This window comes from Octopus sinensis, linkage group LG3 (genome assembly GCF_006345805.1).
Source record: "Octopus sinensis linkage group LG3, ASM634580v1, whole genome shotgun sequence".
In the NCBI taxonomy this organism is placed as follows: domain Eukaryota; kingdom Metazoa; phylum Mollusca; class Cephalopoda; order Octopoda; family Octopodidae; genus Octopus; species Octopus sinensis.
In genome coordinates this window covers 77,180,322-77,468,679 of record NC_042999.1, presented here as the reverse complement: position 1 = coordinate 77,468,679, position 288,358 = coordinate 77,180,322, and the positions used below count along the sequence as shown (strand labels likewise).

The following is a 288,358-nucleotide window of genomic DNA, read 5'->3' as shown; positions in this document are numbered from 1 at the left end:
CTTTGATGCTGACAGTTTAAAGCAAATGATTAGTCCTTCACAGAAAACCCAGCTGTGTCAAAATGTGAAACAAACTTCTGAACTGCTTGATAAAAATGTCATCTCGTTGACAGATGATAATGTTAATTCTGGGCACAACAACCCTGGTCATCTTGATGTAGCTTTGAACCAACAGGTGAGTGACACCAACACTGATGGTGAAAACAATATTAGTATAGCAACCAGTAGCCCTGTGCTGGAGAAGGTTGCTTACTATAATAAACGACTACATTCAGAGTCACATAATGTGTCTCTGTGGTTGGAGTTTGTGTCATTCCAAGAAACTTTTCTAGAGAAGCACGGCAAAATGATGTTTGATGATAATGTCCAGCTTCTTTCATTTCGTGGTGTCCTTGAAAAGAAAGTGGCTATTCTAGATAAAGCTATTGAATTTAACCCTCATTCAATTGATCTAAAAGTTGCTCGTTTAAAACTGTGCCACGATCTATGGGAACCAAACAAAGTTCAGGAGAGTTGGGAAAAACTACTCTCTAAACACAGCACTGATTCCACTCTGTGGAAGAATTATCTGCTTCAGCGTCAGTGCAACTTAACTACATTCAGTGTGCTCAAAGTTACCAAACTCTACCATAAGTGTTTCAAATGTTTACTAGAAGCCCAAAATTCTGAAAGCTGTTCACAAATATTAAAAAACACTCTGAACAAAAATTTATTGGGTAAGTATATTTGAACTTTAGGATTATTGTTTATATGTTTATATCAGTTTTTACTTTCATTTTTCTGCATCTTAATCAAATATAATTGAACTGAGCAATGTTACTTCATGTTTTTTGTTCTCCAGCCAAGTAATTTTTTCCTTTACATTTGATTTTATTACTAACTGAAAATAAATGTCTTTCTCTATTTTCTAGCTCATTAGTTAGTTATAAGAAAGGGCATCAGGTTATGAAAGTATCTACTCTGACAATTCATATGCAAATATTGAATTAATTTAGAGCCAGAAAATATTTCAGTTCCCACTCCCCAACAACTGCAGACACCTTACATGGTTCAAGTAAGGCCCACAATGGTGCACTGCTCCCATGTCTGGGATGGTACTGCTGCTACATACATAAACCTCCAGAGAAATGACCACTCATCAAAATGGAATTTAATCACTAATGGACATGCCTCTACTTCTGTCCCATAGGCATACTGTAACCACTCTCTGTCTTTTCTGTCACTACAATAATGGTCACTGTTCTTTGAGTTGGCTGGTTTTGTACCTCCACCATTCATGCACCTTCAACCCACTTACCTCCCCCCCCGTCACTTTTGATGTATCCAACCACCTCAGCCTTACATAGTCCTTTCTCCCCAGAATATCTTCTTTCTGCTTATGTCTTTCTTGCAGGTGTTGCTCTGTAACAGTTTAAGTGAAACATTAATATTAAGCTTACCAGTCTCAGAAAGACTGAAAAAGTATGGGCAATGCCCATTCCTCCAAACTTAACAAGCAAGGAAAAAGTTTAAATATTTTAGATTGTATGTATTCTGCATTGTAATTTTCTGCTAGTTGAGTTAACAGGAATAGTAACCTAATGGCTAAAGGTTGGTTTTTCCTATCCATTTAGTTGTAAGTAAATGCAATGTAAAAATACAAACTGCCAAGCAAGAAAGACCTATATTTAATTGAAATATGTTTCTTTAGCTTGCAGAGCTCAAAAGTCATAGTATTTATTTACTATCCCTCTCTCTCACTTTTGGCAAATCATTAATCCTCTACAACCCTTTTTTAATGAGTAGATGGATGAAAGAAAAATGCAATGGTATACAAATTAACACCTGATACTTGGGGTGCGGGGGGGGGGGTTACAATAAATATTATATTGTAGCATTTATATCTGTAGTTTATTGTAGTATATATTCATAAACATTTTATATTTTATCAAATATAAAAAAAGTAAAAGATTTTGTCTTCATGACTCTTTCAGAATTATACTTTGACCCTTAGGCTGAGAACTACTATTAGTTTTGTGTACTGTTTCCTTCTGTACTATGAGTGGGGTGGGTGAAATCTCAAGTCAGAAGGGATTTTTTTTCAAGGTCCTTAACAGCACAAGTTAGAAAGAAAACCAAGTCATGTTATTTGGTTTGCTAATATCCTATCTTTATTGTGCTCATTCAAAATATCATTTGGTAACATACGACTACTCTTTACTTGACTAGATTAATGAGGGAGTTGTTGGTTACAATGTACCTCTGTTGTGTATACCCATTAATTCTATTTTCAATGACACCTATTTACAGCTTGCATGTTTTATGTTGACATTGCTTATACAGTACAAAGTATTAAAATTAAATTTTTACCCACTCCTTTCTTTTTCTTATATATTGAATATGATCAGTTCCCAAACCTATTGACACATTGTACTCTCATCAACTATCAGTTTGATTTTTTAAGCGGTTGGACTCTGGACCATTGTTTCAGGTTTAGAACATCTCTGCAGGTCCCTTGCAAGCTATTCTAAATGTTTCAGATTGTTAGTTCATAAAAATTTCACAAAGACATCTTAACCTGAACTCCTACATTAATGACCTAAGAGCTGTAATGAATATTATAGGCTGAAGACATCTGTGTAATTCCTAACTGTAATCACTGTCAGTCTTAAATTTGCATACTGTACCCTTTTACATGGCTTCTACTGGTCTTTTTATTGTCTACTAGACAACAGAGTGTGGAACCTTATCAAGGGCCTTTTTGGGATTGATGAATGCAAAATAGAATGGCTTGGTTTTTGCCCTTAGCAAATTAAAATTACCTTGGATAAGACTACTTTCAAAACTTGATCCAGTAATAGATGTTCTTCATTGCATAATTTTTGGCTCTGTAGCAATTTATGTTAATAACATCTTGTACTACCAGGCAAGTAATGGACTAAAGAGGGAACCCTTGCATGCTTGCTTAATCTGCTAGAAATACCAGTGAAATTTCTTTCAACTTACACCCTACTCAGAAGAGGGGACATGTTATATCCAGCATGATATAGTCTTGAATACACTATGCCATAAACAAAGACAGCATGCTCTGGGCTAGAATAGTTTTCTTCATAGGTTTGCTCATTTACGGTTAACCTGGGGGTTAGAGTTACAATAACAACAACCAGGCAAGTAACAAGCATTATTCTACCTATATAACCTGATGCTTTCAACATCCCAGTAACTGTCTGATTAACTTACCATTTTTCTTACCTTCATAATCTTGATGGTTTAGTAAATATAACCTAAAGAAATACAATTGTTCAAAACATAGGCTAGGCTTATAAGATTTTTGCTTCTTTAAAACAAAAAAGTTAATTCAGGAAATGCAATCAATTCAATTTTCTTTCTGAAAATGCCTATTTGTAGCTGTAAGATAGATTACAAATTTATCTAAATATTTTTAGGTCTCCATTCACCTGAGAACCCTAAGCCTTTTCATCTTTCTTTTTTTGTCTGTCATCACTGAGGTAAATTGGGACAGATATAATTTTATATAAGATTAAATGATTAAGTCTCATTAATTATCTAAATTAGGCAATGAATTGGCACAGTTACACCATTCATTCTAGTTCTCTGCACTCTAAGTTCAAATCCTGACATAGTCACTTTTGTTTTTTATTCTTTCATGGTTGATGAAATAAAGTAGCAATCCAAGACAGTAAGTTAGAGGAATTATTAAAATATTAGTTGAGAGGTGTTGCAGTTATTTGTTCCAGATCTTCGCATCTGAGTTCTTGGGTGGTAGACAATTTTTTGCCTGGTTTAACACCACCCTGTAATCCTTGGGTGTCTTTAGTAGAGTTTACTTCATCACAAGTGTTTAGGTCAACTTTACAATTTGAAGATAACTTCCTCCTCCCTCCCACCAGCCTCAGAGGTCCCAAGGAATTAAAGAATCAGGGATGCAGCCCTTCCTTTCTTGACTAAGCAGTAAAAAAAAAATACTTTATGATGGCCCTTTTTAATCTTGCCAATTTAATGTTTTTCTTATCTTGTATTTTCAGACATATTTGTCCAGTATTGCTGTTTCTTGCTGCAGACTGGTTTTACTGAAAAGATGGTTGCATCATTACAGGCTGTGCTTGAATTTAACCTATTTTGTCCAACTTCACTAGAAAAGAGCAGTACTGAAGATCGTATTGCTGTTTATGAGAGCTTCTGGGACAGTGGTGTTGCTCGTTTTGGTGAACCAGGTGCTGAAGGCTGGAAGTCATGGGTTGAAACAAAATCTTGTACAAAGGATACTTCTTATCGCTCAGGTTGTTATATATATTTTAGTTTATCCTTTATGTATGCTACTTGAACATTTATGTGTGTGTTTGTACACACACACACACACACACAGATAATCTGGTTTTTGAATTGATATTGTGAGAAGTTTAATGGATGTAAAATAGATATAAAACTGGTAAATTGGAAAATAATTAAATTACTTGATAATAAAGAACCAAAGAAAAAGTATCTTTTAAGAAGTCATAACATTGTATCAGGTTATAAACATGACATGAAATGCTTTACTAATCAGTGGATTTTATACAAACAATCAAGAACTTAACTATATACATTTAAAGCATTGGTTAGTTCAGTACTCCACCACAAACACCATTCTCTGTCAGCACTCTTATCTGCTCTTTTGTCAGGTTAATAGAAGAAGCTATCATTATAGCAATTGTAAGCCTTAGCAATTGTAAGCCTTCCTGTTTATTGATCATGTGTGTTTTTTTTTCTAAAATATTCAGTTTTTGTATGTTGTTGCTGTCTACTATTTATTGTTGATTTCTTTTGTGTATTTTTTATTAAAGTGTCAATTGATGATATTGAAGAGGACATAATTTCACAAAACAAACCCCAATGGCAGACGTGGCTGAATATTGAACAACTTAGAGAATCTGTACACTGGCTGCCATGGCGACCTGACACCAGTGCTGATGAGACACTAGAAGACTGTGAGGACCTTGATCGCTTGGTGCTGTTTGATGATATAGCTCCAGTGTTGATTCAATTTGATGATGACAGATTAAAACTGATGCTACTAATTCATTCCCTCTATCTACTTGGGGTCTACAGAAATGAACAGCATTTTCTGCTCCTCACATTCCTTCAAAAGTGGTTTATCTCCCCATTCACACTCATTGACGTTCCACAAGCTGCTGTTCTAGAGATTGGTTTAACATTTGAACTTTTAAGTGGGAATAAAGCTAGGCATGAACTTTTCCAAAAATTCGTTGATAATATTTTCCAGCAAGCTGTTAAGGTAGGTTTGATTTTTAAATTATCATTTATCATAATATTAATTAATCTGTTTCTAAACCACAGCAGAGTAAAAGGCCAGTGTTTAATTCTGATTTAGTAACTTCATTTGTTTTCTTCTCCTTTTGCATAATGTTACAGTTGACTTAATATTTAAATGCTGTGATAAACCAAATAGATGGAGCAATGTTGTGAGGCATTTGAGTAGCTAATTGAACACTATATTCAGTATTGAAGATATGGTTTAGTTTTTATCCACATAATTGCATTATCTTTTCTATGTGACCGAGTGTTCCTACTGTGATGTAACAATTCCAACTCAAGTTTTCTTATAACACGTATGATAATCTCACATATATAATCCTACAATCAGACCTGGACACAATGCAACAATGGATTACAGACTGGCAACACAAGCTGGCTGCAGACAAGTCTACCACCATGCATTTTGGGAGGTAAAATCCAGCAACACATACTCTCTCCACAACACTAATATCAAGAAGTCTTCTTGAGGACATGACCTGGGCATTACTGTCAGCAGCAATTTGCACTGGACAAAGCACATCTCTAAAATTGTCAAGAAGGCTGAGGGTGTCTTGGCATCACTCAGCAAGACTTTTATCAGCCGATCCCCAGCTACCTATTTAAGGCTGTATATGGCTACGGTGTAGCCACACTTGGAATTTGCATCACTGGAACCCCTATCTTTCTCAGGACATTGACCTCCTGGAAACTGTTCAGAGACATGCAACTAAGTGAATACCCTCCGTCAGATATCTACCATAATCTGAATGCCTTGTTTCCCTGGGCATATATACATTGAAGTTCCAACGTCTAGCAACTAACTTGGTAAACACACAAAATTAACCACCGTGCCAACAACCACCTTAAGCACCTTTTTGAGCTCTTGTGTCTAACACATGGGCATGCCTACAAAGACTGAAAACAGCACAACTCCCATGACTTTTGGAAACATTTTTCACACACAGTTATAAAGCATGGAACAAACTACCTGCCTCAGTTGTTAGCTGCTGAGTCATTGCATCTTTTAAAACCTTCATGCTTTGTGAAATTCGCCAACATTACACCTGATACCCCTCCACTCCATATGCATGCACACATGTATATCATGACTCATACACTGTTCACTTTCCTGGCATTTGAACATAATTCTATGTAATGTACATGCACCTTTAAGGAGTTGTAGTGCACCTGAGCACTATACACAATAATTTCATTATTATTATTATTATTATTATTATTATTATTATAGCATAGTGAGATGAAAAACTTCAGTTAACTGAGATTATCCTTGCAGTAGAAGACAAAAACTCATTCTAGGAGTGCTTAAAATCTAAAACTGAGATGCAAGGAAGATAACTGTAATATCAGCTATTATTAATGTCAAACTTTAGAAACACTTTGAGGGAGGTCTTTGTTTTCTAATTGCAAGGATAATCTCAGATATTCAAAGTTTTTACAAGTCATTATATTACATATGTGAGGCTGTACTCACCATGCAGAATGTTCCCCTAAGAAAATATTCTTAAGTCCTATTGTTGATATTCATAATCAGCATTACTACTTATTTTTTTCTCTTATATATGCTTATTACTTCTGGTTATGTTTTGCCAGCTGCTCTGGATATTTTTTACTGATGAAATTTAAGATTGAAATATATCCATTGCTTTCAATTGCATTGTCTTTAATTCTCAAAAATTTAGATTAGCTGATATTATTGGAGATACCTCGCTTGATTTTAAACAGTCCTAAAGCAAGTTTTTTCCACTTTAAATTACCATTGACATTTTTCAACTCACTATATTATATATGTCAGGCTCTGACTTATTTATCTTCAGTATGATGGACACTCACCTGAGGTGTTTTCCCTCATCCATATTGTTGATTTTCTTAAAGCATCATCTTCATTTAGCATCTGCTTTCCATGCTTGCATCAACCAGACACACTTCTCTGAAGCAAATGCTTTTCCTGTTACCAATCCTCACCCATTTCCAAATAAGGTAATATTTTCACATTGTGGACATGTTTTCACAGGAGGTTTGAAGCTAAGGGCACTACCTGTCTGACAGTGATGATCATTTGCAACTATTGCTCTATGCCAAGATAAGGTAAGGCAGGCAGAGAAAGATAGAGAGAGAGGCACACATCTGTGATGAGATTCTTCTTAACTACACAGTGTTACCTGTGCCTAATTATAAAACGTTACCTCCTATTTACTTCATGTTGAAATTATCATCAGGACAGTCATTTTTTTTATAATTGCATAGTTGGATGGATTTGTAAATACTACAGCTTTCCAAACATTTATGTCTTGCATTGTATCTTCTTATGAAGTCTGATAATTTCTCTTCTATTTTTAATAGGTATTTTCAGGTGAGAACCAAACTGCTATCACTTTGTTATGGTTAGAACACCATTTGTCTTTATTACGAAAATCACCATCTGGTGCTGATAAAACATCTTCAAAAGACATTCACAAGTTTGCCAAATCTTTATTAAAAGAGAATCATAACAGGAATAATTTAATTCTTTGGAATGCATTTGCCCGGCTTGAATGGGAATTGGGCCGGAAAGAAGAAGCATTTAATGTTATAGAGACAGTTTTGGTTATGCAAGGAACTGATCTGCTTCAGATCAAAGATCCTTGGGAAGGAGCTGGCATCTGTGCCTTATACCATACATACATAGATATTCTTCTTGATCTGAAAACTGATTCACTGCCACCATGTTCCAGCAAAGAGTGTTCTTCTCAAGATTTAGACAAATCTCGATGGGCCCTCATTCATTTAGCAGAAGGTACCAAGCTAAATGTAAAAAACTATATTTTAAATACAATTTCACCAACTATGGTTCTGAAAACCCGGAAGAAATTTGATGAGATCTCTGAACGACTTTGGGGTCAATTCCAGCAATCCACCCACGACAAATTAACCAGCATCTGTTACTTTCATACAGAGTTTCTGGAGTGTTTTGCCCTGTTTGAATATTGTTTCAATCGCCTCAGTGCTGTTGTGTCTTTATTGGATTCTGTGCAAAATCAGTTTGAACATTACTTGAAGAAGAGTGAAAGAGGTATTCATACACAAGAACTACCCTTTCTTGAAAGTCCAGCAGGTATATAAATATTTCTCTCTTTTTATCATTTCTTTTTTTTTTGTATCATTCAATGAAATTCATTCCTAAACTAAGTACACAAGTGGGTTTTAATTTTTTGGAACATTAATGTTACAAGCAGACCCGACAGTTTTATTAATGATAGAAAATGGCATATCAAAACAATGAGGGAGACCATCATCATCATCATCATCATCATTTAATGTCCGTTGTTCATGCTGCCATGGGTTGGACACTTTGACTGGGCTGGCACGCTGGAAGGCTGCACCCTGCAATAAAGTAAATATGAGTATATACACACACAATTGAAGCACTTGAAGTATCAGATATAGTTGTAATGTCTCAGTTGAAAATATTGTCCACATAATGTATCATCATAATGTCTGTGTATTTATATATATATATATCATCATCATTTAATGTCCATCTTCCATGCATGCATGGGTAGTGCAGTTCACAGGAGCTGGCCAGGTAGAAAAACTACCCTATGCTACTGCGTCTGTTTTAGCAGGGCTTTTGCAGCTGGATGCTCTCCCTAGGCACTAAACACTCAGCAGTGTGGACTGACTGCTTTTTACATGGCACTAGCACAGGTGAAGTTAGTTTTAGCATGATTTTTATAGCTGGATGCCCTTCCAAATGCTAAACATTTTACAGGGTGGACTGGATGCTTTTTACATCACACTAGCACTTGCACACTGGCACAGTCGCCAAGTAACTTGCAAGACAAGGAATTACATATCAAGCTGTTGGATCAGGTGATGAAGGTTACGGAGAGGGTCTTAGCCCAACTAATTAGAGAGAGAGTTAGTTTAGATGAGATGCAGTTTGGGTTTGTGCCAGGGAAAAGTACTACTGATGCTATATTCCTGGTAAGGCAGCTGCAGGAGAAATACCTAGCCAAAGATAAGCCCCTGTACCTGGCTTTTGTTGACATGGAGAAAGCCTTCGACAGGGTCCCCTGATCCCTTATCTGGTGGGCAATGAGGAAACTAGGGATAGATGAATGGTTAGTGAGAGCTGTGCGGGCCATGTATAGGGACGCTGCTAGTAGGGTGAGGGTTGGAAACGAGTACAGTGAAGAATTCCGGGTAGAGATAGGGGTCCACCAAGGCTCAGTACTCAGGCCCCTCCTATTTATCATAGTCCTCCAGGCAATAACAGAGGAATTCAAGACAGGATGCCCTTGGGAGCTCCTCTATGCTGATGACCTTGCTCTAATTGCTGAGTCGCTATCAGAACTGGAGGAGAAGTTTCAGGTGTGGAAACAAGGATTAGAATCGAAGGGCCTCAGAGTCAATCTAGCTAAAACCAAGGTCGTAATCAGTAGGAAGGTAGACAAATCACAAACGCCTTCAGGTAGATGGCCCTGCTCGATCTGTAGAAAAGGTGTAGGTAGAAACTCTATAAGATGCACCAAGTGTAAGCTATGGACACATAAAAGGTGCAGCAATGTCAAAGGAAGGCTAACTAGGAAGATGGTTTTTGTATGTGGCAGATGCTCAGGAACAATAAACACTGAAAATGCTCTGAGACCAACTTCCGTCACTTTCCAGGGAGAAAAACTAGAAATAGTTGATAGTTTCCGTTACCTAGGTGACCAAGTCAGCAGCGGGGGCGGGTGTGCTGAAAGTGTAACTGCTAGAGTAAGAATAGCTTGGGCAAAATTCAGAGAGCTCTTACCTCTGCTGGTGACAAAAGGCCTCTTGCACAGAGTGAAAGGCAGACTGTATGATGCGTGTGTATGAACAGCCATGCTACATGGCAGTGAAACATGGGCCGTGACTGCTGAGGATATGCGTAAGCTCGCAAGAAATGAAGCCAGTATGCTCCGATGGATGTGTAATGTCAGTACTCATACTCGGCAGAGTGTAAGTACCTTGAGAGAAAAGCTGGACCTAAGAAGCATCAGTTGTGGTGTGCAAGAGAGACGTTTGCGCTGGCATGGTCATGTGGCGAGAATGGATGTAGATAGTTGTGTGAAAAAGTGCCACACCCTAGCGGTTGAGGGAACCTGTGGAAGAGGCAGACCCAGGAAAACCTGGGACGAGGTGGTGAAGCATGACCTTCGAACTTTAGGTCTCACTGAGGAAATGACTAGAGACTGAGACCTCTGGAAGTGTGCTGTGTGCGAGAAGACCCGGCTGGACAAGTCTTCTACATGGGATGGAGCCAGCCTACGTATGCATACCTTCCCTTCTTGGGACACAAAACTCTACTTGTGAAGACCTGTTGAGGCAAGTGAGGATCAGAATCGAAATCGATCAATGGAAATTGCAGATGTGTTACCAGTGCCGGTGGCATGTCGAAACTCTACTTGTGAAGACCCATTGAGGTAAGTGAGGATCAGAATCGAAATCGATCAATGGAAATTGCAGATGTGTTACCAGTGCCGGTGGCATGTAAGAGAACCTTCCGTTTCGCGACCGTTGCCAGCACCGCCCCGTTTCGTGTCCGTTGCCAGCCTCGCCTGGCCCTCGTGCCGGTGGCACATAAAAAGCACCATCCGTTCGTGGCCGTTTGCCAGCTCTGTCTGGCACCTGTGCGGGTGGCACGTAAAAAGCACCCACTACACTCATGGAGTGGTTGGCGTTAGGAAGGGCATCCAGCCGTAGAAACACTGCCAGATTTGACTGGGCCTAATGAAGCCTTCTGGCTTCACAGACCCCAGTAGAACCGTCCAACCCATGCTAGCATGGAAAGCGGACGCTAAACGATGATGATGATGATGATACATACATATATACATATACATTATTTGGATGATATATACATACATATATATATATATATATATATATATATATAGGGAAGCTTTATGAAAATAGACAAAAGACGAAGGCAGGTGGAAAACAAACAAACAATTGTATTAGTACATACACATACATATATACTAGCTGGTGTACCCGGTAATTCCTGGAGGTAAATATGTTCTATTGAAATGCCTTATTACTCTGTTATAAGAAAGTAATTAGGTAATTTCGTTATAACTGCCACAAAAGTTGTATTTTCTGTCATGGAAAAGTACAAAAATCTGTTAGCTGGAAGAGGGAGAGATTGTTGGAGGTTAGCGAGAGAGGTTTTCGGAGGTTGGTGAGAAAGATTGTCGGAGGTTGGCGAGAGAGGTTGTTGGAGATTGGCGAGAGGCAAAGACATTTGGGAAATGTATAAATACTGTCATTCACAGAAAATCTATTGTTTTACTGTGAGAAAAGCTCTGTTCAAGTGTTAAGTGAAATTTGGCAATTGAGGATTGAATCCATGCTATGCTCGCATGAAGCCACTACAAATACATTGTGGAATAAAAAATTTATTTACTATCGTAGAAAAAGTGTAATCATAAAATTGCAGAATTATCGGAGTAATGGGCATTCAAAAAACTATGTATGTATAGAAATATTTGAATGAATTCTTAAATGTTTAAGATTCAAATTAAGGAAGTGCAATAATAATTATGCCTATGGGCATATGGTGTAGTGGTTAATAGTGCAGGCTACTAACCCCAAGATTCCAAGTTCGATTCCAGGCAGTGACCTGAATATTAATAATAATAACAACAACATCGAAAAATACCTTAGGAATGAGAACCCAGGTTCGAAATTTCCCCAAGACACCTGATGAAGGCTGGAGGGTTTATCAGCTGAAACGTGTTAACAAACAAAATGAGGACAAATATCTGTCAAATATAAATAATATACATAATTCCTCATCTCTTAAATAGAAAACTGTATACAATAATAATGTTTAGCAGTTCAAAACTGCGAGTAGTGAAATGCAGAATTAGGCTGGCTGATTGTGAGAATCTAATATTGATCGCTTTGCTAAAATCTGCAGGTGGTATGGGTTATTTCCTTTGGATTGTTGAAATAAAATATTAGTAATATGCAGTAGATAGAAGGATCCATTGGAAGGGCCCTATTATCGATTTTTCTTTCAACAATCTAAGTATGTCATGAGGTTTCCGGACATGACTACTACTCGTGTGTCAAATAAAGTATAAGAGGGATATTGTCTGCAAAAATTATAAAAAGGTCACACAAAAAATCAGTATTCAAAGTAATCAAACATAAACAATGAAATGGGTTATTTCCCTTGAGCGTTTAAAAAAATATTGTACAGGTGCTATGGGTTTTTTCCCTTGGGTGTTTTAAAAAAAATCAGGTACATGAGGTAGATATAATGGTCCCTTCCAGGGGCCGTATTATCAATTTTTTTCAACAATCTACATATATCTTGAGGTTTCCAGACATGAGTTCTACTCATGTGTCAAGTTTTATCAAAATCAATAAAACAGTATAGTAGCAGTTAGCTAACAATGCTACAAACACAACTGATTTTCCACATATGTAGTGTGTATATATTTATATATATATATATATGGCGCAGGAGTGGCTGTGTGGTAAGTAGCTTGCTAACCAACCACATGGTTCTGGGTTCAGTCCCACTGCGTGGCATCTTGGCAAGTGTCTTCTGCTATAGCCCCGGGCCGACCAATGCCTTGTGAGTGGATTTGGTAGACGGAAACTGAAAGAAGCCTGCCGTATATATGTGTATATATATATATATATATATATATGTGTGTGTGTGTTTGTGTGTCTGTGTTTGTCCCCCTAGCATTGCTTGACAACTGATGCTGGTGCGTTTACGTCCCCGTCACTGAGCGGTTTGGCAAAAGAGATCGATAGAATAAGTACTGGGCTTACAAAGAATAAGTCCCGGGGTCGATTTGCTCGACTAAAGGCGGTGCTCCAGCATGGCCGCAGTCAAATGACTGAAACAAGCAAAAGAGCAAAAAGAGCATATATATACATACACACACACATATATATACTTACATACATATATATACATATATAATAATATAAATAATGTATATATATATGCATATGTGAGCACAGGACATCACAAAATGTCTACAACAAAAAATACGAAGTACAGGTACATGGAATATGAACTATTTTTTCGAACAATGAAAAACACAAATGGAAAACAAGAGAAACAACATAAAGAACACCCTTCATTAGTTGTTGGCTGTTTTTCTACTTTCGTATTTCAAGCATTTAACAATAATATATGCTTTCAATAAAACAGTTGCTCCCACAAAGCAAATGAAGTAAAATTTGGGATTTTGTGGAGGGTCAAAATTGGTAACAGAAACAGGACAGTGAAGACAAACAGGAAGGGCTCTTAAGCCTAAATGAGTTTGTGGTGGCGAATGCGACTGCGTGTGTACCGTTGGCGATTTTTTTCCTCCGTCTTCTCTTCTCTGGATCTTTCCTTTTCCTATGTTTCTGATGAAGAGCTCCGCTCGAAACGTTAGACCCTCCTTCTTTCCTTCCTTCCTGAGCGTCCAATAATACTATATTTGTTCCACATCCTTGCGTTGTTGTGTTTTCTCTTTGTGTTTTCATGTTTGGATTAACTTTATATATATATCATCATCATCATCATTGTTTAACGTCCGTTCTCCATGCTAGCATGGGTTGGACGGTTCGACCGGGGATCTGGGAAGCCAGAAGGCTGCACCAGGCTCCGGTCTTATCTGGCAATGTTTCTACAGCTGGATGCCCTTCCTAACGCCAACCACTCCGTGAGTGTAGTATATATATATATATATATATATATATATATATATATATACACACACACACACACACACTCACATGTATATACATATACATTATGTTGATATCTTTCTTCTTTCTTTTATCTTTTATTTGTTTCAGTCATTAGACTGTGACCATGCTGGGGCATTGCCTGGAAGAATTTTTTGTTAAATGTATCAACCCCAGTACTTGTATTTTTTATAAGCCTGATACTTATTCTATCTCTCTTTTGCCAAACTGCTAAGTAAACACTCCAACACTGCTTGTCAAGCGGTGGTGGAGGAACAAACACACACACACATACAATGGACTTCTTTCAGTTTCTATCTACCAAATCCACTCACAAGGCTTTGGTCAGCTCAAGGCTATAATAGAAGACACTTGCCCATGAAACACCTACTTTATCATGCTTATTTACTTTTACACTGTTTTGACAAGGATGTACATTTGTCTGATGTTATTGATAAGAGCGTTAATACCCTTTGTTTAGAGTAAAGGCTCTTAGTTTCATACAAAATATAGTCTAGATAAAAAAATCATTTCATTTCATTTTTATTTCCATTTTTTCCATGCTGACTTATCAGGGCAGCTTGTCTATAATGAGATGTCCTTTCAATTGCCAATCCTTGTTTTGAAATGTAGTATTTATTCCCTTGGTCTTTGAATGATGAACCATTTGACTACTGTACATGTTTTATATGATGTGTGTGTGTGTATGTACGTACGTACACGTACACACACGACCTGTTCATATATTAAAATGAGTGTTTACTGTTTCAGAGAAACAAATCATTCTTCATTGTGATAGAATTGCTGTGAAATTATCATTGTATCACATGAGTCATCATCATCTGGCCCTGGGATCCTTGAAGCAACTGATCAAGAAAGCTACTGAAAGGCACCCTTCACATCCATATTTCCTTAAGATTTTAGTTCACATTGAACAAAGTTCCTGGCTAATGGGAAACCTTCGAAGATATTTTGATCGCTGTCTTCTCAGCTCAACTTTGGCTTCACCTGTTCTGCTACTATTTGCTTTAAGCTATGAATTAGAACATCAAAACAAACTGGAAAAGCAAGCCTCAGTTGGTAAGGCAGGCCATTTCATTCTCTTCAATTTTCTTATCGTGATTTAACAATATATTCAAATGAATTTTGATTATTCTAATTTTTAAAAAAAATTAATTTTAAATCAAGTTACATGCTGGATTTTCGTTTAGTGTTTTTTTTCTTTCTTTCAACTATATTACTAAGTATAACATTGTTATTATTGATTAGCATCTTTATATGCATGCAGTTGTGAACCCTGATATTGTTAAATCAAATCTGCTTCTTCCTAATTGTTCTTAGATACATCTTGCTGCTAATTCATAACACTTTCTTTCACATAATGTTCTTTATTATCTGTTGGATAATGCATTATCCAACAGAGTTGTCTCATCTGTATATCAGCCAGTGTCTTCCAATTCTTAAGCACTTAATGGTTATTAAATATTTTGTTATGCAGTCGATCTCTTGGAATCAGTCTATACATATATATATATATATATATATATATATATATATATACCACTTGTATAAGCAGCAGTGTTGTTTACTTGGCAGGGCATTTATTATAAAGCAGAACAACCAGAGAGTTTCTATAAATAATTTAGGCATTTCATTATACACTTGCTCTTTTTTGGTTTTTTCATTTATTCTCAACATTTGCTTTTAGTTGCAAATCAGAGCAACGCATATTACATTTAAATAGGATATTAAAAGATTAACAATATTAATGAATGTTTGACAGCTGTTTATTGTATTGTGTGTTGTCTACTCTCTCTAGATGGAGTGGTATGTGCAACCTCTGGAACATTGCATCGTTTACGTTCACTATTTGAAAGAGGCTTAAATCAGCCACAAATTTGCAATTGTCCTCTGATATGGAGACTTTATTTATATATTGAGGTAAGTATCATCATTGGTTTGCCATAAATTTATTTTGATGTTGACTTAATGTTAAAAAAATATGAATGTAAATCTGATCCTTCTGTGTCATTTCATTGTATTATATTCATTATGAAGCGTAACTTTCTAAAGTCCCTAATCTTCCTACATCACCTTCATGCTTTAATCAATGGAAGATACTCAGTTGTTTTTTCACTTACATTTTCTTTTATAAGTCTACTTAGAATCCTCTTCTCTCTTAGTTGTAGCTGGTTTTCTGGTTAACTTGTCATTCAGCACCTCATATGATTGACTATACAAAAAGATAGATAGGACTAAGTTTACCCATGTTGCCAAAAGCAACTTGCTTCCTGAATGTTGTTCTTCTGCCCACTTTATCTTCTTTATCAATTTTTTAAGCTTTCCCCTTTCATGATACCTGCACTGGTAGCTGTCATTCTCTTTCTTCCTGCTCACTCTTTATTGACATTCATCACTTCCACTCTATTTTACCTAACTACCACTCTCTCTCTCTCTCTCCTAAGTCACTTAATATTGACAGCCACTATTCACTCTTACCATTTAATCATTCCCTTGTTCACTCTCTTCCAAGTAAACATGTAACTGTTATTACTTTCTGTTGTAACAGTCTCTCTCTTTTTTCTTCTAACACTCTTATTTTTCCTTTCTCTGTCATCCTGCCATCCCAATTACTCTGCTTCCCCACCCATTATACTCTCACTTCTTTTTCTCTCTCCCCTGAACCCATCTTCCAGTTTTACCCTCTTAGTCACATTACCCTAAACAAATGTGAACAACATAGAATAGTGAGAACTTCTTAGTCATCTTTGGGGTACAAGACACCCTCACACAATTGCTAGTGCCATGATAAAATGCACTATAGTATTCTCTTTAAAGTGGTTGGTATTAAAAACAGGATCCAGTCACAGAAAGAAGACTAAGGCCAAAAATAGAATGTGTAAAATGAGTTGTGGTTCTAGGAGGGTAGTAACATGGGAATATGTCAAGTTGCTATGATAGAAAATGAGTATTGATGTAATTAATGAAATTCATTATTTGTTTCAGCATAAATATGGTGAAGCTGAGAGAGCTACAGGACTTTATTACCGAGCCTTACAACACTGCCCCTGGGCCAAGGTAACTTTGTGTCCACTTACTTACACTAAATGCATTCAGTATTGATTTCCAACATAAGTACAAGTCCACATTTTGGGTGGGGATATAGTCCCTTAGATTTACTGCTAGAACTTCATTGGTATTGATTACATTTGAAGTCAGGACATAAGTAAAAACCACAAAGCCCTCAAACACATTCAATATTAATTATTAGTCTGTTGGAATTAACTTTATTTTTCATTATTTCATTAATTATACTGATCTTTTACCAAGTGACCTGTTATCTAAATAAAATGGAGAAAATACCCTCAAAATTTATTAGCGTTGGGAGATGGCATAAAATAACAGACTACCATACCAAATATTTTACATTAGTCTTTTATGCTTCTATTCAAACTTTTCTTTTTTAAATTCCCATTCTTCATAAAATAAGTGTCAATGACAAACTGAAGTTGAGCACCCACTACACTCACAGAGTAGTTGGCGTTAAGAAGGGCATCCAGCTGTAGAAACACAGCTGTAGAAACACTGCCCGGTTGAACCGTCCAACCTGTGCTAGCACGGAAAACGAATGTTAAATGATGATGTGCTGGTGGCATGTACAAAACACCCAACATACTCTATAAAGTGATTGGTATTCGGAATGGTGCCTAGCCCTAGAAACTATGCCAAAGCAGAGACAGTGGTGTTTGATACAGTCCTCTGGTTTACCAGTTCCTCTCTAATGTTCCAACTCATGGCAACATGGTAAAAAATTACGTCCTTATGCTTAAACAAAAGAAATTAAATTTTGCTGTGGTTAGTACCATAGAAGAAGTAAATACTTGAACTTCATACAAGTTTTACTGCATGTTTGAAAAGGATATAAATGATATGAAAACTCCTTATTTTACCTATCAAATTGAAGAAAGAGTTATCTTTTATTTTTTATAAGTTAAAATATTTAATAGACTTTAGTATTTTAGTGGTTGTCTATGAACATGAATTAGATTATGAAGTATATATTTGTCGACTTCATTTTATAGCACACTAACATACACATCTTTTTTCATTGGAGAATATAAAAGTTTTTAATTTTACCTAATATTTTTGTTGCAGGCCCTTTACAAAGATGCCATTGCTATGCTTGGAGATAGTAAACTGCAGGATATTGTAGACCTAATGCTGGAGAAAGAGATGCGAATTCAAATTCCTATTGAAGAAATTGCCATTCTCAGAGGAGATGAAAACATTATCCCAGATATTACTATTTCAGAGGAAAACCCATCAGATCCTCCTAAAGAATGACATATATTGAAGTAGATATTTTAAAATGCTGTGAGTCGTCAATGGGGCATATCTTATAATCTATGAACATGTTGCTGTGGCAGGTGATATCAGTATTTTCAATTTTCTTACTATTCCAAGGTCTTTCTTTAAAGTCATCTCTTACTGCCATGAATCAATAAACATAATGTTTATCACTGTAAAACACATCCTTCCATTCGAAATTTCCTAATATTTTTCCAAAAGATTAATTTTGAAATATTTAAAAGTCACTGATGAATTAATAACTCCATATCATAAACTATTAAATATGTAAATGCTTATATTTAAGAAATCTGGATTGGATATGGCTTTAAAAAAAAAATGGAGCTGTATGTAATTATACAATGAAAAGTGAGATAAAATGTTAACTGGAAGATTTTCTGAATTATAATTGTAGTGAGAAAGAGATCTGGATGAGTTTACATTGGGCTATGGTATGTGATTTTATTATATAAGGATTATAATCCACCTTTTAGCATTTTTTAAAAGTTAAGCACTGAACAGAAATAAACTCTTATTATACACTAATACATTTAGACTGGTGTCCTCATCCTGATTGTTGTAAGTCACTTTGTTTTGATTTTTTTTTCCCATCCAATCTTCATGTACCATAATATTTAGTATTCATATTCCATGTCAGTATGGGTTGAACAGTTTGACAGAATCCAATGAGTCAGAGAAATGTATCAAGCTCCAATGCCTGTTTAAGCATGGTTTCTACTGTGGGATGCCCTTCCTAATGCCAACCACTTTACAGAGTGTATTGGGTGCTCTTTTATGTCACCAAGTAGCTCGCAAGACCCCCTTCGTTGAGATGTGTATAATTGAGGGAGGTGGTTTTACAAGAGGAGAAAATGGTGGTGATGAGCTGTCAGGCTATACCCAGAAGATACAAGAGGGTGAATACCTACGGGATGGGGGCAGAGAACCAGGTAAGTTTGCAAGGGTGTGAGGTAAGTGACAGATGGTTAGTGGTGGGGAATATAAGGATTTAGGAAACATGGAGGTGTGTGGTCAGTATTGAATATCAGTTTGAAGGAGGGTGAAAGAAATAGGAGTGGGCCAAAAAGGAGGAAGTGATAAGTGACAGTACAAAAAGTAGGGTGGGCGATGCTCAATGACAAGGACTGAGATTCCGGGTATATAGGAGTGGAATTTCAAACTGATCCCTTTATTAAATCTACAAGGATGGATTATTCTTATTTAGTTGTCCATATCAAAATAATGAAAACTAAATGGAATGACATGGTCTCTGTTTTATGGACTGAAGGCTGGAGGGCAGAACAGTCAAAATGTTATGACTAACAACTAACATTATTATACTTGTCTAAATATATCATTGTATAATAATGAATTATTCCTCTCAGTAATTAAAGCAAGAAATAGATTTTAAGATTGGTATGTTGGAAATTTTGGCATTTCAGTGTAGATAATGTGGTTAGATTAAGAAGCAACACTTAGAGCAAAGACTTGTCCTTAACACAGTAAACTGACAAAAGATTTAATTTAGTGCTGCTGTTGCTTATGACTATGTGGCTGTGCCACTGAGAATCTTGGCCATGAACATAATGCAGTACATGTAATAGCAGGAGTGGCTGTGTGGTAAGTAGCTTGCTAACCAACCACACGGTTGCGAGTTCAGTCCCACTGCGTGGCATCTTGGGCAAGTGTCTTCTGCTATAGCCCCGGGCCGACCAATGCCTTGTGAGTGGATTTGGTAGACGGAAACTGAAAGAAGCCTGTCGTATATATATGTATATGTGTGTGTGTTTGTGTGTCTGTGTTTGTCCCCCTAGCATTGCTTGACAACCGATGCTGGTGTGTTTAGGTCCCCGTCACTTAGCGGTTCGGCAAAAAGAGACCGATAGAATAAGTACTAAAAGGTGGTGCTCCAGCATGGCCGCAGTCAAATGACTGAAACAAGTAAAAGAGTAAAAGAGTAAAAGAGAATTTACTAATCTTTCACCACTTTATTGCCTGAATTATCTGCATCACTAATGTAATACAAGCTATCTATTATATATACACTCACACAAACACACCATCTTCATGTTGATAGAATATACAAAAACACTATAACAAGGACTACACAATGGTTGACACCTCATATGCATTTTTTTTTTTTTTTTACATATTCTAGTAGTAAAAACAGTTTTAGTCAAAGTTGCTAGGTTATTTTAATGCAAAAAGAAAAACCAAAGGAATTAGATGTTACTGTTAGAAATATGGTGTAAGTGAATCCAGAAATTTGTGAATGTTAATAAAAATATGGTATTTATTAAGTTAGTAATTAAGGATTTTTATTATTGATTAATAAAGTTTATTTGTAAGTAGGTTTCTATGTATAAAATGGTGCAGATTTGATTATTGTATTAAACAGTTATCTTAATAAAGCACAAGGTAGGCATATGTCTACACTGTAGGTGTAGCAAGCATATCAGTATTTGCTGTCATTAAAAAAAAAGGTCTTTTGATTTAACCTGCTGGTAGGTTATAGTTTGTTTGCAATATTAGTTGTATATTAACTGCTGAAATGACCTTAAAGCACAAATGAACTGTGATGTACAGTCTAGAATTTGTTATGGAACTTTGTATAATTAATTTACAAAGCATTAGAGGAAGGCTTGTCAGTATATTCTAAAAAAATTAGTTATTAATCACTGAATGTAAAACATAAGCATAAAACCAATTGTTTTTAGGTGAGGTGTGTAGCTGTTGGAATGGAATCTTAGCACGTCACTGGTACTTAGTTTATACACTCGAGATCAGCAAAGTTGATCCTTGCAGGATCTAAATTTGGAACTGAAAAGGATGAAACTTAATACTGTAAAATTTTTAGTTGGATGCAGTTATCTCAGCCACTTTAAACACTATAACAAAAATAACTGAATTAAAATTTTTTTAATCATTTATTTTTCTGAAGAAAGAAAAACAATTAGCAATTTTTAGTCACCACTACTGATCTGAAAAAATTTCCAATAATAGCAAATATATCTCAGATACAATTCACTCTAAATATGTGTGGTTTAAATTCTTACCAAAAGTTTCATATTGCTACAAATTGATGAGAGTAACCTTTAGATTCTAAACATTTCTGCCACATGTATTGCGCACTGTATGAAAAATTGTTTATTTTTAATGAAAACTCTGGGACTGGTCGAGATAACTTGGTTTATACCTGATTATTACATCCAGCGAATGTATGCTGCCTTCTGTCCTAAATTTGAAGTCCATTTATCTCTATAATTACTGTATTATACTTTATAAATTAAAGAAAATATACATCATTTTGTAAATTTGTTTTGATTTCTTCAATATTTTCTTGTATAATTAATTTACATTTGCTCATTCTTTGGGAATTAGTTTTCCAATGGCGTGTGAAGGAAACTACGATATTGCTCTGGTACAGCTTCATACAACCCTAAAATGATAATGAAATAAACATGTCAAATATAGAGATGTTGTCAGAACAGCATATTTAATAATGAAACCAATTAAGTTAACACCTTTCTATCCACAGTACAAGTTTACTTCTTGGCAAAAGTCTTGACCTCTTTCTGTAGATGAAAGCTCATTAAATTAGCACACGGTAAATTACAAGACACAACTAGGTAAAGAAGAATATTTCAGACAAACCAAAATCCAGAGAATCTCTCTGAAGTACTATTTTCAAATAAACCAAAATTACTATAGCTATAGCTCTGTTTGTTTTCACAATGGATAGAAATCTTAAAGAGTAAAAATGACAATCCAGAAAGAATGTCAAGAAACAAACTAGTCCAACTTGATCTGTAGTCAGAAGCTTGTTAAGCTAATTCAAATTTTATTCTAAAAAGTGAAAGACAGTGTATATGAGACAGAAAGTTGAGTAAAAGATGAGATTCAACCAATTGTCATCATATCAACATCCATATCACAATTTACATGGAATTTACACACAAATTTGCCAGGGGAAGATTATAATCAAGTGAACTGATCACAACACAGTACCAGTACTTATTTTAATGAAACCTAGAAAGGCACAGTCAATTTTAGTGGAATTTGAAATCTGAATGTAAAGAGTTGTAATTAAATGCTGCATTGATAGATTATCTGTATGTTTTGATGATGAGCTTTCAGTTGTTTGATCAACTAGACCATTCATTAAATTTGCATAGAAGACCAAGTATTCCTCAGACACATGCACTCCTAACGTAATTCTTATGCCAAATAAGCATGATATAATCTATCCAATAGACTTCCTCTCAGCTTCCATTAATTCATTTTCTTTCATAAGACTTAGGTCAACCAAAGGTTATAAAAGAAATTTGCTGAAGACACCATGTAGAGTGTCATACCTAAAAGATATGATTGTAAAGCAAACTTATTAAATACTTGACCATGTTTTCGTGCATGATACAAATATTAACTAAACATCTTATATATTATCATCATTTAGCATGTGCTAGCATGGTTGGATGGTTTGACAGGAGCTGGCAAAGCAGAAGACTGCACCAGACATCTGTGTCTGTTTTGGCATGATTTTTACGCCTGGATGCCCTTCCTAACACCAACCACCCTGCAGAATAGACTAAGTGTTTTTTACATGGCACCAGCACATGTGAGGTCAGTTTCAGCATGGTTTTTACAGCTGGATGCCCTTCCAAATGCCAACCACTTTACAATGTGGACTGGATGCCTTTTACATGGCACAACCACTGGCAGGGTCACCAAGTAACTTGCAAGATAAAGATCTTTTGAGAGGGGAGGGGGCATTGGAGGAGGTGATCTTGTGCCAGATAATAAGAAGTTAAAGTATGACAGAGAGATAAACAGGTGTCTTACTGTAGAAGAGGTACATGGATACCCAGCCAGAAAGAGAGAGATATCAATAATGAAGACAGAAACAGCTGCTTTAGAGGAGATATATTGTTTATATATATATATATATATTATATATATATATATATATATATATATATGAGAGAGAGTAGATAAGATCTGGGCTATGTATGTTTCATAGCAAGTGGAACCTCAAAAGTGGTAAATATCCAAGAAAGGTGTTTATACCAAGAAGCAGACCAATCCAGGAAAGAAGGATTTGGAAGCTTAAGAATCCTTCACATGATCAGAGAATTAGGGAAATCCTCATTGAGAAATTTGATGAGAGGGAGGAGGAGCTACAGACTTGTGACATAGAAGGTAACCGGAAATTCCTGCATGACAGCTTACTGAGCACCATGGACCAAATCTGCGGCTGGTGCAAAGTTCCTTCCAGACCTAGAGTAACATGGTGGGGGAATAATACTGTAGACAGAGCCATTAGAGCAAAGAAACGGACCTGGAAAACCTGGAAGAGTGGGGGTAGCAGGGAACTGTACCAGATAACCAGAAGGGAGGCTAGGAGATGGGTATATATAGCCAAGGGAGAAGCAGAAAAGAAGAAGTTTGTCAATGTTCAGCAACATGAGGACAAAAGAACTGGAGTATTTCGAATTGAAAGACAGTGTGTGAGAGAAAATTGTGATGTCACAGGAGAGAAATGTGTCCGCATGGATGATGGTGCAGTTGCTTTTAATGTAGGTAAAACTCCATAAGATGTACCCAGTGTAAGCTATGGACACATAAGAGGCACAGCAATATCAAAGGAAGGTTAACCAGGATGATAGCTTTTGTGTGCAGCAGATGCACAAGGACAATAAACACTGAAGATGTTCGGAAAACAGATTCCATCACATACCAGGAGAAAAAACTAGAAATAGTTGATAGCTTCTGCTACCTAGGTGACCAAGACTGTAGTGAGGCTGGATGCTCTGATAGCATTGCCACTAGAATAAGAATAACCTGGGCAAAGTTCAGAAAGCTCCTAACTCTGCTGGTAACAAAGGGCTTCTCGCTCAGAGTAAAAGGTCTACTGTATGATGCATGTGTGTAAACAGTCATGCTACACAGCAGTGAAACATGAGCCATGACTGCTGAGGACATACGTAGACTTGAAAGAAATGAAGCTAGTATGATCCGTTGGATGTGTAATGTTAGTATGCACACATGACAGAGTGTAAGCATCCTGAGAGAAATGTTGAACATAAGAAGCATCAGATATTGTGTACAAGAGAGACAACTGCATTGGTATGGTCATATGCTGCGTATGGATGAGGAGAGCTGTGTGAAGAAGTGTCACATCCTAACAGTGGATGGAACCCGTGGAAGAGAGAGACCCAGGAAGACATGGGATGAGGTGGTGAAGCACAAACTTTGAACATTGGGCCTCACAGATGCAATGACAAGAGACTGAGACCTTTGGAGATATGCTGTGATTGAGAAGACCCATCAAGTAAAGTGAGATCACAGCCGTAACCTTTACCAATGTTGCATAACCAGCCCATTTAAAAGTACCCTTGAATCATAAGGTGACACACTGCACTTGAGAAGACCTATTGAGTCAAGTAAAATCAACATAGAAATTGTAGTTGTGCTGCTCGACTGGCACCCCTGCTGGTAGCACATAATAAGCACCATTCAGGTGTGGGTCGTTGCCATTGCCACCTGACTGCCTCCCTGTGCCAGTGGCATGTAAAAAACACTATCCAAACGAAGTCGATGCTAGCCCCCCACCAACTGGCTCCTGTGCCGTGCATGTAAAAAGCACCAGCTGAACGTGGTCGATGCCAGCGTCACTTGACTGGCTCTCGTGCCGGTGGTACTTAAAAAGCACCTTCTACACTCTTGGAGTTGTTGGCATTAGGAAGGACATCTAGTTGTAGAAACCTTGCCAGATCAGATTGCAACCTACTGGCTTGCCAGTCCCCAGTCAAACCATCCAACCTATGCCAGCATGGAAAATGGAAGTTAAACAATGATGATGATGATGATATATATATATATATATATATATATGTAATGTCTATGTAAATACATTGTTGTGAAGTTTGTTTCAGGTTAACATTTAAACCAACCACATGCGACCCAAATATTCTGCCTGTTCTATATTTGAACAAGCCAGATTTGGCCTATCACACCTCCCTTACAATGCCTTTCTAAAAATAAACAATCATATGATTGAAATCTAGAAAGTACGAGATAATTAATTAAAAACAATGTGAATAAATAAGCATTTATTTGAGAGAATAATCTGAATACTAAAGGGTTAAAGAAATTCCAAAGCAGATTAAGGGCCATTATAATCTCAAAGTGCCTGAAGAGAAACTAAGAGAACTTAAAATACTTGTAATCTGTTTCCTGTTTTCACACAAACTTCAATTTCAAACTCAAATAAGCTTCACCGCCAGACTATGTTTATACACAGATAAAACAATATATCATGCTAAGAGATGAAAGTCATAATCTTAGAAATTTGATCAGTTTAATTAACTTTAACATATTTGTCAAATACTACTTATACTACTTATATTATCTGTCTACTACTTATGGGTAGATTGATAACTAAAAACAACTTCACAGAGAGAAAGAGTAAATAAAATAACACACTAAGCAAATAGAAATCCTTTACCTCTCTTTTTCAATTCTGTTTCACTGAACAATTTGTTGTAATACCTCTGAAACACGAAACAAAGCAATATAAAAGTCATGGAACATAGCAAGACATGATCCTCCAACCATCTAAGAGAGAAATATTTCTGAATAAGAACCATCTCAGACTGTGATGATCTGCCCTACCCATAAAAGCATGGAAAGCAAACATAAAAATGATGAAGTGGACTTATATCCATATCTGTTAAATTTTCTGTGAAATTTAGGTTTTTCTACTTTACTATTACTGAGAGTAACTAAAGGTTATTTATTAACATATAAATGAGTATATTATTTAGCAAAAGTTAATTTGCAGATTGGTGCAAGATTGATGCTTTCATATATGTGCTTGAGTATTATGTTTTCAAAAATAACATGGTAAAATTACATCATGACAGATGTGATATAAGCATGCTAGATAAGACTAAAGTTTTTTTGTTTTTCATACTTCAAGGTTTATTCTCATTTATGAATAAACTATGTCCCTCTAGATATCGCAAGGATATGGTTATCTTTCTATTACTAGTGCCACAAAAAATATTCTGTTGCTAATTCTTCTGAAAGTATTAAAACATTTAAGTTATTGTTAATATGTTTATCATTTTTAGATTTCAAGAAAAATGTTCCATCTTTAAAGATGAAACATTTAATATTTACATCTATACAACATTTTGTTCAGTTTGACCTCCAGTCATCATCAAGTGTCTTATCTCTGGATACATAATATTTCACTGGATTCTAACTAGGAGCTTTTATTTCTAAAATAACAATGGTCTTATCACTATCCCACTGATGCTTGTAAATTAATGTATTTTTTCTGGTATTTAAATTCATTTTATATTAAAAGCACGCATATTAAGCTAATGTTATATATACTTTTCTTTGAATTTTCCAAGTTTACATCATGCTCTTCTATTAGCTATACAAATTCCATTCCATAGTGATATGCAATTTCTCTCTTCACATCATATATTTTCAGCCATTCCCAATTTAGATGTTTCTCTTCTCATTAAGGCTTTCTGATGTTCCTCTATTCTGACCTTTAGAGCCCCACCCAGCTGCTTTTTTTATAAGATCTACAAATGCAATTCTTATGTTGAAGCCATTCTTTGGTGATGAATTTGCAAAATATGGTGTTACTTTAGGACATAATTCTGACATTATTTGTTATAAATTCTCTGAATATTTTCAGATAATCTTTTGCAGTAAGAGAGATAGACAGTACAGTTGGGTTCTGCACAAAAGATGAGGTTAAACTAAATTCCACTGTGTCTCTATTTTACTGCAAGGGAATATGTAAGAAAATTCAGAGACTCTAAAACAACAACATCAAAATCAAGTTCAAAAATAATACCACACTCTGTAGATTCCTCATCAAAGTTAAATCTACAAATTTACATAGAAATGGCTAGAGCGTAGGAACTGCATTGATATCTCATACTTCTGTCCTGGGGCTAAATAACATCAATTATGATGTATCAAGTTTGAGCATGTAGAAATTCCTCAAGTTCAGCAGATCCTTAAAATAAAATTCACACTAATAAATTTTTAAGTGAAATGAAAACTCTGTGTGTGTGTGTGTGCATGCCTGAGTGAGTGAGTTATTAACATACCTGGCCAGTATCACAAAGACAAGTTACCACTGTATGTCCTGGTCCTAGAGATTTTGCCACACGAACAGCTGCAGCGACATTGAGCCCTGAAGATGCACCCACAAAGAAACCTTCCTCTCCTAAGAGTCGAAAGACCTTTAATGGAGAAATAAATAACAGTGACAAAGAGATCAGAGATAAAATGGTATATCAAAAATAAAATTCTACCTGTTGAGTTTCCCATTAATCTTTCCTCAAGTTTTCCAGCTATATTGCAGATGTTTCCCTGTTTTTCTGCACATGTCAATATGGAATAATGACCATAAAATGGTAATGAGATTTCATGCTTTTTCTATAATCAGTGTCACTTAATGGGACTGAGCCTGAAACCAAAAGGCTGGAAAGCAAATTTCTCAACCAGACAGCCATGCCTGCACTGCGCATCTTAAAAGAAAGAAAGAGCACATTAGGTAATATGTTCTTAGACTACGTCTGAATAAAATATGTGATGGCCATGACTGGAATAATTACCATTTGAGTGGGAGAATTGACTAAAGGTGGGAAATTGACAGAACTCTTATGGTGTCAGGATACCTCACAGTATTTATTCTGATTCTCTATGCTCTGAGTTCAAGTCCTGCTGAGGTCAACTTCACTTTTCATCCTTTTAAGAGTCAATAAAAATGTCCCCATGCAGGGTGATAAGATTGTTGGAAGTGGTAAGGCATTAGACAACACATCTTGCAGCATTTTATTGTTCTTTGTGCTCTGATAGGTACATTTGCAATGGCAGTGGTACCAAGCAAGCCTTGCCTTTCCCTGAGACATTATCAGTAGCATTAGAGACTTGCATGCATGGGCAACTGATAGAAAAAAACCCAATTTGTTCTTACCTACACCATGGAGAAGACCTTACCAGGTGTGCAGAAATCCATGGTAGTTATGACTAAAGGAAGTTCTGCAAAGTTTATTAGTTACAAAATCTTACCATTTCCACAGATTCTGTATCTGAAACTAACAAAGCATCATCAACTAAAGCTCCTTGCATGTTACCAGTTATTCTTCCTTGGCCAATACCTTCTGTGATGGATACATCACCTGCTCTCTCAAGCTTGCCATGTTTAAACCAGTTGTAGACAACACTGCCCTAGCAAAAAACAATTTTAATAGCACTTCAATTAAAAAGAAAATTAAATAAGAGCATTTCCAAATAAATTTTCCATTCAAAAAGTTATATGAAAGTTGTCTTATTAATTCCATAAAAAATGAAAATATAATTTTGTTTCTAAAAAGCATTATCTACATCATTCAAAACTGCCATGCTTCCCGAAGTTTGCCAGTACACCTAATGTCTCACACCCAACTTTTATTCTTTTTAAAACAACTCATTAACAGTTCACTTTCTGTGAATTAATTGTATGTAGTGTACATGCATTTTTAGCTATTTTTTTCTAATGAGTGATAATGCTCCTGAGCACTATATACAATAAGTTCATTATTATTACTTCTACTCTCATCATCTAACTTACCTATAAAAACATAGAACCATTATATTTAATTTATAATCTCAAGATCATATGAGGCATTTAGTAACAGACCGTCATAAGCACCACAACTTAAAAGCTGAGAAAGATGCAGTCAAAGTTTTGCAACTTTCAGAATGTGATATCTCAGCGAGGAATGAAGTTAGGAAGCTGGTTTTGGTCTTAAAATGACCATGAAGACCTCCTCTAATCATTTCACCTATGTAAAATTATATATTTATGTATACATCTGGAAGATGAAACAACAACTGCGTCTTTATCATTTTGTAGAATATACTGGTACTATGAAACAGTGCATTGCACATTTTAGCCATAGTACCTTGGAAAAACATACAGAGACCCCACCCCAAGGTATTCATCATCGTTTAACGTCCGTTTTCCATGCTAGCATGGGTTGGACGGTTCAACTGGGGTCTGAGGAGCCAGTAGGCTGTGCCAGGCCCAGTCTGATCTGGCAGTGTTTCTACAGCTGGATGCCCTTCCTAACGCCAACCACTCTGTGAGTGTAGTGGGTGCTTAAGTATCTTTAAGAGGTAAGTAAGATAAGATAGTAAGATAATAGCCCATTATCATTACGATGGTAACAAGGAATATTAGAAAATGATACAGAGACCACACCAAAGTTATTGATTGAGTGTGTGCTTACAATGGTGTGTTACTAAACTCTCTGGTACAAGTTTAAGTGAGCGAGAGTTGTGTCAATAGCATTGAGGTACAATTTTTTGCAGCTGGATTTTCAACCTTATTGCAAGCCTCACTGGTTCTTCCTCTCAACTTTTTCAGATTCTAGACATCGAGACAAAGAAAATGATATACTAACCTCGAAAATGGCTGGGGTGGCACTTATGACACTCTGTTACTAAACACCTCATATGATAGCTGCCAACATTATTACATATTTGAAAATTTAGACAAATACATTACTATTTGACTAAGAGAAAATATATAAATAAATTACACACAAACACACATGTATATCATCATTTAACATCCATTTTCCAAGTTGGCATAGATTGGATAATTTGAAAAGAACTGGTAAGGCCAGCCACACCAGGCTCCATTGTTTGTTCTGGGATGGTTTCCACAGCTGGATGCCCTTCCTAATACATATAAATGATCTTATGATCTATAATACTAACTTCAGGAAACCTGCTAGTCACCTGTTCACTTACCAGTCTGGTGGGCACACTAGTGAGACTACATTCGAAAGGGCCTTAAAGTCAACCTAGCAAAAACCAAAGTCTTAGTAAGTAGGAAGGCAGACAAATCACAAATCCCTTCAGGTAGATGGCTCTGCTCAATCTGTAGAAAAGGTATAAGTAGAAACTCCATAAGATGTACCCAGTGTAAGCTATGGACACATAAGAGGTGCAGCAATATCAAAGGAAGGTTAACTGGGAAGATAGTTTTTGTGTGTGGCAGATGCACAGGGGCAATAAACACTGAAGATGCACAGAAAACAGATTCCATTACATGCCAGGGGTAAAAACTAGAAGTAGTTGATAGTTTCCATTACATAAGTGACCAAGTCAGTAGCAGGGGTGGATGTTCTGAGAGCATAGCTGCTAGAATTAAAATAGCCTGGGCAAATTTCAGAGAGCTCTTACCTCTTCTGGTAATAAAGGGCCTCTTGCTCAGAGTGAAAGGTATACTGTATGATGCATGTCTGTTATCAGCCATGCTACATGGCAGTGAAACATGGGCTGTGACTGCTGAGGGCATGCATAGGCTAGAAAGGAATGAAGCTGTATGCTCCAATGGATGTGTAATGTCAGTGTGCATACGTGACTGAGTGTATGCACTAAAAGAAAAGTTGGACATAAGCAGCAGCAGATGTGGTGTGCAAAAGAGATGACTGTGTTTGTATGGTCATGGGTTGCATATGGATGAATACCGCTGTGTGAAGAAGTCTCACACCCTAACAGTGGAGGGAACCTGTGGAAGAGGTAGACTCAGGAAGACATGGGATGAAATGGTGAAGTCCAACCTTTTGAGATATGCTGTGCTTGAGAAGACCCCACAAGCCAAGTGAGATCATAGCCATAGCTGATGCCAGTGTTGCTTAACCGGTCTGTTTAAAAGTACCCATTAATCGTCAGGCAATATGCAGTGCTTGAGAAGACCTGTTGAGTCAAGTGAAAGTGTAGTTGTGGCCATTGCCAGTGCCACCTGACTGGCACCCATGCCTGTGGCACATAAAAAGTACCATTTGAGCATGGTTGACGCCAGTGCCACCTGATTGGCTCCTGTTCTGGTGGCACATAAAGAGCATCATTTGAGCCTGGTTGATGCCAGTGCTGCCTGACCGGTCCCAGTGCTGGTGGCACATAAAAAGTATCCACTACACTCTCAGAGTGGTTGGCATTAGGAAGGGCCTCCAGCTGTAGAAACCTAGCCAGATCAGATTGGAGCCTGGTGCAGCCTCCTGGCTTGCCAGCCCTCAATCAAACCATCCGACCCATGCCAGCATGGAAAACAGATGTTAAAGATGATGATGATGATGATGATGATGATGATATATATATATATATATATAAAATAAAGCATTATTTCCAAACACTCCTAATACACATACTAATGTGGTTTCTGAATTTCTTTCAATATATTATTTTCAATTTTTTTTAAATGGACTATATGATTTGAATTCTAAATCCTATAGTGATATGCTCCACAACTAGAATGCATCTATTCTACCAATTACATCTATACAGAGAAAGAGAGAGAGAAAAATCACATTATTGCAAAATGGAATATGAAGGAAAAAAATCTTACAATCACATTTTTAAGGAAAAATCTTATAAGTTTTAGCAAACTTAATTAACTTACAGGTGGGTCAGCAAGCACAGCCTGTATATTAGGATTTTTTTCTTTCAGGTACATACCCACACCTATAGGAAGAGTTGGGAACAAGGGAATAAATTATCAAAATATTCGATTATTTACATAGGCACAATTTCTCAGATTTGTAAGAGAAGGAAAATAAGATTGTATGATGTTCATATATTTAACTAATATAATAATGTTCTTTCACAAGCACAAAACCTTACTGTTAGAGAACAATGGGGGTATGATTATGTGGTAGTGATGGTCCCTCTGAAGAGAGAGATAATGTGGTAGAAATAAGATTTGTGTAATTATGCATGTCTTTTATATAAACACTAGCACTATGACCCGGCGTTGCCGGGTCATAGTGCTAGTGCATGCATATACAGCTGCGTGCGTGCACACATACACGCAAGTACTGTCCAAATCTTTGACCAATCACATACAGCTAGCTGGCATTCAATTAACGTATCAAGTTTCGGGCATTTTGATTGGGTTTTGGATAGAAAATTCACAAAAAAGTCACTTCTATTGATTTTTTAATGGCTTTACGGGGAAATGTAAAGATGTGCACGACCACCCTTGGACAGATTTGAATGACGATAGAAAGTGTGAGCCCTCTAACTGAAAAATTGTGGATTTGTATAAAGGACACGCACGCAGACATTTTGCCGTTTATATATATAGAGATGATTATGACTTACATAGATTGAAGGGGCTCAGATTAAGAGAAGAAAAAGTGTGTGTGTGTGTGCACGCACGCACACATTTATGCAAGGCATGTGATTTAGTGATTAGGATGTTAGCTTTATTGTTTTAAGATCACAAGTTCAATTCCTGGACTGAGTGGCATGTTGTGTTCTTGAGCAATGCATTTCATGTCATGTTGCTCCAGTCTACTCAGCTGAAACTGAGTATCAGATGAGTACTGGTGCAGCCCTCACTCCCTCTCACTGTCTTATCCTCAATGTTCCTTTGGGCCAAGGGCAGAAGAGCTAAGAAAGTATTTGTATCTGCTCATAACTAAATAGACATTTAGCGAAAGCATGCTGCTTGCTACACTGTCATACTTGCTTGCAAATGACCATTGTGCTTTGTTTCACATGAATGAATGTGTGTATGTGTGTGTGTGTATCTATATTTAAATGTGTGTATGTATGTATATATATATATATATTATATATATATATATATATATATATATATCTCCCTGTTGTTTAATGTTAACTATCAGAAAAAAGGTTAAAAAAATACTCAATACAATAGTAGAGATTAGAAATAGATGTATTTTGGTTGAGTCAATCTCTTGCTATTCTGAGTTACGTCAGTGGATGCACAGGGTCTTCAAGCAAGTTACCACACATATACATACACACACACATGTGGTGGGGTAATGTATTTATGAATACTGGCACACATTGTGAAATGAAATAGAAGAGTCATCAGGCAATTATGTCACACACACATATATGGGGTGGGGAGGGATTTATGCATACGGGCACACATTGTGGAATGAAACAGAAGTGTGTTTCTTGTTGAGGTGTCTTTTATGCATTGTCAAAGCCTCACAATTATAAGTTGTTAAAAAACAAAACCACTGCAATTGAAATATTTTTAGCAAGATATTACCTGAAAATGTCCCACCAGTTCCAGATGCAAATGTGACAGCATCAACTCTACCCTCTAGAAAATAATGGAAAAAATTTTAATACAACAGTAACAAGGTCGATGTGTAATTAAAGACTTATTTTTTGTAAAAATGAAGAAGTTTACTCAGAGCAGGATAACAACTAAATACCAACTTCAAAAGTTTTGAGCACTTTTCCATGCTTGCACAGATCAGACGGAATTTTATTGAGGCAAATTTTCTATGACTGGATGCTCTTCCTGTCATCAACCCTCACCTGTTTCCAAGCAAGGTTTTATTTTCTCATGGCCAGACATGCTTTAGGAGGATAATGGAAATGAATGACACTGCTTGTAGGACAGTGACTATCTTTTTACAACTATCATGTGATGCCAAGACAAGGAGTCACACACACACACACATCATCATCACCATTTAACATCTGGCATGGGTTGGATGGTTTGACAGGGAACCAGTGAGCTGCAGAGCTGTGTTAGCTCCAATGCCATCTTTGGCATGATTTCTGCAGCTGGATGCCTTTTCTAATGCCAACCATTTTACAGAATGTACTAGATATTTTTTCATACACACACACACATGCACACAATGGTTCCCATCAACCAAAATTACCAAACCCACTTACAAGACTTTGGTCAACCTGGAACCATGTGGCAGTGAAGCAAACTTCTTAAATATACAACCACACTTGCACCTATACAATGTTTAACTTCTAATATTAATTAAGAAATAATATTCCATTATCTAGATCAGACCTTCACTTCTCTTCTTTTTTTTTCTTTTTTTTTTACACAAGGTTTGACTGTTTTCAAACCCCTATTGTAGTGTCCCCATCCTGGCATCTGGGAACCATATGGGTCCCACAAAGATAGTACTAGAGTTCCTTAAGCTGTATTAAAAATCTTAAAAAGCAGCAGCATAAAATGTATTATTACACAGTTACAAATATTTAGCTATATATATTTTTCCATTGTGAGTTGAAATGGAAAAAGAGTTTGTTGTTAGTTAATGAAATTGGTTTATTGCGTAGGCAGACCTTTCAAAGGCCTAAGTGATTTCGTAAGAAATATTAGAACACAGCTATCCAGTATCTCACCTGACAGATAAATCTTCCTTCAACAAAGCATTTCCTTATTACAATGAAGCTTTTTTTTTACGTGCACGTAAAAAGCACCATCCGATCGTGGCCATTTGCCAGCCTCGCCTGGCCTCCGTGCCGGTGGCACGTAAAAAGCACCATCCGACCGTGGCCGTTTGCCAGACTTGTCTGGCACCTGTGCAGGTGGCACGTAAAAAGCACCCACTACACTCATGGAATGGTTGGCGTTAGGAAGGGCATCCAGCCGTAGAAACATTGCCAGATCAGACTGGGCCTGGTGCAGCCTTCTGGCTTCCCAGACCCCAGTTGCACCGTCCAACCCATGCCAGCATGGAAAGCGGACGCTAAACGATGATGATGATGATGAATGAAGCATTAAAATGAAGCAGGTTTACAGATAAATTAGTTAAACATAATAATAATTTTCAGACACTTAAAAAATATAAAACACAAAATCATTTGGTTTAAAAGTCAATACTAGTATATGTGTTGTTAATCACTTTTTTTTTTATCTACAATTGAATAATATAAATATGATTAAAAAATATAGATATTCTATAATTTTTAATAGAATTAATGTTAATTTTAGCTTAAGCTGTACACAATTTTATCACAGAAACAGCAAGCATCAATAGTAAAATTCTTAAACAACAGTCTTCATTTATTATTTACCATTCAGTTGTTAGTTAACCAATTCAAATCTTTCAAAACCTATAGTTTATTATGCCACAGTACTTACAACAAATAATTCACTTTAGTTGGGTTAAGCTGAAATAAAATTTAAAGGACAATTTAATCAGCTTCAGTATTCTTTTAGAAATCCAGGAAAATCTTTAAACATATGTTCATCAAAATACCTTGGACTACATTACAATAACGTAACAAAGGCTGTGACTTTCACTTGTTTCTCAGAGAAAATGAATATATCGTTTCACAAAGGCTTTATCTTGAATACATTTCGGAGTCAATATCTTTTTGTCAGCCCAAAATCAAAATATTTTTTTTTAATATTTTAACTCACTAAATGGCTGAAAACTGAATAGTTGGAAAATACATTAATCCACACTCTATTTAAGTTAATATAAAATGTTCTTGTCGTATATCAAAAAGATTATCGTACAAATGACTGATGTTAACCTTGTACACCAGCATTTAATAACTAAAAGTTTTAAATTGTCAAGTTTCATAATTCAATAAGTTCATAATTTATCATCATTCTATGTAGCAATCTGAAATAGTTTCATTTATTTCATTGATTGCTTAGCCTTTCCATTATATTATTTTTTTTTTTAATAAACTGCCTTTGTTTCAATTAATATTGAAAATAACAAAGAACTTAGTAAAATAACTTACTTATTGCTGGGGTTATACTCGTAACACAATTCAGTACAAAATTATAACATAAAACTAAGGACTGTCTCCAGAGCTTTGGTATCAGGATTCAATAAAAACCAGTAAAACATGAAAATTATATTCAATATCTAGATAATTTCATCATCATCATCATCATCGTTTAACATCTGTTTTCTATACTGGCATGGGTTGGACAGTTCAACTGAGATCTGGGAAGCCAGGAGGCTACACTGGCTCCAATATGATCTGGCAGTGTTTCTACAGCTGGATGCCCTTCCTAATGCCACCCACTCCAAGAATGTAGTGGGTGCTTTTTACGTGCGACCAGCACAGGGGCCAGAGGAGCTGGCATTGGCCACAATCAGATGGTGCTTTTTACATGCCACCGGCACAGAAGCCAGTGAAAGCGGCACTGGCATTAGTCACATTTTGATGGTGCTTTTTACGTGCCACCTGCACGGGCTCACAACTATAATTTCCATTTGATTTGATTTTGATATTGCTGTTGATGTACTTGACTCAATAGGTCTCAGATAAATCTGTAAACTACACTATATCAATGTCGTGAGTTCTTTGCATTTCTAGAATGTTTATACTGTTGTGCGTTTCCTTTATATATGCTTATTTATTTGTTTAATGTCCTTTTTTCTATGCTATCATGGGTTTGGTGAGGGAGTTATTTAAGGCAGGATTATGCCTTCCTGTCACCCTTACTTGTTTTCAGAAAAGAAGAGTGGGGTTATTCCAGAGGTCTTCAAAAGCTTGGAGTCAATGGTTAAGGACAGAGAGGGCAGTTTGAGTGAAGGTATTAAGGAGACAGAGAAGTTGTAAGAAGGCAGTGATAGAAAATGAGGCAGAGGGTAAATGCAATGTGAGCAATAAGGAAAAAGTGGCTGGAGGGTACAATAAAGATTGCAGGTAAGAGTAGAGTTTGAATGCAGGAGAGTAGTAGGAGGAAGAATGGCTAGAGGGTACTCTAGTGGTATAAAGGTGGGTAGTGAGATAAAGGCAAGAGTAGTTAGCATATATATATGTGTGTTTGTGTGTGTATTATCATCACCACCACGTATTGCATGTAAATATATATAAAGCACTTAGCAGCATAAGCAAATTGTCAGACTCAAATGGCTGAAAGTGCATTGCTAACAACACCAATGATGACAACGACAGCAGCAACAGTGGTGGCCAGAGTAACAGCATATGCAGCAATGATGCAACCACTGACAACAATGGTAACGGTAACAGTGGTGGCAACAACAGTGTTTCAAGCAGCAGAGACAACAATACCAACAGTTACAAAGAAGCAGCAGCACTAACTTTGTGGCTGGAAATGAGCTGCTAAATCAGCAACAGCAGAACCACCAGAATCATGTTGAGGAATATCAGCATTGGCAAAACTCCAGCTACAACAATTGCATTAGACCTAGAGTTAATGAAATAGCCATTGGCAGTGGTAACACATTCAATGCACAGACACAAAAATGTGTCAGTTCAACCGTGTCCCCATTTAAGCAACTTTTGAATGGCCATAGGTCCTCTTTTAGGATACCAGAAAGGCACAACATCATGTCCCTGGCCAGCCTTGTATGGCGCTTAAAAGAGAAAGGAACCCTATACATAATTAAATGGAAGTTCCTTAAACAACTAGGGGCTTATATAAATGGGAACAAACAATGTAAGCTTTGCTTGGCTGAGAGGGCAAAAAACCTAATAAACTTGTTTAATCTGAGGAACATTTTAAACTCCAGGAATGAATTATTCAGCCAATGCCCACACCTAAAACATTTCCTGCTTCAGACTTGGAATTCTCCATTTGTTGAATATTCCCTCCACAGCTCCTTTAAATATCACCATGGCCGGAGCTGATGTAAAGGGGGATAACCCTGTCCCGCTAAGCCAGGGCAATTATTTTTTATTTACAAAACCAACTGACTGTTATGTATTTCTTCCTCCAGTTTCTGGAGATAGGTTATGTGCCTTCAGCCGTTTGAGTCTGATGAGTTGTCTATACTGCTCGTTGCTTTATAGGTGTGAAACTGACCATAACTTTTAACTTCCTAAAAAATACCTTACTGTTCTAATGCTTTAGAGTGTGCTCCTTCTTCAGATATATATATATATATATATATATATATATAGAGAGAGAGAGAGAGAGAGAGAGAGAGAGACACACACACACAAATCATTTCCCTCTGGTAAGAGTAGTGAGCATGACAACCTCTCTAGTATTGGAGCCATGAAAAATGCACCCTGTACACTCTGAAAAGTGGTTAGCAGATGAGTAAAGAGTGTATGGAGCTGTGAGGTCCCTATGGTTCTGTCTCTCAAACTGCCAGGTATTGGTGTCATGAGAAAATGCACTCAGAACACTGTGTAAAGTGATTGGCAATAGGAACAACAACCAGCCATAGAAACCAAATAAAATGACACATACAAGCACTAGGCTATAGGAGTAGTGGCTTCCAATAAATGACTCAAACAGTGATGACCTATGCCAGCATAGAAAGCAGATATGATGATGATGCTACATACATATATATTCAAGCATAATGTGACCTCTGAGTGCAATAAAATTAACTAAAATTCTTAAAATCTGAAGTAAGCAAGCATGCATGCCTGAAGGCAACATGTTTGTGAATAATTCCACTGTAGCATACACTCACTAGTTTCTCGCCATATCTCAGGTCCAGTTGTTTCCATATGAGCAAGTCGGTTTGCTAGATTATCAAACTGGTCTGTCCACACAGCATTCTCTATACTTTCAGCATACCTTCGTGCCTGCAGCAGGAAACAATATGGAATTCATTAAAAATTTTAAGAAAAAATATGACAGAAGACAACATTGTATGATTTTTCTCATTTTTACTGGTTGAGTTTTTCACAGGTCACTAATATGGTGCAAGTCTATCCCTTTGAAGTATTCTTGCAGTTTGTTCTGGTGCTAGACTATGTGATGCACAAGACCTTAGAAGGAAAAGAGGAAGAACTGGGATTTAAACTGGAAAGATGAAGTAGATGAGTTACACCAAAGATACTTACAGATCTTGACTTTGCAGATGATATTGCTTTTATCTCTGAAGAGATACATTAGTTACAAAAAATGCTCAACAGACTAGAACTTGAAGCTGCAAAGGTTGACCTGTACCATAATTCAGATAAGACTGAATACCAGACATTCAATCAAAATCATAAGCAACCAAATCACCTCTTTGCAAAAAACAGAAAGGATTTTGCTGTACAGAAGGCACTTACTCGGAGTGTGTGTTACAAACTGCATAAAATCTGGAGTTCTAAGATGGCATGTAAATTGAAAATAGGTTGTTTGTCTCCACAATAGAGTCAGTTTTGTAATATGGTGCTGAAACTTGGACCCTTACCAAAAAGCTTGAAAAACAAATAAATGGCTGTTACAAAAGAATGTTAAAAATGGTTCTGAATGTTACATGGTGAGCTCATTTAAATAACAAGCAGCTTTATCAAGATCTACCCAGAGTGACTGAGAAGATTCAGCAGAGAAAAATGAGAGCTGCTAGTCATTGCATCAGGCATCCAGAAGAACCTATGTGTCAACTGGTTTTATGGAAGTCAGTTGAAGGAAGAATCAACAGAGGAAGAAAATGTCTAGTCTATGTGGACAACTTGCTTCAGAACAGTGGAATGACAAATGTTGATAAATTAAGAACATGCATGGAGGACAGTGAGGGATGGCATGCTTGTGTGAAATCACTGAAGTGTCTGTGAAGACAGCCAAACTAAACTAATGGGTCATTGACACAGCTCTTTTCACCATACAAGAAGAAAGAAGCAGGAAGAAAGAGAGATATGTCTTCATCTCACCTGTTGGTTATAGTGATTTGGGTCAGTAAGTGGTACAGCAGGAACAGGGAATAACTGCACACCAAGAAGTTTAAGCATGTCAAGCTTTTCCTAGAAAAAGTAGACAAGAGCCTTACAGTAAAATTCTGTGAATTTCATATAATTGAAGCAAAACTAAAATTATATCATTCTACAGAAGAATTACCTGATTTATCCAGTGTGTCTGGTATTAGTAAGCATGAAATCTTGAAAATAACATAAATGCAACAAATCATATCTATCAAACATAAATAATTTTCATTATTTACCTTTTGATGGATATTTGTCCTCATCTTGTTTGTTAACACAACATTTCGACTGATATACCCTCCAGCCTTCATCAGGTGTCTTGGGAAAATTTGTACCTGGGTTCTCATTCCTAAGGTATTTTTTGATGTTATTATTATTATTCAGGTCACTGCCTGGAATCGAACTCAAAATCTTGGAGTTAGTAGCCTGTGCTCTTAACCCCAAGATTCCAAGTTCAATTCCAGGCAGTGACCTGAATAATAATAATAATAATAATAATAACATCGAATAATACCTTAGGAATGAGAACCCAGGTTTGAAATTTTCCCAAGACCCCTGATGAAGGCTGGAGGGTATATCAGCCGAAATGTTGTATTAACAACAAACAAGATGAGGACTAATATCTGTTAAATGTAAATAATGTACATAATTCCTCATCTCTTAAATATAGAACTGTATAAATAATTTTGTAAAATATTTTTAGAACAAATTGTTTTTCATATTATTCATCTTTAGATGCTATGTACTTTCTATTGGTGAAAAATGTTACATTTGTGTTTTGGATAATTAAAGCTTAATGCTTTAATACTAATTAAAAAAAATATTGAACCATGTGGGCAAAGAAATACATACTTTGAATATTCTTTTATTTTTTTTATTTATTTCAGTCATTTGACTGCGACCATGCTGGAGTACCGCCTTTAGTCGAACAAATCAACCCCAGGACTTAATCTTTGTACACCTGGTACTTATTCTGTCAGTCTCTATTTCCTAACCACTAAGTTATGGAGACATAAACACACCAACATCAGTTGTCAAGCGATGGCAGGGGAACAAACACAGACACACAAATATATACATATATATATGACGGCCTTCTTTTCAGTTTCTGTCTACCAAATCCACTCACAAGGCTCTGGTTGGCCCAAGGCTATAGTAGAAGACACTTGCCCGAGGTGCCACACAGTGGGACTGAACCCAGAACCATGTGGTTGGGAAGCAAGCTTCTTACCACACAGCCACTCAAATTTAGAAAATAAATTCACCAGGAATTAATTGAACTGGGATTACCAATGTTGTGAAGAAAAACGAATAAGGAACAAAATTGTTACCAAAAATGTTTCCTTTTCCTCTTCAGAAGATTCACTCTAAATTCATATGTACAGGTTTGGGCATAGCTGTATGATTAACAAGTTTGTTCTCCCACCTTGTGGTTTCAGTAATACTGTGTATAAATATCTTCTTTAGGTAACTATCTTCTGCTATAACTCAGGGACAATCCAACCAAAGCCTTGTAAGCAAATTTCATAGTTGGAAACTAACTGTATGAGTGTGTTTTGTCTTCTTGTCATAGCATTGCATAATAGTTGCCAACAAACATCACCATCATACAAGCTGTATCGTTAATTTGCAATCATTCATGAAAACGTGTCTGACAATAGTGCTGTTCATATCTGAAGGATATAAAGGAATATATCACCTTACTTGAAATCATATGAAGTTTTGCAACAAGAGGGACAGCCAGCTGTAGAATATCTCTCAAGAAATTTCCTCTGACTCATACAAGCATAAGAAATTGGGTGTTAAAATGATGATGAAGATGCATGTACACTGTAATAACCTCAAGTTTAAATATAATCCTTCAGTTATCAGACCGATGAATTTTTTCAGCTCAAAATTATTTTAGAGCATTGATCAAATAGATATCCTTATATTATTTAACCCATTACATGTGTGGTACATCGTGTAAAATTTGTATATAATGCAACTTACTTGATATTTGCTTGTATATAATAGTAGTTATTATTGCTTGAATAGAATCTGGGCTGATGTTAGGTGGTAGAGATGACTTCCCACATCTAGGACACTGCTCTTACTACACAGACATTCTAGACTGTATTAAAAATGGCCACTCAACTGTTAGATCTAATATCATTTGCCAATACACTCCAAACTCTGACCCACAAACATGCTGTCTTCTCTCTCAACTACATAAGTGGTCTTCGCTCTTTAGAGTTGGCTGATGTCATGTCACCGGAACTCAGGTGCTCTTAACTCAATTGTCAGTCCATCTCTCATCATTTACATTATATTTACACTCCACCCAAGCCAGTCCTTCTTATCCAAAACCACTGTTCTCAATCCTTCTTCAGAATGTTAGTCCTTTAGAATTCCCCCTCTGTCAATGCTTTTTATGCAGTCAACTATTCAAGAATAACATTAGCCTCACCATTCTCACAGGTCTAGTTGAACCTGCAAAGGCCTTGAGTTTAGCACCTTCTTCCAGACTAGACAAAACAAAGCAAAAATGTAACACACATTTTTGCCAGGTAGTATCAATTTGTAGCATCTGTAATGCACAGTTCTGTTAATAGCATGAAGGACATCCAACATTATTTAACTGACCATGTTTTCAAAAAGTTTTATGAACCAGATTTTAAATGTATACAACTAAAAACAAAATCTGCAATCTAGAGCTATTTCCCCCCATATTTGCAACACCTACACAATGTGCACATATACAAGCGCATCTGATGTTTAAGATTTTTAGAGGGACTAATAAATGGGAATTCTTATGTTCAAGTTCTCTGTGAAAGTTTTTAAAAATCTACATGAAGGGAAAAGAACCTCAATTAGGAAGTAGAACCAAGTCAGACTACTGTTAAAAACTTACCTCCTATTTTATGGTGTTCATGAACTTAAACTTAACACTTCATGTACCTCTATAAATGAGAAGTTTCATACTTGTAGAAGACTAAGTTAACCTCATACATACACAGATTGAAGAATTAGAAGTTATACTAACCTTGGACTGAGTATCAGGAATGAAAATTGCACATTTATAACCAAGAGAAAGACACATGTGTGCAAGGCCAATTCCAGTATTTCCAGCAGTGCCTTCCACAATTGTACCTCCAGGCTTAAGTTGTCCTTTATTAATGAAAATATATATTATTTAATCAAGGTACAGTTATACACATGCTCATCTATTATTATTATATTATTAAGGTGGTGAGCTAGCAGAATCATTAGCATCTTTTTGGGTTGATAAAATAAATATCAGTTGAGCACTGGTGTCAATGTAATCAACTGGTCCCTTCTCCCCCAAATTTCAGCCCTTGTGCCTATAGTAAAAAGAATTATTATAAGCATTAATGAACCTCATTGGAAACTTGAACACAAAGAAGAGTCCAATGGGTTAGTCACTGATTCACTGCACTTTTTAATGAAAAACTGAGAAGTGGTATTTGTACATTCAACTTCTTAAAGTTTGTATGCTGTTGGCTGAGATATTTCTGGTGAGAAATAAGTTCCACATAGCTGCATGCAGGAAGCTCTGTTCATCAAGAACTAAAGTTGATGTGCAGCTGTGAAAGTGTTGGAACTTATATATCTTCCATATAGTAGTATTGGCATAACTTTGGTACACAATATACCATAGCCTTTGTGCATAACTTTGATACACAATGTACCACAGCCTGAGCCTTTTGTGCAATGTTGTTGCAGCAACTTGTTTATGTTTGTATAAACTATTGATAGCAAGATATTTGGTCTCAATTGAGGTGTGTTATCCTCTGAAATGAGTTGAATTCGATGAGTATGCTATGTAAAGCATTCATAGACAGATGTATTCCATGATGCTTCAGATATACATTTTAGATGGTGTATTCTGTATTCAACTAGTTTGGAAATCTGCATACTGTTATAAAACACTGCGCAACTGTTACTTTTGGAAGAAATACATTCTGCCCATAAAAGCTTAAAGCAGAACACATCACCCAAAATTTCAAGAGACTTTTTAATGGAGCCAATTTAAGATTCTCAAAACATGACAAGGTTTGATGTAGCTGCTTCCTTCTATAGACATCACATATCAGCATCTGTATTAACTTCTCTCTTGCATGTTAGCTTTATACATACGTACGTACATACACATATACACACACACACAAACATACACACATACAACAAAAGATGGCACTAGATCTAGCTATATTCAATCTCCCTCTATCACCACCTTTATCAGTCTGTCTCTCTCCTGTCATAATGCCAGCTAAATAAGAGACTGTGTCAGATGTAAATATTTAAAAGTATTTCAACTTTGAAGATAAGGGTAATAGTCTGAAGGAAGATTACAATCTAATCCACTTTCAATCTCATATTCAAATCCTACTCAGATCATCTTCCATCTCTCTCTGAAGAATTGGAGAAAGGTCAGTAAAGTAAGAACCATAAAATTCTCTTGACCAACTCTTAAAATTCCTTTCTCTAAAACTTTAATTTGGATCTTGTGCTTCTGAAATAAATCAATATACATACCTTTTTTTTCAGCATCTTTTATTAGGTAATAAGCTGCTCTGTCTTTAACAGAACCACCTCCATTGCAAAATTCTGCCTTAGCAAGGATCTCACAACCTGGAATGCAATCAAGAAGCAGTGAGTGAGTATTTATAGATCAACAATATTAGAGATTCAGTAAACATTACAAATACCAATAATATTGAATAATAATAGAAGATTCAATAACTTACCTGTTTCTTTACTCACTTGTTTTAACTTAATCAAAGGGGTACTGGGAACAGAAAGAAAAATTGTTTTGAATCAATACACAGTGATTACATAATAAATACCCTAAATATTTCCCACTAAGGAGTTTTTCTCCTATATTTGTAACATGCCCCTCTTTTGATCACTAGCATCAGAGATAAGCAAATAAGGAAGCTTCTCAACCAGCTAGAAATAGCAGCCAAGTTTTTTTTCAAATCATACCCCACTATATTAAAATAAAGCAAGGACAGTGAATAATGTAGGCCTAGATGCAGTGTACTTGAATAAAAGTTAAGATGGCCATAGGTGGAGAACTTTTAGTAACAGATCTGCTTGACCAGAGATAATCAAGGACTCCACAATAACAAGTATCAAAAACATCACTCAAGAGGAAAAAAAGAATTCCGCTAATTGACAAACAACACTTTTTACTGAGAACTTTCACTCTTGGCCTTTCACCATACTGAGTTGTGAATATTTTATTGCCTCTGTATTTCACCCAACCCAGACCTCCATACTAAACAAATCCTTTTCTATTCTAGGCACAAGGCCCGAAATTTTGGGGGAGACAGCCAGTTGATCAGATCGACCTCAGTATGCAACTGGTACTTATTTTATCAACCCTGAAAGGATGAAAGGTTAAGTCGACCTTGGCAGAATTTGAACTTAAAATGTAAAGATAGACAAAATACTGCTAAGCATTTCGCCTGGCATGCTAATGTTTCTACCAGCTCACTGCCTTTCCATACTAAATATATCCTACAAGATAAATCTTGTAGCTGCTTTACAGCTATCTATTTAAGACTATATATGGCTATGGTGCAGCCACATTTGGAATTTGCATCACCAGTCTGGAACCCCTATCTTGCTATTTCCCATCTAGAAACTGTTCAGATACATGCAACCAAGTAAATACCCTCCATCAGGCATCTACCATACTCTGAATGCCTTGCTTCCCTGGGCATAAATATATTGAAGCTCTGATGTATGGCAACTGACTTGGTAAACATCCACAACGTTATTAACCATTGTACCAACAACCACCTTGAGCACCTTTTTGAGCTCTTGTGTCTAACACACATGGGCATGCCTACTAAATCAGAAAAGAGCACAGCTCCCATGACTTTCAGAAACATTTTTTTCACACTCAGAGTTGCTGAAGCATAGAACAAACTACCTGCATCTGTTGTTAGTTGCAGAGATATTGCATCCTTTAAAGCCTCCATGCTACCTGAAATTTGCCAACACTATACCTGATATCCCCACCTTCATATGCATGCATAAATGTATATCATGACCCATACACTGTTCACTTTCCTGACACTTGTACATAATTCTATGTACTATACATGCACCTTTGATAAGTTGTAGTGCACCTGAGCATTATACACAATAATTTCAGTATTACTATTATTATTATCATTTTTTAATTCATGAATATGATATATATAATATTTTCAGAATCATCATCATTATTGTCATTGGTTGCACAGTTTGAGTTTTTGCCAACTCCTTTTCTGCCTATTGAGCAAGGCCATTTCTCTGAAAATACTACAGTTCTGTCTTCTTTCCTACGCACTAAAACCTTTATCTTAACTAAGTGTATCTTGGACCTCTCTATTCTAGGTTTAGCTTCCATGCCTGGAATTTTCACTGATAAATTCAGTTATCAAAACTCGATGATCAAAAATAGGAGTTTACATGGACGGCCAGTCTTAAACTCATCCATGATGGCCTGTAAGACAATGATGAATGGGAGGTGTGTGTGTGTGTGTGTTTGTTAAAGTAGTAAAATATTGTTGTACTTACTTTCCAACCATTCCAACAATGCCATCTCGAATTATGTTCTGGAAATAAATAGGCACCGCATAACAGTTAGTTCCAGTTAGAAAAGATTTAGATTACATCATCATCGTTTAACGTCCGCTTTCCATGCTAGCATGGGTTGGACGGTTCAACTGGGGTCTGGGAAGCAGTGTTTCTACAGCTGGATGCTCTTCCTAACGCCAACCATTCTGTGAGTGTAGTGGGTGCTTTTTACGTGCCACCGGCATGGTGCCTGGCGAGACTGGCAACGGCCACAATCAGTTGGTGCTTTTTACGTGCCACCAGCATGGAGGCCAGTCGGGGCGGCACTGGCAACGGCCACGTTTGGACTGGTATCACAACTACAATTTCCATTGATTTTTGAGCGATTTCGATTCCGATTTCACTTGCCTCAACAGGTCTTCGCAAGCAGAGTTTTGTGTCCCAAGGAGGAAAGGTATAGCTTCAGATGTTGTTTCTGTTTTTTCTACAGCTACTATAAAGGTATCTGCTCTTCAGAACTGGGTGGTCTCATGCTACCATTAGACAAGCTCCCTTCAATTTACTCATATTTCTTCCTTTCATCACATACATTATGTCTATCAGCCCTATGTCCTGTATTAATCTTCATACCCAGTCCTTTCTTAGAACATAGGCCCTCTGGAATTCTCTGTCCCTACAACATGGACTTAAATTACCATATACACTTGTGTATAAGTCATACATTTTTACTATGAAACTATACTGTAAAATCTAGCATGTGACTTATCTACTGAGGATACAAAACCTCAATGTATAATATATAGCACATAGTAAATGCCAAAAGCAACCTTTCAACAGTGAAATCACACTGCCTCAAATTTTTATGGAAGGATATTAGTCAATTCCATTGACTTGTACTTTATCTTATCAACCCTGAAAAGATGAAAGGTAAAGTTAACCTCTGCAGGTTTTGTACTCAGAATAATTACCACAAAGCAATTTTTATTATCTTCTGACTCTGATGCTCAAAAGTAACCAAAGAACATGGATAATAAAGCTGAAAATTAATTTATCTTTAAAATTTGAGTTTAAAATACAAACAGTCAGAATATTTTTTCTTAGATCCCAACAATATACCACCCCTGTATGTATCATCATGCCATCAGATGTATTTATGGGGAGAAGAATATTGAAAAACATCAATACATGTCAGAGTGACAAAGAAATGAGGAAGGTATCAGGTGGCTGTGAGATGTGCTAAAAAATAACAGCTAAGTAGCCCTTACATAATACAATTTTTTTTTGCCTAATCGAATGAATATCTATATGTTGAACACAGATTCGCAAAAATCCTGAAAATTCTAAAAACTAAAAGAGTTGAGGTGTTATATGTGGTGCTTAAACTAGAATTCTGCCTTAAAAAGATCTCTACTTGAACCAACATGCTTAGGCATAAATGCTGAGAGTTTGGTGGTTTATATTGTTATCAGCTGCAAACCTAGTTGTAAGTAACTAATACATACTGATGATAATTATTACACTAGTGCTAAGATAAACTTTCAGAACTCTGTGGTAACAAGGTCGGGAAAACGATATAGCTTATAAACGCTTTGTGATAAAAATTAGGAATAGCAGAACAAATAAGCTGATAATCATTTATAAAAGAAACCAGTCTAAATACTTTCTTTACTTAGTTAAGTCTCTTTAAGTCTTAAAATATCTCTAGAATCGCTAAAATAAGATAGTGGTTTCCAAACATTTTTGTCCCCTCCGTAGCATTTTAAGTAAATAAAAGTTAGGCTCACTTTGCGTATAGTTTTTTAAAATATGTATCTAACAAAGTAAATTTTAGCATATAAATATAATTTAAACTATAGCAAATTATTAGATATTGAGATCTTTACTCAATAAATGAAGCATAGTAATAAAGATTGTATATTTAGAATTTCAGTTTGTAATTTTCATTTACAAACTAAAATTTTTATATTTTCGCCACACCTCTATATCTTACGAAACTTCAGTATGTGGTAACGCACCGTTTGGGAACCCACGTTCAATTTTCAGCTGCAATCCTAAAATCATAATAACAATTCGAGTAATAACAGAAATCCTTTGATATTTGTATACGATATCATTCACCCACACAACCCTCCTTCATGACATAGACAAAAAAAGCCAGGCTGAAACAAGCGGGTGAATGACACCGTCCCCTCATAACTGACACTGTATATCAAAGTTTTTATTTTGTTCTTAAGAATTGTCTGAAGACATGACAGTATATGCAACACAAAATAACTAAACTGATATGAATATTGTTTTATTTTCTTCGCATGTATCCACATGTTCTTAATATTTTATACACGTGGACTCGTATCATTTACTTTGATGAAATTTTACTCGTGCACATCCGAATCATTTGCTTTGTAAACAAACAGGATAATTGAGTACACTGCTCTAGCACCGTAATTATATTAACATTGATTCATTATTCTTCTGGCATAGGCCAATGCCTGTTGCTGTAGATTTCCAGCTCATAACTTGTACTCGTTTTATCGACCCACCTGTAACTGGCATATTTTGAACTTGATAAAAATATATATGTAAACCCGAAAACATCTCGAGTATGTTATATTTATAGGGAACGGACGTGAAACCTCAGGCAATCCCATAAATCGGCCTTATATAACTTTAATATATACTGCTCTATAACTTAGTGCTTCCTTTTTGGGATTTATGTTTACGGACAATATATAATATATATATATATATTATATATATATATATATATATTAAGTATAGGAAAGAATGGAGCTGAACGAAGATTTAACAAAATTCCTTTATTAAAATAAAGGAATTTTGTTAAATCTTCGTTCAGCTCCATTCTTTCCTATACTTAATATATTAAACTTCAAATTTCCGCACTAAGGCACGGAGTTTATGCTCTATGGTCGTAACTTCAACCGTGCTTTTTCTGTTGTGAGTTTGCTACCCAGGTATCGGTTATCTTTTGAATTATCCGTAATAAGATAATTCATTTGACTACTTAAATAATATATATATAAAGGTGAAAGTAAAGAATACGTACACCCGGTGTTTGGAGTTAGGGTTTAGGATTAGGGTTTTTGATACGTTGAAAACGGGTGGTTTACGTATTCTTTACCAGAGAGAGAGCAAACAAGTATTTTAGTTTTTAAACTTTTTTTTTCACATATGTTGGTAAAGAATTAGAAAAACGAATGCAAAAAAAATAATAACCTGTGAAGATGATTTCCTATGCTGAATGTATGGGGTAATGAAAGTTTGTCTCAATAAACGAGTAATATGTGACTGGTTCATCTCTTTGTAGTTAATATAGTTAAACAAAAGTTACCCGTAAACAATTCCTCCTCGGGTTAAGTAAAATTACAATTTGACAAAACTTTGTAATATATTCCAAAGTGTGTCTGCTTTCTTGAGCAACTATTTAAAATGCTGTTAGTGTGAAACTTTCTTGAAAATTTGTCGAGAATACGGACGAGAAACATTAAGTGACATCCTGCTACAATAATAGGCACGTTTTTGTTAGAAATAAAAAGGCGTGAAGTTCTCTTGTTGTGAACGTAACTTGATATTGCTCTGGACTCGGCTTTTTTAATCATACAGTGATAGCGAAGTTATTTTCGAAGAAAAAGATAAGGCGAACCACCTAGTATACACAGTAGTTAATAAACAAACACAATTACTCGAAATGGATGAGGTGTCGAAGGTTATCAGTACACGAAGGTTACCAATTACCGAAGGGAAAGTTTTGTGAGTTAATAGGTTACAAAGAAAAGATAATTCCAGAAAGATTTATGGAATAAAAAATAACGAACAGCAGATTTGTTTTACCGACGATCGCCGTTTATAGTTTTTATTCACATTTCTTCAAAATTCAATCATCATCGTCGTTTAACGTCCGCCTTCCATGCTGGCATGGGTTGGACGGTTTGACAGGAGCTGGTCAAGCAGAAGACTGCACCAGACGTTTGTGTCTGTTTTGGCACGGTTTTTACAACTGGATGCCCTTCCTAACACCAACCACCTTGCAGAGAGAACTGAATGCTTTTTACGTGGCACCAGCACAGGCGAGGTCAGTTTTAGCATGATTTTTACAGCTGGATGCCCTTCCAAATGCCAACCACTTTACAGTGTGGCCTGAATGATCTTCAACAGCAATGTTTTTCCTATCCCCACAAACCTTTTCATTTATTATTACCTTGAATGTTTCTACATTTACTTGTATCAATCATTTTAAGGAGCCAAACCAAATGTGTGGTGAGAGGTTTTTAGATTTTTTTTTAATTAAACCTGCAGTATTCACTATTTCATATTGAGACAAGTATACCCAGATGCAGGATGTTAACTCAAGGATAATGAGCCACTTGCTTGGTAGTATATTTCTTCAGCTGCCAAAACAGACATGGATCCCTGGCTAGCTCATGTCAAACCGTCCAAAAGATGCCAGCATGGAAAATGGACATTAAATGATGATGATGATAATGAATAATGATCTTATTGTATATAGTGCTCAGGTGCACTACAACTCGTCAGAAAAAATAGCCAAAAGTGCATGAACAGTTTATAGAATATGCACAGGAAGTGAACAGTGAATGAGTTGTTTAAAAAAAAAAAAAAGAAGTTGGGGTGGCTTCAGGTGTACTGTTGGCAGATTTCAAGGAGCATGGAAGTTTTGAAGGATGTAGTATCCTGACAGCTAACAACTGATGTGGGTATTTTATTCCATACTTCAGCAATTCTGAGCATGTGAAAATGTTTTTGAAAATCATGGGTGCAGTGCTGTTTTTTTTTATTTTGTAAGCATGTCCATGAATGTTAGACATATAAAATTCAAAACGGTGCTCAAGATTGTTGTTGAATAATCTTGTGGATGCCTACTAAATCAATTGCCAGATGCCAGAGTTTTACTGTGTCCATGCCAAAGAAGGAAGTTGTTCAGAGTGTGGCAAATGTCTGATGGCAGGTACTTATCTGGGTGCATGTTACTGAAAAGTTTCCAGTTAAAGTTAATTAATCCATAAATTTTACTTCACAAATTTTCTTGGTAAGTACAAAAATTAGATAATTTGGTTAGTAGTTAACATTTTGGAATTAAGCTTGTATTGAAACAGTCTACCAATACATATCTACCATTATTCTATTTCACATTTTCTGCAGTTTTTGTAATCATTTGGTTATCTTTTACTTGTTTCAGTCATTAGACTGTGGCCATACTGGGGCACCACCTTGAAGTTGAGCAAATCAACCCCAGTACTAGAATAAGCCTGATACTTATTCTAACTTTCTATTGCCAAAAAAACTCAGAAAGTAGATTTAAGTAGCCATGTATCTCCTCAACAGCAAGAAACCTGTTCTGTTTCCCTGTATATTCACTGATTTCTAGCATAATGTTGCCTCTATCTCTACTGTAGCTCCACTCAGTCAAAAAGTATCCTAGTCTTGCAAGCTACGTGGTGACCTCACTAGTGCTGGTACCTTAAAAAAAAGTACATTCGATAAAGAGAGCAGCCATAAGCCACACTCTGTAAAGATGATATGAAGAATATCTAGCCAAAGAAAACATTTGAGCCTAATACAGTTCTGTAGCCTGTCGGACCATCCAGCTCATACCAAATTAGAAAACCTTCACTTTACTGGCAGCATCCCTGCACATGGCTTGTACAGTTCTCACTAACCACTCATCAATCCCTTGCTTCCGCACTGACCACCATATAAGGGAGAGGTGGTCCCTGTCAAAGCTTTCTCCATGTCAACAAAAGCCAAGTACAGAGGTTTAGTTTTGGCTAGATATTTCTCCTGAAATAGGAATATAGCATCAGCTGTGTGTCTACCTGGCACAAATCCAAACTGCATATCATCTACGCTATCTTCCTAATAAATTGAGCTATGACCCTTTCTGTGACTTTCATCAAATGGTCCAGCAATTTGATACCTCTGTAATTACTTCTATCCAAGGCATCATCTTTGCCTTTGTAGCAGTTGACTATAATGCTGCTGCACCAATTGTTGGGTATGACTCCCTCATGGACAACCAGATTAACTATATAGGTGCCCAGGCCATATCCCACTCTGCCAGATTGTTTATTTCATGTAATTCTGTTTAATTCTGCCTAAAGTCTGTATCACTAGCTTACCACCGTTCTCCATCCCAGTCACTGAAGATCCAACTCATAGCTGCCAAGAAGAATCTCGATGAGGCTTACTTGAACGCCGAGGTCGACTTTATCAATGGCAAAATTAGTAAACTATCCAAGGATCACATTAGTAAAAAACACCATCTCGCCTGGAAATCCATCAAAGACCTATCAGGCAAAAACTCTGGGTCATCAATTAGAATTAAAGGGAGATCAGCTAAGAAGCGTTTAGAAAATTGGTCAACCCATTTTAAAAACCTTCTTGGGAAGAATGCCAAAATCCCTGATAACCCCACTCTTCCAAGTGTGCCTATATCAGACACGCTGGACATCAACACCTCCCCTTTTACCATATTTGAATTAACAGCAGCCACCAAGCAACTAAAAGCCTCAAAAGCATTTGGTTCCGACAACATCCCAGCTATGATTTGGAAGGATGATAGATTTCACACACTTTTGCTCAACCTTTGCAACCACACACTTTCCACCTTTGTTGCTCCAAAGATTTGGCACCAATCTCAAATCATCCCAATACCCAAAAAAGGCGATTTATCCCTCATCACCAACTACAGGGGTATATCTCTAATGTTGATTGCTGCAAAACTGTACAACAAACTTATACTAAATCGTCTTGTCCCTTTTGTTGAACCTTTGCTCCGAAAGAACCAAAATGGATTCAGACATGGGCGCTCAACGCTGAGCCAGATACTATGCCTACATAGACTTATTGAAGAATCAAAAGCATTTAATCGCGATCTTGCAATGGTATTTGTAGACTTTTCTAAAGCGTTTGATTCTGTAGATAGGTACAAGATGTTTGAAATCCTTAAGCTCTATGGGATACCAGACAAAATCATCTCTGCCATCAAGGTCCTCTACACAGATACATCTTCAACCATCTTAACCCCTGACGGAGAAACATCATCCTTCTCAATCAGAGCCGGAATACTACAGGGAGACACACTCACCCCATTTCTTTTCATCATTGTTGTTATGTGCTACATATGTCAGTTGATACCATCTCTGGCAAGGGCTTTGAAATAAAACCAAGAAGAAGTTCCAGACACCCAGCTGAATACTTGACAGACACTGACTTTGCTGACGACATCGCTCTTATCAGTGATTCTCTCTCCAATGCCCAGTCACTTTTACAATCTCTTGAACAGGCCTCAAATTGTGTAGGTCTTTACCTCAATGAGGCCAAGACTGAATACATAAACAAGTGCCTGTCCAACAGTGATTGCATCATCCATACTCTCAACAATGCGCCCTTAAATATGGTTTCTGATTACAAATATCTTGGATCATACATATCATCATCTGAAAAAGACTTTCTAACTAGAAAGGGTATGGCCTGGTCAGCCTGTAATGACATGCATAAGATCTGGTCATCAAATCTAAGTAGAGACTTCAAACTTGAAATCTTCAAAGCCACAGTCGAACCAATTCTACTATATGGTTCAGAAACCTGGACGTTATCAAAGAAGCTTGAGAGGCGATTGGATGGAACCTACACTCACCTCCTTATGAGAGCTCAAAATCTCTTGTGGAAGTGCCATCCAACCAAAATGCAAATATATGGGAAACTACCACCTGTGTCATCTCTTGTGAAAGGTAGGAGAGTCCAGTTTGCTGGACATTGTTGTAGAGCTGAAAAAGAGATAATTTCTACTCTTATCCTCTGGAAGCCATCTACTCGCAGTACCAGAGGGCGCACACTCTCCTACTCTGATGTAATCTCCAGGGATACAGGCATCCAGCAACAGGACCTCCGTAATGCCATGATGGACCGTGAAGTCTGGCGTAGCATAGTAAATTCCATTGTCTCGACCACAGTCGAACAATGATGATGATGATGATGTTGTTAACTTGAAATTCTCTAATATTTTCTTGTTATCTATGACCAAATGTTAGATCACACTCATAGTTTAAAACATGCTCTTTAAGATAGGCATGATTGCAAATGTGAAAATCGAAAACGGCAGCTAAAATCCAAGACGGTGTCCAAAATTAAAAATTGATATTTGCGATGAACAGGAAGCAAGTTTTATTATAATAAACGTTACTTATGCAATATTTTACATAAATCGCCCTATATTTACCTTTTGAAGGATTTTTCTACTATCTTCTTCACTAATTCAGGTTCCATCATCAATCAAATGCATGAACAGGCACAAAGGGAAGTACAAGGAAGGGCTGATTTATTGCATGTGCAACGTCCTGCACACTCAGTTTTGCATTGGCACCTTTTAAGTGCTTGGCATTGTTCTGCTATAGCTCTTAGTTCAGTCCAACGAATAGTGAATGTGCCATTGTCATTATTTTTCTACCCCCAGGTAATAGGTGATGGCAGTGCTGGCTTCATCTGGCCCCATAAGTGTCCCACCTGACATGTATAATCTGAATTCATGAACAAGATAGTAGAAAAATCCTTCAAAAAGTAAATATAGGGCTCTTTGTGTAAAGTATTGCATAATAAATAATGTTTATTATAATAAAACTTATTTCCTGTTCCTTGCAATTATTAATTTTTAATGTTGGATTTTGGCTGCCATTTTCGATTTTCACTTTGGCAATCATGCCTATCTTAAAGAGTAAGTTTTAAATTAGAAGTGTGCCAAATTGCATGTTTGTATCACCCTTTGAAGGATTCTTACAATATTTGATGTTTATCCTATTCACTATTCTCTCACAGACTTAACTTCACTAACATCAGATAACACAAATACCTCCCAAGAATACGAATTCAACATTGGGTAATAATAAATAATGGGAGGAAATCTAATATGTCTACTATCAGCTTCTCACTTCCACTAATTCTCTGAGTGTTTGTCTTCCAAAAATTTCAAAAATACTTGAAAGCTCTGGTGAAAACAGTTTACGAGATGACTGTTCTATAAATTGATTGATTAAGCATGCAAACCATGGTATATGGATACAGCTCATTGAATCATATGAAACATATGTAAGTAAATAAAATATCATATAAATATAATTCTTCATTATTTTTTTTGATTACTGCTTTAATTCAGTGATTAATATACCAAACTATTAGTTAGTAAGGAACTTTAGACTTACAATATGCACCTGTCACATGATATAAACAACCTATACAGATTGTTATACATTTTATTGAACATTCAGTTAGCCAGATTTATGACATGGAATGCTTACCAAGGATTCGCCTGGATGTATTTAAATCCTTATTTCTTTCAATATATATATATATTTCTGCAAGGTTGACTTTACCTTTCAACCTTTTGGGGTCGACGAATTAAGTACCAGTTGCATACTGTGGTTGATCTAATCGACTGGTCCCCTCCCCCAAAATTTTGGACTCCGATTGTCTGTTGTGGCATGGTTTCTATGGCTGGGTGCCCTTTCTAATGCCAACCACTTAACAGAGTGTGCTGGGTGCTATTTTACACAGCACCAGCACAGGTGCTTTTTATGTGGCACCAGCATCTGAAAGGACAAGCCTGAAAAATAAGAAACCATATAATGTGTGGAAGACAGTGAATATATTTTCAAAAAGCAAATTTCCACACTAGACACCGGAAAAAAAAAAGATAGAAGAAAAATGTTGATATAAATGTATGTTTATTGAATTTCTGGTAAAATAATTAAAATAGAAAAACTGACAATTTACAAAGATTTCGTATCTGCTCAGCAAACCACTAAATAAAATCCCTGAAGTTTGGCTGTCGCAGATGATCAGAATCAGGTCTGGAATAGAGAAAAAAATATTAAATTGAAAGATAACTGTCATTGCAAAGGAAATAACAGTCTCAGCGAATCAATTGTTGCATGAGAATCATTATAATTCTGCATATATATTTTATTTCAAACACATTGTTTATATAATAATAGCATCAGAGATAGTTTCTTTTTTATTGTACTACTTTAAATTTTACATGAATTTCAATACATACAGTACAAAAAGAAATAACACATAGACACACACACATACACCAGGGGATGCTGAAAAGTTCCTGGCTTTGAGGGTATCACGAAAGGCCTGGTTGGAGTTCTTTTACAAGGCTTAGAAAAACCAAAGGACTGCTGCAATAAGTTTGAATCTGAGAGGGAAATATGTTGAATAAGACCAAAATTAACTGATCCTCCTGTATTTTCTTTTACCCAAAGCTAGCAACTTTCAGCACCCCCACCACTACACATTTGTCACTCCTTTATCTTTTATCACCCCCAACCCCACCATTCCTTCTGTCTTTTTACACTAATACCTTTCTCTCTCTATCACCCTTTATCTCTCCACCCCTACTTTCAAATTATCTCCACTGACCACTAACTGGTACACCCCCCCTCCGTATCTATATCTTTGTTTTTCTTTTTTCTTTCTTTCCTTCATTCCTCTCGTTTTTTTTTTAATTTTTATTTTATTATTTTTCTTCTTACTTTCTTCTCCTCTCTTTTTTCTCTTTCTTTATTCCCCTCTTCCTGTTTTTGATTTGACTCTACTAATGCACTCCCTATTTTAGGTCACTTTAAATAAAACCCTTGATTCAATAATACTGTGTATAAACTCTATACTTGGAATGACCAATTTTAAACACTATTGGATTTTACTCATAAGGTATTGTTATCTTATATGTATACCATTCTGCCTAAAAATAGATCTACAAATACAATATCCCTACACATCTCACATCTACTTTCTTTCCTCCGCCTCACTCTCTATTTTGTATCTTATCTAAATTAACTATTACTTAACCATCTTCTCACACCGTCTCTGATGGAGGGATATAATAAATATCCTGGAAACAGCTGTAAGACCTATCTATAAATGTTTTAAAATCTACACAGCCTTGGTTTTTTATCTCCTTACGAAAAAAGACATACAAACAAACAATAGATAACCTACTTGTGAAATTGATATGCAAGTGGCTGAGCCCTCCACAGACACATGTACTCTTAATGCATTTCAGGGAGATTCAGCATGACACAGAATGTGACAAGACTGACTTTTTGAAATACAGGTGCTACTAAATTTTGCCAGCTGTGGATGGGAGCAATATGAAATAACGTGTCTTGCTCAAGGACACAATACAAAACCAAGAATCAAATTCACAACCTTACAATTGTGAACCAAGTACCCTAATCACTAATACTACTGAGAATGCTATATTGTTATGTGCTTGATATATCGTTTTTGATTCTCTGTGTGTGCATACATGCCCATGTGTTATTTCCTATTGTCAGTTGTCCATCAATGGAGAGTACTTTCTTTTCTGTGTTGATATAATAAAAAGAAAAAAAAATTGTCCTGTTTTCAATGTTTCAGAAATGTGCAGGAACTTATTTTAAGCAAAAGAGCTTATGCATAAGGGTACACTTACTGAAACATTTTATCACCACAATATACTATTTCCTTAAAATTTCACAACACACAAACAAATAGATTTTGAATCATAGTATTATAAATATGATTATTAAGAGACAAAAATATCAAGATTTAAAGAAAATGATTTTCTGCTGCCATGGGAAATTATTGCAGTGTTTAATCACCAGTGAGGCAAGAGAGAAACTTGTATGAAGCTATAACTAAACAACGAACTATTTGTCTACAATTCAAATACTGTACCCACCCCCCTGTATATTTGAGAATTTATTCAATGGCTCAGTTCAGAAAGAAGCTCTGCTAGGCTGACTTGACTAAAATACATAAAATTAAATTAAGCTTTCAATGATTGTTTCAAAAGACTAATTTTTCTTTTTGGCCGTATCATTTATTTAATTACAGTCAGTGAAGAGTCTTTCGTATTTATTGGAGAGTCATTGATTCAAGCTCTACCACCAGCACTGCAATGTCTTTCTAGGAGAAAGTACTTAACATTTTATTGATCAAATTTTTGCAAATGTAAATAATGTTAGGTAAAGTGGGAGTACAGATCATTGCTGTAAAGAAGTACTATATGACTGACAAGTGCTTTGTAGTTTAGCTAAGGTGAAACCTGACTGAGCAGATCTGTGATCAAATGCATGTCAGCCATGATCATCTCATCTTATCAAAAGACACAGAACAACCAAAACTACATTCATCAATGTATTCTTCTTTTGTAAGACAATAGGGTATGAGTTGAAGGAGATTCTAGAACACTTCATTACTGGTTCATCCACAAGTGATGTGATAGTTTGGAATGATGTATTTGAATTTCCAAATTATAATAAACTAATGAGGAACAATTTTGTCAAGTTACTTTCTGTTACACTACATGAAGACTAATTCTTCAGAAAGGCCTCAATCACACATTTATACATGAACCCCTAAAATCATAATCAGTGTGTAACTTACAAAACTCCTGGAGGTCCAATTAAATCAAATCTGAAAAATAAAAAAATGAAAGAATAGACCAGTAAAATACTTATTTCAATGTAAAATGAAGTATACAAAAAAAAACAAAAAAGACATGGAATGAAAGAGTAAGACCATATCTTAGAACATCATACTTTATGGTTGATAAAACACAAGGCTGAGACAAATGAAAGTATTCTATATTTAACCAATGCAAGCATGAAAATTAAACAAAAGAAAATATAAAAAGCTTTTACTGTTTCAGCCAAATTGAAATAGTATTTAATTATGCAGCCAGAACATTTTCATTGACTTGGACTCTAGAAAGGTGAAAGGCATAAATCAATCTAGACAGACATAAAATTAATAATGCTGCTTGTCACCATCTCCTTCTGGAGCCAGTTCTATCTCTCTCACTTTCCCCGCTCCACACTGATATTTACCATCAACCACACTTCCCTCCACCTTTAACCCAATCTCTAACCATCTGTCACTCATCTCCCACACTCTTATGAAATTACCACTCTTTCTTTCCCCCACTGATTCACTGTCTATGTTCTCCCTTATACTCACTTCTTGTACCTTGAGAGTACACTCTGGCATCCTATCACTGCTATCTTTACCTCCCTTCCAGTTACCCTTATCCACCTACACATATAATGCAAGGTAGCCATGTATCTCTCCCATAGCAAGATACCTGTGCTTGTCCCCCTAACATGCACCCAGTACACACTATAAAGTGGCTGCTGTTAGAAAGGGCGTCCAACCACAGAAACTATGCCGAAGCTGTCATTGGCACCCAACACAGCTCTATGGCTTGCAGATCCTGTCAAACTATCTAACCCATGCCACCATGGGAATTGGAAATTAAATGATGATACTGAGTGGGTCACTAAATCCTAAAAAGAATTTACTCTGACTTTCAACTTTCTTCACTATTTCACACTTGTCTAGGAAAAATAAGAAATCATTATCATTGACACAGTACTGCAAATATATAGGAAAAAGGTATAACTCATTGACATGACTCCAGTACATGATTGGTACTTATATTACTAACCCTAGAAGAAGTGAAAGATCAAGGCAACAAATAGGGTTGATGGACAAAATTAGATAAGGTATATAGCCTAATGTATAACCATTTCTATTTCCACACCTATTAGAAGTTAAATGATATGGTGGCGGGAAGCTTCTTGTAAGCCAAGTTTGTTACCCAGGTATTGTATTTTGTTGGAGTTATTGCAAGTCTCTTACACAACTAATGCTTTGAAGAAGTCATGAACATAACATAATTAATTTCCCTTTGATAGTAAACACTGAACATAGCTACATGAAGAAAAAAATTATTTGGATTCTGTATATTTGATGTTTATAAAACAAAATCATTGAAATTAAAAGGTAATCTGTTAAACTCACAATCTTAAAACTAAAAGTTTTATCTTCCTATAAGAAAACAAATCTAAATGATAAAGAAATGTTACAAACTGACTAGGCAAAAAGATAAAAGTGATATCATGGGAAATAACAAGAATGGTGGCAGCTGTTATGTCCTCTAGGACTTTAAGCTTACAACATAATGAAAACAAAAATAACTCAAAATATATTTTTCAATTTTATTTTTATATGTATCAAATAAATAAAATTCATACATAATTTAATAAGAAAAGATAAAAAAAGTTCTGGAATTAAATTAAGAGAGAAGTTAACAAACCTTGGTCTGGGAAGCTGTCCAAAACCCCTTTCACCGAACCTTGGATCAAATGACATTCCACCACCAGGTGCTAGTGGATCAAGATCCCCAGTACCATAGTTAAATGGATCAACTGGATTCCTAGCAGCAAAAGAAAAGCAAGATGAAACAAATAAGTCATGATAGTATTAATGAGAAGCAATTATGCACATGATCATCTTCATTATTGTATATGTTTTCCCATGCTTACATGGGATGGACAGGTTTTAAGCACAGAATTTATCACTTGTCTTTTGTCATCTAATACATGTAACTTTCTGAGATCAGCTTTCACTATTTATTCCTCAGTCTTCCTTTTCTGCAAGCACTTTCTACATAGATTGCTCAACACTTCTTTGCCTATCATCCTGCATATGCAACACATGTCCTTACCAGTTCAGTCTTCCTTTTGCTCTCTACATTTGATTCCTCTCATACCTAATTTTACTTTGCAACTCATGTGTCCTATTGTTTATGAACACTAACATTACATGTTGAGCTGAGTATCTCTGCCTCACTTATTTCCAGCTTTCACATCTTATCTTCACTCAATGTTCACATTCACTACCAAGCAACACTGTACTTCATACAAAAACATCAGACAGTCTCCCATTCAATTGGAGAAAGAATCTTTTTGCTGCCAGCAGAAGTGATAACTTACTCAACATTTTTTACCCTGTTCTTACTCTGGTAATTATAATTTTAGGACACTCTCCTCCATTGCTAATTAAACCACCTAGGTAATGAAGATATTAAGGCTTTTGAAAGACTTTACTTCATGGATCATCTTGAAGCTTACTATTGTAGGATGTCTTCTCTATCAACCTGCCTTATGATCTCACTGCACCTCATGGGCACCACAGTTAACATTGAGTATGTCATATGGAATTTATTACCTATTATTTCTTCATATTAAACATGGTCATTTGCCTAATGGCAAATTATTAACCATCTTACAAACAATAACTCTGAGCATCCTTTCAAACTCCATCTGTCTAACACCTATGGACATGTTTACAATGTCAGAAAACAGCACAGCTCCCTTGACTTTCAGAAACATTTTTTCACGCTAAGAGTTGCTGAAGCATGGAACAAACTGCCGGCATCATTTGTTAATTGTCGGAGCACTGCATCCTTCAAAACTTCCATGCTTCCTGAGATTCACCAACACTACACCTGATTTTCTCCCCTCCATACACACGCAAGCATGTATCTGACTTATACACTGTTCACTTTCCAGACATTTGTACATTACTGCATATGCTTTATACGCACTTTTGACAAGTTGTGGTGCACCTGAGCACTGTATACAATAATTTCATTATTATTTCTTTTTAAACTACTAATTAGAACTTTAGTCTTTGCTAGGTTTAATGGGGCCTCTCACTTCTAAGTTTTGAATTTCTTAAGTCTTCAGCCATGAAAATTAGGTCATAATCATACAGGGTTTCCTATCAGCAACCAATCTTAAATACCTCTGTTATAATTAAAAAAAGAAAAACTGTAATAAACAGGGGGTGGATGAGAACTGAGCATAGCTGAAGTTGTTATATAGTAGGATCAAACCTAATTCACATTGCTGTGAAGTGAACTTCTTAACCATGCAGCTTGACTGTATCTACTAATAATAAATTATTAGTATAGTTTTAAAACAATTTTTTAAAAAGTTGTTCAATGCTTTTCTTTGTTTTGAAGATTGTAAATGTTTTTTATTCCATTTTTCCATTTAGCAAGAGCAAAACATTTTCTTGAGCAACTACATTCATAGCTGGTTGTTCTTCCTACCTGAACGACTTAGTCATGAAGAGTAGCAGAACATGCCATCAGTTGAGTACACTGAAGCAAGTAGTGACATGTGCTTCATACAAAAATTCTAAGTGTAGCAGAAAACTTTGAACTCATGACCAAATATGTGGTCAGCAGTTACAGTCATTGTACCTAAAATTTCCAGGAATTATTAGATATTAAAGTTTTAAGATGTGAAATTTAATTAACTATTCAAAATCCTAACTACTCTAAGTCACTTGAGACTAAGTGACTTACAATCCATCCATCCATTTCTGCCCACTATTCTAGGAAGTGTCATGGGTGTAGTCAGCTTTTCCATAGGGTCCTATCAGAAGCAACCAGTGTGACAATGGCTATTATCCAACCATCTCATTCTTGGTCTACTCCAAGACAGATATAATGGTCTATATTATACATCACAATGCTTAGAAAGGAAGTGTTACTGTGCCAAAATAGTATTTGTTAGCATTAAAAAAGAAAAGTGACAAGTACCATAGAGTAAGATGTGATATGAGTCTGTGAATATGTCAATTCTATATAAACTTCACCTGCACCACTAAGGAAAGCATGGATATTACAATTTCTTGTTTCTGTCTTGCCTGTATTATGACATTTTTTTTTATTAGACAAAAGAAACCAATACTTGCAAAGAAAAAGAAAAAAGAAAAAAAAGCACACATATACCCCCCCCCCACCAAAAAAACCCATTATTTTAAAGATAAATTACAGGTAAATATAAACAACTTTGTAAAAGTTTTAAGTATGACAAACCTGAAATGGAAATGTTGGTCTGAACGAGATGGATTATATGATGATGAAGGCTGATGAAAGGAATCTGAAGAAGTTCTTCTGGCATTCTGAGGTAATGCTTTTGGTTGAGTATTTTTTTGGAGGTCTGGGCATGTTACAGCAAGAAGTTCATCATCAATCAATGTTTTGAATTCTTTGATATTCTTGTAAGCACTGGAAACATAAGAACACATTGAATTTCATGATTCTCAATCAGTAAGACCATTGCAGCTTTATTCATTCGTTCATTAAAAAAATATTATGATTCAATCAATATGATTAGTTGAAACAATTAAAATTTCTCATTTGTCATGTCACTTACATTTTGGCATATCTCCCCCATCCCCATTTTTATTCTATGTGGTTTAACTGCCGTTAAGTGAAGGCTTTGCAAGGAATTGATAGAGTTTTTGACCAGGAGTGTGATGCTGTTCACTCTAATAGTCCATTCCTCACAGACACATTAATTAAAATAATTAATAATGATCTCTTTTGGCCATAAATTCCAGGATAATAATTTGGGTATAATCATTTGAATCAACCCCAGTGCATGATTGATGACTGTAAAATATCAGGTTGAGTAAAAAGTAAGAAGTGTTTTGAACCATGAAGAATTTGTATCGGATTTTGCAAAGTTTAAAATTTTTTTAAACATTTTTTTACAATTGTTTGATAATATATACACACACTTGTCCAAATGCATCAACAAATAAACATTGATATTTTTTACAATCATCTCAAATAGAACTGTCAAAATGCAATATTCGAGCAATTTTGCTGTTCAGCTTCAAAAAAGGATGTAAATAGAGGAAACTACTTGCGATATCAACAAAACGTTTGGTGAGGAAATGACTAGTGAGTAGTCAGCTTGAAAATGGTTTAAACGATTTCACAGTGGAGACCTGAGCCTTGAAGATCATGAGCGTAGTGGAGGTCCATCTGTCATTGATGATGGTCAATTAAAGACCGTCATTGAGAAAAATCCACTCAAGAACTAGCAAAAGAATTTCAAGTTAGCTAGAAAACTGCCAGAAACCATTTGCATGCGATTAGAAAATCAAAAAAAGCTCAACAAATGGGTACCACATGATTTAAATAAAAATCAGAAGATGCGCAGATATGAAATTTGCTTGTCGCTTTTTCTCCATAACTAGACTAATCAATTTCTCAACCGTATTGTAACTTGTGATAAAAAGTAGATTCTGTACAATAACAAAAAAATGTTCTTCGCAGTGGTTGGACCAAAGTGAAGCAACAAAAACCTTCCCTAAATCCGAGCTCTTCAAAAAGAAGGTTATGGTGACTGTTTGGTGGTGTACTGCTGGACTCATCTACTATAACTTCTTAAAACACAGAAAAACCATTACTGCAGAATCATATTGCCATGAAATTGCCATATTTTCATATTAGCTGGACTGATGTCCTCATCTTGATTGTTCATTTCACTATGTTTTGGTTGTTGTATGTTCTAGCCTTCTTCAAGTGTCTTTTGTTGAACTCGGTTGTTGTATTGGAATTTCAACCCTAACCCTAACCCTTCATTTGATCCATGGGGTTACACTGTTCTCACTCTGCTCTCTGTATTTCGTGACATTTTTTGCATCAGTTGATTTTTTTTTTTTTTGTTAATTACCTTAGTGCCTTGCCTGGGATTGAACTGAGAACCTCTAGATGACTGTATTGTATTTGAATAGTATATCCCTGTGGATCAAATAAAGTGTTAGGTTCGAAATTCCAATACTGGAGCATACAACAGCTGATTGATTGAATTTACTACAAAACATGACTGATAATTACTTATCATGACCCTTGAGAAATGGAAGGGCAAAATCAATCTTGTTGAGATTTGAATATGAAATCTAACAAGAAAATAATAATGGTAACAAATGAAAAATACTTACTTAGGGAAGAATTTGTAATCAGGATTGACATAGTCTTCAATTTCTAATGAAACAGCTGAAAGTGCTTCATTATCAAGATTCTAGACAAATTGAAATAGAGAGAAAAAAGGAATTTAATGCATAAAGACTTTATTTTAAGATTAATTATATTTACTTATTGAAAACAATAACTAAAAATGTAAATATATTCCAATATTTTAACTTAATAGATATCTTTCAAATATATATATTCTTTCACTGGTTTCAGCCACTGAATTGCGACCATGGGACACATTTCAAAGATTGTCAGTCAAGTATATCAATCCTATTATTTTGACTGTATTTGAGGCTGGCATAAACATTAGCACAAGGGGAGATAACTCGGCTGGCCATAAATATAAGATTACCTGGATGTACTAGTTTCCATTCAAGCCAATCGTTTTCCACTTACTTTCTGTATACCAAATTTCATCCACAAAGTAGTGGTCAGCCTGAATCTATGAAAGTAAACCTACTCAACATAATGAACTGTAGGACTATTTTATCTTGGGAATGCTGGGTGACCATATTACAATTTTATGACTCTTCGACTTTCATTTTGGTAACCCAAGGAAATAAGTAATTCACCTACCAATGTATTATGCTTCACACATACATATGCAAGCATATAAACACACACACAAAACAAATGTATGTATAATACACCAATATATATTTATTAAGCCATAGGTCTATAATCTTGATTTACATCATGTTTAACAACCAATTTAGTGTCAAGATACATATGCAATACACAGCAGGGTGGAGTGAAAAGTGCAACTTCCGAAATAGGTAACCAAGAATCGATATTTTGTTGCGAATTAGGGTTAAAAGAAAGGTGTATAAAGAACTTCATGGTTAAATATTTTTTCAAGCTCCGCAATGCAAATGAAAATTTTTTTAAATTGTTATTTTTGGTTGCATTTTGGACTTCATGGATTATAAGTTGTAACAAACACATATTTCCACATAGTAGAATGCAAAACAGTAAATATAGTATCCTTAAGAGGTTGCATACCCAGTTTCAACAACATCAAAATAAAAATTGAAATGGAAATTGTAGTTAAGACACCTGTGCCGGTGACATGTAAAAAGCACCGTCCGAACGTGGCAGATACTAGCGTTGCCTGACTGGCGTCCGTGTCGGTGACACGTAAAAGCACCAACCGATTGTGGCCGTTTGCCAGCCTGCTCTGGCTCCTGTGCCAGTGGCACGTAAAAAACACCCACTACACTCATGGAGTGGTTGGCGTTAGGAAAGGCATCCAACTGTAGATACACTGCCAAATCAGACTAGAGCCTGGTGCAGCCTCCATGAACCGTCCAACCCATGCTATCATGCTACTGCAACGGATGTTGTAAGTGGACATGTTGTACATGTGTGAAGTTTTCCACTTGTACTTTGACTTTAGGCCACTGTATTAACATTAAAGATCGTGTTAAATTTACTGTTATTTACCAAATTTGTAATAAACATATTTATCTTAACATTATGAGATGGCAGAATTCCTATGGACTAAATACTTAGAGGCCAGGGTTTTACATAATATGAATGGAAGAGCTGTACCTTGTAATCTCATTTCTGGCTAGAGTTCAATATCAATGGTATAGAATCTATTATTTGGGTAGTCTTATCATCACATTGATACTTTGTGGGGTATTGTTAGCTATGAAATGGATGCTTTCATGTTTGTTAGCATAACTTTATGGGGTTACCTTAACTATAAATTTTATGTCATCTACATAGACCTTTATGAATTTTTATTCTCAAGTTTTCTGTCCTGCCAGCTCATGAAGCAGCTAGCCACATCTCCAGTGATACTAACATGGTTAACTGCCCCTTTTTCTTGCATATACAGTTTGAACACATGGCCTTTTAATGCAGTTTTTCCTTGTGTACACAATTTGAACACGTGGCCTTTCAATGCAGTTTTAATGCTGGCATCAATGGCATGTGTGATCATCTTTCGTAACTGAGTGCTTTTCTCAAACTTTAGACGAGTCTAGTCTATCCACTGTAATGTTTCCTGTTTCTACCTCATTCAGATCCGGTGGGGCAGAATCTCCTTGTCATATTGGTTAAGGTAGTTGTTGTTATACACTAGTCTGAAGAGAAGACCTAGTTCACTCATACTTACATTGCATGACTCTACTTCATTCTTGTAGACAATCTCCAAGCAGTTCTCTGCAGCAAAATCAATGTTGATAGATAGATATAAGGATATTATATCCTTGCTGTTCATTATACAACCTGTAAGGTTGCTGGAGTGGTTACAGTCATTGATTCTTTTGTGCTCTCACAGACATCTCATTTTAATGAACGTCCTCATTACTATTAAGAGGAAGTAGGATAGCTTATAATTACTGAAGATATTAGCCACACAAACTGGCCAGGTTAGGGTCCAGCAACTGGATATGGGATTGCCTTAAAGTTAGAATATCATTATGGTGACTTGGAAATTATATGTAGTCCACTTTCTTGGTTGGAGTACATTAAAGCACATTTCCATGTGTGCATTAAGAAGTTTTTTTTCTAGTTTGTCAGGTTCCAATGGTGTAACTTCTCTTATGGCATTCATGTTTAGTAGCACCATTTGGACATATTCTGGCATGCAGTTTTCTGACATTCTGCTGGACTTTTCTGTAGGAAGGCATACTATTTCCCTATTCATAGCACATTGTTTTAATTTTCATAGTCTATTCACAATCTCTGTCTCAAATTGTTGGACTCCTACCTCACTATTTCCTAGTAGTCTGATCTAGAATATGTCTAAGCTTCAATCTAAGTAGTGAAAATTTGCCTCCGTTTCATCGTCCTGGTGCAGATTCTTTTATTGAACGGTAGGATTGTTAGTTAAATACATTCCATAAGATTTGTCATAGAGGTTAAAGAAAGGGAGTCAAAAGTGTCGACAGAGTTGTTTCTTTATAGTTAATATAATTTTCAATTAACTTAGCATTCAAGGGAAACAACTTATATTTGTATTTCGCTTTTGGATTTGGTTTGCAAGATTCATGTGAGTTCGTGTGTTAAAGCATATTCTGTTGTGTCTGGGGAGAGTCATTTTCTTTTTGTGCCTTATAATTTAACACACTCACCGGTAAAATTTCTACTTATTTTTATATTCCTAGAATTTTCGTTGCGTCAATAGTCTTGATGCAACGAAAATTTTAGGAAAATAAAAATAAGAAATAAGTGGAAATTTTACCGGTGAGTGTGCTAAATTATAAGGCACAAAAAGAAAATGACTCTCCCCAGACACAACTTATATTTGAATATCCTGAGTTGTGTCTCATCTATTTCACTCCTAACATGTACAAACTGAAAGCCATACTTTAACATAGTCAGCCAACCTAAATTGTTGGAGATTGTGTAATTAACCGAGCATGAAACCAGAGTTACAAGTAGTTTCTACAAAAGATTGTACCACTCCTATTTGATGGTTAATTGCCAGCAAGTATGCCTTGGCATAAGACGTTATTAAATAGTTTGAGGTATTATTTTTTAAAACTTTAACCTATAAGCTGTAGGTAAAAAGATAAAAACAAGCAAAAATACATATTAACTTATCATAAGTATAAGTTACCGTGTAAATAAATCATACCCACTTAATGTTATAATATATTTTGGTTTCAGCCTTTCACCTAAATATAAATTGTAGTTAAGATACCCGTGCCAGTGACACATAAAAAGCACTATCTGAACGTGGCAGATGCCAGTGCTGCCTGACTTGCATCCATGTCAGCAACATGTAAAAGCACCAACCGATCGTAGCTGTTTGCCAGCTTCTTCTGGCCCCTGTGCCGGTGGCACGTAAAAAACACCCACTACATTCACAGAGTGGTTGGTGTTAGGAAGGGCATCCAGCTGTAGAAACACTGCTAAATCAGACTGGAGCCTGGTACAGCCTCCTAGCTTCCCAGACCCCAGTCGAACCGTCCAACCCATGCTAGCATGGAAAACGGGCGTTAAACGATGATGATGATGAAATTGTGTTTAAATAAAATGTCAAATACCTGAAATAATCTCAATCATTGCCAATAAAGCAGCTAAGTTTCAGAACCATATATATAGAGCAATAGGTTTCTATAATCTTTGTCTGGAACAACCAAATTATCAATTAACTTGTGCTTTTAAATCAGCCACTCCTGATCCACTGACAATACTTGCAATATCTAATGGGTATTAGGATTATAATCAGCCAGTAGAGAACTGCACATATATATTCACACACATGGAAGGTGTTGTATATTGTTACAGGTGCATGATGTCATATTGTAATTTACATATAATATTGAGAGTCATAGAGACAGAAGAGTGCCATGACCATTCAGCCCTACAAATTCATCCATATGCACACACACATACACACACACGCGCTTGTGTGTGTATGAGAGAGAGAGTGAGGGGGTTGTGAATTTCAAGCTCAGAACATGGTTTGGTGTTTCAGAGATGCATGTCAAATAAATTTTTTAAATGGTGACTTATCAATAAAATATACACTGCAGTGATCAATTCATTGGAGCTTTTCTTTCAAGAACAAGCAAACAAGCACTGGATCATCTGAGAATGTTAATATTTAGGGGGAACATTTTCTTTTACTTGTTTCAGTCATTTGACTGTGGCCATGCTGGAGCACTGCCTTTAGTTGAGCAAATCGACCCCAGGACTTATTCTTTGTAAGCCTAGCACTTATTCTATCGGTCTCTTTTGCCGAACCGCCAAGTTACAAGGACGTAGACACACCAGCATCAGTTGTCAAGCAATGTTGGGGGGACAAACACAGAAACATACACACACACACACACATACATACATACATATAAATATATATATATATATACACACACACGACGCGCTTCGCTTCTTTCAGTTTTTGTCTACTAAATCCACTCACAAGGCTTTGGTTGGCCCGAGGCTATAGTAGGAGACACTTGCCCAAAGTGCCACACAGTTGGACTGAACCCGGAACCATGTGCTGGTAAGCAAGCTACTTACCACACAGCCACTGCTATGCCTATAATTTATCTATAATTTGCTTGATGCTTGTAAACTTCTTAGAAAATGGAGGCATCTATATACATTACAATAAATGTATAAAAAGAAAGTAGATAGAACATGTGACCTTTACCATTAGATTTAGTGACAAACAATTTTCAATTAGAATAGCTTTCATCAAAAAACGTTCTGCTTTTCTATCTTCTGAATATCTGCTGTAATTAAGAACATATACATCTTGTGAATTATTCCAGTCTGGAGGCAAAAGTTCAGAACCAATTTTCTGAAATAAAAAATAAATTCTGCTATAGTTAACTATTACTGATGTGGGGAGGAGGATATCTGTAGAAATTCATTTAAGATATAAAACAATGAGAAATAGCAAATAAAAAGATATGACTATATTAAGTAATAGATTTTTCATACACCTATGCTTGTATGAAAAATATTTAGTAAAACAGCAAAAAATAATACCTTCCGTGTAATGTCCCATTACACGGAATAGAACTGAAAACAGTAAATCTTCCTGGGTGTTATTTATAATCAAACATTACTTCCTCGACCATACATAAATATACTATATACACACACACTCACACACAGACATATGATAATTAATTCATAAATGGGACCATATCAAATACTATTATGGATCAGAGTAGACCTGAGAACAATAATAGCTAAGGGGTGGTTCCACACTCCTCGAAACGGGGGAGCACACAACTAGGACCCCATTACTGGATGTAATTTTAAAGTTATCACCAGCCCAACCACCCCAGTTCTTATTAGGATTTCCTTCTTTATACTCTTATAAGAAAGACCCTGGGGTGCAGTTGGTTATTGGTCGTCTCAGCATCTGTTGTGGTACTAGTATAATAGCTGATTGCGCTGAAAAGTGGTTTCAGTACTGTGCAACACTGTATCCACTCAGAACAAGTTCACGTACAGGAACTTCTGGGGCCGACTTATCGAATTAATATTTATATTACCGGTGCGTTAACAGCGTTTTGTTTCAATGCTATACTGAACTAAATAACATTTCTATAGAATTTTTTTTAGTCAACACTGTCTACACATAAAATCTCTCTCTCTCTCTCTTCATGGATAGAAAAAGGAAGTAGCAGCTGGTCAAGTTTCGGTCTTGTATTGGGATTCATCACCGACTGTCTAGTCGCATTGCTCGAATAGTTTAGTAAGATATTTGTTGTTGTTTTTCCTTCAATTTCTGCAATTTCAACCAATCAATGACGTCTATTGAGGTGAAAAACATTCTGTGCCGTATGAATATGTCCCTCGTTTAAGAAACAGATTGGGTTTATTTACATTTCTGAAGAAAAAAAGATACCCTTCCCCCACCCCTAACCCAGATTGAAATACAATAGATCGATACTAGGGTCTTAATCATGGGTGACAATTTCATATGACACCGCTAGAAAAACTGCCGTTCAAACCGAAAAGATCCCATACCTTTACAATGCAGTGTATATGAATATGCGTCGTACTGTATTAGTGTGTGTGTTTGTTTTTCTAAACATCATATTTTGATGCACCTGGGCACTTTATTAGTGACGTTTCAGGAAACAAATAGGTGTTTCAGGTATTTCAACAAATATCTTCATCCAAGATTGATCAAGCCCCAGGTTGTGTTTAGTTAGCGCTACTCCTTACAGGTCTCACACCTCCCTGATCCATGGTTACCTTGGAGTAACCCACCAGTCAGTTATATAGTTTATTTAACATATTCCTTGGAGCAACCCACCAGTCAGTTATATAGTTTATTTAACATATTCCTGAAAGGGATTGTGTGACGTTCATGCATTTCTCTAAAGCATTAGCAACATTCTGTATGAACGACATATCAACACTATAAATGTAAACAAAAACAAACCTCGTCACTATCATTAGTACATTTAAACCCATTTCTGATGAATTCCCAGTGTAACAAGCAAATGGCTGCATCTTGAACCGAAGTGATCTCAACGCTACGAAATAGCAACTCCAAACCTGGATGGTCTGCCATTTTATTAGAGACCAACCGACGACGAAATAGAAAATACTAGTGACGTTTTCATTTCTGTTCCGTAAACATAAACAGATGACGTCATCACCAATGTCGTAAAGAAACTTAATTTTGTTCATAAAAGCAACAAATGAAATTAATATATTAAATTTAAATACTAGTAAATCAAAAGTTTTATGAACATTTTATTTAGCTTTATTATTTGTTTCTTTCTTTCTCGTAGAAACTGGTGACATTTCGCTGATTATTAATCACGTAGAAGTATCTTCATTAGATTTCTTACAGAATTGGAAGTACATTGTATTTATATATTTAGGCGGTTGAAGGAGATTAAAGAATGATCCATTTCTATAAGTGCAGTTAATTTAATAAGAAATATTTACGATTTGCAAGAATCGTGAATAATGCCGTTAAAGCGGAGATTTGAAATATCCATACCTAGAAGAATCAAACACAAGGGAAAGAAAAAGTGAATGCCAAATGGAAGGGAAAAAAGTGTCAACGACTGAATTTTTTTTTTTTTTTTTTTTTTTTTTTTCAGAATCAGTTTCCGTAAAAAAAATTACGGAACGTAACGAACAACTCGTTGACCCAACCAACTGATCTAAATAACAGTTTTGCAAGTCATAGCGAAAGATCGCAAAAAAAAAAAAAAAAAGATGTGATACTTCTTAGTACAACTACTCCAAAACTCTGTTGCAATCTGTGTTTTAATATGCGTTAATAATTAGATTAATGATCAGAAAGACAGAAGAGGTATCCCGCTCGAAAAGAATGTAAAGATGTAGTGAGTAATTAGGAGAGGGAGTGGGCTGTGCTTTGCTGTACGGGAACAACGCTGGACATGTTTCTATCTTATTCAACCTTCTCATCTATGCATAATCGCTATCTTTAATGCAGCAAAACAAAATGATTTGAACAGTATATATATTTGTGTGTGTATGTGTGTGTGAATAACTTAAAAGACTAGAAAAATATCCAGAAATTCATTCTGGGCGAAAACCAAATGGAAAAGTTGGTGCTAAGTTACTAATGTAGGGGAACCAAAAAGTGGTAATGAATATTTACTTTGTCTCTCTCTCTCTTTTACTCTTTTACTTGTTTCAGCCATCCGGCTGAGGCCATGCTGGGGCACCTTGAAGTTATCACATCATTCACTGTTTAAATTACACCCATGCCAAATAAATAAATGAATTTAATCTGGTATTGTTATAGTTTATGTTTGTAAAATAAATTCACAATGCGAAGTTTTGCTTAATTAAGAAAAGTTATAACCATAATATCGATTTTCTGCAGAAACACATTAATGGTCGGATCACTGAAAATTTTAATTTGTTTTCTCATGTGACTTTTCTTTTTATTAATTATTCATTTTGAATGAAATATAATTATTTGGTGTCAAAATTTTCACCACACCAACTGGAACCTGGTCACTGACAAGGTTCCAGAGGGATTCAGTGGAACCTTGTCAGTGACCAGGTTGCAATTGGTATGGTGAAAAGTGCTTAATCCTTTAGCATTTAAACCAGCCATGAATGAAATATAAGACAAGAAAGGGCTGTTGATTAATGCCAGATAAATTTACAGAATCAACCTCTGATCAAAACCATTATGCCTACGACCATTATTACTATTGTGTGTGTGTGTGTGTATAATCAACCTTTTAATGTCTACTTTTCTATGGATGGAATTTGTTGAGATTGATATTTTTTGTTGCCAACCCTCAGCTATTTCCAAGTAAGGTAATATTTCCTCATGACGAGATGTGTTTCCACGGAAGATTGAAAACAAAGGAGACCATTTGCATGATGTTTACAACCATCATGCAAGGTGACAGAAACATGCCCCCACCCCCTGCCATACATATACATTCACATATTTACATCTGTATATATGTAGTGAGCTTCTTTCTGTTTCAGTCTATCAAATTCATTCACAAGGCATTGGTTGGCCTGGCGCTATGGTAGAAGACACTTGCCCATGCTGTAAGGTAAGAAGTTTGCTTCCCAACCACATGATTCCAGGTTCAGTCCCATTGCATGGTACATAGGGCAAGTTTCTTCTACTATAACCATGTGGTTGGGAAATGTCTTCTACTATAACCGTCTGGTTGGAAGTATCAGGACCTGTCAGTGGACTCTCTACCAGCCTGTGGTGTTTGAGACATTTGGAGGAGCTGGGCCGCTAACAGTGAAGTTCTCATCACTATTGGCAGCTCTCCTTACCAGGGTGTCAGGTGATGCCCATGAGGTTGCTTGGCTGTTCCAATGTCTTACTGAGGTGTCAGGTGATGCCTGTGTGGGTACTTGGCTGTTCCAATGCCTTAGCCTTGCCACTGCTCATAATGCTGCAAGTGTGTTGGCTAGCTTCAGTAGGTTCTGTTGAATCTTGTTGCATGTGACCAATAGAGACACTTGGTGTTGCATTGATGTTTTTCCTGTTTTTCTTTTGTAAAAATATATCCCTTTTCACTGAATTATTGCAAATTGTAACAAACAGAATTTATTTTGATAAAAAGAAAAAAAACCTATTTTGTGCATGCATTTTATGAGAGGAATTATTTTATAAACACAAGCTACATACAACTTTACAAAAAAATTATATATCTTTCTGAGCATCTTTGTCTGGAAGTACTGTTAAAGACTATGTTTTGTTGAAAAAGGTTAATAAGATTAAAATATATCAAGAACTGTCCCTGTACTGTTACAATCAGACTTTTAGTGGTGCCGGTCAGTAACTTAGTGTGAGTGTTCTGTGATTTTATGTAAGAAGAGTGTTCATGAGAGAGTCTGTTCCAGTGTACTTTTAATAAGCGTATATAAGGAATGTAAGAAGGTAGTTCATTTACAACGAAACATTGCCAACTTTATCTAAATAAAACAAATGCTGGCTAGTTGTAGCACTGATTAATCTGCATGTATATGCGAATCATCTACATGTGCATGCGAGACGGGAAAAATCTCACAACTTACTTTTAGCATAGGAGGGTTATGTGGAAGCCATTGTATGCTAATGGGAACAAGAAGGTACCACTCATTTTGAGGCAGAGTTGTAGCTAATATCATTCACATGAGTTGCATGAAGTTGGTGGTGAACACAAAAATTGTTGCATGTCAAAGAAAGAGATGTTACTTCTAGGCTGTCTATTCACCAACTAGTTTGAAACTTCTCCTTCATTGCTAAAGCAGATCACTGCTGTTTGTATTCCTATGCATCCTGCCTTGATTGGCTGGAATCTGCCACAGCACAACTGAACTATGCAATAATGACAAATAGATCTTTCTTGACTCATTCCCCATTGTATTATTTACTTTCTGTCTTAATGAAGGCTTGTGGGTTGTCTCCTTTACTCGACATTACCTTAAGTCAATAATTTTTTTTTTTCCTGAGGTTGCCAGATGATAGAATTGTTAACATGCTGGGCAAAATGCTTTGCAGCATTTTGTCCATCTTCACGTTCTGAGTTCAAATTTGACTGAAGTCAACTAAGTACCAGTTCAGCACTATGGGTGATGTAATTGACTTACCCACCACCCAACCTCAAGAAATTGCTGACCTTGGGTCAAAATTTGAAGCCAATAATTTTGTTCCTTAGAATGAGGATAATCTTAACTATAATAAAAATTTCTGCCTTCACAACATTAAGCATTCTTGCACTGATCTCACCATTTGTTCTTTCACTGGAAGGATGGTATGGTGAGTTGGGAGAGATAAACTGCCATCCTCGTCACACTAGCAGTGTAACATAGAGAGAGAGAAAGCTGAGTGATATGTGTATCACATCTCATCTTCCTAACACCCATCTTATCATCACTTCTCTAACAAGGGCATAATTTAGCTGCTGTAATCATATGACAGCAGAATCTACTCATACTTCTTCTTGGTGCTATTAGTTACCTCTCCCTGTAACCACTTTCTTTAACATCTGTCCCACATTCAGTTTTCCACTACAAATCCCTTTCTATACTTTCAGGTATCTCTCCCTCTCCTCTGAACTACTTCTTACCCACCCTCATATCTGTTGTCAGTGCTCCTACCTTTATTCCTTACTCACTCCAGTCACCACTATGTATCTCTGATCTCCATTGCTGTCCCTGTACATTTCTCTCTCACTCTCCCTTCCTATTTTCTGGTCTATCTACAGGATTATTATACAGCTGCCCTCCACCCTTCCTGTATTGCCACTTATCTCTTTCCTGAGTTTTTTGTTTTTACTTTATTCTACACACTGATATTTATCATCAGCCACACTTCCACCCTTATACATCATTCATTATATTAAACTCTACCCCAATCCTTACCCATCTGTCATTCACCCTCAACTTTCCATCCTCAGTCTGTATTCTGTCTTATACTTACCTTCTTGTACCTTGACAGTATGCTCCAAAATCTCATCACCAACTTCTGTAACTTCTTTCAGTTACTCCCACCAACTCCTATATAATGTGAAGTAACCATATATCTCCTTTATGGCAAGGCATCTCTTCCTTTACCATACTTTAGCTTCTCAATGCCACATCCTCTCAAGGTTTCTTCTTTTACTTGTAAGTTACTTCATAACTTTCACTTATGCTGGTGTCATAAAAAAAAAAGCACTGAAGACACTGTAAAGTGGTTGGCATTAAGAAGAGATTCCAACCAAAGAAATCATACCAAGCAGACACTGGAGCTCAGTGCAGTCCTCTGGTTTGTTGGATTCTATCAAATCATCCAACATATGCTGGTATGAAGGATAGATATTGAAAGATGATGATGATGACATACATATCTGTTTAGTGTTAATTATTGGAAAATAAAGTACTCAATGCCATAGTAGAGATTAATAATATCCTTTATTTTGGTTGAGTCAGTCTCTTGCTACTCCGAGTTTCACAAGATCTTTGACAAGACTACTGTAGATTTTACTTGTGGAATGATTTCAACTAAATTCTACAAATATAAACAAACACAACATAGAAGGCAACGCGTCAACCTTTCAAAACACACAAAAATTGTTAACTTCACTTAAACACTTATTATTTGCTGTCAAGATTTTCATCACACCAACTGCAACCTGGTCACTGACAAGATTCCACAGGGATTCAGTGAAACCTTATCAGTGACCAAGTTGCAATTGGTATGGTGAAAATTAACACTAAATAAGTGCTTAACCCTTCAGCATTTAAACCAGCCATATCTGGCCGAAATATTCAACCTGTATTACAAGATGCGCCATAAATAATTCTCAATTATTTAAATAAGACTATTTTATTAAATTTAGTTGAAATTGCACAAAAATAATTAAAATATGCTCCTTGACATTCAGTTGTTCATGTACATTCAGTGAGTAAAACATTTCAACATGGCAGCTAATGAGTGAAGTGAGATTGTAGCTCTGAAAAAAGTAGGACATAGCACCAAAGACGTGGCTTCAAAGGTTGTTATTGATCCCAAAATAAGTCTATAATGTCATGAAATGCTCAGTAAGACAGGTTCAATGAACAGCAAGACCATTCCTGGCTGAAAATGATCCGTAAGGATAAAACAATTTGTGAATGTCAACTGAAAGAGGGTGTCATGAATTCCACAGCAGAGTATGATGCAAATGGCTAAAAGTCTCAATATCTCCCAGACGGTTTATGCATGAAGACTTAAATTGTAAGTCATTAAAATTGCATAAATTTCAATCCACTAGATATTAAAGACTTTTAGTTCTTTAACACGCTATTAATAATTTTCAGTTAAATTTTTATTAAATAATCTTCTAAGTGTGTGCATTGTCTTCCACTTTTTTACTACCCCCACCATGTTCAATACTATTTTGTCTTTCTATTTTCCATCTCTAGTTCTGACTTCTGTTTTTCCACCTTGTACTTTATTTTTTTCATTGTCCTCCTTTCCTGATATCATTCTTTCATTTCCATTCCTGCCTCATTAGCCTTGCAGCAAAAAAGACGATACCACTAATTCTCAGACAAAGAGCCTGGAATGATACATTCTTCATACCTCATAACTACTGAATTTAATAGACTCTCCCGTGAACTTCAATGTTTTTAAATGAAACACACAATGCTTCAAAGTGAGCATATTTCAGTTGAAGAAAATTGAAAGTACTTATTTTCTAAAATGTTTTTGTAATGGCTTGAGACTGAAGTTTTCATTCAAAATATGTCCATAATCATTCTTTGAAACATCTGCCTGTGTATTCTTCTATTCTTTATCCTATAAAATGCACATTAAAAATGGAACTTCCTCAACCAAACATTTGTGCACAAGTATTAAAACCATATTAACTTTTTGCCTCATGGCTTGATCGATAAAAAAGTTAATCATTTGTCCTAAATTCTGATTTTTTTCATGTTTTAAGAAACAATAAATTGTTCTATAAACATGATTTTTCATTTTATTAAAACATCAATGTTTAATATACTTTTTTTTGTATGTGTGTTAGTGCATGCCATTTATATCTAGGTTTAAAATATCAGATTTGTGCACCTTTATTTATTTTAATGAAATTTTGCAGACTGTTAATCTCACCTTTAGAGTATGTTCATTTTATCAATCTGGCATGGATCAGATGAGACTTATTGAGAATAGATTTTCTGTAACCAGATGCTTTTTCTGTTACAAATATTCATCTTTTTCAAGGCGTTCTTCATTCTATGAGCCCAAACAAATCAAAACTGACAGAACTGTAAGACTTTTATTAACAGAACATAAACAATGTCACACTGTTATGCTTAGATGATGTTAATGAAGACGTGCTAACAGCATCCACACACACACAGTGTAGATGAATGAGTTAATTGAGTAATAGACAATCAGTTCAGAGGTCTATATAGTTTGTTGTCCTTCAACTGATATTACAATTTGTCCAGAGCTGAGATGCTTAAATCTTTGGTATCATGTAGTAGTGAAAGACATTGTTGTAATTAGTGATTGTACTGTGAAATTGATAAATAACTCGTTTAGCAGCATCAAGTTTAACTTCACAATAGGAAAAGTAGTTTGTGTCAGACCATCATTTTATCTGAGGTGAGATTTACATTTTACTTGTTGAATACTTTTAAAGGCAGGGATACATGCTGGTTTACCTTGTGATTCAGAAAAGTGCAATATACATACATATGTGTGATGTGTGTAAGTAAATGAGTATGTTTTTGTTCTTTTGTTGGCAAGCAATTTTAAAGAAACTGTATTGGTTTTAAATGTCATCACTTGTTGGATACAAAGAATGTTGTTTAATTATTGATTCTAATAATTCCTGGGATTGGTTGAATTTTGCTAAGTTTTAGATAATAGTAACAATTCTTTCCATGCATGCAATTTTGGGAGAAGCTAAGTTAATCATACTGAACCTAGTATTTAACTGGAATTTTATCAACACCAAAAGAATGAAATGCAAAGTTGATCTCAGCAGAATTTGAACTCAAAATGTAAAGAACCAGAAGAAATACCACAATTTTTTCCAATGCTCTAATAATTCTGCCAGCTTGTTACCTTAATAGAAAAAAAAAAAATTTTGGTGCCATCAGCCATCTCTCCAGTAATAATAATAATAATAATTGTGTACAGTGCTCAGGTGCACTACAACTCATCTAAAGTGTATATATAATCAGGTGTAGTTTCGGTGGATTTCGGAAAGCATGAGGGCCTTAAAAGATGCAGTGTCATGGCAGTCAACAACTGACGCAGGCAGTTTATTCCATGCTTCAGCAACTCTGAGCGTGAAAAAATGTTTCCGAAAGTCATGGGAGCTGTATTGTTTTCTGACTTTGTAGGCATGTCCACGTGTGTTAGACACATGGAGATCAAAAAGGTGTTCAGTGTTGTTGTTGGTGAGGTGGTTGATAACTTTGTGGGTGTTTACCAAGTCCGTCGCCAAACGCCGGAGCTTCAGTGAATCCATGCCCAGGGAAACAAGGCGCTCAGAATATGGTAGGTGTCTGATGGAGGGTATGCGTTTGGTTGCACGTCTCTGGACAGATTCCAGGAGGTCAATGTTCTGTGCAAGATAGGGGTTCCAAACTGATGATGCGAATTCCAAGTGTGGTCGTACCATAGCTGTATACATTTTAAATAGATGGCTGGAGAGCGGCTAACAAAAAACCTGCTGAGTGATGCCAAGACACCCTCGGCCTTCCTGACAATCTTAGAGATATGCTTTGACCAACGCAAATCACTGCTGACAGTGATGCCTAGGTCACGCTCGCAAGAGGATTTCTTGATATCAGTGTTGTGGAGGGAGTATGTGAACGCAGGGTTTTTTCTCCCAAAATGCATGGTGGTACACTTGTCCACAGCCAGTTTCAGTTGCCAGTCTTGATCCATTGCTGCATTGTGTCTAGGTCTGATTGCAGGAAAGATTGTGAGACATCAGGATCTGTCCTCTTGATTTCAAGGTACAGCTTGATGTCGTCTGCATATTTCAATACTGTGGCATTCTTTAAATTGGCATCTATGTCGTTAATGTATGCCACAAACAAGAGGGGACCAAGGACAGATCCCTGTGGTACACCCGATGACATCTCATATGGTGTAGAGTGCTGTCCTAAACTGTGACTACCTCCTTTCGGCTGAGGATGAAGGATTTCAACCAGTTAAAAAGGTCATCCCCCACACCCATTGCAGAGAGTTTCACCATAAGCCTTTTGTGTGGCACAGAGTTGAAAGCCTTAGCAAAGTCAAGGTAGACAACATCCCCCCATGAGCCACTGTCAGTAATCTGAGTAATGTCCTCAAGGAACTCGACAAGCTGGTCACTGCAGCTGGAGTTAGGGACAAATCCATATTGTGAGGGTCGGATGAGACTGTGAGAGCTCCAGAAGTTCCAGAGTGTTTCTCTGACACACGATTCCATCAGTTTTGCAATACAGCTAGTGAGACTGACTGGGCGATAGTTGACAGGTGATGTGCGGTCGCCCTTTTTGAAGGTGATGTGCGGTCGCCCTCTATGAATGGATCTGAACCTGAGGAAACCAATTATTAATTGCAAAGGACCACCCTTCGCTAAGAGTAATGAGCTGTATGGTTTATATTTTATGACCACCAGACTAATGAGAGATGAAGTTTTTTTTCCAAAACATTGAACTAAGACAAATGAGTTCCTCATTCCACAAAATGGTTGTGTGTTAGAAATGGCTAAGTTGTTAAGTTGTAGCCTGAAATATACATAAAACTACCACTGGCATTGCTTTATGTCTTTTATTGAATAAGATACCAGTCTGATGCATGCTTTTGTCATGGAAGTAACTGAATTCAATCAATACTTGTTAATTTCTCAATGTTCCCATTACTTGCAGCAGTGAACTACTGTACTTCATCCCATTGAATCAATTTACAACTAAATATATAATGGATCCTTGAGACTTAAAAGTCAATCTTAAGTGATATAAAATGCAATGTTGCAAACTGGTTATTATATACGTTATTGTTTAACCCCACGTCAGTCACCATGCTGTCACTCACAGAAAAACTTATCTACTCTCAATAGTTTAGTCCATCTAGTTATAGAATAGTTTTCAGAGGAAGTGAACTGTTGTGTGAGAGTACGATGCCCCCTGGCGAGAACAGATTGGACCACTACATATAAATAGAAGCATTCTGAGTAAGTGATACCATTGTCAGCTACAGTGATCACAACTGGTGACCTGTAGTATGACTAGACAGGGATCTCAGCTTCCAGAGGTCCCTGGCTTGACTGTGCTTCTGGAATGTCTTGCCAATTCGGGATAAATTTGCAAGGCACGGAGTAATGGTTTCGCCTATGTGCCCACGTTGCAGGCAGAATAACGAAACTGTTCTGTATGCAATTGTACAGTGTCTGAGTCTCTCAGACCTGTGGGTTTCTACCAAATGGGTAGAGTACAGTTGTCAGCTGAATCAATTAAGATCGTTCTGCCATCTCCTCTAAAAGGAGAAGAGAAATTCTGTTTTTTAGCCATAATAGCTATAGTGAAAGAGGTGATATGGAAGATGCGTGGAAGAGGTATCGCATCAGGTACCTTCACCTCCATATATGCTTTAGTTAACCTCTTTTTATGTCGTCTAAGAGGGAAAGTATGTCTGGAAAAGAAATGCCTGACATCAAAAAAGTACAAAAGAAGATGGAAGAAAGTAACCTGAGTGTTGGGTATGTAAGTGACTAATTAAGAGGAGTAAAAAAAAAAAATGACGAAGTAAATGGTTCAATGCAGGAATGTGGTTGGTGGGGGTCAAACCCATTCTGCGTCCATTCATTTTTGTTCCATTTTCATCCAAAATTATAATGCATTTATTCATATATGTAATATCATTTGATAAGTCCCTGACCCCATTTGTCCTGTGTATAGTGTGGGATGACGTCAGCAGTGGGGTGCGTTGACCGGAAGCTGGGGCAAGTGGAAGGGGTCAGCTGTCAAGCGTGCGCAGGGGGCGAAAATTGACCTTTCCAACGTGGGTCGTGCTGGCGACAAGACGTGCGTGGACGACGCTAAGGGTTTGGGGCTAGCAGCTGCTATAGTTAGTATTCGGGTAGGGTGAGGAAGGACCAGCCATCTCTGGAGGTTCTCCGTCACCACGAAGAGAAGGTAGGTGCCTCTATATTCAAATCGCACACTCTCTACAAGCTATTTCGGCAGTTTGTAAACATTCTCATTTTTTTTCAACACGATGTCTGCAAAAATTAGGATCGCCAGTGACGTCGTCAGACCTTTTAACGGCGAAGGCGATGTAGTGGCCTGGATTCGGAAAATCAGGCTGGTGGCGAGACTGCAGGGCATAAGCGACGTGGCGAGTCTTATGGCGCTGTATTTGGAAGGGAGTGCGTTGTCGCTTTACCTAGAGATGGATGAAGAGGAACGGCTCTGCGATGAGAATATAGAGCGGCGCTTGTGTGACGCATACACGGAATGCGAGTACACAGCTTTCGCTAAGCTAGGTGCAATCAGGTGGACGGGAGGCCAGGTGGATGATTTTGCATCGGAAGCTAGAAGGCTAGCGACTCTGGCCGGGTTTGCCGGAGAAGGACTGGAGAGAGCAGCCCGACTGGCGTTCGTGAATGGGTTCCCCGACGATGTAGGGATTCACCTACAACGACTGCCCGGGGTCAAAAAATGCCATTGAGCGAACTTGTAACTCATGCTCGCGCGTTGACGAGACACTCTGGGCGGAAGGCTATAGCGATGGCGGTGACGGAGGCGCGTAAAGACGGACGACGTCCCGAGAAAGAGGTACAGAAGCTCACCGTGCAACGAGAGCGGCCGTTCTCAGGACGGTGTTTTAGATGCCAGGGACCGCACATGGCGCGGGACTGTACGCAGCCGGGGCCCGTTTGGTATCGATGCAGGCAGACAGGGCACATTGCCCGTGATTGCGGCCAGGGAAACGACCGCGGGGAAGTTGCTGCCTCTCGAACTTTCCCCTTAAACGAGTAGAGGCGCTATTGGAGACGCTGCCATTGATTGACGTGGAGGCCGAGGGGGAGACGTTCAAGGCCCTTGTGGATATGGGCTGTACGACCACCCTGGTGACTTTGAGGGTGACGAAGGAATGGAATGGGGTGTGTAGTGTCCGGGCGGTCGACAGCAGCGAAATCCGTTGCAGAGGCAGCAGCAAGGTAGAGATAGTGGTGCGCGGCGCGACGCTAAGGCTACAGGCAATTGTGGCCGAACGCGTGATAAATGGAGTTGATGTGGTGATGGACGCCATCAACTGCCTTGGTGGCGTCAGTGTTGTGGGAAATGAGGTCACGTTCAGAAGCGTGGGGGCGTTGTGCACTGCGAGTCAGGATCGACAGAGGGAGCAGAGCCCTGCGAGGGACTGCGCCGCTTACACCATTGAGGACAAAGATTTTCAGGCGGCGTTCGATGGTCAGCGGTGGACGATAGAGTGGAAATGGAAGGACGAGCTCCCGACACTGGAGAACAGGGTGAGCTGTTACCAGCATACCCTGAAAGGCCACGCCAGGGTTGAGTTTGAAGACGAGGTGGAGAGGTGGATCGTGGAAGGGGTCCTTGTCCCTTGGAAGGAGGAGGTAGCGGGCGGAGTGCTACCCCTGATGGCGGTGGTGCAGCCTACGAAGGGAAAAGTCAGACCGGTGCTGGACTTCAGGGAGCTAAACCAGCACATATCGTGTCACACGGGAGGTGAGGCGACAGACGTTTGTGGTGAGGCATTACGTAAGTGGAGACAGTCAACTGAGGCAGCGACGATTGTCGACTTGAGATCGGCATACTTGCAGCTCCATGTGAGCGACAAACTATGGTGATATCAGCTGGTGCGGTACAAGGGCTGGACGTACTGTCTAACCAGGCTGGGTTTCAGGCAGAATTCCGCTCTGAAGATCATGGCGGCAGTGCTTAGGTCCGTCCTAGGGAAAGACGGCAAGATTAGAAAGGCCACCAGCTCCTACATTGACGACATTTTGGTGGACGAAACTGTAGTGCCAGCCGACGAGGTAGTTAGACATCTGGAGAAGTTCGGACTGATTGCTAAGCCACCGGAGTCGATTGAAGGGGGAGCCGCGCTGGGGCTGAAGCTGCGAAGAGATAGATCAGGTGAATTGGTGTTCCGGAGAGGAAATGAAATCCCAGAGCTGAGTTCCAGCATCAGCAGGAGAGAGCTGTTCTCGGTGTGTGGGAAGTTGGTCGGTCACTACCCGATCGCTGGATGGCTGCGCACGGCCTGTAGCTACACCAAGAGACGAGCAGAAGGAGAGAGGTGGGGCGACAAGGTGGGAGAAGGGATGGTGGCGATGATGTAGGAGATCCTAGAGAGGACAAGAGCGGAAGACCCGGTCAGGGGGAACTGGTACGTGCCCAAGACGAAATGCGGGACCATCTGGTGTGATGCTAGCAGTATAGCGATAGGGGTGGTGTTGGCAATTGAAGGCACTGCGGTGGAGGACGCGGCCTGGCTTCGGAAAGCAGATGATTTCAACCACATCAATGTCGCCGAATTAGACGCGCTGCTGAAAGGGGTGAACTTGGCCTTGAAATGGGGGCTGCGCACGATTGAAATGCGGACGAATTCGGCCACTGTGCTTGGCTGGGTAGGATCGGTGATCACTGGTGACAGGAGAGTGCGGACGAAAGGTGCTGCGGAGATGTTAGTGAAGCGCCGTCTAGGAGTTCTAGGTGAATTGATCGCCGAATTCGGACTGAAGCTGAACGTGGTTTTCGTGCCTTCGGAGAAAAACAAGGCGGACGTACTGACTAGGGTGAAAAGGGCGTGGTTGGAAGAACCGGAGGAGGCCCGGAAAGGGATAGCTGCGGCGTGTCGGTTGGATGACTCTGAACTGAAGAAACTGCACGCTATGCATCACCTGGGTGTGGACAGGACCCTGTATCTGGCAAAAAAAATTGATGCTGACGTCACCAGGAGAAGCGTCCGGAAGGTGGTCGGGAGCTGCGACAGGTGTCAGTCCATCGACCCTGCTCCGTGTGGGCATGAACAGGGAAGCCTTTCCGTGGAGCAGAACTGGAAAAGGCTGGCTGTGGATGTGACACACTACCGCCAGCGAATGTACCTCTCCATGGTCGACTGTGGGCCGGGCCGGCTGGCCATTTGGAGGGAGTTGAGATCGGGCATTGCTGACGAGATCGTGCAGATCCTGAACGGGATATTTTTAGAGAGAGGTCCCGTGGAAGAACTAGTGATGGACGACGGGGCGGCGTTTCGTTCGGAAGCATTGAGGGTTATGCTTGATCGGTGGAACGTGCGACGCTTGTTCAGAGCAGCGTATAGGCCGGGCGGTAACGGGATCGTGGAGAGACACCATCGGACAGTCAAGGCCATAGCGGAAAGAGGGCACATTTCGCCGCTTCAAGCAGTTTTTTGGTACAACTTGTCTCCCCGATCCGGCCAAGCTGAGGAATCTGTGCCGCAGAGAGCTGTGTTCAAATATGAATGGAGGCACCCGAGCAAAGCGCCGGAGGGTCACGAGGAAGAGAAGGGACCCGTTCGCGTGAAAATAGGGGAGGAAGTCTGGGTCAAGCCACCAAAGGCGCGCTGTACGTCTCAATGGAGCAGTGGAACGGTGACGGCGATCAATTCCAGAAGCAACGTATCCGTAGATGGCACACCACGACATGTCTTGGACCTTCGCAGGATTGTTGCTTCGATGGACGATGATTCGGGAGAGGGGGAGAATGAGGAGCCTAGCTTGAGAAGATCTCGACGAGTAAGGCGCTCTCCCGGTTGGATGGTAGACTACAACATGGAGCGGAGAGATTGTGATCTTTAAGATCAGGGTGGCGTGTGGGATGACGTCAGCAGCGGGGTGCGTTGACCGGAAGCTGGGGCAAGTGGAAGGGGTCAGCTGTCAGGGGGCGAAAATTGACCTTTCCAACGTGGGTCGTGCTGGCGACAAGACGTGCGTGGACGACGCTAAGGGTTTGGGGCTAGCAGCTGCTATCGTTAGTGTTCGGGTAGGGTGAGGAAGGACCAGTCATCTCTGGAGGATCTCCGTCACCACGAAGAGAAGGTAGGTGCCTCTATATTCAAATCGCACACTCTCTACATATAGTCCTCACTTTGTTTAACTCTTGTGGTTTGAATAAATTCATTGTGTTAGCTTCACAGTTCGTGTGTTGATAGTTCAAAGCACACAGTTCGAGTTAGCCTGTTGGATTGTTGGTTCTTAAAAGAGTTTTGTTACATTCCGTGCGGTTACTGTTGTTTGCTTTGATTATATTGTTATCACACTGTTGCAGTGTATTCGTTTATCCATAAGGATATAACATCTGGTAACAAGGATTGTTTGAAACTCATATTGGGTATTTGACAATTTCTGCATCATAGAAAACCTATTAGTTGCAGTAGTATAGCTTCAAGAGAAGCAACAGGAAAAACTACAGGAGTTGCAAAAACAAATACAACAACAACAATTAATTGAGTTACAGTTGGCAAAGTCTGAAAATCCAATAAGCTCGTTTACACCAGATGGTGTGGGTAATGCAATTTCTGAATTTACATATAATCCAGGGGAGGGTATTATGTTTCCTGCATATTATAGACAATACAAGGAAATTTTTAACAAATGCAAGTCATGGTTGGAGGAGAAGAAAGTAAGGCTTTTACTACCCAAGGTAGCTCCTGCCGAACAAGAGCATTACTGTAACTTTATTCTGCCCAAAATGTTGGGAGAGATTGGTTTCCAAGAAACTATGGAACTACTTTCAAAAATTTTTTGTGATAGAAGTTCATTGCAAAAATTCAAATGTGCCATTCTGGGAAGCACAATCAAAAAAGTGTTAGGCCCCAATCTGTGTTATGGTTGTGGAGGCCTACATTACAAAAAGGATTGTCCATTTAAACAAAAAGTGCTATAGTTGTCAGAAGCTTGGATACAGGAGTTCTCATTGTAGAACAAGACTACAAGGCTCAAACACAAAACGTTCTAAGGTGTTTTCAGTGGAGAGTAACTGTGGTGGAAAAACAAGAAAATTTGTGCACATAAAAGTAAATGATGTGAATACCAAATTGCAGTTTGACACAAGTAGTGACATCTCAATTATAAATCCAGATACTTAAAAAAAATTGGTAAACTGAAATTATGTAAAATAGTGATAATAGCACATGGCGTAATGGGTGACAAACTACATTTCATGAACAAAACATGTATCAACATCACATTTTGAGGAGAGACACACGAAGCAAAATTATTCATTGTAAATAATACGATCAATCTGTTTGGCACAGATTGGTTAGAACTATTCAATTTATGTCATCTCCCCATAAATCTTTATTGCAATAACATAAATGGTTGTCCTGTTAAAAACAAGTCTTTGGAAGAACTGAAGAAAAAATTGAAAAAAAATGTTCCTGCAAGTGTTATCAGAGGATTTAGATCTATGAAGAAAGACAGAAGCCTATTTCCAAGTAAGTGAAAAGCTGTACATGTATTTCACTTTGAGCAAAGGAAAATGTGAATTCTTTCTATCCTGACTTGTTGAGGGTAGACGCAAATAGGAATATGCCTGCGCTGGCAAATATTCCAACTTTACAAGCATTTCTTGGGTTGGCAAATTATTATCAAAACTACATTCCTAATATGCACAATTTAAGCTTCATTGAACAACTTATTAAAAAAAGGAGTAAAGTGGAATTCATCTACTAAATGCCAGAACACCTTGAAGAAATAAAAAATTATAATCTCAGACCTGTTGTTAGCACATTGCGATCCCGAAATGTGTAGTGTAGTGTCTAATGCTTCCGAGCACAGATTAGGTGCAGTTCTACTTCATAAATACAAAAATGGAAGTACAAACCCAGTGGTTCATGTTTAAATGTTGGATTGTTGGTTCTTAAAAGATTGTTACATTCCGTGTGGTTACTGCTGTTTGTTTTGATTATATTGTTATTACACTGTTGCAGTGCTTTCATTTATCCATAAGGATATAACACAAACAGAGCATGTTCCATTAAAAAATGTTGAACTTAGTAATTGATGAATGCTTTTTTTTTAAATGATAGCTCTATTCATTTATAAAACATTCAGTACCTTTTTCTATTAAATCTTTGACTAATATTAACTGCACACAATCTATAAATGCTGTCATTATGTCAGAAACATTAAATATATGTGTACAAATACACATACGCACATAAAATTGTTTGAAGATATTCAAGACAGTAAATAAAAAGGAACATATTAAACAAACAAGTGAAATCATTTTCTACCATTTATTATCATCACCTTCATCATTTTCATCAACACCCATCATTATCATAATACTCATTACCATTGTCATGAAAATTATCACCATCATCAACAGTATCTAAATTGAAGTTTCATCCTTCATCCTTCATCAATAAGCTGACTTAATGTGTTAGCACAGAGCAATGGTTAGTAAAGTGTTTTGGAGCCAGAGGTAAACTCCAGTGGCAACTATTTATGCCTTTTGCTATACACAGCCCTACATAAACAGACAATTTACAATCATACCAAGACATTAAGTCTAGGAAAAGAGGGTCAGTGTTGCAAAACTGCCAAGAAAGATATGTTCATCAGCATAAATATGCTAAAAAGTTAATCCGTCACAAGAAAAGGCTAAAGAGATTATATGGGAGAATGATAAAAAAAAAATTATAATTATTATTATTAGTAGTAGTATTATTATATGTATCTATATGTTTTTTTTTTAATGATCACTAAAACTAGCTAAATGAAATATTGGGAAATATGTCATGTTCTTTTTTAAATTTGATTTTCTTTAGGGATGGAGTTAAAACTATTTAAAATATTTTTTTGTTAAACATATCTTCAGTCATATTGCATGATACAACCAAAGCTTTCATCTTGGTTAGTGAACTGGAAGCAATTGTCCCACCAAAAAGAAAAAGAAAAGTTTTGAGAAATAGACTGGAATAAAACCAGCTGTAATAGGAATACAGAGGAGGAAGAAAAAGTAAAATGTTCATGGAAATAAAAAGCTCTGCTATTGAAGTTCAATGTCTACAGGGGCACCTTTTCTTCGGGCAGAGGAGGATTGTCCTCTGATCGTGGAGTACTTGGTTCACTGGATGCTTGGAAACTTTCATTGAGGCTCTGGTTGGATTTGCTACCTTTCACTCGAGACTGAAAGTGAAAAATGGAAAATGAAAGATTGTATTATATACATATATCATCCTCATCAACATTTCAACATGTGGTTGGGAAGTAAGCTTCTTACCACAGACCTGTACCTGCACCTATTATGAATGAAATAACGTCATTAAATCTTAAAGCTAAGTTACAATTAATTTTAATACCAAACTGTAGTCCAACAACAATTCTTTTTATTGTTCACAAGAGTCCAAGATAGGGATAATATAAAGGTAAAATACAAAGTAACATAACAGAAAAGAAGCAGTAGAATATTTACTTCATTTAAAAAAAATTAATTAATAATCAAATAATAAGGAATAGTAATAACAGTACAGATTAACATAATAGGAACAAGAAAGATTCTCAAAATATGAGTGGGCAGAGAACCATAATCATCATCATCATCATCATTTAACATCCGTTGTCCATGCTGGCATGTTGGAAGGTTGCACCAGACTCCAGTCTAATTCGGCATGGTTTTCTATGGCTGGATGCCCTTCCTAATGCCAACCACTCCAAGAGTGTAATGGGTGCTTTTACACTCTCAGGGTAATTTAAGGCACCTCACATGCAACTTGGGATTACCTTGACAGATTAAAACAAGTGCTTTCTTTCAGTTCTTATGAAACTACATACAAGGTGGAAGAGTTAGTGTGGGTCCATTTGGTTATAGTAATTTTGTCACTCTCATGGACCTTTCATACAACCTCCCTTTCTGCTCTTACCTTTCCCTTCATGTGCTACTTGAAGTTGATTAGGGTTTCGTCTGAGAAGAAAAGCTCTTCCAACCATATCCCATCACACAACTCCCTTTGCCATAGAAATGCGGCCAAGGAACACGACCCCTCCTGCCAAAGGAAGATGAGGGGTTGATTTTCATGGTAGACTCAGTTGATAGATGAGTCCTACAGGTGATAACAGCTGTTCAACATAACCCACAAATCAGCAATGCATAAACACCGAGTGAATGTGTGCCAGATAGTCTTTCCACTCTATATGTATCTCAGACAAGCACAGTTGCTGGTGGTTTTAAGATGGCTATGCTTGTAGAATTTATGTTCAACAAGTAAAGCACTGCCATTTTAAGGTCTTCAACCAGACTTTTGGTCCAGTAACAGAAGTTTTTTCCTTTCTTCATATACCAGATTGCAAACCCATCAACTTGCCCTGGGTAATGCATGTTCCCAATGCCTCATACTGCTCCTCCACAATGGTACTGACCACGGCGATACCCAGTGTCAGCACCATGATGTCTAAAGGTACTGACCATCTCAATTCCCATCTATCCAAAAATGGGTCTTTCATATCCCAGTTCAAGCAGGTTGCCCTCAATATCTTTAACATACTTTGGCACTGGACGTAAAATATACTGAAGGGATGAGAGAAGGCAGCCTTGGCAAAATGCGCATGTGATATGAAACACTTCTGGTAGGTGACTACTTAAATTTGACAACAGAACAGATGACACTGCACATTGTAGATTCAGCCTCTGTAGATGAGATCCAAACCATCTATGCTTAGGAAAACTGCCAGGTAGGAAGGTTGATCCTATCATCTGCTTCACACTAATCTAAATTGATTAGAAACTTACCAAAGTCAGATCTGCTGCTGACTAACATTATATTCTATTTCATGAAGTACAAATTATTGTAGTTTGATCTACTGGGGGTCACACAAGTCTGCATCTCTGACTGAAACTGTTATTGACAAACATCTTAAACTAAAATCTTTTACTTTATGATGAGCAGAGTTATGGGTTTAAAGTTATCAACTATTCTCTCTTGTTCAGATTCTTCTTCAGCAGCATCACCAGTTCACAAAATTTGGAATGCTTCCAATCTACTACCAATTGCAATAGACAGCTGCCAAGACAACAAAGAAGTCAGACATGTAATAATAAAGTGCATACAACAGACTGTCCAGTTTGGCAATTTATCCATCATACAGTTGTTCAACATGTCTGTTACTTCAACAGCTGAATTTTTCTTTTTTACAGACTAATCTGCATGTTTAACCAATAGCAACAGCAGGTCACCGAGATAAGATTGAAGTCCATCATTTCCATTTTATCACTTCTTGTGAACAATCTGGCAAAGTGCCGTTGAAAAACTGCACACATCTGCTTGGAATCAGAGACTATACACTCATAGTGGTCTGCCAAAGACTGAAGTGTGGCCTTGTTGCCATGCTGTGCTCCACAACCCATGCTCATTGAATGGAAGTGGATAGAAGAGAGATAAATCTGTTTTGGTGACAATGTTGGTTTGTCACAGTTAACATATCCAGCGAATTGGCACTTATTTCTTCTGGTTATGTGAACTGAGTTCTGTAGAATTAACTATGCTGTCCTAACACATAACAAAACACTTATAATAAATCTGAACTTGAGTCTCATTAACTAGTAATCTAACAATATATCAACACAACCTATTGCTTTTATATAAACTATAATGCAGAGGCATAGCTATGTGGTGAGAAGTTTACTTCCCAACCACATGGTCTCAAGTTCAGTCCCATTGTGTGGCACCTTGGGCAAGTGTCTTCTACTATAGTTTGAGGTTGGCAAAGCCTTGTGAGTGGATTTGGTAGAGAGAAAATGAAAAACAAAAACCATAGTATATGTGTGTGCGTGCACACGTGCATGCATATTATTGTCTCCTTGTCTTGACTTTACATGATAGTTGTAAATGAAAGTCATGCAATCAGTGTCTTTGTTTCCAATCTTCTGTGAAAACATGTCTGGTCTGGGGGAATATTACCTTACTTGCAAACAGGTGAAGGTTGGTGATAGGGGCATCTGGTTGTAGAAAATCTGCCTAAAAATTCCATCCAACATACACAAGCATGGAACAGTGGACATTAAATGATGATAATGATGATGATGATAAGTATGTAAGTACTAATGAAAGAAATGTATAGAGTATTACTGTACATGTTGTGATTGCAAATATGTGTGTATTTGTGTATTGCTTAGCTCTAGTTCAGTCCTGATTGGGGTGACAGATCTTCAAGAATGTTCCAGCCAATATAAACCTTTTTTTTTCTCTCAGGCATAGTGTATATATGCCTACATTATCCAATGTGTCCTTTTTTTTTTTTACATTGATAAAGTTAACTTGAGGGAAATTTGGCTGTTAATTTTACCAAGCCAAGCAACCACATGTTGCTTGGAGCTTTTTTGGAGTACAAATAATGTTGTTATTTATCAGAGATTAGATGGTCATTGTAATGACAAGAAATTCATGCCATGCAGACAATTCCATTATCACCAAGCCATTGACTCCGTTAGAAAACATATAATTCTGTTAGAAAACAGAACAATAGAATGTGAGTAATAATTAAATCACACAATAAGTTTGTTTATTTTCATCATAATCATGAGGTATTTCTCATGATATCTGCTGATTAAATATTAAAAAAGAAAGAAGCTATTTCAGTTTTCAATATTTCCAAACACATTTACACAATGAATATAAGCACAATCACCTTCATGAATATGAACATAAACACACACTTCCGAGGAGGACAAAAAAATACTGTTTAATTAACAAATGTAAAGAGATATATAAAAAGACTAGCACAAAGTGAATGCCAATATGACAACTGTAATAATTTTCTGACATCTGGAATAGAAAAAGCAACATATAAAAATAGCACTGTTTAAACTTTCTTGTACATAAGCAATGTAAGCATTTTTTTTTATTTAATGAAAAATATTACATGAGGTATTCTATAAAGAAATTATATGTGGATTAAAAAGGATAGTAGCAGTGAGGTTAAGGTTGTAGACTATGTCATTTGAAGTTTGATTCTTCCTACTACTATAATAATTATATAGTATCCCTTGGCAATGGCTCAAACCTCTGTTTGTATCAGTCTGGTTGGCTGATAAACTGGCTTTATTTCTATTTTAATGTCAAAGGGAGAGAGATAGGAAGACTAAAAAAAAAAAAACCCTAATAGTAAGCAAGATTACAAAAGGTATTTTAGTCATGCTAACTTGGAAATATGGATGTAAAATAGTATAAGAAGACAGAATTGACAGATTAAAGTTTCTGTCTACATATTAAATAGAAAGGTAAGTTGTACTAAAATCTCATTATCAAACATATTGATTAATATATAAAATGAGGATGTGTGAGTATGTAGGCACAAGGCTAGGAACTCGTGCAGGAGGAAACTGTCAATTATATTGACTTAATATACTGACTGGTTCTTATTTTATTGAACAGAACCAGCTGAGAAAGGAGAAGCAGAAAAAGGTGTAGTAACACATCTAATAGAAAACAAGTGTGGTATAAAGCTATTTTAAAAAGGTTTCATTTTTTAAAAAAATATTTCACTCACACTTGCTGAAATCTCTTCTGATGACTTCACCTCAGTGGCACCCTGAAGATGGAATCACATAATTTAAAACAATTCTATATGAGATTTTAAAAGTTTCCTGTTTCCATGTTTCACAATGAAATTGGAAAATTAAGAGTAGCTAAGGCTGGATGCCACAGCTTTGATGAAGCTTGTGGAAGAGAGAGGTCCATGAAGACATAAGATAAAGTAGTGAAGGCTGATCTCAGGACCTTGAACCTCATAGAAAAGATAACTAAGGACCAGGATGTCTGGTGATATGCAATACTTAAGATATGTACATTTCAGCGAAACTGAAGCCTTCACACAATTTCCTCCTCAAGTCTTTTCCATCACCCATCAGCTCTCTAGCACTGCCCCTCCATCATCTATGCAGCTGCAGTAATTAAATGAGTGCAGAAATGCATATTTTATCAGTGTAAAACGTTTAGAAACATAAGAGTGTGTGTATGTGAGTATTATAAGTCTTTAAACAAGGAAAAGGGTAGGAAACACCTGTTGCAAAGCATATAATAATTAAAATTTCAATTTAATATGTAGAGGTAGATATAGAAAAGCAAACAGGCATGTACACCGATATTGAAGTGGTGACTGCTGGAAATAAGAAGGGCCATGGAGTAAAACTGTTTAATTTTCTTCTGCAACATCAAAATTCATTGAAATACAAACAAGGTGGGGAATGAACTTCAGAGAGACTACAGATAAGTATGGACCAATAACGAATTACAGTGTTGCAAGAGGATCCTGTTGCTTGAACTCAGTTTATACAAGATCTTTTACACAGACATTTGTGTATGATGAGGGTCTCTGCATGGCAGATAAAATATGCTGGATTTATTTCAGCTTTCACAACACAAGGCAGCTGTGTGTTAACACTAGCTTTTTACAAGGTTCTAGCAAAGGGAACAAAGATCCGAGTCCAACATTCAAGCTAATATAATAGTCATTGTAGCTATTAACAGGTTGAGCATTGCCATAGTCATATGCATTGTTCCTCTACTCAAATTGATTAATTAAATAAAGAAACTGACTTTGGACTGGGCTACAAAAAGTTAAATGTTTTTGATATTGGCGCAGCATGATGGATGTAAACTGCTGACCCTTTTGCTAGCAAGGCATCGTAAATCAAAAGAGTAGAGATGACAGTATTGTAGAACAAGAACAGAGATGGCAGTATCGTAGAAAAGAATTATATAAAACAACATAATTTCATGCATTAATATGTAAGCAAACAAACACAGAACACACACACACACACAAAAATGATACAACATAAAAGCATTTTAATAGTGAATTTTGTGTCTTGTTATTAGAAATAACAGGCAAAAGATTAGTTACAACAATCTTGCAGAATGAACAGATAGATTGAGTAAATAAGGACAAAATAACAAAAAAAAAACCCATTTATCTTAGTAATTGCTTCTATAAATTCCTTATGAAACCTTTTTTTTTTTCTTGATTTGTATTAAAAGATGGTACATTAGAAAGATTGTTTAAAGTATCTCGCTATATGCAATTTTGGCCTTCTTACTGATTGACCATGGCTACAAAAAAAAAGCTTTAGATTTTACATTTTGTGACAGTAGGGAGTGGCTTGTTTAGACAAATTAAGCTTCAAATTTTTGTGGGGCAAGCAATCTAGTAATATGTAAAATACTAACACCCCCTTAAAGAATAACACAAACACTGATTGTTGAAGTATTTCTCAGGTTGACAAGCCTACGTAAATTACAACACATGTACAATCAGTAATAAATGGAATACAAATATCTATTCTCACTTCCACTTTTTAACTCATACCTACACAACCTTCTTACATGCCCCTCCCCATCCCACATAACCTTTCATATACAGATGACATCAGAGTTAACACCATCTCCATTCACATACACAACTAAAAGTCTTTTATTAACCACTTACATAACTTAAATGTAATATCTGTCAAATACACTATTCCTTCTCTTAGTAACACCAATGTTAGACATACTCAATAACATAAATGCACAACTCATAAAAGACAAAATTGCTAAGCATCACCTTCAACACCTCTATCTGAGGTATATTGATTAACTAGAGCAGGGCTGCAATAAGCTTTGTGTAACTCATATGTTCTGGTATGTAGTTGTTGAACTGCTCTAAAAATGTTACTATTGATTCTTCCCTAACTTCTTGATTTCTTTATATTAAATTTATTTTTATCCCAATCCTCCAGCTCATAAACCTAGAATTACATTAAAAAAATAAGACAGCAGAACTCATAAAACTGAAAGTATCTCAAGCTGCCAATAAGATTTTTGCCTACACCTCACAGGTATAAAATTCATGATTGACAAAAGATATTCAATTAAAATTAACACTATCTAAGTTATAATGGTTATGGTTAGTCCATATTACGCTGTAAGGAGCACAAGGCCAGTTTCCTGAGGGACACCAGTCCATTGCAGGATTACTCATTTTCATCAGCTTAGAGGACTGGAGCAATGTGAAATAAAAGGTTTTGTACAAGAACATAATGCATTGTTCATTCTAGGAATTGAAACCACAGTCTTACAATCAGGAGTCCAACACCCTAATCACTAAGCTATGCACCTCCTTTAAGTTATAATACTTTAGGTTTTTCTGGTCTGTTATTTTTTAGTACTACTCTTTATTTATACTACTTTTGTTTTATATATTCTTTGCTCAGTCTATGCATTATATTTCAGTATCATAACTCTTTACATTAAACAATTTAACTTTGTTTCAACCAAATATTTATCAACACAAAGGACCATATAAGTTAAAAAAAGTATCACCAAGTAAATTTTTCAAATGTCTCGCCACAAAATAAACTTTTAAATCTAAGGCTGATATTTTTTCATTCCCAGTTAAGAGAAGACTAATACCTGTTAATAAATAGCTCTGATTATGAAAGGTCAAGCAACTTGTGATAAATAATATAATTTTATTTCAAGAGCAAAGGACCATTATAAATTTTTTGAACTACAAAAAAAGAAATTGTAAAATTTCACTTATTACTCAAGTAATTGCAAAATTCTAATTTGTAAAATTTACAAATTGGCTTAAAACTAACTTGTATCTGGTATTCAACAATATATTTAACATGTAATGCCAAGTTTTCTTTTTCTCAAAATCAAAAATATTTTTTGTGACAGTATGGATAATAAAAATTAATAGGAATATAATTATTCTAACCATATGTGGCTGAGTCATGTGATGTGGCATGTATCACAGAAGGAAGATTCTAAGGATTTGAGTAAATGGCACAGAGGTAATAAGCAAAGCTCCTTAACTGATTGCTTGTTTATATATTTTTAATTGAGATAATATGGCAAACGCTATTTTATTTAGCACTCTACAATAGCAGAATATGCTATTAGCTTATATATTTACTTACTGAGGTAAAAACAAATAAGTGAATAGATATTGAAGTAAAGGAGGTGAGTAGTATTATGTAACCAAGTAATGAATAATATATTGTTATCATCTACAGTTATTTTTTTGTGTTAGCAAGTAGGATACAAAGTTGTATGTCTCAGTTCAACCTGGACAAATTACACATCATGCTGACTTCACAAATCACAATTTATGACTGTTTGACAAAACTCTTTAAACACCATGCATACACTATCAAAATAAAATGCAATAAATGGTTCTCTGTAGAAATTATACTGTTTGGCAGTGTTCTTATATTTAGCACCTAGAACCAGTATTTGTGATGGAACAGGATAAATATTTCTATGTTGCATCAGATAGATTATCTTCCAGACTTCTTTGCACACTGCACTGTACTGATTATAGTTTGGATAACCTGCTTTACTTGAGAGGTTGCCTTTAGCAAAGTTTAAGAGGTTATTTCTTTCATCTTTTTTTTTTTTTACTTGGTTTAGTCATAAGACTGTAGCCATGCTGGGGCACTGCCTTGAATAATATTTAGCGGAATGAATTGACCCTAGTACTTATTTTCATCTTTTTAATCCTGGTACTTATTCTATTAACTTCCTTTGCCAAAGTTATGGGGCCACAAACACCCCAGCACTGGTTGTCGAGCAGTGGTAAAGAACAAACACAGGCATAAAACACACCCAATGGGCTTCTCTCAGTTTCCATCTACCAAATCCACTCACAAGGCTTCGGTAGGCCCAAGGCTATAGAAGACTCTTGCCAAAGGTGCCACACAGTGGGACTGAACCTGGAACTATGTGGTTAGGAAGAAAACTTCACACTATACAGCCACGAAAAGAAGAAAATAAGTGTAACTAAGAGTGAAGAAAGTAGGGCACTGAAACTGAGAACGCAATAAAACACAAAAGTGTAGATATTACAGGGAGAAGTAAAGAATATGTAAAGAAACAAGAGAAATAACTAGAATGAACATGAGAAGTAAGTGCAAGATACTGCACTGGATGAGAAGAAAAGTTAAACATAGTATAGGCAAGAGTAAAGAATAGATGAAAATGTGTTTAAGACAGTTCAGTAGTTAGGTGACTGTGCAGAAACAATTATTTGTACCATGATTAAAACTATTTTTCAGTAGGAAAAGATCATGTTGGCTTTTATTTTAATATTCCTTCATAAGGAAGTCAATGTTGATTATTTTGTTAATGTGTGAAAGAGTTTGATTATAGGAGTATCAGCAAACATCTAGTCACTTTTTGTTTAGTTTAGCACTCTAATACCAACCAAGTTATTATTACCCTGTTTTTTTAACTTTTCAACTACTGAACAGGCACAGCACAATACAATTGAAAAGGAGATAGACTCATAAGTTTACAGTGAAGAAACCAACAGATTGTCCAGTCAGTAATTTAAACTCCTTATTGACAAGTCTGAACACTTTATTTACAGATCATTGAATTACATTGAATGAATGCTGTTTTAACAACTAAATTTGTTAAATCTTATTACAATATCACTATCTTTTTAGTTTTTTTAACCCCAAGAAATGTATATCTCAAAACCTAGTAAAAGCCAAGTCTACTCAGTTTTAATTGGTTTTCACTTCACATACATTCTTAATGAAGGACATCAACAGCACAAAACTCCACCCTTTTTGCTTAATAACCTGAAGCCTTATATTTACATAAGAAATCACAAAGCATGATCAAATCATTACGCATTCAGATGATATATCTCATTAGTGACTCACAAATCACCTCATTATCAGAATCAGAAAAGTGGAATTGATATTTGTAAGTTAAAAAAATCTAATCTTGAGCTCATTAATCTACATTTCAACTTCTGTATATGTCTACTTAACCTTTTATCTCTCCAACACTGATGAAATAATATAGAATTCATAGAATTCAAATTTACAACAATCAAAGCAAAGTAACATGCATTATATAATAACTAAAACAGTATGAAGTGACAAAATACTGTTTGGTGACATCTAAACAGTTACTACTACAGCACAACAACAACAGCAACTTTACAAACAGCTGGAACTCACCAATTTATCTTTTAAATTCTCAATTGACTTTGAAGTCTAAACAGAATATGCATGGTTAGTAAAATTTCAGGACAGAGTAAACAAACTTACAAATACACTAATAATAGGCTTAATTCTAATTTTGATAAGCAATTTCATTGAACAAATAAAAGCAGCTCAAGCAAGGAAAATAGAAATAGAAAAAAAAACAACAAAAAACAAAAAAAAATTTTTAACCCTTTAGCATTTAAACTGGTCGCATCAGGCCCAAATATTTTACCTGTTTTATGTACAAACTGGCCAGATCAAGCCTCTCACACCTATCCTACAATGTCATTTCAAAAATAAACAGTCACATCATCGAAGTCTCAAAGTCATGAGATAATTCTCAAGACTTTGAGACTTCGATGATGTGACTGTTTATATCAAAATAAAGTGAAATAAGTATTACATTTGAAAGAGTAATCATCATCATCATCATCATCATCGTTTAACGTCCGCTTTCCATGCTAGCATGGGTTGGACGGTTCAACTGGGGTCTGGGAAGCCCGAAGGCTGCACCAGGCCAGTCAGATGTGGCAGTGTTTCTACAGCTGGATGCCCTTCCTAACGCCAACCACTCCGAGAGTGTAGTGGGTGATTTTATGTGCCACCGACACAGGTGCCAGACGAGGCTGGCAGACGGCCACGCTCGGATGGTGTTTTTTTTTATGTGCCACCGACACAGGTGCCAGACGAGGCTGGCAGACGGCCACGCTCGGATGGTGTTTTTTATGTGCCACCGACACAGGTGCCAGACAAGGCTGGCAGACGGCCACGCTCGGATGGTGTTTTCTTATGTGTCACCGACACAGGTGCTAGACGAGGCTGGCGGACGGCCACGCTCGGATGGTGTTTGTTACGTGCCCTCAGCACGGAGGCCAGTCATTGCGGTACTGGCTACGGTCACGTTCGGATGGTTTTCTTATGTGCCACAAGGATACAAATTCCATTGATGTTCATCTATTTTGATTTGGTTCGATTTGATTTGATACGATTCGATTCGATTCTCACTTGCCTCAACAGGTCTTCACAAGTGTCACAAGAAGGAAGGTATGCACAGGTGGACTGACTACGTCCCAGGTAGGGGCCACGGATTATGGCTTCACTAGTCTTGCCGGGTCTTCTCACGCACAGCATACTTCCATAGGTCTCGGTCTCTAGTCATTTCCATGGTGAGACCTAACGTCCGAAGGTCGTGCTTCACCACCTCGTCCCAGGTTTTCCTGGGTCTACCTCTTCCACGGGTTCCCTCAACTGCTAGGGATTGGCACTTTCTCACACACCTCTCTTCATCCATTCTCGCCACATGACCATACCAGCGCAATCGTCTCTCTTGCACACAACAACTGATGCTTCTTAGGTACAACATTTCTCTCAAGGTACTAACGCTCTGTCGAGTAAGTACACTGACATTACACATCCATCGGAGCATACTGGCATCGTTCCTCACGAGCTTACGCATGTCCTCAGCAGTCACGGCCCATGTTTCACTGCCATGTAGCATAGCTGTTCGTACACATGCATCATACAGTCTGCCTTTTACTCTGAGCGAGAGGCCTTTTGTCACCAGCAGAGGTAAGAGCTCCCTAAACTTTGCCCAGGCTATTCTTATTCTAGCAGTTACACTTTCAGCGCACCCACCCCCACTACTGACTTGGTCACCTAGATAGCGGAAACTATCAACTACTTCTAGTTTTTCCCCCCGAAAGTGACAGAAGTTGTTTTCTGCAGATTTTCGGAGGTCAGTGCTCCAGAGCCCTGCCACATACAAAAACTATCTTCCCAGTTAGCCTACCTTTGACATTGCTGCACCTCTTATGTGTCCATAGCTTACACTGGGTACATCTTATAGAGTTTCTACCTACACCTTTTCTACAGATCGAACAGGGCCATCTTCCTGATGATATTTGTGGGTTTTCTACCTTTCTACTTATTAGTACTTTGGTTTTAGCTAGGTTGACTCTAAGGCCCCTCGATTCTAAACCCTCCTTCCACACCTGGAACTTCTCCTCCAGTTCTGATAGTGACTCAGCGATTAGAGCGAGGTCGTCAGCATAGAGGAGCTCCCAGGGGCAACCGGTCTTGAATTCCTCCGTTATTGCCTGGAGGACTATGATAAATAGGAGGGGGCTGAGTACTGAACCCTGGTGGACCCCAACCTCTACTTTGAATTCTTCTGTGTACATGTTGCCAACTCTAACCTTACTTACGGCATCTCTGTACATGGCTTGCACAGCCCTCACCAGCCATTCATCTATCCCTAGTTTCCTCATTGACCACCAGATGAGGGATCGGGGGACCCTATCAAAGGCTTTCTCCATGTCAACAAAAGCCAGGTACAGGGGCTTATCCTTGGCTAGGTATTTCTCCTGCAGCTGCCTTACCAGGAATATAGCATCAGTGGTGCTTTTCCCTGGGACAAACCCAAACTGCATCTCATCTAAACTAACTCTCTCTCTAATTAGTTGGGCTAAGACCCTCTCCGTAACCTTCATTACCTGATCCAACAGCTTGATACCTCTGTAATTATTTGTATCCAGGGCATCACCTTTACCTTTGTAGCAGTTGACTAGTATGCTGCTACACCAGTCATTGGGTATGACTCCTTCGTGTATCACCTGGTTGACTATACGGGTGACTAGGTTATAGCCGACACTGCCAGATATTTTGAGCATCTCTGCAGTAATTCCTGATGGGCCTGGGGCTTTCCCTGTCTTCATGCTCCTAACTGCCTTAGCTACTACGGAACTATCAACTCGGATAGCTGGTCCCTCTGTTGGGTCAACATTTGGCAGACTCTCTTTATCCCATTCATTTTCTTTATTCAGCAAACTTTCATAGTGGCATCTCCAAACCTCTCTCTTTGCATCCTCATTTAGCGCAAGTGAACCATCATCCATGCGAACACACTTCTCTCCTACCACATCACGATTCTCTCTCACACACTGTCTTGCAACACGAAATACCTCAAGTCTTTCATCCTCACGGCTCAGAACATTGGCAAATTTTTTCTTATCCGCTTCCCCTCTGGCTATATAAACCTGTCTCCTAGCTTCCCTTTTGGCTGTCTGATACAATTCCCTGCTACCACCGTTCTTCCAGTCCTTCCAAGCCTGTCTCTTTTGTCTAATAGCCCCGTCAACCACCGTGTTCCACCACCATGTTACTCTGGGTCGAGATGGTACTTTGCTCCATCCACAGATCTGGTCAGTGGCTGTCAGCAGATTGTCCCGTAGGAATCTCCAGTTGTCTTCCACATTAAGTGAAGCTATATCCCCTTCTATTTCGTCAGAGGCTTCGAGTAGTATGTCTCTAAATCTCTGTGCATTTGCAGGATCTTTAAGCTTCCAGACCCTTCTCCTCCAAGCTGGTCTTCTTCTGGGCGACCATTTAGCTCTGATCCTGAAGTCGCTAACTACTAATCTATGTTGGGGAGTACATTCTTCGCCTGGGAAGGTTTTGGCATTTATAATCAGCCCTCTTTCCCTTTTTCTGGCAAGGATGTAGTCAATCTGGCTGGTGTGTCTGCCAGAACGGTAGGTGACTAGGTGAGAGGTGGGTTTCCTGAAGTGGGTATTGCAGACCATAAGGTCATTTGCATCGCAGAACTCCAGCAGCCTGGTTCCCTCCTCATTTCGAGAGCCAAAACCGTGGCCTCCATGGATGCCATGGAAGCCCCTGACATGTCGTCCAACATGTCCATTGAAATCACCTGCCACGAAGAGAAGGTCACTGTCATTTGTCAATGAGGTAGTCCGCAATAGGGTGTCATAGAATTGGTCTTTTTGTCCTTCCGGTAGCCCTGGTTGAGGGGCATATGCCGAGATGATGGTAGCTGTCCTATGGTGAAGAACTAATCTAATTTTAATTACTCTGTCACTTATTCTGACTACCTCGATTACCTTACCTAATCTGAATGCTAAAGGGTTAAAGTTGACCAAGTCAAGAATAGCAGGCAGCACCCAAATGTCCATAAACAACCAAATCACTTCAGTCTAATTATGTCCTCTGTTTGAATGTTGAAAAAGATGTGAGGTTAAACCAAACTGAAAAAGGATGAGTTCTAATCTTTCTTTCTTAAATAAAATTCTTTAACCTTATGTATATAAACCACATGAAAAGGAGTGTGAGATTAGAAAAAAGAGAAAGAGTTATCATGAAAAGAGTTATCATTTATATGTATGTAATCACCATTACAGATGAAACAGTAATATGTAGAAAATGTAGGTGCTGCCTCTAGCTGTAGATTTGTGAAAGTTTTAATGTAAATAATAAAAATTCATCTGTATATTTTTGGTATTTTTGTTTAATATATTTTCTTTATTTCCTTTGTTTTAAATAAAGTTTAACCTAATTCAGACTAAAAAGAAAAAAAAATCAGAAAGTGCTAACTAGCAAGTAGGACTCACCTTTACATTAGTGTAAGCATTCTCCACTCGTTCTTCCACTGTCTTGAATGTCTGAGAATTTCTGAAATAAGAAAATTCAACAGGAAATACAGCAGTTCAAACAGACAAAAACAACAACTGATCATTATTATTTAACGACTATTGTCCATGCTGGCATGGGGTGGATGATTTGACCAGAGCTGGCAAGCCAGGGTGCTGCACTAAACTCCAATCTGATTTAGCATGGTTTCTTTGGCTGGATGCCCTTCCTAATGCCAACCACTTTACAGAGTGTGCAATGGTGCTCAACCAGTTTTTACAAGATAACAATTTTTTTTATTTTCGGTTATATAAGATGGTGTTTGTAGTCATATAGTGTGTCAAACAACATGATGGAACTTATGGGATGGGGCTAGATTTGAATAAGCACTACAACACAAGGAAACAAGTCCTTTCAGTAGCAAGCTATACTTACTTACAGCAAGTTCATTAAAGAGTAACACTGATGACAAGATTCAAATTGATTCTTTAGCTGGTAAGTTAATAAACATTAATCCAAGTTACTAGCTTAGAGTGATAAAACAATAAGCTGAAATACTATTAACAAATGCTATCAATGTTTGGTGTTATTAAGGTTCATATATTTTAGTAGAGGTAAAATTTCAAATCCATTGCAGATATTTTCAATGACTCACAACAGGATATTTTGAGTATGAGCTTCAATTTGCCTACCTTTTTTGAAAAATGGACCAGCATTTGCGAGAAATTTATTTAATATGAATTGGTGTCCTTTCTTGGAGTAGGTTTGGCTCTTATTATTTAGTAGTACAGAAACCAGAGTTAAGGACTAGTCCTTAGATATGTGAAAGGACTTAATATCTCATTAAATATTAGTACAAAAGATTAAACTATCTGCCCTTGTCATAATGAAATTTAAAACATTATAATCTGAAGAAAGTGATACATATTTTTCTCTTTCAGTTTCTTCACACACAAGCATAAATCTGAAAAAAACATGAAATGTGCATCGTATGCAAACATCATACACAAACAATATTTTTTATAATCTTCTATTACACATTGTGTATATATAACATATCCAACATCATCATCATTTAATGTCTGTCTGTTAAACATTTATTCTATTATATTATCCAGCATAGACAACAGAACATTTAATTCTTGTTTCTATTCTTAGCAAAACAATTTAGAAACTGGTGTACGATACAATTCATTGTATATGTGGATACTTTTTAATAATTGTTATGTATTGTAGAAACAAATGTTACCTCATTTCATCAAATTTTTTGCTTACTGAAGCACCAAGGACTGAAATGGCAGATGTAGTTTTCTCAGAAGCAGTCTTCATAGCAGCAGATGTCTTCTGGTATCTATAGAAAAAAACCCCAACATATTTATATATACCAAAATGAAGAAAATAATTCATAAAATGACTTGATGCAACAAACTAGCAGACATGAAAACATGCTTTAAAGAAATGAAAAAAAAAAATAATAATAATTATTTCAGGAGAAATCATTATGTATATTGTGATTAAGTAGTTACTGAAATTGGATGTATTATTTAGAAGAAAATTAAAGTGACACAAGCACAAAATAAATTCCTTTGCTTTCTGAGAATACAAACCTGAATGCCAAAGATGCATTAAGAAAATATACATTGTTGAAGTTGTCAGAGTAACAAAAGTAGTTCAGTTATTGTAGGATTTCTGCAAAAACCTAGCATATTCATTATTGTCACTCTCAGAACAAGTAAAATACCATAAATGTGCATGCAAACTCAATAAGCAGCAACAGCTGAAACTGGGAGGAAATTATCATGCAAAACAAAAATGTTAAAGAAAAAAATTTCATGCAGAGCCATAAATCTGCAAAGAAATGTAGAAGTGAACATTATGGGATTGACGGTAAGGATATTAGAGTTACACCAGACTAAGTGGCTATTTTAAGTAAAGCCCTATAGTCATGCAGAGCAGTGTTGGAATCTGGAACTAATAAAAGTTAATAAAAAGCAACACTTATTGATTAAAAGAGAAATGAATCAAATGAGAGACTGAAATTCTGTAGATTCTGTTTGTAGAATGAAGCAAATTATGGTCAACATTAAGAACAGTGAAAGATTGCCTCTAACAGAAAAGATAGCTGAAGATCTATTAAGCTGAAACATTTACTAATGAAAATAAAGACAAAAACTACAGCCACAATAAATGAAACCTAACATATAATATTTTGAAACATGCAAAATATTTCCTTTGATTGAAATCTCTAAAAATCTATATCATTGACAGTCAGAATTAACTAACCCTTAGGGTGAAAAAAAATGGACCTACAATACTTTTGATCACCTCTGAACCCGAGTTGGGTTTTTTTTTTACCAATTAAGTAAAACAGCTCTACCAAATGGTGACGAACAAAGCCCTCAACATAAAACATATGTGTAGTATAAGTTTTGGCCACTTTCTTATATTTATCATAACATCAACTTCCAAAAAGCTTAAGTATTCCTACTTTGATATTTCTCAATCCACTGTCAACTATATCAATCACATTTTGGTATTTTTGTTTAATATGATATTTTCTTTATTTCCTTTGTTTTAAATAAAGTTTAACCTAATTTATTTCATTACATATCACAGTGCATATCTTTCATGACACAAGGATAATGTTTCAGGAGAGAGATTAACCCAGGACATTTCTTCTTGAAGAATGGAGTAGTCATGAAGGTGTTATAGTAGACAAGTAATGTGTTGGTGTCTGAAAGCTTTTCCTTGCATATTAATGGCCAATAGTCTGATCTGTCTAAGAGAGGAGGGCAGTAATTCTAAATACGAACTGACTTGGGCTGTGATGACACACTCCATACCAGCATGGTAAGTGGACATAAAATGTTCACGAATCATTATATATATAGTCAATATTTGTACATCAGCTTTTACCACACTGGCATGGGTTGGATAAGATTCTTGTAACAGTTTTCTACAGCTGGATGCCCTTCTTGATGCCATTTTGTAACTCATTCAACCCCAAAGTTCCACACTGTGGGATCAAAACAAAAATCATGTGGTTGTAAAGCAAAATTCTTAACTACAAACCTTCTCCTATATATATATATATATGTGTGTGTGTGTGTAAACATGCATGCACATACACCACAAACAATAATTTGCATTGAGGTGTGTGTGTGTGTGGTTGTGGTTGTATGAGTTTATGATGTGAAAGATGAGTTTATGATGACACACAAACAGAGAGAATAGTGAATGGGAGCATATTGTAGTGGCTTAATTATTGTGACCAACATATCAAAGGTAATCTAATTGATCAGTAAACACCATGATAGTGATAACGATACCATTGAAGGGTTACATGATAAGGAGCTCAATGTCAGGTGATCTAGTCTCCCTAAATGAACTGTGTTATTAGATAGGTACATAGAAACATTGATCATCAGAGCACTGCAATAATTTAAGCAGACAGTTGTTTATAGGTTTTCTGATATCTACAATATAGTCACAAGAATAACAGAAACATTTCCACAGGTCACAGACGGTGTGCTAGGAAAGGCGATGACAATAATAATAAAATAATTATTTTTAACAAAAGTGCAACACCCCATATTTATGGGAAAGGGGACATGGGAAATAATGTTTGCATTTTTCAGAGACATATAAAGGGAAATGCTGTTTTATTATAAGGGCATGAAGCAACAAATTTATAGGAGCAATTTACAGCTGATTGGATTTATCCTAGTTTATATATATATGGATGGCATTGTATCATATTTGAAAGCATGACCTAGATAGTTGAACCAGATTGGAGGTTGACTAATTATAATTTCTAACATAAGACACAAATTTTGGGAGAGGAATATAATGAAGTATACTGATCCTGCCAGCACTTGGGTTGTATTCATTTTAACAATCTTAGAAAGATGAAAGACAAAGGTGATACGGGCAGGATTTAACCTTTAGCATTTAGATTACTCTGTCAATTATAATGTTTATTTTTTCACATTGTTTTGATTTAATCATGTATTATCTTGTAGCTTTGAGATTTTGATGATGTGACATTATAGGGAAGGTGTGAGAGGCCAGATCTGGTTGGTTTGAACATAGGAAAAATATATGGACTGGATATGGCTAGTCTAAATGCTAATGGATTGAACTCAGAATGTAAAGAGATATAACTAAATACTGTAAGACATTTTGTTTGCTGCTAGTTCTGCCAATTGACTGACCTTTTATCATTAGCATAAGGTCACAAATTTGGAAGGTGTGAAGCTAATTTAATTGACCTCAATACGTAATTGAGATTATTTTATTGAGCTTTTGTTCACTTATCTATCTCTAAATGCTGCCAATCCAATATTGGTGATTTCTAACATTGCAAGCAAACCATAAAATTTGGAGAGTAGTAAAGTTAATTGTACCCAGTATTTTTAGTACTATTTTATCAATTGGAAGGATGAGAGGCAAAGTCTACCTTAGCAGGCTTTATATCAATAAATATATGTAAGGCCTGCTGATAACAATACATTTCCCTGAATTCATTATTTTCTTCTATTTGAAAAGGAGAATTTTCACCCAGAATATTACTGCTAGTCAACAAAAATTTACAATAAAATATATATAATGTACATGTAAGTACTAGAATTGTCTTTTCTTATGATTCTGTGTAACATTTTGAACACAAGCTCCAGAAGCTAGACTTAACCTGTTGCCCAATTTAATGATGAGCTGGTCCTTGAGTACCTTTAGTAGGGACATTTTTGTGGACATTTGGATCAGATGTTTAGGCAGAATGTAACGAAAAAACTTGGTGTTACTTCCTATTGCTGCAAACTATGACCTCACTACTAATCTTGGCATTCCTGTGAAAAATTCATGGATGCTGTTATTCTTCCTCTTACCATGCCATGAAAAACAAGGAGTTTTATTATTAGGTATGTAAGAAAAATAAAATTTTAATCAATTTCTTAACAAGCAAATTGTTTTTCAATGAATTTAAGTCAAATAATTGATAATTTAAATAAATAAATAATGCACGTGTTTTTTTTTTAATAATTTCAAATTTTCCCCCATGTTGCAAATGGTTTAAACCTAAAGAATAACAAGAAAATATCAGGAAAATAAAAAAAATAAAAAATTTCTTTTTCAGATCAAAATTTTTTACAGCCATAGAAAAAGTTATCTAAAAAAGGTAATTGTAAATTGGCACAATTTTATGTGGCATGAATACACTCTTCATCATCAAGTAATAAAGTAACAAATGAGTAACAAAAATGTTTCCCATTGGCACAAAGCTATGTGTTGAAGAGTAGAGTCAAGATTGATTGAATGCCTCACTTGGTACTTATTTTATTGACCTTGAAGAGACAGAAGACAAGGTAAGCACTGAATGTAGTTCATTAGAGAATGTGAAGGAATAAGTCATAAAATTCTAATATATTTAGTCTGGTATGCTACCACTTCTGTGAACTCCTATTCTTCCAATAAAAACTATAGAACAAGGAAGAAAGAAAACAAACAAAACAACAAAATATAAGTTTATTTGCATAATTAAATTTGCTATGTTTTACTTTAATTTCTCCTTGAACTGAAGATAAGAATAAAATTCTCATTAATATATAGAAACATCATCACATATTTTATTTTTTTGAGAAGGAGAGTAATATATGCAAGCTGTAGAACAAAAGTAATTTTCAATTATAAACAAATTTTTTAAATAAATTAAAAAAGAAAATACAAGTATTAAGATCAACAAAATTAACATTTTCAAATAATAATTTGCATTTAAAAAAGTAAGAGAAACCACTCAAACATCAGAAGAGGAGCTTGAATTAGTAGTTTCGTATTTAAATTGTTATTGGTCCATGTTACTGCTATGAAATTTCAGCCTTTTCATAAATAGTATACTTTAAAAAATATAAGATTTCTATCTGCAAACAGTTATATGTAAGAGAGGGAGGGAGGAAGGGGAAAGGTATAAGATGCATTAAGTTCATATCAGCTGAAGCATCATAAAGAGATAGTCTCTCATTGACCCAGCCTGATAATGATGTCTTACATGAGCACAAGGTCAATTTTTGTAGGAAACAAGCATAGATGGTTGAACTAATCTCAGTTAGCAACTGGTACTCATTTTCTCGTTCCAAGAGAAAGAAAAGTGACTTGATTGAAAGTGAGCTCAGAATGAAGAACCATAAAATTAATGCAAATCACAGTTTAATGCTCTAGTTAGCCCGACACTCATCTTAACAACAATAATATCAGAATTTTAATTTGGGTTACATATAAAATATTCAATTATAGTAATTAATAATAATAATTATTATCATTTGAATGTTGGCATATGGTCACTCATTTTTTGAAGAGAGGGACTAAGTCAGTTACATCAACGTTAGTGCTCAACTGGTACTTTATTTTATTGACCTCAAAAGGATGAAAAACAAATTTGACCGTGACAAGATTTGAATTTAGGAATATGAAGAGCTAGAATAAACATTGCAAAGAAATTTTACTGATACTCTAACAATTCTGCCAACTCACTAATAAATAATAATAGCTGTAGAAACACCGCCAGATATGACTGGCCTGGTGCAGCCTTCGGGCTTCCCAGACCCCATTTGAACCGTCCAACCCATGCTAGCATGGAAAGCGGACGTTAAACGATGATGATGATGTATATGATATATAATTCAATACATAGAAAAAAAATATGGGGCTTTATAAATGTAAAAGTGTTCAAAGTGTTATTTGTTTTTAATTGCAAAACATTGAAAGCACATTTGTGTAATGTTATTAACTGGGATGTTTCAGTGTTTTAGTGACATTATAAAATAAAGGAAAGCAATAACAATAATGATAATTTCTAACATTAGCATAAGACCACAGATTTTGCAGGAAGAGTTGAGTTGATGCGATCAGCTTTACAACATGACTAGTATTTATTTTATCAACGCAAGAAGAATGAAAAGGAAGTTGAACTCAAGAATCTCAAAATATTGGAGAATAACTTTTCTAGTTCTCTACCAGTCTATCACTCAACTGTTCTAATCATTATAATGATGAATTTGTTATATGCTTTATTTTCATTTTGTCTCTTTGACAACCTTGTCTAGTTTTGCTTCACTATATCTCCATTTGAGGATATGGCAAGTGCCAAATGTGAATAATATATTGAAATGAATATAATAATATTTGGTAAGATTAAATAAATGGCTGATTTTTGTAAAGAGGCACAATCAAGTGAAATAACTCTAGTACATTACTAATATTTTAGTGGATTTTAGAGAGATGAAAGGCCAAGTAGATCAGAATTTAAACTCCAAACAGTATAATAATATATATATTGTCAGCTTCCTATTTCTGCTATCTCAAACAACAAGAATGTTAAATGACAATGGAGTAATTCTCACCATGGATCTTTCTGTCAGTCTGACCACTCTCACAAGTAATAACTGCTCAACATAATCCTTCGATCATATTAAACTGAAAACATAAAGCTGTTCACTATGATAATCAGATAAATACTGCTATACAAAGTTGCAGTCTAGTCTGCAGATCTAAACTGATCTCAGTAAGAATTGACCAAACACTCATTCCCATTTTGACCATATGAGGTGGAGGCTGAGCTGGATAGTCATAATCACAATGAATTCCTTGACATTTCATAAGTTAATGCAATTCAGAACAAGCAGCAAATTCTACACTAGAAAAATGATCAAAATTTTCAACTCTGTCCAGTCACAGACCTGAAGTAAGTGTCTTTCAAGTCAATAATAATGTTAAAATAGGGTTGCAAGATATAGATCAATCAAATCGACCCTAAAATATTAGTAGTTCTTGATGACCCTCCACCACACAACACAGAAGGATAAAAGGAAAGGACAAGACCAGAGGGATTTGAAATTTGGGATTGAGGAGAATGGAACTAAATACTACATTGCATTTAATTTGGTGCACTAGTGTCTCAGCAATCTCCACTGCATATCAAATAATAATAATAATAATAATAATAATGATAATAATGATGGTTTCAAATTTTGGCACAGGGCCAGCAGTTTTTGAAAGGAAGGGGAAGTCGATTACATCGATCCCAGTACTTGACTGATATTTATATCTGACTCCAAAAGGATGAAAAGCAATAATAATTTGAGAAGGCTCAAAGCCTATTTTTGAGTGAGAGAGATACAGTTAACTGAATTAATCTGCCATATTACTGATTAATAATATTTTTTATAATTACAATCATAATGTTTTCATATTAATAATAATAATATTAATAATAATAATAATACTCTTATAATAATAGCAATACAAAATCCACAAATTTTACCAAATCTATAGACAATTCAGTAAACACAAATTCATATGTAACTAGAAAGCTATTTATTAAGCTAGCAGAAATAGCTGCTTTGTAGACATTTTTTTTAAGGAAATATTTTATGTGCACTGAATGTATTTTAAAAAATTGTTTATACTGACTAGCTGATGAGTTATAAAATAAATGCACTACAGAGCATAACATGCAAGATCAACACTGTTCCATAGTACTCACAAATCACTTGAAGAAGCACCCGCCCTGAATTAAAATGGATTAGGATAGCAAATATAACAAACCATAAGAGTAAAGTCAGACAAAACATAAACACATCATTATGTGAAATAACTTGAACATACTACCAAAAATTGTACTTTTATTATGTGTGTGTATATATATATATATATTATATATATATATATATATATATATAAACACTACTGAAAACAAATGTATCTCTGGATTTAATAGTAATGATTGAGATATAATTAGTGTGATAGTATTGCAATAGCAATTAGTGAAATACACAAAGGAAACCTGACAAACCAGTAACCATTTGAAAGGTACATGGAGAACTTTATGAAAGGATATTAAGAAAAGCCCTGAAGGACAAGGAGAGAAATCCTGTCTTAATAAGAAAGTACTATCTGAAAAGAATTAGCAGTAATTGAATATGACATTGGTAAATTTAACTCATCAAATGCTTAGTAATTTTTTTTATGTCATTAATACAAGGAAAATAAGTCATAAAATTCTGTAAATTTTAATAAGCCTGAGTCTGTTAGTGAATAAACATTTTTTTTTTCTGAGGTGGAAGAGAAGGAGCACTACTTGTAACCATTTTATGTCCTCTTATACAGGAGAATACAAATGCTCTTCTTGAGATTCATATCACATTACTCTTAGCACTAACTGCTTTATGTCAGGTAATCACAAGGTGAAGCAGTATCAGGTATTTGGATAAAACACCAGGCTTTCAATAATAGGGTACAGTAAGAAGTGTAGGTTTTATATCTTTACACAGATAAAATTGTCATGAGGAGTAAACATGAGAAGATATTTCTTAATACATTAAGTATCAGGAAGAATACCTGACAAAAACATGTTCTTAAAAAAATGTTTTTTGATGAACATAGCAGAAGAAACCTTTTTATTAAGCATTACAAAACCTGATTTTTAAGGGTTCTATTCAGTAAAACAAGACTGAAGTTTCTAAAGTTATTCTGAATTATTACATCCATAGCTACTTCAGCATATGTTTAACAATGAAAATTATTGAGAATAATAATTTTTTCAAATATATTATTCATTGAATATAAGTTCATATATTTCTGGATATGAGTTGAGCATTACAAATAAATAGTGGTGAGTAGTAGTTAGTCATACACACCATAGCTATGTAGTCTAGGCCATCTGAGAGTGAAGTGCTTCTAATAATGAAACAAAATAGCAGTAGGGGTTGAGGTAAGAATCCAGATCTTTGGCCATAAATCATCACCAGAAAAATTACAACTTGATGAAACATTTTCTTTTGATATTTTTGGAAAAGATAAACATCTAAAATTTATAATCCAACTTATAGGACACATTTTCTAAATTAAGATAAATTGAACAGGAAAAATATAACTGCTACATAAAGATTTTTACTGTCACTGAATGGAGCAATATTGATTTCTTACATGGACAATTAGCTTCAGGTTGGTGTGTGCACATGTGTGTGGTAAAGTTGGAATAAATTGTTGCTAATATCTTTACAAAAACTAACTGAAGCGAAACAGATACAGCTGGAATATGAAGCTGGGTCAGTTTGCTAGGTATGTAGCTTGACTTTATGGTACTAGTAATAATATTCATTTACAGACTGAATGGGATGTATCAGCATCAACAAATCAAAGTTAATTACTGTAAATTGATGCAAAGGATTTTGAGTATTGTTTTAACTGATTGTAAGTACATCAATATACCTTTAGAGGAAGGAAGTTTTGTAGTAGATATAATAATTGATTCACTATATTCTATAACAAAGTCAACAGATGTAAATGAAAACTACTGACATATGATGGAATAAGAAATGTGGAAAAAACAAAAGTTGAATTAGGCAGCCTTTTGTAAATGCAGAATTAAATGGAAGTTTCAGATATGAATATAATATATCAATGCAAAGAAATATGCAATAAGCATTTATTTAAAAAAGTTGACCAACAGTGTTGGTAATGACAGAAAACAAAGACTATAACTACATTAAGTAATGCAAGTGAATTTGTGTTAAATGGTACAAGCAAGTGATTCACATAGGAAATCAAAGACAACAATAACAAAAAAAGTTATATAGTATTATTAAATTATCACAAATATACAATAAATATCAAATGTAATAAGACACAGACTATAAAAAAACAACAACACAAATTGCGAGTGCATATGTATAAAGACACACACAGTCAAACATGAGAGGTGGTGGTGTCGTCAGCTTCTGCTGTCAACAAAATGTCCAATCACTTTGTGCATTTGAAGCTGTGTGGAATAAGAGACTCTTTACTTGAAAAACAAGTCAGATCAAGAACATCTGCTTGCAAGAACAATGCCTCAAATAGACATAATTTAATGATATGTGACTTTTACTATATTAATATCGTTACATTACTGGAGAATTCATCAAGGAAGGCATAGATATGGCTGTGTTTTTAAGAAGTTCAATTCCCAACCATGTCACTTCAGGTTCAGTTTCATAGTAATACTTTGGGCAAGTGCCTTCTACCATAGCCTTGTCTGACCAGAGCCTGTGAGTGGATTTGGTAGACAGAGACTGAAGAAGCCAGTTGTGTGTGTGTGTGTGGATGCGCACACGCATGCATGTGTGTTTTTGACTTGACATCACATGATAGTTGTAAACAAATGTCACTGTCATACAAGTGGTATCATTTGTTTCCATTCTTCTGAAAATATGTCAGGCCATGGGGAACTATTCATGTGTTATTGAGTATAGACACAGTTTAACAGATGAAAGCCCTTCCTGTTGCTAAATATTAACTGTTTTACAAATAAAAATCTTTTATTCCACGTGTCATTGAAAGCACAAACCAGCAGATGACTTGTTGACAAGGGAAATGACAACATTGTCACTGGTCAGTAATTCTTGGAGAAGTGCAAATGTAAACAAGTACAAAGACACATATACAAAACATACATCTTCCTCCACTTTATCATAATTGTTTTACATCTACTTTTTATGCTGGCATGGGTTAGATGGATAATCATGATTAGTTGTATGAGTGTTCTTTTATTTTTTAACTTGTTTCAGTCATTGGACTATGGTCATGCTAGGGCACAGCCTCGAAAGGTTTTAGTTGTACAGACTGACCCCAGTATTTATTAAATTTGGCACTTATGCTAACCATCACTTTTCGATAAAGTACAAAGGTATGCAGAATGTAAACAACCTAGCGACAGTTGTTCCCTCTATCTCTCTCTTTGACTCACATACATGAATATGACAGGCTTCCACACAGTTTCTTCCATCTACCATGCTTTCACAAAAGACTGCAAATAAACGACGCTGTTAATATGACTGGTGATTTTCTTTGCAAGTCAAGACTCACACACACTCACACATTGTAGGGCTTGACAAGGTAGAAAGCCAGTGTATTGTAAATGCAGTATTCTACATGAACTCCTGGCTATTTACACTCATACTGGAACTTTGAAAACCACCACTAATACTGAAACCTTTCACTACAAAGGGGCCACATTGTCTCAATTTACACAAGGATCTTATAATCATATCCACTCATTCAAGAACCCAGGCAAGAGCAAATCTACATCCATGGCTAAACTGATATGGGACATAAAAATGAGAGAAATCCTGTATGAAATATCTTGGTCTGACATTAGAATTGTTTCTCTCTACGTGGATGGCAGGAGTGAGAGCCACCTATGCTCATTCAAGGCACTTGAAATTATAAGCAATAGGGATAATCTAGCAAACAAACATACCAAAAGTTCTATTGTATTTATGAGAGCATCTAATGAAAATCTTAATATCTTAAAATTTGATATCAGTCCTTGACATTAAGGGTGCTTCACAACAACTTACTATTTAGTTAAATTAGTTAAATTAAATTAGTATGTGTAATTATCTAAGATTTCAAACTCACTCTAACACAATAATAATTAACTCAAATGCTTTGGTTCAATCTGCTATCTCCTAGTGATCACTTGATCATTTATATGTTATATGCTCCATCATTATTCCCCATATACAATTTCAATTACACACATAACTGCTGCTCCTATCTTACTCCAGCATGGTATTTTTTCAATATTTTCCAAGAGAGTTAATATTTTCACACACACTCACACACAAAAAAAAAAACGTAAAAAGTTAATAAGTGTGTGCATTACATGATATTTTCAGGATTAAATAAAGCAACAAACTGAAAATATGACATACCAATATATATGATTGAAAAAAAACGCGTAATAAGTAAACAAACATATACTAAATACACAGGAGAACAGAAGACACAGAAGGTCACCATTTCTTCAACAGTTATCAGCCAGAGGGAAAAACACAAGTCAGTAGTGGGGGTGGGTGCTCTGAAAGTGTAGCTACTAGAATAAGAATAGCCTGGGCAAAGATCAGAGAGCGCCTTCCTCTGCTGGTGACAAAGGGTCTCTCCCTCAGAGTAAATGGTAGACTGTATGACGCATGTGTACGAACAGCCATGCTACATGGTAGTGAAACATGGGCCGTGACTGCTCGCAAGGAATGAAGCCAGTATGCTCTGCTGGATGTGTGATGTCAGTGTGCATACTCGACAGAGTGTAAGTGCCGTGAGAGAAAAGTTGGACCTAAGAAGCATGAGATGTGGTGTGCAAGAGAGATGACTGCACTGGTATGGTCATGTGGTGAAAATGGATGAGGATAGCTGTGTGAAGAAGTGTCACAACCTAGCAGTTGAGGGAACCTGTGAAAGAGGTAGACACAGGAAGACCTGAGATGAGGTGGTGAAGCATGACCTTCGAACATTGGGCCTTACCGAGGCAATGACTAATGACCAAGACTTTTGGAAATATGCTGTGCTTGAGGAGACCTGGCAAGCCAAGTGAGACCATAACCAGTTGTGTAACCAGCCCACTTATGCATACCTTTCCTTCATTGGACACTAAACTCTGCTTGAGAAGAACTGTAGAGGCAAGTGAAATCAAAATCAAATTCGATGACAGCACACCGCATGAATGGCATCCGTTAGTTATATTGCCCCGGTTCTTTGTCTAATCCTTATTTTATCTCTTTATAGAGGAAAACAAGGCCCAATCAACTGATCTTAATGGATGTATGTAGGATCAATCCTACAAAGTCAGTTTATACACTAATTCTGGCATCGGATGCCAATATACATACATGCATATATACGTACATACATAAATACACACACCCCACACAGTTTCTATCTACCAAATTTTGCTTGTGAGGCTTTGTTTGATCCAAGGATATGAGAGAAGACATTTGTCTAGTGTCCTATGTAGTGTAAGTGAAATCAGAAACACAGGATTGCTAAGTGAATATCTTGATCACATGGTCCTGACTGCATCCATACACCACACGTGCATGTGCACACATGTGAATGCACAGAAAGACACATACACAAATGTAGGAATGGAAATGCTTTTTGACTGAAATTTGAAGTCATCAAATAAGAAGTGACTTTTTTCTAGTAATGGACAATAATTTGAAACAAGGTCACAAGGTCACTAATTATCTTTGCAAAGAAAGCTGAAACCAGCATGGTTCAAACCAACTAAAGAACATAAGAAGTGAAGGCAAACTAATATAATTGAAATAATTTATATAACAGACAATATTTACTGGCAAGTGCGAGAGATACTTACAAGATTGAAGAAGCACCACCTCCCCTGTTTGAGATCGAGAAAGTAAGAAATGAGATAATGAATGAATATAAAGAAGGGATCTATTTACACTGAGATTGTACATGTAAGAGGCAGGAGAGATTATATTTTACATAAATATATATAATACTTCAGGAATAACAATTTCAACTGGCAGTAATGAATAGCAAAGTTTGTATATCTGTTAACAATGAATAAGATTGTTATATTAGATGATCTCTTGAAGAAAAGAATTCTTTCTTAAAAATCAAATAAAAATTAGAATGGAGTTGGAGCAATACATGCAGTGTTAAAAACCTTGAGTTTACATGGATTAAAATAAAAAATTTTTTTTTAACAAATCTCAATTTAGAGTCTCATGAAATTAAATAGAAAAAGCATAAAAATGCCCCTTTATACCAATATTACAAAGTGTCTAATTTGTAAATGTATTTAGATAAAAAAACTAAGGTAAAGTCACAACCAACAAACTATACTGTGAAGAAGTTTTTCTTACAGTTATTACCTAAATTGATGACAAATATTGAATGTAAAATTTCTTGACAAACTAATACTTAAATAATAAAAAAAAACAAACGGAAACTGTTTTGACAAAACAAAAATGTTGCAAAGAATGAAAGAATACCAAGAAATTGATTTGCAAATGCTTGCACTTACGTTCCACTGTCACGGAGTTGTTGAAATCCACTCTGAATATCTTGTTTGAATTCCTGCAATGGTGTAATGCCCAATTTTCGTTTTAATTCTGTTGCTCGGCGTACTTTTGCAGTCAGTACTTGTCGCAAAGTGAGGATCTCTCCATCTATCTAAAAGTTCGAAACAAAACAATTCATATTTAATCAACAACTAGCAATTCATAATTAATAGCGCCAAACTTTCAATGATCTTAAGCATAAGAAATTATATAATATAACCACTTAGAACATCTATTAAAAATCTTTCAGCTGACCTCTATGGTTAACTATTATTACTTCAGCTATGTAATATATATTTTAGGTAAGATAAATTAATCTATATATTTTCATACTTGAATTAAATATTTGGAATTAGAATATCCTATTTTTAAAGCAGTTACTCTATAAATTCATGCAAATATCTCAATTTGCAGAACATTATAACTCATTTCAACACAGACAAAAGCTTTTCTCCCACTACACCAACAGGTAAATAATTTTGATTAATGTTTTCCCCTTTTAAATATACATATACTTCAAAGGTCTATGAATTACAATCTAATTGCAGGCAGGTTACAATGTGTTGTTGGTTATAACCAAAGTATGAGTTATCAGAGTTATTGAAACTGAGTTTATTTCATGAATATAGAACTGTTATTAGAAACTATGAGTATACTTTAAGAAACTACTTCAGTTTTTCATATGAATGACATTTATGAACTCTACCTTGCTTAGTTCTTCCTGCCATTCCTTTTCTTGGCGTTCTTTATCAACTGGATCTTGGTAGACTGGAGTTTCAGGGTCCCTTGAAGTGACAGTATCATAAGCAGGAGGGCTCAAAGGATCATAGTAATTGTCTCCTGTACAAGGAGGAAAAAAGAAAGGATATTAAAAACCTTGGAAACTATATAAGAAAAATAATTAAAGATTACAAAGACAATGAAATAAAAATAAGTTTGTTTTTAAAATATTTCTCTGATATGTGATATGTTCCACTGTTATATTATTTTGAAGAAGTTGGATTACATTACTGAAGACAAAGCAATATTAAATTAAGAAACAGAAATGAAAATTCAAATAATATTTAGACATTGAAACATTTGTAGTAGACAAATGCAGTGTTTATCATCTTTTACTTCAGATGATTCTGAGAGCGACTCCTATCTTGTGAATTCTCAAATGTCTTTAAAGAAAAACATAATTTGACCATCTTCTCAAAGATGTAGTGGGGCTATGTGTGTGTACACACATGGGTTTTATGAAACAGAACCAGTATTAGATTAAAATAGCCAGCTAACTTCCATACTTAATGTATATACATCAAGAAAGGCAAATTTACTGTGATATTTGTCCTGAGATAACACTCACATGAACAAGCTGTGTTTAAAAACACAACATGTATAAGAGGTGGATGAAAATTGTCCAGCAGCAACTGGTGAGAATGCTAGAATTTCTGAATTTCTGATGAATTTCTGCCTCATTGGACATTGTCGACGATGTGCACTTACAGCCAATTGCATGCTTAAGCAAAATTTGTCGGCACTGATATGGGAAAACAGTGAATAAACAATCACTGGAGGTGCAAATGGCAGCCTGACTGAACAAAAAATCATTACATGCAACAGAAGCAGTATTAGATTTAAACTATCCATCTGTGTATCATACTTAATGCAAATACATACTGTTACCTTTATGACCTGGTCTTGCAATTTAAAAACTGTAACTACTTCTAAGACATCTTCTTTACTACTGTAACAGTTGACTATCACCCTGATACACCAGACAGAGTGTGTGTATAGCTCACATCTCTTGTCATACCTCTCAACCATTCACCAACATGAAAGTTTCATGTCAGAAGACACGCTGTAGTTGTTTTCTTCTTATCTACTAAACAATAATGTAACTCTGAGCTGTTTTAAAAACCCGAACATATCTGACCAATAAAAATTAGTTATTAAACTTTATTACAAACAGCATATTTACTAAGAATTGTACTTTGTTTGCTAAAATTGCTCTTTGTTAGAATTGTTAATTGCAATAAAAAAATAAAAATGAGTTGAAAGCTCCAATTTCAGAGTTGTAATTGTCTGACAAGTGATTTGATCTGAGACACTGTATTGAAACTAAAGCAATTACATCATGAAAGACTCATTTTAGCTGTTCAAAAACACAGGAACAGTTAATTTCACTTTACCATTTATTACTTGGTGTCAACATTTTTGCTGCAGTCTGTTACCTGGTCACTCAGTCAGTGACCAGGCTGTAGACAGTGTGATGAAAATTTTAACACCATGTAATAAATGATTAAAAGAAGTTAACAGTTTCTGTGTGTTTTTGAATGACTAAAATGAGTCATTCATGGTATAATGGTTTAAATATTCTCCACAAAAAAAAAAAGAAAAAAGAAGATAATATAAAAAATGGAAAATGATGATGACAATTTCTAATGCTACTGATATCTATTCAACTTTTCATTAAATGTATAAGTGATGGAAACTTCTTAATAATTGCTGAGCATTAAGTCATTTAAATTAATAGAAACATCAAACACTAGTTTCTCTGGCTTAGACAAAATAAATAATTTTGCTCAATCAGAGCATTTTACCAGCATAAGATGCTTTACAAGATGTTAAGCTAGACAGTCTGGGACATTTGCAAATATAAAACCCTTTCAATATATCCACTAGCAACTATTAAAAACTTTTATTAAAAAGAAGAAAAAAAAATTATAAAATAATCTTATATTAAACACTTCAAATGTAAAATTTTTGCCTTGATGGTGACATTTTCCAAAATAACATTAACTTGTTTTCACAAAGGCCGAAGAAAATAAATCATGGTAGTAACAAAAGTATTAACACACTGCACATGAAATGTTTGGCATGATGCCAAAAATAAATAAATAAATAAAAAATGAAGCACATTAAATTTAGAAATGAATGATGAAGGTCTATTTTAATTAATATTGCTTGGAAGGAATCCATGAAGGAATGAAGGTATAAATACCTAGAGTGATGACAAATTAATCATGCTTGATGTAGTGTGTACCAATTTAAACTATATTTATAGCCAGTATAGCTTTCCAAATAAAAATAATTTAGAGTCATTGAGAATATTATACATTGTAAATTTTCTCAACAATACTTGACGGCCATTGGAGGAAATCCAAATATTAGAGTAAATGCTACTCCTATTCCTAGTCTGCCTCCACCTCATTACAGCAGAATTATTAGTTGTTATGATAGTGATTCTAAAGAGATAAAGGGAGTAAGAAATGATAGAGGCTGGGTGTTGGACTATTCACTGAAGTGTGACCAGTTGGTATTCCATCAGTGGCACTGCTGTATTCATGGCCAAGATACACAACTTTTGCTAGATTAGTTATCTAACTAGAACAATTTATTAATAACTCATTACCTTACAGAAATGAATTCAGGTACTCCTGTAGGCAACAAGAAAATAAGGGAAAAATCATTCCAGTATATTCGTTTCCAGATTTTCTTTATTGACGTGAAAATCAGAAACTATATTTGATTTGATGGTTTATTTAAAGAGGCAGATGATTCATTAACCTTTGTGAGATTTGAACTTAAAGAGACATGAAACATCTAAGAAATATACTTTATATTTAGCCTGGTCCTCTGAACCCTTACCTAAATGTTTCTACTATTTGACCATTATAGCTAAATTAAAAAAAGTTCATAATATTTCAAATAAAGGAAAAGAAGCTAAGAATATTTTATGGATACAATTTTTAGCTCATAACTTGAACCTGCATTATTAAAAAATGGCATATTTTATTTCTCATAATCTTTACATTTTTTTGTTCCCCACATTACTAACTGGTTTCACAACCCAGTCATTAGCATTAAGAAATTTAAGCTGTTACTATAGTTCTTTCAATTGCAGAAAGATTATCATAATGGTGGTACCTATAAAAGTAGAAATAGATGACAGCAATAGCAACAGTAGCAAAGCAATAACAGATAAACAGTATAACAAAAACATAGAGAAATAGATATTGGACAACCTGGAGATTTCTGTAAGCTATTTAGTTATGTATGAATTAGAACCATAAGACATTGAAGCAAATCTTAATAATAATGTGCATATGATTTCATTCCATAAATTTTGAGCATAATAAATAGAAACAGAAATGTATTTTCAGTAAATAATTACTTTATTATACAATGTAAAAAATTTATTAAAAATATTTTACAAATTCAAAAATATTTTCATTTTGTCAAAAAAGGTTCATACATATATTATGTTAACAGCAGAGTGAGTATAACAAAAAATGTGACAAATTTTGTTAATTTATCATCATATTACATTTTTTTGATAAATAAATTTTAGTTATTTTCTTTAATAAATATTTTTGATTATGTTCTTTATTTTTATTGAAATTTATTTTATGAAAACTTTAAGAATAAAGTTGTTCCATCTTTTACCTACATCTCTATGTTGGCTCTACATTTTTTTCTGTTTTTTTTTGCATTAAAATAAAGGGATAAATGGGGGAGAAATATCAAACCAAGGGGGTAAATAACAGAGGAAGAACTGAGAATTACTGCTTTAGAGACTGATGCAAGCAGGAAAAATACTGATAGATGGGTGCTAGAGAAAGGCAAAAGAGACTGGTGGTGCAGGTCAGAAAACCCTGTAGTTAAAGTGCTACTTGAAGCTCAGAGGAGCTGGATTAGCAGAGGAAGACAGAAAGTAAACAGCAGCAGGTCTCAGAAGCTACTTTTTCTAGAGCACCACTGGTTATAGCAAAAGAAACTGCTTTGTTCTCAGTACCAGGTTCCTACAACAAAACAACATTCTATTTTGTTATCTCTGTTTACAATTAGAGGGACCTCATTATTTAAACGTAAATGTTTTGATTATGGACAGTACAGTGTCAGAATCAATGCAAAAACCAAAAAAAGCTGTGATGAAGTAAGCATTGAAATATAAACTACTATATAAACAGAAATAATAATTGTTTAATAATAACTTATACAGACAAAAGTCCATAAATTCTGAGAGACAGTTTAGTTGATTAAATTGACTCCAGTACTTGATGGTATTTTATCAGTCCTGGAAAGTTGATATTAACAGGATTGAAACTCAGAATATAAAGAACAGAAACAAATATTGATTGCAAGACATTTTTCCCAACACTCTAATGATGTTGTCAGTGCATCAATAATAGTCCTTTCTTCAGGCCTCCACCAGAGTCCATTTATAAACATGTCTTATAAAGTTGTTACAAAATTACAAAGATAAATAAGGATATACATACATAATTATACAAAAATGAGGTATGGGACAAGAATATTATACAATATATTGGGACATAATAAAATTTCTTTTTATTTACAGAAATGAATGTATAAATGACTAGATATAAAGAAAACAAACAAATAAGGGCCACTTCCTCTGCTCATTGGTGAAAAGCCACCACTTGGTTTGATCAAGGCATCCTACAACATGAACCAGTTCTGCATGTATGTACTCTGCATACATGCAGTCAAAATGTTCAGTACTGAAGGTACCCATAAGTAATTCATGTGCCAAGGTGAATGATAAAGTGATAGAGCACAGTTGACCAGATATTATAGTATAAAAGTGTTACATTATAGATGTAGCTATTCCAGGTGACCACAATATAGCTAGCAAAGATTATGAGAAAAATTGATAATTATTTGCAGCTTTGCTTGGAAATTTCAAGAATGTGGAACATACAAACAAAAGTGTTGCCAATAGTAATTGGTGCCCTTGGTTCCATTTCTAACAAATTAACAACATACATCAACAAGCTAATTATAACACTTTGTATCTCTACAGATATCAGCACTTCTTGGAAGTGCCAATATCCTTTATAAAGAACTATCTAGAGTTATATGTACTCTGTTAATATCTTAAGCTGTGTTACAAGAGGTAAGAACAAGAACAATAATAATAATAATAATAAAGAGAAAATATTAACTGTATTAGAAATTGTAATGACTGAGACAGAGATTGAAATAGATAAAGCATATTATGCAAGTTCTTGATGTACAATAAATGATACAGTTTAATGGGCTGTAAATCAGATTTCAAAATGAAATACATGGAAAAAAAATTCTTATGGCCATAAATAAAAAGTCCTGCTATGGTCAACTTTGCCTTTCACCTCTTTCTGGGTTGATGATATATACAAGTAAAGGCCTTGTGCTTAAAACAGAAATCATTATGTGTCATAAGGTACCTGGCTACCAGTTAGGTAAGCAGTTTGAATCTCACCATCAATGCTTATGTCAATAGTAAAAGAAACTTAACTGTTGACAGCCCAGTTCACCTATTAAGTAGGTGTAATGGTAGAGATATTAACAAATGGTAACCTCAAATCCTACCATGAGTATTGCTTAAAAAAAAAGAGAGAGAGATGATTTCCTCTACACAGACAAAATCTCCATGATATAGGACCTCCACATAAATTCTGATATTATTGAGAAACAAGAATACAAACAGATCTGCAAGAAGAGAACATAAATGAACTATGTTTAAGTTATTAATAAAAATATATTCATCAATTAACTTGTGCTAAAACAAGATTTTTCACAATAAAAATTTTTTACTTTTCCTTTGTTACAAGTTTTAAGTTGTTTGTGACTTCAGTAGGATTTGAACTCAGAAAACATGGATATATTATGACATCAAGTATGAGACATAATAACTGAAAGATATATAAAATACAGAATTACTGGATACATAATTATGAGTTTAGTCCTCACAACAATTTACTTTGTTTGTAGCTATATTATTTTGTTCATAAAAGTAATGTCTTTAAGGGAATGTAAGAATGTCAAGACTTCTTATTCTTCCTCCCAAGTAGACTGGAATATTTGTACTGCATTATTTTAGGTTAAGAATGAATTGCCAAGTAGAAATATATTGGACTGTTTAGCTCATGCATTTTGATTTCAAATCTGTAGCAGGCAAAACAATTTCATTTTAAGTCTCAGTTTAGGTAGCTGAGGGGAAAATGGACATGAAATTGTTACGCAGGAGAATATCATGTTGCATCTGCTTAAAAAACCAGAGTCAGATGCTTATAGTTAGTTATTAAGGTATGTATCATTAATTTTTATAGCCTTATAGGGATGAAACAAACTTATTCAATTGATAGTGTGAACATTTTCTGCTTTATGAGTATATTTTATCAAGGATGAAATTAAAGATACTAAAAATTGGTGTCTTATATATCTGTTGTTCAGCAATAAAAAACAAAAAAACCCAAAAGACATATATCTTTAAGTGTGTATGGCACATGTGGTAGAGCAGGAGACTCACACAGTTTTGATTAACACTGCTGATCTTCTAGGGAAATGCATGAACTTAATAGTTATCTCTCTCTACTCTCATATTAATAGAACTGATTATAACTATTCCCTGCTTCCATCATAAAAGGTCATATCCATTTATTCCATTAATGCATGGGATAAACATATAAAACAAAATAAAACATTATTCATATAATCAACAAACAGAATGAAAGGATAATTTATGAATCTAAATGGAGAATCTCTATAGTCTTTACAGTGATTCATATGAAAAGAAATAAAATAAAATACGGATTCATATGAAAAGAAATAAAATAAAATACAACTCTTTGCAGCTAGTACTCTCTGTATTAGACAGCAATCCAGATCAATGATAGTCTGAAGTATTTTTTTTTCAACAATGCTGTAGTTTATGTTAAAGTAATTATGTTATGCAGAATTATTGACTGAATAAATACCTCTTATTCACTTATTTAAACTAATTTCTCTTCTTTATTATAACACTTAGTTTGACAACATATTTAACTTAATATTATTATTACTAGTCATTCTAGTAAATGGCTTAGGGAAGATCTTTTAAATTATCATTTTTTTCAACAGAGGTAGATATAAATCTAATTACAGGATTTCAACAATAGTAATTTTAATAACTAGAAATCTTATCTGCATTTACAATTATTAGCTGCTAAAAAATGCATTATTTGTACAGATCCTCAGTATTGTAAGAACAACAGTGAGTTGGAAGAAAGAAGAAATAAATCTTTAAGTATCTCTTCTGATATTGTGTACAAAATTCAAATCCTGCTGGAATAGATATTGCTTCCTAGTCTTCTGGAATCAATAAAGTTAAGTACCAGTAAGATACTGGAATCAATTCTTTGATTATAAGCTCATCTTTATGAAATCTTACAAAAGAAATTTAAAAAAAAAGAATTTAATTGTTAACATGTAAGATGACATTGACAGCAGCAAATGTAGACAGTTGAAGCAAAGATTTTGTTAGTGTGCCAAGCATCTTAATGTTCTGTGTTCAAATCAAGCCAGTGTCAGTTTATCTTATATCTGAATGAGCTAGCTTCATATCGAAGTTCTTTTACAAAAAGGAAAAAAGAATTGTGTCATATAAAAAGAAAGCAATATCTTAAAACAAAAATTCTCAAGCATTATTCTCATGAAAAAATATAATTGTATATTTCTAAAATAGACTGACTGTCTTTGACATCGTGCGTGTGTGCACTCGCATGTGTGTGTGTGTGTGTGTAAAATAATGTAAACTGAAAATATTCAAAAATATTCACTGAAACAAAAATCAGGCATAAGGTTTGGTTACAACCTTTTTTATTCTTAAGAAGCCATTCAAACATGATGCTTTTATTCTATAGGATGTTGTTTCAAAAGATTCCTACACTTGAAATATTGAATTCTGCATCAGCAAAAACTAGGTTAAGTGCTGGCTGGTAGGTAGCTAATCTTATTCTTCAGTAATCAATTACAAATCACTTTATAAATTACCAAGGTATGAAATAACGTTCTTTTGACACTCTCAGAACTCAAGAGTTTTTTTTTGTTATAAACTGTTGCACACAAGATGAACATTGTCATAGAAAAATTTTCACTAACCAACTTGTGAGTAATAATAGTGTTTTTATGATGTTTTACTTGTTTCTCAAAACTAGTAGCTGAATGATAGGGTTTATATATGAATAACTATTGAATGATAACCATCCAACCATGAAATGAACAGTGACAGTATTTCATAGTTATGCACATTGAGTTAAGGAGTAATAAGATTTCTAACACAGAAGTTGCAGCTTGGTCTGAGCTTACAAGCTTGTAATAATTAGTGTATTTTTTTTTAACCACCCATTTACTATTTTTATCTATTATGATGCTAACAGATTGCTTACAAATGCAAGCACACATCAACTGCACAATAAATATAAACTATATATTTGACAAGTGCAATAAATTCAGGGGTATAATTCTATTACAAAAATAAACAGATTTTAAAATAAACAATTATTAAAGGAAACCTTAATGAAACACATGAACCCTATCTCCATCATTGTCAACATCCTAAAATTACTAACAGCTCCTTAAATGTGGACTATGGAGGCCTTTATGCAGTCACTCAACCTATTAAAAAGGTAACAAAAAGGTTAATGACTTACTGAATAATACTGACTAGCTAGACTGTATTTGAATAAAAGACAAAATTATCATGGCTTCACCTTCATCAGTGCTGACATTCAGAAAGACTTCAAATAAAATAGCACTTCCAGTTGCTTAGCTGTTAAACCTAATCTCTTTACATCCATTTTTGCATGCTTGCATGGTTTAGACAAAAATATTATTGAGGTATTGTTTGACAGAAGGATGCCTTTCCTGTTGTGAACCCTTATCTGTTTCTCAAATAACAAATCTTTTATTTTACAAGTCTGCAAAAGCATGAAGCAAGAGGACAAGTTGTTGACTGGAGGAGTGACAACAGCAGTGCATGCTGTAGGGTACAACACATTGATGCAAATATGCATACACAGCTACCTATCTACATACATATGTGACAGACTTCACTGCAGGCTTCTCTCACTTTGGTTGACTTAGAGGTTGTATAAGACACCTGCTCAAGATACGGCACAAAATCTGAGCCCCAAATCACATGATTGGAGAAGTGAAATTCTTAACTAGACAGCCATATCTATCCCTTCTCAAAAGCTGGAACAATATTATTTGCACTTTAACTACAGCAAGAATCATCTTTAATAGTGACTTCTGGCTGTAGTCACTGCTAAACCTTTCAACTGACAAACTGAATATTGCCTGCTCAGTAGAACTTATTGGGACAACAATACAAAAACCCTCACAAAACAACTACTACTACAGTGGGGATATCAATACTGCTGATACCAACCACCACCACTAAAATACAACACTCTCTTGGTCACAAATAGCAAGGATGATAAGGATAAAGACTTTTTTTGAAAAAGTTGTTTTCCAAAATGTAATTACTTCTCTCATTTAACACTCACTGGATTTCAACAAATGAATAATCTAATAATTAGATAACCTCCATTACACACATATTCACTAACATTGTACTCTTTCAATTACTAAACTAGTTAGATGCAATTATAAGAGCCCATCAATGTATTAGAGACTTAGTGTAGCAAGGAGAAAACTAATTATTAGCTTTATTTTCTACCCTGCTTTCTCAGGATAAAATTGGAATGAATTTTTCAGTAGATAGTATACAGTTGAACAACAGTAACTAAAACTGAGCTTAATTATGGCAATTCTAAAGATGATATTGGGAAAATATATTGATCTTTTCCTGCAGGAGAATTATCTGTCAGAGAGCTGCATACTGCAATAGCCTATGAAATCAACACAGCAGAAAAATATCTTCCAGACATAATACAAACAAGGAGAATAACAAAGCCGTTTTATGTTAGCCACAGTGTTAGCCCAGTAAACAATGAAACACTTTCCATTCCTAATATATAACTAAATAAAGACAATGGCAGTTTTTTTTTAATACAAAACATTTTACAGTTCACATCAAAGCAAGGATTTTCACTGCAGTTTTGCTGTTAGTTAAAATCATTGGAGGCAACCCTTTTGATACCAACCCGCCTGAAACTGCCTCTAGCTCTGTAGTACAAATGTCTTGTTTTCAAAAATTCTGAATTAAAATCTTCCACCAAACCTTAGTCACAATTTATGCTCCTAACACTAGCTTAATGATAACTAAGTTATTTTACTAAATTCTTTGTTATATTTAAAATTAATTGAAAGAAACACAGAGCATCTCAACTGAAATATGATAACAAAAGGGTTAAATACATGTATTTCTCACAGAATAAAGTTTAAGCTTTAGTTACAAGAAGAGAATTAAAAGGAGCCAATAAAAAAGCAAAAAAAAAAGCATTTTTTTAGTTAAAGCTAAAAGGTTAAAGCTTTTAAAGTTAAATGCTTAAGTAGTAAGCTTTATTATAGTTGGGGCAACATTTTAATAACAAAAACTGAATTCATTCACCTAATATTCTTCCATCATCATCTTCAGTTGAAATCCACAGATGAACAATACTAAACAACTAACCTTTCAGTCAAATAAAAACATTGATTTCTTACAAAGACATTTAGCTTCAGATTTATAAAGCATGTAGCCTCAAATTTCTGAATTAAAATGGCTTTGACTAGGAATCAAAACCACTCATGGATTTGACTTGAACTGTAATGACACTTCATAATGCTTGCCATTAGATAAAAAATTTTCCTTTCAAAGAACAACAAAAGTATAAAAATCTTTAGTGTGTTGAATCAACACTAATGATAGAGGTATGGAAATGTGAGACACTAACTGAAAATACTGGTAAGTCAATCTTCTTGAAACTCTTCAAATTTCATTATAGGATCAATATAGTTTACATAAAGACTTAAGCAACTGCGAAAGAAATATCCCTCTAGATCAGAGGTTCTCAAACTTTTTAGGCCCCACCCCATCATGGCCACGTAATACTCTCAGTACCCCAACCCTATTTTTATGTATACATAAATATTTTATATTTTACTAATTTATATATACTATGAATCATTTGATATTTAATACATTATATAATTTGTATACAATACTATAATAATATTATGATAAATTTATAGCGTCCCCCAACTCAATGCCTTCCTCCCAATGCCTCCTTTTTCTCTACACCCCCCATCCCCTTAGGGGGCCACCTGGACCGTCTCAACACCCACAGGGAGCAGTAGCACCCACTTTGAGAATCTATGCTCTAGAAAGACTACTAGATAAATACTTGCTACGATTTTCCAGTTTGTGGACACAATGGACTAACTGCATCGGATGATAAAATCAGGGGGAAATTCCTGAAATTTGTTGTCCCTCTGCTACAGCAACAGTGCCTCATTTTAATAGATTATTTGCACTATACATCTACTTCAGAATAATTATGTCCTGCACACTTTAGCTGATGCTTTTACTGCTTGGTTGCTCTCTCAGCTCACTTGTGCAATGCTTTTTAATACAAATAAGCTTTATATATCTGAAGGATAAGTCTGTCTTCTGCAGATCATTTGTACTTGATGATACCCATAACTCATTAGTATCATACATCTTAAGCACACTTCATCTAGTCTGCCTTTGAAGTGAAGAGAAAAAGTCTTTGCTACCTACCAAGATAATTTCTTTTTCCCCTTCCACTGCAACTATGCTGTCACTACAGCTGTACCTGCTAACTAATTAGATTAACTAAGTAATAAAAACTGTTAACTGTGTTTTGAAAGCTGTTTAAGTTCATTTTTTTTTTATTTTATAGGTTCTTCTGTGGCTGACCACTCCTATGAATCTATCACATCAAAAGTTCTGATAATGTAATAATTTGCCACACATCTTATTGCACATTTAGTATACACCTCACTTGCAATAAGTACACAGTATTGAAGTCCTACGTATTCATTCATTTTCTATGTGATACAAGGATTTGATGTTCTCTGTTAATAGCTAGCAGTTTGCCATGTTGACTGTTTATCTTTTTGACTCTAGACCAGTGGTTCCCAACCTTTTCACTATCAAGGACCCCTTTTATTTTCTCACAGCCCCCCTTTTAATATGCTTATCCTTATATATATATGTATATATTATTTTACCTTTTACTGGTTTCAGCCCAGGGCTGAGGTCATACTGGAGCATCACCTCTTAGTCGTATAAATCGACCCCAGGACTTATTCTTTGTAAGCCTAGTACTTATTCTATTGGTCTCTTTTGCCGAATCAGGGACGTAAACACACCAACATCAGTTGACAAGCGATAGTGGGGGGGGGGGACAAACATAGGCACATAAATATACACACAAATATATAAATATGTATATATACACACAACTGGCTTCTTTCAGTTTCAGTCTACCAAATCCATTCACAAAGCTTTGATTGACCTGAGGCTATAGTCGAAGACACTTGCCGAAGTGGGACTGAACCCGAAACCATGTGGTTGGGAAGGAAGCTTCTTACCACACAGCCACTCCTTTACACACACACACACACACACACACACGAAATTTTGAATTTAGTTCACAGACCCCCAGTACTACCTTTGTGGACCACCTGGGGTCTGCAGACCACAGGCTCTAGACCATCCTTTCATATAAAGTATATTTTCTGCAATTCTTCAGTAGACTGTATGAGAGCAAGATTATCAGGATTGATTGTCTTTAGTTCCTATGGACAACAATCCTGAACTATTTGGTTGTACAATGCTGATAAATAGATGGATACTAAGAACTAAATTTCTGTTATATTAAAATTTTATCAGCTAATACTGTAACAGCCCCCAACCCAACCAAATACATGATGGCCATGGCCCCTAATCCTATTCAACTAAACTCACTTGTCTAAATGCCTGTTGAAAATGTTTTTTCAACAGTTACACTGGAGTTCAATGATACTGCACTGATATAACATGTACTATCTAATGCAAGCAGATGTAGATTTATAATAAATAAGCAATTTACATGTCACCTTACGTCCATAGATACTTACATATATATAGTATGTACTTAATGATGAACTTAAGCAGATTAAACTAGTTATATGATTGAACTAGTGATCGCTAAATAATAATAACAACAATATTAAATTTTGGCAAAAGATCAACAATCTGTAGGGGAGGAGATAAGTTGATTACATTGACTTTAGTTCTTGACTGGTACTTTATTTTATTGACCCTAAAAGGATAAAAGGCAAGGTTGACCTTGGCTGGGTGTTAACTTGAATTTAAAGAGCAGGAAGAAATACTACTAAGTATTTTTGTTCAAGCATTTCTTCCAATGCACTAACAATTCTGCCAGTTCACTAAAGAATAATAATAATAATAATAATAATAATGAAGCTGATGATGATTTCAAATTTTGGCAGAAAGCCAGTAATTTTGGAGGAGGGAACTAATAGATTACATCATCCCTAGTGATCAACTAGTACTTATTTTACTGACCCTGAAAAAATGAGAGGCAAAACTGACCTTGGCGGAATTTGAACTCAGAAAATAAAGATGGATGAAATGCTATTAAGCATTTGGCTTGGCAAGCTAATGATTCTGCCAGCTTTAGGGCTTTTGGCTTAAAAACTTGACAGCTCTGCAGAGGAGAATTGTGAAACAGCTGGATGAAATAATGAGAAGTGACATCCAAGTACTGGCCTGGATGACAAAAAGAAAGAACGGTACTATGCCAGAAGGAGCCAAGTAAAGGAGTGCGGTTGGAAATTTCCAACCAATATCTTGTTTGCCACTGATGTGGAAACTGATGACAGCCATCATATCAAGCAGCATCTATAAATACCTAGATGAGAAAGACCTACTACCAGTGGGACAAAAGGGGTGTAGATGTAAGAGCAGAGGAATGAAGGATCAATTACTAATCGATAAGACTATCCTGGCTGACTGCAAGAAGAGACACAAAAATTTAGTGATGGCATGGGTGGACTACAGGAAAGCATATGATATGGTCCCACATTGATAAAAGCACTGACTCGCCACACTGTAGGATGTGCTCTGAGAAGGGAGAAAGTATAAGCCATATTGTTAGTGAGTGCTGTAAGCTTGCACAATGCGAATACAAAAAGAGTACAACAATATGGCCAGATATGTCCACTGGCTGTTGTGCGGTAAAGAATACCTTGAGAGAGCAGAACAATGGTATGAACACAAGCCAGAGGGAATAATGGAAAACGAACATTAATAAATACTCTGGGATCTTAACATTAAAAGAAGCAAAGACAATAGATGTTGCAATACCAGGTGATTCGAAGGTGAAATGTAAGGAAACAGAAAAGAGTGAGAAATACCAGCTATTGTGGGATGAGATAGGAAAGTTATGGGGCATGAAGAAAGTAATGGTAAAACCGGTGATAGCTGGAGCATTAGGAACAGTTTCCAAGAGCTTTGAAAAGCATAAGAATATTGGAGCTACTTTCAGGCTTGAAGTGATCCAGAAGGCAGCATTGTTGGGTACAGCTCACATTCTAAGGAGAGTATTGTCTCTTTGAGTCACAGGAGAAGGCATGACTTGAAAGCTTTGGTGATTTGTTATTGCCTGCCTTCAAGTAAAGAACAACCGCAAAGAGAACAGTGAGAATCAAAATAATAATAATAATTATTATTATTCAACAAAATATAAGTGAGAGTGGCAAGAGTGTAGAGACTGAATGGCCTACCCTCTGTAAGCTTTTCTTTGTAAGAAGAAAGAAACAGAGAGAAGGCACTTTTGATGCCTTGGATGTGATAGAGTAATCTGAGCACTTGCATGAAGACATCTCCCAATTAAATACGGTGGTCTTCCTTCAGTCAGGGAACTCTCTTGTTGAAATTCTTTATTGTTATACTTCTTTTTTATTTTTATTTTACTCAATGTCCTGGGACCTTGTGGCCAATGAAAGAAATAATCAACTTTTTCAAGTTTCACATAAAAAGGAAAGTGAAAGCAGAGAGGGAATTGCTGCCCTTCACCCTATCCAGCAAATTAGTAATGATAGTAATGAGCATGGTCCAAGTGAAAGGGTCTACTCTGAGTATGTGCCTGTAGATTGAAGAAGGAGAACATGAAAATGACAATTACTTTAGGGGTGCTGTGGGATTCTCATGAGTAACTTTTGAAAGTCTCCCACTTTTGGGGAATTATTGTTTGGAATTTGCTTTTTTGTTAGTTATTCTCCTTTTTCATACCCTTTTAAGAAATCCCACATTGTTCCCAATGTTTTTGTGATCTATATAATAATAAAACTGTATAATGATAAAAATAATAATTTAAATTGTATTCTAACTCAGATACACAATTAGAAAGTCTTTCCAATGCAAACAATATGTAGCTTGGTGTTGATGAATGACAAGATTCACCTTCAATGAAGGCGAGCTAATCATGTTAGTAAATACTGACAATGCAACTGAAGAATTAAGAACACAAGAAATGGATAAATGTCTGAGAATCAATGAAGGTAAACAAATAGAAGATATGAAACGTAAAGACTCAATCTCAGCTGACTAAGATGATCCTTAAGAGTAAACTTACTCAAAACATAGGATGGAAGCAATAAGCATGTCAGTACATTTGATAGTAAGCTATCATTTCAATGTTATAAAGTGGAAGTTGTAAGCGATCCAAAAACTAGATAGAAAATAGGAAAACTATAGCATAATTCAGAATTTAGATTACATTATCCAAAAAGACATAATGGAGGAAGGGACCTTATATAACTAAGAATGGTCTTTAAATTCTCTTCAGCTAGATTAGAGACTTGCTGTCATATAAAAAATTTTAAAGAATGAGAAAAAACTATACAAATAGAAAGCATTCTGTTTTAAGTAGTTATAAAACATAACAAAATCAAAACCTTGTATTCACTAAACAAAGAATTACTGAAATATTTAGCAGAAGTACATAGATTAAGTAAGGAAAAAAATTTTAGAGAAATAAGTAAAATAAAAAACAGTTGAGAAAATGAAGGGATGGAAATTAAAACCATTTCATAGCAGATTCCTATATTGATTAAATAAACCCAATTGCAATAAACAATAGAGCTACATCAGGTTCCAAATAGGGAAAATTGAGTGCCTATGATTTCCAGGATTAGTACCTCCTGATTAGACATCAAACAGAATTATATACTGAAGCAAAATGTCAAACTTAAATACCACATTTGTGGTCAATTCACAATGCTTCAGGGGACATGATGAGGTAGCTACCTATATGTGGGAAATATGCAAGTAAATCAAAATTTACATCAGAGAAATGATACAAGTTTACATCAGAGACAGTTGCAAAAAATGAAAACAGTGGGATTACTTCTCTGAAAATTGCAAATATGTAAGATAGAGAGATAGGAGCAAACTAGATATCATTATAAAATTTTGCATACTTATTGATGCAATTTGTCCAACAAACAATACCATCTCTGTAAGGAGTTTGAAAGATTACACATATTAAGTAAAATATGAAATATGGATCAAAGAATTAGAAGAATTATGGCAAGGCATTCTGTCGAATCTATCACCCAATAAATGATAACAATAATCCATAGTAACAATGAAAATTGTAATTTTTTTTTTACAACCACTTTGATCATGTACCATCAGCATTGTTGTAACTTTTTTTTTTTACCTAGAGAGTCTGACTGTTAATCACTCATTTGTGAAATCTCACTGAGGTCAACTTTGTCTATTATCTTTACATAATAGATAAAATAAAGCACTAGACCAAAGTGGTAGATTGGCAGAATTGTTAGTGCATCAGACAAGATGTCTTGCAGTATTTGTTCTGGTTCCTTATCTTCTGAATTTTAGGGAAGTAGATTTAATCTATTATTTGGTTAATCACCATCACCTGGTTTTTGTGTGATTTTAGTGGGGGTTCATTTTGTTGCAGGCATCAGGGCCTGGTCTTTGGTTTGAAGATGGCCTCCTCCCTTTTTCCACCAGTTTTAGCAGTCTAGAAAAAAACAAAGGGTCATGGTTGCTGCCCTTCCGTCCCTGACAAACTAATTAAAAAAAAAAAAAATGGAGTGAAATATATTTTCAAAGTGAACTGAGATAAGCAGACTTTATGTACTCCAAATGATATGACACAATGGGTACAGTAATACCATGGTTGTAGTTAAGTTCCAGAACTCAACACAATACGCTAACAAAAACATTTGCTAATAGTACTATACTTGCTATTTACAGTAGTGAGCCATTCTACTCTTGAAAGTGAAGCGTTTTGATTTCTAACACAATGTTATATTGGTGATAAGATCTTAAAAAAAAAAAAAAAAAAAAAAACTGGCACTCTGTTGGTTACAATGATGAGTATTCCATTCCAGTATATCTGATCCACAGAACAGTCCGCTCATGAAATCAATGTGTAAGTGGCTGAGCACTTCACAGACATGCATACCCTAAAAGTAGTTCGCAGGGAGAATCTGCATGATGCAAAATATAACAAGGCAGGCCCTTTGAAATACAGGTACTTCTTATTTTTGCCAGCTGAGTGGACTGGAGCAATGTGAAATAAAGTGTCTTCCTCCAGGACACAAGAATTGAACTCAAGACCTTACAATTGTGAGCCAAATACCCTTCACTAATGACAGGTTATGAATAGGAAGAGGGGCAGTATCCATGATTTTTGTAGGCCTTATCAGTCCTGTGAGATTGATGGAGTTACCTGCTCTACTGAACTTCTTTCAGTCAATATTTGCAGGGACAACATAAGCCAAGTAAACTGATCTGAATGTTTAGAACAGTGAACTATACTACAGGAACCTAAAGACCAAGAGAAGTTACACAAAGAAAGATTTAAAATCTTTTTTTAAAACTTAAATATTTTGTAGACAGAGCATTTGATTGTGATTTAGTTATTTCCTATAGCTTTATTAGAAATTAATATTTTAAAACTGCAAAATCTAAAATAGTTTGCAAAAATGAAATCACATGAAGATAAAGTTACTACTTAACTCCAGGCCAGCTGTGATCAAGAAGACTATGGAGTTTTTGATAACTATTTTAAACACATAAATGTTTACTTGAAAAGTGAAATAGATGGGCATTTTAAAAGGATGCATTTCACAGAACAGATGGCAAAATATAAGGAAAACCAAGGAAGTTTTACTATCTCAAATGTATTGTTTTTTTCTATATTCACATAGACAGGTCATTTTTTGAAAATGGATACTTGAAAATATTTTTACAAGATATGAAGAGTTGTGTTTTGTATGGAAACTGTATAAGTGAATTACTTGATTTCAGTATATTACTGGTACTTATTTTATCAATTTTGAGGGATGAAACAAAGTTCATCTAAGAAAGATTTTAAATCAGAACAATGAATATTAGGTTGCTCAATAATTTTCAAATATTGCAAGATATAAGCCACTAGACTTTCTTAACAAATTCATGTATTAGTAATAATCTGAAAGCCATGCTTTTATAGAGAAAATAACAGAATGACATGATATTTAGAAGTTATTATCTTTTATCGTTTACTTGTCTTTTGTCATTAGAATGCAGCCATGCTGGGATACTGCATTAAAGAATTTTTAGTTGAATGAATTGACTCCAGTACTTATTTATCTAAAAATCCTGGTTTTTATTCTATTGGCCTCTTTATTGAACCACTAAGCACACCAACACTAGTTGTCAAGTAGTCATGGGGGACAAACACAGACACAAAGACACACATATATATGATGTGATTCTTTCAGTTTCTGTCCACCAGATCCACTCACAAGGCTTTGGTCATCCCTTGGCTAAAGTAGAAGACACTTGCCCAAGGTGTCATGTAGTGGGACTGAACCTGGAATGATGTGGTTGGCAAGCAAGCTTCTTATCACACAGCCATGCCTCAACTTTCACCAAACAAAGTGTGCAAGATGAGGCATGGTTGTGTGGTAACACACTTTGTTTGGTGAAAGTTATATTTGGTATTGATTTCATCATGACCGGACAGTATTATAAGGTGGTAATGAATTTAGATTTTGCATTTATCATACAGTTATTAGAGTTTGAAACTGCACTTTTAGCAATTTAGAGATTGCATACTCTGTGACATAAATCCCACTAAATTTTATTGAGCTGTCAATGGCATAATTGTCAGAACCAGAAAATGCTAGGGTCAATTTTGCCTTTCATCTCTCCAGGATTAATAAAATAAGTACTGTGACCTTGTACCAATATAAGAAATAACTACTGAATGGTAGTGTTTTCTAATTGCTTTTCATTTTCAGATTTATACATTATTCCTTTATTTTTAAGGTAACATGCTTTCAATTGTTATTGTTAGTTGTTACAACTTTTAATGAAGATAATTTTGAAAATTACTATGCCAGCATGGAAGGCGGATGTTAAATGATGATGATATATATATATATGGCGTTAGGAAAGGCATCCAGCTGTAGAAACACTGCCAGATCTGACTGACCTGGTGCAGCCTTCGGGCTCCCCAGACCCCAGTTGAACCGTCCAACCCATGCTAGCATGGAAAGCGGACGTTAAATGATGATGATGATGATGATGATGATACACACATTTAGGAATCATTAATAAATAAGATGTACCCCATTTGCATTTACAATATTTTGGCTTTAACCTTTCAGCTTTTCATAAGTCACTTGCCACTTTCCATAAATACTGTTTGTAATTTAACTTACAATTGCCTTAAAAAAAAAGTTAAAATAATCTTAATTATTGTTAATATTGTCTAGAAAGGTACCAGAACCATAAGTATAACATATTGTGTTTCTATGATCTACACCTGGAACAAATAAATCCAATGGTACATTTAAATAATCAGTCTTGATTGACAATATGCACAAATTAAGGGTAACAATCGTTTGACTACATATGGAAGCTATCCATATATAAATTTGTGAGACAACATATAATTACAGACATTATTATGTAGTCTCATATTTATAGTGAAATTATATTCTACCTAAGCAATAATTTATATTTTCATACATGATGTCATTAACATATATTTGTTAGCAATACCAATATTCATATAGACTAATTAGTTATATAGCCAAACTACCTGACATACGCAATTATACGTGTATGTTAATGATAAAATTCAATAAATAAGTCACATGTATTTTTTCATGTATTTTTAGAGTGGAAAATCACAACTTATTTACAAGCATCTACGGTAAGTTAAAAGCATCTCTTATGCTATGGTTCCTTTCGTTTTTCTTTAAGTATCCTAAAATCTAAAATTAATATCAGAAAATGCAAATCTACCAAATAAAAATAAGATTAATTATAAAATCAAGGTCACAAATTTTTGGAAAGCAGTATAGCAAATTATACACCATTCAGACCTAATTGTGTGGTAAAATTTAAAGTTTACAATAGATGAATATCTTCATAAAGACAAAGATTTTGAGGCTACATTGAGCATGTTTATAAACTGTTGAAATACCCTTCTTAGCTCTCAAAATCCGAAAGATATTATAAAGTAGAATGTGAATATTTCATAATTAAAATAATTCTTCACAAGAAATAGTAAACTAATATGACATAGCAATGAAAGAGATCTATAATCTAAGGTCAGGTTAAACATAAAAGCATAATGTTAGACATAATTTATGCTGTTTTCCATTTTGAATAATATCTTGGGCTTTCTAATGGAACATGAATGGACTATAGATTTCATTCCTGTATATGTGCATAGATACACATAAATCTCTATTTATAAATATGAAATTACTTCTATATACATGTCTGCCTTCTATATTTATAAACTTCAAAGTGAAAACTCACAAAACCATATATATTATTAGTTGCCATCTCACGGAGGAGGTTTGCATTTTGAGAAATAGCAGTTGAATCTCTCTCTCAAACCACAACTCATTGTCTGCCAAGATGTAGAAAGAATGTTGAAACGGAGTATAGAGTCAATTTTTCTCAGTCTCCTTGGAACATTATACATATATAGAGAGAAATTGATTTCTAATTTGGATTTTAAATGCTTCATGTATTAAATGTGATAACATTCACAGCTCCAGTTACTCAAATACACTACTATTTTGAATGCAAATCCCAAGGTTTTACATAAAATAAATGTTCATAATAAACTGGATTACATTTCATCAACTACTCTGTTGGAAAAAAAGTGTTTTACTGTGTCAAAAGTGAACAGTATTTTATTTGGATGCTTTTCTACTGAAATCATTATAAGGATATTAAAAAGACTAGAGGTCCTTAAATTAAAAGAAAAATATTTTGAAGGTTTTGTCAGGAAGAAGAGGAAAGGCCATGACTTTTGCAGGCTTTCCAAAACTGGTGAGATTGATATGGTAAATGTTGAGCTTGAATATTAGTAAACATCTGCAGAAAAAATGTGAATGGGAAAGAATTTCTAGAAGGTTGATGTTTGGGAGAAATATTAGAGAAAATGGAGAGGGGCAAAATAGATGACTTGGGAGACAGTGTGAAAGAATAAACAATGCTCTTTGAATAATTAAATCTTTATCCACTACCCTGACATGTCAATAAATAAAATCACTGTTATCAAAAACTACTATATTACGAAGTTGAGATGGGGAGGGTTGAAAGCTTTTGAAATGTAGTCAAACATAAAAGCTATGTGAGCAGTGTACCAAAGAGAAAAAAATGCCCAAAAGAATAGAATCACTCCCAAAACAATCCTATTTCAAAAGAACTTTAGAAGATGTCCTGCTGGGAAATACTTATATCTTGAGCAGAACCCTTTCAGGTAGGCTAGCAGTAGCTATGTGTCTTTGTGTGTGTATATGTGTAAAGAAACACAAATACATGTGCATATATCAATAATATATCACTGTTTTTTTTGTAAATATCTTTGAATGTACATGTGTTGATAAAAGTGCACATATGTATGCATACACGTGCATTTCACATGTGTAAATAAGTTATTGTAAACATATATAACTGAAAAATTGAAAAATAAAATAAAATTCTTAATGAAGTATATTTGGTAGATTAGTGGACAAAAAAAAAATCACAGATGTAAAGGATGTGAAACATAAGTCTACTACTACTTATAACTTTTTGGGAGACGTTTTGGGATATATATGTAGAATGTTCAATCTACCCAGTACATGATAGATATTTCTTTTATCAATCCTGCAGGAACAAAAAGGCAAAACTGACTTCAACAAGATTTGAACACTAAATGTATCTTTGTGAAAGTACTCTCAGGGATTTTGTCCTGTATCATACTTTTCCTGCCAGTCCACAATAATAAGGAAATTTTGGTGCTACTTTAATGTGTGGTCAACCTGGCTATCTACACTGTAGCATGCAGTCTAACCCTATTCCTAATTCTAAACCCTAACCCGGGGCAGGTTGTTTCACCACACAGACTATGGATACTGTGGTAAACAATATGTTAAAGTAGCACCAAAATCTTTATGTTAAGAATAGTACAATGAACTGTCTGTCCAAGTAATAGTTTGCATTAGAGCAAGATGAATATATAGAAATAATCAGAATATTATGTATGAAAAGACAGATGGCCTACACTGAAGAACATGAAGCAGCAGTAGCAACTATAATATCCACAAAACCACCATTGCCAAATTTAGTTTTAGAAAATAATTCCAAACAGAATTAAGGATTATTGATGTAGTCCTGACATGAAAAACAACCATGAAAACAGCTAGATTTTAGATTGTGCTTTTAGTTGCATGACTGCAAGTTTATTTTTATTTTATTTGCATATTTTAAAAACAAAAGTTACATTTGGGTTGTCTATTAATATAAAGACAAGAAAGAATATCTTCTAAAGGTTCCCGAGGTTCACAAATCTTGTGATCTGTAGTTACAACAGTGATAGTTGAAGAAAAGTTAAATTCTACCCTCTGGCAGAATGTCAGCATTGTACAAGTAACATCAGTTAATGTCCACTTTTTCATGCTTGAATGAGTTAGATGGAATTTGTTGAGGCAGATTTTCTATGGCTGGATGTCCTTCCTGTTGCCAGCCCTCAACTGTTTTCAAGCAAGGTAATATTTTCTCCATAGCCATACATGTTTTTTTTATGAAGGATGGACTAGAAATGAACAACACTGCTTGTATGACAATGATGCTCATTTACAATCAACAAGCAATGTGAAGACAAGAGTACACACACACACACACATTTATATGACTGTCTTCTTCCAGTTTCTGTCTACCAGATCCACTCACAAGGCTTTGGCCAACCCAAGGTTATAGTAGAAGGCATACAGCCATACCTGTGTGAACATTGTCAAAAAATCTGATAACTATTTCTGAATGCTTTTTGAACTGATGTAAACAGAGTTAAGTGACTTGTTCACTGATATAAGAAAATAATTGCAAAAAAGATGGATACAAACTAAAAATTCACGAGTTAGATTAACAATTTACTCACAGTTTTATATAGAGTTTACATCAAGCATATAATATTCTTTTTGAATTAACCATATATAATTTACTAGAAATCTAATTTATATATCCGAGAAACAATTCAATGAAAGTCAGTTCAAAATTTCTCAGATAAAGAACTGTAAGATTGAATTAATACATTTCATTTAAAATATTTAAAAAAATCATTATAAGATACTATTGCTTCTTATTTTACATCTGAAACCAGTAAACTGCATGACACACTAGTCAAAGTTGAGACATGCGAAATTATAGTTTTCACATCTGATATGTTGTTATATCAAAATTATACACACATGCTTGTTAACATTATAACAAGAAGAGTTCAAATTCTGTTGAGGTTGACTCATCCTTTCAGGGTTGATAAAATAAGTGCCAGTTGGACACTAAGGTCAATGTATTCAACTTACCTCTACTCTGAAATTGCTGGCCTTGTGCCAAAATTTGAAACCAATATATGTTTATTTTTCAGTTGACTACGCTATTGATGTAGCTTCAAAATTTTCTAAATATTTAATAATTACCATATAAAATATATTTACCATATGGCAAGCCAATGTATTCAGTTAGTATCTTTTGCTGGATAACATCTGTCGATCATCATTGCTTTTAATTCTATTTGTATATCTTAATATATTTTTTTAACTTATACTAACTCATTGCAACATGCATTTTATTGATACTTTGATACAGTATGCAGCTAATTAACCCTTTAGCCAAACATAGCACAACCTCCCCCACACACACACCTCTACGCTGTTCCAAAATTATGTAAGAAGTCATGCATGATAAATAAACATGCCAAGAGATGACAGACAAGTGGGAATAGAGGTTTTGACAGATATCATTAAATGAACTCAAAGGAAAGAAGGAACAAGGTGTGAGAAAATACAGAGCTATAGAGTGAAAACCTGATTGGTGATCATTACAAAAAACCTTTTGTTCAAATCCTGGTAGTAACAAATCTCAATTAGAGTTGGTTTCTATAGACAGTTAATGCACCATTAGAAAAAGCAAGCAAAAATGGTATTGTGATCTTTGACCAAATAAATTAAACCAAGATAAAACAAATAACAGTTGACCTTGATTTTGCTAATGGTTTTATGTGCGTCATAGAAAATATGTTAATCAAATAAAGCACATAAAACCGCAACTTTGAACTAACTCAAAACTGATTTTTGTGTACACTATTGTACCTGCTGCAGGAAGGAACATGCCATCCAACCTGTTTATTAGTTGTCCATTACATATAGAGTAGTTATGAAAGAATGTTACACCTATAGAGATCAGTTTACACTGAACTTATAACCTTTACAAGATTCAATCCAGACACTATAAACCAAGTTTGCAAAGCATATGGACAAGTGGAAATCCTAACAAGATCAAGATAAATTAGGAAATATTTATTTATTGGAACATGTAAGGGATAACCTAGCAGAAATGTTCCTTTTGTTATACATTATTGGAAACAGAAATATTTTAAACATTTATGCTTTTTCAAACATATCCACTGACAACATTTTTCTCTAAGACAATAATAATAATGAAATTATTGTATACAGTGCTCTGGTGCACCACAACTTGTCAAAAGTGCATATAAAGCATATGCAGTAATGTGTAAATGTCTGGAAAGTGAACAGTGTATGAGTCAGCCCTCATCACTTTTGGAGCCGTGTATGTCTTCTATGAACTATATAAACTTGAGAGGATTTAATGACTGATTTTTCTATAGTCTTTATAAAAGAAGTGACATACATTATTTGAAGGTATCATATAACTTTTTACCAACATTAATTTGTCCTTCAAGAGTATTTCATTACAAGTTAATTACATTTTTAAACCTTTCCAGGATACAAGAATGTAAGCATGTATAAAATAATAGTTGATATAAATGATAAATAAACAAAGCATAATGCAGGCTAAACATAAGAACCATATTTCATAGACTGGTTCAAAATTTTCAGAGTAAACTATTGCCTGAAATATTTTTGTGAGTAAAGAGTGACTAACAAGATGAAAGTGTTCTTCAACCAGCTGGTAACAATATTTTCAATGTCAGACATCAGCTAATGCAGGGGCTAGAAAGCTATTTGAGCAATATGCATGCTCAAATTCTAATTTAGTTTCTTAAAAAATTAAAAATGTTTATTAAAACTGATCATCAACTTGTAAATGCTACTTTAAAAGTACCTTATGTTGAAATGAAATGATTACAGTAATATATTAAATAAAGTAATTATTGCAAACATAATAAGCTAAAATTTTGAAATATTACACAAATCTACAGAGTCACAGCTGGCTAAGTTGCTACAATATTTGTTTACACATTGAATAATCAACAGTGTATATTTTATCATTCCTACTACATTGGTCCAGAATAAACAATACTAGTCTGCCTAGCTGGAAATTGTTACCATAAAGAGATACAATTTCATATTCTAAACAACAATGTATTAAATTGATGAGTGTTGTGTCAGCTTGTAACCAAAGCTCAAAACTTCCCATAAGCAAAATCTAGGAAAGAATGTCCTATCCAGGAGCAGAACTCTAACTACTTAAGATAATGAAAACTGAAAGAACTTTAGTACACTGATATAGTTTAGTAACAGAAGATAAATATAAATTAAAAAAGATGGCTACATGATGGTATACCATATTTACAGCAAATAAATAGTAATGTTATCTGTTAATTTTGTTAAAAAAAAATCCAGAACAAAATCATCATTTTCAAATTTCTTCAAACATTTTTCTAAGTACTTCATATATTGCAATAAAATTGTTGATTCTAATTTATTTCCAAAGAATTTTTTTAGCTTATTTTTATACATATATCCCTATCTTTGAAGATCTACAGCTTTCCAGTTAGTTCAGTATGGAGAACCAAGAATCCATATGAAAAACCCAGTTGGGAATTCACTGGAAGAGGTTTGAAGCATAAAGATGATAAGCAGATGACATATCTGTCTCTCAAATTTCTTAGTAAGTATATATAAAAACAGTGTCAATCTTTAGAATTTTTGTATGTTGATCTAGAAATTCTGACTAGCTATATTTAATATTCATAATAGCCCAACAGGATATCACCATTTTATCTGTGGCTACGTCATTATATTTATTGCTGGTGTCCCATAAATCTTACATTATGAAACTACGTCTTGTTTATATCATTGTTCCACTAACTCAGCTTGGAATTTCCCAGTCACCTGGCTCTGTCTGTAATAAATTATTTTTGTCTTCATGTTATTTCTGCAACACTAGTGAACTTCGCAGCTTTTCAGTTTTTAATTTGACATTTGTTTTTTATATTCCATGTAAAAACGTTAGAAATCAAGTCAGTAATTATATGAATATAATATGACACAATGTGTGTGTGTGTGTGGGTGTCTGTGTGTAGTAAATTCACAGATTTATTTTGTATTTTTTAACAAAGTAAGTCAATAACTAGAGAGCATATACAACATGACCAATTTCTCATTGCTTTCTTTACAGGAGAATAGATGTCCTACGAGAATAAAAGGCAATTTCAATAGATTTAAATGGAAGACAACAAATTCCAGCTGAAGTGTTTCATTAAGATTTTATTTTATGACATAATTATTCAAAACTATAAAGTAATGAAACAAAAAAAAAATTTTAATTAGAGAAATAAATCTTTAAATAATGTATTTATTTCCTAGTTTGGCGTTTATCTATTTTGACTCTTCCTTATTTGTTAAGATTCTGAAAATTTTGATATTTACAAATTTATGCAAATATCAAATGTTTTCAGACTTAGATGGCATTCTTGTAGACAACCAAACATATGTATTGCTTAACAGTAGAATGTGAAAGCTGTTAACCCATTAACTATTGTCTAACAGTCCATTATCTTAACCAATGTATTTCTTCAACACAATATAGTAATAAAGAAAATAATTAACTATTTGTAATTTGGAGTAAAGAGGAATTATTAATTATATTTAAATTAGCCACAAATTTTTTTCTTACTACCAAAATTATTAGTAGAGCTTGGTGAAATCTTTTGATTAGCCAGTTTCTGTCAAACCATCCAACCCATGCCAGTATGGAAGGAAGACATTAAATGATGATGATGATGATTATCTCCACCCTTTCAAACTTAACACAAAATATTTTTTTAAATGAATAAATTTTGAGACAACAAATAAACCAATAGGCAAATGACAAAAAAAAAAAAGAAGAAAACTTAACAGAACAAATACACACAAAGGTATGTTTTCATTATGATAATGGGCCTATTCTCAGCATGTCTGCAAGACAAGAGATGACAACTGGGAAATGGCCCTTACCTTGGAGGTCAAAGTAACCCTGGATCTGTGAGGATCCTCGACTAGTACTACCTAATAATCCTTCTCCTTAAGCACCCTAGCACATATTTGTATTGTTTTCTATTTCTTTATTCATGTTATTTCTGTAGAAACTTCGACACTTTTTGCAACCTTTCCCTGTAATATTTTTTCACTCATGCAATTTCTGTGTAGACCCCAACACATTTTGTACCCTCATACTGCTCTAACATCTTCTCAACTACCGTCCTTGTGGGAATACAGAAACAAATTCTTATTCTTATTATTCCACCAAGGTTGACTTTCCTGTCATCCTTTTGGGGTTGATGAAATAAGTACAAGTTGAACACTGGGGTCAATATAATTGGCTTAACCCCTAACCCAAAATTTCAGGCCTTGTACCTATAGTAGAAAGGATTATTACTACTACTAAACAACAACATCTGAAGCTGTCTCATTAACAATAATTGGATCTTTGGATTGACTAATACCACTTTCCTTGCAATAACATCTGCTAATTTCCCTCCTGGTCTTCCTATAAGTACAGTTATCCTTAAGAGTGGGGTGGGTATGTAAACAACATTTTTAACACCAAAATATGTGTCAATTATCTCAATAAACCAACATTACCTATTTACATAATTTTTAATCTATTGATATAATACACTAGTTTCTTTTGAATTTCTGAAGTGAATCAGCCTATTTTCGTATTTGAAAGAACCTTTCTTGTAAAGAACACTGGCAACTAGTCTAATAAATTACAGCTTTATTTGTATTGTTATTTGGAAGTACAATTTAAAACAAAAAAATGAATTGCCAACTGAGACATCACCTGATAAAGCAACAAAATTAAAATTTATAAGTAGTTAGAAAGATTGATTTAATATAACAAATACCCCAATATAATCTTAGGTGTTGTACTGCATATACCCCATTATACATGAAGAAATTAAACAGCAAATAGAAATGAATAAATGAAAGTCTAAATTTAATACAAAAATTTCTGTTAAAAATTTGTTACCATTTCCTCAATTTCTGTGAAAGCTTTCCTATATTTTATTTTCTGGTTGTATTAAGGCAATTTTTAAGAATGTTTTCTTTTCATAAAAAAATAGATTTGTTGAATTGTTATATAAAAAAAAAAAATTCTAGATTTCTTTTAACAATATACAAAGCCCAAGATTTATAAAGGAGGAGTTGAGATTGTGTGACATTCATGCCTTTCAAGAACATTAGTGACGTACGTGTGATGAAGTGACCACAAGTGAGACTAACCAGGCTGTGAAGTCAACATGGTTAGGAGCTAGCGTTACCCTACTCTACAGCACTTGCTACAAGCCTTTTATTAATTTCAATATATGTAAAGACAAAAATGAGATTTATGAAAAAAGTAATAATAAAAACAGAGTTAGATAATAAGCTTGCTTACCATCTGTTTGCTTATTGTCAAGAGACAATGAAGATGGAGGTTGTGGTGGTTGTTGTTGCATTGTTGCTGGTGGTGGTGGTGAAGAACTTGGTTCATCATCTGACAACTGAGTATCAACTAAATGCAGAAACTTCATATAGGTGGCTGAAGAAGCAGCATTTGGCTGGTACATATCCTCATTGGCAGTATCTCCATTGCTGAAGTAGAAAGGCTGGTACTTTCCAGGATGGTCTCCAGATAAAAACAGTCGGGATGGCTTTGTAGCAGCCATGTGAAGACTTACACAATTTCTTGATACACTGATGTTAGTTAATTCCAAATGAATGGAAAGATAAACAATCTAAACAACAGCTGTCACACAGATATTTTGTTCACTATTGTAACCAGACTGGTGTACATAAATATGTATCCTAGTAATCTTTATGCTAAGTATTCAACTATGTAACTAATAAACCTCAGATTAATGCTCATACATGATAGTGTTGAATATGTATAAAGATACAGAATTTGTGCAGATTCTAAGAGTAAATGCCAGAAAAAAGACAAATTACAGCAGTAAATTCAATACAGAGTACTAAGTACAGTAAATAGGAAGACCAAATCTATATATATTCTTTTCAAGTTATTCAATGCTAATTTATGCTATGCATAAATAAATATACAGAACATTTGACTATTTAGATATATTCTTAACAAAGAAATAAGGCAATAAAGTCCAGCCTCTTTATTTTTTTATTTTTGAAGAAACAAGAATGATAGCAATTTGTTTCAATAAACAAAATATCTAGTTAGCTGTTTTCTTGTTTCACTAATATGATCTTCCTCCTTAGCAGAAGAGAAGGAAAGCAAGAGGGGGCAGAGTAGTTTCTGAGATAGCTGTGACTACGGAATCAGTTTAGTCAATAGCAACAGGGAGAGCAGCAAAGAAGGGGGAAAAAAAAAAAATCAAACTAACAGCTATGCTGGGTGTTTTTGTTTGTTCTCAGTACTTCAGAAACAAACCATGATGACCAATATTATCTTGTCATTGTTTCTGTTTTACTACTTATATATGGAGGTGTAACAGTAGTTCTAGCCTGACTGGTAATATTTATGCTGCTACTACAACTGCTTATCAAGTAGCTCCTGCAAAGAGAGATTGACTAGCTACGAACCAGCAGCAACAGATCAATGATTTCATTACAACACTGGCCTAACTTTGAAAACCAGCTGCTGTTTTCAATTCCCCTATGCTTAGACTTGTGGATGTTATTACTGCTGTAGAGATGTTGATTCTTTTTATTTTATTATCTTTTTTTTTAACCTAATCAGAACATTTGATGATGTCATTTTCTAAAACATTTACCTGTTTATTTGTGATGAAAGCAGTACATATTTACAGGTTATGCATTTAGTGTGTGTGTGTGTGTGTGTGTGTGTGTGTGCGCGCGTGCTTATATTTGAATTGAACATGTATGCATTGAACACAACACATTCTGGGTGATCTAACCTAAGGTATAAAAATCACAAAAGTGCCTGATAAATAGCTAGGATGTTTAAAGCTGTGACAAAAAACAACATGATAAATGTGGAATAAAAGAAATTGGAAAAAAAATCACACAAAACAAATACAACTGAAATTACCTAAGATATAATGCCCTCCACACACACACACACCCACTCACTCACATGTATGTCAAGAGCTGTTTATTGTTTAAACATCTAATCCTCTAACATCTCTGTTTTAGCTTTCTAGCATGTACTCATGACATAAAAAAAAGCTATGCATTATCACATGTGGATGAAATCAAGTGCAGGTTGAAGACGGGATACTAATGCAGTCATAACTTAAATGTGATAATGATTTCTTACACTGGTACAAGGCCACAGATTTGTAGTGATGGTATTATCACTTTAATTAAGCCTAATGATTTACACATTTGTTTTTTCTTTTTCAAAAAATGACAGATTGAATAATTATCAAACTTCTAATAGTCAGTGTAGATAATACTATTCCATTCCTTTTGTCATAGAAATGTTTATGAAAACACACCAAAAGCATAACGAATTAATTCTATACAGTAAAGCATTTCTAACGTTGATCTAAAACAAAATTTTGTTATAACTTATACAGAGAACATGTGAATCTAACACTCAACACCAATGATCACAGTTTGTCTTTGTTAAGTTGCATCAACTTCAGAGCAGTTAGAATCTTGCATGTTTTCTTAACTAGTCAATATCCATAATAAATCAGACACACACACACACAGAGTTTCCTTTTATTTGTTTCAGTCACTGAACTGTGACTATGCTGGGGTACTGCCTTGAAGAGTTTAATTGAAGAAAATGACCCCAATACTTATCTTTTTAAAGTCTGATATTTATTCTCTAGTTCTCTTTTGTTGAACCACTAAATAATAAGGACAAACACACACACATGATGGGCTTCTGCATAGTTTGTTTACTAAATTCACTCACAAGGCTTTGGTCAGCCAAGGGCTATAGTAGAAAACACTTGCCCAAGGTGCTGTGTAGTGAGACTGAGCCTGAAACCACATGGTTGCAAAGTGAGCTTCTTAACCACACAGCCAGGAGTTATTTACTATAAACATGAGAGGTTAAACTGCTATATAGGTGAATAGCCTATTGTGTGGGACTAATGTATTGTATAGAATGCCTAAGTAGTTCTAAAGAATATCCAACATTTTTTGGCAAGTATGAAATTATATTTCAATACGACCTTATATACTACTTTTATCACAGAAATTTATCAAACTGCCAAGATATTCTATAAAATGTGAAGTATTTTTAGGCAAAATATAATATAATAAGACAACAAAGATTGAAAATATTAACAAACTGAAATCAGTGAATGTGATATGAAAAAATTTTATAAGTAAACTATTACTGAAATCTAAACTAAATAAAATATTTTGTTGAACACTGCCCCATTTAAGTCTTCTTTTTATTGTAGCAGTTTGGATTTCAATGACATTTTGAGTTACGTCATACACATACACTTAAATCCTTGCTTAGCTTCTATAGATTGTTGTGTTATAGCTAACCCGAACAAGATTTGTTTATCCATCAGAATATATCCTAATGAAAACTGTAGTTTGTCTGGCTTAAGGCTGTTTCAACATTGTAACTGATACAAACCATTCTAAATGCCCAAGATTGTTATCATCATCAATTTAATATTCACTTTTCCTTACTCGCACAGTTAGGTGGAACTTTGTTGAGGCAAATTTTCTACAGCCAGATGCCCTTCCCATCATCAACCCTCATGCTTCCCGGGAAGGTAATATTTCACCATAACCAGACAGGTTTTCACGGAAGAGTGGAAACAAAGGACACTGTTTATATTACAGTGACTCTCATTTATAATTATCACACATGATGTCAAGACAAGGAAGGAGACAGTAAAAGACAGACACACATATATTCTTTTATTTGTTTCAGTCATTTGACTGCAGCCAAGCTGGATCACTGCTTTTAGTTGAATAAATCAATCCCAGGACTTATTCTATCAGTCTCTTTTGCCGAACTGCTAAGTTACGGGGATGCAGACACACCACCATCAGTTGTCAAGCAATGTTGAGGGGGACAAACACAGACACACACACACATATATATATATACATGACAGGCTTCAGTTTCCAAATCCACTCACAAAGCTTTGGTTGGCCCAAAGCTATAGTAGAAGACACTTGCCCAAGGTGCCACGCAGTGGGACTGAACCCAGAACCATGTGGTTGGTAAGCAAGCTACTTACCATACAGCCACTCCTGACATGCTTCTTTACTAAATCCACTGATAAAGCTTTAGTCAGCTCAGAGCTTTAGTAGAAGACATTTGCCCAAAGTGCTATGCAGTGGGATTGAACCCAAAACCATGGGGTTAGGAAACAAACTTCTTACCACACAACTGTGCCTATGCCAGCCAAAATATTGCTAGTGTCTCTACATCATTTGTAACTGTCCACATGAATGGAAATCTGAACTGTGGCACCATGCTCAGCAGCTCAGCTGGGTGGACCATATTGCTAAGTATTTTCTTCATTTTGATTGATTGTGGTTGAAGATTATATTTGGCATCTTGACAATCAGTGAAAAAATTTTAGTGATTTCACATACTGCCAAAAAGAAACTTGATAATCTCCAGATTGCCTATGAAATGATTTTTTTTTATATACCTTGCCTGAAAGTTTTAAGCATTCTAAAGAATACCTACATATTCTGTACAATATCTTAGTTTCACACAATGATGGTAACATACTAAAGTTCAATGTTTACAAGAAAGAGCCTCATAAATTAAATTATGAATCAATTAACTTCCGCTATTTCCAACATGTGTTAATACATGCGCACACAGATATTCTGTTTATCCATTTTCGAAGATGACCAAAACCTCACCTCTTAGATGGTGTCAGCATTTCTTACAGAGCATCAGCAACTGAGAAGATAGCTGCAAGGGTGACCAGAGGATTGTGACAGGATTTCATTGTCATTGACATGTATCATGTCCCAAGCATTATAATAAGTTCCACTGCCTGTTTATGATCCCAGCAATTTTGAATCACAACTTGAATTTAAATTTATAGACTCTGAATTTAGATTATAGAGAGGCAAGGCTGCACTGGATGACTAACCTCACTTGTCCCTAACTTCTTGGACTAATGGTAAAGCAGACCAAGATAACTGAAGGTTATACCAGGGCAATCTACATTTCTCACTGTACTCTGAGATACATGTCCCACACCTATGTTGGACATTTCTTTTTTGTCCATTAAAATCTGATCACATATAGTTGGGTTTCCTCAGTATAGTGATAGCTTAAGACTTATCAGCTATTTTCAATGGTTTATCCTGCCTGCCAATACCATTCCCCATTGCTGTAAACAGATAGTTTGTAGCATCACAGGTGAGAGCTGGGTGTCAACTCAAAAGCCAGTGACAGCTGAGCTGCACTGAAATGGAATCGGCAGGACATCCATGAAAGGGAGGTGTATGAATACATACACACAGTATCTGTATTTCAAAGTCATAATAAATAAGCTTTCTTCTTTAAACTGAAAAGCCTCCAATTCTCAAACCTTCAGCACCATCATATATCTCTGATTTTACCTATCCACAATACCTGTTTCTCCACCAGACTGGCAAACTATCCAACCACTAATCATTTGTCTCTCTCTCACCTTTCTCTTGTCTACTGCATCATCATTATCATTATTCTGCTACTCTTTATCCCTTCAGCATTGGTCAAAACCCACTAATCTACCTCTATTAAATAGCCTGTCATTTTCATATGATTTTCAAAACATCCACTCAGCACTTGTGTTTCAATCATTACAATATCTGTTGCCTCACTCAAATCCCCCACTTTCAGTTCTTCTGTTCCCATTCATTTCTACTTATTTTGTACTTTGAGGGTTCACAGAGACATCTCCTCATTATTGTGGCTGGTGTTAGGAAAGGCATCAGTTGTAGAAACCATGCCAAAATAGACAGTGGAGTATGATGAGGTCCTTGGACTCATCAAACCCAGTAAAACCATCCATGTCTGCATGGAACAAGGGTATTAAATCTTGATGATGTTGACGATGAGACATATTTCTATTGTTATTAACATATGGAAGTAGCTAAAAAGCTTATATTATAAAAATAATAACTACAACAATATGGCAAAATTGATAGAACTTTGGACAAAACACCTTACACTATTTTTTTCAGTACTTTACATTTTGAGTTCAAATCCTGCTGAGATCAAATTTACCTTTCATCCTTCAAGGGTTGATAAAATAAGATATTGGTCAAGTACTTGGGTTGATTTAATCGACATGCCCCCTCCCACAAATTTGTGGCTATGTGCCAATGTTAGAAACAATTATTATTATTATTAGTTCTATTATATCTATCAGGAATTATTACTACAAGGAAATTTGAAAAAATAAGCAACTGAAAGACAACTGAGAAGAGTGTTAATGAAATAAGATATTCCTGTTACTTGACAAGTTTGAATCCCTTAAAGATTCAATATAAAGTTCAGATATTATTAATGAATAGTAACTAAATCTACATGAGTTATACAAGAAGGCTGTCACATGATAGACTAACATATTATTTTAAATAGGGTGAATTGATTAAAAACTTGCTTTTTGTAAAACTTTTCGATAGACACTACCTATCAGCTAGATACTGCAATATACTATTCAGCTGTTTGCATGTGTGACACACGAATGGTGTCAATCAGACTAGTTTTGACATGAAAATATGCAAGAAAACAAAATAACTTTTTTTAACAACATACCTTAATGACTCAAATCGTTTAGACATACTTATGTAAAACAGGTATATTCACTCGCTGTACTATTGAGAACTCCTACAGAAACTTAACTTCTGTTTCTAATAGAGAAGTAGACTTTATCCCACAAATCAACATTTTATTGGACGAGGGAGTGGTGGAGGAAGTAGGAGGTAGTGAATTCAAGTTCAGTATCTATTAAATAATCTGTCATTTTCATGATTTCCAAAACTAGATAAAAATATGGTTGCAATATATAGATAACAGTAATGAATAAAATATTAATGTATATTGTATTTTAATTACAATATCTATAGATGATTTTTAAAAAATAAAGCAGAGACAATAAAGTTGATTTAATATTAAATAGTATGTATTTTATGAATTTCAAAGTAATAGTTAAGTGAAGTCAGGTAACTAATCTGGTTTGCTATCAGTGTGCTCAATGCAAAACATATTTATTGTACTACGTGAACTTACAGGATATCCAGATTTCCCCGTTGAACTCAACCAAGTTTGACACAAGGAAAAAGAAACTGAAACAATTTAATAGTTAAGTTCTTTCAGGTTAGAACAAGAACGAAACCATTTCACAGAAAAACATAAATAAATAACCCACATTTAAATTTCAGTATTACTTTAGTATGTATTGAGAATTTATGTTGCTTTACACATGTATTTTATGAATATAACGAACTACAAAAACCTGTTCAATCGTAAATAACTGACATAAGCTATCATAACAGATGTTTTTAGGAAATATTAATATTAAAGAAAATGCACATATAAATATGAAAGTTACACTAAGTTATTTGAATGACAAATAGGATGTCTAAAAAGGAACGACAGAATAAGAGAAATTTACAGAATGGGATAAATGAGAAAATATTTAGGGTTTGATTTCATGGCTTTTTCTTAATGTTATCTAATTAGTTAGAAAAAAAAGTGGGTGTATATGAGTATACATATCCACACAGAATCTTTTTGTGCCTATATATGTGGATCCAACACCATTGAAAAATTTCTAGTGAACTAATTCTATTGGCCCATACCTTAATTTGACATTTAGAACAAATTCATTTGTTTCCTCATAATATCTAAAGAAATGAGGACATCAATTTACACATATATGAACATTTACACTGTTGAATTTTGTGTGATTTGAAGAAGGATTTTCACAATATGTTCTTGTATATTCAAAGTATTTCTTAACATCTGTGTAACAGATGAGATATAACGAAACTTATTCTAGCTTTCATAATATTAAACAGTTGATATTTATGCCCTATTGAGTCCATTGCAGGTTTTGTTCATGAAAGTATTTCATTTCAACAATGTAAGGCAACTAAACACTTATCAATGTACAGAAGCTTTCCTACATACACTAGCAATCTCCATGTATTTACATATAGGTGCATTAAGTAACTGAAAATTACAGTCAGGGACAAACTGTACAGGCCAATGATAAAGCATAAGTACTTAAGCCAGCAAGTTGGTATCATTTGTGAATATGAGAACCAATTAGGCAACAAGGATAGGTAGCTGTGATATCTATATAGCTCTTTGGTGATGCATATGTCCCTTAATATAACTCAGTGGTAAGAGTATTTAGGTTCAAAATGAGGATGATATGGTAACAAATGATGAATAAAAGAATGAGAGGTGTAAGATGTTTCTGTTAGGCAAAATTTCCAAAACTGTGTGAGATAACATCATTTTGGTAAGCATTTTAAAATGATAACCTACTGTTCTCTGTATGAAGCAATACTCCCATGTAATAGGTGTCATAATGAAACAGTAATACAGTAGATAGGACTATAAGGGCTAAACAATACACCAAGAAGCTTTGGAAATGAGATATGAAAGAGAAATACCAAGAAACTAGGTAGGAAGATATCAATTATATATATCCTGAAAAAAGTTGAAAATAGCATGTCTGTTAATGTTATGAGGATGAAAGACCTTATTGCAAGGTAGTGTGTTGTCATAGAAGAAAAAGATGTCCAAAATGATACTGGTCCACTTGCACTTATCATAGTGGAAAAGAAAATGTAGAAGTCACTGAGAGATGTGATGTGATTGATCAGTGTACGCAGCATGAAATAGAAATGCATAGTAAGAACAAACGTTTTAAATAGAGTAACCTCTGATGAAGATCTAGGGTTCACAGATGAAAGCACAAATGATCAATTTCAATGGTGAAATGCTGTATTGTATCCAGTTCATGTCAGCATTAGAAAAACACTAAACTACTGATGATGAAAATATGCATTCTGTTACTGATTCCAGCCGTCAGGTTATGGTCATGCCAAAGTATTCAATCACACACATATACACATACCTTACCTTCAGTAAAAGAGTGTGTGTATGTGGACCTTTTTTTTTTTTACGTATGAATTGGATGTGACTGAAAAGATATCACATTTATGCATATTATCAATATGATCATTCAAAAGAGAAGGACCACTATGGAGACTAGGTCATACCAAATGAGAGAGATGAAAAATATGAGATCAGTGCAGTCACGGTCAAGACCAAAAAATAAGATGAGAATATTTAAAGAATACGTAAAGAATAAAATAGGTGCTTGACATAGGAAGTTTTTAGAATGAAAAAACAAAAAAGAAACAAAAACAAAACTGCATGATACTGCAAAGTTTAAGAAGCTGCTCTTAAAACATACACATCCATTTTAAGCTCAAGTATTAAAAAATTTTTTTGTACACTGAACATTACAAATTATTTGCCAAATAGATAAATTAATATTTTCTAAAGCAAGTGAAATTTTAATGTATTAAAATTATACTAGAAAGAGAAAAAAATTACCCCAATAACTAATTCATGTCAAGAGAAAGAAATAATCCTTGTATTTGAAGTACTTCAAAATGGAATGCAGTATGGAATGAGTATGATTATAGGCAGTACAGTGATAATTTCAGACATGTTTTGGTATTATCAGACCTCATCAATATAGTACAATCTGACAATTACTAAGATACGTTGGTACAGAATGATCACAAAAACTATTAGAACACTTATCAAAATAAGAACACATTTATACTGTTTACTAGTTATTTTTCAAAGATTATAAGTTATTTTTCAAAGATTATAAGAAATTTCAAGATGACACATTGCTTAGCAAAATTAATGTTCTATAATGTTATTACTGGTTGATAAATAAAAATATCAAAAACATTTCTATCTATAACATTAAAAAAAAAAAAAACATAAATAAATAACCAGAACACAACAAATATCTTCAGTGGTTCAAAATAGGTTTCCAAGAAAAGAGCTTATAAATTATCCAAATACATGAGTTTATGTAACCGCAGACCATCTAACAGCATAACATTGAGATATGACACTTCATTTGACAAACTACAGTTAATATATCTGAAAGTTGTGTGTGAGTGTGAACTGATGCAGTTGAGTTATTACACCAAACCTATGACAGTGTAAAAAATAAAATTTAATGTTTTATTTTATAAAATTTCAGAATCAAGATAGAATAATTCCCTTTTAAAACAGAACAGAGGCTCTAATTCTTTTCTACAATGACAAGCTATTGGATTTTAATAGACCATATAGCTGACACGTATAGGACAACCAACCTTAAAAACATCACTTGAAAAAAACATACTCGGATGGATAAAATCATGTCTTTGTCCATGAAAATGTGTGAGGTATTGGGTTATAAACATGGTGAGCGGCACACAAAATGCCTTGCTATATTTAGTTGTCAATGAAGAAGAACTTTTATATCTGTAAAGGGAAAGGATCGTATTCGTGTGTGTATGTGTGTGCCTGTTTCTGTGGTTTGAGGGGCTGCGTATTCCCAATTGAAATATATAACAATAGACCGCAGCTTTCGAAAAATACTGAGCAAAAAATTGTCTCTAATAACGTTTATATAATGTTTTATCAAATCATCAACAGTTATTTTCCCTAGCACTTTACTGTATTTAAAGAAACAGTATAAGGGAGATAATTAGACATTTTGTACAGAAACTACAACATTGTAACCAGATGAGTAGATTTATATTACCCTAAATTTCTTTTGGAAAGAACAGGATCTATAGTTTATTGAATCAATACAAGATTAGTACAAATAGTTTTAACAGGCTGAAAGGATGATAGCAACATCGTGTATAAAAAAAAATATTGTAAAACATCTTATCCAGCATTCTACTGATATGTGAACTTCTAAATAAAGGATAGATAATCTATTCTCCCAAGAAATGTGTGTGCAAATTTTATAAGCATCTGAAGATAGCTTCCAGATGACATGTAAATAACAGTAAAGTGGTTGTTAAGAATGACTGAGCAACATATAGAATGTGATTTCTAATAACCAAGTATGCTTGAAAGTTTGCCAATATTTCAAATGTAGTGATATACTATGACATCAAATAAAAAGTCTCTTGCTGAACATAACAGAAGATTAAAGGTAACTGGTTCTTAGTTCATCTAGGGAAACAGCGGATGCATTTGTGCACTGAGTGAAGGGCATATTGCTCAACTTGCATTTATCTACCTTCCAATAAAAATGTAATTCATGAACTTTATAACAAACTTTGTTCTCATAAATAGCATCTAGCTTTGAAATATTTGATTTAAAATATAGGAAAATAAATACGAAAAAAGATTTTTAAATATAAACACTTTTGCCAAGTAATTTACAAAGCTTAAAATTATAGTCAATCATTTCTCTTTCTCTCTCTCCCTCTCACTTACACACATGCACACAGACATACAAACATTTCAATTATGTTAGGTTGGTTCTTTTATCTAAAGTATATGAGATATCATAAAATTATAGATTGACAAGTTTAAACTGATATGATAGATCATTTTATATCAGATATAAGAGCCTTCAGTTAAATAAGGGAACTGCGATTAGTCAAGCTATTTATATTTCTACACTGATTACAGAACCTTTATGAAAGCCACATTTTACTATTTCCCTATGGTGGTAAATAAGATTAATTAGTTCATTATTCATTGTATTTTCACATTTGGATATCAGTTTCTGGGTTCTTACATATTTCATAATAATAGTTATAGCAGATAATTCTGAGACAATATTACTGGCATTTCAGGAGAGGATATTAACAGCCCAATCAATAAAACTTTTCTAAATTAAATTCTATTCTGACTGGTAAAATCTACCGTTAGAAAACTAGTTGGGTGGGGAAAGCACGATTAACTTTAGTAATGCAAATTAGAATTGAAATGCTTGACTGTGGAATTCTAAAATATTTAGTCACTACAAATGATACAAGATATAAGGTTTACACATTGATTAAAACAATAAGGTAAAAGTGAATGAAAAAGAGTGTGAGTATAAAACATATCAATGATAATAATTCTTAGCAATATTTTTGTTTGGGTACATAGCTGAAAAAGAAGGAGGAAGTCTTCTTACACTCCAATGGTAAACAGAATAGTCTGCAATGCAGTTTTATTACCCAGTCAAGTCATTAGTTAAGCATTCAATTCTCCATCCTCAACATTTACTGCTGAATACCTGAATTATATAAAGTCACTCAACTGACTGTTTACATGGCATTAGTATGTAGAATGAATAACCATTTCAAAATATCTTACTCTTTATAATCTACTTGTCACGGTCATTATTTGGATGAATGGTTTCATCTTTGCTCTTCAAAGGATACCGTACTTGTAGTTTCTTTTTTGAAGCAAACGCATAGTTAATTTCATTTTGCCTGGCTAATTTACCTTGTCTACAACCTAGAACTCGATTGTTAATATAGCATTCTGCTTGAAGGTAATTTCTTCACTTTATTTCATGATTCAGCTAGATATATTACATAATATTTTTGCCTCTTTAAAGAATCAATCAATCCAGTTTTGTTTTAGCTGTTTTACAACAATTTTCAATATTTTCTATGAACCAGTTGTAATATGTACTTTACACTTAGGTGTCTTCCTCAATGTGATTTCAAATTCAGGACATTTGGGTAAGTTGTGCAACATTCAAATCACTCAAATGCCATACATATGACACCATAAGCAAAGGTCACAAGTTCAAATCTTGCTACAGACAATAAAATATGTGCACATTTCTTGCTTCAGTCTATTTGGCATGTATAAATATCTGTCAGATAAATAATTATTGTTGGGTAAAGCACTGGATTATACAAGGTGGTCACAAGTTGTTTTGTTGAAACCATCTCATTGTTGAGTAATCCAAGTCAGCATTGCTTAACTGGTATTCCAACTGCAACCATTCTGTTTTTATAGTGAGGCCTGTTACAAAAAGATTTAGAACTTACAACTATTGTTGTCCTCATTTTGAAGACAAGAATTTGATGAGGGAAATTTAGTTGCTATACTGATCAGCTCAAACAAGTATAAAAAAGTTCCTGGTTTGTGTTGTGATCCTATGCAAAGGATATTGATCTGCTCATCTCAAGCTGTCTAATTGATAATAGACATATCACTTACTTTATATTTGATTTAGAGGTAGGAAAAATTGAATAAAGCAAAACAATGTTAGCAATAAATAAATGAACAAATAGGTATAATAATGCAAAATAATTTAGCTAACTTCTTTATTGAAGTGGTATCATAACAAAACAAATACTCCATACAATATTTCAATCTTTCTATGTATTTGCATTCTCACTAACTATAAAACCAAAAAAGTAATAAAGTGTTTTTGAAAATAGCAAACAGTTTACTGTTGGGTACTTTTTCTTGTGCATTGTATTACATATGTCTGGCAGAACCTTCCTCTCATATTATTGGCATTTTACTTTGTCATTATCTATTGCTTGCCATTTCTATTAACTATGTGAAACTAGTCACTGTAATCCACATGCACTACATTAAATTATCAAATTATTCTCTTTTAAAATAGCATTTATATAAAAATCACCATGTATTATCTAAACTTTTCTGGAAGAAATGCAAAATAGATAAATAAATAGGCAGAAAAACTAAACAAATAAAAACTAAAGTGCTGGGAAAATACTGAGGGTTATGAAATAATCTATATAGTTGAATGAGACAATTATCACTTCTCCCTTCTATGTTTTTATATTCTAAGAAGAAAAGAAAGATGGGGTGGAAATAAATTGTTGCTCTGAGAGGTTTGGGCAATTTATATTTTTACTGGCAGAAAAGCAGTTACTTATAAAAAAGAATTTGGAAGAATTAATAGATATTGCCAGAAACATGTCACAACCTGGACTTAGTCTACAACAATGCAACAGTAATTTGATAGCTAACTAATCCATATCATCAAAACACACACACAAAAAGGAAATCTTGGTTAAAATACAAATGTAAGAAGAGCTTAGTGGGGGGAAAAAAAACAATATATATATATACAGTGGAAATTTACAGAATAGAAAAACTACAATAGAGCAAATGAGTTACATTCATTAATAATATATCGAGGAGAGAGAGAGAGGGGGGGAGAGAGAGAGAGCATACAAAACTGGCAAACCAAAGAATTTGGAATTTTGAAATTTATTGGGTTTCATTTAGCTTTAATTTAGTCAAACTAATTTTAAGGTAATGTTTTTCTCTCACCATGTCTCCTACACGTATACACTTATATATGGTAAAATAGTAAAAATATGTCCATCACAAAAGACAACTTGGTAAGTAAATTGAGTTCATTTCATTAAAAGAAAAATAAACAACATCAAAGTACACTGCAATAGCAATAACATTAACTGATTATCAATATTAATACAGTCAGGTCACTAAAATCTTAAAAATAGCAGGTAGGGGAAAACAAAATCAGCATCAATATTTTTAGCTGAATTTAAATTAGTATCCGAGAAACAACTAGGAAAGAGAGTTAAAGTTATAAGTTCATAATTGAAATATACTTTATTGAAGAATGTAACTTAGTGTGTGTATAAGTATTCATTTATATGCTTGCATATAGATATGTGTGTACATACATGTGTGATTGTCATATGTAACACTGTTTTTTTCTTGTATACTGACATGGTTTACACTATGCATTTCTATAACAAGAGTGTATTTTAAAGTTATTTCTGTACCACAAAACAAAATATATGCATATATCATCTTAATCACCACCACAATTGTTTCTTCTGTTGACTTTTTCCATAGAGCTTGGTTGAACAGTATTCCTGAGGAAGGATTCTATAGCATGATGTCCTTCCACAAGCCAACTTTTCCTTGCTTTTTCAATTAAAGTACTTTATTTACATGTTCACATGTTGAATCGCTGCCATAGACAACAGGACTACATTAGATGAAAGATGTCTACACATACATAATCCAACTATGATTATTTTATCACTGTACACAGGCAGAGAAAATCTGAAGATACATATATTTAAGATAAAAAGAACAATGACAGTAGTAAGAGGAGATAACAGAGAGGTTAACAGATAAAGATAAATGTGTAACTGTTCATTACATGTCTCTCTTGTACTGACTTGTCCAGCTTTAAGTACACACAGACACACATATACCATGGGCTTTGTACAGTTTCTGTCAACTAAATTCACTCACAAAGCATTGATTAGCCCAGCAGAACTGAACTCCAGACCATATGGTTAAGAACCAAACTTCTCAACCACATAGCCATGCCTTTACCTACACATTTATGTAATGTATGTTTGCATGCATGCATACATGTATCATCATCATCGTTTAACGCCTGCTTTCCATGCTGGCATGGGTTTGACGGATTAACTGAAAACTTGTAAGCCAGGGGGCTGCACCAGGTTCCAGTTTGATTTGGCAAGGTTTCTATGGCTGGATGTGCTTCCTAATGCCAAGCACTCCGAGAATGTATGTGTGTATATGTATTTATGCATATATTTCAACATTAGAGAAAAATAAACCACTTTCATTAATGTGAAATGAATGCATGAATATTCTTTTCCTTTTTCTTACTGTCTTTATTATTTTTATAATTGTTTTAAGCAAATGTATAATAAAAAGAATACAAACGTCAGTGATAAAAAAAGTTATGTTCATGAATTCATTTCAGGATAAAGAAAGTGTTTTCTTTTTTTCCCCCAAAGTTGAAATATCAGTTTTAAGGACCACAATGAAATTTCCACATATTTGTTTTAAAAATTTTCTAAATTTCTTCTTCAAAAGTTTAAAAGAAAAAAAATTTTTTCTTATAGCTGTGACATATCCTTCTTCAATTAAAAAAGAACACATTAATTTTCATTAGCCAACATATGCCCAAATTCTTTCTTAAGAATTTAAAAAAGTATTCTCTACTCCTGTATAATGGAGAACAACTTATAGTCTGTACAGATTACATCATCTAGAACCATCTTATTGCATCTGGAAAGTGTAGGTCAAGTGACCAAATGAAATAGTGACTGAGTAATGTTATCCCTGTTTATCTCATGTGAATTAACATATATAAGATGCTACACACGTTCAACAAAGTTGTACTGAACACTTTTATTTTTTATATTTTAGTACAAGATAAACAAAAAACATGCACAATATATAGCTGTTTGGGTGTATTATGATGAAAGAGAGATGTCAGATTCAGTTACAATCTTGAGGAATATGGAAAATAATTTCCTGAAACAGGAAGAACAAACTTGGATAAAAGTTGCACAGTATTACACAAAAAAAAAATTAAAGCAATATATTTGGTACTAATTTATTTTTCTTTATATATTTAGGATGTGGGAACTGTTTAGGTGCTGAGATGTGGATTGACAGGTGTAGTATGTTAGTCAAAATGTAGCTGCAACAGAATGTCACACTAAAATTAGTATAGAAAAAGGAGTAAAATGCAGCATCCAAAAAATTTTTACAAGGTAATTAGACCTTAAATTGAGAGAGACCCCCAAAGTAAACTTAGCAAATACTAAAGAATAGGATGTAGGAAAGAAGATAGGATTTTGATACCACCACAGAAATGGCCATGATCACTAAGCAAAAAAAGAGTAGGTTGAAATTCCATATGATGTTCCCAATGTAAAACAGAGTGGTACAAAATGTAGAATCATAAGCAGGCTAACAAGGACAGTAAGTTTTTGCATGCAGCAGATGCACAGAGGACAATAAGTACTAAGGTACACAGGAAACAGATTTTCTCAACTGTCCAGATGGTTCCCTGAAAGCTTATTATATATATGACAGAATTAGCAGTGGAGGTGAGTGTTCAGAAAGCAAAGTAACCAGGATTGGAAAAAAGTTCAGGAAGCTGTCACTACAGCTGGCTGCAAAGGATTTTCTCTCAGAGTGAAAGGCAGATTGAATGATGCTTATGCATGAATTGCAATGCCATATGGGAGTGAGATATGAGCCCTGAATGCAGAGAATGTGTGAAGACTAGAAAGACATAGAGTGAGAAATGTTCCAGTGGATATGTAATGTTAGTGTACATAAATCAAAATAAATGAGCTGCAAGAAAAATTAAGTATAAGATAAACCAGATGTAGAGTACAAGAGTAAAGATTGCACTGGTATGGGCATTTGATGCATATAGAGGATGACAGCTGTATAAATAAGTGCAGGATTTTCAAAGTTGATGGAATCTGTAGATCTGGAAGACCTAGGAAAACACAGGATGAAGTGGTGAAGCTGGATCTTAGGATGTTATACCTTGCAAAGAGAATGACAAAATCAGCAACATGCAGTACTGAAGAAGAAAGCTGTTATGACAACCCATGGAATCCATACCAACATGGAAAGCAAATGTAAAATGATGATGCCAAGAATATTGGCTAACATTAGTTATCAATTTCATCAATCTGAGTGGACCTGAAAGGGCTTTGAGCACTGTCCCACTTCCTTACTATAAATAATAATAATAAAGTGTGACTGTGAAGTTCTTAGTCATTTGTAGAGCATTGCTGAAAAGCTGAGGGCTTGTCTATGTGGTTATTCAATCTAAAGAAATAGCAGCCAAATGTTCATTAAACCATCTTAAAAAGGAAAGCCCTGTTACATAAGATAGTTCTCGATAGAATATGCTTGAAAAAAAGATGATCATACCTGATCTTTGATCTTAAGTCTACTGGATCAGAGCTGACATGGACCTAATCAACAACAACGTTTATGACCAATGATACAGAAAGCAGGAAAGTTTTTATATATATTTTTATCCAGCATAAGGGAGATGAAACATTAACCAGATTTTGGTTGTGCAGCACCATATCTATTCAGATGACCTTCATAGAAAAGCTAGTAGGAGAATTGAGGGATATAAAATAACATCACACCTATTGACATACCAAAGAAGTATAATTTTTTATTTGATTTCCTGATATTTTTTCAAATTCATTAACATCAAGAAATATAAAAAAGAAAATTAAAAAAAAAGACAAACAGAAAACATTTAGAACATTTCCCACCTATTGCTCTTGTAGAAAGCCTTTTATTATAAAATGAGTGGGAAAATTGTATGTTAACATGATTGGCCTTAGAAAATAAGTTTGCATGAGCCAAAAATGTGTATAGCTATTGTTATGGCTGGAGACCTATTTTGCACAACGTACACTGACAACTAAATACCATAGCATAATAGGGTTGCCATGACAAGCAATACAAACCAATAATTCATAAATAATAGTACTGGTGTATTTGAATAATGATAAAAAAATATTACAAAGATAAAGTTAATTTTGAGGTAACAGACAAGAAAGAGAAAAGATGACTAATGAATAAATTATATATTACATAGATAATTTTTATTATAAATGAAAATGTAGAGCAGACTTGGTTGATGCCAATATTATAAGTATAAATAATTCACTGGACCTTGTTCTTATTACCCATACCAACTTCCTTGAAAATATTGATATAGTGCTTAAAAAAGAAAGCCGTATTAAAATAAAAAGGTTTTCTTTACAATTATTATAATGAGAGGGGCAGATAAACAGTAGAAACTGGGGAGCAGTAGGTTAAAATCACATGTGTACTTAGGTACTCAAATCTTCAGAGTTCAAATCCTACTCAGGTCAACTTTACTTTTTGCTCTTTTGAGAATGCTAAAAAAAAGCACCAGTCATATACTGGAGGTCAATCTAACAAGCTACAGCCTCCTGGAAGTTTGGAGCCTTGTAGCTATACTATAAATTGTCATTGTTATTATGGAAGCATTAAGGATAGTTAGAGTCGGTAAAGGTTCAGATTAGCTCTTTTGAAGTATCCAAAGTTTATTTTGCTTTTCATTGCCTATGGGTTGATAAAGGACAACCAGAAGTACATTAAGTTCAGTTCTACAAGTTACACTTATCCTAAATTAAAGTTGTCTTCTATCTATGTAAGAAATCATTATTGTTATTAGTATTATTCCAAGATTAGTGAGTTGGCAAAAACAGTAAAACATAAACTAAAGGTTTAACAGCATTTCATTCCATTTTTTACATTCAAAGTCCAAATTACAAGGGGTTGAATACCAGTCATACATTGAAATTGGTCGCATTGATTAGACACCCTCACCACAAATTTGTGGCTTTTTAACAAAGTTAATTATTTATTGTTTGCAGTTATACCATTTAAGTGATGTAACAAATGAACCATTAAAAAAATTCCCTTTTTAAATGCACATTTTTATCTACATACCAAGGGCCATAAAAGAAACACTAATACATTATTATAATTATTTGTTGTTGATTAAGAAATAGAATTTTTTTCGTTTCTCTGTGGGAACCACATTTTTTTAGAGAACAAGCCTCATAAACAGAAGGAAACAATTACTACACAGATTCCAAAACTGCTATACAAATTTCAGTCAATCTTGAAAAGCTTTCAGAAACCGACACTCTTTTTATTGTAGGGATACTAAAACTCTTCAGAGATAGAGATATTTCACAAAACATAGTTATAACTCAATTTACTAGTACTTAAATTTACTATTCAATAACATGTAAACTTTAATATTGTTGTGGATTAGATGTTTTTAAACCAAAAAATGTGAAAGAAAATCTAAGTTGTTAAATAAAACAAAAATGTCTACATAAAAAAGCAGTAGATTACTATAGCAGTAATTAGATTTATTATTCTAGAAACTTTATGGTAGTAAAAATAATATTATACTGAGGTAGTCATGCAGTTTGAAAGAAAGAGGAAAGTAACAGAAATATAGTAAATTGCTGAACCAGAGAGAGCGAGAAGAAAAAAAAATTTTAAAAATTACCCACCAAACAAAAGCATGTATTCTTCCTCATCATTCATTGCACCTTTAAAAAATCGAGAAGGTCTGTTTGGGAAATGCATTAAAATTGATTTTAAAGTTGCAATATTTTGCAACAAATCTGTAAGAGGAATAAATCTAGGAGCATAAAAAAAAAACAAAATCAAAACGAAAATAGCTTCTAGTTTTCCTGTATGCTAACTGTGGCTCTTGTCTGCTTTGTTTTCAATGTTCTCCCAAGTCAAAATCTCTACTGGCTCAGAGTGTTGACAACTGACAGTATGAGTGGTGAAACTGCAGAGAATAAAGGTGGTCTTGTGCATGCACTGGTCTGCAATTGTCTAGCTTCACAGCTGTGCTATTAGTCATCAAGTGGAATTAAAATGGTTTTGAAACTTTCACTGGAAAGTAGTAAACTGCTAATGTTAAAATAAAAAATAAAGAATGAAACTGAAGTCTGTTGACAATTTGAGAATAGGAGGAGTGTGGCAGTACAGTACTTAGCCACTGGCCTGGCCAATAACTATAAAGGGTGTGAAGAAGTAGGAGGATGATTATCAGGGCGCAAAGAAATGGGACGCTTACACCAAATAAAAAGGTCAGAATTAAAAGTAAATGACATTCAATGAGCTCCATTTAGTTATTTTATTCATAAATATTTATAATGAGTCATCAACAACAACAAAAAAAAAAAGGAAACATTAAAAATAATTCACAAAAATAAGATAAAAAATGCAAGATAAAAGAAAAGAAAGTAGAGAATCAGTATTATAACAGAATTTTTCTTTCTTTAAGTTACAAGGTGAGTGTAGTTTTGAAATATCAAATATCAAGTTGCTAGCAAAGACACAGGTTAGGTTTGGGGCTGGGGGTGAACAGTATGGGATGAGGACAAGCTGAAGGTGAGATTTCAAAAGTTAGCTAAGAAATAATGTAAACCTAAGTATCGTTTCTGTTAGCAGAAGTACAATGCTAACAGTGTTTAGCTGTGAACACACAGAAGCTATTCATACAAATAAATGCTAGATGTTTAAAGAAAGTCAGTCATTCAATAGTAATTTTCACAGTTTATAAAAAAAAAAAAAATTATAAACAACTATTTCTAATTGATTTAAAAAAAATATTTGCAACTGATAAAATCAAACTAACTAGGTGGATCTCTATGACATTAATATAATAAATATAAGATTTTCATAAGTATTAATAACATATAACGTTTCTACCGATGCTAAAAAAAATGTAGTTGCTTAACACAATCCTGTTTCCATCCAAAGCAAATAAAACATCAAATAATAACAGTAAGAATATTTATCTTAAGTTTACAAAATTTTGAGGATGATACAGTTGATTAAGATGTTCCCTGTACTGAACTGTTACAAATTTTATCAATCCAGGAAGGTAAAGTCAATCTTGGCAAGATTTGAACTCAGAATATAGAAATATAAATAGAGAACTGCTTTTTGTCCACTGCTCCATTGGTTTTGCTATTCTGGGCCCTCTCGATGCCCTTTGTAAATATCTTATATTACTTTTATGATATTATTATTATTTTCATATACACTCAACAGATTAGGCTGTTGGAAAAGAAAAGAATCCTAACATCGGGCTACAGCAACTATCCTTAGATGTCAAGAAACCTCTTAAGTATTCTAACTGTCCCTAATGACACTGTTTTCTGGAGCTGTACTAAACTGGGTTTTATGCCTATTTCCTCTATCCATCTGTTCAGATCTTTAGGGATAGTTCCCAATGCACCTATAACTACTGGGATACAATTTACCTGCACTTTCCATAGTCTTTGTAATCCAATAGCTAGGTCCTGGGACTTTGCTATTTTTTCTATACCTCTCATATTCATTTTTTCATCATTTGGGACTGTAAAGTCAATTATTTGGCACTATCTATTCTCTTTATCCACTACTACTAAATCAAGCCTTCTAGCTTCTATTACTTTGTTAGTCTGAATGTTAAAGTCCCACAACATGTTGTATTTCTTACTTTCTAGTACTTTACTAGGTTCATGTTCATAACATTTATCAGTATGTTCAAATCCTACCTTTTTACATAGCTCTAAATGGATTGCTCTCCCTTGATTGTAATGTCTTTTCTTGTATTCTTTCTGTGCCAGCATGCTACATTCACTTATTATATGAGTAACACTTTCCTCTTTTGATTTGTATAATCTACATTAGGAATCTATCTTGGCTTTTATCCAATTAGTCCTTAATGCTTGATCTTATGCAGCTACTAATAAATTTTCTGCCCTCTTCAGCTTTCCTTTCTCAGTACTATTTGCTGCATGTCTCACTACTACTATTTGCTGCAACTATCCTATGAGAATCTACCATAACTCACCTTCTCCTGCTTGTCAGGTAATTTCTGTTCTTTTTTTTTTGGTGGGTAGGTATAATCTTGCTACTCCTGCCCTTTGATAGAGTCCCCCATTCATATTGAATTCCTTCCTAGTTCTGTCTTTGCTAATTCAGTTTTTGTCCAATCTACAAAAGCTGCTGAGTATCTAAGTAATGATACTGCCCAAGTATTTACAGCCTTCACTAGATTTGGACCATTTAGCTTTGACTTCATTAGCTTCCTCACCTTTCTGATGTGCTCCTTCTCAATTTTCATTTTTATTTCTGTAGTTAGTACTGTTAGATTCTTAAACTCCTAGTTACTTATAACTCTCACCTCCTTTCGGTGATTTTGATGTCAGACCATCTGGTAATTGGATGCCTTTGCTGTTGACTACCTGTCCCCTTCTCATTGCTAATTTTGTACACTTATCTATGCCAAATTCCATGCCTGTATCTTTGATGAAGAGTCTTACAGCCTGTATTTAGGAATCTATCTCTTTTTCATTCTTCAGATCAGAGCTTTAGATCATCCATGTAGAGCAAATGATTAATTTTCTGCATTAGGTTTCTCGTCTTCAATACTTAATTCTCCACTATTTATTTGGTTATAAAATCTCCTCTGGTCTATCTTAAATAATCTATTCTGTTGATACTGATCTATTCTTTTCTGATAGCTGGAGAGCTTGCCTGCTATGATATGCTCTTTCAGCTCTTCTATTACTGTTCCATGTCCTTTCTCTTTGATTAAGTATCTTTCTTGAGGGAAGATTTGCATCTTGTGTTTCCTAACTTGTTTGTTTTCCGGGTTTCTATTCTACTCAGATCTTGTCTTACATCATGTTATTTTGAATTCTCCTTTTCCTCATTTGCTCTTTTTAAATCTTTCCCTGTGAGATATCTAAACTTCTGGTGACTATTACCCCTCCTGCATAGATCAATAAGTTAGTATCTCCTATATTTTTAGTATTTATCCTACTGATAGCAGAATCTACTTTGCTTGTCATTTCTAGCAGCTTCCTTCATCATCATCATTGAGTGAGAGAGCAGTGCATGCCATCAAAGTAACACTGATCTTTATTATTATTATTATCATCATCATCATTATTATTAACAACTATGTAATCAAATCAAAGAGACACAAGTTTGAGCTTTATGCTTTAAACAATCTTAACTATGGAATGGAATTGAAGACAGTCAAAATCTTTATAATATCTAAATAGATAAATGAACATTTATAAAGTTTGAAATTTCCATGGGTCTCACTTATGATAATTAAAATAATAAAGGGTATTAAGGAAATTCACTAAGTTTTAGTCAGTAGATAATATAACTGTGCTAAACTCACTGCCCCTTTTCTTTAATTGGTTATGTTTAATCAAAAATCACCAAAAGTTAGGGTTTTTGCAACAAACTTCTTTCTTTCTGAGAGGGCTATGTTTAACTCTTTAGCACTTAAACCAGCCAAAATAATCTACTTTTGTTATCTTCAAACTGGCCAGATCCAGCCTATCACACCTACCCTACAATATTATTCTAAAGGTAAACAATCATATCATTGAAATACCAAATCTATAAAATAACACATAATTAATTCAAAACAATGTGAATAAATAAGCTTTACATTAGACAGAGAAATCTGAATGCTAAAGGGTTAAAGACCTTAATTTTAGACAGGAGGCTCTGCAATAACAATAAGTAAAAATGATAATTAAATGACTGTTTAATTAGCAATCTCCATGCCATTGATATATGTTTATGTGTCATGTGGTTGTAAATTTCTAGTACTAATGATACAGCTACGTAATGTAAATTGCATTTATTTCCAACAATTCTTTACATTATGTAAGTATTAGTTAAGATGGCAAATTAAACTTATAAGCCTCATGTAAGAAGACAAATAATTAATAAAGTTCAATTTTATTAGCTTTTTTCTGAGATACAAGACTAGCTCAACCTTCTCAGGATCTAAAGTTAATGTTACAGAAATACTGCAAGTCTACTACTTCATCATTTCTGCCACTTCACCAATCTTCCCAGGCTCTAATAATAATTTGTTGAATTTGGCAGAAATTCTTAAGCAAGAAAATTTAAGTAGGTGGATATTAACCTATCTTAACTTTGCAAAAACCTTCAATTCTGTGCCACACAAATGACTCAAGGAAGTCTGTTAGTGAATGTGGTGTGGGTATTATTGTAAACAGCGATCTGCATTGGACAAAACACATCTCTAAGATTGTACAAGAAGACTGAGGGTGTCTTAGCATCACTCAGTAACACCTTTGTCAGCTGCTCTCCAGGTATCTATTTAAAACTGTAAATGACTATAGTACACTCACACTTAGAGTTTGTATCACTAGTCTGGAACACCTATCTTGCTCAGCATAATGATTTGAAAACTGTTCAGAAATGGGCAACCAAGTGAATACCTGCCATCAAGCATCTACCATACTCCAAACATCTTGCTTCTCTGGGCATGGACACATTAAAGTTCCGATGTCTGGCAACTGACTAGGTACACATGCACAAGATTATCCATCATCTTTCCAACAACTATCTTGGGCCCCATTTTGAATTTCATATGTCTAACACTTGTGGACATGCTTACGAAATCAAAATACAACACAACACCCATGACTTTCAGAAACATTTCTTCACAGGAATAAATTACTTGCATCAGTTGTTAGCTGTCAGGACACTACACCTACAAAATTTTCAAGCTTCCTAAAATCTGTCAACCGTACACCTGATGCCCCCCCCACCATTTCTTCTGTTTTATTATTTTTTTTGAAGACTTATACACTGTTCATTCCCTGTGCATATTCTATGTACTGTTCATGCAGTCTTGGTTACTTCGTTTTTCTGATGAGTTGTAGTACATCCATGCACTGTATGCAATAAGTTCATAATAATAATAATAATAATAATAATAATAATATTAATCATTATTATTATTATTATTAAGGTGGCAAGCTGGTAGAATCATTAGCATGCTGTATGTAGTGTTAGCATGCTGAATTGTATGCAGTGTTAGCATTCTGAGTTCAAATTCCACCAAGGTCAACTTTGCTCTCATCCTTTTGGGGTTGGTAAATTAAGTACAAATGAAACACTGGGATTGATATGATGACTAGTCCCCTCTCCACAAAATTTCAGGCCTTGTGCCTATAGTAGAAAGGATTATTATTACTATTATTATTATTATTATTATATAAGTAACTCTTCAGTCTTTCTCTATCACCAACACACAGTATCATTTCACCCAGTATATGTAATCCATGCATATATTCAAACATAGTCAACTTTCTCTTATATACTTGCCAATATTATTTCTCTGTTTATCTGAACTTGTAAAAAAATAACTTCATCAAGTAATATGTTTTAACGGCAAGAAATTGTTTTTTCTTGATGAGTAAAGAAAAAAAAAAAAATGTTAAAGCAAATAATTTGTTTAGAAATGAACATACTACTTGCAAACACTTTATGAAGAAACCATTAAAATCTCATCAATGTCATTAAAAATCATCCCCAACTTTAGAAATACATATATACTATAACAATTATGATTTGTAACATAGACACAAGGCAACACATCTATAATAGTAAACAGTTGATTATATTAACGATGGTACTTGACTGGTGCTTATTTTATAAAATCCTCAAAAATGAAATACGAAGTCAACCTCATTTGGATTTGAGCTCTGAATGTAAAGAGTTTTGTATGCCATTCTACTAATTCTGTCATTCAACACTACTAATAATAATTCTTTCGACTATTAGTGCATGGTCTGAAATTTTGCAACAGGGGGATAATCAATTACACTAACTGCAATGCTCAACTGGCATGTATTTTATCAATCACGAAAGAATGAAAAGCAAAGTTGACATCAGCAGAATTTGAGCTCAGAATGCAAAGAGTCAAAAGAAAAAGTTCACTAAACATTTTGTCCAATGCACTAATGATTTTTTTCCAGCTAGCTATGATGATGATGATGATGATAATAATAACAATAATAAACCCAGTTTAGTACAGCTCCAGAAAACAGCATCATTAGGCTTGGCTAAGATAATTAGGAGGGTTCTTGGCATCTAAGGTTACTTGTAGCCCATGTTAAGAATTTTTATTTTCCAACAGTCTAATCTGTTGTGAGTATAATAATAATAATAATAATAATAATAATAATAATAATAATAATTCTTACTAATTTTTGGCACAAGGCCAGCAGTTCTGAAATGGGGTGGAAGTTGATTACATTGACTTCAGTGTTCAGCAAGAAGTTGATTTATTGATTTTGAAAGGATGAAAGATAAAGTCAACCTTGGTAGCATTTGAACTCAGAATATAAAGAGCTGGAATAATAATGATAATAATAATAATAATGAAATTATTGTATACAGTGCTCAGGTGCACCACAACTTGTCAGAAAGTGCATATAAAGTACATGCAGTAGTGTAGAAATGTCTGGGTGTATGGAGGGGAGAAAATCAAGTGTAGTGTTGGCGAATCTCAGGTGATGATGATGATGCAATAAATAAATTAAAATAAGTTCATTGACTTATTTAAATTTGTAGCATCTGTCATATCTCGTATCTGACTCATACATTGTTCGCTTTCCAGACATTTTTACATTACTGTATGTACTTTATATGCACTTTCTGACAAGTTGTGGTGCACCTGAGCACTGTATACAATAATTTCATTATTATTATATGTTGAAACAAAATGTATACATGTAAAAAAATAACCCAACTAATTAGAATACTGAAAATCAGTTATGTAGGTTTTGTTTCTGATAATATGTAAATTCACTTTTTGCATGTTATGTACAAAGCCATGACAGTAATGGTAGAAAGGATAATTTTACAGTAAGTGGCTGATGAACTGTTTTCCTTGCCAAGAACAGTACCAATTGCACAAAATAGAAAAGTGTGTTTTTGGTCAAATGTAGATATATGTCCCTCTACTTAGAGAGAAAACGAGTAATTAGAACTGCAAATTCATTTTCCTTTTAAATCTAATAATAATTTATTTAGAATTATCTGTTTATGAAACAGTCAGCAAACATCAGAAGCACTTGAATATCTCTTCGATTTAAGATTTAAGGAGAGAAAGTGAGCACCTGTCAATGTTTGGAACAGTAGAGAGAGAAAGAAAGAGATAGAGAGATGGGGGTGTATGCACACATATGTGCATGGATGGAGAGATAGTGGGTGAAGGATAAAGGGGTAACTAGACAATGCATTGAACAACAAGTTCATAGGTGATTCTCTGCTGGATATTTTACTTTATGGGGACAGAAAACTGAATTCCTCTAAGTGGTTCATTTCGCCATGCCTTAGATATTTCTGGTAAATTTACCTGCAGTAATATTGGTGTTTTATTCAGGAAGAGGTTTTCTTTTCCTACTTCAACCCTTTTAACACTAATAAAATCTGACAATGCTCTCATATGGCCAAATCTAAAAGTAACAGAACAATGTATGTGTGTGTAAATAAACAGAGCATTGCTGTCATCAGTCAGCCTAGACCCAGCAAAACTTTGATCAAAAGCATTCAAGCCCATTTTCTTTTTTTTTTCTCACAGTATAATCAGTACTACATTATTCAATGTGGGTATTCTTTTAAAGACAGAAATGTGATTTAAGAAGGAACGGACTGTTATTTCCAGTGTACTGAATGATCATGTAGAGGGAGACCTTCTAATGCTTGATATCTTTGGGCAAGTTTCACCATTCACCAAGGAAGTTAGGTGCCAGATTATGTGAGCAATTGTGAAAGACAAGTTTCTTGTCTGGAGAGAGGGATTTATCTCACAGAAACTCAAGTTAAGCATCAACCAGGTGAAACTCCAGTGGAATATACTGGCTTTTAAAATAGATTCTGTCAAGTATTATAATAATGTAAACTTGTACACAATTCTTTAAAATATATGTCATATATTTAGCTTTGGTTGCATCTCAGCCAATCTTTCAATTGAAATGAGGAATAGGTTTCCATTGATTTTCCAATTGCTGATACAATCCGTCTGTCATGACTTTCGATATATATTTAAATAACAGTTTATTATAGCTATAAAGTGGAAAATGTGAAACAGATAGAATGATTATACACAGAGAGGACTTTGAATAGACTTCTGTTGCTATCATTACTAGAAGTAGACACTAATCTTATTATTTTCTATACAGAACCACTACTGTTAGATATTTTCATGCTGCCGCCATATTAAAGTACAGTGACATGAAAGCTCAAATTAATTCTGTATTCTAAATATCTGTGTACAGCAAGCATTTACAAAGGCATTTAGAAAAGTATTTCTAGAGCAACAATAGTACATCACTAGTTACTACATACAATCTAAGTCTCCCTCTCTACTCTACAGCAAGACACCTATCTCTGTCCCCTCTACACCTTAAGTCTCTCAAATGGCACAAATCCCCATCCACTCAATACTATTACTCTCCAACTCTCAGTCAAGAGGTTTTTGTTGTGTAAAGTACTTGGTGGCCCTCTCGGTACTGGTGCCACGTAAGAAGCACTGGTACTGGTGCCACGTAAGAAGCACTGGTACTGGTGCCACGTAAGAAGCACTGGTACTGGTGCCACGTAAGAAGCACTGGTACTGGTGCCACATGAGAAGCACTGGTACTGGTGCCACATAAGAAGCACTGGTACTGGTGTCACATAAGAAGCACTGGTACTGGCACCATGTAAAAATCACTGGAGCTGGTGCCATGTAAAAATCACTGGAGCTGGTGCCATGTTAAAAAGCACTGGTACCACATAAAAAGTACCCAGTGAACTCTGTAAAGTGGAAGGGTATTCAGCTGTAGAACCACGCCAAAACAATGGAACCTTGTGTGGCTCCTGGCCTTGCCAGCTTCTGTCAAACCATTCAACCTATACCAGCATGGAATATTGACAATGATGATATATATATTACTACTTCTTCACCCTCTAACCATACTTGTCTATTTTGTCAAATTCACCATACAGTAATGCCTTGACTATCATGGGTGTTATGTTCCAAAACCTCCCACAGAAATAATTAGAATCTAAAAAATATAAATACCTATCGCCTGCAGAAACCTGCGATACACTGAGGAGTCTGTGATATAAATTTACACATATTAGCTGGAAAAATCTACGATGTACTGAATGCGTGATAGGTGAACCACACTGTACTGAGTGTGCAATAGGTGAACCGTGATATGGTGAGGGATTACTGTACTTGTCTTGTCCATCTATGCACAATCTTTTTACATTTTCATCATTATTTATTTTCTGTTTCCTCCTGATATAGGCAAAGCACAAAGTCTAGCAGATGCACAATGTGAGAGTGCATCTTTGATGATGGTCTGAGAACAAAATTTATTCAGCAGGTGCAAACAAGGCCAATTTTTTTTTCAATCTTAATATCAAAACAAACACAGGTATAATAATTTTTTCTATTATTATATATGGAAAAGTAATGCATCAAATCATTCCAAAAAGTGCACCACTTGTTCCACCGGGAACAGGTGGTGCACTTCCTAGGTCTGAGAAAGTGTCACTCTAATGTTTAAAACTGTAAATATTATGCAAATTTTCAATCAGAACTTTTGTATGAACTGATGTTGAAAGCAGAATTGGTACAGAAATAATTGTAAATGGGCATTAAAAATGTGCTAAAGTCTTTCTTTGTTTTCTTATTTAAATTATATATATATATATATCTGTGTATATTGTAAAATATTCAATGGTAAACATTTCATTAAGCTATGTAACTTCGTATGGTCATCCAACTGATTAGCAAGAAGTTGCCCATCAACACTCTAACTCTTCATTACTTCAGTGGCTTCTATTTCTTTGACCTGGCTGGTCTTGTACCATCTCTATCCAAGTCAAACTGGCTCACTTGTCTCACCTCCTTTCATCAGCCATATGTTACCCCTCCACAAATCCCGATGTTTAATTATTACTTTACAGAACATCGATTGTCAAGAATTCCTTCTCTGCCCTTGTTCTTCTGAAATCATTAACTTTTAGTTACAGATCAAAGAAACAATCAATTACATTAGACTTGGCGGACCTGCTAAGGACATGGGCATAGCCCTTTCTGCCAGATAGAACCATAAAAATATTTGGAGCTAGATATTTTCAACTGATTTTACTAGAGACACACTCATGAGTGATGCCAGCAGTTTTAAATGGAAAGAATTACGATTTTTCTTGATTATTTTGAACACTAATGAAAGAAATATTTACTAAGGTTTTTATTGTATGAAGTAATCTCTATGTCCATCACTTCCAAAACAACAGCAACAGCCATCACCATTGACAAAATCATCATCATCAGAAACATTATTCATGTCACATTGAGACAAAAGAAATTTGAAAACAGACTAATGAAAACAGATAATAGCCATTTAAAATCTCTTTGGATAATTGAATGAGATGTCCCAGCGTTGTAAGAGGGTGGAAATTGGAGGCTTTGAGATCTTCCTTAATTTGAAAACTATGCTATCATTGTCAAACCATGTAACCAGCTAAAAGAATATAGTTTATAACTGGAAAAAAAAAATCTATACACCAAGCTGAAAAGAGTGTTACAGCATAAATTTTGAGGATACACCAAGTAAAGAGTTAAATGTGTCTAATTGGTTTGTAGATATTGTTATATACATATTTTTTAAAGACTTTATCACTGTTCACTTCATGTGCATATTCAATGTACTGTTCATAAAATTTTGGTTACTGTTTCTGCTGAATTGTAGAGCACCTGAGCATTGTATACAATAAGTTCATTATATTATATGTGCATTAATATGCATGAATATATTCTTATAAGTATGTATGTATGCCTGTATCTTAAATGAGCCCAATGCATTTTATAATTCAAAAGAAATAAAATAATAGCTAGATAGTCTTTACAAATAAAAAAAGTTTGTAAAATGAAAGAGGTATTTAAAAAATTTCATAATTAGTACAGTAAAAATAAATTGAGTAATAAAAAGTATTTAAAATCTGAATGATTGAATTAAAAGTAGTGAACTCCAAAGTCTGCAACAGGAAACTGCTGCAGAAAAAAAAAAAGGACAATTTTTTAAAAGTTAAGAATTGAGAGGATAATTAAAATTGTACCATATAATAATACCATAGAATGGCTACAGATCACTGACTGGAACCAGTAAAAGATTATGCATATTTTTTGTGATTTCTTTTTTTAGTTACTGTATTTTCCCTTATAATTTTACTGAATATAGATCAAATACCACTTTCTTTTTATGTATCTTCAATGTAACACCTTTCTTTCCCAAGAGTATGTTGATTTACTGACAGTATATTTACTGAAATAAATATTGTTATAGTAAAATATTTCATTCAATATCAATTTGTTTATAAAATCAATATATAAATCTTTGACTATTCTTTAAATTTCCCCAATAAAAAAAGATCTGATTATAACAGATAAAGTTACATCACAGAAATTAACACTTTTATAATTTACTTGTTGAATTTTCAAAATGTATGCATGTATGCATTAACCTACACACATAGACACACACAAAATTTCAATTTTACCTTTGAAGTGTAAAATCAATCATTAAAATATTTTATTAACTTAAATAAAGAAGATAAATAAACAATTTCCTGAAGATCAATTTAATCATTATATTAAGATATACAATATGTATCTTACCTGAGTAGTTGTAGGAAATATTACTTGTAAAAATACTTACCTACAAAAGATGGAAAAGACAATTAGTTAATGATGATTGTTTTGATAAATAAGATATACATATAAGATTAGAAATATGACAGCCATATGCTAAATATATCAATAGTGTGTGTGTGCTCATACATACACACAATTAAAAACAAAGTTCAGTTGATGAAGGGGAAGTGAAAATCAATCCTCCAAATCCAAGACAACTTGCAGAACCTGTAATGGTTCCTTTACCTCTTTTTGGAGATTTTGTTATGATAAAGTTCAAGGACATTACAGAAAATATATAGAAAGAAATCACATGGTTATACCAATTTCTATGAGGATTTTGCAAACAATGAAGAACATGTGCTACCAATCATTTTGACATTCAAAAGTAATCATTTACTTTAGTATTCCCAGTTTTGGAAAAATATATTTCTTTACTACCCACGAGGGGCTAAACATAGAGGGGACAGACAAAGGGATTAAGTCGATTATATCGACCCCAGTGCGTAACTGGTACTTTATCGACCCCAAAAGGATGAAAGGCAAAGTCAACCTCGGCAGAATTTGAACTCAGAACGTAATGGCAGACGAAATATTGCTAAGCATTTCGCCCGGCTGGAAAAATAGCTATTGCTCCCACTACAAAAGTGACCTTGTAAATGTGTATACTATCACAAAAAAATGTAATTCTTTTTTTCCTTTCCATTCATTTACATCCAAATACATAAACACATAGTTGTACAGACATACACACGCCAAATTATAGATGAGTAGAATGGATTCTACTCATATCCTGTAAGATGTCAAAAAGTGCCACACTTCTGTGACTTGATCACTAAAACATAACTGCTGTGGGATTGAGTGTGTAACCAAGTTCCAAGTTGTAAGTTTGATGAAAATTTCCGACACTTCATAAGATATCATTCAGAAATTAATGAAACTGAATGTAACAGTTTTTGTGTATTTTCAAAATGGTTAACATTACTCTTCTACAATATATCATGTTATATATCATCATCATCATTTAATCTCATTTGAAATGATGAAATAAGGTATAAAATTCAACTAAAAAATTATGCAACACACTAACAGTTGAAAAGCATATGTAGATAAGGGATTCCAAAGAGTCAAAGTTCTGGAGAAGCTGAACTAGGTGTAATGGTTAGTGTGGCCTGAAGGAGTGGACACAATATAGATGATGAAAGGAATGAGATGAGTCAGAATTGCTTGAGTGAAGATGATATGAGACCAGTCAATTCTAAGAAGTTAATATTGCAGTGGCATTAAAGACAAAAAGAGGAGACAAAATTGCCTGTGGAGCAGCAGTTGGAGTTTGTTGGTGAATGACTCAGTATCTACCAATCAGTTAAGTGGCTTTTCTTTGCATGGTGTAAGACACGTATATAGCAACAACATTCCCAAGATATTTGTGCCTTTGTATTGTTGAAAAAGACGAGGTTGATATCATTCTATAAGAGAATGTTTTTCTAGACTTTGTTTGTGGAGCCAGTATAGTTTCAGTATGAAATATCTATTTAGGTTGCAGGAGAATGACACTTGTGTGCAAAAGGTTAAGGCGCAACAAAGAGTAGAATCTTAAAAGTAGGCATTGTTGAAGGTACCAACAAGCAGGTCACTGATGTGTACAAAACATGGGGACGACTTGAAATCTTGTGGCAGAACATAGCTGATAGAATGTGGGTTAAAAAGAGATCCATTGGCTCATGCTGCAATCCAACACAAAGCCAGTAATCCAATACAGCCAGTTTTACTTGGGGATTTACATACCAGACATACTCAATAGATGTGCTGATTTCAAAGGCAATAACACTTTGCACCAAATTTCTTGAGGGTAGAAACCCACTTGTGAGCAAATCAGAAGTGTAGGTTTCCTATAGATAGTGGCACGTAAGCGAACCATCCGAACATGGCCATTGCTAGGGCCGCCCCGATGGGCCTCCGTGCCGGTGGCATGTAAAAAGCACCATCCAATCGTGGCCATAGCCAGCCTCGCCTGGCTCCCGTGCTGGTAGCATGTAAAAAGCACCATCCGACCGTGGCCGTTTGCCAGCCCTGTCTGGCACCTGTGCCGGTGGCACGTAAAAAGCACTCACTACACTCACGGAGTGGTTGGCGTTAGGAAGGGCATCCAGCCGTAGAAACATTGCCAGATCAGACTGGGCCTGGTGCAGCCTTCTGGCTTCCCAGACCCCAGTTGAACTGTCCAACCCATGCTAGCATGGAAAGCGGACGCTAAATGATGATGATGGCTTCATTAAAGAGATTCAAGGTGTTGGAGAAGGCCACCTGCTAATGGGTGTCTTCATCACGTTTGAGATGTTGAAAATACGAAGCTAGATTATAGATTCAGTGGAGTAATGCTTTGTGGGAGTGGGACACACTGCAATGTTTCCAAAGATTGGAAGGTGTTGAGAGAGAGAGAGAGAGAGAGAGAGTGTGAAAAGTTTAGTGAAGAGAGTGTATGAAGGAGAAAGTGGAATACAATACAGACTGGACAGAAACTGAGGAAGTTTTCTAAGTGAAATCATAGCTTATAGAACCATCATGTTTGAAGTGGAGGAAAAGGACTAAATGCTAAATCTAGCAAAAATATTCAATCGATTTTTCCCATAAATCACTACTTTTTGCAAAGACTTACTTAATTTTAATACATGTATAAAAAATACTGAATATAGCAAGCAGATTTTAGCAAAAGTTTATTTTAAAAAATGTTAAAAGATGATGTATGGGGAATAACTCTTTCTATAGTAAAAGTAAAAATTTCTACTTTTCTAAGGCATGCATTTTCGGTTGGATGCTAAGGGACATAACTCGAAACACCATTTTACACCAATACACACAAAACATGACCAACTTATCTACCAAATTTCACTCCAAAAAATATAAAATGGGGGCGCTGTATGACACTTGGATCTCCTAAGTGGAGAAGCAAATTTCTTAACCAGAAAGCTTTAAAAAGACTTTTAAAGCAATGCACTTGTGTCTAGCAATAACTAATTATCAGGTTAACTTGGAACAGTTTTAATGAAAAATATTAAATTTTAATTTGTCTAGGGAGAGTCATTCTTTTTTAGTGCCTTATGAATTAACACACACACACCGGTAAAATTTCCACTCATTTACTTATTTATTTTTCTAAAATTTTCGTTGTGTCTTGCAACCTTTTCAATAGTTGTTGACTGTCCATTATCCAAGCTGCGTTCGTTTTGGTTGTTTGTGCACATGTTTGAGTCAGTGTGTGTATATGTATACATGTATGTGTATTCTCCATATTCATGTGTGTTTGTGTGTGTCCTTCTGTCTCTGTGTGTGCATGTCTGAGTGGATCTGTGTGTATGGGTTTTTGTGACAATGTACAGTGTCTATGTGTGGATGTGTGTCTCCATATGTGTCCTTGTGTGAAGTGAAGTATGTGTGTATATAGTCATGTGTTTCAGTCTTCATTTGCATATGTGTGTGTGTATGTGTGCTTGTCTGTTCATATTACCTATGTAACTATCTGTCTATATGTCTATCTGTTTACTTTCATATCCATTTGCCTACATACACATGCATATACATATATACACACACACATACATCTACATAATAGCCCACTAACTATTCTACCTGTATATAAATATAAACTGTGGGTATGGAGGTATGATTTACATACTGTGCATATTTCCTATTTAGTACTGGGGAGGTTTCATTTATGAGGACGTACTCTTTTAATTTTCTGAGGGTTGGGTCTTTTGGGGGCTTGGATAAAATGCAGATGTCAAGTTGACCCAGGTTGCCTCCATGTTGGTAGAGTATGGAGGACTGTTTTTTGTTGTCATATTTTCTCAAATGTTCATTTCATCTTTCCACAATGCTCCTAGATGTCTCCCCTATGTATGTCATGTTCATGTCTTTACAAGCACCTTCTATGCATTGTATGCTGTAGACTACATTAATAGTTCTAAAGTTAATGTCAGGGCTAATCCTACATACCATGCAGTTATCATTGGTGCATATGGTATTCTCAAAGAGGTATGTCCTATATAGTTGTGATCTGATGGAGTTCCCTGGCTTTTCAACAATGTTAATGTTGAATTTAGTCTCCATCAGAGCTTTCTTAAATCTACAGGCTAGTTCTCCATGGGCTGTGGCCTCTACAAACATCACTCCTTGATATTTGTCGGTTTTATACCACGTGTTCGCCCTGTTTGCTTTGTCACAAGCTCTTTGTATCCTATTCCAGTCTTTGCTTCTATATCTAGGGCAGGTACCACTGGTTTCATTACATATAATATTATCCAACTTTCTAGCATCCCTGTATGCTCGAACCCTATCTTTCTGATCATATTTAGAGAACTCCATGTGGTGCATGAAGTTCTGTACATGTTTCTTCGTTTCATAGGGTTTGCATAGTGGGGACACATTGTGCATTATCTTATTAAGTCTGCTATCAGTATGTTAATTTTCATGTTGTGTGACAAAGCAGAGTTCTTGTGAACAACATATTTTGAAGCTATGGGTTTCATGTCATAGAAGTGGAGGAGCTGCACTCAGTTGTTCTAACCAAACTTCAGGATCAAGGATGGGGAGTCTATTGTTGGGGTGCCTAGTGGGGTAATCTATAGTTACCTTGATACTTTGCTGGATGGAGTTAGCTACTTGCTGGAAGCTCTCCATTATGTTCATCTCAGTTTCTACATTACCATTACTAGAGTTAGCCTTAAGTAGGATATTAATGTCATCTACATACCTATTGTAAAGTAGAAGTGTTGTGGACTGTTCTGCTAAAGATTGCTTAAGTTTTCTGTCTCACCAGGTCATGATTTGGTTGGCCACATCTCCAGCTACACTGACACCAATGGCTGCACTTGAATCTACACATATAGCTTCTTGTTAAACTTTACTATGTGGTTCTTGAAGGTGGTTCTTGCACCAGCTCCTATTGCTTGTGCAATCATTCCTTTCACCTGATTGTTGTTCTCAGGGTCTTGGGTGGGTACGGTCCAGCAACTCCAGTGCTCTGTGGTGCTTTCCTTCACTGCTGAGATGATGGCGGATGGTCTTCTTCTCTGTGACCTGGTGGGGCAGAATCTACTGAGGTCATGGCTGTCTAAACAGTCACTGTTGTAGCTTAGTCTAAGGAGGAAGCCCAGTTCCTTTGTGTTGACTTCACAGAACTCTACTTCACTCTCACAGATTATTTCAATGCATTTCTCCACAACAAAATCTATGTCTACAGATGGGTAGAGTGAAATCACATCCATACTACCCACTACACAACCTGTGAGGTCGTTGGAGTGGTTGCAAGTACTGATTTTACTGACAAGATCTTTCGTGCTCAGTTATTTAATATTAATTGGTGACTAATAATATTTTAAGTGGTAATGATTTTTTTTTCCACATGACTTTAGCTGTGATGGCCAACGTGCACTGAAGACAAACAATTCCACACATTTTACTTTAATTAAAGGCTCATCAGTAAAAGATAATATCACTGTATCTGATAAAGTGTTAGCGATTAAAGAACTACAAAATACTCAAAATTATATATTTGTTGGAGAAAATTGGTTAAAAATGAAATAGTTCCTGGCACCATCTATATGATAAAAGAGAGTTAGGAAGGTGAATACATTATTCAATATGTACTTCCTCTATTTCCTGATGACACTATGTTGTGATTGAGTGAAATTTATCTGCTTTTTCTAGCAAGCTGAACAACCATACAAAATGGCCTTTGCTGGATGGATGGTGGTAAAACATACAGTTGACCATGGCAGGATTTGAATCAGCATATAATTTAAAACATCATGACTCAATGGTTGGTGTGAGAAAGAACATCTAGCCATAAAAATATTTGGTCAAACAATTTCACATGAAAATATCAACAAACACATTCTACATAGTGCTATTTGAAATTCAAATGAGGACATGAGAGCTCAGTTTAGTTTATACAAGAAAACTACAGAACAACCCAACAGTTATTAAATATGCAATGAGATGACTGACCATAGACATCTTTTTTTAACAGTTCCCATCAAATATGCAACTATTTTACAGCTTCCCTGACATTTAATGCTATCAAACATTGAAAAAGATCACACGTCTTATATGCCATGGTCATTTGGCCAGAGAAAAGGAGTGGTAGATGACAGAATAAGTAGTTCTATCCTTTTACATTTGTAGACAATTTAGATCAAACCAATATACAAGTGATGGAATGAAAATAAACTGAAACAAATTTACTTGCCACTAGTAGTTGACAGAGTAAGTACAACTGAGAAAATAATATGGTGTTGTGAAATGTTGGTTCTGGTAAGATCAAGCTAACTTAAAGGATGGTGCAACATTCTTGATTAGTGTACACAACATTCTACTACTAGGAGCTTGATCAAATATAATATGGATGTGTCTGTCTATATAACTGAGTTTGCAGAGATGTGAACTTATGTGTGTATATGTGTACAGGTGTGCATAGAAGTGAGTCTGTAAACATGTGTATATAAGGGTATTCTTTCATATATTTCAGGCCAAAGACTGTGACCACGCTGGAGTACCAGTGATTGCTTCTTGATTATGAGATCTCAGGATTAATCCCATTGCATTCAAGCTTAGGCAAGTTTCTTTTACCATAAAGTCTTAGATTGAACGAAGCCTTATGAATGAAACAGAGTAGATGCCAACTGTTGAAGATTGTCAGTGGGACTGTATCTTAATTCAAAGATCAACTTAATTACACACTGTGTCACATTGATTCTACCTGAAAATTATATTAAGTGTATATGCAGCTGAGGAATACTCAACTACTTATACAATAAATAAATGAGTAATTTATTCAGTTGATCAAACAACTAGAAAACTTGCCATCAAAACCAATGAAGGGTCTATTTGCTTATTCTAGGAATGTGAGTGTGCATACATGTATGTGTGTGTGTATGTAAGCACATGCAAAGGGATCTGCATGTGAACAGGTGTGAATTAATGTGAAAGCTACCTGGAAAGTGTTGAATTTATATTCACTATGAAGCAATACATGTAGAATGGTCTGTTCTGCCAACAGTGTTTCATCATCATTGTCATCATCATTTAGCATCCGTTGTAAAATAAATATTGTTCTGTTGATGACAGTGTTGATAGAATGAGCCTGATACTGTTGAGGATGGCATTCATTACATGTAGAATGAGTCCTGTTTTATAATTAAGCTTATTCTGTTGATGACAAGATGTGTAAAATGAACTTTGATTTTTGGGAAGCATCAACTGTAGGATCATCCTTGCTCTTCATTCAGTAATACATATAATCAGAGTGGCTGGCTATCAGACTGGACTGTCACTGACAAGGTTGTGCCAGCACTTCACAGAACTGCCAGGAATAAGGTATACCTATTGATATTGTACCGCACTAATAGCTGATTGGTTGAGAATTAACTCAATTACAAGTCAAGTAAAAGCACAGGCTTGCATTGCCACCACACCATGAAATATATGCAGTCTTCACCTTTACAAAAGACAATTGCTACATTTTCTAAGTCCAAATACTGCTGAAGTCAACTCTGCTGTCTGCTTTGGTATGTTTCTACAGCTAGATGCCTTTCCAAATGCCAACCACTTTACAGAGTGTACAGGGTGCTTTTTACATGGCACCAGCAACAGTGAGGTTACCAAATAAGTTGCAGGACAAGACCCCTCAGCTGAGTGGAGAGTAGTATTACCAGGTGATAAGTAGGGGAGATACAGCAGTTGGAGAGAGAGAGAAAGAGAGAGAGAGTAAAGAAATGAGAGATATAAAATGGTGAAGATGTAATGTGGCATACACCCAAGTTACAGGGAGGTGTATACAGTGAAATGGACCAGGGATTGGATAGGGTGAGTGGGTGGGTAAATTCATAAGATTATGAAAGGAGAGTGGTAGATGGAGAGGAGGAAATGTTATAGGTTTATAAAGGTTTAATGGTGACATGAAGAGAAACCTGTGAATATTTAAAAGAAATTAGCATGATATTGTATAACCAAAACCAAATCTTGCATATGAAATTTGTGAAGAGCGAAGTTGAAATTTTTCAAGTTACTTGGCATGTACACTCCACATATAAACCATCCACTTTACTGAATATTATACAATTTGTTTTAATGCAGGTAATCTAATATATACTACAATTGTAGCATTGTTTGTAGGGTGTGATAATTCTTTGTATCATAAATGTATTATTATAATAAAGGTTTAAAGCACAAGCAGTGACTCAATACGTTTATAATTTGATTTTATTAATTATCTGTTTCTGGTTTATAATTGTAGCATAAGAGGGTGGTTTGCCACAAAGTTAGCTATTTCATTTCCCCCTTATTCAAAGATGTAATTGAGTATATTTTAACAATATTTTTTGTTATTTTACTGACTGTCTTTCAGAAGTGACAAACAGTAGAACCATAAAAAGAAAAAAACGGAACATGGAAGTAAAGTAGGTCAGTTCAGGTTGTCTAACACTTGTGGTTGAAGATTATGTATAATAGCAGTAGACATTTCATTAATATGTGTTTTCATAAAACCATTGTGTTGTGTGCAATTGTCAGACACTCAATGAAGGGTTTCAAAATAAATAGGATAAACTTAGCTCTACATTGGATGATTGGAGAGCCTTCATGAGCTTATCAGGTGATTAAAAAAACAAAACAATCAAATATACTAAGTTTTTAATATAATTTATTTAAAAATTATATTTGGTTTCTTTTGATTGGGCACAAAGACTTTAAATTTTAGGGCGAGGTCATCACAAGTCTGAAGTATGGAGACAATGCAAACACTACATGACTTAGTTAATAGAGAAATGATGCAAGTACTCAAGTTGGACTTCATCTGAGTTCCCCCAAAATGAAAGTAGTGAAAATAGCTAAAAGCACAACAATGAACAAAACTGCATAAAAATAAACAATGAAAATATTGAAAATGTAAAAGAATTTGTGTACCTTGGTATTCTTATTACTAATGACTACAATGACGGAATCAAGAGAAGACTTGGCATAGCCAAGAATGTCATGATATCACAGAACAACATATGAAAGAATAAGGTCATCTCCTTGCAAATAAATAAAAAACGACTCCTCAATTCATTACTATTTAGAATAGCTATCTATGGAGCTGAATGCTGGATTATAAAGAAAATTGATAAAAGGGAAATTGAAGCATTTGAACAATGGTATTTTAGATTCGTTCTCAGAACAAGCTGGATGGATAAAAGAACTAATGAATAGAACATTTTCACTAATTGAAATGCACAAATATCACCTCTGCCTTTTTCTCAACCTCTCTCTCTCTAGATGGAGGGCTAAAATAACTGAGCCTTTGTGGCCTTTCACCCATGTCTGTCTTGTGCCATTCTGTACAGTTCCGCAAAACTTCCATCACTAGCTTCTTTGATGATGATGATCCTCTAACGCCTGTTTTACACGTTAGCATGGGTTGGACAGTTTGACTGAAGCTGGTATGCTGGAGAGCTGCACTAGGTTCCAGTCTGATTTGGCTTGATGTCCTCCCTAATGCCAACCACTTTACAGTGTGTACTGGGTGTTTTTAACATGGCACCACATGAGCACGTCAACATAGCACCAGCATGAGTGCTTTTTATGAGCTGTTGGCACAGGACTATTGCAGGCCAATGCTCCTCAGCAGTGGAAGCAGCCTGAATACTTCTAATGTGTAGGACAGGTCTCCTGAGATCGTCCTCCAGTACTTTGTCCTGTCTTTCTGAGTTTCCCTCTTACTGCCTCTAATTCCTCTTATGCCTTACTTCTCTTTCAACATATTAGCGCTCTGTCAAACACGTACACTTACATTACGCATCCAGTGGAACATACTAGCTTCATTCTTCTCTAGCCTTTGCATATCTTCTGGATTCAAGGTTCACATCTCACTCCTATACAGAATTGCTAGTGATGGGTAGGTGGTGTGGGCATACTTCTTGCAGAGAAATGGTGGATAAGGTCATAGAGATAGTCAGAGTGTGTGATAGAATACTAGTCTTGCAGAATAGTATAGCGAGAATTAACTCTGCCTATGTCTCACAAGCAGGCTTACCAAATGAACCGAAGGATCAATTTTATGATATTCTTCTGCAGGCTACCTCAAAGATGGGTGACAATGATCTCATTTTCGTGGCTGGGGATTTCAATGGGCATGTCAGATGGCAGTCTGGTATCTTCCATGGTGTTCATGGGGGCCATAGAATTGGTTCCTGAAACAAAGGGGGAACAAGGCTACTGGAGTTCTGTGATGCAAATAACCTATTGATCTGCAACACCAATTACAGGATGTAAGCCAGCCAGCCACCTGATAATCTATAAATCAGGTGACTGTGCTAACCAGATCGATTACATTCTCACCAGACAGTGGGATGCAAGGTTGCTCTTAAATACAAAGACCCTCCATGGTGAAGAACGTACCCACCAACACAAACTAGTCATTAATGACTTTAGATTGCAGGTCAGAAGAATGTTGAGAAGCAGACCAATCTAGAAAAGAAGGATTTTGAAGGCTTAAGGACCCTTCATATGGTCAGAGATTTAGGGACATCTTAATTGAGAAATGTGGTGAGAGAGAGGAGGACTTGTGACATAGAGGGCAACTGAGATTCCTGCAAGACAACTTGCTGAGTGCCACAGACCAAATCTGCAGCTGGTGTAAAGTCCCATCCAGGGTGACATGGTGGTGGAACTAGTGAAGAAGTTTTAGGTATGAAAGCAAGGTCTAGTATCAAAGGATCTTAGAGTTAACCTAGCAAAAACCAAAGTTTTAGTAAGTAGGAAGGCAGTCAAATTAACAAATCCTTTCATATAGATGGCCCTGCTCAATCTGTAGAAAGGCGTAGGTAGAAAGTCGATAAGATGTACCCTGTGTAAGCTATGGACACATAAAAGGTGCAGCAATATCAGAGGAAGGTTAAAAGGGAAAATAGCTTTTGTTTGTGTACGATACACAGGTACAATAAACACCAAAAATGTACAGAAAATAGACTCCATCAACAGCCACTGGGGTAAGCTAGAGGTAGTATATAGCTTCTGTTATCTAGGTAACCAAGTTAATAGTGGAGATGAATGCTCCAAGAGCATAGCTGTGAGAATAAGATTAGGCTGGGCAAAGTTCAGAGAGCTCCTACTGCTGGCAACAAAGGGCTTTTCCCTCAGAGTGAAAGGCAGATTGTGTGATGCCTGTGTGTGAACAGCTATGCTACACATCAGTGAAACATGGGCTATAAAAGCCAAGGACAGGCATAGGCTTGAAAGAAATGAACCCAATATGCTTCACTGGATGTGCAATGTCAGTGTGCATGTTCGACAGAGTGTAGCATCTTGAGAGAAAAGATGCACTGAACAAAAAGATGTGATAATATATTACATATACCATATACTAGGCGGAAACTGCTAAGGAGGTGGGGTTTCTCCGAGTATATTATTATAAGATTACTGCTATTTAGGCAAAATTTCCTGCTTTAATAATTGTACTTGACTCAATTTTAGAATCAGTTATGTTTTGAGAAGAGGTTCATAATGAAAACTTACCAATTAATGCCATTAATATTTAACAGAAAAATTGCAGTTTCTGCTATCTAAGAAAATATTTACCAGAAACATGACAATAAAAAAAAATTTTAAACTTCAACACCTAAAATTTTAAATAATTAGAAACAAAATGCTTTTTAGTCAGTGTGCAGCCAAAATGTGAATATCAATATCACACCTACTCCAAACACAGTTTATCAAATGTAGACATACAGGACACAAACTGACTTATAAGTATGACTGTAAACCTAAGTGATGAAAATCATATCATGCTACACAGGATGACTAATCTATCAGAAAGTATGAACATAAACAGCAGATACTGATAAATTGAACTACAGTAACTGTGGTTGTCCAATTTCAGGTCAACCCTCATCAAACATACCTGTGATCAAGGCATTTCACCCATAACGATCATGTCTGCTATTGTGTAGTGTATATTGGACATTAATCCAATGTGCTCTTATTTTTTTAATACAGTATGATTTGAAGATGTGGCTGCTATTTCTAAAGGATAGAGCAACCATACAGAGGCTCCCCTATTGGTTCCAATCAAGGAATAGTTGTGACAGCAAGTGTCATGTCATTTTACAGCTAGCTGCAAGACTCAGTAGTAAGATATGTTATTATTGTTGAATCTAAGTCAGCCCTGCCTAAGCAGATCTATGATTAAAAGAAAACCGTTACATTTTTTCTTTTGTATATCTATATAACAACATTGTATATTTTGTCTTTCCCTTTTTTAAGAGAGTATGGTGTGATCTGAGGAAGATTTGGTTGCTTTTTCTAGTAGACTAAGTGACTTCATTGTTTTATAAAGGTAAAATTGTTAAGGTGAGCTAAATAATGGATAACCAAGATGTATCTTGCAAATGAAGATGAAGTGGTTACACAACAAACAGCTTATCATGTGGCGATCCTTCGATCTGACTCCACAAAACAATAACAAGACCTCGCTTGTTTCCGTGACAACTCGACAATTCACTTCGGATATCTTTGTGACCTCCGTGACAACTGCTGTGACAGCTACTAAAGTGTATGTGTGTGTGCATGCATGCTTGTTCTTGTCTGTGTGCCTGTGTGTGCTTGTTCTTGTCTGTGTGTGTTTGTGTGTGTGTGTGTACGCATGCTTGTTCTTGTCTGTGTGTGTTTGTATGTGTGGGTGTGCATGCTTGTCCTTGTCTGTGTGTCAGAACACACACACACACAGACAAGAACAAGCACACACAGACATGCACACACACACACACACACACACACAGACAAGAACAAGCACGCACACACACACACACACACACACACAAACAAACAAGAACAAGCACGCACACACAGACACACTTTAGTAGCTGTCACGGAGGTCCCAAAGATATCCGAAGTGAATTGTCGAGTCACGGAAACAAGTAAGGTATTGTTTTGTCGGGTCAAACCGAAGGATCGCCATAAGATCTTAGGTATATATCCATCATATAGTAAATTATAGGATGCATGTTGTATGTTGACTTCTTTGGCAAAACTGATAGATAAGCAAGCAGATTAGAAGTAATAAAATAAGGAAAATATAAAATTGAGTGAAATAAGAAGGAAATATTTTTAGGGATTGATGTTATTTAGAGAGAATGTAATTAGTTAAGTCAATATGATAAAATATGTATTGCGGGGGAGTATAGTATTATAAACTTGATTAATAATTTGTTGGCATGGAGAGGGATAGGCTCAGATGAGCTAGTGTCCTAGATACACTGCATAAACATAGTTTTCAATGGTACACCAACAGCTAACAGATACATGACACTAATAATTAAGTTAAAGAAAATAACATTGGATATAACCAGAAAATGTTTGTATATTTGTCTGTTATAGTTTTCAGTCACTTTCAACGTACATATTCTGTACTTATTTTAAAAGAGAAGCTATAGAATATCAAATTAACATTTTATATGGTTCAGTGCATTTCTAACTGGAGTATTACAGAAACTAGCATAATGTATCTGTGTCAATATGTCAGAGTGGTCTCTACAAGTTCCATTACCATCAGCTATTCTTCTCATACAATCTTGTTCAACAAGTTGACAAGCTGTTATTGTTTAGTCTCACATCAACACTGATCAAGCAGAGCATTCCAGCTGACCCACACATTTTTATATTCAGGCATAATGTAGCCAAGACTAAATGATCTAATGTGTTCTTCACTTATTAAGATGATAGGAATTGATTCTGAGAAAGATTTGGCAGCTATAACAGGTGGAGTGACCATACAGAAGCTCTCAATCTTAGCTCTTATTAACTAGTTATAATCCACAGAACACTGATATCGTCCCTATTGCCTTTTAAGAAACCAGATCAACAATATAAATCCAGAATAGGTTCAGGTATGGCTTGGTTTTGGGTTCAGTCCTACTGTTTAACACCTTGGGCAAGTGTCTTCTACTAGGGTCTCAAGCTGACCAAAACCTTGTGAGTAGATTTGTTAGATGGAAACCAAAAGTAGCCTGTCATATATGTGTGTGGGTATGCTTGTGTGTATATCATGTGATGATTGTAAATGAGCATCACTGTCATACAAGCAGTCATTCATTTCCAATATTCTGCTATAACATGTCTGGTGATGGGGAAATATTACTTTGTTTGGAAACAGGAAAGGGTTGGTAACAGGAAAAACATCAGGCTGTTGAAAAACTGCCTTAACAAATTCTGGCTGACCCATGCTAATATGGAAAAGTGGATGTTAAATGATGATAATGATGATGAAGAGAAGAAAATAAAATAGTAATCTTTACATAACTTTCATTGGTAGAAAATGGTACTAAGCTAATACAGGTATACTATATGTTATCAAGATAGTGAAGATAACAATGTCCTGTACCTACATATAAGGGAGTTGATAAATCCCACAAAGTTGTACTATTGGCTGAGGAATTAACAGGATTCATTTTTCACTGGCTCTGCAACAATCTCTATCAAAAATTTTTGTTTCACAACAGCCTAATCTAGCTAAAAAATAAGAGCTGCTGGGAAGTATAGCTTGCTGATATAAGCAACAACATCTATCTATCTATATATATATGTATATATAAAATACTTTGTATCTCTGTCTGTTCCCAATACATTCTCAAACTAAACTCTGCTTGCGAAGACCTGTCGAGGCAAGTGAAACCGAAATTGAAATCAAATTCGATCACTGGCATCCATCCTAGTAGAACACTAAGAGCACCATCCGAGCGTGATGTTGCCAGAGCAGCTGATTGGCTTCTGTGCCAGTGGCACATAAAAAGCACCATTCAAGCATGATCATATATATATATATATATATATATATATATAAAATGTTGTTTACATTTAAACACAAGAGAAAACTGCCTTCAACAGGCAGTTTTTAAATGTTAGAAGAATTAGTCAAAATGACCAAAAACACATTTAAGAGCAATCTTCAAAAGGAATGAAAAATAAAAACTTTTACCGTGTTATTGTAATCCGGTCAGACCTTGGTTTCAAAATTTTTTTAGCAAATAAAATAATTTGCTAGGCAAATTTCTCATCAGTGACTGCACCATAACACTAACATATAATTAAGAGATGAATAACAGGTGTCTCATCATTATACATTATAATTTTTCTTTAAAAGATTAGTTTGGCATTTTTTACCTAATAGCGAATGAAACTGTGCTTGCATGGTGAATTTGAAAATTTATAATGTATAAGGATGAGACAAGTGTTATTCGTCTCTTAATTATATGTTAGTGTTATGGCGTGGTTGCTGATGAGAAATTTGCCTAGTAAATTACTTTATTTGCAAAAAAAATTTTGAAACCAAGGTCTGACTGGAGGGGTTACAGAGGAGAGCTAGGAAGAAGGGGAGATAATAAAGTAGTGGTGATCCCAAAACAAAGGTGCATATGTGTACAAGACAGCATGTATGTGCGTGTGCGTGTATGTGTAGTTGTGTGGATGGTGGGGATGGGAAGTGATCAGTGCTTGTGTGTGCTTGGTGATGTGATGTGGTGTTGTGTGGTATGGTGGTGTTAGGATGTGGGGGAGGCAAGAGTGGGGAAAGCAAGGGTAGGGTGTGGATTAGGCTGAGGGTGGGTATGTGGGTTAGACTGAGGGTGGGGATAGAGGTGGGGTATGTGGGAGTGAGTGTAAGGGATGGGGTGGGGTGGGATATGTGGGAGTGGATGTAAGGGATGGGTAAGCCGTGTGAGTGGATTTCGTACACAGAAACTGAAAAAAGACTATCAGGAATATGTATAGATTTGTTTGTGTGTGTCTGTGTTCATACCCCCACCATCACTTGACAACCAATGTTGCTGTGTTTATGTCCCTATAACTTAGTGGTTTGGCAAAAAACACTGATAGAACAAGTACTAGGCTTACAAAGAATAAATCCTGGGGACGATTTGTTTGACTAAAGACGGTGCTACAGCATGGCTGCAGTCACATGACTGAAACATGTAAAACAATAACAAACTATTCCATTTTAATCCTGAGCAATGGTGTTTCACCAACTTGTAGTGCTGTTATAATGTAATTGTCTTGTGGATCACTACATAAACATGGATTGTTCAGTGATGCTTCAACAGGTCAATAGACTAGACTATAGGTAATGACTTTAGTGGGTGAAACAATAGCAGAAGATTACTAATGGTAGTAGTATGATCTTTCGAATGTTGGACCTCACGGAGGCGATGACAAGTGACTGAGGCCTTTGGCAATGCTGTACTTATGAAACCAAGTGCCAATGTTGTTTGCTGGTTGCACATAAAAGCACCCATTGCACTCTTGAAGTGGTTGGTGTTAGGAAGGGCATCCAGTTGTAAAAAACCATACAAAATCAGATTGGAACCTGGTGCAGCTCCCTGGCTTACTAGTCCCAGTCAAACCATCCAATCCATACCAGCATGGAAAGTGGATGTTAAATAATGCTGATGAAGACAATAAATTTCATGCTAGCTAAGTGAGCGAATGAGAAAATTTTTTTATGTATTTAAGGGTCTAAATACATTAAAGTTTAATTATACACTCCATGTATGTAGAAATGAAATAACTAAATAGACAAGATATTGGGCAATCAGTTTAGCTAAATGCAGGAAATTTGACACCAAATTTTCATAGTGTCTCTCATTTTCTTAATGTTATGAACCATTAAGCTCAGTTCATTATGATCCATTTAGGATCAGATTTCTTTATTTATACATTTTTCTTGTCAAACTTACTTCCATTACTTTTCCCAATAACTTCCTTTTTCTTCTTAGTCAGTACATGATTATAATTTTAAATAGAAAAAAAATACAAGTTATAGCATACAAACAAAAGAATTATATATATGAAAAAGATAAGACGATGGATATCTGACTGGCAGACAGCAGACATAATTAGAGAAATTTCAACCTTACATTACAAAGGAATTTAATTTCTGCAAATGTATGACACAGGTAGTTAGTAATGTAACCATGACAACAGTATATTGCTTGTACATTTCAGGCCTACTTATTGTATTCATTCAATTTAAACTGCCACCACAACCATGGACTTCAAAGTCCATTTGAAGCAGGATTTATTGATATACAGCCTGTTAATCATCAACCCAATCTTCTCGCTTTTCCTACATACATTTTGTCCATTTTGCCTCTTTATTTATAAATGAGCCTCTGCATAATCACTCATCCTATCAAATCTCCGCCAATTGTATTCAAATATCCTTAAAATGGATGAAAATATTGTAACAATAGTATTTATACATTAGTAAAAATAATATTTCAATAGATTGTGTAGCAATACAATTTGCACAGAAAAAGGGGAGTAAAAATTTTGAACATTACACAAAAATTTATCATATCAGTTAAATTTCTACAAGACTGCAAGTACTCTATAGATGCAGTGTTAAATGATGTTAGCAAAAGAATAAAAAATAATCCAGCAAGGGAATTTACAGCCTCCTGGCAACTTGATTCTGTTCAAATCTCCATCTGACCACATGTTTTAAATCCAAACTCTCAGGAGAGCCTACCTCACAATACAAAAACAATGGATATCACTAAAAGCATCTATTTAAATTGGTTGCTTCAGTGACACAGATTGCAAAAAGTAGACTTGACAAGATGTACCAGAGAGAGCCTTTATATGGTTACTCAATCACTTTAAACAGCAGTTAGCTTCCCTTATATTATACTCTACCATCTTGAAAAAAATTAGGGATACTGGTAATGTAATTCTTAGATACAGTGTGTCTGAGTAAAAGATGGGTGTGTCATAACTGTAACATCTTGAACATAAGTCTACCAGATCAGTGCAAACCAATAGATAAATAACAATAATGTATGTTTTTTAATATAATTTTTGTTTGATAAAGCCAGAAGACAAGTAACATCTATAACCCCTTTTCAAGGCCTCCAACAGGAAGAAGGGAGGAAGTTATTCACATTCTTCTCGGAATAGAAACCTAACCCAAATACTTGCAACAGAATGGACACTACAAGTGTGGCTGTATGGATTTGGAAGATGGAAACTGAAAGAAACCCCATTGTGTGTGAGTGTTTGTGTGTGTGTATGTGTGTTTGTGTTTCCTAATCTTGACATCACATTATGTTATAAAAAAAGCATAACAGAAGATTCATTCATTTCTAATATTCTATGAAAACATGTCTGGTCATGGGAAAAAATTACCTTGCTTGGAAACAGATATGGGTTGGTGACAGGAAGGGAATCCAGCAATTGAAAAGTGCTTCAATAATCTGTCTGACCAATGCAAACATGGAAAAGTGGATGTTAAAATGATGAAAGTTTCAAAGACACATGAGCACCAATATTTACAGGACACTATGACTAATTACAGTTAGTAAAGCTGAACGATTTTCTAACAATCCTCTTTCAGAGCAGAACAGGATGGTGTAACACTTTTGCCCAGATGTGAGGGTTAGCAAGGCTTGGCATAGCATTGTAAATAGCCTGGACAAATAATCAAAAATGATACAGGCATGCATGTTGTTTGGCCAAATAATACAGTGCTGCCTCAGACTCTCCCACTTCATCCATGCTTTCTGCTGCCTTAACCCCAAAATTCTTATGGCCTTTCAGTCATATGGACTTCATATACTTTTGAAAGGCCCAGGTTGGCAATTCTCAGGACAAGTAGAAACATCATCTCATTCAAGAAGGTCTGAGGAAGCATAGAGGAAGAATGAATGATGAGAATCATGTGTGTGTGTGTGTGGTGGTGGTGGTGGGGGGTTTGAAAAGATTAATGATAAATTAATCTAATGTTTTCCTCCCCACATAAGTACGTTCAATACTTTAAATATGTACACTTACTTTTCAATTTCTTTTTCTACATGTATTTTTCAAATTGTTGGATCAGGCGATGAAAGTTACAGAGAGGATCATAGCCCAACTAATTATGAAGTGAGTTAGTCTAGATGAGATGCAATTTCGTTTTGTGCCAGGGAGAAGTACCACTGACGCTATATTTCTGGTAAGGCAGTTGCAGAAGTACCCAGCCAAAAATAAACCTCTGTATTTGACTTTTGCTGACATAAAGAAAGCCTTTGACAGGGTTCCGTGCTCCCTTATCTGGTAGTCAATGTGGAAACTAAGGATAAAGGAGTGGTTGGTGAGAGCTGTACAAGCTATGTACAGGGATGCTGTCATTAAAGTGAGGGTTGGCAACAAGTATAGCAATGAATTCAGGGTATAAATGGGGGTACACTAAGGATGAGTCCTCAGACCTCCCAGGGGATAAGTAGGGGTACATCAAGGATGAGTCCTCAGACAGAGGAATTTAAGTCAAACTGCAGGTAGATGGCCCTGCTCAATATGTAGAAAAAGTGTAGGTATAAACTCCATAAAATCCATGTGGTGCAAGCTATGGACACATAAGAGGTGCAGCAATATAAGAGGAAGTTTAACAGGGAAAATACTCTTTGTGTGTGGCAGATGTACAGGTACAATAAACACTAGAAATGTACAGAAAATAGACTCTATCAAATGCCAGGGTGATACCTAGAAATAGTTGATAACTCCCATTATCTAGGTGACCAAGTTAGCATTGGAGGTGGATGCTCTGAGAGTGTAGCTGCTAGAATAAGAATAGGCTGGGCAAAGTTCAGAGATCTACTTCTTTTGATAACAAAGAGCCTCTCTCTTAGAATGAAAAGCAGACTGTATAATGACTGTGTGCAAACACAGCATCCACGCTCCATGGCAGTGCAATGTGGGCTGTGACCACAGAGGACATGCAAAGGCTTGAAACAAATGAAGCCAGTATGCTTTGCTGGATTGCCATGACAGTGTGCATGTGCAACAGAGTGTAAGTGTCTTGCGTGTTGATAATGCCTTGAAAACTGGGCACAAGAGGCATCAGATGTGATGTGCAAGAGAGACGAATATGCTGGTATTGTCAAGCGACATGTATGGATGAGGACAGCTGCATAAAGAGACATGGGACGAGGTGATGAAGCATAATCTTCAAATGATGGGCCTTGCGGAGGCAGTGACAAGAGACCAAGACCGTTGGCAATATGCTGTGCTTGAGAAAACTCATCAAGCCAAGTGAAATAGTATTCATGGCCATTGCTGGTGTCATGTAAATGGCACCCGTGAAATCATAATTGTGGCTGTTGTCTGTAGTATGATCTTTGAATGTTGGGCCTCACAGTGGCGAGGTGGTGAAGCAAGACCTTTGAATGCTAGGCCTCACAGAGGTGATGACAAGTGACCGAGACCTTTGGTGATATGCTGTGCTTGAGGAGACTCATCAGGCCAAGTGGAATTGTAGTCACGGCTGTTATCAGTGTCATGCCAGTGGCATGTAAAAAGCACCTATTACACCTTTGGAGTGGCTGGAATTGGGAAGGGCATCCGGCTGTAGAAACCATGCCAAATCAAATTAGAACCTGGTGCAGCTCTCAAGCTTACCTGTTCCAGTTAAACCATCTGACCCATGCCAGCTTGGAAAGCGAACATTAGCTGATGATAATTTTTTATTTTAATATTACATTTTATTGCAATATCTCAGTATGTGTAAATCATTCCAACCTCAGTATTTAAGTTTTTTCCCCCTTCATATCAGTTACGAAGTTTTGGAAGCATATTTGTAAAATAAATAAAATGTTTTGACATTCAAACCCTGTGAATGTATTTAAAACAAAGACTTCAGGATATAAGTAACATTAGTAATATATAACTAAAAGGCAAATAATGTCTGCTATCATAAAGAAAAAGCTAGTTGTTTATTTAGCTTCAGATTGGCTCTAATCAAGCAAACCTATATATAACCATCCCAAATATAACCATCAAGGATTTTTTTTTCTATAGTCAGGATTAAATTATACAATAAACTTTTCTTTTAAGACAGCAGTATCTGGTATCTGAAAGAGTTATTAGCTACCTCCAGTGGGTTGATTAACAGCTTAGAGACTTCCTTTATTGAGTCAGAAAAGGTTTCTGCATTTATTAAGTTTGTCTCTAAAAGATAAACCCAATAAACTAAATGAATAAAAACAAAATGGAATGTTATTGTAAATTTAGTCTACAGAAAACTTAAGAAACAATTTGGAATTTCTATCAAAGGGTGTGCTCTGGTACTGAGTGAAAGAAACATCACTACCAGAACACACCCTCTATAGAGTACACCTTTTATAATACAACTATGCAAGTATCAAAGTAGTAAATAGTAAACACTAGTTTTTACTGACCACACTGTATAACATTAACTACTAACAATTTATATCATGCAATGAAACAGTGTGGACAACATAAGCCCAGATGAGACAGAAGAGTAGTACAGCCATTGTGGTGAGTTTTGGATTGTTTTCAAGGGTTTTATGAGCTATTTCCATGCCACTGGCATCTGATCAATCACTAAAATTACAAACCAATGAGGGAATCACTAAATGTCTGCCCAACCTGGTAGAAATAGCAGTAGATTTTTTTCATACCATACCCTAATGTTTTAAAAAAGAAAAAGACATTCATCAGTGACATTTTAATATGTCAAAAGATAGTCACAGCTAGAATACATTTGGTCCAAGATTTTCTCAATTGGAGCTGAGCTAATGGTAAATGATAACTAGAACATTTAACAGTATATCAGATGTAAGAATATTTATTTATTCCATCTACTGGTGCAATAATTAGTCAATTACTTCAACTTATATTATCTTAAGTATGCATAAATATGTGATTAGTGATATTGATCTTTTATTAAAAAATCTGGTACTTATTTCTGATATGCAAGTAAACTGACAAAAATAAAATCTACACAGCAACAAAACGAACTGGTAATCCAATACCTAATCCATTCAACCATCTCACTTCGATGTGCCACAGTTTGTTAACGGTAACTAACACAGGACCACAGTGTTATTCCAGTTTTGTCTCAGTCAGCTCACTGAATACTGTTGTTTAACACAGAAGATGTAAGCAACCAAAGTGTTTGGTTGTGACACATGAACTCACTGAGGCAATGTTAATCTCAGAAAATAATATTCTTAGAGCAAATGTCACTTGATTTGAAAAATATGAAGAACCCATAACAAAAAAAAACTTTCAATAATAGAAAAGAAAACAAATTAGTTATATAATATGACAATGCCAATAATGGAAGAAATAAAAGCAATGAAGATAATATATGCAGCAACAAGTGTGATGAGACCAATGAAATCTGACATTCTCCTCAGGAACTGAAGAACAACACTTCAAGTGTTAAGCAACTCTTATTCGAAACATTAATTAATTTGGAGTTTCATATTTGTTTAACTATTTGTAATGAGATATATAAATAAATCCAAAAACAGTTTGGTCAGCAAGTAAAAGTTAAATAAGGTTAGGAGGAATTTACCCATAAGTAGACTGTTACATAAACTTATGTATATTCCTCATCTTAAATAACAACAGCATTTATATTAACAGTTCTTGTATATTTAGGTTGAAATGTCCCAGGCCAATGGTGGTAATCTTTTTGAAATGATGACAGATGCTAGTGAAAACAAAAACAACAAAACCATGAAATCAACTGTTGCTGAGTGAATATGATTAATTACAGCCAAGCTGTTGAAAATAACCACCTATATAATTGGGTCATAATTATAGATAACTTGCAATGAGAACTGAATCATAGCTAGCACTCATTTTAGTTATTTTTATCAATGCCAATTCCATAAATAAAGATTGTAAATGGAAATTACTCATTTAAAGGAGTAAATACCTGTTAAATGTACCAAATGACAATAAGTAATAAGGAGTCTAATAGCCTACTGAGTCATAAGGGCTGCTCTTGAAGACTTTGTATTCAGTATAGTGTATCTAGGGCAAGTCAGTGAGGCAAAGTTCATTCATACCTCTCCAACCAACACTCAAAAATTTCACACAGTAAGATAAAGAAATACTTGTTAGCTATACAGAGCTCTTGCTGTTTACAGTCTGTAGGTTGATACCAAACTCGGTACTTATTCACAAAAGGTTTGATAAAGTCATTTTGAGAAGTAATTGCACTGGCTGCAAACACACAAGTATGGAATGCAAACTTTGGTTGAAATTTTATCAATTTAGCCAAATATAAGCCACATATGGTGTGCTATGTAGAGATTTACAGAAAAAAAAAGGAAAAAAAAATTAACTGCACATGAAGGAAGAGATTTGCACATGTCCAACAATCTGAGTATCGGAAGCATGAAGTGTTCAGAATTGTGAAACAATGTGTAAGGGAGCACCACAGTGCCATTGGCAAGCAGTGTATTTGGAATGAAGGCATACTCAAAGGAATCAAACAAATGGATCAGATTATGAAGGTCACAGAGAGTCATAGTCTGTGACAGAGTAGACCTAGATGAGATGTAGTTTGGCTTCATGCCCAAAAGAGGTACCACAGATGTGATCTTCCTAGTGAGGCAGCTGCAGGAGAAATATTTGGTTAAGAATAAACCACTATTTCTGGCTTTCATTGCTTTGGAGAAGGCATTTGACAGGAGACCACATGCGGTAATTTGGTGGTCACTAAGGAAGCTAGGTATAGACAAATAAATTATGGGGGCTGTGAAAACTATACAAAGATGCAGTAACTAAAGTGAGAATCAGCAACAATTTCAGTGACGAATTTACTGAGAAGGTAGTTCACCAAAGTTCAGTCCTCCCCTATTCATCATAGTCTGGCAGGCCATCACAGAGTGAGATTGGCCACAAGAGCTCCTATATGTTGATGATTTATTTATAGTGATTTTATTATAGTGGAATATATTGATGATAAATTTATAGTGGAAAAAGAGAGGAAATTCTAGGCATGGAAGACAAACCTTGACTCAAGAGGCTTCCAAATAAACTTAGTAAAGACTAAGTAGGAAAGACTACAGGACCTTGGTATCTTATGTGAAATGGTCTTGCTTGATAAGCAGGAAAGAAGTAGGTATAAACTCCAAAAGCTGTACCCAATGTAAGCTAAGGATACATGAGAGGTGTAGTAGAATTACAGGCTAACAGAGAAAGCAAACTTATTATGTGTCATCCTCTGGAGCAGTACATACTATGAGCACACTGGAAATAAATTCACTTGAATACCTGAATGACATGTGAAAAGAAATCAATAACTTTGGTTACCCAGGAGACATAATTAACAGGGGAGATGGTTGCTCCAAAAGTACTGTAGCAAGGCTAAGAACAGGATGAAATAAGTTCAGGGAGCTTTTACCACAGCTGGTAATAAAGGTCTTTTCCCTCAGAGTGAAGAACAGATTGTAAAACACTTATGTTCAAACTGTGATGCTGCATTGTAGTGTGACATACGCCTTGAATGCAGAGGACTTGAGAAGATTGGAAAGAAATGAGGTGAGTATATTCCATTGGATGTACAATGTAAGTGTGCATGAACGATATAGTATGAATGTGCCAAAAGAAAAACTGGGCATAATAAGTATCAAATGTAGTATGCCAGAAAAAGACTGCGCTGGTATGGACATGTGATTCATATAGCTGATGATAGCTATATAAAGAAGTATTGATTTCAATGTGGATGGAGTTTGTAGAAGAGAGAGAGAGAGAGAGAGACCCTAGAAGACATGAGGCAAATTGGTGAAGGCTAATCTCAGGATCTTGAACCTCATGGAGGAGATAGCAAAGAGTTTGGATGGCTGATGATAGATAGTTCTTGAGAAGACCTGTCCAACTCAGTCAAACTAAGTTCTAGAAGAGCTCTGTGTGTGTGTGTGTGTGGTGTGTGTGTGTGTGTGTGTGTGTGCATTTCCATATCATTTTCATCACTACTTTTAATAGCATTGGTTAATACTTGGGGTATGTAGGCACTCCCTCAAAACCCGTGCTAAATTGATATCAAGTTTGCATTGCACATTGATGTAACTCATTTCTCTTCACTCCTGCATGTATTTTGACTTAACAGGTCAAGTTTCACTGGCACACAGTATCACACACACTCGTCAACAACCAGCAGTTCCTGAATCTCATTCCAGTCATTTTAGATTCTAGAAATTATGCTATTTTCTCCACAAATTGCAGTGCTAATAGCATTTTTTTGGTTACTTAATTACTTCTTGAAGTAAATAAATTCGTCAAATTCAAGATTTTCAATCTTCAGATGATTGCACTATTTATTATATAACTTATATTTTAGTTCCAAATCAGTGTACAAGTATACTGCATCATTTGTGCACCCACTATTTCTATTTTGTAACTCACTTCTATGTACATCTGTAATGAACTGCTTTAACAATGGAGTTAAAAAATGTGGGTTTGGAGATATATACTGAGCTTTAGTGAACTCTAACAAATAACTTACTATTTAATCTATCATCATCATCATTTAGCATCTGTTGTCCATGCTGACATGGGTCAGATGGTTTGACCGGGGTTGGCAAGCCGGAAGGCTGCACCAGACTCCAGTCTCATTTGAAATGGCTTCTATGGCTGGATGCCCTTCCTAATGCCAACCATCCCGAGAGTGTAATGGGTGCTTTTACGTGCCACTGGCATGGGTGTCATTTACATGACATGGTATCTGTCACAACTGCAATTTTACTTGACTTGATGGGTCTTCTTCTCAAGGACAACATAATGCCAAAGGTCTAGGTCATTGCCTCCATGAGACCCAACATTCGAAAGGAACTTTTCATGTGCCACCAGCATCAGCCACTTTGCTTCTGTGAGGCTTAAAGCTTGAAAGATGCTCTTTATGTGCCACTAGCACGGGTACCAGTTATGTAACACCAGCATCAGCCACAACTACGATTTCACTTGGCTTAATGGGTCTTCTCAAGCACAGCATATCGCCAAAGATCTTGGTCACTAGTCATTGCCTCTGTGAGGCCCAAAGTTTGAAGATCATGCTTCAACACCTCCTCTTACGTCTTTTTGAATCTACCTCTATCACAGGTTCCCTCCATAGTTAGAGATTGGCACTCTTTGCACAGCTGTCCTCGTCCATACACATCACATGGTTGTTAAACCTGATAGAAATAGTAGTCAAATCACCTTTAAATCACATCGTACTATCTTAGGGGGGGGGGGGGTACACTGGATAATGTAGCCCAATATACTTCTAAAAAGATATGATGGCTATAGTGGGAAGGTAGTTAATGATAGATCTACTCAATCAGTTTATCTGAGGTTAAAATGGAAAGGTTCAGTTTATTTGTCACCAAGTAGTATATTTGTCTTTCTTGAGCTGATGACAAATGAGGACTAAACCATTGAAACTTGGATCTCTCTATCTCTCTCTCACACACAATCAGATTGGTTAGCCAGTATAATATTTAGTAAAACTTGTCTATAAATACTTTTTCTCCTCTGAAGACAAGTATACACCTACATCATTTTAGACACTACTGACATGCAGGCTCATCTGGACACAGTGTCACAAGTCTAAGCTCATTGTGCATCAGCATGACACAATGAAATAGAATAAAATTAAGATTACATAAAGTATGATTTAACTGGTGAAATTCTCTTAAGCAAGAATTCTTTTTCAATGGGAATGATCTGCAGCAAAGAAGTGTGGTATTATAATTTTAATTAGCCATCAAATATCCAGAATTGTTATTCACCCTAGCCCTGTGTTTGCATGGGTTGGATGACCTGTTCATCATTGATATTTAATGACAGGTCAGCTCTGATCAAGCAAACTCACAATCAAAACATGTTCCAATGGTAACCATGCCATCTTTTCTGTTAGTCAGGCTTTGTGTAGTAACTATGACTACTACATAATCTAATCTATCCTTACTTTCATAAAACAGTATAGTTGTTTTGAAGGATATCTGGTAGTTATTTCTAGCAGGTTGACTGACTGCACTGAGGCACCCTCATTAACTTGTGGATTGATGTTATGCTTTGTAAGGTTTTCATTTTATTTTATTGCTAGATGATAATGCTTTCGTCAATAAGTGTGATTGATTTGAGTTCATGTATATGCTGTGCTGAATCAATAAAGCAAATGACAATGATCTTGACTCAGATATTATAAATATTGCAATGTATGTGAACATGTATACATATCCTTTTACTGGTTTCAACCACTGGACTTGTGCTGGGGCACCATATTCATGGTGTTTAGGTGATCATATCAACGTCAGAACTGTTTCAGTCAAGTACTTATTTTATAGATTTCTATTTACAAAACTTTAAAGTTAGAGAACATAGTGGGATACAACATAAAAACAGACACAGATACACTCACATTATGTATATGTGTGAAATTTCTACCAAATTCTACTCACAAAGTAATGGTCACCTGAGGCTCGAGTAGAACACACACCTGCCCAATGTACATATTCAAACATTACTATTTTTAATTATCACAGAAAATGAAATTTGAATAGTATCTAATTAAAGGAGTGGTCCTAAAATCAACTGGTAATGAAACAGTCGGTTCATTATTTGTTCTTTATATTCTATGAATTGGTTAGCATTTCTTTCAATCGCAAGGAAATCATAATGTGACAATTTCTCAGCCCTAATGTAAAGGAAGTGACAATATTTACTGCTTATAAGCCATTAAAATTATTGGCCACACGCTATATGTTTATAATGTACTGATAACTTCGAGGAGGATTCACAAAGGAACATAATATTATGTTATTAGTGGACCTGAGTTTACACTGAGTTATAAAGTTTTAACTAATCAGTAACTTTTTAAGTTTTTGTTGGGACAGACATGACGTTTCTGGCATCTTTGATAGCCTGCTTTTTCTTCAACATAGCCTATATTTTTGTATATTTGTAATCTTTATATATATATATATATATATATATATATATATTATATATATATATATATATATATATATAATATATATATATATATAGCCAGTTGTGCAGTAGCAGTTAATTTACAAAATCTAAATTTATCAATGGGTTATCCCAATGAAAAAAAAAAAAATGTCCGAGTATTATGCACAAACGAACATGCAACGTACACATCATCCGCATTCCACGATGATGCAAGGCTGTTTGGAGAGTGCAATGAAAGAGAAAGATTGATTTAGTATTTCTCTCGGCTTACTGCAACAAGAAAGAGTACATCATTTTCACTGAAAGATACTGGTGTCTACATCACATAAATATTATATTTGTTTCATGCATATTAATAGATTTCTAACCAATAATACTTGTAAAATATGTAAATCTCAATCGGGATGTAATAGGTATAAAACCATAAACATAGGTTTAATATAATACCAAAAAGGAAAGAGAAAAATCAATAACACACACACACAAAAGCTTTAGCTTAATGAACGAAACATTCATTACAAACAAACTCATCACGATTACAGAGGCTTGCTAATGTTGCTGAATCGAGACGTGTATGTAAACATAAATGTAGTGAGAGGGGTGTAGTACATAAACGAACATGTGCTTAAGAGGTGCACTACCGGAAGGGAGAGAAATGGCTTCGGTATTCCCAAACTGAATAAAAAAATCTTACGGAGATATTTTACTAGATGCGAGACATTGAAAATCGAAATCAGCTGATATTTGCCGGAAGCATAAGAATAAACAACTTCATAGCAGTATAGTATAATCTCTAAGGTGCAAAGCAAATACACATATACATAATTATAAACATAATTACACACATACATTATATATATACATATATATATGCATATCAATACATTCGTGTGTATATAGCAACCACTATACTTCTGTTAATTGTGTAGCAGTACAATTTACAATAAAATAAATTACTTTCATTATATAAGTGTAAAAAAGGTATGATTCATAACTTGAACACAAATAATCACGAAAGTAGTAGTATTTAGATCATTATGATGCCTAGACAAGTAAATTAGTGCATTCTCCAGGGACAGTAGATTTTTTTTTTCACAAGTCTTCAGAGTTACAAGATATGAAGAAATATAAATTTATGAAGCCCATGTCTTTCTTTCGAGCATTAGCAACATAAATAAAGCGGCTCCAGTTGGGAAATCGAAACCGGGTCGTTAACTCCATTTTTATCACGAAGAACATAATAAAAACACGTCGAAGTTAATAAGTGTAGCGATGATGTAGTCGAAGGGTGATCGGAATGGTGATCATGCAAGAAAAAGAAAGTAAAGTTTAAAAGGAAATTATTTTTAAAAAATGCAAAATGAAAAAAATTGATAAAAACCGTCAATATCTGTGTCAAATTCTATTGCATAGCTGGATAACCCAATAGATTCCGCCATCATGATTGCCGAGGAGACCTCTCCCAAATTAAAGAAAATGTGAAGACAAAAAAAAACGTAAAAGATATTAAAATGTATAAACAGTTAACTGGCCTAAGTCACTAGAAATTGCAGAACGAGCAGGAGCAGCCAGCCAGCCAGCCAGCTCGCCAACCAACCTGCATGTCCGCCTAGCTGTTTGTATGTCTGTCTGTCTTACCAGTCACTGACACATCTGCCAACGACCATCAAAACAAGCCGTTTCTCCATCAAAACACTTCAGTATGTTCATAGAGTAAGCAGAAGACTAAACAATCCATCATTTGGTTTCGATCACTTCACAGAACTTATCATTTTATCTCCTTTCAATATATATATATCACACCGCATGCTTGTGCGGAAAACAATAATAATTGTTATTTATCAACATCTTTGGGTTTCGCAACCCACCCAGTCAAACTTCCGCGCTTGATGAAATAAGTACTAAGCATAATTACAGTTTAGTGCTTCCCACCAACTGTTTCCTCAACTTTCTTACTAATGCGTATATTTTAAAGAATTTTTGCAGATATCTTTTTCGTGGAAGCTGGTGAAAAGAAAACTTTTTTCAATTTAATTTTCTTTTGAGTAGTAGTGATGGTGGGTCAGAAAGAAAAGATGTTCGTACCTTTTTTAACTTGTTCATGGCGCATACATCATGATATCACTGAGATAAGATGATAGAGTATCGTCCAGAATATATTTGACCTGTATTGTAGTTGACTAGTTCCTTAATGCTCTGATTACTTTCCATCTGTATAGGAAAACTCGGGAATTTTTTTTCAATGACTAATATCGATCAAGATAATACGGGTATTCTTTATGCTGTGCAACAACGACGTGCAAGTTATTGAATAAGTTAAAAGGGTATAGATTTCTTTTCCTTTCAGAATCCCAAAATGAATTGATTAAAAATATTCACTAACATTATTGTGATCTACATCCTGGAAAACGTATCTGCAAAATTTCCTTTAAAAAGAGGATTGTTAAGAAAGTTATAAGTAAACGAAGTTGGAAGTAGGATGAGGTGGGGTATAAAATGTAGAGTTATGTCTAAGATATGAGGTTGCTTCACTATAAAAAAATCTGTACCTTATTATTATTATTATTATTATTATATTGTGAGACAGTGAATTGTTAATGCCACACTCAATTATTATACACTATTTTAGTTTCGTCTCTTCGTATCCTGACTTCAAATTATTTACAACTAATAACTGCACCCACTGTGAGATATTTTCTGACTTCAAACCATCCACAGAGATAAACTTTTATCTTTCATCAAATACGACTACTAATCTGTGCCAATACAGAAAGTCATCATCATCATCATCGTTTAACGTCCGCTTTCCATGCTAGCATGGGTTGGCCGATTTGACTGAGGTCTGGCAAACCAGATGGCTGCACCAGGTTCCAATCTTGATCTGGCAGAGTTTCTAACGCCAACCACTCCGAGAGTGTAGTGGGTGCTTTTACGTGCCACCGGCACGGGGGCCAATCAGGCGGTACTGGCAACGACCTTGCTCGAATCCTTTTACACATGCCACCGGCACAGGTGCCAGTAAGGCGATGCTGGCACCTGTGCCGTGGCATGTGTTACTGATTATACAGGGTGGCCCATGAAAAAGTAACTCGGGTTTGATAGCATAGTGTCAATACAGAAATAAATTTACAAACATGGTCTTTCATTTGCAAGTGTCATCATCTAATTTTGACTGCTCGTAACTGCTATTCAGAAGCCACGTGCAGTAATTTACTCATTAGCTCTTGTCATCCACTTTTAATTGCTGTACACATGGCTTCAACATTAGACTTCTCAACACTCATTGGCATAACCTCCTGCTTATGTGAGACTACTGTGCCAATTTTTGTGTTGACTTCTTTGGTCTTTGAGTAATCCTTGTACTGAATAACTTCTGGCATTTGAACTGTAGGGTCTGTTTGTCTTGGAGAACTGTGCACTGACCCCATAGTACACCACTTCTCAACCAACATTTGTATCATTCTTTTTGTCAGTAAGTCTTTGCCTGGAAACCTGACTTCAAAAATTTCACACGTTTGCTTAGCAGAACTTGTTCTCACATATGCTTCCTCAATTTCTACTTTTTCTGCTATTGAACAAGTCATCTTGCAGAAAAGGCTAGAGGTGGCGAGTTGGCAGAAACGTTAGCATGCCGGGCGAAATGCTTAGCGGTATTTCGACTTTGCCTTTCATTCTTTCGGGGTCAATAAATTAAGTACCAATTATGCACTGGGGTCGATGTAATCAACTTAGTCCCTTTATCTGTCCTTGTTTGTCTCCTCTATGTTTAGCCCCTTGTGGGCAATAAAGAAATAAGAAAAGGCTAGAGACGTTCACTCAATGCAATCTTACAATCAACTAATGTGGTGAGGATTTGGAGAGGATAATGTAGGAAACAGTTGACTAGTATGCCATCTTGGTCCAGCAGTTACAAGCTTTTAAAATAATGCAATGACACCTGGAAACAAAAATCTGAGTGCTTTCTCCTGTGTGTAAATTTACTTCTGTATTTACACTATGCTATAGAACTAGGGCTACTTTTTTGAGCAACTAACAATAGAAATTAAGTTGGATAGGTATGAAATATAACTACTTGGGTGGTTATAGAAGTGCAAAGAAGGCATGAATCCATCTTCTATGCAATTGATAACATTTAGCCATTATGAGAGCTAGTTTTGACTGTCGATGTAGATCACTGTGAGGTCTGTCCTGCTACCAAGAAAAGTCAAGCAGAATTTCATAAACACAATTACGGGTTACCTTCTGCATGAAAAATACAATAGTTACATAATGTAGTGAACCAAAAGCAACTTTTAATCAACTGAAATTAAGACTGTGAAGTAAAAGTAGTTGTCAGCCCTGATAAGACAAATCTAAGATGAAAAGCTTTCCAGCTACAACCATCCATTTTCTTTTTTTTCACTTTTTTTGTAAGGCTTTAAGTTTGATTTGAAGAATTTTGGGTGTTATTTCTATGAGATTTAGAAAAAATAAGTGAACAAGGCTGAAGAGATAAAGGCCAGTCAGGGGGGTTTTTTCTGTTTTTTTCATCAACATATTTATCACTTTCTATTTCAGAGAATTTTATGAAAAGTAGGCACCGATGAATAAGTCTTCAGTTTTTCCTGCAGTTCAATAACACTGTTGTCTAGAGTTGAGGTCATTTAGGGTGTCTAACTTCCTTGATCCTTCCTAAGTGACTATTCTCAGTTTTCCTTCCACTTTTTACTTCATATGTAATGATTTTCTTTATTGTTCATATTTGGCATATAAATATCATTAACAGTTTACCTGTCATGTAAAAGAATTCTACAAGTTCCTAAGAAATAACTTTCCTTCTAATAACTGATGAAAGAATCATGTCACACAGAAAACAAGATTGATTTGTGGTGCAGTAAGATTTTGGTCAACTAATCCAGTTTCAGTTCAGAGTGAATCACTTCTCATAGGTCACTAATGATATTAGGAAAGGTACAAAACAGTATGGTTACCTCACTTCTCCTCACCTAAAAATCTGAGCCTTTATTACTGTGTAACAAATCATTATTACTGAATTCTTTTGATGAGTACAAAGCCATTTTTTCATAGAAGAGGGACACAGCTGATAAATTTCATTCCAAAATATTATTAGTACTTTATTATTCCAAAGGGATTTGAACTTCAATTATGAACACATCAACCCCAATACAATCTTGAAAGAATGAAAGGCAAAGTTGCCCTTGGTAAGAATTTAATACAGAATGTAAGTAATGATTTCTAAATTTGGCAGAAGGCTTCCAATTTGGGATATGATGGTACAATTGGTTTATTCAACTATAGTACTCATTATTTGTTTTGCTGACTTCAATAAAAGCCAGTCAACATCAGAAGGGTTGGAACTCAGAATATAAGGGGATTTGAGCAACAACAAATACAGATGATGAAAACTAAATAGATGCAGCAAAATTGAAACTCAGAATGAAAAGAAAAAAAATTAAATATCAAAGGTCACTCAGTCACACAGTTTGGTATGCTATCAACTTTATCATTGCACCACTTTAGAGCATTATTATAATAAAGAAACATCTCATTAGCTTGTAAAATTAACACAAATTTTAACAAATAAATGTAAGGGGAAGCAACCCCAGTATATTTTCACATCACTACATAACAAAGGAAACCACCAATAGTTCCTCAACAGTTCAATTGTATTACAGATTATTTCACTAAAAGAACTATAAATAGAAATTTCTTTTCTTCTTATTAGCTTGTCATTCAGTTGAAAAGAATTTAAATCAACCCTCCTAACCCCTTCACTCAATTCAGATTGGTACTTATTTTATCGATTTCTATTAAATTAAGTTACAGATTTGACTAAGAGATGCAATTTGATACAAGTAAAGTGCGTGTGCATGCACACACACTATAGGCTGCTGCACGAATTTTGTCTCTCAAATTTCATTCACAAAATATTAATCATCCCAAAGTGACAGGAGAAGACAGTTCACTAAGTTGGGATTTACCCAACTTTTCCCTCTTGGCATTTCCATTATTACAATCAATTTGTATCCACAGTTGCTGCTGAATGTTAGTCAAAATACATATTAAAATTGGGAATTATGGAAATATTATTTGCAGAGTTATTGTATAACAAAACAGGTAAGTGGACATTTTTTTGTATTTCAACATTCCTGTTTTGATATATGTATCTATTGGATGGTTTGACAGGAACTGGTGAGCTGGACTACACCAAGATCTACAGCAAGCTTTGACATTGTTTCTGTGGTTGGATGTCCTTCCAGATGCCAATCACTTTACAGAGTATGCTGAATGCTTTTTACATGGTACCAACACCAGCAAGGTCACGAAGTAACCTGCAAGGTGGGGAGTAGTGCATGCATGCATGTGTGTGTGTGTGTGTCTGTGTGGGCGTGTGTGTGTGTGTCTGTGCATACATGTATACATACATACTTTTCTTTTCACAGAGAATAATCAGTTGTAATGGTAAAATATAAGGGAGAAAGAACACCCTAAAAAAATGCCTTTCATTATTTCTTTGGGCTCTTTACATCTTGAGCTCAAATCTTAGCAAGGTCAACTTTGCCTTTCATTATTTGGGGATTAATAAAATAAAACACAGTCGAGTAATGGAGTTGATTATATTGACTAACCCTTTTCCTGCCAAAACTGTTGGCTTTGTGTCTAAATTAGAAAGTTATAATATTGCGATAATAAAATATAGTTCATTCAAGTGCAAAAGTATCAAAGAAGTAATTTAAAAATGACAGTCTCTTAATTATTTCTTGTTGATCCTACTTTCAATAGATATAGCTTTCTAATTTTTGTCCCTCACCTTCTAATTGATTGATGCAATAATTAAAAACACAATGAGCTGCAATAGATAACTGATGCATGAATTAATGTGATGAACAGACTGAAATATATCTAAGAAGTGCAGTAAATCCTATTAGTCAAGTAGCTACTAGTCAATATTAGCAAGAATGAGGGCAGCAAGTTGGCAGAAGTGGCACAGTTTATGACTAAATACTTCACAGTGTTTAATCTTAACTCACAAAGTCAACATAACCAACTTTGCCTTTCATTCCTATGAAGATGATTAAATAAATGCCAATAATTCATTGGGGTTGATTTTTTTTATCACAACTCTTCCTTGAAGACTGGTTGTAGTTGTTTAACCTCAAGATAGCTCTAACTGAGCTGTGTTCTATAGCCCTAATTAACCCTTTAACATTCAGATTACCCTGTCAAATATAATGCTTATTTCTTCACATTGTTTTGTATTAACCATGCATTATCTTGTGGTTTTGAAATTTCAATGATGTGATTGTTTATTTTTAGAATGACATTGTAGGGCAGGTGTGAGAGGTTTGATCTGGCTGGTTTTAACATAAAGCATGTAGAATATTTGGGTTGGATATGGGTCAGTTCAAATACTAAAGGGTTAAAAGAATTTCAATTGTGTACATCCAATGTTTTTATGAATATGTAGTACTACATTATCCATGTTCTTTCTTTAAGATGGTTACAATGCACTTTTGAGGGAGATTTGGTTGTTATTTCTAGCATGTCAAGTGAATATGTAGAGCAGCAATTTCCAACCTATTAGTTATGAAGACAAAACCTCATCTTTTGAAATATGTGACAAAATATAAAATGTTCATGAATAACCCACATTTATGACAAAAACTGAGGAATATTTCCCCAAGAAAAGAACCAAATGCACACTACACTTTTTTTTTTTACTGGTTTTACTTGGATTGCTGTCATGGTATTTCTGGAGAATTATATTTAAATAAATATTTAAAAACAGTCATGGAAGATAACTGATGGGTCACAATGAGAAAAGACTGGAGATTGCTAATGCAGAAACTCCTTTGTTTGGGGTCTTGTATGGCAAAAAAAAAAATATCAAAATTAGGAAAATCGGTAGAACTGCAAAGGACAAATATAAAAAAAAAAACCTAGTGAATGAAAACAATTCTTTGATAGGAGATCAGTTTTTTGCAGCCAGTATATCCAAAGAAATTACTATATTCAATGGCTTCAAGCAACACACTTCAGTTTTGGCCAGTGTTTTCTTGAGCCATCACTTGCCAGTAACTCAAACACTGACTTTATGAGATATAAGCTGATTTTCTGGAACATTATTTATTATTTTAAAGACAAAGTATCTTGTGAGTCATTCATTATGGTTGTTTTCTATAGCTTGTAAGCTGAAGCAACTAGATAGGAATTCATGACCTAAATTTCACTTCTACAAAATGATTTCAGCATATAACTACATTATTCAATCCTATTTTACTCTCTCAAACAGTTTTTCATCTGGTGCATATTTATGCAGAACACGGCATAGATCAGAATACTTAAAATATGCATAATGTAAATAAATCTGGTTATCTAATTGAAAGCCTTAGCTGAAGAGTGCAGACAGAATGAAAACATCTATTTTCCACAGTTAGATTCAAGTGGATTGGGACAGGTTAGCACAGTGGTAACAGCACATATGCTTTTTTGGTTCAAACCTTATTTGTTAACTTGGCATCTTATTACTCTAAGATTTATCTTTTACTTGTTCCAGTCATTTGACTGCAGCAATGTTGGGGTACCACTTTGAAGGATTTTACTGAACCAACCCTAGTACGCTTGTTCTTATTCTATTGATTTCTTTTGTCGAACAATTAAGTTACTGAGGTGTAAACAAACCAACATCAGTTGTCAAGTGGTGGTGACGTGACAAACACAAAGACACACACGTACACAGATGGTTCTGACAAATTTAGCAAAATTGCTTTGCTGCAGATGTCTTATTTTATAAATGGCCACCCTAACTATACAATTAGAGAAGTAATAATTTTTCAGTCAAGTTAATTGAGATAAATAGACACATGCAGTGTATAGTGCTTTGCAGATAGTAGAATTAATCCATTTTTGGGGAAGGGATAGAAAATCAGTAATCTAGAAATTTAACCACTTGTCCATTATATCATTACATATATGTAGGTTATGTCCTGTGACTGTTTTGGGTTATTGGGACATCACTGGAGATTGTCTTTTTGAAACAGATTCAAGAGAATATACTTGCTTTCTCTGGAACCCAAGGAAAGATATGAACTTTACAGATAACACTTAGACAATGCATCTGTTGCTCAAAGCAGTGAACTGTCTATTCAAAATGATGTACACTGGTAAAAAGATTTAAGTATCTTTACCAGGTTCCCAGTGTAGTGCCAGAGGCAGTTGAACTCAAACTATAATTTACTAAACTTCAGTTATATTGCTGGTTACAAAATATAGAAGGAACAGAATTTAGTAGCTAAAATATCAGTACTAAATATGTAAATGTTCAGACTATATCTAATAGTTGTTAGCTGATTCAGAAGAAATTTTTCTTTTACACTGAAAGACAGGAAATGTATGCATATATGCTTTTGTTTGTAGATATAAAATTGTTAACATTACAGAAATCAAAACATCAAATTTGTTGTTTCAGAAAATTTATCCAAATTTACTGGTCTTAGAAAGGGATGATTTTCTGTTTTAGAATTCATTAGTTGAATTTTTGAAGATAAAAAAAACTTTTAGGGTGTGATTTGATGGAATTGTGATAATCTATTTAACACACTCCTTAACACATGCTTAAAAACATTAATAAAAAACCAGTGAAATTTCATCAATTAACTTCTGTAGCTAAAAATTTTGGGGGATGATTAAATTACAATTAACTTTTCAGATCTGATGGTTTGAATACCAATTGCTTCTACAGAGCTACCAATAACAAAGTTCCCAAAACATATTATTGAATAGTTAGTATGAGTAATTGGGACAGAATCATTAATCTTCTCTCAGATCAACTGTAAAGCTTCCCCTTCACTCATAACTTAAAAGTCTTGTGCTAAATTAAGATTAATAATTCATTCATTTATAATTCAGTAATTAAACAGGCTGGAAGTTATCTAATTACTCAATGACATGTCCCGTAGCGTAAACAGTAAAGAATCATCATAAGGTTTCAACTTCTGTTGAATTCATTTCATAAATGTCCTTGATTGAGGCACTGGTTTCAAGGGTTTTAGTTGATTTTATCAACTGAAGTACTTTTTCTGGTACTTCTTTTTTCAAATAAGAACAAAAGAAGGGAAGAAAGAAAGCCAAAATGGACATGGGTAGTGGAATGAGATACCATAAGATAATTTTGTTTGACACATCAATTCTTCTATATACATTACATACACACACAATAAGTATGATAGACAAAATGACCATAGTGCATTGCTAAACACTTTTGAGAATCAATTTAGATGTGTGTGTATACACACACATACTCTATAGACTTCCCTAAACCTTCCATCTACCAAATTTTGCTTTGAGCTTTATTCAGATCAAAGATGAGTGGGGGATACTTGCTTAAGGAGCCATGCAGCAAGATCAAATAAGGAACCAATTGATTATGAAGTGAACTTCTAAATCATACAGCTATGCCTGTGGCCTGTCAATATGATTTTGTTTACTCAATAAAAAAAAAAGAAGGGGAAAAATTGGTACATGGAATCTTAGTTTTATTGCAATAACAATGATATAAAACTTCCAAGAAATCAAGAATTGAAATATTCATTAAGATTGCTTAATTAAGACCTGACCCTAAACATCTATATAGTCATGATACAAGGAATCAACTGTTTAACTTATGGTTTTTTTTTTATACTTTTATGTCATAATATGCTAGATTAAAATACTCAGAGCAATTATATATATTAATGTTAATTAAAGAGATTACAATTTTCATACATTTTCAATCATATCAATAAATAACAACAACTATGATAATAAAGATTAACTAAGCTTAAGCTTTTAACCTTATTTCAGCTGCATGCTAAACTAATCAGCTCAATTACATGAATTTAAACCAAGCTATTCAGTTGAGTTCAGATAACCCCCCACCCCCCAAAAAAAAAAAAACTAATTCGCTAGTACTCAATCTGAGAAGCAGTTACAACAGATATTAGTACACAGGTAGATAAATCTCAACAGAAATTAAATATTAATTGTTGTTTTAAAGTAGCTTATGCCATATGTAAACTAAACACTGTCACATTTCTTGCGATTACAAAATAACATAAGGTTTCTGTAATTTGTTATAAATAATAAACTGGCATTTGTTTCAGGAGGTGGGGTAGTATTGTGCTATTGATCACTTGTACACCATAGCAACCAGGATAAGCTCTAACTTGATGCAACAGACTGAAGACAAATAATTAACAAAGGAATACAACAAAAAAACCGACAAGTTAATTAGGTTTTGAAAACAACGCAGGCTTGGCTTTGTGGTAAGAAGCTTGCTTCCCAACTACATGCTTCTGGGTTCAGTCCCACTGCATGGTGTCTCAGGCAAGTGTCTTCTACTAGAGCCTTGGGCACACAAAAGCCTTGTGAGTGGATTTGGTACTCAGAAACTGAAAGAAGCCTGTCGTATATGTGCATGTGTATATGTGTGTGTATCTTTGTGACTGTGTTTGTCCCCACCACTATGTAACAACTGGTGTTGGTGTGTTTATGCCCTCGTGACTTATCAGTTTGGCAAAAGAGACCGATAGAATAAACCAGGCTTTAAAAAAATAAGTACTGGGGTTAATTCATTCGACTAAAATTCTTTGAGACAGTGCTCCAGCATGGCCACAGTCTAATGACTGAAACAAGTAAAAAATAAAAGAATCTAAACGATGTAGATGTGAGAATCATAGCCCCGCAAGTGGATATGCTGTAAAAAAAAAAGCCCATAAGTTAAACAGTTGATTCCTTGTATCACGACTATGACTATGGTACTTAAATATCACTGACACATCTATGTAATATAGATAAATACAAGGAGTAAGTTCAAATAACCAGTTTAAAAAGTGGGAGCACTATATAACTGACATATGTTTGCAGAAGCGCTAAGAAGGTAATCTGAAAATGCTCTTGTACTGAATACCCGACTCAACTGCAAAAGACAATGAAATGAAATTATAACAAAGATAAGAAAGTATAAAAATTCACAAAGGTTTACAATAGGTTTATTGTGTATAGTGCTCAGGTGCACTACATGTACAGTACATAGAATTAAGTACAAAAGTCAGGAAAGTGAACAGTGTATGAAAAAATCTTTCACTGTGAGACTAAGATAACTTTTACTTGTTTGTCATGCTAGGGAACCACCTTGAAGAAATCCAGCCAAACAAATGGACCCCAGTACTTTTTACAAACCTGGTACTTATTTTGCTGATCTCCTTTGCCAAACTGCTAAGTTGGAGGGACATAAACAAACCAACATCAGTTGTTGAGTGGTGATAGCGGATAAACACAGACACAAAGACACACACATGCACAAACATATATATTATATACAATGGGTGTCTTTCAGTTTCTGTCAACCAAATCCATTCACATGGCTTTGGTTGGCCTGAGGCTATAGTTAAAACACTTGCCCAGAGTGCCATGCAATGAGACTGAACCCAGAACTAGTTTTTAATCTCAGAGCAGAAATGGTGGCATATGAATGTGAGATGGTTTTTGCAACTTTACTCGCAATTAAAACAAAGGCTCGCAATAAACTGGATGTTGCACATAACATGAGGGGTTGCATTATCAAAAACACAGCTTAATACAGACCAAACAAGTTCACCCCTCTCGTTGAAATTTTTTATTTTATCAGTAAAATTTTACCTCATGAAATATTACTTTATACAAGATCTTTTTGCTTTGTTTGTCTTCTCTGATTTTTTTCATTTTGGGGTGGGGGTCCATAGGATGAAAATTTTGAAAAAGTTTGGGAACCAAGGTACTAAAGTATTGCTGCAATATACACCAATAGTTACTGTGCAGAAAAACTTTAAACTTGCAGCATATTATGTGAATACTTGGAAAAGCATAAATAAAATTAATGCAAGAACTTTAAATAGATAAGAATTCAGAGAAATTGCAAAATATTGGTTTCAAACTTTAGCACTCCATTGTGAAGCATGCTGGGTTTCAAGAAGATGGATTCAGGGTAAATTTAGGAAATTGAAAAATACTGTTTGAAATTTCCTAGAAGGGAAAAATATGCTGCCTGTAGAAAAAAACAGCCCTTTTAAGTGATAATAAATGGCTATTTGATTTAGCATTTTTAGATTATGTAACTATTCAGCCAAATGATCTAATTGTAGGACAAGAGAAAAATTGTTTCCTAGCTTAGTAAATGATATCAATGCATTCCAGATGAAATTCAAACTTTTCAGCTAGAAAATGAAAATTTGAACCAGTTTCTGCACTTTAAAGAACTAAGTGACAATAGTAATTTTACAAAATATGTTGAAAATGAAACAAACCCAGATTATTGTATGAGTCATTTTCACAATTTTACTGACAAAGAAGATTCCATACTTGCTTTTATAAACTTATTTGCACTTAGTCAAAAAATAGTTAAGAATAAAAACATAAAAATGCATAGTAACATACAAATGAAACTTATTAACTTGAAACAAAGTCATTATTGAGCCTCTCTCAATTCCAAATATTGTTAACACAATTTCTATTGATCATTATTACTTTGTAAACATTGTTCAAAACGAAGAAAATTTGTCCAGAGTTACATCAAACATTTTGAAATAATAAACATATGTGAGTTAATGCTTTCATCCCCAAAAAACAAAATGAAGTCATGATCGACTGAATCTGAAGAATTTTTTTGCTATTTTTAGTAATTCAAATCCAAACATTAAAATGTTGGTGAAGTCAAAATAGACTCACTAAATGAAGTAACATTTACATTTTCTAAAATTGGTATCAAATTTTGGTACAAGGCCAGCAAGTGCAGGGGTGGGGCAAGTCTATTACATCAACCCAGTGCTCAACTGGTACTTGTTTTATCGACCCCAAAAGGATGGAAGGTTAAAGTTGATCTTCATGGAATTTGAACTCAGAACATAAAGACAGACGAAATGCTGCTAAGCATTTAGCCTGGCATGCTAATGATTCTGCCAGCTCGCCCACTTTACTTTTTTTAATATTAAATCATTATATTAAGTAAAAATATTACATGTATCTATGTATATAATATGCATTCTGTGTTGGTCCCTTAGTTGGGCCATTTGTCACAAAAAAATATATAGCAGAGAGATGGTAGGGAAGAGAGAAAGAGAGAAAGACAGTGAATGAGAAAGAAAATTGAAATATGGGATGCAGGAGGAGGAGTTATAGTGATTGGAGTTGCAGGTGATTGGTGGAGGAGATGGCAACATTCACAGAGAAGGGAAAGAAGGAATGCCAAGGCATAGTGTTGTATATAAAGATCGTAACAAAATAATATCACAGATGACAGAAATGTAATGGTCTTTTTTTGAAAGTTGAATTTTATGATGACCATGTCTTGCAGAAAACAATTACTTATGCTAAGGTGCAGATGTTAAATCACTGGGAGATTTTTGAAAATTTTTTTTTTCTTTTTATTGGAATGTTACATTTCTGCTCTCCGGCTATCTATCTGAGGCTTAATATAGCTATGGTGTGGCCTCACCTGGAATTTGCATCACCAGTCTGGAACCCCTATCTTGCCCAGGATATTAATCGTCTGGAAACCATTCAGCGACGTGCAACTAAGAGAATACCCTCCATCAGGCATTTGCCATATTCTGAACACCTTACTTCCCTGGGCATGGATACATTGAAACTCCAACTTCTGGCAGCTGACTTGGCAGACACCCATAAAATTATTAACCATCTTACTAACAATAACTCTGAGCACCTTTTCAAACTCCACCTGTCTAAAACCCATGGACATGTTTACAAAGTCAGAAAGCAGCACAGCTCCCATGACTTTCGGAAATATTTTTTCACTCTAAGAGTTGCGGAAGTATGGAGCAAACTGCCAGCATCAGTTGTTAGTTGTCAGAGCACTGCATCCTTCAATATTTGTCAACACTACACCTGATTTTCTCCCCTCCATACACACGCAAGCATGTATCTGACTCATACACTGTTCACTTCCCAGACATTTGTACATTACTGCATATGCTTTATACGCACTTTTGACAAGTTGTGGTGCACCTAAGCACTGGATACAATAATTTCATTATTATTATTATTATATTTTACTTGTTTTAGTCATTAGACTGTGGCCATGCTGGGGCACTGCCTTGAAGAGTTTTTAGTCAAATAAATTGACTCCTGTGCTTTTTTGGAAGCTTGGAACTTATTCTATTGGTCTCTTTTGCAAAACCAGTATGTTACAGGGATGTAAACAAACCAACACCGGTTGTCAAGTGGTGGGGTGGGGAACAAACAAAGACACACACAGATATATTTACAATGGGCTTCCTTCAGTTTTCGTCTACCAAATCCACTCTCAAGGCTTTGGTTGGCCTGAGGGTATAGCAGAAAACAATTGGCCAAGTGCCACACAATGGGACTGAACCTGAAACCATGTGGTTGGAAAGCAAACTTCTTATCACAAAGCCATGGCTGTGCCCTATATACAGCTTATCTATAATGTTATTCTACTACCATTTATATATGTAATACTAAAACTATATTAAAATTTGAAGCTAAAATCTATTATACACACAACATTAACATTACTTCTAAAACAACTGACTGAAAACTTATGGAATGAAATTGAAGAAATTATCTATTATGTGATATTAAATACAATTTCAAAAGAAATGATGTATTCCATAGTTCTCTATAAACTTCCAACAATCAAAATAACCATGGTTTCAAAATATCGATGGAAGCTCCAAAAGTGCTGAAGGCGGTGAGCTGGCAGACACGTTAGCGTGCCAGGCGAAATGCTTAGTGGTATTTCGTCTGTCGTTATGTTCTGAGTTCAAATTCCGCCGAGGTCGACTTTGCCTTTCATCCTTTCAGGGTCGATAAATAAAGTACCAGTTTCGCACTGGGGTCGATGTAATCGACTTAATCCCTTTGTCTGTCCTTGTTTGTCCCCTCTATGTTTAGCCCTTTGTGGGCAATAAAGAAATCTATTTCATACAAGAATTAATCAGTGCTACAAGAACTGTATATTATATCTGAGTTTCTAATTGAAAAAAAGTGTCACTTGAAATAATGTAAAAACCAGTATGTTACAGGGTTGCAAATAAACCAACACCGGTTGTCAAGTGGTGGGGTGGGGAACAAACACAGACACAAAGACACACACACATAGATATATTTACTGACAGAAATGGTCAGAATACTGTAATGGATTTGATCTGGCTCTCTACTAATTCTGCTAACTACCACCCATCAGTATAATAATGGTTTCAAATTTTGGCACAAGGCCACTAGGTTTTTAGTGGGGAGATATTAGTTAATTTCACTGATTCCAGTACTTGATTGAGATTTTACTTTATTGACCTGTAAAAGGATGAAAGGCAAAGTTTACTTCGGTGGAGTGGAGGCGCAATGGCCCTGTGGTTAGGGCAGCGGACTCGCGGTCATAGGATCGCGGTTTCGATTCCCAAACTGGGCGTTGTGAGTGTTTATTGAGCGAAAACACCTAAAGCTCCACGAGGCTACGGCAGGGGATGATGGTGATCCCTGCTGTACTCTTTCACCACAACTTTCTCTCACTCTTACTTCCTGTTTCTGTTGTACCTGTATTTCAAAGGGCCGGCCTTGTCACTCTCTGTGTCACGCTGAATATCCCCGAGAACTACGTTAAGGGTACACGTGTCTGTGGAGTGCTCAGCCACTTACACGTTAATTTCACGAGCAGGCTGTTCTGTTGATTCGGATCAACCGGAACCCTCGTCGTCGTAACCGACGGAATGCTTCCACTTCGGTGGAATTTGAACTTGGAACCTAAAGAGCCTGAAGCAAAACCACTAAGCATTTTGCCTGACATGTTAACAATTCTACCAGCTCACAACCCATCAATATAACAATAATAATTTCTAACATTGGTAGAAGATCACACATTTTGGAGACATGTACAGTTGATTAGATTAACTGTAGTACTTAATAAATACTTATTTTACCAAAGGTTGATCTCAATTGAATTTTGATTGAGTAGATAAAAAAACTCAAAGGAGCATTCTGCATACTAAATACACATACAGTAGGGGGTGTACTATAGTGAGATGAAAAAATTCAATTAATCAAGATTATCCATGCAATTAGTAGACAAAAGTCTTCCTAAAGGTGCTAAAATATAAAAAAAACAAAAAAAAAACATGGGAAATAACTCTAATAATTTCACCTAATCACAATTTTGGGAAATTTAAGATAGTGCAGATGGGAGTGGATCTTGTCTTTAGAATCAATTGGTGAAAGCAATGGACAGAGCTCATCCTTTTCTATCAATATATAGTGATCACATCAGTGCTTTGTCACCCAAGCTGAATGTGCTTCACTGAGGAGATCTAATAAGATCGAAAGAAGAAAGAAAAATATTATATAAGAATGACAGGGAAAATAGATGATAAAAAGTGAGCAAACAAGTGATTCAAATAAATGATTAAGATAACCAACCATGAAAAAATGCCATAAAACTCAAGGAGAGAAAAGAGAAAAATCTATTTAAGTATGTGACAACTAAAAGTAGGATCAGATTGAAAGAGGACAATGAAGGTGGTAAAGTAATTAAACCCATAAGAGTACAGAAAAAATGAGCAAATATTACATCATATTAAACTACATTTAATACTGATGCAACACTTAGACTGGTTTAAAACAAACATCATGTAGTAGTTGATAATATGCTTGCCATTTATGCAGTTAAGTAAGGAAATGTTAATTAATGTTTTGCTTGATTTGAATAATAAACATGTAAAGCCTAAACAATCATAATGGCAATGAAAGTAGACAAAAATCTCAACATACAGAGAAAAGAGAAATATAAAAACATTCCTAACACTAAAAACAATCATATTTGCTCAAGTCAGAATCTTATTTAAACATCAATTAGAAATAGCTATCATCTCCATTAATAACTGTTGTACATTTATGTTTAGAATAACAATATTTATAACTTTGGTGTAAGCAAATCACTAATGTAATACATGGTGATAAATAATGGCCACTCACATCAATTTTGACATATGAGTGTTTGAAGGAAAGGATTTAGAAAACAAAAGAAGTCTAAAAATAAAAGAAGCTGCATCTATTTGTAATGGATGCATAAATGTAATCTGAGTCCAGGTATAGATTTTGCTATGAAATTACAATGGAGAAACTGATGATTTTGATTTTGCCTGGGATTGGACAAATGTGTCTGTTGACTGCAGGATATAATTCTATTACTTCAACTCAAATAGTTTTCATGCATCAGACACATTTTATGCCATGCAGATCAATCTAGGCAATAACTTTCCCAGAATGTCAAATTATGCTGTAGAGATCTTAGTGACTATTTCAATTTATCCTTATACTTAAGGATGGATCTTTCTTTACCACAGTATCCTTCTACTCGTTGGCCATATGAAAGAATTTTCATAATGTGATCATTTTTGAACAACATGTCCTACTCATCTGCACTGAATTCTCAGCAGGATGCTTTTGACAAACAAAATACAGTTAGTTTCCTGAAAGCTCCTCAGAAAAACTACTGTAAACAGTGACAATAAAAATAAATTAGCTGTATGGCTAAAAAATTAAAACTGTATCTAAAGAGAATAAAAACACTTGTGTGAACTTTGATATGGGCATGTTCTGATGAGTAATGTCTATACACATTCTCACCCTCATTCAATAACAAACAATTTCTAGTACAGGAACAAAGACTTAAACTTAATTATTAATCACTGCAGTGAACAATCCCACATTTGTGAGTTTTGCAAGGCTCACAAAATGAACAAAAACCTCTTTGATGTTGCAAAGAGAAAGGTCAAGGTTGATCTAGTCAATACTTTCATTGAATTTCTGGAGATATTAACAGGAATACAAGGGAATGAGCTGGCAGAATCATTAGCAAGTTGGGTAAAATGCTTAGCAGCATTTTGTCCATCTTTATATTCTGTTGTTTTCATGGTATCTCCATCCTACTTATTCAAATAATACTCAATAACTGGCATTGCAGTATCATTGTAAAGCAAAGGGGGTGCTTCAGAGAGAAGAAATTATAGAAGCATCAATCTGTTGGATGTCTCTCTTTGTGACTATGAAAGTCAGAGAGAGTCAGAGCACAACTGATCAAATAGTTATTCTAGATAAGATGCAATTTGGCTTTGTACCTGGAAGAAGTACCACAGATATAATCTTTGTAGTAAGACAACTGCAAGAGAAATATTTGACAAAGTGTAAACCACTGTATCTAACATTCATTGACTTGAAGAATGCTTTTGATAGAGTACTACAATCAGTAATCTGGTGGTCACTAAGGGAACCAGGTGTAGATGAGTAGTTTGTGAGGGTTGTTCATGCTATGTACAAAGGTGAAGTAAGTTATAAGGTGAGAGTCAATAATGGGTTCAGCAACGAATTTAATGTATGTGTGATGTGGGATGGGGCATCAAGGTAGAGTCCTCAGCCCTCTCTTACTCATCATAGTCTTACAGGCCATCACAGAGGAGTTTAAGACTATCTGTTAAAGGGAACTCCTATATGTCATTGATTTAATTCATATAATTAAATCTATACTGGAATTAGAGACAAAATTTCAAGCATGGAAACAAAACCTTGAATTGAAAGGCATTAAGGTAAACTTAGCAAAAACTTATGAGTTAATAAGTAGGAAAGAAGATGGAATCTTGAACAAGGCTATTCCCATCAAGAAATTGGCCATGTTTAAATTGCAGAAAAGGAGTAGCTACAAACTCTATATGCTGTACTCAGTGTAAGTTATGGACATCCAAGAGATATAGTGGGATCACAGGTATACTAACAGAGAAGGCATATTCTGCATGTGGCAGATACACTGGAGTAATATGCACCAAAAGCACTTTCTCAAATGCTTAGTTGGTTCAATGGAAGTAGTCAATCATTTCTGTAACATAGGTGATATTAGCAAGGGAGGTGGTTGTTCTTAAACCATAGAAACCAATATAAGAACAGGTTGTAGAAAATTCAGGGAGTTACTACCTCTGCTGGCAATGAAGGTATTTTTTTTTTGTCAGTGTGAAGGGTAGATTGTATGATACTTATGTTAGAACTGCTATGCTGTATTGTAATGAATGCAAAATACTTGTAATGGTTAGAAAGAAAGGAGGCAAATGTGCCCTGTAAGATTGTTAGTATGTATATCCTTTTCTACTCTAAGCACAAGGCACGGAATTTATCGGGAGGGGGCCAGTTGATTAGATCAACCCCAGTACACAACTGGTACTTAATTTATCAACCCCGAAAGGATGAAAGGCAAAGTTGATCTCAGAGGAATTTGAACTCAGAATGTAAAGGCAGATGAAATACCGCTAAGCATTTCGCCTGGCCTGCTAACATTTCTGCCAGCTCACCACCCTATAGATTGTGTATATTTATTTCTTTATTGCCTACAGGAGGCTAAACATAGAGGGGACAAACAAAGGGATTAAATCAATTACATCAACCCCAGTTTGTAACTGGTACTTATTTAACTGACCCTGAAAAGTTGAAAGACAAGGTTGACCTCGGCAGAATTTGAACTCAGAACGTAATGGCAGACAAAATACTGCAAAGCAATTCGCTCTGCGTGCTAATGTTTCTGCCAACTCGCTGCCTTGTGCATATTGTTAATAACATGACATTGAACATGACAGTCAGGCAAATCAACAGAAAAAGGACAGGTTTTTTTTTTATACATATATAAAATGATGTTGATTGTTTTTTTTTAAATATGGTTGGTCAAAAATTGTAGCTAATTTCATATAACCAAACAAATTATGATAATCAGAGCATAAGTGCAATCATGGCTGTGTGGAAAGAAGTTTGCTTTCCAGCCACATGGTTCCAGGTTCAGCCCCACAACATGGCACTTTAGGCAAGTGTCTTCTACTATGGCTCTGGGGCAACATAATCTTGTGAGTGGATTTGAGAGACAGAAACTGAATGAAACTCGTCATGTGTGTCTGTGTGCATGCACACACCTATGAGTGTGTGTGTGTCTCTGTGTTTGGTCTCCACCACCACTTGATAACCAGTCTCGGTTTGTTTATGTCCCTATAACTTGACGGTTCAGCAAAAGCTGATAGAATAAGCAGCAAGCTTTAAAAATAAATATTGGGGTTGATTGGTTCGACGAAAACTCTTCAAGGTGGTACCCTAGCATGGCAGCTGTCTAATGGCTGAAACAAGTAAAAGATGAGAGATAATGGATGTGGGTTGCAGGTAGTTCATGTTTCAGAATCTCTTTGTTGAGGAGTCTAGCTGTAAAAACAAAATGTTGATAGTTGAAGGACTCAATGCTTCATTACATCCATTCCTCTTCTTGGCTTGCTGTCTTGATGAAGGGGCTTATATCAAAGCTTGATTGATTCACAGTTAACAACCTTGACTGGTCAGTTTCATGTTGCTGTCATCAACTGATTTAATGAGCACTTGAAAAACTTTGGCAGTTACCTATTTGCTGACCCTCTGTCATTTTAATGTGTCCAGTTGTTTGTCCTAGATTTCCTGACTGGAAATAACAAGTCCCAGTTTTAAATTTAGCTACACACACTCACACACTTCACCAATAAATTGATGCATTAAAAAATATTCCTTGTGGCATTTATTGCACACAGGTTGCATTGTCACTTTCTTGTCACTCATACCATCAGAAATGCAATAAGCATACGATTGGTTCATTGAATGTCTATAACCAATGACACTGTTCATAAAATTCATAAAAGTAACATAAATATAAATAACCTATTTATATTTAATTTACTATCTAACTAAATAGTTATGTTCTGGACAGTCTTTTCATAAAACCAAAAGCTACTGTTTTTTCTGCTCTTCACACACACACACACACACACATATATATTTAGAAACATATGTCTGTGGCCAAATGTTTAAACATTAAGAGCTAAGCAAAAATAGACCAAATAAAGTATTCTGTTACATTGCTGAAGTTACTTTCAAAGTATACAAGTTCCTAAACTTATCAGGAGTAGTATTGTTCTACTAACTAGGGCACTTGAAAACTCACTATATTTCACCACAAATTAGCAGAATAAGAAATTATATCCTTAAATTATTATATCCTACATTACATTAATGAGTTATCAGGATTGCTAATTTATTGCTAAATTATAGGCGATAATAACATTCAGTGTGCTGTTGAAAAAAACTGAATGTACACCCATAAATTTCTTCTATTGAAAAGAAGAATCATGTTTACACTTCTCAAATTACCAAATTTTCATATTATGTAATAAATTCAATCAAGCATTCAGATTATAAAATGCTTCCTCAAAAATAATTAAATAAATACTGAACTGATAGCAATTTTAGTCTTCATCATCATCATTTAACGTCCTTGTTCCATGCTAGCACTATTAAACATATTTACTGAAACACGACTTCTCAAAATTGTACTAAAGGTCTGCACAAATTATTTAGATTGACTAAAAAGCATTTTAGCACATTTTATGATAGAAGTGCACTAAGCCATAAATACTTTTTTATCGAATATATACTGGATGTACAAATTTATAATCCAATCTTTGCCATCACTGAAAATCTGATGAAAAATTCAATGAATTGCAGTACAATTTACACAAGACATGGCTTAACCCTTTAGTATTTAAACCGGCCATATCTGGCCAAAATAGTTAATCTGTTTTATGTTCAAACTGACCAGATCCAGGCTCTCACATCTACCCTACAATGTTATTCTACATTAAGTAATTACACCATCAAGATCTTGAAGATATGAGATAATGCATGATTAATTCAAATCAATGTGAATCAATAAGCATTATGTTTGATAGAATAATCTGAACACTAAAGGGTTAAGTGTTAGTGCTATAAAATCTTATGAACAAAATGGATAACTGAAAACAATCACAGAATTACAATAGTAGTAATTAAAAGATTTTTTTATTTGTGGTACATTGAATTAAAACATATATGATAAGTGTCTTAGGATAAAATATTAATTCTACTTGGGTCTAACATCATCACCAGTTTAATATTTTGCTTTTCTACTGCTATTAGCAAAGAGTAAAACACCTCATCCAAAACATCATACAAATGTCTACATTTTATCAAACATAACTGATGAGGAAATAAAACTATAAAATGTTTTAACGGTTTAATTTTGCCATGTATTAAACATTTCTAAAGAGGTGTATCTAGCCCTTAACTCATTATTGAAACATTTTAAAGGTGTTTTTGTAGGGTGGATTGGATGTTTTTTCTTACAGTGCTGATGGTATTGGGTTTCATTTTTTGACTATTCTTAGATATTCAGTTTCTACCAGAGGTAAAAAGAGTCAAATCTTTTCTTTAAAATGAAATTTAGGAATGATTCTGTTTTATGAGACACAGTGTTTAAACATTGGTGCAGTATTTGTAAATACACCTTTTGATGGAACAAGGAGATATATTTATACAAAAAAAAAGGGAAAAAAGAAAAAAAAAGGATGTGCATCATTCCCTTTCCTCAAAACAGTCAGTAATGTTAGTGAAGTTAAGCAGATAAATACTAGGAACTGGAGACATTTTATAGGCTAAACACTCATCATTCCTGTATTCACATTAAGTAATTTTCTGGAAAAGTTATAACAAGAAACTGTTTTCTGATGAAAACTAGTAAATATATAAAATAAACAAAATAGACTACTTTACATGAAAAATATTAGCTATTTAAATAAAATATTTAGACCACAAAGCATTGTTCCATTATATCATATAGGAAAAATAAATATAAAATAAAAGAATGTATTCATCATCATTTAACGTCCATTGTCCATGCTGGCATGGGTTGGACGGTTTGACCAGGACTGGTAAGCTGATTTGGCATGGTTTTCTATGGCTAGATGCCCTTCCTAACACCATCCACTCTGAGAGTGTAATGAGTGCTTTTACATGCCACAAGCATGGGTGCTATTTGCATGACACCAGTATCTGTCACAACTACAATTTTGCTTGGCTTGATGGGTCTTCTTCTCAAGCATGACATAATGCCAAAGTTCTCAGTCATTGCCTCCATGAGGCCCAACACTTGAAAGGAAAATAATAAAAAGAAAAGCCCAGTTCACGTTTTCATTGTAACCTAAATTACCAACTGTGTCAAATACTTACAATCATTATCAATATGAATTTCAAGGTAATAATAATATATATTCAATTCATTTAAGCTAAACTGTTTCAGAGATGCTGAGGAATTCTTTAAGTTTCAATGCATTAAAACGGATATATTGTTTACAATTTCAAATAAAAGGCATCAATCAGTTGCATAGCACATCAATTTAAATATTTTTTTTTATGTACATGTATCTATAGTTTAGTAGAGCATTCTGAACAATAGCTTCTTTAAGAAATAGCATTAACAAATTAATTCTAAACGCTAGCAACAAGTAGTAGAGTTAATGCTTTCTGTCTGCAAGGGAGAGAGAGAGAGAGAGAGAGAGAGAGAGAGAGAGATTGGGACATGGGAAAGAAGACACATAGGTTAAATTATGTCCACTAAATATTGATCAAAACCTGCTGGTACAATTCTCAACTCAAGTAGCTAAGAAGAAAAGGAGATCAATTCATATGTCCATAGTAACTGTTCTCACATGTCTCGTTATTCATTATTTTTACCTTAAAATAATGCAATCATCCAGAAACTTAGAAATCCACACAATGTGTCATTGATAATAATAAAAGGACCTAATGGTAAACAGGGTACATTATCTACCATACATGATGTAGTGAGCCAAGAAATTTTGATAAATTAAAACTGCACCTTTAGGAATGAAAGCAATCATTTTCTAAATAACTAATTCTGATTGTGTGTGTGTGGTGTTATCAGTTTCAGTCATTAGACTGTGGCCATGCTGGAGCACTGCCTTGAAGAACTTTAAGCCAAATAAATTGACTCTAGAACTCTTTTTTTTTCAAAGCCTGGTACTTATTCTATCAGTCTCCGGTTGTCAAGTGGTATTGGGGGACAAGCACTGATGCACACACACACACACACATGATGGGCTTCTTTCAGTTTCCATCTCTCAAATCCACTCATAAGGCTTTGGTTGGCCTCAGGTTATAGTAGAAGACACTGGCCTAAGGTGCCATGCAGTGTGACTGAACCCAGAATCATGTGGTTGGGAAGCAAGCTTCTTAGCACACAGCTACGCCTGCACCTAGAGGGAAGCAATACTGAATTTTTGTTAAAAGCTAATAAAGAAATGTTGGAGATGAACTTGTCAGGTGATTTGATCTGAGACTGTGCTGAAACTAAAATGAATGCAATGTGAAAGACCCGTTAGTCATACAAAAATATACAAAGACTGTTAACTTTACTTAGAATGTAATACAGAATGTAGGAGAGAATATTTGACTTTTTAGTAGTACTTAGTATATATTTCAATGTTGTTAGAGATCACTGATGATTAGAAAAGTATATAGAATTTTTGTGAATGAACAGAATGGAGTTATAAATTATTTGGAAAAGAATACTTTAGGAATGTATATGAGTAAGTAGTATAAAGAATATTTGAAATGTACTGATTAATTTTATACAGACAAATGTTTAATAAACGGAACAGATTAACAGAATACTTTACACTGTAAAAGTCCTAACTTCATTCAGGATAGTATATAAGTAATAATTCTTACCCAGAATATTTACCATCAAATTTTAAAATGAAAATGTTTAAAAAAAAAAATTAGAATTTTGACAAAGTAATGAAAATAATCAAGTAAAAACTTAATATCTGATCAAGTTAGACAAATATAATATACAAGAACATAAATAACTGCAAAAATATTTTATTAACCCAGTAAAATGTTACTACTGAATATCATTGAACAGGATTAGCAAAAGTTATAATTTTTCTACTTTAGCATGATTACAAAGTTGTTGTTTTTCTTTTAACATTTAACTTAGTCCAAATCCTGTAAGACTTAGCTTTTTGTCTAGCCAAGTTCAATATAAGTACCATATATTGCCTAAGGAATGTTTCAATAGACTGTACAAACATGTGGTTTTGTGCCAATGTAAGAAATCATCATTATCACCATCATCATCTCATCATTATTAGTTACACTGAACAAACAATAGTGGCAATAGTCTTTTCACATGTATCTACTCTGAACTTTAGGAATCAAACTGAGTGAGGTTAATTTAATTAATGTCCATTTAAATTTTCAAAGAAAGCCTTAGAATTAAGGCATGTCACAAGGTTATATAGTACTGGGAAGAAGAGTTAGTTATGGTTTTACTACAGGGTCTACTGAGTACGGGACACAATTCATGATAACATAGAATGATAGTGAAGTAAAAGTTTTCTTGTTAAACAGCTGTGCCATATGTAGGAGTACTACACTGAGTTATGGTGGACATATGCCTTGTATAACATTAATAGCTATTCAGGCTACAAATGTTTGCTTGTAATATCTGTCTCTAAATTAGAGACTCTCTAATTAGTCCATGGTCTATTTTCTGCCAACCCATTTCTCACATCACATCTAACCCATTAAATTTATCAGTAAAATTATAGATACAACTGTGAAAAACTTGCTAATAATAAATACATTTATCTACATCTTATTGATGTCAAGGAAGATGATAAAAAGCTATGCTGTTCATGCCATTCTTTAGCAATAAATCACAAGCATGGACTTTGCTCACCAAAATAAATCACTATTCAAAAGTGCTCACACGTAGAATCCATATAATTTCAACTCATGTCCAAGTTCTAAAACTGAAAAGTTGTTTTTCGAAATAGTTTAGTTAAAATCCAAATCAATTTTAAATGAACAATTAAGTTTTTGAACACTGGTTTTTATTTGATATACATTAAATTTATTTTGGTGATTATATACCCAAATATCTTTCAGTTCAAAGAGGCAACTGACTAAAATAAAGTAGCTATACATCTAAAGATATATGTATATAAAGCTAGATATTCATACAGAATTTGATTCCAGATGAATCAAATTGTCCTCTAATTGTGGGTGTGTAAAATCTTCTCAGTGAAAATTACTCATCTTAGCAATATAAATTGTACAAATATAATCAATAAATTAGAAAAATGTTTTCAAAGTTTGTTGTCATAATTTGTGAGTGAGACACAGAGCTTGTTTGGGTTTTTTACTCTTACCTAACTTTGAAATCTTTTATAATAAATAGTAAGTTTTCTCAAAGCAGTGTTTTATTTGTTTCTTTTTTCCTCATAAATGAACAGTAAATGTGTGTGTGCGTATATATATATATATATATATATATATTATTATATATATATATATATACTCTTTTTTACTCTTTTACTTGTTTCAGTCATTTGACTGCGGCCATGCTGGAGCACCGCCTTTAATCGAGCAACTCGACCCCGGGACTTATTCTTTTGTAAGCCCAGTACTTATTCTATCGGTCTCTTTTGCCGAACCGCTAAGTAACGGAGACATAAACACACCAGCATCGGTTGTGAAGCAATGCTAGGGGGACAAACACAGACACACACACATATATATATATACATATACATATATACGACGGGCTTCTTTTCGGTTTCCGTCTACCAAATCCACTCACAAGGCTTTGGTCGGCCCGAGGCTATAGTAGAAGACACTTGCCCAAGGTGCCACTACTGAACCCAGAACCATGTGGTTGGTAAACAAGCTACTTACCACACACCCACTCCTGCGCCTATATATATATATATATTAAGCATAATATTTTAAAATCTTTACTCTACTTTTCTTTATGCTAACATAATTTCAAGAGGAACAAACTAGTTTAATTCGGAAATTAGTCCAATATATACAAATACTATCTATTTGATGTTTGTAATTGGGTGGGCTACGATTTCTCCCCAACAACTAAGCTTCAAAAATTTTACAGACAGATAGATCGCAAATCCTAAATAACAATGTAGGACAGAGTAAAGAGACCATGGATATTACCTTTTTTTTAAGACATAAAAAAAAAAGAAAGAAACCTGTCTAGCGACTTCAAGAATGGTGATGACTGGGCGTGAAAATAATGCAATTTATCATATAGACTTCAGCATGAAAGTTCTCTGAAGGTGTGTCTCACACAAGAGCACAAACTATATGTAAGTGTGTTGATACAAGAAAAAATTGTGCTAAAAAGAAGAAAAGAGTGTACCCAATACAAGATGTAGAGTTTTATTAAATTTATTGGAAACTGAAAATTTCCTAAACCGATACTCCGAGTTTCACGTTTCTGAAAACCGCAACAGCTTGTTTGTGAATACACGAATAATCTGAACGAAATAGCTTTTCATTTAAAGATGAGACACTGGGACCAAGTTAAACAGAAACTCAGGGGAAATTCAAATCAAGACAATCGCACAATGACAATAAAATGTGTAAAACAATCAAAGTTTGGGCCGAGTTATGACAAAAACGATTTTACATTTAACTGAAGGATAACTCAATACTTTTTGTAGAGTACATATTTCAGCCTGCTTGGCCTTCACATATGCGCAGGCGTGCATGTGTATGTGATAAAACTGTAAATACATGTACGAATGCAAAAAAAAAAAAAAAAATTCAGTCAGGTATCTAAATAACAGTTGTTTGTATAGTCCCAAGTCAGCCTTGTATGAGCACAACTGTGATCAAAGAAGTAACAGCCGTGTCCATTCCGTTTCGTCCACTCTTTTTTTTTTCTTTCTTTCAAACATAATATAATTAAGATTATATATTATCCAGTGTCATTCACTTTTTTAAATATGGTTGTGAGGGACTTAAGGGATATTTGGCTGCTATTTCTAAAAGGTCGAATGACAGCGAAGCAACTACGTTGAAGACATGAACAATCGGATTCATGTTGCCTGCTGGGTCGCCTCAGATCAACCCCGATCGAAGTGACCTATAATAAAAGGCGTTTCAGCTTCAAGTATTCTGTCATTTTCTCTGTGATATAGTAACTAACTATCTATGACTGTCATTCAATGTATTATTTCATTTTTAAGACAGTAAGGTGTGATCTGAAGATTTGGCTGCTATTATTAGCAGGCCGAGCACCCACGTAAAAGATCCATTGTTGACTTGTTTTAATGTAAGGAATTGCTGCCACATTAGATATCTAGGGATATGTGCAATGATTACATTCAGGGGTTAAATTTAAGTTATCAACACTTTCAAATAAATATATTACATATATTGAAACACTCAATAACTTTAAACATTAACTCAAAATCTGAAAACAAAAATTAAATTATATTTAACGTAACAGCTGGTATGTTACCTTTTTTTTTAACTTTCAAAAAGGACATATTTAAAAAAAGGTGGTGAAAATAAAGAAAATATAATAAGTGCATTTGTATCTTTTTTTCCTAGACACAATGTACACATATCTACATAGAGTGCAGATTTCAAATCGAAACAGAATATTCCACAATAACTATTCAGATGAAGTGGCCAACACATGTAAAAGTTTGTAGCTTATTTAAACATTTTTCTTTCATGTTTACATTAGAAAAATGTTTTGCAAAATGTATAAACATTGATAAAAAAATTATTTTAATTTAGAATAAGCTAGGGAGTAGAAGTAGTCGATCGATTTCAATATACTAGCAGTATTACAGGTACTTATTTTATCGATCTCGGTGCATTGAAAGGAAAACTTCAATGGGATTTGAAATTAGGAGGGGCGAAACTAAATTTCTGGCATGGTTCCTCCTTATCCCAAACATTAAAATACACTTTTCTTCTCAGTACACAAACTTATGAAAGTTTTGTGAACTTTTATTAGTAAAATCTGGTCTGGGACACTTGGGCCCCTGGTTACCACCACCGCCCTATGACATTACAAAGTAAAAACTACTTTTTAAATAAAAGAAAGAAAACTTTGCTTATTTACAAAGTGTTTCTAATTAGAAAATCGTGATTGATTAAAAGGACCTGGGGTAGCCATATAATTCTGTTGACAAGAAAAATACAGACGCGACCAAAAACTTTGTGACGAGTAACACGTCATTTCTCAAAAAAGGTAAACACGCAACTTTTCAAGCATTAGAAACATTAAAAAAAATGTATACATATATATATAACTACTCACCCTTCGGACTCTCCGGGCTAAACATTTCATCGTCTTTAGAAGGTACAGACATTTTTAAATTTTGAAAAAGAAATTAATTTTAAATATTTTTGAATGATTTTTCTTCTTTTTTTGTGCTTAATGTTATTTTCTTCCTGTCCGGACACTATGAAAGTTTATTCTACGTCTGCGGTAATTTTCGTCTGCGATGGCGGCCAGGTGAAAGCCAACACACACATGCAACTTGGTGAACAGGGGGAATTATGACGAGAGTTTATAAAGATAATTAAATTTATTTTAATTAAAATGTATCACAACATTTTAATTTTAAATAGCAATCGCTATATGATTAAACAAAAATAATAAAGATTTTAAAATTGTTGTCTTACTTAGTAAACGAGACTTGGAGAGTTGACGAGGTTTCATAATAGTTTAGTGAATGTCAACTAACAACCGGCAACATGGCTATGGGAAGGAAAGGAAACGTAAGTTTTTAAGAAAATATTTGTTTATAATCCGTTTCAACAATATAAATTAACATTTTAAGTAAGTTTCGTAGTTAATTATAATTTGGGTTGATTTATTTTATCGCCTTTTGATCTCTATAACTTGCCAAATGGCTTCGCTTAGCTACGAATCTCATGTGTAATGGTTCCGTTCACGTTTTTTAACAACGTGTTTCATTTTATTTTGCAATTTTTTATAATTTATAAACACAAACATAAATGTTTTTCTTTTTTGTTCTTCCACAGACTTTATTACCATTCGCAAATTTATCCAGATAGATAAAAGATTGATTATATTTGTGTAACCGTTTTAAAATTAGCACTAAACAAAAGATTATTCAGTTATTTTGGCACCACAAATAATGAAATATCCACAACTAGTTTTCAAGAGTAATCTCAACCCTCTCATACGTTTCGCTATATCTTCCTAGGTCTTCCAATAAGCTTATTCAATGCATACACATATCATTACATCTACTATTTTTATTCGGAATTCACATTCTATTTCTATCTGTTCTATATATTTCTGTTCGAAGGATCCTGTCAAAGTATTATCCAAATAATAACAAAGTTTGATTTCAAAACATTGAAATTATATGTTGCTTAAAACTATTATCCACTAGAGAATAGGTATTATTACTATCTGGTTTAATGTCAGAATCTAAACTCTATTTCTTCAAAACAAAACCATTGAATTCTTCAATTAGCAACTAGGCATATAACACTAGAACTAGTATTTTAAAGGGCTACACCTATTACATTTTTTTTTCTTTGACCGGGTTTAACGCTTTAGTTTAACCGAATATTCATTGTCATCACATGTTTAATAGCTTGCTGAATAAAGAATATTTGCAACCAAACACTTGTTCAAAGCAGTAGGTAACTAAGTCTGCTTCCCATGGCCTGTAAGCCTTTGATCTGCCATTTAATACATTTCTTCCTACCGACTTAAGTCTAAACAGCTTTCTGGCAAACCAAGGAGATTCTGTTTAGATTTTAGTCGGCTCTGATTAAGCATTTCAGCCATAACTACCTTGTCCTTCGTATAATGTACACCGAGCTTGCCCAATATATTCGTTGAAGCGGTAGCATGTAATTTTGGTTAGTGTATAGTTTAACCCCCAGTCACCAAAACAAAAAACAGTCTAATAGGATTTTAAAAATGTGTAGAAAACAAAAATTTGACTTTTTTTTTTGTTTTGTTGACCAGGTGTTGAACTATATATTAACTGTAATTTTGGAGAGATTTGACTTATTTTTAGCAGTTCGAATAAATTAAACCGAGTAATGGGCAGAAGACAGATGCACTAAAAATTGGGATACTCCTATAAAGTATCAAAGATGTGAATGGAACTATAAGAACACAGCCTGATTTCATAAGATTATGCAGTAAATTTCTGATTTATACCAATAACTGGGTATATTGTTAAAGATGTTATGTACTCTTAGAATTTTAGTCCATTTTGACTCAATTGGTCCTTATTAACATTAAACATAACTTGTGCATTACTTATTTTTCAAACGAAACTGTTATTTAATTATATTCTTTATTGCAGAATTCAATACTTTCAAACTAAAATAACTAAGGAAAACTACTCGTGGACGCCATCCACATGAACAAATATAGTTAGTATTAAATATGTTTAATGTAGAAATCTTAAAGAAGCAAAAATCATTATCATTTTATACTCCTCTTTCCATACTTGTATTGATTAGACAGGTTTTCTCTACCTCAATATCTTGCCTCTTGTTACTGTTACCATCTGCTTCATAAAATTCAGCCTCTTGAAACAAGCCATTCATTTACACCTAATTTTCTGAGTAACTCCAGATTACAGTGCATGGTACTTGTCAAACATTCTTCTGGTCAACTACTACTTCTTCTTGTGTTTTCCTCACTCCACCTCTTCCTATTGGATCACTTGGCACCTATGTCATCCTCTATGGATCATACCAACAGAGTTTTCTGTCTTAATTCATCTGATCTTTCTCATCCCCTATTCTCTTGCCTCTTGTGTTCTTTCATTCATGCACACCAACATTACACATCCAGTGGACCATGCTTGCATAATTTCTTTGCAGCACACCCTCAAACTATACTCAATGCCTATATTTTACCATGTAAAATTGCACTTGGTATGTAAGCATTTCACAATCTACCCTTCATACAAAAAATAGAATCCTATTAAATTAGCAATTAAGTGACTGATTATTTCATGGACACATGTACCCTTATAATCCTCAGAGTTGGTGTGATATAGTGTATAACAATGCTGGACCTTTGAATTACAGATAAAATCCATCCTTTTAATTTGCACGCAATTTCTGTCTATCCAGTCTCATTCATAAAATTTGGGGTCAACCTGAAGCTTATAGTAAAAGAAAACATATGTCCAAGATGTCACTCTATGGTATCAAACTAGCAATGGAAAAGAAAACTTCTTAACAATTTGGACAAACCAAAGGACAAACACCTTACTTTCAGCTTCTCTCTATATAACATATACTTGACATCAAGCATCTCTTGTGGTTACTTGATAATTATTCCTTGCTCCGACCTTTCTTCCAATTTTTCTGTTTCTTAACTTTTATGGTTCCGCCTACTGTAACATTCCGCTAAAATGTCATCTTCCGTCAGATTGGAGCATTGTTCCATTCACTGCTCTGATATGTAGTGCACAATAGATTGTCTTGTATAAATTCCAAGTTGTCCTATATTTTTGAAGTTTCTCTCTGCCTCCTCCTCATACACATAAGCTTGAACTTCTCTAAACCTACTTCTGGCTGAGGAATCTATGAGCTTTCATTCCTTCTTTCTTCAGGTTATTTTTGTATCTATGGAATGTATAGAAGACATTTTTTAACATCAACTGGTCAGTTTTAAGTCATTCTTATTAATCTATCTGAATCTTACACAGTTGTACTGTCTACTTCTCATTGATTTAATGATACCATTGTTTGCTTGAGAAATGCTATCATCGTTGTGGTTTAACATCCGTTTTCCAAGCTGGCATGGGTTGGACGGTTTGACTGAGGACTGGCGAGCCAGAAGGGTGCACCAGGCTCCAATCTGATCTGCCAAAGTTTCTCTAGCTGGATGCCCTTCCTAATGCCAACCACTCCGAGAGTGTAGTGGTTACTTTTACATTCCACCGGCACAAGGGCCAGTCAGGCGGTTCTGGTAATGACGACGCTCAAAAGGTGTTTTTTTCATGCTACCTGCAAGGGGCCAGTCCGGTGGCACTGGTGACAACCATGCTCGAATGTTATTTTTCACATGTCACTGGCACATATGCTGGTAAGATGATGCTGGCAACGATCATGCTCAGATGTGCTTTTAATGTTCCACTGGCATGAGGCACTGTCATCAGCCATGTCAGTGATTTTGATTTCACTTGCCGCAATAGGTCTTCGCAAGCAAAGTTTATTGTCCAATGAATGAGGGGTACTCATAAGTGGGCTGGTTACACCCACTAGCATAGACCACGGGTTATGGTCTCACTTGTCTTGTTGCCAACTTTTCTTTCGGGGTGCTTACACTCTGTCGTGTATGCACATTGACATTACACATCCAGCGGTTCATACTAGCTTCATTCCTTGCAAGATTACTCATGTCCTCAGCAGTCATGGCCTGTGTTTCACTGCCATGTAGCATGGCTGTTCGTACACATGCGTCATACAGTTTACCTTTTACTCTGAGCGAGAGGCCCTTTGTCACCAGCAGAGGTAGGAGCTCTCTGAACTTTGCCTAGGCTATTCTTATTCTAGCAGCTACACTTTCAGAGCATCCACCCCCCACTACTGACTTGGTCACCTAGATAACAGAAGCTATCAACTATTCTAGTTTTTCTCCCTGGAATGTGACAGAAGCTGTTCTCTGCACATTTTCAGTGTTTATAGCACCTGAACATTTGCCACATACAAAAACTTTCTTCCCTGTTCCTTTGATATTGCTGCACCTCTTATGTGTCCATAGCTTACAATGGGTACATCTTATGGAGTTTCTACTTACGCCTTTTCTACAGATTGAGCAGGGCCATCAGCCTGAAGGGATTTGTGGTTTGTCTGCCTTCCTACTTATTAAGACTTTGGTTTTAGCTAAGTTGACTCTAAAGCCCTTTGATTCTAATCCTTGCTTCCACACCTGAAACTTTTCCTCTAGTTCTGATAGTGATTCAGCAATTAGAGCAAGGTCATCAGCATAGAGGAGCTCCCAGGAGCATCCTGTCTTGATTCCCTCTGTTATTGTCTGGAGGACTAAGATTGAATAAGAAGCAGCTGAGGACTGATCCTTGGTGGACCCCTACCCTACCCAGAATTCTTCACTACTCGTTGCTAACTCTCACCTTACTGATAGCATCCCTGTTCATGGCTTGCACAACTCTCACTAACCATTCATCTATCCCTAGTTTCCTCATTGACCACCAAATAAGGGATCGGGGGACCCTGTCAAAGGCTTTCTCCATGTCAATGAAAGCCAGGTACAGAGGTTTATCTTTGGCTAGGTATTTCTCCTGCAGCTGTTTTACCAAAAAATATAGCATCAGTGGTGCTTTTCCCTGGCACGAACCCAAACTGCATCTCATTTAGACTGACTCTCTCCCTAATTAGTTGGGCTATGTCCCTCTCCGTGACCTTCATTACCTGATCCAACAACTTGATACCTTTATAATTATTTGTATCTAAAGTGTCACCTTTACCTTTGTAGCGGTTGACTTGTTGCTACACCAGTCATTGGGTATGACTCCTTCATGTATCACCTGGTTAACTATATGGGTGACTCGGCTATAGCCGACACCGCCAGATATTTTGAGCATCTCTGCGGTGATTCCTGATGGCTCAGGGCTTTCCCTGTCTTCATACCCTTAATTGCTTTATCTACCAAGGAACTGTCAATTCGGATAGCTGGTCCCTTTGTTGAGTCAGCATTCGGCGGACTCTCTTTCTCCCATTCATTCTCTTTATTTAGCAACCTTTCATAGTGGCATCTCCAAACCTCTCTCTTTGCAGCCTTGTTTAATGCAAGTGAACCATCATCTAATATAAAGGATTGTGATACTTCTAAGCATTCACCTGAAGCAAATGATAGTATATTTAGCCTCAGTGCAGGTATCATGTTGGATACATTGGAGATGTTGATTAAAACCAATTTAGCTGTAACAGCTAACTTTGTTACAATTATGATTTTTTTTTTTTTAAATGTGTTTTATGTGTGTTAACTTTTGAAAACTTTTCCAGGTGCGGCTGCCGCCGGAGGTGAATCGGATATTATATATTCGAAATTTACCCTACAAAATCACAACTGAAGAAATGTATGATATATTTGGAAAATATGGAGCCATACGACAAATTAGACTGTAAGTACTTGTCTTCATCAGAATCCTTTCTTAAGCAAATTTTTTTTTACTTGTAAGAAAAGCAATGATCTCAGTATGTGTTATGGTAGAATCCTGAACACCTCCACATGACCGAAGGTGGACTAATTACAATAAATAAGGACTGAGTTAACTGTCAAGGGAGTAGTTGATGGTGTTAGTTTGACTGTGTTGGTTTACTGTGTTAGTTCGATGTGTGTTGGTTTATCAGTCAGTAGTTGAACAGTGAATAGTCGCTGCTGTTTTTTTGGTGTTCGGTTTAATCATTTTTAATCACTGTTAGACATGAGTCGCATTGTTAATTATTTGTTGAAGGTCTCCTGTAAGGGTGAACCTAATTGTTGAAGCTCATTGTTAAATCGTTGAATTGTTAGTTGCTGTTTTTTATTGCCTGTGAATTAATAATTGTTTTCTTCCCCATTTATGGGTGAAGTAGGGAAAAAAGGAAGGTTGGAAAGTGAACCAGTCCCAGCTGGCAGCTATGCTTCAGCCACTGAAATAAGTTTAACTGTGGATGTACTACAGGTTTGAGAGGTGAAGATGGAGAAAAAGAAGCTGAAGGAGTTTAACAGGCTTATTGAAAAGGAGGGAACCAGTTTGAGGTTGATCCAGCCACAAGATTTGACAGCTAGTGTGATGAAGTGGAAGTGGTATATAGAACGCTGTCCACAGCAACAAAAAGAATTGAAATAGCTACTGTGGAAGCCATAGAGGTAAAAAGCCTCACAACATTCTATACCAGAGGGAAAAATTACAGCACAGTGGAGGTAAGGTTCGCGAGCGAACAAGAAGCGAGGCGCTAAGGACACCAGAGTGGGTACTTCTGCTGACTTACTGTGGCAAACGAGTGGCCAGGGTAAGGATTGGCAGAGTACCCGCGGAGATTGAGGTACTCTGAGATTGGCTGGTGGCAGCCATTCTGCATAATATGGAGGAGGAAGCGAAAGTTTTAAAAGTAATGAGAACGAAAGAGGTAAACTTGGAACCTGGTGCAGCCCACCCACCCTGGCTTACTAGTTATCAGTCAAACCGTCCAACCCATGCCAGCATGGAAAGTGGATGTTAAATGATGATGAATCAGTTCTGATTAATATAAATCATAATATAATGCATTAGAATTACCAAATTTTACAGACACTCATTTGACTTTTTCTTCACTAACCAAATAAGATTTTATGACTCTATGAAAGATGATCTGGTAGAAACAGTTTTATTTCTGAGATTTTTTTTATTTAGTCCCTATTATGTAATGTCCACTAGATTTCTTCTTTACTGTTACTTATATATTTAAAAGTACCAAGATGTTGTATAGATGAGGACTTCAAACAGTTATCCCTGTAGTTCAGGACACATACTCTATGTCTATTGCATTGTATGTCTTGTAAATTGAGGGTTGGGTGGTGTGCATCAATGTAACCAGTTGACTTGGTGGAAATACACGAAAACATAAACAGCTAGTCTTAGTTTTGATAGCATGTCTTATGTTACAGATTGGTATCATTGACTGATTTCCTTGGTGGTTGGAAATGCTTTTTTGACAAAATACTGTTTTTGTTATATAGCCTCAATTATCCCTCTTTAGCGTGTAGCTAATTAGTTAAATGTATGGGTGTGACCAATGGAACTAGCATTCCAGATGTACTGTGTCTTCATCTAGCTGAAGTCCACATTTGCACTGAAATTTATAGTAGTTTATAGTACAGATGACATTGTAACAGCATGGACGTGTTGCATTTCTGCCAGTGTTGAATCAGTTGTTGTATAGATCTGGTAGCCACAACAGAGAGCGGTAAGATGAGCTTGGTCGAGGAGTTACAGTGGTTTCTCTTTAGCACCTATTTTCAGTGTTTTACATCCCAGTACAGGGATTAGGATTAGTGGAGTGATTGATGCTGACAGCTATTTTGTTTATATATTTGTTTTGTGTTATTTTGGATTAGGTGGGATAGATAGTGTCCTGACGACATTGTAGTTGTGTTCTACAGTGTGGCAGATGTGACTGAAAGTACTTTAAATATGTAGTAAAGTTAAATTTAGGTGTGCCAATTCAGTCTTCAAGGAACAAATCTTCATTTGCTAATTCTAAAACAATATGCCCAAAAAGAATGTAAGTGAACCACAGTTTAAACATTAATCAAATAATATTAATTGTATCACTGATGTTTTTGTCATCTATCTTCTTGTTACTAATTTATGTCAGTTCTCTCAAACTTTATCAAGCCCTTTTTTATCTTATCTTTTCTCTCAGTTTTGCTTATATTATTTAGAATTGCAGCAACGGAAATTACTGTATATTGGTATATAGTTTTCTTTCTTTACTGTTAAATATACCTGTATTGTAGAAAAGGATTTCTTATTGTCCATAGGTAAATAATCATTATTATGATTGTTCTCTGCAGCAGCTGTAATAAATCGTTTTAGTTGTTATTTACCTATGTTAACCTGATATCCTATGGAATATTGTTTTATGACAATGATTCTATCGATTTTGCTCATGAACTATCAAAATTTGCATACAGAATCCTCTATTGTAAAACTTGAGTGAAAATTCATTAAGTCAGTGCATGTATGCTTGAGAATATTGAAGACAATTTACAATGGTTCATTTCACTGAAATTTCCATAGAGTGGAATAGTTTTTACCATCCAAACATCATTGTAACAAATAAGGGAATCATTTGTTTGCTTTATAAATTTGTTTAGAAAATAACATTCTTAAATTTTTTTTTTCAACCACTTAAATCTTAGTCTTTGACTAATTGACTTAATACACACATTTAGCATGTAGTTTAAATGTCCTACTAGGTACTTCATTCTGTTTACTTCAACATTTTACCAATCATCTATGTTAGTGTGTTTACACCTGTGTATTTGGGAAGTTAACTTGCGATGGACAAGCTATTCATCCAGAGTTACAATTTATCTTTCATTTACTTAGTTTGCCAATAAGCATCTAGCTATCTTTCATAGATCCAACTAACAAGTAGATTTTTTACAAGTCTCTCATACTATATCATCAGCAGCAGCAGCAACAAAAATGATTTTAATAATTCTGCAAAGGAATATCATTTTGGGTGTTATTTTTCTGAATTTACATATATTTACTTCATACATTGGCATAAGGACACACACTTGTAAGGACGATATAAAGGTCTGAATTGACTGTCAATATATTACTATTTTATTAGTCCTGGAAGAATGAAAAGTAGTCAACCTCAGCAGAATTTGTACTAAGGGCATAACTGAATGCTGTGAGTCTGATGTTACTGATTCTGTCATCCACCACACTTGAATTTATGGATATTGAAATGTCTGAAATTAGGCTGGGTGATACTAGAAATAGGTTTTGGTAAACATAAATATACTTTGGAACTATTGATCGGAATTAGAAGAAATAACTTTAGTAAATGTCTATTCATTTATATACATAGACTAGGAGATAGAGATAACTAAATGAGGTTGGTTAGTTAAACGTTAAACATAAGTTGCTGAGAAGATGCAGGTCTGGAGATGTGTTGGGACAACAGAGATGGTAGTAAAAGGAGAAATAGGTATACAAAGTCAGGAAAGTGTACAATGAGCTCAGAAGAGTATTGGGCACAATAGCTGCATCAGATGTGACACAGAGACAATACAGTTTGCTGGTTAGTGTAAAGTTGGAGTAGAACCCTGATCAGTTGTTTTCCCTGGTCTTAGTTGACCCAATACTTTTTGATTTAAATTTTCTAGATGGAAACTGTTCAGATACCTGTTTTGTGTGTGTGCATGCATGTGTCCCAGTTTATGTTTACATCAGTCTAAAAACAATTGGTGTTATGTCTTGTAATGTAGCAGTTTGATAAATAATGATGGATAGAAAAGAACTAGTATCAATATGACTGACTAAAGTCCCTGAAGGTAAAATCCTTCAATGGCTGCCGTCCAATAAGTGAAACCAATAGGTTTAACTTTGGCTATATTGTTAGTGTAATTCTTGAGCAATGCAAACATATCCCTTCACCAGTTTAATGAGCCACTCTATTGATTCATAAAAACGACATGCAGATATATTGATTCAGCAAAAGATTCTAAAATGGTGATATGAAGTAGTGACTGACATCTGTTTGACATATCATTAAATATAATAAAATATATCTAATTTATTTTGATATAAACTATGATTTATATCTAATAAGGAAGAGAGAGAGTGAAGGAATAACACCTTTCATAGTCTAAAATTTACTGTAGTTCAGCATGCAAATATTGAAACATCAAAACTGTCTTTAAAAATTTAACCATTTTATTTTCCAGTGGTAACACAGCTGAAACCCGAGGAACTGCATATGTAGTATATGAAGATATATTTGATGCAAAGAATGCTTGTGATCATTTATCTGGTTTCAATGTATGCAACAGGTACCTTGTGGTACTATATTATCAAGCAGTGAAGGTGAGAATTCATTGTTATTTTTTTTTTTTTCATATTCTAACATAATGAAGCGAAATGGCTACAAGGTTAAGCTTAACTATTGACCATAGTCATTGTAATATCCTCTGGTTGTCTCACTATGAATATAATTACCAGCAAAAGAAATATGTATGTTGGACTTCACTTTTTTTTTTTATGATTTCTAATTGTTCATTTTCCACAAAAAAAATAATATTGATTGTCAAATCGCAAGAATATGAAATTTACAGCTGGTAGCATTTTATATTCTGAAAGATTAATTTTGATATACCACTGGCTACCCTTTTTTTGAATCACAACAATAAAGCCATATCATGATGGAGGAGAAATTTCCTAAATTGATAAGGATCTTGTCAAATTCAATATTAGATCTAGTGAAAGTGCTGACTTTACCTTGGTTAGGTCTCTCCATCTGGGTTGATGATGTATTGATACCTATAAGCACAAGCCTGAACATTTTTCTTTTATGTTAGAAGCCCAGCAGTTACTCATGCATGCAAGTTTTCCATCTCCACTATACCAGTTTTATCCAAGGGGGACCTTTCTGCAAGGCCAAAGCCAACAGAGCTTGGCATCAGTGTTTTTGTCTGAAAATATCAAGAGCTGATGCAGATATTGGAAAGCATCTTCTTTGACACTGTAACAGCTCCCACTGCCTCAAGAAAGACAGAGTTGATCTTGGTAGAATTTTCTGCCAGAGAAGAAAGTGTTGGAACATATGCTGCTCAGCAGTCTATCCAGTGCCCCATTGACTTTGCTTTGCCAATCTAACATCTTATTGTGAACTATCACTTCTGGAAGTTAAAAAGTAGGTCAAAGATGAATATGAAAGTTTATGTTACTTAAAGTTTGTAATATGAGACATTTCCTTCAACTGTCAACAAAAAAAAATCACAATTATTCAAACAATAACAATGTTCCATCAAACAGTGTCAAGTACCATTGATGTTATTAATAAATATTTCAATTGCTTTTGGCTTACATTATAGTATGCTTTTCCTTTCTGTTGTCCACTCCAAATGAAGTGCAGCTGTCACCACTGACTATGCAACAACTACTTTGTTTTACTATTCACCTAAGATTTGATCTCATATGTTTGTAGTATTCATGGCAAAGCATTCTCTGCTTCCTTATGTTGTAAACCATTGCTCTGCTGTCCTTCCTTAGTCTGATATCAGCTAGTAGGACAGTGAATCTAAATACCAACTTACAACACTCCAGCTTTATTACTAACTGGCTGTCTGTTGCTTACAATGAGTGTTTTAAACCTCAACATAGTTCTCAGGGAGATTCAGCATAAACAGAATGTGACAAGCCTAGACCTATGAAATTCAGGTACTATTCATTTTTGCCAGCTAAATCAACAGGAACAACGTGAAATAAAGTGTTTTGCTCAACCACACAATGTGCTGTTAAGTATCGAATTCACGACCAATCCGATCTGGAGTCCATACCACTAATCTACATGCCTTCATGCCTCTACTACCGAGAAAGAAATTGGAAATGTGCTTAGATTAAGGGGCATAACTCTGTTAAGTATCTGATGTCTTAATCTTGATCAGTATTTCAACACAGTCATGACTACTCCACTTTTCCTTTCTGATAGGCAAGTTTATATTTGCACAACTAAATTTACTCAGTAAATCTAGTTGCGCATGAAGATATTACTCTGAAAATTACTGGCATAGCACATCATTTTTAACTATAAGATCTAGGTTAATAGATATATAGTATAGAGAACCAGACACTCACCATGTGTTAAGTTGGTTCACTAGACTTTCTTACCTACCTGAGCTAATTAGTACTGGTCGTGGCTGTAATGAAAGCATAATTACCAGATCAGTTAAGGGATGGACGGTGCCCAGATATGTTTCTTCTTATGTTAGCAAAAGATTTCTCTCAATGATGTATACATAAGAGTGTGATTCTGCATGTGAAAGACCTGCACAGACTAGGCAACCATAATCCATTGAATGCTTAAGTTAATTTGCATGAAAGGTTGAGTACAGACTGAAAAAAATGGTTAGACTTTAAATGCAACAGCAGTGTACATGAGAGAGAATCTAACTAGTATGGACTGCGAGTTCTCTCAGTAGAGGGTACCTGTATTAAAAAATTAAAGGAGAAGATCAGACGTCAGAGGACTGAGCCTCCTAAGAGATTATGAAAGACTGAAATGATGAAAGATATGCTGTACAGCTAAGTCATCCAGCCCATACTGGTATGTAGTGTACTGGTTTTGTAGACATATTTGGTAATTTGAGTTTTGAATGGTTTCTTTAGGTGATAGGAAAAGCTTGTTTTGTTTATTTAAAGTTTCTCTTATCAAGTATGGTGTCCAGCCATGTTGGCTTGTATACATACAAGTAAAATGCATGCAAAATACACATAAATATATACACATATTTATGCTTGTGTATGTATATATGTATCTCTGAGTCTTTACCCATTGTGTTTTAACTCTTTATAAAAGACTCTTCTTTTCAAGTTGCCTATCTTTAATAAACTTCAGACTTGTACTGCTTTGTATGTTTCATCAATGTAAACCAGAAGACTAATTTTTAAGAAGCAAATTATCTACCTAAAAATAACACCAAGTTAATTTCATTTTTAAAAAATGTTTCTCTGTTTGTCTTCTTTAAAATATATTTTCTCAAATTTTTACATAAATTTTATCATTCTCTACATTTTTTTTTCAGGCTTTTAAACGAATTGACCAAGACAAAAAGAAAGATGATATTGATAAAATAAAAACAAAATATGGATTAAGCACACCAGAGAACAAGAAATGATTTTTCTATACACAAAATATGGACCAGATATTACAAAAAAAAAATGTGAAGTGAATATCTTACTGAAAAAACATCATCTCCCATCTGCTATTTTACTTGTCATCTTAAATTTGAGACTTTAACTTCATATACACAAACCATATCTTTGACCTCAAATTTTGTTTCAGTATGGGATGTAGTATATCTTTGAAACTATTTGGGTTTCCATTTTTAAATTTCATCTAATTCATTTTATTTTTTTTTACATTGGATATAAGCATGGGAACAGAAATATATGTAATGGGAAGATAAAGAGAAAGAAGAAAAAAAAGACGCTTCTTTCTCTTTATTTGACATCCAAACACATTTCAATGTTCACGCCTATATTTAATAGGATATGTATTTTAGTATAAAAGGCAGATTTCATAAAAATAATATTTGTTGAACTGTTCACGTTGGTATTTATCATTACAATTTGTCTTTAATTATTCAAAAGTATATACTATACTTTTCCATGCAAGTTTGTGCTGACACATGGAAATTCTTGCATAAATTATCATGCTAATAATTGTACATCCTTTCATATTCATAAAACCAATAACCTCATGACTATTATTTTATGTCTTCTCTGAAATCAATAAATCATTTTTTGATGGATGCTATGAACTGGAAAGTTGAACACAAAACTATACAGATATTTGAAGTTTTTGTTGTACACAATACTTTTAGTAGATAAACCAATGATATAGTGCATTTGTAGGAGTATAGGATCAATTGAATCAACTTCAATTGATTATGAAAGAATAAGATGAGTAATGATATGTTGTATGGTTAACCCTTCCAATCCATACTAGCATGTAACCTACTGGTGTTTATTTTATCAAATGAGGTATGAAAGTAAAAGTTAACCTTTGAATAAAAAAACTTGTATTAAAAGTTTGATGTTCTTCCACAATGTACAGCATTGATTTCTTTTTTAACCCTTTCATTACCATATTTATATTGAAATACACTACCTTTGTTTTAATTTTAAAAGAAGAATTTATTAAAATACCTATCATTTTTAAGCTGGTGTTTGGAACATAACATAAGGTTTTGATGGGAGATTTTAATTTAAATCACTTTAAAATTGAAACTTTGTATCATAAAACTCGGAGCATTCTCAGGCAGGTTGGTATCAAAAGGGTTAATGATCATATGACCCCTTTTGAAAGGGGTGATAATATTTAATAGTTAGTATTAGTTGACACCAGTGTCTTACTGATACTTGGAGATTGAAAATCAGAGTTGGCATTTCAGAAAGTTCAACTCAAAATAGTGCAGTAAGACTAGATACAACAAATAATCAGTCCACATGTAAACTTTCTTGGCTATCTTCACTGAAGAAATTGATACCCAATTTATTTTAATACTTTTTCTACAGCAACCTGTGTAACAGTTCCACGTTTGTAGCGATGTGGAAGTTTTTGTTCAACTAGGCAAACGGAGTTAGCTACCTTGCTAAAGAGCAAGGTTTAAAATCTATTCGCATATGAGCAGTAATCCAGCGCCTGAAACCTTATAACTGTTTTGCTTTTTGCACTTCTACTAACTGTTAATTTTAATAATGAAAAATAATTATAGTATCCTTGTAGCTTTAATACCTTAATCATGATATAGGAATGATACCTAATTTTAGGTAAACAGCAGTCTGGATTTTGAGAATAGAAGCAAAGGCATCACTATGTGACGAGATAACCCATAGGAAAGGATGATCTCACAATATTGAAGTATCTCTTATATTCTGACATTGGTCTGGTCAGGCAATTGAATTTGCATTAGAATTTGAGGTGGGAAAGAAGTAAGAGGTTCACTAGCAAGATTAAATAGAAAATTAGTTAATAAATCCATGATTATTAATATTTAATTCATGTATTCATGCTGTGGAAAAATTATTAGATGCTTCACACTAGTTTCTATCTTTTTTTTGTTGTTGTTTTCCTTTGATGTCATTTTATCAAAGGGCTTGTGAGAAGGTTAAAATATCATTTTGTTCAATGTAGACAGTTATTAAACCTTTACAAATCAATCCAATTGAGACTAAGGTAATGTTCACAATAGGTAAAGATTCCATCAGTTTTATATAAAAATTTATTGTTTTCCAGTTATCAGTAAACCAAAATTGTGGATATTTTTTTCAAATTCTACTAAATATCCAACATTCTGCAAACTATGGCCACATAATCATTCAGTTTTTCAGTATGTCCTATTCTTGTGTATGTTCAACCATCTTCATTATTATTATTATTTCAATCATTATTGAATTTTTTTATTGCATAGATATCATTAACTATATTATGCCTTTTCTTTGATAGCAGGATTTAGATCAAAGCATTTCTGTAAAAGCTGGTGCCAATTTTTGGTTTGACATGCTGAAGAATGAGTAATTTGTATTGTGTTACTAATATTTCTTTATATGTTCTTGGCAACAGACTTGATTTCTGATTAATAACTTATCTCATGAATAACCAGACTTTCACTAAAATATTGCCTTCACCCTTTAGTGTTCAGATTATTCTATCAAACATAATGCTTATTGATTCACATTGATTTGAATTAATCATGCATTATCTCATATCTTCAAGATGTTGATGGTGTAATTACTTAATGTAGAATAACATTGTAGGGTGAGTGTGAGAGCCTGGATCTGGTCAGTTTGAATATAAAACAGATTAACTATTTTGGCCGGATATGGCCGGTTTAAATACTAAAGGGTTAAATTAATGAAGTATCATTTTAGTTCAGTTGTAAAACACTTGTTGTTTTTATTCCCTTGGAAGTCACTGTCAACTCTACTTCTGCAGGCCTCTGCTCTAGAGATAACTAATATTTTTTTATTTAGAAATGTGAAATTTTGCACCTGATTTTACTTTTAATTAGAATCCCAAATAGCCTTTGTCATCTTCAAATTCCTCATTGTCATAGATCTAGTTAAGCAATTGGGTATTAAACATTGGAAGGACCAATTGAAGATTGAAAAGGACCAATGACAGGATCTGAATTGCATATCTACTGTTTCTTAGTGACTACCAAGCAAGAGATGTGTGGTTCTGTGGCTCTTTCTCTGCTTCAAATTTGTTTATGATATACTCTTTTACTCCTTTACCTGTTTCAGTCATTTGACTGGCCATGCTGGAGCATTGCCTTTAGTCAAGCAAATCGACCCCAGGACTAATTCTTTGTAAGCCTAGTACTTATTCTATCAGTCTCTTTTGCTGAACTGCTAAGTTAAGGGGACGTAAACATACCAGCATCGGTTGTCAAGCGATGTTGGGGGGGACATACATATATATGATGGGCTTCTTTCAGTTTCCGTCTACAAAATCTACTCACAAGGCTTTGGTCAGCCCGAGGCTATAGTAGAAGATACTTGCCCACGGTGCCATGCAGTGGGACTGAACCCAGAGCCATGTGGTTCGTAAGCAAGCTACTTACCACACAAAAATTTTGACATTAAAGTTTTAGCCAATAATTTTATGTATGTAGCTTGCAGTGCATGTGCTAAAAACAATTCAGTTATGTAAGATGCATTGTCATAATTATAAGTAAAAAAAAGTCAGTTGCGTATGTGTTTATGTTGTGTATGTTGATGTGTGTTTGATGGATATTTTAGCAGGAGCTTTTAATGGTTACATGCCCTCCTAGAGACAACTGTGGTGATTGTGTAGCATTGGTGTTTGATCATACCACAATTACTAGAATTGTTATTAATCTGAATGTATGTTAATTTTCTCCTTTTGTGATATATCAGCTTGATGTTGAAGTGGCTGTTTTTTTTTTAATTTTTATTATTATCTTTCAAATAACATGCAGTCCTTAAAGATGGGAGGGATGATGGCTAGTGAGGAGGCTGTCTCATGGTACAAGGCAGAGAGGGTTAGCTTGAAACTTAGTAGGGGGAGGATGTAGCTGTTGTTAAGGTGTCATATCTTACCATAGTTATGCTAAAAGTCCTTACAGTGACTTTAAGAATGGGGAATTCAATACTGTAGTCTAATATCTCCAACTCATAGCTACTGGCAGAATCATTTTAGCATTGAAAAATTGCCTTGCAGTCTGGCTCCTTGTGTTTTGTGAGGAAATCCTACTGAGGTCAGCTTTACTTTTCGTCTTTCTGGGATCTATAAAATACCAGTCTAGGATATAGAATCATGAGAATTTTTCAGTATTTGTTTCAACTCTGCATTCTAAATTCAAATTCTGCTGTAGCCTTCTTGGATGATAGTCTTAACCTATCACCCTAACAAAGGCTACTCAAGAGAGGTTGAGAAGAATATATGAGGGAAATAAGGACTAACTGAATAGACTCTACAAAAGGACTAGCTATTGAAGTTGATGGTGAAAAGATGTTGAAAGAACAATTGAGTGTATGAAAACTGAGAAAACAACAGGGCTATCAAGGATAGTCACTGAGATGCTGAAAATAAACTGAGGTTGGAACCTGCTAGTTATTTAGATGATCAGTTAGGTAGTACATCAGTGTTTCCAATGACTAGCAATAATTTCATCTGTTACAAGGGGCACAGAAGATGCTCTTGAAAGAAGTAACGATAGAGACAAAATGGAAAAGTAAGAGAGTTGTAACAACTAATTAAAAAAAAGGTACAGTTTAGGTTTGCTCCCTCCTACAGAAGTAAGAGCAAGTCACTTGTTGATTCTGAGATGGCCACAATCTGAGGTCTGAAAGGCACTTGGGAACCTGGGTGTAGATGAATGACTTGTGAAAGCTATGCAATCCATATGTAAGGCTACGATCAGAAAGGGGAGAGTTCAGTAAAGAAAGCAAATTGCTGTTTATCAAATCTTGGTTTTCAGCCACATCATGTTTATTATAGTTCTCTAGGTTGAAGAAAAGTTCAAGACTGGCTCTCTGTGAAAACTCCTGTATACTTAAGATGCAGTACTCTCAACTAAATCAATCAAATGATGAGAGAAAACATTCAAACATGGAAGTGGTCAATTAACCAAGAGGGCTAAAAGCAAATCTACTAAGAGCAGTCTTAATTAGCAAGAATGCAGGACTCCAGGCCATCTGGGTAGTGATGAAGCTCAATATGCAGAAAAGGATTTGGTCAAAATGACGTGCACAAGTGATACAATAGGATCAGAGGCAGGCTGACAAGGAATTTATATGTAGCAGATGTACAGGAGTAGTCAGAAGAGCTTCCATCGATGGAATTCTTTGAAATGCCCAGAAGGCAACCTAGAAGTTGTTGATTGTTTTGTAATTTAGATGATCTAATCAGTAACAGAGGTAGATGTTCCAGAGGCATGGCAGTTACAGTAAAGATGGAGTGGAGAAAAGTTTATAGAACTATCGTGCCTAGGCACAACGAAGGGATTATCTATGAATAAAAGACAGATTGTATGATACATTATTGCATGGTAGTGAAACTGAAAAAAATGAGGAGAGCATGACCCACTGGGTGTGAATTGTTATTTTGTTTGAATGATGGAGTACAAATGAATTCAGAGAAAAATTAGGTGTAATGTACTAGTGTAGTGGTCAACTTGATTCAAACCTGTGATGTATATGAAAGATGATAGCTAGGTAAAGAAAGACCAAGTAATCCAACTGGCAGGAAGAAGTAGTGAAAGCTTATTTCAGAATATTGATTTTTTTTTTTTTTACAAAAGAGACGATGCACCTCAACATATGACAAGACACTGCTGGAGAAGACCAGTCTAACCCATGCAAGCATAGAAAATGGACAATTGATAGGATAGAGTTCAGAAACCAAATAATCATTCCTAACATTGATGATATTGTGAATTTTTAAAATTCTTATTAGCAGTGGAAATTCAGTAACGTTGGATAGAAATTAATAGTTATAAACTTTTCTAGCTAAAAGCTTACTGCTTACTCTCAATCAAATTAGGATTTCTTGCAAACAATACATAGAATTGGTCTCTTACACATGCCTGGTGCTTATTTTACTGGTCTTTGAGAGACAGAAAACTATATTATTTTGTCAAATTTTACCATTATTCACTTTTTCATTTCATCACCCTTTCTTTAGTAGCTAACCTCTCATTCTCCTTCAGATCACTCACTGTTGACATTCATCATGCTCTCTTACAAACATAGCTGTCATTAATCTCTCTCTCTCTCTCATTACTGTCTGCAATTTGCTGTGTCTCTTTACACTTTGCCATTACTATTTCTCTTCCATTACTCTTCCTAGCAGTGTTCCACTAATCTCTCCCTTTTCCATACTTGTCATACCGATCATTCTGTTTCCCTATAATACCCTCACTTCTTTCTGATTGTTACTCTGATTTTTTTTCTCTACTTGTATTGCCTTCTCTTCTAGTTACACTATGTTCAACTGGTATTTCATTTTAATTTTATTGATCCCAAAAGGATGAAAGGCAAAGTTGACTGGGCAGAATTTGAACCCCGAACATAAAGAGCTGGAAGAAAAGCTGCTGAGGATTTTGTTTGACTGATTAATAATTCTATGACCTCATCACCTTTATTATAATTCTTTCTACTGTAGACACAAGGCTTGAAATTTTCAAGGAAAGGGGCTAGTCCATTACATCAACCCCAGTGCTCAGCTGGTACTTTTATGAACCCTGAAAGGATGAACGGTAAAGTCAATCTTAGTAGAATGTAAAGCCAGGAAAAATGCTTCAAAGTATTTTGTCTACCTTGCTAACATTTATGTCAGCTTGCCATCTTAATAATAATAATAATAATGATTTCAGATTTTGGCATAGGGCCAGCAATTTTAAGGGAGAAGTTAAGTTGATTACATTAACCCCACTTCTCAAACACTACTTATTTTACCAACAATGAAAGGATGAAGAGTGAAGTTGAGCTTAGCAGCATTTGAACTCAGAAAAAGCTGGAAGAAATGCCACTAAGCATTTTATCTGGCATGCTAATGGTTCTGCCAAAAAAAAGACCTGATACTTCAGGAAAGGAGAAATAGGAAGTGTGAGCTACATGTCTTTGTAAAATTAATGTGAAATAACTCATTAGAAATTGAAATCTCTCTGCTTCTTTGTGTATAAAAATTTCGGATGTAGCTTTTTGTGTCATTGACATCCTTTGCACAGTATGTTTTTACAGGAGTTGGTTGATTACTCTATGTGCATCTATCCTTCTGAGCTTGTTTCCAGAAGGGTAAAACACTAATCAATTTTATAATAACTGTTACTGTTTAAGTCAGTGAACTTAGTGAACAATTAAGTATCTTGGTCATGGATATAATACAAATTAATAAAAGCATTGCTAAAAAGATTTTCATCCCCTGAAGAACAGTAAAGTGACATACATTTAATATAACAACCAAATCTCTCAACAAACTCACCACCATTTTTAAAATAGACATTTTAACATCTTAAGCCCTTAATCTTAAAATAGTTTGTTCTTTTAATACATAAAAGACAACCTCTGCTAGAATAGTTATTCTGACTCATTTCAACAGACGTTTTATATTAAGTAACAAGAAAAAAATTGTGGAGTATCAGAAAGGCTGTAGAGCTAACTGCATATTTTATAGTATGTAGTTATATCTTTCTGTCATCTAAGTTCATTTCCTACTAGGGTCGATATTTGCCTTTCATCCTACTACAACTAATAAAATGATGATCAATTCAGTTTAATTTAGCCCCTCCATTAAATGTTTGTGACTGTAACAATATAGGAAATGTATATTTGTAACGTCAAGGATATGAAAATTTATCACATTTGATTGCCTACATCTGTGTTTTAATCCTTTTGATACCAACACATCCAGGATCACCTCTGGTTCCATAATACAAACTTTCTGTTTGAAAGTAACCTAAATAAAAACTTTCCATCAAAATTCCATGTTAATTTATGTTTCAAACCCCACTTTAATGAATGAGTTATTTACTAAGTGTTTCATTATCTCCAAAATTAATTTAGACAAAACCAGACTATTTTAACAGAAATATGATTAAAAATGGATTAAACCTGTTCAAATCAAACTGATTTGTTTGGAGAGTTAGTCCCATAATCTATTGGGTCATAGAGACACCATAATATAACTGCGAAAATTAATCACTCAGCAGGAATTGAAATCAGTTCAGTAATCTAATAAACTATTTGTCAATTATACAGTGCTACTGCAGCTTACAATTCTGGGTTGTATCTCTTCTTGCTTTATTTATGCAACAGGTATGTGAGCTTGAACTGTTGAGAGCTAATTGACTCTGTTAAGAACATATCACAATGCTGGTGAGGATATGAAGTGCCAACTCTTTGATTGTTAGCCTGACACCTTAATGACTCAACTATCTGCGACTCTGACCAAGATTACTGAGTAACATAAACAACACTGACTGACTGACTACTTCTTCCTGTGCTGCATACACTGCCTTAAAATATACCTGCAAGCTTCCTCCTCTTTTTCCTTCTGTTTTTTTATACATTTAATTTCTATCTTGCTGCACTGCCAACTTCACCATCTTCCTACAGAGCTACTGCTTGGAACAGCCTGCATGCATCTGTTTACCTGACTGAATGACCTAATGCCTTCATAGCTCATCTCTCCTCTTCTCTCTTCTTCCACTCCTCCACACTACTGCAATCTATTCCATTCTTAGAACCTAGTTACCATGGTAACACCTTATTTTTTATTTTTCGTTTCTTTGTAGTACATAAAATAGAGGATAATTTTGTTATGGTTGCTGCCAGTGCACTGGATTCATCAATAGCATCTGCATCAATAATTTCATCATCATCTTCCAATTTTGGTGTTACTTCTATTGTTATCTTTTTTAACACTTATCATTATTGATTTCTAGGTGGTGGAGAGAGGTTACTCTGCAAAAGGCCAATTTTTTTGTAGGTGAGAAATAGAATGAAAGGTAAAGATCCCAAGCATAATACTGGTACTTATTTTATCAGCCTTGGTAAAATAAAAAGCAAAGCAACTACCAGTTCCACTGTTTCTGCCAACTTAGTATCAATTTGGAGATGGGAATAGTGATAGATTGGCAAAATATGTACAGCATTGGACAAAATATCTACCAACATTTAGTCTCATCTCTTTTTGTTTTGAGTTCAAATTCTGTCAGCTTTTATTATTTTTCAACATGTTTCAAAAGTAGATCATGATTTTACCTGATTTGAGTAAACTAAAGCAAGCATTATTACATTTTTCAATTTTATTTTACAGCTTTCAGTCTTTAGAGCATTATCTTCAAGGTATTCTAATTAATTGAGTCAATTCTTAGATACTTATTCTATAAATCTCATGAGAAGGAGTGGCAAAGTTGACCTTGGTGTAGAGGGATACAATTGAGTCAAAATCAAATATCACAAGATATTTTTGATTGCTTGTAGTCAGAATATGAGACACAATAATTAAACTTAGATACATCAGGATTTAATACTGTACCCAGTTTTCCAATCTGTTAGTGATCTGTGCATATGCATTCCAATCAGGACAGGTAGATGAGGAAAAGGACATTTTCATGAAATCCTCTTGCAGACAGCTTCACTAACAAATGATAGCCACCTCATTATTAGTGCCTTAATGATTATACTGTGCAACACTATGAAATCTGATCTAATGTAGTACATTGAATAAAGAAGAATCAAAGCTCTTGGAGATTTGAGTTTTGTGATGTAAATGGACTAATCATTTGCAATAGTGATCTCATGAAGTTAGCTGACCAACCATGCAGTTACCTAACAATTAGGCAAACACACAACCCAGTTAGATTTTATACTCACAGTAAATAAGTAATTAGTTGTGAATATTAAGTCTAACCCAGAATCTGTCACTTAACATGAATTAGGGATCAGCAAACTTCAAAATAAGAGCAAGTCAAACTCAGTGACACTTTGGACAATCTGGAGAAGGAAGATATGGACATTAAACAATCCCTTGGTAAGACATAGGTACAAAGAAATACTAGTTGATGCATATGATGATAAGAAGAGGATAGAAACTTATGACATAAAGAATAATCAGGAATTTGTGAGCCATACAGTAGTTCTATAGAAGGAAACCAGTTCTAGCAAGAAGAAAAGTGACATGGTGATGGAATGATATGGTAGATAAGGCCATAAAAACTAAGAGACAGTCCTGGAAAGATCAGAAGAAAGGGAGCAGGTAGCACTATCAAGCATAGAAGAGTATGTAGAAAATTATGTATATGTAACAGAAAGAAAAGCTGAAATTTATGAGGTTTGCCAGTGTTCTGCTATGAGAAAACGTCACAGGCTGCTACAAAGGTAAACGATATGCTTTGGAAAGAAGCAACTGTAAAAGCATCAAACAGATGGACCAAATTGTGAAAATCACAGAAAGAATTAAATAAAAAGCTTAGATGAGCTGCAGTTTGGGTTTGTGTCTTGAAAGAATATGACTGATGCTCTCCTGCTGGTGAGGCAGCTACAACTATAGGAAAAGTTCTTTGTTAAAAGTAACTCACTAGCTTTCTTGATCTGGAGGTCTTTGACAAGGTGCCACTCTGTTGTCTGGTGGTTGCTAAGAAGAATAACAAGAAATTATGGTTTTTGAGAGCTTTTACACAAATATTGATGAATGACTTCCTAACAGAGTAAAGAAATTTGAGAATAGCAGATACACAAGAGTATTTAGCAGCAAGAACATCTATGACTAAATTCTTTCAAATGCTTGAAAGGCTCCTTAGAATTGGTAGCTTCTGTTACCTAGCAAAACTAATTTGCTATAGAGAAAAGTGTTTCAAAAGCTTAACAGACAGAATAAGAACAGGATAGAAAATGTTCAGAAAGCTATTATTTCTTATGGCAGTAAAAGGTTTCTCTCTTCAAGTTAAAGAGCAGATTGAATAATGCTTGCATATGAAGTGAAATTTTGTATGGTAGTAAAAATGGTCATTGACTGTGGAAGATATGTGAAGGCAGGATAGAAATGAGGTGAGCATGTTCCACTGGATGTCTAATATTAGAGTGCATGAACAATGGAGTACAGATGTGATGAGAGAAAAACTCAGTATGAAAGGAACAAAAGTGAGTTGGTAAAGGTGTGATACATATTGAGAAAGACAGTTAGGTAAAGACTTACTAAAAAATTCTAGAGGAAGGAATACATAAAAGATTTAGAAGACATGGGAAGAAGTAATAAAGTTCAGATATTAGGATGCCAAACCTCAGGATGATGATAAAGGACAGCAAGAAGTGGTTATCAGTAGTGCTGGAGGAAATACAGCCAATTCAGGCATAGATGGATAACACAGTGCGAAAACGAAGACGGTGATGATACATACGCACATACACTATGTGATCAAAAGTATCCAGACACCTGATAATGAAGTACAAATTTGGACCATCCTCCATCAGGAACACTGGCAGCCAATATGGTGTTGGCCCAGTCTTAGCTTTGATGACAGCCTCCACTCTCACAGGCATACTTTCAATTAGGCGGCAGAAAGTTTCCTGGGGAATGGCAGCCCATTCTTCATGGAGCACTGAAATGAGCGAAGGTATTGGTGTGGGTTAGTGTGGTCTAGCATGAAGTCAGCATTTCAAAACATCTCAGAGTTGTTCAATGGGATTTAAATCAAGACTCAGCACAGGCCAGTCCATTAGTGGGACACTGTTGTAGTCAAACCACTCCCCTACAACCCTTGCAGAATGGATGGGTACTTGGTCATGTTGGAAAACACAAAGGTCATACCTGAACTGGTCTTCGATGGTAGGCAACATGAGAGTGGTTAAAATGTCACTGTAAGCTTGCACTGTGACAGTGCCATATAAAGTAACAAGGGGACTAAGCCCTTACTAGGAGAAACACGACCCCACCATCGCCAAATTTCACAGTCAGCACCATACAGGTTTGTGCATATCGTTCACCGGGCATTCACCACACCCACACACTACTATTGGATTGCCACATTGTGATTCCTCACTCTACACAATGGTTTTCCACTGTTCTATAGTCCAGTTTCAATGCTCTTACAAGGTGGCATTGGGCATTTGTCTGTGTGATATGTGGCTTATGGGCAGCTGTTCTTCCATGGAAACCAACTTTGCACACCTTGTGCTGAACAATCATGGTGCTTGGAGTAGATCCTGATGCAATTTGGAATTCCTGTGTGATAGTGGTGAGAGGTGATAGACGATTATGTTGTACAACCCTCTTCAACACTTAGCTGTCTTAACATGGGAGGTCAGCTCTTCATCTTTCCACTTCACTATTACATCAGAAACAATGAACCTAGGGATGTTCAGAAGGGTAGAAATCTTGTGCACAGGCTTATTAGACAAGTGGCACCTGACCTTCTAACCATGTCAAAAGTCTGTTAGTTCTGCAGAGCATCCCATTCTGTTGCCTAGCACTGTCTGCTGACTACTGAGATTGCTGACCATGTGTTCTGTATGATAAATGGAAATACTGTGATGCCCTCTGTAATCTACTGTGTCACCTTCTATGATAAACATGTTTTGTGGGGTGTCTGGATACTTTTGATCACATAGTGTACACACACACACACACACACACAAAGCTCTGATAGGTTTCCATTCAATTTCCATCTATAAAACTTCCTTCCTAGGCTTTGGCTGAATCAGTGCAATAGTAGAAGGTATTTGTTTGAGGTTTTCTGCTGTGAAATTGAGCCTGAAACTACATGGTTGCAGCCATGCCTGTTTTCCCTCTTATTGATTAACCAAGAAAGAAGCAAAAGTCTCTATGACGTGTGAATCACTTTAAGTCCTTCTAGACTCATACTGATATTCGGTTTAAACTTCAGTAGGAAAAATGTCAACAGGGAGGGAATTCCAGAAGGTTGCAGCTCTGAGGAGGAATGGTTGGAAAAAAGTTTAGTACAGGACTTTAGGATGAAACACAATTAGGATAATGTAAAGAGTACAGGTAAATGCATTGAATGGGATTCAACTGAGATGAAACACAGCTTGCTTGTTTAGAAGATTAGAAGGTATTGTAGTGGTAGTGAAAGAGGTAAAGAGAAGGAACAGCTGGTTTGTGAATTAGAAGGTTATTGATGAACTTTTGTGAAACAGCAATATGGATTTTTCTTAATGCAGTACTGAATATTATAGCAGCAACACCAATTTGTCAAATATGTGAATAGCACTCTAATGTAGGTTGAAAGAAATAAGTAACTGATCAGAAGCGAAGTATTTTTAGGGTCAAAAGAGAAACCTTATTTCAGGATGCAGCTTCAATAGCATCATCCAAGAAGTGTGAAGCTTAGCATTGTCAAGATTTTAACAGTGTAATTTTCATGAACAGGAAGAATGTGGCTTAAAACTTCTGTTGTTAAGTGTAATTAATGAAATTCAATATTATTGAAAGAGACAGGTTAGGGTTAGGATATGGAAATATGGATAATTTAAATGTTGCCTTATTATATTTTTACAATTTATTTCATTAACAAAAAGGAAGTATAGTGGTTGTGAAGTCAAGGTGCTAGCTTTATGGCCACATGATCATATGTTCAAATCTTACAACCACATCATTATGTCCAAGAGTATATATATATATATATATATATATATATATATTTGAGTAATTGAATGAATTATCTTATAAAGGATAATTCGAAAGCTAACCGATACCTGGGTAGCAAATTCACATCAGAAAGAACACGGTTGAAGCTACGTCCCTAGGGCATAGACTACGTGTCTTCGTGCGGAAATTTGTATGTTTATTTTAAAATTATAAGTATATGAAAGAATGAAGTTGAACAACTAGTTAACAAATATCCTTTATTCTCGACATATGCTTCGAAGGCTGCATATTCCTAATTCCATTCTTTCATATACTTATATATATATATATATATATATATATATATTATATTAAAACATATCAGAATATTGTTCAATTCTGCTCACATAAATGGGAAGGCACTACTATTACACACACAAACATCCCTCATTAACACTTTACTGGATAAACAACTGCTGATCACAGATAAACTCTTCCTTCTCTCTTTTTAAATGCTTTTACAACAACCTCTGCTCTTCTAATTCATAATCGGCATCTCATCTCTCCCTGGCCAACTTAAGCTAGCAAAGGAATCTCTTTGTAGTTGCTTAACTTAGGCAGGAAATTTGGTTGATACAAATAGCAACCAAATATTTCTCAAATCATTGTTTTAGATAATGAACACATTGGGTAATATATCTTTCAATACATCTCAATGCTTCTAAAGCAAACTTTGTTGTTGACTTTCAATGTAAGTTGAATTTAACATATGATAATGTCTTATAAAGCTAGATTTATATATCCTAAATTTACAAAAGAATTTGTCATTCAAGCAGTTTAGCTTAATAGTAAAGCACTTGATATGTAATCACAGGGATGTGAGTTTGAGTCTCATGGCTGGCCTCCAACAGATTTTTCTGCAAAATATGGATAGTTTATCCTGATCATGCGATATTATTAGCATTATCCGGCATTTGAGAATAAAATTATTTCCTGATCTGTATCTTATGTGTGTATATATATATATATACCTTTGCATGTCGTTTAAGTATATATATATATGCAAAGGTACATGAAGCCCAGTTACAACTACAGCTGACTATTACCAGTAAAGGTTTTAGTTGCCAATTTTGTACAAGACATTGTAGATCTTTAGCTGGGCTAAAAAGTCACATTCGACCACAGCACCAATAACAGTTAAGCTTCATGCAATGGCCATACTCGATAACAAGGGGGCAGCCATAATATATATATGTGTGTGTGTGTGTGTGTGCATACGTATGTATGTATGTATGTATGTATGTATGTATGTATGTATGTATGTATGTATGCATGTATGTATATATAAAATGATGTGAATGACTGGAATGCCTTTGGTCATCGGTTTCTCTTCAGGCAAACCTGGAGCTAAGCAATGAAAATGATCCTAGCCCATCTCTTCAACCATTTGGCACACTACCAACTGTCTTACTCTCAGATCTCACACTAAATGATTTTTGCCTAATTTCCATAACTGCAACCCACCAGAATTTTTTCCCTACTCTTATTTTCGTATAGGCATCAATCTGCAGAAATTCCCAGTTTTAGAAAGTCTCCAAAATTCAAAAGCTCTTCCCCTTTCCCTTATGAGTCACTCCTTTTCAAGTATATAATGAAAAAAGTATTTATTATCAAGACACATTCTGGGTGTAGCCATGATTGTATGATTTATAAGTTCACTTTGTAAGTATGTAGTTTGGGATTCACTTCCAATGTGTAGCATCTAGGGTAAGCATCTTCTAACATAGCCTCAGCTCAGTCAAAGCCTTGTGAGTGAATTTTGGTGGATGAAAATTGTGTGGAAGCTCATAGGAGTATTGTCCATGTTTTCAGTTTTAGACTTAATCCATAGACAAGTTTAACATTGCCACCTGACTCTGGGGTGCCTCTAGCAAGGTTGACTCTTTTGCAAACATGTGGGCCAGTCTCCAGCCTGAGGGTAAATCCTTCAATTAGTCCCACTATACTTGGAGTCCTTGAAAAAGGCTGTCTCTTAAAGAAAAAGAAGCAATCTCACATACATGCACATGCACACACAGACACACAATTACAAATATCCAATCCTTGTACCCTTCAACAATGTTTTCTAACCTGGGGCCATGATAAAGTTCCTAAAAATTTAGGAATCAAGAGGAGTTATTGGCTCAATGAAGAGGCTCACAACTACTCTGTTTCTAGAATTTTCTATTTCTGACTGTAACTCTTTAAGATTTCTAAAACAAAAACATACATATACAATACATCTTCTATAGCAAAAGTTCTGTCATGACAAGAAAGGAAAAAAAGAGATTCATCTGACACTTTGATAACAATTTATCATTGATGAATAAAGTATCAAGTTGGTTTTGGAAAGTCTTGTATGAATTAAATATTATGTTATTGCTTTAAAGTTCATACATCAGGTGACAATCTCTAAGGATAATTACCTGCATCGCTTCATTGAACTTTGGGACAGTGTTGTAATGTTTCTGAATGATAAGCAGCTTGGAGAAAATATCCTAGCTGCCAAATATGATCTATTCTACATTATAGATATATTTTGAGAAGCTAAATTTGCTAAACAAACAGCTACAAGGTAAAAATACAAATATTTTAATTTGCAAAGAAGCTACTATTCTTTCCTTGAACTTAATTTCTTCAGTATAAATACAGGATGTAAGAAGCTGATGCATTTTTAACCTTTGCAGCAATTGACGAGGAACTGCAAGATAATGATATTTTAGTGTACATTGAGCAATTGAAGAAATTGCACAATGATATGGAAATTAGGTTTAAAGACCTCCTGGAAATGAATATTCCAAGTTGGGTTGTAGACTCATTTGGAACAAATGCATCAAATATTGATATCAAACTACAAAAAAGTCACATTAAGTTGCAGAATAATCAAACTGCTCAAATTAAATTTAATCATAAGTTCAATAACTAGTGGACAAGGTGTGAAATTGCTATAAAATTCCCATTACTTTGGTAGGAAATAAAATTATATTTCATTGCCTTTCCTATATCTTACCTAGTTGAGCCAGATTTTAACCAAGTGTCTTTCCTAGTATTAGTTGTATGCAATTCCTTAGAAATTCTTAGTAAAGATGATCCTCCCTTGTCTCTAATAACTATGGACCCTGCTACTGAAAAACTTGGAAAATTGCTTCAGCCACAAGATCTCACTGGATAAAAAAGTAGTATGATATTCTTTTCACTTTGATAAGGGATCTCAAAAAGTAATTGGTTTTCTTTTTAATTATTTTATTTTCTGGATGTCAATAGAAGTTTTTTGCTTTGTGTGATATACCAGAAAAATAGTTAATGATTATAAATGGTTGTTTTATTGAAACCGCAAAAATATTTTTGTTTTTGTGAAATAGAATAACAAAATAAATGTGCAATTAATAGAAACTGATTTTCTAATGGAGTTTATCATGTTAATGATAGAAAACAGATCACTTTGAAAAAAATTCATTTTAATTGCTTATTTATTATCAATTTTAATTCACAATTGTTTTCATGACAAATTATCAATTTTAAAAATATTCATAGAAATAAGTTTTATGATAATAAAACTAATTTAAAACATTATTTAAAATATCATTATTATTTGATAAACTAATGCAGTGAGCTAGCGGAATTGTTAGCACGCTGAGCAAAATGTTTAGCTGCATTTTATTCATCTCTACATACTGAGTTCAAATTCAACCAAGCTCAGTTTTACATTTTATCCTCTCGGGGTCAATAAAATAAGTACCAGTTGAACACTGGAGTCAATGTAATCGACTTATCCTCTTCCCCAGAATTGCTAGCCTTGTGCCAAAATTTGAAATCATTATTGTTTGATAAGTTTTGTGAATTTTATTTTTATTAAAGGATTTTACTTTTAATTTCTCAAAAGTGACCATGACCATTTATTACAAAATTGAGGTACTTTTTTTCACTAATAATGTCAAGAGCCTCCACTACATAAAAATATTAAAGATTCCACAGTGGGTGGTTGGTGGGGGAGGGGGGAACGAGCTAAAAAAAAGTGGTTGGGAACCACTCTACAATATTAATCTGACTTCAGGATTGTCTGACATAAACACACCCTTTACACTTGTATACAGCTAGTCACAACAGGTGCTGTGTACCATGTTATCATAACAAAATACCACAGTGATCTGCACACGCACACATAAACACACACACACACACACACCTCATTACATTATCCTATACATAGACACACTCACACATACACACACACACACATCCAAATACACATACACATACAATTTCCAGTCACAGGTGTCCATACAATCCTGTCATATTAACCATGACAATACTCAATTGATGACCTACATACCCCACTACAGCAACATAAAGCTTGTCACAAGTGCCCATCTACCCTACTGTATTATCATGACAATACAATAACCCTGATGACGTCCCCCACTTCGCCCCCATCACTATCCTACACCACCCCCACACAGCTACGAGTATCTATGTACTCTACTATATTTCTATAGCAGCACTGACACTTAAATGACAGATTCCAACATGTTCACACACACACACATACACATACACTCACAACACACATACTCTCTCACATTCTCTCACACACACACATGCATACACACATACTCTCACACACATACACTCACTCCCTCTCATACATATATGCACATACAGACAAATACTCATTCAAACACACACACACACACACATACACACATGCACATACTCACACACACACATGCACACATATATATACACATATTCACACACACACATGCATAAACATTTACATACACACTCGCTCATACACATATATGCACACGCATGCATGCACACACACATACACACATGCACATACTCACACACACATGTACACATATATACACATATTCACACACACACACACGCGCATGCACAAACATTTACATACACGTGCCTGTTTGTATGTGTGCATGCATGCGTGTGCATATATGTGTATGAGCGAATCATCATCATCGGACGCTAAACAATGATGATGATGATGATGACTCGCTCATACACATATATGCACACGCATGCATGCACACATACAAACAGGCACACACACATACACATACACATACACAAGCACACAAAAAATGTCCATGTACTCTGCTGCATCACCATAACAACACAACACCCTGAACCAAGTACAACCTATCACCCAGGTAATCAATAAAGGACTATATAAATCACTCTTCTAGTAGTTTCCAGAAATTTCTGCACTATCTCTCTTCCTACCACCACCACCACCACCACCACCACCACCACCATGAACAACATTACTGCCTGCATTAGAACAACATGTGTGTACATATATATAATATAATATATATATGTCTATATATATATATATATATATATATACACACATATACATACATATATATATATATATATGCCTCTTATAATGTGTGTGTATATGTGAATTTGTATATTCATTTGGGTGCATGCAAATGTATGCATTCCAGTATGTCTGCATGTTTGAATGTGTGAGTATATATTGATGTGTGAGGGTTTTATCATTAAATTGGGTATGAGGGCATCTACATTAGCGATTTTTTTTTGTGTGTGTGTGTGTGCATGTGTATATTCTTGTGTAAATTTTTAGTTGTTTCTGTTAGCTGGAAAGAGTATGTATTTGTAACTGTGTGTATGGGTATATATATATATGTGTGTGTGTGTGTGTGTGTGTGTGTGTTTATTAATACATGTTGGTTATTCAAATGTATGTGTACTTGAGTGTATACATTCATAAGAATTTTGTATATGTTTATGTATATATGAATGTATTAGTAAACAAGAACATCATTTGTATATATGTGAGTGTATTTGTGTGTGTGTATGCATATGCATGTAATGCTCACATATGTATGTATATGCATGTGCATGTATATGATATATTCTGTCAGTAAACCGCAAAATATTTGTATATATGCTACTGTGTGTGTGTGTCTATGTATGTACTTATGTGTGTTATTTATGATACATGCATAAGCCAAAAAACAATATTTATATAACAAATGTAAAGTCGTTTGAGAGATTTCTGTGAGTTATTCTTGTAACTTCACCATTCAGTATGTGACCAGGAATACCATTAAAGCATTAGAGACTGTTTAAAAACCAAATCAGTTCCTATCTTGTAAAATCCTTATTGGTGAAGGATTCTAATTTGATATCTTTATTCTATCACTGCTACCATAATGATTTCTTGCATTGACATGAGGTTACAGAATTCTAAGGCAATTGGATACAGTCTGCTGAAGCAAACTCAGCATATTACCCAATTAGGAAGCCTCTATAAATTGACCTGCTAGAAATAACAGCTAAATCTCCCTCATATCACATTCTACACTCTTATATGAAGACAGTGAAGGTGCTTGGTCCAGTGGTTAGAGCACTGGGCTCACAGTCATGAGGTAGTGAGTTTGATTCCTGGACTGGGCTGTGTGTTGTGTTCTTGAGCAAGACACTTTATTTCATGTTGCTCCAGTTTGCTCAGCTGTAGAAATGAATTGTAACATCACTAGTGCCAAGCTTTATCAGCCTTTGTCTTTCCCTTGGATAACTTCAATGGTGTGGAGAAGGGAGGCTGGTATGCATGGGTGACAGCTGGTCTTCCATATACAACTTTGTTTGGATTTGTGTCTTGGAGAGTAACTTTCTTGGTACAATCCTATGATCATTCATGATCAAAGGGGATCTGTACCCTTCATACAAGGACAAGATAACATAGTCCTACATAACTCTAAAATGATGGTGCTGCATGGCTGGATAACTTTTTGATCAGAGGTGTACTTAATTGGGATTGACCTGGGGCTAAATAAACAACAAATATTGGGACTGCTATGTGATGTCCTTACTGCATCAAACAAGGCAAAACACATTGGATAATGTAATCCTAGATATACTGTGTCTGATATACTGTGTTGAAATATGCAGACGACATCAAGCTGTACCTTGAAATCAAGAGGACAGATCCTGATGTCTACAACTCTTTCCTGCAATCAGACCTAGACACAATGCAGCAATGGATCACAGACTGGCAACTGAAACTGGCTGTGGACAAGTGTACCACCATGCATTTTGGGAGAAAAAACCCTGCGTTCACTTACTCCCTCCACAACACTGATATCAAGAAATCCTCTTGCGAGCGTGACCTAGGCATCACTGTCAGCAGTGATTTGCGTTGGTCAAAGCATATCTCTAAGATTGTCAGGAAGGCCGAGGGTGTCTTGGCATCACTCAGCAGGTCTTTTGTTAGCCGCTCTCCAGCCATCTATTTAAAACTGTATACAGCTATGGTACGACCACACTTGGAATTCGCATCATCAGTTTGGAACCCCTATCTTGCACAGAACATTGACCTCCTGGAATCTGTCCAGAGACGTGCAACCAAACGCATACCCTCCATCAGACACCTACCATATTCTGAGCGCCTTGTTTCCCTGGGCATGGATTCACTGAAGCTCCGGCGTTTGGCGACGGACTTGGTAAACACCCACAAAGTTATCAACCACCTCACCAACAACAACACTGAACACCTTTTTGATCTCCATGTGTCTAACACACGTGGACATGCCTACAAAGTCAGAAAACAATACAGCTCCCATGACTTTCGGAAACATTTTTTCACGCTCAGAGTTGCTGAAGCATGGAATAAACTGCCTGCGTCAGTTGTTGACTGCCATGACACTGCATCTTTTAAGGCCCTCATACTTTCCGAAATCCGCCGAAACTACACCTGATTATATATACACTTTAGATGAGTTGTAGTGCACCTGAGCACTGTACACAACTATTATTATTATTATTATTATTATTAAAAGAAAACAATGTGGTCATGGCTAAAACATTTTCATCGGGGGCCTGCTTAATTGTTAGTGGTCACTGAGCATGATGTCCTCTGTTCTTGTGATGCTGTGGATTCACTAATTGGAACTACTCAAATCATCCTGGGTGAACACTGACATATCATCATCGTAATCCACTTTTCCATGCTTGCATGGGTCGAATGGAATTTGTTGAGGCAGATTTCCTACAGCTAGATACTTTTCCTGTCATCAAATTGTAGCTAATTGAAATGATTCTGTCATATTATTGGTGCTTCTTTCTAGAAGTCAATGAGGGCACCTCCACACAGTCTGTTGACCAACTGGAAATAGTGGCCAAATCTCCCTCAAATCACACTGTATAGTCTTAAAGAAGGAATTGCAGACCTAAATACACTATATTAGAAAAAAAAAAACAGTGTTCATGGGTGGAATGGCTTTCATCATAGATCTGCTCAGTAAAGGGTTACTTGAGGCTAAAATAACAAATAAGTCTTGAAGGAATGAATGACAAATTATCATCCATTTATCAGCAACAGTGTGATGTGAACTTAGCTACACTATATTCTATAATGTGCTTAGACACTATTTGTTCCAATCTAATCTCCCTGTTATAAACATAACAATTTCATAATTTGGTAAAGGACCAAAAAATTTGTAATGGAAAGATACATCCAATAGACATGGCCAGGAATATTACTGGTACTTTTATTAGTTTCATAGAAATGAAAAGTTAAATTAAATCTGTAGAATTTATATTGAGTTTGTTAAAGACTGTAACAAAACATTGGAAGTTATTTTAGTCAAGCACTTCACTGCCTTTTTTATTGCGATATTTAGTTCTCACTTGAAATCTTCATTTTATCATTGCCTCTATAATAGGGATCTCTTTTTCATTTAGCACAAGGTCAACCTTTGAAGAGGATAGGCTATAATTATCTGAATTACCTTCACTTATTTTCTTAATTTTGGATAAATGCAATTCCTGAATTATCCTGACAAGATTTGAATGCAAACTATACAGATAAATGAAGTTAAACAACAATGCATTTAATTTGACATTTAGTTGGGAGAACTATGGATAAAAGTTTTACAGTTTTGTCCTGTTTGTTATGAAATCAAATCCTGTTGGGGCTGACTGTATTCAACATCTAGAGGAAAATCCTTTGAATATTTCTTATTATTTTTGCCTTATCACTTGGCAGTATGTATAATGATGATTTTGCTTATTGTTTTATGTGGCTATGTAGTCGTGACTAGATATAGATATCCTCTTAGCCCTCTCATTTGTGACTCAGTGGGACATCTAGGATGTAACAGTTGGAGGGAGAGAGGGCTACAACAGCACCCAACCAATATTTAATTCAGTTTAGTAGACACTTGGAATGATGTGCCTTGCTCAAGGGTACACATACTACCTGACCCAGGAATTGAACCAATGACACCCATGTACCTTTAAAGATGTCGACCATATAGAAATGACATGAAAACTTGGGTATTGTGTACAGTTGATAAGAGGCTCAATAAATGTGCAGATTATCAAGATGTTTGATGAAAAGTTTCACCAAATGTTACCATTACAACAAATATTTCCTGAAACACTGGAAAATTGAATGGGTTAATATATAACTATTTACTCCAAACAATCATTCACCAATTATCGCATTATCAGAGATATCCTACCTTGATAGACTGTCACTTATATCATACAAAAATATACCTACAGCAAAATACTTATTGACACCTTTGTAATTTCAAGCTATAAACTTTTTATTCTATGGCACTTTACTTACCCTTACCTCATTAATCCACTCATAGTTGTAAAGTCCATCATATTGAACCAACTGAAAGAAAATGACAATAGATATTAATACTTAATGAGCCATATAGTATATTTTCAATCTGAACATACAATATCACAAACTCAGAATACCATTGAAAATAAAAGAAATTGTAACAGCTCCTGATATTCACATAAAGGAATCATGGTTTTATCATCTGCTGGAGATCATTCAGTATTTTTGGATATGAAATTTCTTGAATCACAATAAACACACACACACACACACACACACACACACACACATTAAGTAAGCCATACACTATTAGTATATATAATTGTTATGAATCTCTTTATATAAGATACTGTTTATATAGTTCAACATTGTGGCATTAATGCCCTATAAAAAAAACTTGAAAAACAGCAGAGAATGGAAAATATACTTCATTCTTTGTGTACCATTTAGTTCTAAAATCCATACTAAACTTTTGTGAGTTAAAATTTCTAAACAGGTTTCCATTTTAAAATTCTACTGATAGCTTACTGCTTCCTTTTTTGTCTTGATGTAGGGCAGTAACCTTGCTGAAATCTCAAACAATATTAATGGAAGTAATATCAATTTTTTCATTTTTAATCCTTTCTTATCACCTTGCTCCTCATCTGGCTGATCAAGTGTATGTAGTTAAATTAAAATCTATGAAAAGTTCTAAAAGTACAGCTTATATAAGTTAAATGAATTAGGCCATGCAGTATGGCTTTTACAATTTAGAATACTCAGTTTAAATTATGATAGAAACTGAACATTGGCTTATAACTGATATTTTGGCATAAAATGCCCTATTCAATGCTTGAAAAACAATGTTAAAATTATTGCAGGACTTCAGATATTATGCATGTGTGTATGTGCATTAATGAATGCATGTTTAGTGAATATCCTTCACTCTTGAAATCTTCCCTTACAGTCTTTGGTTAGCTTATCTTATATGTCTGCTTCAGTTTATTATTTATCCTTCTTTCTCTTTTTCACCCTCCCTCCTTTCTTATCCCTCCCTCTCTCTCTCTCTCTCTCTCTTTATCTCTGTGTGGGATTTAACAATGACACAAGCTGTTTCTAATATCTTTACAGCACAGATTGTTTCAATAATTCCTTACCTCCTCCTCCTCCTCCTCCCCCTACTACTACTACTACTACTACTACTACTACTACTACTACTACTACTACTGTTTTTCCTCATCTTCACCTTTCCTTCACTTAATAGTTTTAATTTCCCCACTCTGTTCCACATTGTCATCATCATCATCATCGTTGTCATCATTGTCATTATCATCATCATCACCACCACCACCACTACGATTATTACCACCTTCCTCGTCATCGTCATCATCATCATCATCTTAACACTAGTTTTAGTATCAGATCTATACACACATGTATATGTGTATGCATGTATCTATGTATCTATACTTGTGTAAGGGAATATCTGAAAAGAAAACAAAAAATATATAAAACAATGTAGTTCTTTATCCTCTATCTTTGGCAGTTTAAAAACTGCTAATGTAATAGACTATTTTTTGTTTTTATTATATGTTAATCTATTTTATTATTTTTTTCCTGAAATTTTTTGGGTTTTCTTTTCTATATTTCTTTTTAGTTGGCAACAAATTACTTGATTGAACAGTTTTCTAATGTCATTTCATTATTTTAATCTGTTTTTAAGGCATTAGCCAATCGTTAGCATGACAAAATGCTTAGTGGTATTTCATCTGTCCTTATGTTCTGAGTTCAAATTCTACTGTGCTTGACTTTGCCTTTTATCCTTTTGGGATTGATAAAATAAGTACCAGTCAAGCAATGTGATTGATGTAATTGACTAACCCCCCTTCCATAAAATTTCATGCCTTATGCCTATAATAGGAAGGATTATTTTAATCTGTTTCAACTATTTATAAAGCATATTTCAATGACAACACTGGTAGCCAAAATAGATACTTGTGTTCAGTCACCCTGCTTTACATCTTGGACTATAACCTTAGATTAACCAAAGACTTGTGAGTAGATTTGGTAGATAGAAATTTAAAGAAGCCTGTGTATATATGTGTATATACATGTGTGTGTGTGTGTATATATATATATATTTATTTATATATATACATACACACACACACACATATATATATCATCATCATCATTTACTGTCTGCTTTCCATGCTAGTATGGGTTGGACGATTTGACTGAGGACTGGCGAACCAGGTGGCTGCACCAGACTCCAATCTGATTTGGCAGAATATCTACAGCTGGATGCCCTTCTTAATGCCAACCACTCCGAGAATGTAGTGAGTGCTTTTACGTGCCACCGGCATGAGAGCCACTCAGGCGGTACTTGCAACGGCCATGCTCAAATGGTGTTTTTTACGTGCCATCTCCACAGGAGCCAGTCCAGTGGCACTGGCAACGACCTCGCTTGAATGCTTTTTCACATGTCACCGGCACAAGTGCCAGAAAGGTGACGCTGGTAATGATCACACTCGAATGGTGCTTTTTACGTGCCACCGGCACGGAAGCCAGACAGCTGCTCTGGTGGATAGGTATCTTGATCAGGATGGATTTCTGCATTATTTGGGTCAATTTATGATGTCTCTACAAATAAAATTTTGTTTTGTTTTTCCATTTGGTGCATAGATGTACAATCTTTTCTTATTTCCTACTCTTGAACATCCAATGTAAAGATGACCATGGGTGATGGGCTCTTCAAGATGTAAACCAGCAACTGAAAATGTTTGCCCTTAATTTGTTGCTGGTCATGGCAAAACTAAGACTCACTGGAAATTGAAGTAGTTTGAACTGAAATGCGACATTGTCTCCTGATTCTCTATGATGGAGATTCTTGTGGTACTTAATATTTAATTGATGCATTTTATGCTTGTAGAGTTAGATGGAAAGAGGGGATCTTTTCTGTTGCTGTCACAGATTTTGGAAATTTTAATATTAAGTGAAAATTTTCAAATTTGGTACATTGATCTAATTTTTCATGCTCAATCCAACTTAGTGATTCATTTATTCCAGAAAATATTTAGAAAAATGTCACAGATGTTTAAATTTTGATAATTTTTACTTAATCCAGGAAACAGGATTTGGAAGCTAGCATTTTCTGCATGAAAATTGTCAATCAAGAAATGAAAGCAAACACATTACAGTGATAAAGATTTAAGCAAAATGAAAGTAATGACATGTCATATCAAAAGAGAGAGAAGGAGAGAGAGAGAGAGAGAGAAAGAAGAGAGTGGGGATCAGCATATGTGAGAGATATACGTATAGAGAAAGAACCATCCAATCCATACCCGAAAGGACAATGTACATTAAATGATGATGATGATGACGATAATAATGATAATGATAATGATGATGATGATCGTGGTGGTGGTGGTGGTGAAGATGATGATGATGATGATGATAATGATGTATACATACATGTATTGTATAGTACCACTTTGTTGTTAATCTTTTTGGGAAGCTTTTATGAGTTAAAATTTTTTTGTTAATATTATCAAAGTCTATAAATTTAATATTAGTTCTCATGTCATGTCTCTAAGCGCTATCAGTAAATCCACAGGGTATTATTAATTCCACATTTGGAAAATACTAACTTTTCTACACTGTTTCCTGTTTTATCCGATAGAATCTGCTTTAAAAGAAAGTTTATTGTTATTTAATAATGTTCTAAGACTACCATCAAGAGTTAGTGTTTTAAGCCACATGATTTTGTTAATTTTAGATACAATCAGTTTTGCTACTGTTTTGCACAGGTCAGTCTTAATCAAGCAGACGTATGTTCAGAGGTGTTCCAGACTTAACCATTCCATACTTTTTATATATCAGAAAGTACTTTTTCCAGAGTATCCTTCTTTATTTAAGATGAAACGGTTTTGATTTGAAGGTAATTTGGCTGCTATTTCCAGCAGATACAACAGACATATAGAGGCTTCCTCACAGGTTTAAGGTAATAGCAAAAATAATCCATGAGTCCAAATACTTTAGTTTGAAGACCCTATTCTACAGTCACAAGAATGCAGAGAATTGTAAAAAGGTAAAGTTTTTTTTTATTAATTTAATTTATTATTACATTTTGAGGAAATTGGTGCAGTCTGAAAATAGGGGTGGAACAGACAAGTATTTGGAAAATGGTGGCAAATTATAGAGATTGCCAAAGCATGTTTTACTCATATCATTATCTTGTTACATTCAGTTCTGATTTTAAATCTATGAACCTGAGACAACTTTGATATAAAAATACATTTAAGAACAATGCACAATACAGTGTGTGATCACAAAGAGAATAATTAAGTATTATTCAGTTCTTGCATTCTATAGATCCTTAATGAAAGTCAGGGAGAGCTTTGTGCAGAATTCCTGTAAAATAAAGGATAGTAGCTTTTACATTTTACTGTTCAAGTCTTAATTCCAATGTTCTCAGTTTTTCTAAGAAGTTCATTTGATGTTATTTGTAGTTACAAGTAGAATAACTTTTTTTCCTTCACATAACCTAATGTTTTCTTAGCCTACTTGCCAAATTCATCTACCTTTAAATCTCTTCTATTTCTTTTGCTTTGACTCAGCTATGATTACAATAAAGAAAACGCCAATGGTTCTGTAAGCTTTTTCTTTTTTGATTATATATATTTTTTGCACTAATAGCCAGTTTTCACAAAGAAATTCACAAGATGTTATGACAAACATTTTAAATAAAAGCTTCTCAATGTAATGGTGCCATTTCCATCTACTTTGAATCCAGATCTCCAAGTATTTATTCTATCCTACCATATCATATTTACTTTTTTAAGCTTTTTGTGCCATCTTGCTGAAATTACATGCAAGAGGATTGACATTTTTCTGCTTCATCTTCTGTTTATATATAAGGTGTGCACCTCTTATACTAGGTGTACATCTCATATATGAGGTGCACTGCCTTTGTATTTATGATATTTTGACTTCAGTTTTTCACATGTATATTAGATGCATGTTGCTTTTTGCCTTTGTATTTATGATATTTTGACTTCAGTTTTTCACTTGTATATTAGATGCATGTTGCTTTTTGCAAATACTGTTTGCAACTTCACTTGCATGTTTCATTTAAAAAACAAAACAAAACAATAAAACAAGCAAAACATTTAGCTGAAATAATCCCGATCATTGCCAATGCAATCTTGTTTAGTCTTGGAAGCATAGATATTGTAGCAATATATTTCTATGATCAAAGGGCAGAATAAACAGGCTTTTAAATCACCACTCCTGTTGACTGACGATATACATAGTTGCAAAAGGGTGTTAGAATTACAGCTGGGCAATAGAAAACTGTGTATAAATGTTTTGCACATCCAGAAGGCATTATGTATAAATTCATGAGAATGTGTATCATCACAAGCATGTTTGTTATGTAGCAGAATCAAATTCTGCTTAAACAGTAAGTTTTTGTTCCACTCATGATGCCATCAACATGTATTTGTTTACATTATTGTTGATATTCACATAAATTGAACAGTGACAGGGCCAATCTACCCTACACAGTCAATTGTGCATGAGAATTTAAGAGTGTGTGTGTATGTGTGTGTGTGTGTGTGTGTGTGTATGTTAATGCATGTGTATGTATATTAATGCATACAGCAAGTTTTAAACTCTGAGCAGGGTTCATTATATAAGTCGCATTTTGAGTGAAAAGAATTGCCACTTATCTACTACAAATACTGGTTATTTCCTTTCTTCATTCTTCCACCTTCCAGACGAGTTCATTGTTCTCTTCTTGCTGTCTTTGTTTTTGCTAGGAAAATTTCCTACAAATGCAATATTTCTTGTTCAAGTTTTCATCCTTTCACTTTTCTCTATCTTCACTTTAATTATTTGTTTTACTTGTGCAATAACAATTGTCTGTGCTATGATAAAATACATCCAGAGCATTCTGTAAAGCAATTGGTGTTAGGAACCTATCTAGGTGGGCAGTAACTCTGAATAAGAACTGACTTGGACCATGAGAATCTGTCCATTCCATGCCGGCATTGAAAGCATGGAAAATAATGATGATGATTGTTCCATTTACTCTACTTCAATCTTTGGGTCTTTTTATCCCAGTTTATATTTTCTTTGTAGTTTTTCATATATCCTGTTTCTCATATTCGTTTCCAAAATTGAAAGAAAACTGATGCCGATCTCTTTTGAATTCTCTCACTTGTCCTTCCAGTCTTCTTTTCTTCTATTGTTATGTTCTTTTATCATTATTCTCTATTGCACAGCTCCATAATATAACAAATCAATAGTAGTATTAGTTGAGCTATTTACTTGTCTTTTTAAGAACATCATTCATTACCTTTACTTTTTGCCAAATATCATCTGTACTTCTCAATTCCCTTAATGAGAGTAATTTTGTTTGGTAGCTTTTTCTTATTCCTTTAAGTTATATTCATCATCCAACAACATTAAATGGTTTCAGCTTGTAATCTATACTTTTTTTCCCCTTCTGTCTTTTGGCACAGTAGGTTTCCTTTTCTATAGATACACTGATTTCTTTATTATTATTGCAGTTATTATTACTTAGTGCTGATTATAACTTATATCTAACTCCTTCCAGCATCAGATCACTCAGCTATTTTTATGTTTCATTTGGTGTTTTTCAACAATGAATTCTGTTCTGAACTCGGAATCATTCCAAATACTTTCTACACACTAAAACTAATAATGGTTTCTGATTTAGGCACAAGGCCAGCAATTTTAAGGGTAGTGGGTAGCTGATACCATTGACCCCAGTACTTGACTGGTACTTTATTTTAGGCAAAAATGGCTTTGGCAGGATTTGAACATAGAATGTAAAAAGCTAGAAGAAATAACACAAGGCACTTTTTCTGAAGCTCTGCTCCATGATTCTGTTTGCTCCTTGTTTTGCTTTAAACTTAACATCCCTGCAACAAATACAACTGAAAGCCCAACAGCTCAGAAGGTATGACAAAATAATCAAATTTTATCCACAAAACAAGGTATTCAAGATGGATGCAAAGAAATTTTATAAGGAAATTGGCAAAAGCAAGATAGAAGTAAAGGAGCCACCTAAGTCTGAGGAAATGGAATAGTTCTGGAAGAAGATATGGAGTAACAAAAAAGAATATAAAGTTGAAGCTCACTGGATAGAATGTGAGAAAGTAAGACTGAATGAAGTTGAGCAGAAATGTGAGGTAATAAGAGTGGAAGGGTAAGATGTGTTCTTAGAAAGTCTCACAAATGGAAAGCCCCAGGACTGGATCAGATCCCTAAATTCTGGCTGAATTGTTTGACAGAAGTACACCAGCATTTTGCTTCATCTCTAACTGATGTCATTCAGAACACAAAGCAAATATCTGCCTGGCTGACCGAAGGAACAACATACCTTCTACCAAAAACTGAAGACATTGAAAAATCCAAAGAACTTCCAATCGATAACATGTCTCAACATTACCCACAAGATCCTCACATCAATACTAACTGGAAGAATATACACTTTCCTTGAACAGAACGCTATCCTTCCACAAGCTCAAAAAGGTTGTAAAAGGAATTCTTATGGATGCAAAAATCAATTACTTATAAATAAATTGATTGTAGAGAATTGCTGGAGCAAAAAGAAAAACCTGAACCAAACCAAAATAATTGTTTCTGATTTAGAAACAAAACTAGTAATTCTGAGTGGAGAGGCTTAGACACTATCATCAGATTCAGTTTTTGACTGTTATTTTATTTGAGCAACCCTAGAGGGATGAAAGGCAAAGATGACTTTAGTGGGATTTTGAAATCAGAATGTAAAGAGCTGTGAGAGCTACAAGGTTTTTTTGCAACACTTTAATGAATCTGTCAACCTACTTCTCTAACCAAAGGATCTGTTTGCTTCAATTAGGTATTTTTCCCAAATAGTCACCTATCCAAGAACTTACTAGAATCAATGTGAATTATTTTGATGATCAGGCAAGAACCAGTGCTTCTCAATATGATGTGGCTACAAACAACAACAACAGGTATACCCATGGCTAAAGAACAATAAACTAAAAGTAGAGAGCTTGATTATTGCACAAAATTAGAGTCTCACAGCAAGATCCTATCACCATCAAGGATGGAACTGATCTGCAATGCAAAAATTCCATCCACCATATTGTCTCTGAATGTGTGGAACTGGAAAAGACTCAATACATTCACAAGCATAATGAGATAGTTGTATACCTTCTCTGAAAAATGTGCAAGAATTACAAGATGAAGATGACTGAGAAATAGTCCAATCTTCTGTTTAGACAGTCACTGTCACTAACAGTGTTCCCATCCTCTGAGATATGTCCATCTTACACTGACAGAGAAGAAAGAGCCAATAAGCCAGACACTGTCATCAGAGACAAAAAAAATAGTGCATACTTATCAACATAACAATACTATATGAAAGTAACTCCTCTTTGTAAAATCAAAGGAAGCTGACTATGTATGAAGAAACTGAAATCAACAGGATGGGGAATATAAAAACTGAAATAATACTAGGGGTCAACAGAAATCAAGGCCTCATGAAGAAGGGAATTGAAAAGTTTACCATCTGTATACCAGAACATCACTGCCTATACAGTTCAAATCATCTTGCTGAGAACAGCAACATATTGCAGAGAGTACTTATTTCATTATTTCCCACAAGGGGCTAAACATAGAGGGGACAAACAAGGACAGACAAAGGGATTAAGTCGATTACATAACTTGTACTTAATTTATCGACCCTGTGCATAACTGATACTTAATTTATCGACCCCAAAAGGATGAAAGGTAAAGTCGACTTCGGCAGAATTTGAACGAGACAAAATACCACTAAGCAATTCACCCAGTGCGCTAATGTTTCTGCTAGCTCGCCACCTTTTGCAGAGAGTACTGTCAATCAAATGACATCTGTATAGGACCTCAGACTCATAGCTGGGATCTGGCCTTCTAGGATATATAAAATGATATACATAGGAACTGTAATGATGATGATGATGATAATGATTATCATTGTTGTCATTGTTGCCTCTGTTGTCGTTGTCATCTTCATCATCATCATCTTAATCATTACGGTTGTAAGTTATTTGTGGTTCACTAGTATACACCCCTTGATTCAATTCTTCACTTGTCCCTTGGGGACCTTTATCAGAGTCCTTTCAGTTGCAAATCAGGTCTCTAGCTTGTGTATAATTTCTTCCCTCTCTATCATTAGCCTTGGAGACCTTGTAGAGAATAATGAGCACTGCCTTCCTCCTGACTAAATAGATAAATAAATAAATAAATGAATAAATAAAAAATAAAACTTATACTGTTCTGACAATTAAACATTTTTCCTGTTAGCATAGGTGTGATGATATTTGCAAATCTGGTCATTTGAATGTTGATGTTTAACCCAGGTAGATCTTGACAGAACTGATCTAAAACTAAACACATTCCAACTAAGAATATCCAATTTTTCTTTCTTCTATAAAGAGTGTATCTAGGACTGCATTATCCAATATACCCTTTCTTTTTTTAAGATGCTGGGTTTAATTTGAGATAGATTTGGCTGCTGCTTCTGGGCTTCTTAATACCTTTCTTACTATTATCCCTCTATGCCATTTCCCACAACCATTGCCAGCTGATACTATATAAAAAGATCAAAACAGGTCTGGGGGAAACATTTGGTAAAGATCAGTCTAATGAGAAAGAGTTAAAGTGTTTGTATTCTTTTTAAATCAGGCTAAATTTTTTTAAAGTATAGGCTTTTCTTTCTTGCTTGGAAACACTCTATAAGTGAACTAAATTCTTCAGCAAAGGAAAATGTTCACATCTAAAAATACAGTAATGTTAGCAATTGTGAAATTTTGAAATGCTCACAGTTCTGTCTATTCACAGATGTATGCCAGATTGAATTTTAGAAAGTACATTTAGATTTGACAGGACAGTGGCATAGTGTTCTATTTGATAACTTGATACTTTAATCATTTTAAAGTCTCGAGCAGCTGGCAATGCTCACAATTTTCTGTCATAGCAAATCACTAGAAAATAACAGGGACTAATTTGTTTTTTTCAGTTACATTATTCTTCTTCACATCAATTTAACACATTAACAGGGAGAGTTATATGTGAGCAGCACAGAACAATAGGCAAGCTTCTAGAAGGTAAAGTTCATGAACCAATTTGGGTCTTGGGTTGAAATTTTCTTCTGTTCCTTCAGAAAAGCACGAACATAATACAGTCTTATTCGCTCTGCTGTAAAGTGTGGCTTTGTGCATAAGTATTATTATCATCTATCACCTTTGCTGAGTAATAGAGTGGTGCTAGCAAATGTCACACAGAGAAGAGGTTTGTGCTCTTGGATATGATATTTTAACAAAATAATTACCAAGAGAACTAATTTTCTCCATTCAGCACATCCCTATTCTTTAAATAGAGACATGCTAAAAGAAAATGTGAAAATTGAAAGTCTGAATATGCAAGGCAGTTCAGCATTGTCTCGAATGCTGCTCTGGTAATTTCTGTGACAATACAGCACCAAAGAACAAATTAATGACAAGAAGAATTAGATCATCCATTATATTGTCCCATATTATGGTATAATATACTTCAACCATCTAACTCAATTAGAAACTAAATATGTTGTCTAAGGCTACTTATTAATGCATTAGAAAATTACCTGTAGGAATTTAATTACGTTAAATTAATTAAACTACTGGAAAGTTGGAAATTTTCAGTTCAATATGATTGATAGCTTGCATTTTTGATGATTTCTCAATATTTCCTCACAAAAAAATTCCTGTTTTACCAAATGTAGATAACTTACATGTTGAAGAAAAGCTCATTAAGTATTTGAAGCATCAATAATTATTGTTGGGTTTAAATGAGTATAAAACTTTTGAAGAAATGAAATCTGTTGGCTCCAATTCATCAATTTCATCAAATTTTGTTAAATTAAGCAATTTAATGAGTAAAGACCGTTGCTAATGACTGTCAGATCTTTAGGAAATCTGGTAATTACAGGGTCAAGTTCAATCACATTATTAAATTAGTTAATTAGCTATTTGGAATTGATTCTCTCTGTTTAGAATATTAATGTTTAGTACATGTCAATATTATTATACTGAATTTTGCTTTTAATATTCAGGCATAGTAAGATGATGAGCTGGCAGAATCATTAGCACACTGAACAAAATGTTTAGTGGCATTTCTTCTAGCTGTATGCCCTGAGTTCAAATGCTGTTGAGGTTGACTTTGACTTTAAACCTTTTAGTGTTGATAAAATAAATACCAGTCAAGCACTGGGGTTGATAAAATCGATTAGCCCCAACCCCAAATTCAGGCCTATAATAGAAAATTTGTGCCTGTAGCAAAAAAAAACCCCCAAAAAACAAAAAAACTATTAGAAAAGTGTTACGGTGGATAGGCAAATCCTACCCCGGCTTAATTTCCAGGATTGATTAAATATAGCACTAGTCAAGCATTAGGGTCAATATAATCTAGTGGTCTTATGCCAAAGTAAAATATCAGTATTAGTCCACACAAAGAGCTGTTGTAGTAGAACAGAAATACTTAAGTGTCTTAAACAAATTCATAAGTGTTTTTATTCATACTTCAGTCAAAAATAACAATGATAATATTAAAAAATCTAGTAACTAATTTCTTGAAGTATTCACATATATTTTTGAATTATTTATCCTCCAAATATATTTCCAAGATCCTTAGTGAAATAATGAAAAGAAAAAAAGAAAAAAAAGAAAAACTACTTTTTTTTTAGTCATGCAAAGTTTTTCTTAACTATTTTTTTACAAAGTTTTCTTAACTATTTATTACAATTCTCCCTTTCTTTTTCTTTTTATCAATTCAAAGATAAAAAGAAAGGATTAACTTTGTTTTCTCTGAAAGCTTTAGACAGACTAAACATTTCCCCAGTTTTAGTTTCATGGTACTCTAGCTCAATCCATTTTATGTGTCAAACAATTTTGTGTAGAGCACAAAATAAATAAATAAATAAATAAATAAATAAAAAAAGAAACTTTTATGGTAAGGTAATTTCAAATAGTTCATGCCTTGGACGAAAACATACCAAAGCAAATCAGCTGTATAGTCAACTAGCAGTATCGCCCGGCGTTGCTCAGGTTTGTAAGGGAAATAACTATAAAGCATTTTTAGAGAGTTATAGCCAAAAAATAGCAAAAAAATGGAAAAAAAATGATGGTAAATTTTTTTGAGAGTTAAAAAAGGTGGAGTTGCGTCCCCTAGACGGTCTGTGGTTTGGGTTTCTGATTCTCGACCCCATGTCGAATTTATCGTTTTTTTTCAGAACTGGGGGAACTTTTCAAAATTTTCGCTGCGTTAGTTTTGAATTATGACATTGGGGTATGTGTGTGTCAAGTTTCATCAGAATCGGTTGAAAGCCGTGGTCAGAGTGAGGGTACGAGAAAACAGACACACAGAAAACGCACAGACAAACTGCCGTTTATATAGAGAGAGATTGTCTAAAGAATATCTCAAACATTATTTTTGTACATCAATTAGTGTTTAAGAAAATAGATGTATAAGACTTTTGTGTTAGTGTGTTGGTGTAAACATTCAGTATGGGTCTAACAGCCTTATTTTTGCAAACTGTTATCATGATTACATCACATGTGAATGTGTGTGTGTGTGTGTGTGTGTGTGTGTAAGTGTTTGTGAATGTCTCTGTATGTGGGTATATATATATATATATACTCTCCCCAGACACAACAAAATATATGTGTGTATGTATATAGGAATGTATGTATGTATGTATGTATGTATGTATGTATGTATGTATGTATGTATGTATGTATGTACGTATATGTAATCAGTTGCATCTTTTTATGTCTGTCTTCTATACTGGTATGGTTTCGACTGTTTGACAGGATCCAATGGATCAGAGGACTGAATCATGCTCCAGTGTTTGCTTTGGCATGGTTGCTACAGTTGGATGCCCTTCCTAATGTCAGCCTCTTTACAGAGCGTACTGTATGCATCTTTTGTGACATCAGCCTAGTGAGGTTGCCATATGACTTGCAAAACTAAGCATATATGTTTAATCATGCAAAAAATTAATTACCTACCTAAACTATAGCATTCACAATGAAACTAATGTAGTTCATGCTTAATTAGATATGATGCAGGTGTAACTGTATGAAGAGAGCATTGGATGTCAAAGATACCAAAGAAGAAGTCATTTCACTCTCATGTCCAAGTACACTTAATTGCAAGCAGACATCATAGGGTGGAATGGTTCACTTAAGAGTGGAAGCATTGTAAAATTGATGAGTGCTTTATTAACTTCCAGAGCTGAATTCAGATTATATTGTGGGCATAAACCATGGTGGAAACATTAACAATACATCTTTAATATCAGTTCTTTTACGGCTGCTTCAGAGTGGGTTGAAACTGAAATGTTTCGAAGAGAGTAAAGACATTTGGCTGCAGTTTACTTTCATTCTATATTGTTATAGAATGTTGGTATTTTTCTGAATGCAGTATTACTGTTAGTACAGCAGAGATAATGGTTGAATACCCTTACAAGGTGGAAAAAGTTGTCAACAAACAGTCATAGGACTCGAACCCACATCACCCAAGACTCCGGCTGAGTGCTTTACAATTAAGTTAAACTGCCTGCTGACAATTTTCTGCACTGATTATATCAACTTCTTGTTTGTATGGTACAATTCACATTTTGCCTGAGGTGCCATGAAATGGGACTGAACCTGAAACCATGTAGCTGAAATGCAAACTTCTTACCATACAGCCACATATATACACATATATATGCATGCGTGCATGTGCACACACACACACACTTTAGCCCCTATCACATAAAATCAGCTCTGTGTTTGAGTAGCATTTCCAGTTATGGTCAATTTGTTTTTAATGTAGGGTGTTATGGCCTAAAGTTTATTACCGAAGAGAGACACAGCTGTAATATCGAGAAAGTCAAGTGACTGTGTAGACTTCCTTTTAATACCTGATAATCCACTGTATGCACATTTGAGCACATATATGTATGTGTGCATGCATACATGCTGTGGTAATA

The 288,358-nt window shown here is 35.0% G+C and overlaps 5 protein-coding genes and 1 long non-coding RNA gene across 22 annotated transcripts in view; 3 read left to right on the top strand and 3 right to left on the bottom strand.

Moving 5' to 3' along the window:
• LOC115209069 (nuclear exosome regulator NRDE2-like) overlaps window positions 1–21,674 on the top strand; it is a 36,819-nt gene extending 15,145 nt beyond the window's left edge. For both annotated transcript variants that reach the window (XM_029777147.2, XM_029777146.2), the window contains exons 5-13: window positions 1–716; window positions 4,026–4,280; window positions 4,824–5,275; window positions 7,657–8,407; window positions 14,794–15,102; window positions 15,842–15,963; window positions 17,029–17,100; window positions 18,178–19,978; window positions 20,328–21,674. The exon at window positions 1–716 is cut by the window's left edge and continues 267 nt beyond it. In XM_029777147.2, the coding sequence (XP_029633007.1) occupies window positions 1–716; window positions 4,026–4,280; window positions 4,824–5,275; window positions 7,657–8,407; window positions 14,794–15,102; window positions 15,842–15,963; window positions 17,029–17,100; window positions 18,178–18,366 (2,866 nt within the window). In that variant the 3' untranslated portion in view covers window positions 18,367–19,978; window positions 20,328–21,674. The remainder of the gene's footprint in view (window positions 717–4,025; window positions 4,281–4,823; window positions 5,276–7,656; window positions 8,408–14,793; window positions 15,103–15,841; window positions 15,964–17,028; window positions 17,101–18,177; window positions 19,979–20,327) is intronic.
• LOC115209067 (cysteine synthase 1) lies at window positions 21,278–50,178 on the bottom strand. Its single transcript, XM_029777145.2, has 13 exons — window positions 49,648–50,178; window positions 46,414–46,451; window positions 44,589–44,629; window positions 44,377–44,472; window positions 42,863–42,987; window positions 39,790–39,879; window positions 38,616–38,730; window positions 33,485–33,538; window positions 31,859–31,920; window positions 28,477–28,635; window positions 27,510–27,644; window positions 25,877–25,922; window positions 21,278–21,808 (listed from the first exon to the last, which is right to left on the bottom strand). Exons 1-13 carry the CDS (start codon window positions 49,726–49,728, stop codon window positions 21,747–21,749), a joined length of 1,104 nt encoding a protein of 367 aa, XP_029633005.1. The 5' UTR covers window positions 49,729–50,178; the 3' UTR covers window positions 21,278–21,746.
• Window positions 50,179–56,146: 5,968 nt separating this feature from the next.
• On the bottom strand, window positions 56,147–72,188 carry LOC115209841 (proteasome inhibitor PI31 subunit). Its single transcript, XM_029778408.2, has 7 exons — window positions 71,991–72,188; window positions 70,236–70,385; window positions 65,086–65,165; window positions 63,167–63,358; window positions 60,590–60,709; window positions 58,879–58,908; window positions 56,147–56,291 (listed from the first exon to the last, which is right to left on the bottom strand). The coding sequence occupies exons 1-7, from the start codon at window positions 72,120–72,122 to the stop codon at window positions 56,243–56,245; spliced, it is 753 nt and encodes a 250-aa protein (XP_029634268.1). The 5' UTR covers window positions 72,123–72,188; the 3' UTR covers window positions 56,147–56,242.
• A 16,564-nt stretch (window positions 72,189–88,752) lies between these two features.
• On the bottom strand, window positions 88,753–238,294 carry LOC115209283 (tumor protein D52). Of its 13 annotated transcripts, none has more exons than XM_036501099.1 (11): window positions 238,096–238,294; window positions 168,211–168,249; window positions 119,546–119,679; window positions 118,803–118,951; window positions 118,128–118,151; window positions 112,473–112,496; window positions 105,186–105,287; window positions 103,918–103,978; window positions 99,488–99,523; window positions 94,018–94,059; window positions 88,753–89,661 (listed from the first exon to the last, which is right to left on the bottom strand). In XM_036501099.1, exons 1-11 carry the CDS (start codon window positions 238,145–238,147, stop codon window positions 89,539–89,541), a joined length of 786 nt encoding a protein of 261 aa, XP_036356992.1. In that variant the 5' UTR covers window positions 238,148–238,294; the 3' UTR covers window positions 88,753–89,538. The 13 variants fall into 13 exon arrangements, with proteins under 13 accessions (XP_036356992.1, XP_036356993.1, XP_036356991.1 ...); XM_036501100.1 differs by lacking the exon at window positions 238,096–238,294 and adding an exon at window positions 210,111–210,150; XM_036501098.1 differs by lacking the exon at window positions 238,096–238,294 and adding an exon at window positions 209,407–209,602.
• LOC118762488 lies at window positions 144,706–146,982 on the top strand. 4 transcript variants are annotated; one of them, XR_004998245.1, is made up of 3 exons: window positions 144,706–144,727; window positions 145,900–146,032; window positions 146,543–146,982. It is a non-coding gene; the product is annotated as an uncharacterized LOC118762488 (long non-coding RNA). The 4 variants fall into 4 exon arrangements; XR_004998244.1 differs by having other exon boundaries at window positions 144,710–144,819; XR_004998246.1 differs by lacking the exon at window positions 144,706–144,727 and adding an exon at window positions 144,931–145,090.
• A 126-nt stretch (window positions 238,295–238,420) lies between the features above and the next one.
• On the top strand, window positions 238,421–251,857 carry LOC115209284 (splicing factor 3B subunit 6). The gene is made up of 4 exons (XM_029777611.2): window positions 238,421–238,559; window positions 243,819–243,937; window positions 248,245–248,383; window positions 251,101–251,857. Exons 1-4 carry the CDS (start codon window positions 238,536–238,538, stop codon window positions 251,191–251,193), a joined length of 375 nt encoding a protein of 124 aa, XP_029633471.1. The 5' UTR covers window positions 238,421–238,535; the 3' UTR covers window positions 251,194–251,857.
• The last annotated feature ends 36,501 nt before the right edge of the window (window positions 251,858–288,358 follow it).

Excerpts from the sequence above, each read along its gene's own strand:
- LOC115209283 (XM_036501093.1), bottom strand. The coding sequence starts at position 149,057 with ATGGCTGCTACAAAGCCATCCCGACTGTTTTTATCTGGAGACCATCCT. Across the intron at positions 118,952-119,545 it reads GGCAGGAAGAACTAAGCAAG|ATAGATGGAGAGATCCTCAC; the intron begins GTAGAGTTCATA and ends TCGAACTTTTAG. Across the intron at positions 94,060-99,487 it reads AGAATTTAAAAGATAAATTG|GGTGCCACTGAGGTGAAGTC; the intron begins GTGAGTTCCAGC and ends TTCCATCTTCAG.
- LOC115209841 (XM_029778408.2), bottom strand. The coding sequence starts at position 72,122 with ATGGCAGACCATCCAGGTTTGGAGTTGCTATTTCGTAGCGTTGAGATC. Across the intron at positions 60,710-63,166 it reads GACCAACATTTCCATTTCAG|GAATCCAGTTGATCCATTTA; the intron begins GTTTGTCATACT and ends TTTTGCTGCTAG. Across the intron at positions 58,909-60,589 it reads GGACAGCTTCCCAGACCAAG|ATTTGATTTAATTGGACCTC; the intron begins GTTTGTTAACTT and ends TTTATTTTTCAG.
- LOC115209067 (XM_029777145.2), bottom strand. The coding sequence starts at position 49,728 with ATGAACCAGTCACATATTACTCGTTTATTGAGACAAACTTTCATTACC. Across the intron at positions 44,630-46,413 it reads ATTGTTGGAATGGTTGGAAA|TACCCCTTTGATTAAGTTAA; the intron begins GTAAGTACAACA and ends TTCTGTTCCCAG. Across the intron at positions 25,923-27,509 it reads GTCTTTGTGATACTGGCCAG|AGGTATTACAACAAATTGTT; the intron begins GTATGTTAATAA and ends TTCGTGTTTCAG.
- LOC115209284 (XM_029777611.2), top strand. The coding sequence starts at position 238,536 with ATGGCTATGGGAAGGAAAGGAAAC. Across the intron at positions 238,560-243,818 it reads CTATGGGAAGGAAAGGAAAC|GTGCGGCTGCCGCCGGAGGT; the intron begins GTAAGTTTTTAA and ends AAACTTTTCCAG. Across the intron at positions 243,938-248,244 it reads GCCATACGACAAATTAGACT|TGGTAACACAGCTGAAACCC; the intron begins GTAAGTACTTGT and ends TTTATTTTCCAG.